The sequence below is a fragment of the Pseudorasbora parva genome, chromosome 2 (genome assembly GCF_024679245.1).
Source record: "Pseudorasbora parva isolate DD20220531a chromosome 2, ASM2467924v1, whole genome shotgun sequence".
In the NCBI taxonomy this organism is placed as follows: domain Eukaryota; kingdom Metazoa; phylum Chordata; class Actinopteri; order Cypriniformes; family Gobionidae; genus Pseudorasbora; species Pseudorasbora parva.
In genome coordinates this window covers 26,236,400-26,475,833 of record NC_090173.1, presented here as the reverse complement: position 1 = coordinate 26,475,833, position 239,434 = coordinate 26,236,400, and the positions used below count along the sequence as shown (strand labels likewise).

Here is a 239,434-nt window from a genome sequence, read left to right as displayed (position 1 = left end):
GTTTTTTTTATTTTCTCGTGATTTAGTGTCCACTGGAAAGAGGATTAGTCTAAGAGCTCTGTTGCTCATATTTCAACATTACCACCACTAGAATATGTCCTAATTTAATCAAAGTATTCATCAACTGAAGATGCAAATATAATAGTTATTTATGGACACACATACACACCTCAAACACACAGGAATTTTCTGGTGATTGTCGTGTTCTCTGTGGGCCGGAACAGATCAAAGATGATCACCCTCCCGATAAAGCAGTATAGGATTCTACAGGCTCATTTTTCAAGAACTTTAAATGAATAAACTCCATTAATATGAAATTATCCAGACGGATCTGGCACGAGACGTAAGCCTAGGAGAATGATGGAAAGTGTTTTGTCTCTAGTATGCAAAAATGTATATTATTTGCTGCTTCTTAAAGCTTAATTGAAGGCTGGAACGAAATGTTTAAATCTGAAATGATTTTAAAACACTAGGCATCATACATGTGTCGCCTTTGTAAAAGGCTACAGAAGAAAAACTGATATATCACCCATTACCAGACATTTAACTCATAATAGCCTAGGCTACCAATTTAGCTACTTTATAATACTTTGAAGCATAAAAAAGTCTTGTCAAACTACACTGCAAAATCATTCTTAATCTTAATAAATGAATTCTTAATCAATATTTAGGCCTTGTTTTCAAGGAAAATCGAAGAAAAATGTTTTTATATGATTATTTATAGTCAATCCATTCCACTTGATAGAGATTGACAGTTAAATCTTGGACATGCAGTATTTTATGGCTAAAAGCCAGTTTCTCTCTCTAGTATGGAACAGCCTGATTTAGACCGGCTTTTATCATGAACAGATTATTACAGTATATGCAAGCTTATTATGCAACAGTGCCCACCCACCTTGGTTTTGGAAGTGGGCTATTTTCCCATAAATTTTTTTCCATAGGGGATTTTTAAAATTCTTTATTTAAGAGTTATTAGCCACTAACCAAACCAACCAACTGTGGTAAATCACAAAATTACAAACTTTTAAATTTGAACAAAAAAGGATTGAAAATCGTCCAAAAAGACTCCCCATATTTCCACAATCCCATGATTTCGTTGAAGCGCTGCAAATGACAAAATCAAATGGTGACAAAACATAAAACTATTAAAATGAAAACTAACAAATTTTACATTTATCGCAAAATACATAATTCACAGCGCTTCACAGGAGTGGACAGGTGCTAAAGTGTTTGGCACAATTGCATTCTCTAATTGTTCGAGATTTCGACTTTGCAGAAGCAAGGTAAAGTTTTTCACCAGGAATTCCATGCACTGTTTAACATGATTATTTAAAATGAATGTTAAAATGAAGTTGAAATATGAGGATGAATGATAAATAACAATGAATTGATTGATAGCCTCACAGCTCACAGCTTTACTTTAAAGGTTTTTGCTAGACCTTAAAGTTATCATTCAAAATATTCCCTAGGAGAAAAAATAACACTTTGTGCAAATAGACCGCCTTGTTGGCAGAGGCTATTTACACTAACTCCACCCACTAACGTCTGGTTGGGACAGAAAAATTACAGAAGACATTAAAAAATTACAGTCTGACAAGCAGCAATAGTGTTGGAGTAAAGCGCGAGGCAGAACGTTTTGAAGCCCGAATCGAGATCAAATCCGGCTTTTGCCGCAATTGTTCTGATCCCTTTTCCTCTCAAATATCAAAATGAAAAGGCATTTAATTTCAATAAAAATAAAGATGTTCTAGAATGTTCTAAAAGTGGAAATAAGATGTTAAACATACTAATCAGTTAGGTTTAGGTGTATGGAGGTGTTCCCAATAAGGCAGCATCCATTTAATAATTTTAATAAATATCATAATTTACACTCTGTTATTGTTGCTTTCCGTTTAATGTCCAACAACACTGAGGTGCATAGTATCTGCGACTACATAAGTATAGCCTACCATCTAACTACTACACGTATTGCATATAAAATACTGCAATTTTCCAATAGAATCTATCACTAAGAAATAGCATCTGCAAACAGACTTGTGGCTGTTTTTTGTAAATATTTTGAAGCGTCTGTCTTATGCGGTCACATTATTTGATCAAATGCAGGTCATTTTATAAAATGACTTCAATGCAAACCCATATTATTAATAAGCTGGATAATAAACAATCAGCTATTACAAAATAAACAGGTGACCATTCTTTTGTAGGCTATAAGTAAAAACATGAGAGGGGACAAACAAAAGTCAAATAAAACTGAGAGGAAATGTTTAGAAAGTGAGTGGGAGTGGCCTTCCAACATGATTGATATTTGAGAGGGTGTGGTCATGTTTCATAATGTACGGCTGTACAAATGCTACTCAAGGTAAATTTGGAGGGGGGAAAAAGGTGGTCTAAGGTAATCAATTGGGATACACCTTTTCCTATCAGCCTTGTGAGTGACCCTGCCTCAGTGATAACATTGTTTCTCACACACATCATTATGACCTGCCATCCCCTTTCTATTGTTCTCATAATAGGAACATGTCCGTTTATTTTAAATGGTGAAAGATTTAGTTGATTACAGCGAGTATTCAGCAAAATGTGAAAAACTGGCAGAACCTCTAAATTCACCCATTCTTTGTGAACACAGACAAACACAAGCACACACACATCAATAAGAATGAATTGCATAACTTTAAGGAAGCTTGAAGTACAGAGGTGAATGGCTTCAGAGTCATTCTCACTGCAGATCCATATTGATGTAGTGATAAAGCAGCTGTTAAAGAGAGACCATACCTTTAGAATTCTTCATTCCGCATGCAGATCGCATATGAAATAGATCAGATATAACACAACATAAACACACACATTCTCTCAGGCATGATCCTGGAATGATGATTGAGATTCTAGATCATTCTTCTAGAAAGAAAAACAAATATTACTTTGAGATAAAGAAAATTGCAAGGAAGCAGGCAGAAAGTCTAGTTCAAGCATGTTTTGATCTTTTCTAAGACATTTTTTTTTTTTAGAATGTAGAATAAATAGCTCAGATTGGCCAAAAATAGCCGTGCATTGTGGGAAAATGTGGTTGTAACCCTGGGGACAATACATGATTAACACAACTTTTACTTGGAAATAGAAAGGAGGTTTTGGGTTTTTAAGGCAAAGAAAGATTGTGAATGTAAACTGAATAAGAAATGTTTGATCAAAGTTAAACAAGTAAAAGAATGTGTGACTGAGCATGTGTGACCTTAACACAGAAGCTCAGATGTTCTTGCTTACATTGAAGAACAAGATGTTCTTTGGATCTCGCTGGAGGACATGATCAACAGTTTTGACACAAACATGGACTTCATGCAGCGCAATAGCTGCTGTCATTCAAGCAAAAAAGGTCATACTAAATATGACATTCTTCATATTTTTATTTTATTATATTATTATTATTTAGGGGAGACCTGCTATGGTTGTAACACTTTTTTCTTCAGCACCTAAAACTACCCTTTTTTTAGCTACACGTGTGGTACTTTTAGGCAAAGTTTTGTCTTCATTTGTCTTCTAGTCTGCTACAAATGGCATCAATTTTAAACTTTTTTAAAAATTTCAACTATATCACAGAATTTGTGAAATGATGACAAATACAAATTGGACCTTTGTTACAACCTACCCCTCTATTGGTTGTAACAGGTGGACAAAATGAAAAAAAAAAACTAAGAGTACTCTAAGTCATATGCCACAACAACAGTTTTATTTTAATACGACAATAAAATAGGTGTGAATATGGGGAGTGTATGTGGATATTGTGTGTGTTTGTGCATGCACACTTGTGCGTTTTTTTGTGCATGCCTGTACCTGCATATTCATGTGTGTGTGTGAGTGTGTGTACATTAAATACATTATCTACAACAGTAGAATATGCTTAGTATTTTGCTTATTCTTTTTTTAACATTCTTACCTCAGCTCTTCTGCTGTAGCTTCAGAAGAAATAGCAACACAGACTGGAAAACCTCCATGTGGGATCATAAAGGAAGACAGAAACTGTCATATGACTCCTATCTTATCTGTTATCCGTGCAAAAATGGTCAATGCAACTACAATTTTGAACTGGTCCCAACCGGCCATCAGAAAAAAATATATTATTGTAGAACTCTGCATGTTATTTTCAAGTTGTTTCTCTACACCCGATGCAATGCTCCATAAGCAGAGCATGAAAAAAGTTGATAGTTTGGATGAAAAGAATATTCACTGTAATGTATGACCGCTTACAGCAAATATCTGCTTTTCAAATGTAGTGACACAGAGGTTATGTCAAACAGGATAAAGTGGCTGAGATAACATACTCATATTCCATCAACATATATGATATATTACCCTGTGAAAAGTAATTTGAAGCATTCATTGCCTCATGCATGACAAAGGAAATTCTCTCTCTCTCACATTCACACACACACACGCACACACACACACACACACACACACACACACACACACACACACACACACACACACACACACACACACACATCACGAACACTTGAACCAGAGATGGCTCCCACCTTTCATCTTTCAGTGCTCATTAATGTGATCATCACCATGATCACTTCTTGCTCTTGTTCCTTTTCCACTGTGAGTCTCACCTTAATGAGCTCTAATCGGGTCAGAGGCGTAAAGGAATGTCCTGGTTATGTAAGAGCTCGCCTTTGCCTCCAGGGAAAGTCACGAAGGTTAAAAATGAGACGGTGAGAAAGGAGGCTTGTCACACTGTCACAAAAAGTCAAGGGAGACAAAGAGAAAGCAGCAGATTTAATAAATTTGCAGCAAATTATCGCTTCATTAATTTTAATAACACAAAAAAGGACAATTCTGTCATTATTAACTCACCCTTGATCCATCCGCTAAGGGCCGCTTACATCAAGAATGCAAACTTTAACTGTATCTAACATTTTAATAATCATTCTAATACTATGAGAATAAAGTCCACACCACAGCTGTAGCACTAACGAAACAGTGGAACTTTTTTCTAGCTGATGAATGCTAAAAATATTGACTGCAGAAAGAACTTGAGCATTTCAAGAGGCAGATGACAATAAACAGTGATTATAATAAACAAAATGACATTGTTCGTTGGTGTGGAAGCTAAAATGTAGGCCAGTTATCTTAATTGTTATTATCAGATTTGAAGCTAAAACATTACAAGTAAAGTGAGTTATGTAATCAGATTACTTTTTAAGTAACTAGTAAAGTAACACGTTACTTTTCAAATTACAACAAAATGCCAGTTACATTTTCAAATAAGTAATGCAAGTTTTCAATATATTGACTGACACATCTGTAGTCCCCATGTTGAAATAAATCAGGAGTAAGTGCAGAGGCGATAAAAGCTCTGTGTGAACATGATGGTTATTGTAATTCTATTTCTACTAAATGTGAGTTTGCATTTACTCATTTCACTTGAACAAAAACAGATGTTAAAAGCTTTGAGGATGTTTTGCAGTTTGCAGATTGATGATATTAAAAGCTTTACTTTGTCAATGTTCTTTTTCAAAGAAAAGCTTCATCACTCCTCGTTCCTTGCAGTGCAATTAGAGAATTGAAATGTCTTTCAAGATGGCTTACTTTGATCAGTTTCCAGGTCACAGGCTGGAGGACGGAGGAGCGTACTTCCCTACTATATAGTAGGCAAAAATAGCATGTGACAAAAGAAGTATGTCCGAATTCACAGTAATCATAAAGAGTAGGCAAAATGCACCTGGATGACCTACTACTTTCTGCGAGATTCTGAAGTGTGCATACAATGGACACTTTACTATCCCATGAGGCCACAGGAGAGGATTTGTGAATGGCACTGAAGCGACTCAACTCACGCTGGTAGGTCACAGGATCATGACAAAATGGCGACAACATACTTTTTCTAGTACCTACAATTTCGAAGAATGTTTCATTTCCTTCTTCTGCGTCCTAGAATAGCTGCACATCTGAAAGTTTTGTCTGAGCTTGCACCCTCTACTGTACAGACGCAAACTTGCATTTCCTTCAGACTGAGGCTAATTTATTTCTCTTTTGGTGTGAGAGGGCCTTTGTTTTTTTTATTAACGTGAACCTCTCATAAAAGTCAATTAGTTACTTTTTTAGGAAATGACGCAATGTTGTTACTTTAAAAGTAACTTTCTGTAATACTTGCTATTGTATGTGTGAACAGGCCTTTACTCTCTTTAATGAAAGAAGCAGCAAAGTTTGATTTGTGAAATAATAATCAAACTTTTGATTCATCTTTAAATGCATTAGCTGATTGAACCTGATCTCAAGATCAACAAAATGACTGGTGCAGCGGTTCTCGGTTTAACCGTTTATGGCAGATTATCTTTTACGTTTAAGTCTGTTTTTCGTCGAAAATTGTGACTTCAGAAAACTTTGTTGTGTGTTGTTTCATGTCACATAAATAATTAAAGAATATGTATTTTTGAGTGAATTATTCCTGACACGTTTGACACATTATTATTAATATTATTATTATATAATCACAAAATAAAAAGCTAAAGAACTGATATAGCTTGTTTCGTTTATAACAAATTATTCAAACATGCAATTGAGAACATTACCTGCCAAAAGACTATTTTGTCTATGTTTCAGAAATCGTAAAAAAAGGTTATGCTTCATAATGCCCTCCTGGCATCCACATGTTATGTAACTCCAAAGGTGAGAGGCTCAGACCACTGATCTGATGGATATTATGAGATTTCTTTTTGTTCCCATATGTTTTGAATTCCTGATCCCTTTCCGGAATTATCCTTGTTACTGCGGCCCTCTGCTGTGGGGAATTGGAGGATGAGATTAGAGATGACATTTCAGAATGAATTTCAGTTGCACAATAATGTCACAGTATGAGGGAGGGCAGGGAAACTGAGGAAAGGTTCAGAGATTAAACAAACACAGAGCAGCCAATCATTGCAGTGCTGCTTGTTTCATCAGTATCAAAGATGTTCAGTTCTTCAGAAGTACATACCTAAAAAACCGAGGAAACAGTCTTAGAAGAAAAGGTTCTGTCAGGCACTTCATATATAACCTTTAAAGGGTTTCCATTAGGCTATGGGATCATTTTATGGATTCCGTTTTTTTTTAATTAATTTTAATAAAATGTTATGAATTAAATGCTTTATCAGCAGAGAAAACATGAAATAACGATTTAAACATGCATTCCTCATATAAGAACCTTATTGTCATAAAGGATTTTTTAAACCTGAGTCAAGATGAACACTTCTGTTTTTAATAATGAAAAAGCAGTGCAGGTCATTTAAACGTATATGCATATCTGTATCTGCATAATGCATACTGTCATTATATTGGGGCAAAAAAGTATTTAGTCAGCAACCAATTGTGCAAGTTCTCCCACTTGAAAAGATGAGAGAGGTCTGTAATTTTAATCATAGGTACACTTCAACTATGAGAGACAGAATGATAAACAAAAAATCCAGAAAATCACATTGTCTGATTTTTAAACAATTTATTTGCAAATAAACCTACAAAAAAAGCAAGATTTCTGACTCTCACAGACCTGTAACTGCTTTTTAAGTGGCTCCTCTGTCCTCCACTCGTTACCTGTATTAATGTCCCCTGTTTGAACTCGTTATCAGTATAAAAGACACCTGCCCACAATCTCAAACAGTCAGACTCCAAACTCCACTATGGCCAGGATCAAAGAGCCGTCAAAGGATGCCAGAAACAAAATTGTAGACCTGCACCAGGCTGGGAAGACTGAATCTGCAATAGGTGAGCAGCTTGGTGTGAAGAAATCAACTGTGAGACTTTTATTAGAAAATGTAAGACATACAAGATCACTGCTAATCTCCCTCAATCTGGGGCTCCACGCAAGATCTCACCCCATGGGGTCAAAATGATCACAAGAACGGTGAGCAAAAATCCCAGAACCAACACGGGAGGACCTAGTGAATGACCTGCAAACACCTGGGACCAAAGTAACAAAGGCTACAATCAGTAACACTACGCCGACAGGGGCTCAAATCCTGCAGTGCCAGATGTGTCTCCCTGCTTAAGCCAGTACATGTCCGGTTCCATCTGAAGTTTGTTAGAGAGCATTTGGATGACCCATTGGAGGACTGGGTAAATGTCATATGGTCAGATTGAACCAAAATACAACTTTTTGGTAAAACTCAACTTGTCATGTTTAAAGGAGAACGAATGCTGAGTTGCACCATACCTACTGTGAAGCATGGAGGTGGAAACATCATGCTTTGGGGCTGTTTTTCTGCAAAGGGACCAGGACGACTGATCTGTGTAAAGCAAAGAATGAATGGGGCCATGTATCTTACGAGTTTTAGGAAAAATCTCCTTCATCAGCAAGGGAATTGAAGATGAAACGTGGCTGGGTCTTTCGGCATGACAATGATCACAAACACACCGCCCGGGCAACGAAAGAGTGGCTTTGTAAGAAGCATTTCAAGGTTTAGGACTATCCTGGAGTACTCTCCAGATCTCAACCCCATAGAAACTCTTTAAAAATCTGTGTGCAGCGACAGCCCCAAAGCATCACTGCTCTAGAGGAGATCTGCATGGAGGAATGGGCCAAACTACCAGCAACAGTGTGTAAAAACCTTGTGGCGACCTGACGTTTGACTTCTGTCATTGCCAACAAAGGGAATTTAACAAAGTAATGAGACAAACTTTTGTTATTGACCAAATAATTATTTTCCACCCACCATAATTTGCAAATACATTCTTTAAAAATCAGACAAAGTAATTTTCTGGATTTTTTTTCCTTCTCATTCTGTCTCTTATAGTTGGAGTGTGCCTATGATGAAAATTACAGGCCCCTCTCATCTTTTCAAGTGGAAGAATTGGTGACTAACTAAATACTTTTTTGCCCCACTGTATGTAAATATCAATATTATATCAGCCACCATTATATTGGGAGTGAGCAGAAGTAGCACAACATCATTAGAAGGTGAAGACAGGAAAGATAATTAGTTTATCTGTAAAACAGCTATGCGTTCCTCTCATTCCCCTGGGAAACGGGAACTCCAGAGACCAGGGTGGGAGTGTGTACGGGTGTGTGCAGACAGAACGCTAACATGCAGAGGAAAAACACATTAAAACAAGAATTATTGTCAATGTTTTTCAACCTCTGTGTGTGTGTGTGTGTGTGTGTGTGTGTGTGTGTGTGTGTGTGTGTGTGTGTGTGTGTGTGTGTGTGTGTGTAGAGGAATGCAGGAACATGCTCTCTTCTTAAGCACAGACTGGCATTTCCTGTTTGCGTGTTTGAATATTCAGAGTAAAAGACACATGTTATTGTGATGAAAAGTTAGTTGTCAAAAACAACTTTCCTGAGAGTCCGGTAGGATGTATCAGAGTAAACTTCACTTTTTTTCCATAACAGCATGCACTTCCAAAGCGGCCAACGTATACATCCTGCAACTGAGAGATGCACAAAAGAGTTTAATTCTTAATATGTCAAGCAGAATGTGTTACGTCAAAGAAAATTTACTAAAAAAGTTATAAATATTATACATTTTCATTCTCTAACAATGGTTTAAAGCATGCCAAATCCTTCTGGGTAAGTTGAATTCATGTCTTAACTAACGGTGATATCAAGTTTGGCATCTAAATGCAGAAACTACTTCATTATTCCGAGGGAACACTGGCAAAGAGAATCCCACCTTTCAAAGAAAATTATGGACTTTTTCAGTTATTTCAGGTGGTTACCTCAGTCTCACAAGGTTAGGAAAACTGCAAGGAGGGTCAATATTTTATATTTTCCTGCAACCTTGCTGGTTGGAATGTGGAAACTTGATGCCTTGCTCCAATAAAGAATAATTTTGTACAATTTCTTTTGTTAATCGATCAAGAATGTATTATGTATTTCTAAAAAAATAAAAAGAAATAGAGAACTTTCCTTACATTACAAACGTATGTTATGCTTTTAAACTATTACTTTTGATATGGCTAGGTTGAGATATATACACACATTACATACTAAATTAATACACACATTTAAAGTACTGAAAGCACAAAGTTTGTTGTTTTAAAAAAATAATACTTTAGATGAAGATCATAGATCAAAAGAGAAGAGACAGTAAAAAAAATGTACAATGTTCTTATTCAAATAAATGCTGTTCACGGTTAAAAAAATAATATATTAAGCAGCAAAACTGTTTTTTACTAATAATCTTTAATTTCTTGAGCAGCAAATCATATTAGAATGATTTTGAAGGATCATGTGACACTGAAGACTGAAAATTCAGTTCTGCGTCACATGAATAGATTACAAATATATGCAGTCTTGGTGAGCATAAGAAACTTCTGTTAAGTTACCAACCACACTTTTGAACAGTGTATATTATATTAGAAGTTAAGTAAAAACGATTCTTCATAAGTTTAATACAAAATTATCATTTATTTTCTTGCCAGGCATGCCAATAATACATATAAGTAGTCCTACTGGACATAAGTGCAAACTTTAAGCACAACTGGTTTAAAAAAAAAAAAAAAAAGTAAGATTACAATTTATTTTCTCATATTATTCATAAAATACCACAACTGTAGAAAAATACTTTTTTTTACATTCTTTTTTTAAAATAAAAAATATACAATTATCAAAGCCTTGTGTTATGTTGTGCCCTGTTCTCAAAATGCAAACATCTCCCACAACTGTCTGAAACGCACAAATCCCAGAAAACCTTCGGAGTGGCCCTCAGTTATTAAGCCCCGCTCCATCACTAATGACTTGGGATTTTTTTCACCTCCCAATACCCATGATGCCCTACCAGACATAACAACAACAACATATAGAATATATTAAAACAAGGCAAAAATGCCCTTCAACAACAAAACAACTGTACAAGATATTTGTGCAATTATAGCAAACTTGTTATGAATAACAGAAAAGGTGGTACAGAAATGGTGGGAGAAACCAAACAAACAGTGGTTGTGGATATGTACAACCATGCTATCATGAACTACTTAAATGTGCTTGAGAAATTTGAATATACTTGGGTTTTTTTCACCAAAAGTGCTAGAACAAAAGTAGTCTCTGTGAATCAGTTCTTTAAAATGCAGATGCCACTTCTAAAGAAACAGAATGATATCAATCTATTGTTCTGAAGAAAGCAGCAGCATCAGTTCTTCATAATATATCATAAAAGGTTGATGCAATGAACAGCAACAATTAATAAAACATCAGTCGATTCATCAGAGCTTTCCATTTCCTTCCTACAATGCAGCAGGCATTTCCTGGGGAGACTCCAACTTGAGTTTTGGACCAAGTACAGACAGCAGAAAAGGTTCAATCCACTCTAAACGTATAAACAGTTCGTTGCTGTGCACTGAGGAGTTAAAAACCTTGACCAAGAGCTTAAGTATGCTTTATTAAGGGCTTATAAAATCTCATTCAGAACTGTTGTAGACACACGCGCACACCTCTGTGGTCATAAGGGATGTTGACTCACATTAACAAGTCCGGACGGCTACGTATCCTACACAAGACAACACAAAGACTTTACACGCACATACAAAAGGTGCAGCAAACACCTGAGTAGACCGCCGCTGTCAAGTCCAAACTAGGCCGTACCAGTTTGGTGTGATAAGTCTTTCGGTCATTAACAGAGAGGCCCTCCGATTAGGCAATCACATATGTCACTTAACAAATGAGCTCTTGTTTAATCTCTGGACGGGAAGGGAATGGTTCTGCGAAAATGAAAGTGTCCCGACCAGTCTTCAGCTCCCCCTGGCCTGGGCAGGTGGGATACGAAGGGATGACGACAAGTTCTGGGGAAGGGACAGGACTCTCAGGCTCTGATTCGGATTGGCTGGCTTCTTGCTCATCAACAGTGTGGTGATGAGTGTTGACCCTTAACCAAGGATGATTTAAACACTGCTCCACAGTTGCTCGTTTTCTAGAGGACAGAGAGACAGAGACAGAAAAAGACTGTTAACACACTCATTAGATTTTTTTTTTTTTTGGTCTAATAAGCAATATGAAGCAACATTTGTGTTTTGTGTCAGACTGTACAACATGCATCTCAGAACTAGTGATAGACAATGTTGATTGGTCAAGTCACAGTCTCATACTGGCAGACAAACTGATATGATACTGAAAAATATACTCCTGATATTGGGGGGGGGAGAAATCACACTTTAGTTTAGGGTCAAATTCAAAAACATTAAAAAAACGTGCAATTTGTGCAATGACTAAAGGCACATTAGAGTTCTCATTTGGTTTCTCTATCAGTTCTGCAAATATGAAAGACTGTCGGGTTCCCAGGATTTTTCCTTTCCCAATTACGAACACACCAAGGAATTTTTCCACATAGCTTTAAGCTCTCATTTTTCCTCTCCCGCTTTCTCAGTGCCGATGATCTACAAGCATTAAGTTTTATGGGGTGCAGATTATAGTCCTGGATAACAGGCTACTATGCTACTATCAGTTTGCACAGAGCCGTGATGGCGGCAGGTCTGGACTGCCATTAGTTACACAAACTGACCTAAAAAAGCCTTTACTGTTCGGCAGTTGCAAAAAAAAAAGAGCCCAGGGATGTGGGAAACCAGAAAGACTGCAAGGATCATTTCACTGTATATTCTAAACCAAGAGGGCATTACGTTTTAATGAGAGATTGAAGCGTGAGATTACATGTCCGGGGCAGAGCCAACTAAAGCCACTACAAATCAATTAGGTTATGCAAGTTTGCCTAAACAAAACTGGAGCGGGGCACTGTCATTTCACATCCACACTCACAAAGAACCGCAAACTTTCCTTACCTGGGGTTTTTGATGAGCAGTGACTGGATGAAATCCACAGCGAGGTCAGAGGTACCCTGAAAGACATCCTGCGAGTAATCCACGTTGACCTGGGAGATGTTCAGGAAGGTCTCCTGCTTTTCTTCTCCCAGAAAAGGGGACTCCCCTGTCAGCATCACGTAAGTCAGTACCCCAATGCTCCTGTAGGGGTAAAGAAGCAAAACAGATCAGTATGGAGGAAAAACACACCAAAGATGACAATTACATCACATGAAATTAAACCTTAAAAATAAATTTAAAAAAGCCACCCCAAGCTGGTTTCAGTTGTTCTACGAGCCTGGTTTTAGGTGAATTTTGGTAATTTAATCGCTGGTCAGCTAGGAAACCAGTTTCAAAAACAGCTAAGACCAGCAAACCAGCTTGGGCTGGATCAAGCACATTTGCTTAAACTCCGCCCCATTCTTACAATGGACAGCGACCTTGCATTCAGATCTGTCTCTATCCAAACAACAACCAAGTCCCACCTTTCTTTTTTCTTTTATTCCCTTTTCAGTATCACATAAATGTGTCAGTAAAGAAGATTGGTCACAATTTTACATTTATATTTTTGCTCACACTTGCGGTTAGAGGTTTGTTCAAAGAACTTAATGACCAAAAGTAATAGTGATCGCCTAAGCGACCTCTAATTATGATAGACAACCATCCATTAAATGAGGGTAAACGTTTCTAGGAATTGTTCTAGATTATCAGTGGATTGTAAACAGATTGCACAAACTGACTTTAACATGCTGATAAACACTGACACTTCTCGTACAACTAGATTATAGAAATGCTTCATGCAACTTATATCTGCTTTTATAGGTCCATTTATCTAAATGTCGTCACAGCATTAAATGGCCTTTATATAACAATCATATGCGTGTCAAATACCGCAAACAGATACTCGCTCTCGCCTGGACTTTGGACACTCAATAAGAACAACCTACCACATGTCAGTAGCTGTGCTGATGGGCTCATAGTCCAGGATCTCAGGAGCTGAAGGAAAGAGAAACAAACAAACGTCTCATAACCCTTCACATCACAGCTACACAAAAAAGTCCAGCATCTCAAGGCTCCCATGCAAGATTCAAAAACATCCTGCCGACACACCGTTTCATGTTTGACCTTTCTACAGATTTTCTAGAACTGAGGTTTCTATCACGTGAAGTTTAACTATTCCCACCCCCTCCTCTTCACTATACTGAGCTGAAGTTTCTTCACCTTTACTCTGCATCGTTTTTTTTTGCAGGAGTTATACCGTGCATGGGAGGGTTTGAGGTTTGCAAATGAGGGATGTCCGACTCACCCACATACTCGGGAGTGCCTAGGATCTCCCGTACCTCGGTCACACTGTCCACCCGCCGAGATAAGCCAAAATCGACGATTCGTATGTCACCCAGAGGCTGAGCACTCGTTAACAGGATGTTTTGAGGCTGGAAAAGACATTACAAGTGTGAGAGAAAGGACACATTTGAATTAAACTTCAGACAGGAAAAAAAAAAAAAAACTGCACTATAAGAAAACTTTTGAAATGAATCTAATTTTTTAAACCATTTTTTAATGCCCCATTACTACCATTTATCAAACAGTTTCAGGTTTAAGAACACAACCAATAAGTTCACTGAAATCGAAAACCTTTTATTCAGTCCAACATCCCAAGGCACAAAACTAGTAGGTGTGATATCAGATTAGAGGCGTTCAAGGCTAATAGACACCAGAATGGGCATTTCAACCAGTGGGTGCCATCATTAAAACAGAGTGCGTTTAAACAGGTCTGGTTAATTATCTTAAATAAGAACACTTAAGTTATTATATAGACATTATACAGAAAATGAATTACTGCAGACATTAAATCATTTGAATTCACCACCTTCAAATGACAATAAAGGGGCAGCAGTCACCACTGTAAGGCAGTCTAAAGCCCTATTCGGACTGGATTAGTTTAACATGGGGACGTGGGGGTAAAGTAATTATTACCAGAGGTTCTCTCAGATTTTAGTCCCGTCCGAATGTGCCATCTCGGTAATCATTACGGACAATAGCCTTATTCGGACGGGATTAGATTAACATGGGGACATGGGGGTAAAGTCATTTTACCTCAGGACGTCTGTAATATTAATGGCCAATTCGCACGGGATAAGACATCTCAGTAAAACTAGCAGAAGTGGGAAGAGTAACTCGCTTTACGCACCTCCTTGACGTCATGTGCGTATGACGTTACCGTTATAACGTGAGCAAACACACAACCTGTCTGAGCGCCAGTCTGAACTCCGTCTCCAATATATATGCGTTTTAATAAACAGTTAGGTCCAGTCTAACGATTCTGATTGAATTATGTTGGTAATAGACACTTTCCTAGAGCTAAAATGTGTTGTGCCACTAATAAGTGCTTTTGATCTTCTTTTTGCTGTAAATGATATGCGGAAAATACTGGACATTTTCTTCTCATTTTCTGGACATCTTTACTGACATTGTCCGTAATGATTACCGAGATGGCACATTCGGACGGGACTAAAATCACAGAGAACCTCTGGTAATAATTACTTTACCCCCACGTCCCCATGTTAAACTAATCCAGTCCGAATAGGGCTAAAGTCAGTAAAGATTACCGAGACTTTTACCTTCTGTAAAAAAGGTCCGGAAAAATTACCTCAGGTCCTAGACCTGCTGTAAAAATGTATGGTAAAATTCCGTCATTTCCTGTTTAAAAGTTAAAAAAAGAGCACGTTTTGCGACCTTGGAGGCGCTTGAAGCATTCGGTTGCGTTGTAGGTGGTGGGACAAATCTGTGGAAAATGTCCAGTATTTTTCGCATATCATTTAAAGCAAAAAGAAGATCAAAAGCACTTATTAGTGGCACAACACATTTTAGCTCTAGGAAAGTGTCTATTACCATCAGAATCCAATCAGAATCGTTAGACTGGACCTAACTGTTTATTAAAACACATATATATTGGAGACGGAGTTCAGACTGGCGCTCAGGTTGTGTTTGCTCACGTTATAACGGTAACGTCATACGCACATGACGTCAAGGAGGTGCGTAAAGCGAGTTACTCCTCCCACTTCTGCTAGTTTTACTGAGATGTCTTATCCCGTGCGAATTGGCCATTAATATTACAGACGTCCTGAGGTAAAATGACTTTACCCCCATGTCCCCATGTTAAACTAATCCAGTCCGAATAGGGCTTAAGCTACAACAAAACCGTTCCAGGTTAGTCAAAAAGATGTCCGTGCAAAAACAATGCCCGACACTCACCTTAAGGTCCAGATGAACTACATTGTTTTGATGGAGACAGGCCACACCCATCAGAATCTGCCTAGCCAATCGAATGACATCTTTCTCTGTGAAGGCCTCGTCGTTATCGGCAACACACTGGTTAAAAATTTCCCCTCCAGCAGCACTGAAAGACAGAAAAATTGCAAGCGTTACAATTTAGATCTGACACTCATATACATCGCATGCCCTGATTGATAATTCCAAGTCAAAGTTGCGTTTTACCGCGCAAAAAAAAATAATCCTAAGGAAAAAAAGAGACCCTCATGCAACCTAAAAAGGGTCTCAAACAATGAGGGTGAAGTGTTTCTTTGTCCCATCTGATATCAGCTTTTGCACCATATCAAGCATCTAATTAACTGAGCTCAAAACAACAACCCATGAAAATGACCCTGAAATCAATAGTACAGAGGTTACAATTCAAACCACTATGTGGGTGGTGTATGCCAGGTGTTTGATGCATGCCATGTATTTCGCATATTTCTACAGATTATAATTGGGCCTCTCCAACAAGATGGCTAATTATTACATTAGAGAAGACTCCTGGGTTACAGCAAAGGGGCAGGGAACTTCATCCTTGCGTAACCATAGAGGATGCATGAGGATTTGCAGGCAGATATGCCTTTGGGCAACAAAAGAATGAAAAAAAAATCAGACCATGTGTAATGAATTTCGGGCCGCACACAAATGCTCTCCCATAGACACTCATGTATATGCTTTTCATCTGCAGTGTTGAGTCTTACATAACAGTTGAATCCAGCTGTATAAATAGGGGATTCTGGGTATCGGTTATCAGATGAGCCACTAGAGGCTTATAAAGTAAGGACACCAAGATGTGGGGAACCTTTCAGCCCCCTTTAATCAAACACATCACACAAACTCAAGCTCTTCACTTTAATGGAATAAACCCTCCACTCTAAATTCCCCAGAAAACACCATCTTCTTAAGTAACATCAGCAAAACAAACCAAAGAGGCATGTTAATGCGCACACATGTGCAGGATCAATTCCTCACAGCCCGTCATGGACAGAAAAACATGTTTTGGTTAAGTTGTGCGTGTGAGAGAAGATTTGAAGCATCTATAAAGTGGTTCTGTGGGCTGACAGACTTATGATTGACCCAAGAAGAGCAGTGGTTGGGTAAATCGCACCCTTGCAGGCTGGTTATGTTGACGTCCTATTTTCATTCACTTCATTCCAGATCAAACTGCTGCTGCTCTTTTAAATGAGATGATGAAAACCAAGACTGAACGCTTGACAGGGGAATTGCAAGTTTACTCAGTGGTTTTAAGCCATGAGAATCTGGAGCAAAGGCAAAGATTTGTTTCTCAAATAAACTAAAAAAAATGCACAGCCCAGGACCACCAAGAGTGCGGTTCCCCTCTCATGAGAAGACGAGAACTAATGCTTTGACTTGAAGAGTCTAGCAAAAGATGTGAAGAATGCTCTCCAACGGCAATTTATCTAAAGTAACTGAGAAACACTTGTAGCAAACAGTGAACACCGTTCACATTTAGGATGACATGCGTACCTACTGTGGACTGTAGCGAACTGCATCCGCACCAAACAAATGGAAACAAACTGGACAAATAAATTCCTAGAGCAAATTAAGTGTGTGCTCAATATCTTAAAAAAACTTTTCCAAGTTGCTCAAAATGTGTCTCAAAAGAGCAAAAGCTGTCAAATCTCCATAAGTGCCATATGTCTTTATTATGGAGGGGGATTAATAATGGGCTTAAGTGGGACAGAGTACATCTCCCAAAAGGACTTGAGCTGCCACTGAATGGTCCATTTGAAGCTTCTGAGGGATTTTGATCAAGTAGATGAGGAAAACAGAGACAGGTGATGAAGATGAACACCTGCAACAAAGACACTTACATAAGCGCTTTCCTAGAAAGATAAATGACAAACTCGGGAGCAAGGGAGGGCCCAATTTCGTTTCATTTAAGGAATGAAAAACATTACCACAGATAGAGTAACTCAACTTAAGTTTCACATTTTCCAAGGGCCATCTTGTGAAACTCTGCTTTGGTGCTGTGGGTGGATGCTAGTGTGTTTTTATGGCCCAAAACAAAACCCATTATGATCTCTAGATCCTTCAATATAAAACGTAGACTGCTTAAAAGTACAAACAATAGTTAAAACAAGTAGACTCTATAAAGACTGCATTATCTCTTCCTTATAGTACAAGTCCTATTCCTTAGACGTATAGTTAGGCTTGTTACTTGATTTGACCCTTGTTTTAAATTCACAAGCCAGTCCCAAAAACATCTAAAATAATCCCATTTTACACCAAACACATACATGTGGTCCTGGAAAAAGCAGTGGCTAGTGCATTCATGTAAAGGTCGTTGTTGGTGTTTCACCGCAAGATGTGTGTGGGGTGTCTGTATGTTTGGTAAATGTAATTATGACCTTTTTTTATTTTCAGTCTTACAATACCTTGGGTTTTAACTTGAAATGGCAGACAATGGCGATAATTCGGTTTGTTTCTCACAACAGAGGATGTGGTGATACATTGCACATGCAAGCGCAAGTACGTAGCAGCTCTGCTTTTAGAAGAAAAGCCACAGGAAATGGAAACTGAAGCATCTGTTTCTGTCTGTGTCTCTTTGGTTTAACTGGTTTCTACTGCTAAACCTTCCCACATCAAGTTTAAGGATTTAACTAACAACACAAAACCAGTGCAAAAACAATTAGATGCATTAATGCTCCCTATCAAACCAGACATGCAATTCCAACACAAAAGCATTGAAACACATACATGCAAACAAAAAGTCGGGCTATATTTTTTTATGCTAATATTTTTAAATAAATATAGAAACATTTACTTATATATAAACATAAATTAGATGTATATTAAATATAAATACTATAATATAGGCCTATACATGTGTAAACAGATCAACTGGACCATGACATCACACATACCTTAACTGAACTTGTAAAACAATAAACAAAACAAGAAGCGTTACCTTCCTTATAAGGCAATCTTACTCCACACCGATGTGCGTGCTTACATCTGACATCGAAATACAGCTGTCTCGACAGAGGAAGTTGCTTAGCGGTGTGGTGCAAGTGGGCTGAGTTTTTTTTTTTGTGGCAAGTTACCTTTGAGACAGAGCAGATGTAATCTACCAATTCTCAAAACCTCCGTCATTCAACCAGTCAGCATCCTGCCTCGCTATACGGATTAACACTCAATGTGCAAAAAACAGGCTGCTGATATTATTGCAAAAACAGACAGTAAGGAAAAAAACAAACATGAAATGCCTACAAACTAATTAAGGGGGGGGGGGGGGGTGAGATTCAAATGATACACACATAGCATTTCATAAGCATCTAAAACTTAACGACCTGTAATTTCCTCCTCATTAGAAAACGTTATCAGCTACTGTTTTACTGGAAAAGTTGAAAGTGTGATTACACTTCCGCTGACAATACAGTAAGCCCTTTTCGTAAATATGCGGTGAATGCCCAAGTGCTAAATTAATGATTCATAATTTCAAACCTATGAAGTTTTACATGACACAAAAGCAGAAAATTTGAAAACTGTGCTGGTTGTTATTTTCCATGTAAAAATTGCAATGAATGGAGACTGGAGATTTGAAGCTTTAAAAACGTTTTGTGTTCCACAATGAGAGCCATATGGGTTTGGAGCAATGTGAGGGTGAGTAAATTATAGCCGTTTTTATTTTTTGGCAAAAGGAATCCTGTAGATGAGTAATGCAGTGAATGTAGGTTACCAATGCTTTAAATGAAAAGCTGTGAAACTCACATAGCTTGACATCTATCGGTCAGGCCTGCTGAACTTCAGCAGAAAATGACAAGGCAAAAGAAACTGCTTTGGTCGGATTTAGGCAGTTGCAGCATGGTCAGAAAAACTGCACTCACTTTGGGGCGCTTTCTGAGAAGAGTCCGGATTTGACATTTCACGAGGGGCAAACACAAGAACACCACATTCTCACTTGGAAAATTATACATTGGTTTCTTTTTTTTGGTCATTGTAAGGGAACACTCGGCTCCCTCAGTTAAAAGAAGAAACCAGTTCAATGTGGTCTGTGGTAACAGAAAGGTACAGACAAATACAAGCTCCAAATATAAACTCTTTCAAACAAATGATTTATGAAAAAAAAATCCTCTTTTGATTTGCCTGCTGTGCCATTTCTTTGTGCCTGTAATTCTAATCTTCAAAAGCCCTGGTGACTCGGAATAACAAAATTACGGTGTGCAACGTCCAAGCCATCATAAAACACTCTACATTACGCTTAGCTTTCACGGTCAGGGCAAGTCACAGCATAACTACGAGTGTGTGTCTTACCACTCTAATACGAGGATGATCTCTGTGGTGGTCTCATAGACCTCGTGCAGTGCCACCACATAGGGATTCGCCTCAGCTGACTCCAGCACAGCGATCTCGTTCAGAATGTCGCTGCGGCAGTCCTGGCCCTTCCGCCTTTTCCTCAGGAACTTTGCAGCATGCTCCTTGCCAGTGGTCTTCTCCACACACTTCTTTACCACTGCAAACTTGCCCCTGCGTGCACACAAACATACACACAAGAGTGAATAAATAAACAGTTTGAGGTATGTTTGGTGAATAAGGAATGGGGAAATCAAAATATAAACACTTTGAATAATGACATTCATGTTGTTCTATTAAACATGAGCTTATTACACAGCTCTCCAGATTAATTCCTTTGGTTTAGAATGCACTGAATGCCTGCAGTATATATATATATATATATATATATATATATATATATATATATATATATATATATATATATATATATGAGATTTCCACACACACACAAAAACAAATATCATTTTCATATTTATAGGCCTGGTTTCACAGCCAGGATTAGGCCTTTGATCAATTAAGGCATGTAAGTAGCTTTTATAAATGTGCCTTAGAAAGAAAAAAAAAACAATGATGTGCAACTTGAGATAAAAAAACAAATGGTGCTGATATATTTTAAGATCTGTCTGTGCAAGTTGCTTTCAGTTAAAACAGCTCAAAGATGCATTTTAGTTCAGGAATAGGTTTAAGCCGTGAAACTGGGGGATATTATATTTAATTGCATCAATCTAATTTATAACATCTATTTTGATTTTTAATTAAAATATTTTCCATTTAAGAAAAAAATCATCAATTAAATATTTAGTTTAACAAATGATAAAATATTAAATATAAATGTATATATAATAAATTGTTGATTTTTGTTTTCTCCATTCATTAAATACCAGAGGGTACTAAACTTGTATAACTGGTTCATTAAGTTAACATGATGATAAGATGTGGTTGCAGTGGTTGTGTGTTGCAGGCTGATAAGCCAATGACCCATTTTTTTTTAATGCTGAATCTTTGACACTCAGAATGAGTAAGTCATCAATCCACTTTTACAAGGAAGTATTCAACAAAAGTGGAAATTTCATGACAAATTACATGACGTTAAAGTGCAAGTCATTTTGACTACGTTTATGGTGTTTTATTATCTTATTGGAGCTTAACAGCTGTGGTCATCATGATCTGTTGAAATGTCAAAAAGCTGGAGAAGATTAAAATAGAAATACTAAAAATAACAGCATACAGTTTTGAAACAACATATAAGGAGCACCAAATGGGGGATTCCTATCATTTTTTTCCTACATGGCTTCATTAGTCTGATGATCTGATGATGATGACACCAACTATGAAGAAATAAGAACATCCTTGTATTTAACTGTTTATAATGATTCCCTCCCACTCGTTTTCATGTTCAACGAGAGCCTGACATCTAAATGATAAAACTGGCAGTTGGAGCCATCTGAGGCTGCTCACATGCTCATTCACACTGATTTCCTGCTGTCTCCCTCATCTGACCTCCCAAAGCCCCATCTATCAGTCAAGACACACAGGGCCCTGCACACACAGAAAGAACAGGCCTGTCAGCGTAGGCATTCTCGTTTGACTGCGAGAAGGACAAATGGCTGTTAATCACGCCTCCTCTTCAGGCCATATCATAAAGACACCAGTTTGTGGGTGGGGTACGGAACCTAACAGACAGACCACCCACTCTTCCAACACTCCTCTACTGAGACTCAATGGTGTCCACTCCTGCCACCGTCTAGTTCAGCTAATGACCAAACATGGCACTTACAAACAAAATACAGCCCCTGGGTGACCTCTCCTATGTCCACGGCTTGTCTCGTCCCATCCATGTCTCCATTAACACCCCATTCAAAAGTTTGACAAGAACACGCAAAAACGCAGGTGGACAATAAAGCATTTAGGATGGAGCTTCCAGTTGTCATGACCTAATAAAATGCCCAGGCAATGCAGTCATTTCCTCTGTTGACATTTTCTGTTGAACAAAGTGTAAATAAAATGCATGTATAAACAAAAATTAAAGAAAAATAAAATAAATGTGCATAAACTAAAATAAACAGCCAGGGGACACATGGCAGAGAACATGACTGATTCATAAATTGCAATAGCCTATATTGGCCAAATTTCCTATAAGGAGGACTATTTTAATATCGAGCAACTAAACAGTAAATATACATTATATTTTCGTGTCCACAGAACATTAACTTTAATTTCACGGGGTGTTCAAAAAGCTTTTGTTGTTTGGTCTTGGTGTTAACAATTCCCAAGATTGCCGAACTCTTAAAATCCTCTAAAACCTTCCAAGGGTACAAGCCAAAATCTATCCATTGCCAGCACTGAAGTGGTTTTCCTGCTAAACGTGAGTGCGGTTGGCAGGGTCGAAGTGAAGTGAGCAGGTTCCAGAGTCTGGGCCCAGAATACGGAGTTCAAATGGAGTACAAGAACCGCATGTGAGGACGCCAACTCTCAGAACAACCCTGTTGTTTATTTAGTTCTGCACGTGAAGAAACTGTGAACAAAATGGTTTTAAACTGTGCAGACATTAAGCGCACAATTTCTGAATTGCATAAAGCGTTGGATTGAGAGGCGACAAGGTCAAAGGGCATCGCATAATTCTGCCACGCTCACATTTCTCTTGCCCTCTTTGTAAAAAGAGCAGGTCTGAAATGTCAGGCAGGGTCCAAAGGGATGAGAGTTAAAGCTATAAAAAAAAAAAAAAAAATTGTAATTTAATTATTTATTTAAATAAAAATGTTTGTGGTGGTTTTACACCTCACAATAAAATTACACTTCGTTCAGCACTCCCAACAGTCACCAAAGATGAATGAGAAATCAGCAAAATCCTGCAATACTTTGAACCATCCGTTTTCTTATGAATACGGTCCGTCTCAATCTAAAACAATGACCCTCAAACAGAGGGTAGGAAATGTATATTCATTTTTGAAGTTGACCCAGATACTGTGGTGGTTAAACTTCCTGTGTAAAAAAAAAAAAAAAAAAAAAAAATTCACACTCTTCTCTTTCACTGTCTGTCTCCTTCTCTCGGTTTCATGCTCATGCCCAGATGGTTGAAACATGTCTACTTTGAGAGTCAAAGTATGAATAAACATTTAAAAGACCAAAAGCATGCACGTGTGCATGAAGACACAAACACAAGACCATTTAGACACTAAGATATACAATTTAAATCCGTTATTAGAGGGAAATCATTCAAACCCATTATTAAGGGAAAGACTGCAACATGCACAGCTGGCCTGTCTGCTACTGGTACAGCAGAAGGCTCAGTCAGCATCCCAGAATTGTGCAGCAGAACATTCCTCACTCAGACCACCTCGGATAGAGGATCACTGAATTCTCAGCTGAACTCATGAACTTTATTGGCTTCCTGAGGATAAAAAGTGCAGATTACCAAAACAGCAGCACAGCAAGAGGGGAAAAAAGTGTCAAGTTTCGTGAAAGAAAAAATAGCTGAAACATGAAGTCAATGGAAAGCTTCTGACAAGGGGGTGCTAGGACTGATGATACTGTTTATGGAGGTAATTGTGGATGAAGTTCCTCAAATAAGGTTGAAGGTTGGGGGTTAAAGTCATTTTTGGATACTCTAGAGGAGCTCTAAAGATGATATGCTTAAAAATACCCTCTAATCTCACCGAATTGGGACAACTCATAAGAACTTTAATAAACTGGGACATCCACTACACTGTATGACCGGTAGATATTCAAGGGGAACGGACAAGTATATTTGGTAGAGTTCAGCTTTCACATTTTGTTCTCTCACACGGTCCATTTCCACGCCAATGATGACTTTTGGTGCTGAACGCATTAATGAGAACAAGTGCTATTGTTATAAATCAGAAGGATTCAAAAATATGTGGAAGAAAATGACTGGAAATAGAAACTGACCTAAACTGATCCTCCATCAAATAAACAAACAAGTTGTCTGGGAACAAACTTTGGATTTTGTCTAGCAGAATAACACGGAAATTGCTGCTGGAGTTTTGTATCATATGAATGGAGTGCTGACAACAGGGCCAGATGGTTTGGCCATTCAGTAAGATGAGCGTGTTAAACACACAGAGAGACAGACACAAACGGTACATTTTACAGTCTACTTTGCACTCCATTGACTCCAGTGGGATGGATGAGTGGAAGTGTATGCACATACTAAAAGAATAATATAGGCCAACAGGTATGTTATGGTATTCGGGAGAGCTAAAGAATTCTAAAAGCTGATCCATCACTAAAAAACATTTTTGTTTAAACTCAGAGGACCTCAAGACAAGTTGACCCGCTGAGCTTAGTATAAATATCGTTGCTGCAAAGCTAATGTCACATCTACCATCCCTTCTTTTTCTTTGTCATATATTAACATGCATAATTTTCAGCATTATATTATGCTGTATGAATGCCTCTTTCTAACTACCTAATCTCAACATCAATATCCACCAACATCTGCATTCCTCCAATGCTCATTCAATTCACCACTATAGTAGAAAATCAGATAGACTGCATTATAAAAATAAATAAAATCACAGCTTGCCTTGTGACTAAACATGTTTTTTTTTTGTTTTTTTTTACTGCACTTTAATTACAGGAAAAACTTGGGATTTACTCATGCTTTAGAATCCTCACATCTCGAAGTGTGGGGCAAAACATAAAACGTTTCAGGGAGAACCAAATGCCAACTAAATCCAGTCCAAATCGAGACATTTTACAACCAAATCCACAAATTACCCATCAAATTGGGATAAATTATGCGGTTTGGCAATGAGAATTAAAATCCAGCAAGTTGGAAAAAGTTCACTTAAAGGCAGCCGAAACAGACCATGCAATTGTCAACAAGCACAGCATGAATGTTTAACTCTAAATGAACACATCTGTCCAAGAGAAAACAAATTTGACTGGTCAAACGATACCATCTTGTCTATAATTAGTCAGTGGAGCGTTAGAGAACAATGTCACGGCACGCAGCGCTGTATCTATCACACATGGCTCTGAATTAACTTGTTTCAAATTCTGTGTTTACTTGAGAAAACACACTGAAAGGATCCAAGTCTCATTCTCGGGCACGAGGGGCACCCCTGGAAAACGCCAATAAGTAGGTTATGTGGTTCAGAGTCCACTTTTGATTGATTCACAATTGTGAATTTAATATTTTGAATCAATTCACTAAATTATTCAGCATGATTCGCTCAGTGTCCCTTTTCTAAGTGTTTTATCTTTCCCAGAAAGCCAATTTGTGTGTAATAACTGATTCATTGAATCTTTTAATCAACCTAATGACCGAATAACACAATTTGCTATCGATTAAAACAAATAGCATAAGGTTTTCCCTCACAAATGACAAAGATACATACATCAGTTTTTCTTCAACAACAAAAAAACTAAATAAAAAAACTAAACAGCTTCACCTTAATATAAATCTTCCTTAAGAATTCGAAACACTTGCTCGGTGATATTGATTTGCATTATTTTTGCTGAGAGGAAAAGCCACTAAAGCGGTCTTCACAAAACTTGGTGACCAAAAAGATATGCAAGAAAGTAGGCCTAAACGACAACGATTCTTTTGGGACAGAAACACTAATTCACCTGATTGCACCACCTGCTGGTCTGTCTACGCTGCAAGGGAATAAAACTGTACCGTTATAATAAACAATGCATATTTTCGTTTATTTTATAAATCCATGTAGTTCGTTTGCAGAATTGGTAATCTACAATGAAGGCTAAAATCCAACCAGTTGATCCTCAGATTACACGTGCGGGAGCCAAACAAACCTTCGGCTTCCAGCTGACGGCGATTCACCCCAGTTATAATTCTCACACCGGTTCCCAAGTTTGTGAAACTGCCCGTGGGCAGATGACTACATGTCTTCTACACATTTTTATATTGTAAACGCGCTAATTCGCGTTTTTTTTACAATGTTAATTTACATTTGATTTATTTTTGGTTAATTATTTTTGATTTGATTTTTTTTTACCTGCCAAGCTCTCTGCCAACCAGGTCATAGTAGTTCTTGAAGGGCTCGGTCCTTATCCGCGTGCGAATCTTTGTGACCATTCCGTTCCTGTTCATCATTGTGCTTTCTGCCGTTGCAGTCCTGCTGCGGGATAATATCTTGCGTTCTCTGGAGCACAAATATAAAGTTTAGTCCATCAGGTCACTACCATAGAGTGCTGTTCAAGTCAACTGCAGTGGGTGGAAATGATGCTTAGAGAAATTAACTGTGGTAGAGTCCAAATTTCAAACGCGAAATATTCCCTTTCCACCACAAGTTTATCACAGCGTTCGACTGGTGCAAATGTTGTAAAACTACCGTTTGGTTTTCAAGAAACTCACAGAACTTGTTAAGAACCGCGAAAGATAGCCCGTGTGCCTTAAGTCCAAACAGCGGTAGCTCAGTGAGAATAAGGACAAACATTCCCAAGCACAAGGCTCATCTCATTGGCCCGCCCTTAAAGATGCGGCCAATGAGAGCGTGGAATTTGTGAAATGGGCGGAGTCATGGCATGGGAATTCATAGACACATGTATCTTGGAAATTCAATCTATATGCTGCCGTTTAGAAAGAGAAGCCAAGTAGCCTACGTAGCCTTGTGAAATGATCAGATAAAATAAAAAAGTCCCTGAAATAACAACAACAACAACTTTGTAATACATCAAGAGCAAATCTGGAAAATACATACATACACATACAAATATAGCAATATATATATGTATATGCTAAATACATTATATACATGTATTTAGCTTATTTTAGTTGTTTATTTTTTATATAAATATATTTAGGCATTCTTTGTATATTGTAAAATGTATTTTACAATATACAAATAATAAAAATAGCTTTATTTATTTTGTAATATATTTTGACATTTAACGGTTGCTTTTAACAACATATATTTTGGAAAATAAAAATGCATAAATAAATTTTAACTATATTTACAGCATTTAGTAATATGGTTTTGGATATATTTTTGCCCCAGATTTATTTATTTATTTATTTATTTATTTATTTATTTATTTATTTATTTATTTATTTATTTATTTATTTATTTATTTATTTATTTATTTATCTATCTATCTATCTATTGCTAAGACAATTAGCACTAATATATTTTTTCCTTCATCTCTCATGGGCATGGCACACTCCAAAAAAAAATCTTTCTTTTTAAATTTCTTCACTCAACTCGAAGTCTGTTGATTCTCTTGTTGTCACATGGCAACCAAACAGACAGTGCCCTACCTTTACTTGCTCATACTTTGCTAAATCATCTATCTATCTATTTCTCTCTCTACACACACACACACACACACACACACACACACACACACACACACACACACACACACACACACACACCGTGAGTCTGGTTCATTTTCTTTGTGGGGCCTCTACATAGACGTAATGGTTTTTATACAAACTTTATATTCTATCCTCTTACAATAACCCTAAGCCTCAGAAAACTTTATGCATTTTTACATTTTCAAAAAACTTGCTTCCTCATGGGACCTCAATTTAAGGGTCCCTGTGAGTCTGTGTGCATTCAGGTTGAAGTCCCCACGGGGATACAAAAACATGAACACACACAGTTTTGGTATCTGCTAAAACCAATTACCTAATAAGTATCAGGATTCCTGTCATACCAGCTGGCTTCAGAACACACCCTCTCTCACTCCCTGCTGCCACTAATCTCTGTTTTTAGATTCATACTCTCTCCCTCTCTGTTTCTAGGTGACTATGTACACTGTAGTCTAACACCAATTTCAATTCATTGAAAAAAAAAGATTTAATTGATATTGCCACATTCGTGTGTGTGTGTGTGTGTGTGTGTGTGTGTGTGTGTGTGTGTGTGTGTGTGTGTGTGTGTGTGTGTGTGTGTGTGTGTGTGTGTGTGTGTGTGTGTGTGTGTGTGTGTGTGTGTGTGTGTGTGTGTGTGTGTGTGTGTGTGTGTGTGTGTGTGTGTGTGTGTGTGTGTGTGTGTCTTTCATAAAAATATTTTATATCTAGGTGATTTTTAAGATAGATGGATGGATGGATGGATGGATGGATGGATGGATGGATGGATAGATAGATAGATAGATAGATAGATAGATAGATAGATAGATAGATAGATAGATAGATAGATAGATAGATAGATAGATAGATAGATAGATAGATAGATAGATAGATAGATAGATAGATAGATAGATAGATAGATAGATAGATAGATAGATAGATCCAAGTGGTTGTGTAATAGCATAAATAGAAGTAAGAGAGTAAGAGAGAAAGGAATGGAATGGGAAGAAGATTGAGTTAAATTAGAAAAGGGCATTCCTGCATTAGTTTGTCTTGTCTGTCTCTCTGGGAATATCTTATGTAAGGCTGTTTTGTTTGACCTAAAGTTTTTACTTCAAGGTTTAGTAAAAGTTCAAGTCTCTCTTTTTTTAATGTTTAAACATCCTTAAAACAAGATAAACATGAAAAATCCTATTTTTACTTGAAAAGTAAAAAATCTGTAAGATAATAAGGAGCATACAAACTGGATTAATTCAAAAATAGTTCTGCTGTAGAAGTGAGTCTAGTAAAGATCTCAGACCTCTGACTGCTGTGCTGGTACATCTGACTGCTTAAATAGTTCTACTCCAGGAAAGGCCTGATGGAATCTCTGCTGCTTTGTTTTTCTCTACAGGACCAATGTACCTTGACTGAGCATTCGCTTTCTTTCTCTGTCTCTCCATGGCTGCTTTGGCAAAACAGGGAGCTTCTGGCTGCAATTTTGGCCTTGCTGTCCATTCATGTGTGTGCGCGCATTAGTTAGAAAGATCACAAAAGGACACAAAATTGTGACGTCTGAGCTGAGCAAACACCTGCACTGAAGAAGACGGGCAGTAGACATTCACAACAGGCCTATCATTTTTCAGTTAATCCACTGACTGGAACACATGAAAACAAGGGAACCGAGAACAAAAGAAATCAGAATGAGAGAGAATTGAGGTTTAGTCGGCATTGCTCGGTCATAAGATTAAGCATGTGAGAAAGCATGCAAGATTCTTGGGGGAAATTTATTTTGATTTAATCATGATTATGTTCTCCAGCATGATTTGAGAATGATCCGTCTTGTGCTTCAATGGAATAAAAACATCTGACCGTCTCTATACAAAGACTTCACATGATCATTGTCACAAATTTACTTATAAATGTATTTATTTGAATAATCTTAAATATTACAAATAATCTTAAATATTAACATCAACATTATTATTAGCATTCATATTTATTATTAAAATAACCATTCATGTCAATATTTAAATGAGTCAATACATTATCAATCCTGCTTCCTTGTTTTTGTCTTAACTTGATTTATGGTAAGCCTATTATAAGGGTTTAAATTTGAGGGGGATTGTTTTTACCGGATGTGTTTGGTGTGGGACTGACAGGTTAGTTGTCTCAGCGAGCGGGAAAGGTTGACATGGAGAGTTTAAAAAAACACCAAAAAAGAGAATGCGATAGAGCTTGAAATAAAACAAGAATCAACATTGGTGTGGCATTTCGGAGATGGCGAGAACTGAGAGATAAAAAGAGATTTAAATGCGCGGACATGGCCTTTTACAGGTGAGGGAATTATTTTATTGAAGTGTTTTCATTTCATTATGGTTGTTGTAGCGTTGTGCTGGAATTTACTGTGTCTATTAATGTTTACAGCTACAGTAACATCTCCATCTAGTCAGCTAAAGATCATTTCTATCTAAACTGATTATCGCTTGAGTCTAGTACTGACTATTTTATGAGCAGTAGCATAACCATATTTATCCACACAATAAATAAAATAAAATAAAATAAATGTCTTCTGCAAAATTTATATATATATAATACATACACTGTAAAAAAAAAAGGCAAATTTTGAACTTTTGCAGTACAATCGACTTGGATGTTTAAGTTATTTCAACTTAAATTATGTTAAACTGACTTAAAAAAATTAGTTACATCTTGTATAACTAATAAAAACAAGTTTAACATTGCTTAACTTATTTTGAGTTAAAACAATGTAAAAACATGTTGTCATAACTTATTGAACTTATTGAATATATACTTTTTTACAGTGTACAGATATAATTATATATATATATACATATAGTGCTGCTTGAAAGTTTGTGAACCCTTTGAAGAATCTGTTTAAATGTAAATAATATTAACAAAATAAGAGGGATCATACAAAATACGTTATTTCAATTAAGTACTGTCCTTAATCAGATATTTTTACATTAAAAGATGCTTACAGTCCATATAGTAAAGGTCGTTTCTTAATAATGCATGTCGTTACCTGTGGCCTGTTGCACAAAACTGGTTTCAGTTGTAACCCAGGTAAGTTCGAGATTAGTTTGAGCAAACTCTGGTTTTTCGGGCTCAAGAAGCTGGATTGGTTTTTAGCGGTGTTTATCACCATAGTAACTACACGGCTAACCTGCTCTGGAGCAGGTTTTATTCTGGGTTTGAGATCACAAACCCAAACTGGACCAATCAGCTACAAGTAAAGATGCAAAAAAGCCACACCCCTTAATGTCCCGATCCAAATAAAAGAAGTTTATAATGAAAAGTGGGGACACTAAAATTATGATCCAAAAATGATGACACTAAAATTAAATTATGATCATTATATGATAATTTCATATAATAATTTTCAAAACAATCTCTCAATCTTCAGAAGAGAAGTGAATCTAATGGACACTGTGATTGGCTGTTTGCTGCACGTGTCACACGTTCAGATGCACCCGCTTGAGAGTTAATCCCTAACTCTGGATCAAACCTGAGTTGACGGAGAAATTTTATACCGAGTTTTGAGAAACGGTTGAATTTAACTGGATTTGTTAACTCTATACCTACTCTGAAACTCTGAGTTTGTTCAGCTAGCTTCATGCAACAGGCCTCTGGATGATTTACGGCTGTTTTTTTTTTTTTTTGATGGATGTTCTTGAGTCCCTTGTTTGTCCTGAGCAGCAAAGTTCTTTAGAAAAATCCTTCAGTCCCTAAAAAAATCTATTGGTTTCCACCATCTTTTGCATATTTGAAAGTCCATCTTTTCACTCTGAGGACAATAAAGGAAGCATCAGTGAATGTTTGAACCTTTTTTTAATAGTTGTGTTTAAGTCAATCTGTCCTCGGTGTAAAAAGATGGATATCAAAATCATACTGCTGGAGAAGCATGCAAAATGCTGAAATACTGAAGTATGTTTGGGACCTGGACAATTTTTCTATATACACTCACCTAAAGGATTCAAGCTTTGTGACATGGTGCATTATCCTGCTGGAAGTAGCCATCAGAGGATGGGTACGTAAAAGTGACATAAAATAAACGTGCCAACACAACATCAATGGCAGTTGTTAAAACGCAATGCTGCTTATGTTCTGGTCTTGATGAAAGACCAAACATGTTTTTATTCAACATTGCAATTTTGTGTACTCTGTATAGTTTAAATAGGACTTCAAGTCTCGTATTGTACATATAAGCAACATTTCCGTGTTAACATGAATGGTTTTAAATGGGACTTTTTGCATTAAGTTTGGAGGTGTAAGGCAAATGACGTCATAGTTCAGAATCATTAAAATCCCAGTTATCTCTCACAATGATAAGAGCTGGTGAAAACAGAGAGCTCAACTTCCTGTTTCATAGGTTCATCTGAGAGCAATAAGCCAGAAGCTCACCGCTGTGTGGGAGGAAACATCAAAAAATACAGAGAAGTCAAACGCAAGCAGTCGTGTTCAGAAAAAAAAGAAGAAACAGTTTGACAGGTAGCAGCATGAGACAGATTTGTCCACATCCTGCTGTTGTGTGCAAAATTTGCCGAGATGAGCGCACGCACATGAAGTAGCTGAGATGGAACTATATTTATTCAAAACACTCTAGACACACGTATAAATGGGTCGCACATGGGTCAAACAAAAAACTCTTGCATGTTTATTGTTGCACAAACAACATTGTATTAGTTAAGGTTAAGAATGGAATTAGAACAGACAAAAGATTTATACAATAGAGGAGGAACAGTGTTATGAAACACGTGCTCCAGTGCGTGTCTTTTAAGATTCCAGTGTGTCATTCATATTAAAATCAATTCTTCCATATAAAGCCAAAGTATGTACAGGCATGTAGAGTAATCATGTTTCGTAATACATTACTATAAATGGCGTTGACCGTGGGTGCCCATTTACACTTCAGAAACAAAAAATAAAATGCAAGTTGTGCCTTTATTTCTCACAAATTTGACAGTTTCACACAGTTGCGGCTATATGTCTTAAAGCTGCATCTTTATTTCTCAAAATTGTGACTTTATTTTTCAATATAGTGACTGCTAGGGGTGAACAGTTTATGACTCAAGAACAGTAGTGAAAAATGAAGACCAAGAGTCAGGAGTGCAATTAATTAAAAAAAATATACTGAAGAATAGTTTGCAGCTTAAAAAGCAGAAGCTTAAAGTCGGCTAAGAGCAAACACTGTTACTGGTATGTTATGGCACATTCCTGGTATGTTAGGGGTGTGTGACATTGATAATAGTAATAAATGTTTCTTGAGCAGCAACTCATCATATCAGAATGATTTCTGAAGGATCACGTGACGCTAAAGACTGCAGTTATGATGCTGAGAATACAGCCTTGCATCACAGGAATACAATCTATTCAAACAGTTATTTTAAATGAAAAATATTTTACAACCTTACTGTTTTAATTGTATTTTCCCTTCCAAATAAATGCAGCCTTGCTGAGCATAAGCTCAAATTCTTACCAACGTGAAACCTTAAAAAGCTTTTCAGCAGTGATTTAGCTTAAAAAAAAAAAAAAAAAAAAAAAAAAGTTCCCACATTTTTAAAAGTGATGTTAGACTTTTACAGCTGAGATGAAAAATAATTAAAAGGACCAAATGATTTCTAGGGTTCTGTGGCTCCACATTTTCCGGACAGGGTTTTTGTGGTTTGGACCCAGCTGTAACTTCCAGAGTTTAGATTTCTGAATGATTTAAGCTGTACAAAATATGATCAAATTACATTTTGTGAGGCATGGGCACTTATGGAAAGTCTGAACAGAAAACAGAACAGAAAAACTGTTCACGTAACAAATTGAAAGATAGGCAGTCGCTGGCTTTCAAAAGGTTTTTCAGAAAGACTTGCTGTGATAAAGAATCTGTGTTGCTGAATAACTTTTCTCTACGTTCAGTACACAATACACACACAATATCAAAATCCTTCAAAATCATATACTGGATCTGTGTCCCACCTCACACAGAAGTATTTGTATTTGAGAGTGTGTAAGTGTGTGTGTGCTGTGTGCATAACATAACTCCCCACACAGCGGACGGATTTCCGCATCTCTGTCAGGAATTTCCTGTGCAGACTCTGACAGGGAGCTAAACAGTGCTCCCATGCTCTGCACCTTCTCCTAAGGGTCTCGTCTCAAACCGAGAGAAGGAAAACCTTCAAGTATAATGTTCCTTCAGCTTAAAACCTCATTTGTAAAGGCATCCAACCAGGCGGCGGGGTTCAAAGGTAACGGCTCCACATAAACTGGTCCACATACGAAAAAAATCATCAGGGGTTTCCCCAATGAGAAATACACTTCAAGAATATAACTGTTGTCTGTGTTTAAATAGAGTTGTAAAACACTCTGAATGTGACTTTGAGCATGTTTTCTTGCCTCACAGACATCTGGCCTTTCTGGTAGCTTTTTAAAGACTCAGATTATATATTTTTCTTTTCTTTTTTATTTCTCTCTATCTCTCACACAGTTTTCATGCTCGCAAACACACAATTAAATTATAAAAGAGCACAATATACATTGTGACAAACAAATGTGACCTGGCCATTAAGGCCTGGTTTCACAGACAGACCTTATAGTTTAAAGGGATAGTTCACCCAGAAATGAAAATTCTGTCATTAATGACTCCCCCTCATATCATTTCAAACCCGTAAGAGATTCGTTCATCTTTGGAGCGTAAAAGGAGATCTTTTTGATGAAATCCAAGAGCTCTCTGATCCTCCTTTGACAGCAACGCTATTAACACTTTCAAGGCCCAGAAAGGTAGTGAAGACATTGTTAAAATAGTCCATGTGACTCCAGTGGTTCAACCTTAATTTTATGAAGCAACGAGAATACTTTTTGTGTGCAAAAAAATTATTAAACAAAATATGACTTTATTCAATTTCTTCTCTTCCATGTGAGTCTCTGGTGCTGTTCATGTGAGCACCACAACATACACTCCTGAACAAAATCTTAAGACAAGGGGATTCATTGCAAGTTTTACACATTTCGCACTAGTGGATCATAACCGGGTTGTAAGCGCTGCTTCAAAATACCAAAAGAAGAAACAGGAGCAAGAGACAAAAAATAGAGAGTAGGCAATTCATTGAAAACTGCATTTAAACTCAAACAGGCCGTTCATCAGCTGATCAAAAGTTTAAGACCATAGCCCAAAATAAATGCACAACAGTACTAAAAGTGTCAAAAAAGGACTCCGTAGTGAGTAGCCCCACTGTTCTTGTTGATCACTTCAAAAACTCCTTTCGGCATGCTTGATGCGACTGTTTCCAGGAGGCTGGTGGGAACGTTGCTCCATGTGGTGAAGATGACTTCATGAAGGGCATCCACGGTCTGGAACTGACGTCCATTTTTGTAAACTTCCCTTGCCATCCATCCCCAAATGTTCTCAATGGGATTTAGATCAGGGGAACACGCAGGATAGTCCAAAAGAGTAACGTTATTCTCCTGGAAGAAGTCCTTCGTCAGGCGGGCTTTGTGAATTGCAGCGTTGTCCTGTTGAAAAACCCAGTCATTTACCACACAGACGGGGGCCCTCGGTCAAGAGGGATGCCCGCTGCAACAGATCCACATAGCCAGTCGCCGTTTGACGCCCCTGCACAACCCGAAGCTCCATTTTCCCATTGAATGAAAAAGCACCCCAGATTATGATGGAGCCTCCTCCACTGTGCCGCGTAGAAAACATCTCAGGTGGGATCTCCTTGTCATGCCAGTAACGTCGGAAGCCATCAGGACCGTCCAGGTTAAATTTTTTCTCGTCAGAGAATAAAACTTTCTTCCACTTTTCAATGTCCCATGTTTGGTGCTCCCTTGCAAATTCTAAACAGGCAAGTTTGTGTTGTGGGAGGAGACGTGGCCTTTGAAGACGTTTTTTGTTCTTGAAGCTCTTCTCTAGTGGATGACGTCTTATGGTTATTGGGCTGCAGTCAGCATTAGTAGGGGCCTTAATTTAGGTTGAGGATCGACCTGTGTCTTTACGGACAACCTGTCGGATCCTGCGGTTCAGTGCAGGTGAAATCTTTTTGGGTCTACCACTTGACTTTTTTGTTCCATAACTCTCAAGATTTTTTAAGAAATGTAAAAGGACTGTCTTACTGCGTCCAACCTCTGCAGCGATGGCGCATTGTGAAAGATCTTGCTTGTGCAGCTCAACAATCCTGCCACGTTCAAAGAGAGAAAGCCTTTTTGCCTTTGCCAACAGGGGATCTTGACATTATGACTGCTTGAAGGACAATGACATGAAAGCCAAATTTTTGTGCAGATTTGGCCTTTTTATGGCTATGGTCTTAAACTTTTGATCAGCTGATGAACGGCCTGTTTGAGTTTAAATGCAGTTTTCAATAAATTGCCTACTCTCTATTTTTTGCTCTTGCAAAAAAGCAAAAAACGGCCTGTTTGAGTTTAAATGCAGTTTTCAATAAATTACTCTCTATTTTTTGCTCTATTTTTTGCTCCTACTCTTGCTCCTGTTTCTTCTTTTGGCATTTTGAAGCAGCACTTACAACCCAGTTATGATCCACAAGTGCGAAGAACTTGCAATGAATCCCCTGGTCTTAAGATTTTGTTCAGGAGTATATTTGTTGGATACTGGCGAAAGAGCTGGTGAATAGTGAGTTGGAGTTCTGATGTAGACCTGGAAGCAATGTACAACATGAATGGCGTCGGAGACTGGCACTGAAGAGAAGAAATTGTTCAATAAATGTATTATTGTTTTGCTGTTTTTGCACACAAAAAGCGTTCTCATCGATTCATAAAATTAGGTTGAACCACTGGAGTCAAATGGACTATTTTAACAATGTCTTTACTACCTTTATGGGCATTAAAAGTGTTAAATACCTGTCTATGGATGGGTCAGAGAAGTCTCGGATTTCATAAAAAATATATTAATTTGTGTTCCACGAAGGTCTTACTAGTTTGGAATGACATGAGGGTGAGTAATTAATGACATCTTTTTAATTTTTGGATGAACAAACCGTTTAAATTAGAACATTTAGTGATGAACCAACACAGTAAAATAATGACTTTAATTTATCTTTAAAAAAAGCTAATATAATGTCCTTTAAAAAAACACTAAAATATAGTGAATTCATATACACAAGCTAGAGTAAAAGCTAAAAAATTAACAAAGCTAAATTATTTTTAAAAATTTCATTAATTATAAACATATCTCAGCCAAACAAAGAGAGGCCCAAAGACCTTAAGTGTGTCTAAGAGACTTTTTATCTCAATACTTTTCAATGCTGATGTTAGTGATGTATGGGTTTCATTAACCAATGGCGTAATGATTTCCAGTCATTCACACTCACAGCATGCTGATATGCTCAGGCTGCAGTATTTTTTAAGTGTGTGTGTGTGTGTGTGTGTGTGTGTGTGTGTGTGTGTGTGTGTGTGTGTGTGTGTGTGTGTGTGTGTGTGTGTGTGTGTGTGTGTGTGGAAAAAACCAAAATGTGAATTTTGCTGAGAGCTAACTGTCAAACCACATAAACGACTCATTCATATTTGCCCCTTTTCTCTCTGAATGACTATGAGAAAGAAAGAAAAGTTGGCCCTTGTCTCAGAGAGCTGATAGATCGAATAAAGTTGTCAAATGAGACCTTTTTCAGAGAGAGAATAAAGGTAAAGGTAAAGAAAAAGGGCCCAATGTATTGGGTTAATTTAAAGGAATTTCCTTATTGATTTTTCACAGATGTACATGTTTCTCATATGCTATTGCCTAAATAGCCAGAACATCTGTCCCCACAGATATCCCTCTGCATGGCTGGGTGATTTGCACGACAGGAAAACCACACAACATGAAATGTCTCACAGCAATGTTACACAATGTGTATAGACATTTGTCTGGGGTCCTCAGAGGACACAACTTGCAGACCACATCACAGTCACAACTCACTTTCACCATATTCCATAAAAGAAACCAATGACCATGGTACTCTTTTAGATTATGTATTTTCAGAAATGTGTCACAATTTGTATAGCCATCTAACAATAAAGGCTTTTTAATCTAAAAGAATACAAAGAGGAACTTTACAAACCTAGACCAGCACCTTGGCTGTACTTTCCCCTAAGATGTGCTCTCTTCTACTGGATTTCATTTAATTTAATATGTTGGATTTAATCTACAAATGATAATTTACTTACATGCTATGATAAACATATGACAAAGTTCATGCATCTGTACTGACAGGGCATTTTCAAACAAACAAAATAATCTTTTTAAACAATCAAGCATCCTTCAATTAAGCAAATTCAGGTCAGTGATTCAGTATGAATTCAGGCCATGGATATTTTGGGTCAGAGACTATTTTGGGGATTCATTTGAAGCATAGAAAATCTACCCTTATCTGACAAACTATCCTTTCTACTGAGGTGTTAAGACACTCACAGGAAAGGTGTGTCTGTCTAACACATGCAACAACGTCTGTATGTAATCTCATTGCTCAGGCCATTGCTTTTCCGTGAAACCTGGGTTGTAATTTCATAAATAATTACTGGAGAATCTGTTTAGAGTAACAACACACCCGTTTTAAGGCAGCATGACATCAGCAATACTTATTTTTTCTTAGTTTCCTCTTAAAGAAAGTGCCTCCTTTAGAAAGTCCAAAGGTGTTGTCCATTCCTTGGGCCTGACATTGAAAAGAATGGCTACCAAAGAGGGAAATCACCTTCCTGGGACATTCCCAATTGAGGAAATTCCTCACTCTGCATCTAGCCTGACTTACATAAGTCACGGCGTGTTCTTTATTGTTGTGGGAACACATCTAAACATGGTACAGAGCAAGTAGATGTTATTATGCAATTATTGTCAATGATGAAGAAGATGTCAAGGATCAGGAAGTGGAGGACCCAGATGCAGAGTGAACAAAAGGACAGTTTATTAAAAAGACAGATCAACAAGACACAAGAGGGTAGTGGATGAGTGACAGTCCAAACACCAGGGCAGGGGACAGACACCACGACAGGCAGGGGAGGATGACCACTGAGACCAGTCCAGGCAGCCAATGAACTTGACGACAGCTCGTGAGGCAACACCAGGCAGGGCGATGGTGGACCAATCCAGGCAGGAACCAGGGGCTTGAGGGTCTCACAGAATCAGCTCCCTTCTTGGCTGAGAGGCAGTGGAGACAGCGGCCAGGGAAAAACTTAGGACAGAAAACACAGGACACACACAAGACACTAGACAAGACAACAAGAAACAACAGACAAACTAAGAACTATGACTAAATTAAACAAAGACTAAAATAATAACTGGAGCTAGAAAACAAGGAAAAATAAAACAAAACCAATCTCTATTAAAAGACTGAACTGAGAAATAAAAGTGGAAAACAGGAAAAATAAAAATGTAAGCTATCGAAACCAAGAAAACTAAACAATAAGGCTAAAGAGAAATGCCAAAATAAAACCTGGAGAAGAATGAGCAAAATAAAGACAGAAACTACACTAGACTCAAAAACTCAGGAACAAAGAAAAAACTGAAAATAAATGCAAAGCTAGAAAAACAGGAGACACAAACTAGAAAAGGCTAGGCTAGGCTAGACAAGGAGCTAGAGACATGTACGCACAAGCAAACGCTCACAAACATACACAACGAACCAGCAAAGACATGAGGGAAGGTAGCACAATATAAAGGGACCAGATTACATGAGGAACAGGTGAGCACAATAGTGAAACGAGGACTAGACCAGACTAAACAAGGGGGCGTGGTAACAGCAAACAAGGAGGTAGGACAAGAGGAACACATGACAGACACAAAGAGAGACAGATCCATGCACTAAGACACAACACAAACATAGAAACATTAAACAAAGACAAAACAGACAGAGCTGCCAGGTTAGAACCCTGACAGTACCCTCCCCCCAATGGACGCCCCCTGGCGTCCAAACTAGGCAAGGGAAACAAAGGCGGTAACACTTGGGAGGGTGGGCGGGGAACAAAACTAGGAGTACCAAGGCAGACAGGAAACATGGGAGGCAGAACTGGGGAGGAAAATAATCTAGGGGAGTGGTTAGGGGCTGACCAGGGGGGTGCCGACCTAGGGAACCCACAAGGACCAGGAAACAGGGAGGGTGGGATGGGAGGGGTATAAGGCACGCGACCAACAAAGGCATGGGGCCTCTTCAATGGTGGGGACCTCTGACTGGACATGACTTCAGGGACAGATACTGGACTTGACTCTGGGGCCTCCTCCTGGGCTGCACTGGCCTGCTCAGGGACTGACTCGGGAGCGCCCTCCTGGGCTTGACTGGCGTGCTCAGGGACTGACTCGGGAGCGCCCTCCTGGGCTTGACTGGCGTGCTCAGGGACTGACTCGGGGACACCTTCCTGGGCTTGACTGGTGGACTCTGGATGGCCTCCTCTGCAGCGGGCTCTGGGACGGCCTCCTCTGAAGCGGGCTCTGGGACGGCCTCCTCTGAAGCGGGCTCTGGGACGGCCTCCTCTGAAGCGGGCTCTGGGACGGCCTCCTCTGAAGCGGGCTCTGGGACGGCCTCCTCTGAAGCGGGCTCTTGGGACGGCCAGCCTTGAAGTGTGCCCTGGGACAGAAGGTGAAGCCCTCACTGGGTTAGGAACAGGAGATGGAGCCGACACTGGACTGCGCTCAGGGGCTGGAGCCGACACTGGACTGCGCTCAGGGGCTGGAGCCGACACTGGACTGCGCTCAGGGGCTGGAGCCGACACTGGACTGCGCTCAGGGGCTGGAGCCGACACTGGACTGCGCTCAGGGGCTGGAGCCGACACTGGACTGCGCTCAGGGGCTGGAGCCGACACTGGACTGCGCTCAGGGGCTGGAGCCGACACTGGACTGCGCTCAGGGGCTGGAGCCGACACTGGACTGCGCTCAGGGGCTGGAGCCGACACTGGACTGCGCTCAGGGGCTGGAGCCGACACTGGACTGCGCTCAGGGGCTGGAGCCGACACTGGACTGCGCTCAGGGGCTGGAGCCGACACTGGACTGCGCTCAGGGGCTGGAGCCGACACTGGACTGCGCTCAGGGGCTGGAGCCGCTTGATTCCGGCCCTCCTGGACCAACAGATGAGTGGCATCTAGAATGGCAGCTGACTTGCAGGCATGGGCTCTCCTCTTCTTCCGCTTTCGAGGGCATGACAATTTGTAGTCGACTGGCTCTGGCCTGACAGGTGCGGGTTCGACTGGCTCTGGCCTGACAGGTGCGGGTTCGACTGGCTCTGGCCTGACAGGTGGGGGCTCGACGGGCTCTGGCCTGACAGGTGCGGGCTCGACGGGCTCTGGCCTGACAGGTGCGGGCTCGACGGGCTCTGGCCTGACAGGTGCGGGCTCGACGGGCTCTGGACTGGCCGCTGCGGGCTCGACGGGCTCTGGACTGGCCGCTGCGGGCTCGACGGGCTCTGGACTGGCCGCTGCGGGCTCGACGGGCTCTGGACTGGCCGCTGCGGGCTCGACGGGCTCTGGACTGGCCGCTGCGGGCTCGACGGGCTCTGGACTGACAGGTGCGGGCTCGACTGGCTCTGGACTGACAGGTGTGGGCTCGACTGGCTCGGGTGGTGTCAGGATCTGCCAATCCCTACGGTGATGCAAGTAATTGGAGAAGTTCCAGAAATCCAGGATCCTAAGTTGTTCCATCTCCCACTGTGGTAGGGGGTCATCCAGACAGATGTTGAAGGCATCCTTGAGGGCTGCATCATCATACTCAAGGCCCTTAGCCATTGTCCAGAAGAACTGGGCGAAGGACCGCACTTCCCGGCCCTGTTGGCGAAGGGATGCCACACCCTGCTGGAGTGCCAACCTCTCTTGAGCAGTCGCAGGAGGAACGATACGGAAGCTCATTCTGCTGGGTCCTGTCCGGGCTGGTTCGTTCTGTCAAGGATCAGGAAGTGGAGGACCCAGATGCAGAGTGAACAAAAGGACAGTTTATTAAAAAGACAGATCAACAAGACACAAGAGGGTAGTGGATGAGTGACAGTCCAAACACCAGGGCAGGGGACAGACACCACGACAGGCAGGGGAGGATGACCACTGAGACCAGTCCAGGCAGCCAATGAACTTGACGACAGCTCGTGAGGCAACACCAGGCAGGGCGATGGTGGACCAATCCAGGCAGGAACCAGGGGCTTGAGGGTCTCACAGAATCAGCTCCCTTCTTGGCTGAGAGGCAGTGGAGACAGCGGCCAGGGAAAAACTTAGGACAGAAAACACAGGACACACACAAGACACTAGACAAGACAACAAGAAACAACAGACAAACTAAGAACTATGACTAAATTAAACAAAGACTAAAATAATAACTGGAGCTAGAAAACAAGGAAAAATAAAACAAAACCAATCTCTATTAAAAGACTGAACTGAGAAATAAAAGTGGAAAACAGGAAAAATAAAAATGTAAGCTATCGAAACCAAGAAAACTAAACAATAAGGCTAAAGAGAAATGCCAAAATAAAACCTGGAGAAGAATGAGCAAAATAAAGACAGAAACTACACTAGACTCAAAAACTCAGGAACAAAGAAAAAACTGAAAATAAATGCAAAGCTAGAAAAACAGGAGACACAAACTAGAAAAGGCTAGACTAGGCTAGACAAGGAGCTAGAGACATGTACGCACAAGCAAACGCTCACAAACATACACAACGAACCAGCAAAGACATGAGGGAAGGTAGCACAATATAAAGGGACCAGATTACATGAGGAACAGGTGAGCACAATAGTGAAACGAGGACTAGACCAGACTAAACAAGGGGGCGTGGTAACAGCAAACAAGGAGGTAGGACAAGAGGAACACATGACAGACACAAAGAGAGACAGATCCATGCACTAAGACACAACACAAACATAGAAACATTAAACAAAGACAAAACAGACAGAGCTGCCAGGTTAGAACCCTGACAGAAGAGGTCATATCCTCTAAACTCTTTTGTCAGGAATTTGTCCAGTGCTCAGGGGCCATGCGACACAGCACGTCCTACTTCAGTATAAAGATGCTATAAACTGCTATCAGCAAACATATGGGATCTGATGCCCAAGAGACAAGTACATCCGTTCTGAAAAAAGTCCAATGTCATATTTTTTTTTGCTTAATTAGTTCCCTATTTGGTGTTCTCTTTGCTTTTCCATTTTTACTTTATTTCACCACTGGGCTCTTGGATGGTATTTTCTAAAGCGATTGAAATAGAAAACTAAAGCATGTCAGAAGATGAGATGTCAAACAGGTAAAACAATACATTCTCAAAGCTGGAACTCGACATGATAAGTAACTTAACAGAACATTATCACTAGCCAGCCCTTCTCCCTATATGTACATTTGAATCATGGTGCGTTAAAACATGGTGATGATTTTAATGCTGTTTTTATTGGTTCTCTTAAATTTTGTGATCTCAGTCCTCCGTATAACGCAAGCACATGCCATCATATCTTCTTATCCGGCTATTTGTGCCACAGACAGGAACGATACATTCATGAGCTTTTTGAGGGTTTGGCCACCATATAACACCATAACAACCTTTAGTTGTACCTAAAGAGTACTTAAAAGGTACATATAGGCACCAAAAACGTACATATTAGTAGCAAAATGGTACATTAGAAACTTTTTAAAGGGTACTGTCCCAGTGACAGCTTTTTTACCCCTTTTTTTTTGACTGATACAGGATTCTTTTGTTTTTCAGACATTAGATGCAATGCCAAAGTTAAATCTTAATATTCCAAAAAAGCAAGGTTGAAAGACTTTGTCTTTGTGTGAAAGTTGTGCTAGCCTCTGTGTTAGTCACCAGGGGGCTAGACATAGCCAACGCCTTCAATGAATGTTGACGCATTAGAAAAAGCCGCAAACTCAGCTTTGGAGGCAACACCAATATTTAGGGAAACCAAATACTCAATCACAAAGCTGCTATTCTTCATACTGCATTAATGCCAGTAGAAACAAAGGCGAAAAAGCAAAGTAAGTAAAACCTGAAACAGGGTAGCGACTGTGTTGAGTCTCGTTCACCGATCTGCTCCTCAGCAGGAATGAATCGCTTAAGGGAAATAGAGGAATGGAAAATCACTCACCCTGCAGAGCACATTTGCATTTACGACATGATGGATTTGGAGAATTATAATAACAGTCATTCTCATAATCTCTCACTTAATCTGAAATTAGACTCAAGTTCTTTCAATCTTCTCTACTCTATTCTACAACAACCACAATTCTTAGCTGATTTCATGAGCATGAATGGCTCAATGTAGACATCTGACTCTGAGTATGTAGCAATGGGATTTCTCATAATTATCTTGTAGCACACAATGGAAAACAGAAAGTCTGAATCTTTGCAACTGGGTCAAGACAGCCCGAGGTTATGTTATTGTCTATTAATAATTTTATCTTTTGTCTGGGGTTTCTCTGACATGCACAACATTGCATTGCCACATTAAAACACAATGATCTAGAAGGTATATATTTCTGTAAGCACATTAAAAAGGAATTTGATTCAGATATGATACAGAAGATTGTTAAATGTAGATGTACCAAAAGGTCAAGGTTTGGCTAAGGGTTAGCACAACCTACTAAACAAAAAAACTGTAGAGTAATGAGAATGAAAATATAAGTGGATAAACATCATTTCACTTCATTGCACTGAAAGTATAAAACTGGGAGTTTTTAGAGCAGTTTCGTTACAGAAGTCTTCGATTCCCATGGATCCAGCACTTCAAATAATCTGTCTATGTCGAGGTAACCAGCCATTCGAGAAACACAAGCACTTTTTAGCCATTGCTAACTTCTCTGATCTCCCGGACTGTGCACTCATTGACTTATTTTGTTAAGGACTTAATGAACAATATCAATCAATGTTGATCAGTGATGATCCTCGTGGATCACTCAGTCAGTTCCTGCACTATGCTCTCCAGCTAACTGGGTCCTCCTTCACTGTTGGGGAGGTTGAGGAGGTCACTTCTTTGAAAAGGTTTTTGTGTGAAGACACCATGCATCAAACTCTGATAACCATGGAGCTTGGCCCACCACGGTTGCCAGCATCTCCTGTTCTGATGGTCGTCATTCCAGAGTCTCGTCCCATCATGGTCGCCATCCAGAGCCAAGTGACATTTCCTGCTTCCGTCCAGAGCCCAGAAAGGGCTCCGGCCGCTGACCAGCGTCCAGAGAGGGCTCCTGGCCGTGTCCCGAGTTCAGACAGTGCTCTGGCTCTGCCTGCTCCACCACTTCAAGACCATCTGCACTGCTGTGGTGGTCATCTGCTCCGCCCTGGCTACCTGTGCCACCCTGGTCATCTGTCCAGCCTGCTCCTTCCTGGCTTTCTGCTCTTTCGCAGTCTCCAGGCCTTCTTCTTCTGCTTCACAGGCCTGGCCCTCCATTACGCCCCCGGGTCCGCCTCCGCTCCATCTCCCTCCTGGACAATTTTAGGTGTGGCTGGAAGCCGCTCCTTTGAGGGGGGGCTATATCACAATTCACCAGTGTCAGTGCCCATTATTACAATGAGAGGGCACTCCACCCCGGACTGTCACTGTCATAGACTACATTACCCATAATTATTTTCCTGGACTAATTAGCACTCACTGTTTACGCCTGTGTCTCCTTACCTCATTACCTCTGCCTATATATACCTGGTTCACTCTGGCATTCATTGCGAAGTCTTGCTTAGTGTAACAACTCAATTTCTGAGTGTTTTCCGTGGTATCTTGTCGCTTGGTTTTTGGATTTCTTGCCTGTTCCGTTTGCCTGTCTCTCCTGTTTTGTTTGTCTGATTGAACTGATTACCTGTTATGACCTCTTGCCTGTTTGTTGAGTGTGGATTACCCTTTAAAATAAAGCTGCGTTTGGATCTCCTGTATCAAAGCAGTTTCGTTACAAAAACCTTTGTGGTACAATACATTGCAGAATGTAGCCAATTGACATTACACGACAATGAATGTATTTTAAAAATAGCTGTCTAAAAACCCGTAGACAACAGGACCACGATATACATCAGGAATGTAGTAGATGGAATGAAGTATTTCATGACTGTTCCTCTGTAAAGCAGGTCTGCTATGGAAACGAAAGGCGTTGAGAAAGCAGTAGCCATACCTGCCATATTTGTTGTTGCATTAAGAAACTTGAGATACATAACATAGACACTAGGTTTCCCAGAACTGGCGTGAGAAAAATGATGTTATCTAAGGAATTTTTATGACAGATTGTTGAAATATTTAAGATGGCTCAAGTAATTCCATTTATTACTTTCAGTTTTGATACCCAGACAAAAATAATTGCCTTCTTACAAAAATAAATATGAGAATGAATTCAGAACAAAAATGAGATGTGAGAGAAAGAAAAGTTTGATGGTTCAGTGAGCTAACAGCTGAAGCATTTCATCAGATGAAGTAGTTGAAAAAGTACACTCATTTGCAAAATCATCTGGTTAGGTGAGTTACACATATAACCTTTGTGTGTACTTCACCTCAAACAGCGATGGGGAAAAAATACCAGGTAATGAAATGGTTATTACATTAGAATATTGTAAAAAAAAGCAGTGGTTTTAGATTTTTTGAATCAATGAGAAAGAAAGAAAGAAAGAAAGAAAGAAAGAAAGAAAGAAAGAAAGAAAGAAAGAAAGAAAGAAAGAAAGAAAGAAAGAAAGAATGAAAGAAAGAAAGAATGAAAGTAAGTTTGCATACTCTTATACCTCCACTGAGAGAAATCAGAGAGATACCAAGAATGATGAAGCCTTTTGCCAATCCTGCTGGGTCACGTGACGGCCCTCATGTATCATCCTCCCGGTGTCTGGGACTGGCTCAGCTTTAGCATAAAGTTGTCTCGTTTCTCTTTCTTTTGCTCTGGCTTTAGCTTCTCCCCTTTAAATCCGTTAAATAAGTTCTAGTTCTCTCTGAGCTCCCAGTTTAGGATTCATAGGGACCCTTAACAAAATAAGGGCCCTAATTTATATTAGGTGGCCTTAAATACTATTAACTTACATCAAAAATAAGTACAATCCACTTATTGTGCTCATATTGTATTGCAAAACACTTTTGCTGAAATTGAGGTGTGATACGGGTAAAGTTAGGGACAGGTGTGGTGGGATGGGTAAGTAGAAGGGTAGGGTTAGGCATAAGGGATGGCTCAACAGTAATTATAAATGTAATAAATTCATTACAGATGTAATTATATGCAGGACATTTTTTAATGTAAAACATGTAGGTACACAATAAGTGCATTGAATCAAATGATTAATTAAAATGTAAGTACGTAGTAGTTACGGGCACCTAATATAAAGTTGGTCCAAAATAAGTACTTCAAGTTCATTTTATTAAGTAAACACCTCTACAGTTATACCCCCGGTCTCACAGATAAGGTTTAAGCTTAGTCCCAGACTAAAATGCATTTTCACTGTAAAAAAAAATAAATAAATTGTTGCTGCCTTGGATGGATAAGTCATTAATTTAAACTTCTATTTCATTAAACTGTCTTTTAAATAGTATTAAATTAGTTGAATCTTTTATAATTGATTAAAAAAGTTGACAATTGCTTCACTTATTTTGATGAGTTAAAGCTATGTAAAAAGATATGTTGAACTATATATATATATATATATATATATATATATATATATATATATATATATATATATATATATATATATATATATATATATATATATATATATATAATATATACAGTCTTGTTCAAAATAATAGCAGTACAATGTGACTAACCAGAATAATCAAGGTTTTTCGTATTTTTTTTATTGCTACGTGGCAAACAAGTTACCAGTAGGTTCAGTAGATTCTCAGAAAACAAATGAGACCCAGCATTCATGATATGCACGCTCTTAAGGCTGTGCAATTGGGCAATTAGTTGAATTAGTTGAAAGGGGTGTGTTCAAAAAAATAGCAGTGTGGCATTCAATCACTGAGGTCATCAATTTTGTGAAGAAACAGGTGTGAATCAGGTGGCCCCTATTTAAGGATGAAGCCAACACTTGTTGAACATGCATTTGAAAGCTGAGGAAAATGGGTCGTTCAAGACATTGTTCAGAAGAACAGCGTACTTTGATTAAAAAGTTGATTAGAGAGGGGGAAACCTATAAAGAGGTGCAAAAAATGATAGGCTGTTCAGCTAAAATGATCTCCAATGCCTTAAAATGGAGAGCAAAACCAGAGAGACGTGGAAGAAAACGGAAGACAACCATCAAAATGGATAGAAGAATAACCAGAATGGCAAAGGCTCAGCCAATGATCACCTCCAGGATGATCAAAGACAGTCTGGAGTTACCTGTAAGTACTGTGACAGTTAGAAGACGTCTGTGTGAAGCTAATCTATTTTCAAGAATCCCCCGCAAAGTCCCTCTGTTAAAAAAAAGGCATGTGCAGAAGAGGTTACAATTTGCCAAAGAACACATCAACTGGCCTAAAGAGAAATGGAGGAACATTTTGTGGACTGATGAGAGTAAAATTGTTCTTTTTGGGTCCAAGGGCCACAGGCAGTTTGTGAGACGACCCCCAAACTCTGAATTCAAGCCACAGTACACAGTGAAGACAGTGAAGCATGGAGGTGCAAGCATCATGATATGGGCATGTTTCTCCTACTATGGTGTTGGGCCTATTTATCGCATACCAGGGATCATGGATCAGTTTGCATATGTTAAAATACTTGAAGAGGTCATGTTGCCCTATGCTGAAGAGGACATGCCCTTGAAACGGTTGTTTCAACAAGACAATGACCCAAAACACACTAGTAAACGGGCAAAGACTTGGTTCCAAACCAACAAAATTAATGTTATGGAGTGGCCAGCCCAATCTCCAGACCTTAATCCAATTGAGAACTTGTGGGGTGATATCAAAAATGCTGTTTCTGAAGCAAAACCAAGAAATGTGAATGAATTGTGGAATGTTGTTAAAGAATCATGGAGTGGAATAAAAGCTGAGAGGTGCCACAAGTTGGTTGACTCCATGCCACACAGATGTCAAGCAGTTTTAAAAAACTGTGGTCATACAACTTAATATTAGTTTAGTGATTCACAGGATTGCTAAATCCCAGAAAAAATTTTTTTTTGTACAAAACAGTTTTGAGTTTGTACAGTCAAAGGTAGACACTGCTATTTTTTTAACACACCCCTTTCAACTAATTGCCGAATTGCACAGCCTTAAGAGCGTGCATATCATGAATGCTGGGTCTTGTTTGTTTCCTGAGAATCTACTGAACCTACTGGTAACTTGTTTGCCACGTAGCAATAAAAAAAATACGAAAAACCTTGATTATTCTGGTTAGTCACATTGTACTGCTATTATTTTGAACAATACTGTATATATATATATATATATATATATATATATATATATATATATATATATATATATATATATATATATATATATATATATATATATACACACACACACACACACACACACACAGTGTTTGAGCTGTTTTAACTGATAGCAACTTGCACTGGCTTGTCTTAAAATACTGAACTAGGGCCTAGTCCTGGCTTAATCTAAGCCCTGTCTGTGAAACTGGGCCATTATATTAATATCAATGTATACTTGTAAGAGTACTACCATTATTTCAATACTGTTTGAGACTAAATTGTCCCACTTTTTAGTGTATAAAAGTATACTTTTAAACACTAAAAAGTACTGAGATCATTTTCTTGTGGTGTCCCCCTCGGCACCTGGTGCCCTATACCCGCAGCTCCTGATGCGTGTGGTGGAAGCGGCGGCACTGGGCATGACTATTTGTTGTGAATAAAAATTGTCATTATAAAACCTAAAAACTGAAATAATAAGGACAAAGCAATCGTTTTATTATTTAAAATGTATAGTACGCTTTATTGCCATGGTAAGAGATTGATAATTAGAGGGTCATCATCATCAACATTTCTGTTTCGCATCTTATCAATAGTTTTTGATTGCAATACTTATCAATAATATAATAATAATATATCAATAATATTCATGTTTTTTAAGACAAGACAAAAAATTAACTGTGTAAATTTTTATCTGGTATACTTGATGCTTCTTCATGAATGGTGACGCACAAACAGTGGAAGTTTATTGTCCTAGAGACAGACTTACAAACATACATCAGTAACTACAGCAGTTTGCGCTAGGAGAGAGGCAGGAAGTGGATTTTCCTTGTGCTGAGGCAAGGAAGGAAAAATAAGGAGTTCTTTTTGGCTGCTTGTACCGCAGGACAGTTCCCACAGCACACTTCTCAAGCTCTTTCCACACACACACACATGCGCACAGTGGATGTGCTGAATTCCGAAACGTCTCAGGGGTACGAGGTCATGACTTTAATGGTAATGGATGACGTGGACACTCCTTCCCACAGACCAAACTCACTGAAAGAACGCAAAAACACTCACAAACATACACAGAGTATGAAGTATGTCAATGTGATGGTGACTGCTGGGTCAAGTGGTTAACCAATGAGAAAACCTTTGACCTTGTACAGTGGGTCATAAATTCCTGGTCAGATTGTGTAAACACAAGTAAGGAACAAATAACAAAACCTCAGTTGATTGTTTAGGGCCAGCCTGACCCAACCACAAAAGAGAGCATTGTCTAGGATTTTTGTGGGACAGTTTTTGTTTTTGTTTTACTCTAATCATTAAGGTGAAATGGAGGAAGAAATATGATGACATCTCATTTTCAAATTATTGGTGTTTTCCATGGTAAAACTGTCAGAAGGGCTTAAAACCTACTTGGCATTGAGCAGATGGATTTTATAACATTTCTAATTGCTTTGCCCAAGGGTACAGAGATAAAACGAGACATAATTCACCGTTCATAGATGTCCTTATCAAGGATTGAACCTGTGACCTTTGTATTATCAGGCTAGATCCTTAAGCGCTACCTCTCTTCTACAAACATTCAGTATATTTTTTATACATTTTTTTCATACACACAGGGGATGGTTTTATGATTTAAAAAAAAAAACTATGAAATAAAAAAAATATTAAGAATAAATACTCATTGGGTTTTTACAAAAGAGCTGCTGTCAGAAGGAGACGAAGCAAACAAACGTATGTTAATTTTTCAATTTAACTACACTTATAGAGGGTTAGTTCATAAGCAAATAAATATGATTTGAGCACTTAAGTCAAAATTCATTCATCAGTGCACATATCAGATATGGTAAACGGAAGCTCAAGCAGGGTTGCTTGACGCTTGACTTGCAAGAACCAATGAGGTTTGTTCTTGCGCATCAAGCATTTACGGTTTAGCTTCTGCTTATATTAGATGTTTATATGTGATTAAAAGCCTATCAATTGTGTTTCAAAGATGAACAAATGTATTATGGGCTTGAAACAACATGTGGGATACAATTTTAATTTTCATATGAACGAAGCCTTTAAACTGTCATTCTGACAATCTAATTTGTAATGGGGGAAAATAGAAAGTTGATACTGTGATTTTGATATAATGGAGAAAAATGTACTTGGTAAATGAAAGATTTATTCTGTTGTACTCAGTTTGTATGCCGACATGTACTTGCACACACAAAAGCATTACCTGGGTCCTGTGGTCTCACCCTGATGACTTTACCAGAGAAACCCACACTTGCCCTGTGCTGACAAATGCTGGAAAAATGCAAGACTGGAGGATTTCCAAGCGCGCACACACACACACACACACACACACACACACACACACACACACACACACACACACACACACACACACACACACACACACACACACACACACACACACACACACACACACACACACACACACACACACACACACACACACACCTCCTCTGCTTTGTCAGCAAGTGTATACTCCTGTTATGGGTTTAGTAAATTGAGGCCCCTGCTTCAGTGTATTGCAAATGAATTTGCTCATCAGATTTAAAGTAGTTGAAAAAGTGAAACTTTTCAGTAGTGGTTTCAGATTTTTGGACTCTATGACACATTCTATGCATTTATTTTTTTACTTTCAGTCCTCCCCATCATCAACACACTGTCAACCGGTATTGTTCTGTGTCTATGTGTGTTAATTTGATGTCTTACAGTTCCGGGTGTAAAAACAATTGTGAGATTTTATCCAACAAGTGGCAAACAACCCAGAGATATCTGCATAACCTGATAACTGTGGCATCCCTCATAGTCTGCAGGTACACATACTTAGATACAAATAAAAATAAATCATTATTCAGGGCCCACACTTGACAACCGCAAACTGAAAGCAAAACCTTTTTTTGTTTAACTATAAGGTTCATGAAGCAAACGTTTTCTGTTGGAATGCATCTGACGAGACATTTTGTTTAATTTAGTTATTGATAATGCAAGAGCATTATCAAAGTAAACCGTTATCTTTTGTGCCACTCTGATCATTGCTTAGAATTTCTGTTTTAATCAGACAAGATGCCAGTACGTGAACCATACCGTCTAACTTTTCTGGACAAGTGGTTGTCACATGAGCACAAACTTGATAACATGAGAATTTTAGTCTGCTTGATAAGATTCTATGAAAAAACAAACTATACATTTGCCCCAGCAGCCCCACACAAATGCATTATAGACACTATCACTGCTTCACATCACAGTGGTGATTTTGGCATTGTTTTGTACTGTAACCTGCAGCTGATTGCTGCCTGAAGACTTCTTATCTGTCACGAGCACAGCGGGACAGCTGCCAATCTGATCTCAGACATACTGAAAGAACATTGCAAAATGGCAGGAAATTCCACTTTGAACAACTCCCAGCAGCAGCACAGAGGATGCTTTTTAAAACCAGGCCATGAGCCTGTTACATAAGGGTAGAGACTTCAACAAAAGTGTATATTTCTCTTGGGGACAAGAAAAAGAGAGCATGTTGCGATTAAAATAGAAAAAGCCAGCAGCAGAATATGGCTGACCAGGAATTAATTACATTTTATTAATATACTTGTGTGCTCCAGGTATACCCTACATCGTGGAGACAAAATGTCCCCACAAAGATGGCAAAATCCCAAATCCTTGTCCTGTTTTTTTGAGAACAAAAAAAATGCAGAAAGTTGTTCTGTGATGGGTAGGTTTAGGGGCATGGGGTAGAATTTTGTTCAGTTTGAATTTTGAATATTGGGTTCAGTTTGTACAGTATATAAAAAAAGAAATGTCCTAACAAAACATGAAAACCCAACTTGTGTTTCTTTGTGTGTACATGTTTTCGTATCCTGGTGCGGACTTGTAGCCTGAATGGGGACTCATTGAGGGCCCCATGAGGAAACAAGTTTATAAATCATACAGAATTATTTATTTGGAAAATGTAAAAATGCATTTTGTGTGATGCAAAGTTTTGTGTGAAGGGATATAATATACAATTTGTACAGTGTAAAAACCATTACGTCTATGGAGAGTCCCCACAAAGATAGTGAACCAGATGTGTGTGTGGGCGACAAAGATGAATAATGGAAAAAAGAAAAAAATGACTTATAATAGCATGTCATACCTTTTTGTGCATCTCGTTTTTGCAACTTTGTGACTCTTTTTGGATTGCCGGGACTGACCTGCATGTTTTGTTCTTATCCTGGAGACATGATCTCAAAAGTAAAGGGATTACTCCACTTAGTGGACATAACAGCAATGACCTGAGAAATTAGTTATATGAGGATGTTTGAAATTTAGTAGTTTTTTTATATATATTTAAAGTGGAGCAAGGTGGGATCATGTGCTTAGTGGGCATACCATCAGTAAAAATGTAAATATTTTACCTTTTACATTTGCACTTCACCTAACCATCAATAATACATTTGGAATATTATAGTATCTAAGCACTTATAGTCTTCACTTAATAAAGACAAGAGTCACCCTTTTTTGTCCTTGAGCATTACGACCCTGAAATATCAAGTATATTATGAGTGAAGTGTATATACATTGTATGTTCCAAAGAGAAATGTAAAAACCTCACCAAACATGAATGTTAAATGTTTTGGTTGAAAAGGCTTTATTTCATAATGCATGCTTTTTAATCATGTATTACCATTTTTAATAATTGCTTTAGTTGCCATACAGTGGCACCAGTTTGATTATTTAAGCTATAGCACTAAAGGTATGCTAAGTACATTTCCCGGCCTTTGTTGCCATCATTGAGATTCTTCTCAACAAAGTTGATACCAGCTTTCTGATACACGGTCCAGGTGTCAGGGTTGATCAGCAGAACCATGGCTTTGATCTGCGATTCGCATCCTTCATTCAGGTACCAAGCGTAGACATCTTTTCCAGTGGTTCCGGTATTGAGATTAACACTGACCTTCTTGAAGCCTTCATTCTGAAGCCTTCCATTCTCCTGGAAGTCACTGGATACATTAAGAGCAGTGAGAGCTTTGTCCTTATCAGTTGTGCGCCGATACCACAGGTAGACGTAGTTTCCACCAGCACCCCGATTGGTGTTTTCATCCACACGAGTGTAGCCAAGATCAAACTTTTGCTTGTCAGAAGTGAAGTCTGCAGTTGCTGCGATCTCACAGATGTAGCTCGGCTTCTCTCTCTTCACCCACAGGTAGATGTAGTTTCCTCCCGCACCGCGGTTCAGATCACAGCCCAGCCTCTCCCAGCCATCTCGCAGAAGAGCAGGTTCCTCTTTGGCGTCTTTGCTTACCTCAAGGTTCACGATAGGAATGTCAAATTCAGTGTTGCCGTAGAAGTACCACATGAAGACGTGATCTCCACCAACTCCTGCATTCAGATCCTTGTTGACCAGCTCATACCCAGCATCAACCAGACCAGTTTTCATTTCACTTAAGAATGAAAACTGGATCCTGGTCACAGGTCTCATGCCACACTCTTTCTTGTACCAAAGAAAGACCCGGTTTTTACCAGCACCTTCATTGAGGTCAACATTGATGAGCTGATAACCGCGAGCTCCAAGAATTTCCTCATCGTCCTTATTGGTTGAGACACCGAGCTTTGTTATTGGACTTACATTTGCCATTTTAGTTTCTTCAGAAGTTTCTAGCACTGAGAAAGTAGGTTAACTTTCTGCAAAAAAAGGAAAATATCTATTTATTGCTTTATACAGCAATAAGAAAAGAAAAATCTGCACTTATAACATGTGAATTAATGTTAATCAATTATGAAACTATTTATAAAGAAGACAATAGTGTAATTTTAAATTGTAAACTAATTAAAATCAGCTATAAAACACAAGGCAATAGCCTAGCGTCATTATTCAGCTCAAGTCAATAATGATTCAATTCAGATCAATACATCACCTGTAAATGCTGGGTCTGTTGTGCGTGTTGTAGAAGACAGCTTTTGACTGATGAAAACAGATCTTAATGGGCTCCATTTATATCCTATAAGCTTCTCCTCCACCCCCTTGCTGTTATATCATCATTAACCAACTTACCGGTATTTCTCAACTCAGCTCGCACATGACTGACCATCAACTCTGAAATGTGGTTTCAATGTCAGTTGTTGTTTCATTGTTTAAATAATCTAATGCAATGTTGTAAAAAGGTTAACAAAATAAGCCACTTTTAAATTTCCACAACAAGGATATGATATAATCATCCCTACAATTTGCAAAATCGAAATAAAATTCAATAGTGATTTAACCTTGATTATAAATTTGCATGTGATTCAGGAGGTTTAATGACTTTTTAAAGGTGCCCTAGAATGAAAAATTTAATTAACCTTGCCATGGCGAAATAATAAGAGTTCAGTACATGGACATCACATACTGTGAGTCTCAAATATCATTGCCTCCTACTTCATATGTAAATCTCGTGAATCCAAAACTCCATGGAAAAATAAGTGCTTCTCAACATAAACCCAACCGTGAACCGTGAATTATTCAATAATTCAAGATCGTTCATTTGTTCGGCCCATTTCAAGCAAGCTTCACTCAGCGTCTTAAACTGAAGAAAGTGGCAACTATATTCCTGCAAGCAGAAAGTAGCGGTTTTATCCACTTATTGACGGTTTAAACAATTTCTGATTAAATTGAAAGTTTCTTAGAGAGACAGTATTGTCTAGATAACACAATATGCTAGTACAGTAACAACAGGAAACACCAAGTACCATACAAATGACAAAGGTTAATATTATTTTGTATTACAAAACACGACCGTAGATACTTTGCTTAGATCGTTCACGCGACCTTTCTAGTCACCTTTTCCACCATATAAGTTAAAAAGATAGTCATTTGACAAGGCTATTCATTTTGTAAAAATATAAGTTATATATTTATATTTTTGAGAACTGAAGTATGGTGTTTCCTATGATGTTTTTGCCTATTTGTATTTCAGATTAGGCTACATCCCAGTCACTGCGTAACCTTAGCCTACATTGTGACTAACGTTATATAAACATGCAATATTGTTGACGAAAAAAGACAAGTCTAAAATGTAGGCTGAATGACACTTTAAGCAGAACATCTCAAATGGAGATTGATAAAATGCAGCTTACTTGTTTATTGGTGTTTTCAGATCGTCCGTGCACGAGAGAGATCTCGCGTGCAGATGGTTGCCAGATTGGACATGTTTAGGTAAAAAACGGAGAGTATACCGGTTTCTTTTCACAGAAAAGCTCTGTTTGGGGGATTTAATTACTGAAATTAAACCGCACGAACGTTTCTTGCGCGCGGATGTTCTGAAAACACCAATAAACAAGTAAGCTGCATTTTATCAATCTCCATTTGAGATGTTCTGCTTAAAGTGTCATTCAGTCGGTCTTTGTTCTGTCAGGACGGTCAGGACTCACGAGCCGCTTTACTGAACTGCTGTGAGCGGCTGAAATAAGCCAATCAGAGCAGAGCTCAACATTAATTTAAAAAACAGAGCATTACATCCTAGGGAAAATTTATAGGGTTGTGTAAATGGACCTGCAAAACTGTATCTGGACAATTTTTGCCCTTAAATAAGCCACATACCCTCTATGTAGATATCAAAGAACAATTTAACATATTGTTTCAAATCATTCTAGGGCACCTTTAAGACAAGGATGTTATAATAACTTTTCCCCAAGAAAAGTGAATCTAAATCTCAACTTTAACAACCACAGTAATGTGGTGTAAAAATGCAAATGTGGCAAATGTGGCAAAAAATGGTATACTATACAAGCCATAGTAATACATTTCCATAGAAGCATTACATTTTCTTGTATATTTGTTTTTTCAGTTGTGGTTTTATTTCACATTTGAGGACTTTTGTTTCATTCACCCTTAAACTCTGCAGTCATTTTTTACCATTTAAGAAAATAATTGGAATGCAGGAACGTTCTTACATCCCTTTATCGTACAGAAAGGGTACGCTGACAGCACTAGTTTTCGTTAATGGCAAGGAAAACATGGCTTCGGAAAACGTGTTGGAAAAATCTCCTCTATGCCTGCAAAAATGTACAGTGCTGTCACTGGAGCAGTATCCCTAATGTACAACAGTGAAAATGTACATCTTTGATATACCTAAATGGTACATATCAGTACTTTAACAGTGCGGATTTGTACCTTATTGGTACACAGATTAGCACCTTAAAGGTATGTATCAGTATCTTAAGAGTTCAGATTACCTTAAAGGTCCATATTGTCACAGGTTCAGGGTGTGACACTGGCTCTTCCTGTTGTTTGTCCTGTCCTGTCATTTTTCTGCAGCTTGTGATTGGAGTATTTCGGTTGATCATGAGCTGATCTCCTGCACCTGTCACTTGTTCCCTCTACCCTTTATATACCCAGCTGTATATCAATCTCTTGTTGTCAGTGGATCACTTCATGTCACGTTGATGTTTGATGTCTGCACCATGTTCTGCCTTGTGTCTTACCTGTTTTTGACTTTGTATTCAGGACCCTTAGACGAGGAGTTGTAGCAAGCGTTGTTTTCCTTGCTGGCTTGGTCTCATCTACTGCCTGGTCATCCTGCCTCCTGTGTTTTCGGTGGTCTTTCCAGCCAGTGTGTCGGCTGTTGTGTGCACAGACACAGCAGGAGCCACCATACAGTTTCCCCAAACTGTTTCCAGTCTTCTTTTTTTTTGTGATTATTTGTTGGTGTCTCAGGTTGGCCTGAATAAACGTGTTTTCTTTCCACTGCAACTTAAATCCTCCTTTCATCAGCATCACAACAGAATCCAGTGACCAATGATGGACTCAGCAGAGGAACTAGAGTTACGACGAGGTATTACTCAACAGTGCATTTTGTTGGGACGGCGGCAAGAGGAGATGTCAGTTTCTCATCATCCCGGAAATGTCACGCCAGCTAGCAGAGATTACCCAGCACCTCGAACAGCCTCACCCTGCCATGGTTAGCACACAGAGTCAACCTGACACTGAGAGAGCAAACGCCCGCCAGTCTGAACCTCGACAGAACCCACCAACTCCATATTCCGGTGAGCCCAACTCATGTCGTTCCTTCCTATCACAGTGCTCATTGACTTTTTCAATTCAGCCCTCCTGCTTTGCGATGGAGAAGTCAAGGCTAGCCTCCGTCATCATGCACCTGACTGGGCTTGCGAGAGAGTGGGGAACAGCTATGTAGGACACTGAGCAACATTGCTGCACTACATACGAGAACTTTCCAGCGGAGCTGTGCAAGGTATTTGGCCGTTTGGCACTGGGCACCGAGGCTGCACGAGCATTGTCGCTATTACAGCAGGGTGCTCGGTCCGTATCAGAATACTCTATCGAGTTCCGTACACTCACGGCATCCTGTGGGCGGCATGCTAAGGCTCAGTGGGACGATTTTCTTTATGGCTTAGCTGATCACAATAAAGATAAGATTTACTCAATAGAGTTACCCCCTTCCCTTGATGGTCTAGTGGACCTTGCTATTCGGGTGGACAACCCGATTTCCATTCGTTCCCAGCATCAAAGGGCAAGTGGTTAACCACACTTGGTTAAGCATAGCCCTCACATTGACTGGGCTCAAAGTTCCATATTGGCGTGGAGCACACTCTGTTCATCTCAGTGTTTTGTGTCTGCTTCTTCCCCATTAATGTCTAGGTAAATGGTTTACCTTTGAGAGCAGTGTTCAGAAAGTCCCGAGCTTCATCTCTTCCTCCGCACCGTCCGTACAACTGTGCAATAAAATTATTACCTGGCACTTCTCCACCCAATGGGCGCCTTTATTCGCTCTCTGGTCCTGAGAGGGAGGCCATGGAAAAATACATCAGCGATTCTCTATTAGCCGGTATAATACATCCTTCTTCCTCTACGGCCGGGACAGGGTTCTTCTTCGTGGGGAAGAAGGATGGTTCTTTGCGTCTCTGCATAGATTATCGAGGACTGAATGACATCACGGTAAAGAATAGCCACCCTTTGCCGTTGATGTCAACAGCGTTCGAAACTCTTGCAGGGAGCAACCATCTTTAAGAAGTTGGCCCTCCGTAATGGCAGGGGGACGAGTGGAAGACCTCTTTTAATACCCCAACAGGTCACGTTGAATATTTGGTCATGCCCTTTGGACTCTCAAACTCCCCAGCGGTTTTCCAGGCCCTCGTCAACGATGTGCTAAGAGACATGGTCGATCGGTTCTTATTTTTTTATCTCGACGACATCCTGATCTTCTCCCAGAACGAGCGTGACCATGTCCAGCACGTCAGGCGAGTGTTACAGCGGCTACTCGAGAATCGCTTATTTGCTAAGGTGGAGAACGATTCATTCGGAACTTTAGCCAGGTCGCCCTACCACTGACGAGTCTCACCTCCACACGAATTCGGGTCTGTTGGTCAATGCAGGCTCAGGAGGCATTTGAAAACCTAAAAAGCCGCTTTGTTTCGTCCCCTATTCTTATCAACCCTGACCCGTCTCGTCAATTCATTGTGGAGGTGGATGCGTCAGAGGTGGTAGTGGGAGCGACATTATCTCAAAGGTCACCTTCGGATGAAAGAATACACCCATGCGCATTTTTGTCTCATCGTCTCACCCCTTTGGAACGGAATTATGACATCGGAAATAAAGAGTTACTGGCTGTTAAGTTGGCATTGGAGGAGTGGCGTCACTGTTTAGAGGGCGCAGGGGCTCCATTCTTGGTTTGGACCGACCACAAGAATTTAGAATATATTCGCTCCGCTAAGAGGCTAAATTCTCGGCAGGCTCTCTGGGCATTATTTTTCGGCCTTTTTGTGTTTGAAATCTTCTATCGCCCTGGTATTAAGAACGGAAATACAGAACAAAAATTAACAGGGGCGCTGAAATGGCTTGCTGAAAACAGAGCTGTTTTTGACCAGGTAAAATTAGTGTTTTCTTACAATACTAATGAGAATTTTTAATTAAAGTATATTACAAAGTTTTCATTTAGACACTAAAGAATCATATTAACTTATGCAAATATGGCATTATATGCCCCATGTCTAGATAATAATTGTTTGATTGTTAAAACTGACTTTTTAATGTTGACTTTACCTGACATTGTCTTGATTAATGTTTTTCTAATAACTAACACATTAACAAATTCAGTAGTAAAAGATTTTGCATTTTAAGAGGTCTAGCGCTAAAACATTACATACACATATTCTATTAAAGAGCTGTCACTTTTCTTACTTTTAGGATAATAAAGATTTGAGGACGTGGGGAACACTATAGGCCAGAAAATAGGATAAACCTTTATAAATATTTTACAGTATCAAAAACATAAAAATTCCAGTATGTTTTTAGATATGTCCTAACTTATCAGAATCAGTGAGTCAGGTTTACATGTACAGCTCTTTAGCTGGCCTCCATTGCAAGGACAAAGTCCATAAAGTAATTTACATTATTTATTTTAATTTTATTTAGTTTCGTTTTTATGTTTGTTGACAGACACAGCATTACAGTTTTGTGGAAAGTCCAGAACAATACAGTAAATTGTCTTATGATCAACCACATACCACTGAAACTGTATGCTAAGCACAGTAGGTTTAAAAAAAAAACATGATCAGGAGATTTTTAGTTTATCGGCTCAAATAATTTCACTTCCTAACATTTAATTTAATACAAACGAATACAGCGCTTATTCAAAATGTTGAAATAAAGTCATGAGCAATAAATTGTTAAAATTGGCATCGACCACATTGTTACAATCCTCGCCAGTCCCGGACTCCATTTCCCAGGATCCTTCCTGCCTCACACCTGAACTCCCACATCATCTCTCCCGCTCTTCCTGCACCTGGTTGTCATCGTTAGCACTCCCTTTATGTTTGGATTCACTTCTCTACACTCTTTGTCCGTTTTTGTTAATGTTATGTTTAATTTTGGTGTTGCTTGTTCTTCCCTGCTTCCTTTCTATGCAAAAATTGAGTTCATTTGTTGTAAGCAACCTACTGTGTATTTCATGCTATTGTAGTCGTACACGTCTTATCAGTGCCTGAATCTTTTATTGAGCATATATAAGTGTAAAATAGACTTTTAATCATTAATGAAATGCTTGAGAGATTTAGTTAAATGTGATTGCATTCAGTCAGTCTGCATTGCCAAAACATCTTTTGCCTCTGTAGAAGTATTTTCTAGATGACAAGGCATTATAGCCACACTGTCACAAATTCATGAGCAATAAATGGTTTAAAAAAAGCATCTGATCTGCCACAAACCACCTATGCTGAGCACAGATGGTTTCAGATGTTACAAAATAATTAGGATTGCTGAAGTGTTTTTTTTTTTTATTCTGTATTTTACCAGGAAATAACACCATTGATATACAGGTCCTTCTCAAAAAATTTGCATATTGTGATAAAGTTCATTATTTTCCATAATGTAATGATAAAAATGTAACGTTCATATATTTTAGATTCATTGCACACCAACTGAAATATTTCAGGTCTTTTATTGTTTTAATACTGATGATTTTGGCATACAGCTCATGAAAATCTAAAAAAATTAGCAGTTTTGAGTAATGAACCAGGCTGGGAATTTTTAAAAGCCCCAGGAATCTTTTGCAGGTGTTTAGAGTTAATCAGTTGATCCAGATTATTAGTTTAATAGATCGTTTAAAGAAACTTTTCATGACATGCTAATTTTTTGAGATGGGAATTTTAGGTTTTCTGAATTTTAGGTTGGCTGTATGCCAAAATCATCAGTATTAAAACAATAAAAGACCTGAAATATTTTAGTTGGAGTGCAATGAATCTAAAATATATGAAAGTTTAATTTTTATCATTACATTATGGAAAATAATGAACTTTTTTCACAATATGCTATTTTTTGAGAAGGACCTGTATAAATCTCTTCTACCAGGGAATCCTGGAAAAAATGGCAGCACAGAGTAATCACAACAAAATTAAATAAAGCCAAAAGACACAAAAAACGAGAAATACAAAATACAAAAGTCCAGTACTCATATAATTACAGTTCATAATCAAATATAACATTAATTAAAACATGAACATCATTTTTTAAAACCTCCTCTAAGAATATTTAAAGATGGAAGCAATTCATTCCATAGCCTAGGAGCATAAGACAAAAGGGCAGTTTTGCCAAATTCAAAATACGATCTAGGCACAATTAAAAGTAATTTAAAAGATGATCTGGTTATAAGTACAAGTACAGAATGATAAAATACAGATGTATGGAGGCAATTTGCCTAATAGAGCCTTAGCAGTAAACAGCAGTGAAGGGGGGATTCTGAAATCCACTGCCGCTTCAATATACCTGTATATATTTATATCCTAATTAACTTCAAAATCAAAACTTTAATCAATATTTATCCTATATTATTATAATGATTCTATCCAGTTATGATTTTGTTTTGTTTCTTGTTTTCTAAAGTGTGTATTTGGTCTCTGAGGAGTGACTGAGGGTCTGGCCTAGAGATGTGTGATGTGTCACTAAACACTGGCAACAAGGTCATGTGTTTGGATTTGAGGTATCACACACCCCTAACATGTCAGGAGTGCAGTAACAGCGTTTGCTCACTTAGCCCGGCTTCCAGATATGAAATATGGATTTGTCTTTCATTTAATTATGTTTTATTTCTTTTATATTTCCTTTTACTGAAACACTAAAAGTCAAGATGAATATTGCCTGTACTATTGTGTGTTCCTCTCACTAAAGGAAAGCACATGTTATCAGTATGTTTTGGTAAGAACTGGTTAGAACTGGAGCTTAATCAGCTCCAACCTTGGAGAGACTGTGTATCTGTGTATGTGCGCAATATTCTGTGTTACAGATCAGAATGGTGTCAATGGGCACCCTAAGAGATGGGTGGACTTGTTGTTCTGGGCAAGCTGGCGCCTGCTCCAGATCTGGAAGGTCACTACGGGCCTGATTCTGGGTGAAAGCATCAACAAGTGACACGTCAGTGGAAACGTGCATCAGATTAACTGACTCGAGTGGAAATTTACCATGACTGTGCATTGTCTCTGAGCCAATCAGAACCATCCACATCGCAGTAATGACGTGGATAAGACCTTGAAAATGGTATAACTGTTGGGACAATTGTATGTACGATAGGGCGAGGCAACGAGACGGTGAGAGAGGGAGCGCGGCCTACGAACTCCTTGTGAGACTTGAAGCTGGCTTCTGCTTTTGAAACTGCAAACTATTCTTAAGTAAATTTTTATTTTATTTAATTGCAATCCTGACTCTGTCTTCATTTCTTCACTACTGGTCCTGGGTCATAAGCTGTTAACCCCTAACAGCAGCATATGCAATTTTCTCCTCTGATACAAAGAGGGCCAACCAACCAGTTCATACAAAGTACAATGATGGGTACGTGTAGGAACACCAGTCACAAATCCTATTGCAGCATGATATATACAGTCTAACTCTTTAGGTGAAGATAGATTTACATGCATATAAATTACATCACCATAATCCAGCACAGCAAGAAAACAACTTTGGATGAGTCTCTTTTTAGCTTCAAAGGGAAACATTTCTTTAAACGAAAAAGAAACCCCAATTTAGGTCTGAGCTTTTTTAGGAGATTTTCAATATGAATATTAAAACATAACCTTTTATCCAACCATTTGCCCAGGTATTTATAGCTGTTAACTTTTTCTATACAGTCCCCTTCTAAAGTTAAAATAGAACCACAGTTTTAGTACGAGAACGAGTAAAGAGCATATATTTAGTTTTCTTAGTATTTATTTTAACAAAGAGAATTGCAACACCTGAAATGAATCTTGTAATCGCTCTTATGCATGGACTGTGTTGTATAAATAATTCTTCAGCATATAAATGTAGTTTATCAGTATTTGTCTCATTACCTAGTTCATTAATATATAATGAAAATAGAACCAGTGCTAAGATTGATCCCTGTGGAACACCTTGTTTAATTTTTTAACTTATAGAAGTGACATTTTTGATATGTGTGTTCTTTCTGATAAATAATTATTAAACCAATTTATACTCATTTTGCTAAAACCTATGCAGCTGAGTCTATCCAACATAATTTGGTGATCTACAGAATCAAACACTTTTGTAAAATTAACAAATAGAGCAGCAAAGTTGATGACTATTATCTAAAGAAGTAATAATATAATTTGCGACCAGCATGGCCACTACAGTACTGTCCTGACCTGAAACCTAATTGAAGCTCATAAAAAATATTATTTTCCGTTAAAAATCGTTTAATTTGACAATTTGCAAAAGACTCAAAAACTTTTGCCACCACTGATAACCTTGAAATAGGACAGTAGTTATCTAATTCATAGGGGTTATCCACTTTTAACAATGTGTGAGTAATTTCATTAGAATTTAAACTTAAATTTAAAATAGAAGTAATAGGTTCCGCTAAGGTTCATCAATATAAATTTCATTTATAAAGTTAATATAAAGTCAAATATAAAGTTTATCAAATTTCACTTCCTAAAAAAACATTTTAATGGTGTCAGTAACTGAGAAATCACATGTCCTTGACCTTTTGGCATATAATAATCCTGTTTCAGAACTCAAAACTTCCTTGTTAGTCCAAAAACAGTATTTATTAAAACCAAAACAATGGATTTTGTCTCGGTGTGACAGTATGTCATAGTTCAAAGAAATACTGCCTCTGCAGAAGATCAACGCCTACGTCATCATTGCCCATTTAGCCTCTCCCATTGATTCACACGTCAGATATGCACATGACATCACAAATGCCGGGAGTCCCTGCAGTTACACCCACTGAGTGGCAAAAAGAGGCCCTGTCCCAAAAGGCACCATAAACCCTCGAGGTCTTGATACGTGTCTGCACTTTCATTATGTAATGTCACTTTGACTGTCGGGAAGAAGTTTGCAGTGGTGCTCGCACCAGTGCAGGCTCGGTAAATGTGCATATCGAGGGTGGATATCAACCACATTATACACTACACACCATACATTATACACACCAGTGGCAGCCAATGTTGGGAGGTTTATTATAAATAATTAAGTTTCAAGTGCAGTAAATGTTTTACAAATTAAATTTTTTATGCGAGTATTTTTATGTCCTCGTTCCAATCAATGCATTATTCGCCTGCAGCCACAGGTACCGCCGGTTCTTCTGAAATGGCCGTGATCCTGTCGGAATCCTATAAAACTTAAGCCCATTGGTGGAATAGCGATTAGTGCAACCGAATACGCAACAGCCAGACATTTTGATGCTGGGAAACCGTTTTGATAAACTTTCGGAGTAGCTCACACGTTAGAACCACTAGGGAACAACACCACTTCAGTTGCCAAAATGCGCGCGCAACTCACGTGGGCTGTAAAAGGGTCTATAGCTCGTTTAGAGAACCTTTTCATGATATGCAAATTTTTTGAGAATTTTGGATTTTCATGAGCTATATGCCAAACTCATCAGTATTAAAACAAAAAATGACCTGAAATATTTCAGTTGGTGTGCAATGAATCTAAAATATATGAAAGTTTAATTTTTATCATTACATTATGGAAAATAATGAACTTTATCACAATATGCTATTTTTTTTAGAAGGACCTGTATATCTATACTATCTCTCAAATACATACTTTACAAGAAATTTTACGTTCCCAGAACATTCTCAGAATGTCCCCGCTGGTTTCAACGACGTCGCCTGTTAACATTCCTAGAACGTTCCGAGACGGTCAGTCAAGATATGGAGTTCTTTAAAGGACTTAGGGACGTTATTTGGCAGACCTTCAGGGAACATTCAGGACGTTTTCAGAACATTTAGGGGGCCATATTTTATTTTGAAATTTGACGTTCCCAGCACGTTCTCAGAACGCGCTGATGTCAAAGGTTTTTAGGGGTTAAAGTTATTTTAAGGGGGACGTTATTTGGCGGACCTTCAGGGAACATTCAGGAATGTTTAGAGGAACATTACTATAGGACTCTACACTACATTCCCATAATGTCTTCAGGGCCTTAAGGGGAACAACCTAGAATGTTATTTTTTGGTTCTATTTAGGTCCTTCCATCATGTTTGCTGAATGTTTTCAGAACATATTTGTGTGAATCTATGTACACTGGGCTACTTTCTGGTCACAAGGTTGTGAGAACGTCTCCTCATACGTTTGTAAGAAGTGTAGAGAAATGTAGAAATGTAAGAAACAGCTATAAATAAAGAAGAGTAATTACCACGCTGTCATAGCTTAGGTTAGCTTTCCTTAGGTTAGCCATTTTTTAGCATTTTAATTTTTTTTTAAACAATCATAGCAGTGGCGGTTTACTTCCAAGTCTTACTGTGGCAAGCCTATCAAAGAGAGTGTCAAAACAGGGTAGAAAATAGACTATTACTCTAAATTATTTTTTCTGTAAAAATCTTGCTAACATTATAAGCGGACCTCAACAAACTTTATAAAACCTTGAAAATGTAAATGTAGTAAAAAGTAGTAAAAGCAGTTCATGACCAGTTTAAAACAAATGAATACATTAATATATATAATATAATATATATATATATTTAAATGGACACCAGACCACTAGTTTTTTAATAATTGACAAGAATTGTGTGAATCACTAAAACAGCTAATCGGTAAAGCAGAGACAAATGAAATTATTCAGTGCTATGTAAAACATCTCCAGAGTACAGTTACTGAGACTAAAAATCATGAGGACCTTGATAAGCATATTTAAACACTAATATTAACAGCAAATGCCATGGATGGGGAGCAGGTGCTGGTCCTTCATGCCTACCAGGCCTGAACAACAGTAATAAATGATGACAGTGCTATATATCTGAAGGGCTTGAACTCCTCTGTCTGTGTAAGAGTTCATTTTGAGTGTAAATATGATTGATATTTGTTCAAATAAAATCGGATTGGAAGAAATTTAACTCTCTTTTTTTCTCTATATTGTAATAATATTAGCTGGGGTCTCCTTGGTTGTTTTATTGTTCTCTTATACAGAAATATCAATAAAAACAACAACTAGTAGGTATGTCATTTTAACACTGTTATTCATAATTGTTCACGTTACAGCCTGGTATTAAGTGTTAGTGACTCCTCAGATCTCCCCTGCCTGTTGGGAAGAGACTTGAGATACTCAAGGTGGCGAATTGTATCTTCTTGGTTGTGCCTTACATAGTAAACTAAATAGGATATAACCATTGTAAACCAGCCAAACATCGTTATTAGCATAGCCACATCAGTGGTCCTCTGGAGTGCTGTGCAGAAGTCAAGATCAGTCGCTACCAGGATGAAGGGCATACCTTGAGCCTCCAGTTCTTTAGGTTCAGAAGTGTTGCACACCACCTCAGTGAGGGAGGAGGGGTCCAAGAGCAGTTGTGGCATAGCCAGCTGCAGACGACAGTCACACAGCCAGGGATTATTAGAGAGGTTAGTCTCGGCTCTGAGGTCGCCGAATGCCTTGGGGTCCAGTGTCTCCAGCTGGTTAGAAGAGAGATCCAGGCTGCTCAACGAGTCTGCGAGGTCTTGAAAGGCTCCAGGCTCCAGGTAGGCCAACCTGTTATGGGAAAGATCTAATTTGAACAGTAGTGGGAGCCCTATAAAGGCATCAGATGGTATGGTAAGCAGCAGGTTGTTGTCTAGGTATAGATGCTGTGTAGTATTCGGAAGGTCACGTGGCACTGCCACCAACTGCATGTCGCTACAACGGACCACCAGCCCGCCGTCGACACTCTCTGAGCAGAAACAGCTCTCGGGGCATTCGTTTTCTGCTTGGTGAGACAGACACACATCCAAGACATGGAGGAGGGTGAAAGTGAGAGAAAGGCAGCTGGCCACATCATGACAGCCGATAGGCATACCGACAGTCCCAAACATCAGGAGGAGGAAGAGCGCACCAGCTCAAAAACAAACAGGAAACAGGAAGAAAACAGCAAGTCATTACAACAGACAGCCTGCTATCATTACGCTTGTTAATTGTGGGGTTATTTTGAGGATAAATGGTCACTTGTCAGGTTAATTACCATCAAGAAACTGCTGGTTTGTTACGACACAAACTTGGCTGTATTTTTTAGATGTAGGAACAAGTAGAAAATAATAGAAAATACACATATAATGTATGCATATTATTTGCATTCAGTGTATAGCCTACGTTTTTTTGACATACAGTTCATTAATGTTCACAAATATCACCAATACTCCTCAAGTCAGTTAATGTACATAACAATCCAGAAATGCAATAAAAATGGTTTGGATAAGATTGGGAACTTAATCGGAAAATTGTAAAATAAGCTATTACCTGAGAGAAAAGTTGAGAACTCGAACGTTGTAGACTTTTGCGCATAACTACGGTCTATTTACATAATTGAGAGTATTTCTTCTAACTTTCCATTGATAATTTGCCTATTTGACTAGTTTTTGACGAATATCCTCCTATCATTGAGTCGTGAACCCTCCTTCATCACCCAAACAACGCCTGCGAGTGCGATGACTCCAGAATCGTCATTATATTCACAAAATAAACGGGTGTGTGAGTTCATTCCTGTCGTGAAGACCAACTTGACCGCAGAGAAGCATCAGTTCCCGTCTCTCCTCAGTTCTGTGTGTGCGGTTTTGGAATGCCGAACCTTTCTCACACACTCAAGGTAAACGACAGATGGCGCTATATGAAAGGGAAACATCTATCGATGATGTTTGACCTTACTTTAGACTTTACCCTAAATCACTACAGTTCAATTTACAAGCTATTTATTTATTTATTTATTTATTTATAATACTATGAAATCTTTTTTTGCCTGATAAGATCCTGAATGTTTAGTTGAGCTATTTGTTTCTACAAAATAAATGTTTTTTTTTATTTTGCAATTTTACTATTTATATTCGCATATATAATGTATTAACTATAGCCGAATTAAAAACACACCAAAAATAGAATGTCTTGATATTGCATTTTATTTTAAAAGTGGTCTCAGGTCTGCCTACTTACAGTGTTGGGAAGGTTAGCCTACTTTGGAAATGTAATTGGTTACAGATTACAAGTTACCCTATTTAAAATGTAAAGTAGCCTGGTGTAACTATTTTTAATTACTTGACTGAAGTAATGTAACTGATTACATTTGATTACTTTTGCAATTCCACCACTGAAACACATTTTTATCATTCAGGTGTCATGGTGACAACTCTTAGATTGATGTAACCTAAAGCTTTGCTTCAAATTCTAACGAGAACCAAAAGCATCGGAATAGCATCGCTTTACTAAACAGACTTTCAGTCAATGACAGGAATCAGTCAAAAAATACATATCTGTAACACATTGTGACATCACCTCCTTTATTTATATTTAAGTATGCCAAATCATCTCTAGAAATGTGGAGCATCTGAGCATAAATATTTGTATTGTTGGACAAAATAAAACTTGCCTTAAAACATTTCAATTGAATCAAATCAGTTCATATCAGCACAGAGTCTGTTGTGAGTAGTTTAAATCATTTTTAGTGAAAATAATTGTAAGTCTCGGTTGTTAGGTCAGACTGTGTATTTCTGATATTTAGGGATATGTCCACACAGTAGATGTGCATTTACTGCGAAACACTCAGGTTTATCCAAATAGGCCCCATTTTATACCTTAATCAACCCTTCTTGTTTGGCATTACTGAACCAAAATCCTGAGTTCACAGCAGTTTCATGATCTTTTCCACTTGTGGATATCATCAGCCTCCTCCTCCAGCACTGCCTTCACGTCACCCAGTGCAATCATCAGCTGTGCCAGGTAGTATGTTGTCATAATAATCTGCTTTTCGTTTTCTATATCAACAACATTGAACTTTGTCAGTGCAATTGTGAGGTCAGAAGCCATGAAGACCAGGCTGCCCAGCAGGATGAGCGGCCGCCGTGTACGAACAGCCAGTGTGGCCATGATGACAATGAGCAGCACATAACCCCCTATGGCTGGGACTAGGATGTCAGCTTCTGGATCAAGCCGTAGGAAGGGCACCAGGTAAACGTAAAGTCCACTGCCGATCAACCACAGGGGGAGGTAGAGGATAAAAGATGAGAAAGACAAAGACGTTGCAGAATACCGTGATGACAGGAAGGTGACAGAGTAAAGCAAGTGGGCCAGAGAAAAACAGCCCATTCCTGAAAAAGAGAACAGAAAGAGATTGGACTGTGAACTAAAACAATATAAATATATTTATGTTAAAATAAAGTAAAATACAAAAAAATATTAACGTTTTAGCTATAGTTGCACAATATGTATACTTAAATGATGTATACTTAAATCATTAAAAATGAAATAAAAAAAAGGAATAAAGTTTTACCGTGGATAAAAAGTTCTGGCCAAATAAGGCAACAGTCCCCGCATGCTGAGAGCAGCAACCCTCCGGCCACACCCATTAGACTCCGCCCCCCATTATAGCTGAACACCAGAAGGATCAATGAGAGGATGGGAGCAGCCTTTATGCCAGCAGCCAGAAGAGAAGGGGCGGAGTCTGGGATCCACAGATAGAAGTATATTGTGCAGGATGCAAAAAAAGGGAGGAGGTAAAGAAACAGTACACAGCACTGGAAAAGAATGAAAACAATACAGGCATCAGTTATTAAAAACACACAGTCTGCACTTATTCTGCCCTAAACAAATAGTATCACAAAGATTTTACTAAACATTAACTGCAAATATCTTTGTTGTGAGGAAATGAACACATGATATGAGGGTGAAGTCATTCAATTGTGACTTAATGTGGATATAAATGTGTAATCTCGATGTGATAAAAGTGCACATATAATCCCAGATGAGCAGAACACAGGTGTCTGTATTTGTACACAGGTGTGTGTGTGTGTGTGTGTGTGTGTGTGTGTGTGTGTGTGTGTGTGTGTGTGTGTGTGTCTGTGTGTGTGTCTGTGTGTGTGTGTGTGTGTGTGTGTGTGTGTGTGTGTGTGTGTGTGTGTGTGTGTACTGTGATTACCGTGTTTCTGCGTTGTCTGCGGTCAAAGGCACTTGTCTCCAGTATGTCCATCTCTCTCTTCTGGCCTAAACAGTCCTACACGCACCGTTCTCAGATGTGGGCCACGTATCCCACAACTGGGAGATCTGTAATGTCTCTTGTGAACTATGAATACCAGTGTGTTTCAATGGCTGGGGTAGGTCTGGACTTTGGACCATTATGAGTGATGCGTTATCTATCAGATTGTTCTGTCATAAACAAAGTACACCCCTCACTCTCTCTCCTTCTTTCTGTGCCTGTCTCTCCCTCTCTCTGCATTATGGCCTATTACCCTGTATCGACATCATCAGTAAGAGCAAAGGTTTGATGATTGAGACAAGTTCAGAAAGATTTTTTATTTTTATTTGATTAATTATAGATCATTATTTGTCTCACTTCTTTTATTCATTTTATCAGCTTTCCTGATGTGTTTGAAGGTATCAGAGCAAGGACACAAGCAACTTATCAAGGGCTTACAATTATCTAAAGTTTTATAATTATTTATTATAATATTGTAATTCTAATGATTTTATTTTATGAAATAATTATTTAAATATTTATCATTATCTTCTTTGGTGGTAGTGGTTCAAAACTGCTAGAGATATTTCAATTTTTCCACTTTCACCCATATGAAGACGCCACGGAGCCTCGCAGTGTTATGATGTAAGAAAGAAAAGCAAAAATTATATGCTACTGGTATATATAATTCATTCCAAATACATATGCTCCCAGTTTCACAGACAAGGCTTAAGCCTAGTCCCAGACTAAAATTCATTATTGAGATGTCTTAATAGAAAACAACTTACACTTATCTGAAAATATGTCGTCATTGTTTTGTCTCATGCACACCAGTAATTTTTGCTCTGTAAAAAATTAAGGGACCACTTAACACTGAGAAAGCTATGTTAAGTGGTCTCTTAATTTTTTTCACAGCTGTGTAAAAGCTTCTTAAATGTCATAATTGAACTATATGGGGCCTAAACCTGACTTAATCTAAGCCCTGTCTGTAAAACTGGGCCTAAATGTTTTATATTTTGGAAGTCTAATATAAAATGTGTGTTTTACACTTAAAGCTGTGACCTGCTGTAGATATACACTGTAAAATATTTAGAAAAAAAGTTACCTGGTTACCTTAAAATTTTGAGTTCACTGAAATTAAAATTTTGAGTTAATACAATGAACATTTTTTGAGATTCGACAACCTTTATTAAAATATTATTTAAAGATTTTGTAAGCATATTGGGTAATTGTGTGTTTTATTTCTGATGACGCAGTGAAACATGCCAAATAGTGCTGTTTTCATGATTTATCAATTTTTTTATGTGGTTCAGATACAATAATATTTTGAGTTTCTATTTATTAAAAACAAATTTCTCAATTTCTCAAAACTCAAATTTTTAATTTTAATAAACTCAAATTTTTAAGGCAACCAGGTTACTTACTTTTTAAAGTTAAACCAACAAAAAACTAAAATGTTTTACAGTGTAGATATATAAGGCATGGCAACTTAATACATTTTCTTCGGTCTGGGTTCAGGATCTACCACAAATAATACTACAGTAGCCTTCACCTTTAAAATATCTGAGCTTCAGTTCATTTACGAAAAGTCTAATCATTAACATGAACTTTAACCCCCTCCGTCCAACAGTCTCTTAAGCTCAAACAGCGAAGCAAGAGATCGACGAACATCGAGAAGAAAGAGATAAATATAAGGTGAGGAACAACAGGTAAGTGAGGGTTGTGAGGAGAGATTGAGCCGGTGTATTTTTAGAGATAAAGGAGAATAGTTGGCGCCTTGGCCGCTGGCAGAGAGGTGGAGAAAATGAAAAGAGGGAGGGGCCAAAGATTTAATCAATAGCATGTGTGGATATGGGCAATAAATGCACATCTACATGTTTCAGTTACAAAATAAACTATCTGTTGTTATATAGTTGTGGATAATAAGTACCTCCCTTAAACTACTGACTATAGCAGATAAGTCATTCTAGAAATGCAGTTATGGTTTACTGAATGTCTTTTCTCACTTTGTAGATATGGCTGAGAGAACCTTAAAGGTTGGAATTGTGGGATATGGACATTTAGGTGAGTTCTCCAGTGAAAACCATGTTTCAAAACCCACAACTTTCTCTACGGTATTACAGCTTGGTTTGTTTTCATTTGCACTACATATTACCTTTGAATATAAAATATAAATAATTTGTCTATAATTGCTATTGTATTTTTAAATGAATCAGCATAAACCCATGCATGGTAAGTATCAGGGACATGTATTGATTCATCAGTGAATCTGTGCATACCACAAGTCACTAAAATGTCAGGAAAATGTATTGTTTGAAAGTAGGGCTGTGCAATATATCTAAATTATCGAAATATCGCAAATGTACATATCGCAATATGCATATCGCAATGGCTCGCAATAAGTAAATGATTTTAATAGGCTACTTTAACATTGTGAAAAGTGTATGTTTTCGGTCACACATTGGGCAGAGAATAAACTGGGCACATTACTGTTACTTATGTAACTTGCTTGACGTTAAAAACAGTTATTAAACGCAATGATTAGCAGAACAATAATTTGCAGTCTCGCATTGTTTGGGTTGGGTTGTTATCATGGCTATCAAAATTCAGTGTTCTGTATTTTGTGTACGTGAGTTTTTGTTGTAGGTGGCTATAAAAAAAAGAAAAAAGAAAAAAAAGTGTACTGTGCTAATTAACTGAGACTTCTTACAGCTCTTACAGGTTGTTGGCCTTGTTTGTTTCGTTGCTTCTATTGCTCTCCCCTTTTTTGTAAGTCGCTTTGGATAAAAGCATCTGCTAAATGATTAAATGTAAATGTAAATGTAAATGTTTGACACATGCACCGAAACGTGTGACAGTTTGTGACACAAATGTTTGCTAAAACGCTGCTGGTCACTTTCAGAAGTTGTGGCGATGCTTTCTTTTCCCAGAAAGAATGTGAAACATTCTTGAACACAAATGGTTTCATTCTCAGTTTTTAAATACTTTTTTATATATAATTGAAATAGATTTTACACACTAAATGCAATATCGTATCGCATATCGAATATTGCATTATTTAACAAGATATCGCATATCACATTTTTCTTCAATATCGCACAGCCCTATTCGAAAAGCTGTAGTCACATTCAGTATCAATTTATATTCTGTGAAGCTTATTCCATCTTTCTCTCCACATTCAGGCCAGTTTCTTGTTGAGAAGATCCAAAGGGAAGGGCCTAAATTGGGGCTGCAATTAGCATTCGTTTGGAACCGAAATACCGACAAATTTAAAGATTCATTGCCCAAAGAGCTCATTCTACATGACCTCTCAGATTTCACACGCAGGTAAACATTGCAAATATTTTTTGTATGAACGTGTCCCAATCAATCAGAATTTATTTAAATGTAAATGGGAGAACAAAACAGAGCTAGATAATGTGGCACTTATAAGTGTATTATGTGTGTTTGGTGTGTTTCAGAGTAACTGATGTAATAGTGGAGGTGTGTCATCCACAGATAGTTAAAGAATTTGGGGTCAGATTTTTGTCACACGCTCATTTCCTGGTAAATTTACTGTTTACCGCTCTTTTATCTCTTGAAATCCTGTTTACCATATTATTTACATTTATTTCATAATGATTAGGAGCAGTGTTGGTTATGCAATTGTTATAAGACCATCCCTGATCAATTTTTTCCCTCCCTCAGGTGGGCAGCCCTTCTGCCCTCTCTGACCCTCAGCTTGAGCAAGAACTCCGCACTGCTGCAAAACAATTTAAGAAAACACTTTATGTGCCCAGTGGTGCATTATGGGGTGGCCAAGATATTCAAAAAATGAATGAAAACGGAACATTGCGGGTGAGAACATTTTGTTGTAATTATTTTGATTCACAATTATTTATTTAAAGAACGGTAAAAAGGTAACTTAATCATAGCTAAAGTTCAATTAAGTTTTACTGTCCCTCCCACATTTAAAGTCATTTTCAAATGTCTCTCTCGTAGGCTCTCTCCATCCGTATGTCTAAACATCCCTCTTGCTTTCGACTGACTGGTGGCCTGCTCTCTGATTGGACAGAGGGAGAGGGGAGGCGGGTCTTGTACAATGGCTCAGTGGCAGAGCTCTGCCCCATAGCCCCCAACAATGTGAACACTATGGCAGCTGCGGCCATAGCCGCATCAAAGTTGGGCTTTCATGGGGTTACCGGAGAAATCGTTTCAGACACTGCGTGAGTTACCAACTGATCCTCAGAATGTTTAAATCCTCAGAAAATGCAACAAATATGCTTCCATACCTAGACTTTACAGCATGTTGCTAGGTGGTAGCTCAATGGCACAAGTAAAAAAAAAAAATTATATATATATATATATATATATATATATATATATATATATATATATATATATATATATATATATATATATATATATATATATAAATATATATTAAATTATATATATATATATATATATATATATATATATATATATATATATATTATATAATTTAAGTTTGGGTTTGTGTTCAGATCCTTAACCTTGAGTACGAGCTTTTCTTCTTGCACTTCTCTCCAGATTAGCAGACTACCATATTGTGGAGGTTGAGGTAAACGGTCCAGATGGGTTCTCAGTAAAAACGGTAAGACAGAACCCTGCCAAACTGGGAGCTGTAACAGGAAATGCCACATACAATTCCTTCTGGAGCAGCTTACTGGGTATGTTTGTGTAAGGAAGACAGTGTGCATATAGCCAAAAAACACAGTATGTGCTGAATACCCTAAGCCAAATCTGGATTTACACAGATAATATTGCAATAAAAAACAATTCCATCATAAACTTTTTGCATTCTTTTGTTACTATCTTCTTTGCTTTCTGTCCTGCTAAAATTGGAAAATTAATGAAAATCTGAAAATGGTAGATGAATATGCTGTTACATGACTCTTATTATCGGTTTTACTGTATATTAAAGTATACCTGAATTATGTTTTGTCTTTTTTTCCCAGTCTGCAAGGGTCATGGAGGGAGGGTATATCTGTGTTGACGACAGTGGATTGCTGCAGAAAGTGTACAAGTTAACTGAAGAATAACAGTTGCACATGATGAATTAATAAAACGTGTCATGTCAATAATGTTGTAGACTTTAATTTCAGTTGTACAGCCATGATAGAAATGACAAACTCAACATTTGCATTTGTATTACAGTGTCAGTGATCCTCCAGTGTATAATTTTGGCTGGTTAGTTTTTGCTACATTGCTTGCTTGTCATTTAACTCCTTTCTTTAATAATAATAATAATAATAATAATAATAATAATACAAATTGATAGATACTCACTGTTTTTGAGAGTAAATAATACTTCAAAGTGAAGCCTGGCTGTGATTAAAGAATTGCGAGAATGCTTTTGCATAAAAGGTACAGTCTGTCCTCGTCATTTACTCAAACGAAGTTTTTCGAAACGTGTATGAAATTCTTGCTTTTATGAAACACAAACAGAGAAGTTTAGCTCTTTGATACTAACACAATGAAGTGAAGTGACCGTGACTGTCAAAGCATGATTTTCCGTCAAAAACAGATCTAATATGGGTCTGTTCTTAAAACAAATATCTTTAGAAGACTTTGTGCACCCTATGGGTTATTTTTATCATATTTTTATGTTTATATGTTAAACCTTGACTTGCTAATTTTCTAAATAATAGAACAGCGTAAACATTCTTCAAAACATTCTTCTTTTGTGGTCCACAGAAGAAAGTCATACAGGTTTGGAACAAATAATGCACTTTTCTTAAAACTTTACTTTAAGGAATTGATACGGCTCTCATTTCTAATAAAGGCCTCTTTAATATAAACACTTGTAACAATTGTTCTTCATCTCAATTAGTTTTTCATGGGAAGAAACCTACATTAGTAGGCAAAACACTTTAATTTGTATCGTCACAGTGGCCGTTTGAATGTCAGCTTTAGATGGACATCCCTGGCACACAGCTAAAGGTTGATTGTTATGAATCCATAGGAACAGTAATTTGAATAACTAGCTGCTATTTAATTTATATTATTTAATTATTTTCTCTCCTTTGTTTTTGTACTAAGCCTTGTGTGAAACACACCAGTGAAATCTTCACAAACTATGGCTCACCACATACTTAAATATCTTATTTATTTCTCTTCAGAAAATTAACATGCAAACACAGTGTTTGCAGGCATTATGTTCACTTTTATGGGAGTGTTGCGTGTTGGTGTATATAAGTGCCTCACAGTATAAGCTGCAGTTATATATATATATTTGTGTGTGTGTGTGTGTGTGTGTGTGTGTGTGTGTGTGTGTGTGTGTGTGTGTGTGTGTGTATGCATGTAGGGGTGTGTTTTAGTTTTTCTCAGGGAGACCGTCTGTATGGTTCTTGTTCCGGTTTGGTAAGGTTAGCGGTTGGCGGATGTTGACTCTGTCTTTCTCTGCTTCCAGATCTTCATCATATGGTTCCTCCTCATCCTCAGCCTCGCTCTGATGAGGAGATGAGTGAAGCGAGTGGGCGGGAGACGGGGGTACCGAGGCAGGCCGTGGGTAACGGAAGCCTGTGGCCTGGATTACGTGAATAAAAGAATAAATGTCAACAAATATTTATATTAGTTCATTAATAGAGCATTCAGTAGTTGCTCTCCATTGTCCACAAAAGTATTCAAAAGTCCCATAACTTTTTTAGTTGTTTGTAACTTAATCATTTTTTTTTAAATATATATTTTTACACCCAATTTCCATCAAAGGTCTCCATGGACATCTGCTGAGGCTTCCTAGTGGGCCCCAGCCCCCTGGTTAAGAACCACTGGTATATATAATTAAATGTAAGACTTATTAACTTAATTTAAATTTTGTTTTACTTACTGAAGTGGGTTCTTGCGGCTCATAGATGTATGTGTCCGGGAAAGCTTTCGCTAAAGCCATATGGCGGGCTGAAATGTAATACTAAGAAATAAAAACATGTTATATTAGTTCAAGAAAACTAACTTGTTAGTTTTATTGTTTTCATCTATAATCATACATATGTACAGTGTGTGTGTGTGTGTGTGTGTGTGTGTGTGTGTGTGTGTGTGTGTGTGTGTGTGGCATCTACCCTGCCCAGATATCTCCAGTCTAGCAGGTCACTGAGGCGCTCGGTTCGGTTTCTTTGAATGATCCTCTGCCTGCGGCTCTGCTGACAGAACTGGAACAGGAAAGACGTCAGCTGATTACAGGACTCATCCACCCCACGATACCGCCGATCCAGAATATAGATACCTGCAAGAAGGGGAATAAGAAACCAAATAAAACTGATTCAAATAAAAACGACAAACTTGTAGCTGCTGTTTATCTTTTCCACCACATATGTACAGCTCTCACCGTAAGCTGATGGGTCGGCAATGTGCTCCTCCATGAAACAGCCAAACCCAGACAGGTTAGTGGAGATCGATGGGATACCCATCACTGTACACTCAGCTGAGAGGGGGGGGGGGGGGGGGGGGGGGTGTTCATTGTGTTGAGTGGCAGTTATTAATATACATTTAATTCGTTTTTGAAAGAAGTCTCTTATACTTCTGAAGGCTGCAAATATTTGATCAAAAATTCAGTACAAACAATAATATTGAAATATTTTATTTAAAACAAATTTTAAATCATTTTAATACACTGACTTGCTGCTCAAGAAACATTTTTTATTAATAATGTTAAAAACAGCTGTACTGCTTAATATTTTATTGTAAACTAATACTTTTTCAGGATTCTTTGATGAATAGAAAAAAAAATTGCTGAATAAAAGTATTAATTTCTTTTGAAATTTTTGATTCCAAACTTTTGAACCATAGTGTACATACTGTATAGTGTAGTAATACCTGGTGTGTATCCCCAGGGCTCATAGTAAGATGGAAATACTCCAAGGTGGCAGCCTCTCACAAACTCCTCATAGTCCATTGGCAGGAGAGGAGAAGTTGAGGAGAGAAACTCTGGATGGAAGATCACCTAGCAGAAGAATAAGAGGCTTTAAGAAATGATTCAATTAGTAAGCCTTTAATTAGATACAGGTTATTATAGCACAGTGTGTCTGTGTACCTTTACTCTGTCCTGAGAGGTGTTGAAGAGGCCAATGCGGCGGATGCAGTTGAGGATGGGGTCACTGCTGTCCTCCAGCATGTTGTGAGTGCAGACGGGGGGTAGACACTGCCGTTGGGTGGCGAAGATGGCACGCTTCATTATGGTGAAGTCCTCTTTATCTAACATCTTAGACACATCAGGCAACTGCCCTCTAAAAAAAAAAAAAAGTCCAATGTCACTAGGAAAAAAGATTCACAATTTGTTGTAATGCAGTCGAACACAAGAGGCAACTCACACTAAAAGTGATTCATAGAGTTTCTTCCCAAAGCGCTCCTTCACAGTCTGTGCAGTGTCCCTGACAATACAATAAAAGATGCAATATCACAACAAATTTCATTCACTGTTCCAAAAGAATGGGAATAATTTTAACAAAATAAAAGAGATCATACAATTTTTTTTTTTTTTAATTAATTTAGAGCTATCCTGAATAAGATATTTTAGATACATTCTTTTTACATATAGTCCACAAGACAAAAAAAAAAAAAAAAGCTGAATTTATTAAAATGACCCGTTTGAAAGTATATGAACCATTGATTCTCAGTACTGTGTCGTTTCCTGGATGCTCCACAGCGTCCCACTCCCTGGCTTGTCCTGAGCAGTTAAACTGCCCAATGTTCTTCAGAAAAATTCTCCATTTCTTGTATGGTTATTATTAACTAAAACCATTTTTTAAATTTGTTAATTGAAATTAAGCTACAATAAAATAAACAAAGGAACATTTAAATAAAACAAAGAAAATTGAAATGTTGCCTTAGCAACTAACTAAAATTAAAAAATATATATAAATAGATCTCCATTTATCTAAATTACAGATAAATAGAAATAACAAAAACAAAAAGCATAAACAATTACTAAAACTAAAATTGGAAATATCTTTATTTTGAATTCACTTTTGTTTTTATTGTATTTTAACACTGCTTTCAAGACATGTTGTGGTGCTTGAGGTGAACTTGGAAGTTTATATGAGGCAAGTTGGTTGAGCTACACAGTGTCATTCACAATAGCAGTCCTCACAGTGCCACTGTCATGGTTACCAGAGCTGTTTCCGCACGGCTTGGCCCTTCAGGGTCTCCACGTTAAAGTTGTTGGTACGAGCAGGCATGATGAAGAATGCTATTACAGTCACATCACTGTGATTCACCTGGAAACACAAGAATAATGATTTAAATCAAGACACATTTAAACCTTTTTTAGTACAACGTATATCTATTCAGGGAAAACATGATATATGCCATGCCTAGAGCACCAGCTAGTGGCCATTTTATAAAACACAAAGGAGAACCCCACATGAGATATTGCTTAAAAACTTAACAGCTTTACCTAAAAATATACACAAGTTTACACAAATTATGTAAACACGCCCTAAAACACAAATACTTGCCCTCAGTAGGTAATTTAGTCTGGCCAATGCTTCAAGAAAGATGTCAGCTCCTTTATTTGAGAATTCATAGCGTCCAGCAATAAAAAGAAACACAGTCTTGTCAAGGTTAAAATCTAAATGCCTGGGGGGAACAAAAACAACAAGAAAACACATGTATGACAGAGTGTTCTCAAATATGGACATGTGAATATGATTGTGTGTATTATGATCTCTGACCCATAGAAATGGCCTCTGACAAACTCCTGGATGCGTGCTTTACTCTGAGCGTGGAGGTTCTGGAACTCATGCATGGCTGAGAACTTCTTCACATTCAGACCGTTTGGAGTCACAATATCTGAAAGAGAAAAAAGAAAGTTGATATCTTTAAGCAAATTTTTAGAATCCCTTCTAATACCAGATCAATCTGCCCGTAATGGCAAATGGTATCATCTGCCTGACTCATGATGCCATTAGAAATGTAGTGGTAGTGTCGCTGAAGAAAACAGTACAAGTTGAAACTTAAGTCACCTGGTTTCCGCTTTAGTAAGTGCTCTGCCTCAATGGCGGTGATCTGAGAGACGGTGGTGAAAACGTGTGCACAGCGGGCTGCAGCACGCTCCAAACAGTACCGGTGATAGATCTGCCTGTCACCTGCTTCTTTATCCACATTAAACTACACATGGAGAAATAATGAGACAATTCAGAACACTTTCTGTCAAGTTAAAGTATGTAATTTTTTTTTATGTTACGATACTTTCTCTTTATCCAGTTATTTTGTTTATTGACTAGTATTAGTATGCTATTCATGAGTTAATTTACCCAAAAAGTGTAAACATTGAGCCTCCTCGGCACCATCAAAACACAGTGGTCCGCTCAATCTCTTTCCAGTTTGGTGTATAGCTACTGTAGAAGGTGAGTCAAATGGTGTTTAGCTGGTTCATGTTCTACTTATGTTTACCTAAAGCATCGAAAATACATTTTGTTCTAAAAATAATAAAACCTACGACTTTATTCAGCATTGTCTTCTCTTCCTTGTTTGTGTTCAATCCTCAAATAAAGATTCGAACAGTTGTGAATCAGCATATTGATTCATGATTCTGATCGCATGTTAAACTGCTGAAATCACGTGACATTGGCAATCTGAATCATGAATCAATAAATAAAGTCGTATAAAGTGCTGAATAAAGTCGTAGTTTTTGTCATTTTTGGACCAAAATGTATTTTCGATGCTTCAAGAGATTCTAATTAACTAACAAACATTGGATAATATTTTTGTAAAAAATTTAAATAGCTTCATATGAAACCATTAAAGTTACACAAGTTGATCAGTCAAGAGCAGTGTGATCGTTTGTCTTTTTGTAGTTTGACTTTGAATAACTGCTGTCCCTTTAAGAACTGCCGCACTCCTGAACTGTTTATGACTGTGTTTACATTAATACTCTTCAAGATGTGCACTGAGAATTTTTTTTAGTGTATTTGACCAATAATAAGCTGGAAAAAGAAGCAAATGTTTGCACTTGTATGTCAGATGCGGCTTTATAACGGTGTGTGTGTGTGTGTGTTTGCTTAAGATTTGAGCACGAAATCTGCGGGGATTAGTAGAATTATGTAGCCTAGAAATCTAGACGCACCCTAGCGGCAGCAAATTTAATCTGCCCGCGAGTGTCGTCTAGCAACTCTCAATAACCATCTGAGCTGTAATCCCCTAACTCTTGCCAGGCCAATCACATCGTGTATAGTCGGTGGGTGGGGCCATAATGACGATGGCCGAGTTGCGTTTGCGTGCTTCTAGTAAACACAGAAACTGGCGAATGGCGGTCTTTCGAATCAGCTTTGACCGTGACTCTGGAAGACTTAGTGTTAAGCTTTTCTCTCCGAAAAGAACGGCACTGAAGTCATTCTTAAGACATTCTTCCGATGTGTTCAGAGTTTTGCCGACCGGATACGGCGAATGTTTAATCTATCAACGAGCTCTGCTTCACCTTCGTTGCTCTGGTTGGTGTAGCGCTATCCTATCGCGTGCAGAGGGAGTTTGAAAGACAACCGTTTATCCCGCCGCTCGGATTGAGCCCTGACAATGGTGAGTTTCCAGACCAAACATCTTGATGTGGGTCTGGCTTGTCAGGCTAAGAATTATGTGCAATCCCGCGTGAAATTCAGACCTATCACACACTAATACTAACTAACACGCTGTCATGAGGAAAAGTCCAGCAGAACGCACGCTCGCTGTGTTCAGAGGGTTAATCGGGCTGAGTGAGATATGCGGTGCCTTTCAACTCGCTGACGGTCGGTCAGTCGGAGAGGGGAGCGCAGCTGGGATCGATACTGTAGAAACTGTGTAGGCTATCGAATCTTTTCATATATTTTAGTATCGATATTTTTGACAACACTAGTTGCACTGTGCCGACCCAGGCTTTTTAAAAGTGAAATAAATCCATACTCCAGAGAGCCCCGTGCCCCATGGCTAAAAGAACAAGCGGGCGTGCACGCACCGGAAATCAGGTGGCCATGGAAACCAAAACTTGTGCGCTTGGAACCGATGATCGGACCCAAAAACAAATTTTCTAAACGATTCCAATGGCATCGTTATTTTTAAAACGGTTCCAAGTTAGAACCGGTTCTCGATGCCCAACCCTAGTCATTAATGACATCAATTTCATTTTTGGGTGAACTAACCTTTGATAAACAAACTGCTCTATAGAGCGCTAGCTACTCATTGCTCTCTTAGATGACATTTTTGTCCTGTATCGATCACTGTAGCTTCTCTGCGTGCTTGGAAAGGGAGGGGTGAGTGGGTGCAATTCACTACCTCACCACAAGATGCTGCTAAAATGTACACAGTGCACCTTTAAATTAGGGATTCCAGAATTTCCCCCTGGGATCCATAAATCTCTCTCTCTCTCTCTCTCTCTCTCTCTCTCTCTCTCTAACATCATCTTAATTTCAAACTATTTTGCTTGAACACAGACTATTTTGCTATTTTGAAAACTGATGATTCTATCTGGAGTTAGAGTAATAAACAATTATAGGGAAGTATCACATATTCACAAAAACCAACTTGCACAAACCTCTGCGAGGTTATTGTAGAAGTCGACGTTCCCAGCACAAAGGTATCGGCCAAGCAGAGTGGCGTGTGTGGTGAAGATGGTTGCTACAGGTAACTGACGCTGCCTGCATAAGACAAGCCCCAAACCTGCCAGCCACTCGTGAAAATGAGCCACAATGTGAGGAGGCTCGTCACACTGAGCTGCATACTGAAACACACATAATCAAATCATAATAAATGAGACTGAACCATCTTTTTTCATATCCAAATATATTCAAGTTTCAAATAAAAAGATAAGATGTTTCTTTTCGAGATTACATTATATAAGACTACTTTGAGACACTTGTTGCACATAATGTAAGTATAAAAGTCAACAAAATATAACATTGTTCTAGTAGTTTTTAGATATTTTGTGCCTTCAATTCACTGGGTTAAAAAAAAAGGTTATTTAAAATATATATATATATTCATATAGATAAAAAAGGGACACATCAAATACCTGTTAACTTAAACAACTAAAAATTGTTTCCATTAATTCCGTTATTGAATTAAAACTGAGATAAAATGCATATATAAATATCAGATTAAATACTGAAATAAAAAAACTTTAATTAAAACCTAGAAATGTCACAACTAAAAAGTTGAAGTACTAAATTACTTTAATTGAAATAAAATAAAAATAAATTAAAACTAAATAGAAACAACCACTAAACCAAATAACAAAATTAATTTAAAAAAAAAACATTTTTTAAATAATAATAAATACTATAAATAGTAAAACAATACTGCACACCTCTCCCAGTAGCCATGCTGTGAGGAAGCCAAAGAGAACAGCATCATTAGCCTCTCTGTCGAACCAGGGCACACCAACACCACATTTCTCCCACAATTCACTCTTCCAGCGGTCCAGAGACCAGGCCGTGAAGCCCACATCTAGCAGAATCACATATGGAGAACCTTCAATCAGCCAACGACCAAAATATACCTTGAGAAACAGGAAGGAAATTAAGTCAGAAACTTTGTAACTTTGCTAGAGTTTTGAAATGATTCATGATTCATGGAAATAGTATTTTGATAACCAAGATTACTACACTTGCTGATATTGTCTTCATACAGTTTTTTATTCAAATTTATCCAAATTTATTCAAAGATCATATTCTTTAGTTAAAAGGTTAGTTCACCCAAAAATTTAAATGTATGTAATTAATGACCTAATGTTGTTCCATACCCGTAAGACCGCCGTTCATCTTCAGAAGACAGTTTAAGATATTTTATATTAAGACAGAGTAATTATTGAAAGAATTTTCATTTTTGTGTGAACTAACCCTTTAATGCTTTCTATGAGAGACCTAGATGAGTGACACCAATGCTGGCACCAATTCATACAGTGTCTCTCATGGAGAAATTTCCTAAACGAACTGAAATAGCCTTTAGTCTAGCTGTAGGATGCAGATATAGCCTTTAACCTTTAAAACACACCAACACACACCAGGGAGAGGTCACACTCTGCAGAATGAAGGTTTAGGGTTTCACTGAGGATAAGAGCAGATTAAAATGGACTGTGTGATGAGTGTGCACATATTAGTGTGGATAAATATGAGGTGAACAAACCCAGAGCTAGAATTCAGCTTTCTTTTTTCATAGTATGCATTAAGTCAACTAGCCAGCAAGTATGTGCATGCACATACCTTGCACCCACTGCTGTTCATTTTATCAATGGTTCTTCTGAGTGCCGCATTACAGGGTTCGATCAACTCCACTTGCGTCCTGACATTGGACTCCATATACGGGCCCACTAGAAAGTAGTTCTCACCCCATTCCTCGCAGGTCAGACGCGCCTTAGTCTGGATCACCGTGTAAATGCCACCAACTGCCACAGAATGAGAGAGGTTTGTTAACCTAAGAGAAAGACCTAAGCTAAGAGAAGATAAGAGAAGGCCACCCAACCCTTTGAACTTGACGTTGTCAAAGAGTAATTGCACTTTCTCCTTGATGCATCCTTGACCTTTACACAATCTAGCTGTCCATAATATATAATATTCACAGAGTGTAGCAAATACCAAAACCAGAGACACATGATTCTTGTGTCCCCCCAAGTATGTGGATGGATACTGTATCTGTGAGCACTTGGCACTGGAGTCATGTGGCATATAGGTTTTTGTGGCATGACAACAACAGTATCTGGTATCAAAACTGTAAATGACTATAGACTAATAACTATCTCAAAGGCACTTAAAACAATTGGTTATTGGTTATTACATTGTATAGTATTGTATCAAAAACCTAATCTCAAATATAATGACACTTACTATAGAAAATTCTATAGGCTGCTGAAAATGCTGCATGGTTTGTTTACCAGTCCCGCTCTGGCTACTGGAGATAAAACTTTTAACATTAAAGAAGATAAACTAAATACACTCAAGTATTATAACCCTAAAACTCTTTATCTCTACTATGGCCATGCATCCCTCGTGGCTCAATCCTAACAGAGAGAGTATAAAACTATGGTATGATAGCAGGTAGATATTTGTTAATGTTAGTGCATTCATGTCATGACATAAAAAACTATTCTAAATGTAATCTTTTTTTTTTTTTTTTAAGAAATTATTCATTTAATTAAGGAGGATGCATAACATTGTTCAAAAATGAAAGTAAATACATGTATAGTGTTACAAAAGATTATATTCAAAGAACCCTGAAAATAATACTTTACCCACATTACTAAATTATCACATTAGAGTGATTTCTAAAGAATCATGCGATTGAAGACTGGAGTAATGCCATCAGTAATGACTTACATTTTAAAATGCATTATAATAGAAAGAAGTTATTTTAAATTGTAATAGATTTTATTTTTTCACATTATTAGCCTACTGTTTTACTATATTTTTTATTAAATATATGCAGATTTTGTTAGCATAGGAGACTTCTTTCGCAAACATTTTAGCCTCACCGACCCCAAATTTAAACGGCAGTGTAGATATTTGAGTATATGGCTGTCAATGATGATACATTAGTTACAAAACATATCCAAGAAAAAAACAAGCACACCTTTATTAGCGACCTCCCATGCAATCTCAAACAGGACTGCATCCTCCCGATCAAACTCTTCATCCCAGTCCTCCAGGCCGGACAGGGAGGTGACCGACAAACTGCGCGCCAGTGGCATACTGGGTAATGGAAAACAATGATAATATCAATCAATTTATTGCATTGTGCTTTCATGTGCTTTCGACTGCACCGACGTCCTGACATTTAAAGTAACGTGTTGCTTATATCCATCGTACAATGATGCGTGTAGCCATCTGACCTTCAGTTGCACCACACACACGCACTTCCTCACTTTCCCCCAAATTACATCAATTTATATCCACAGCATTTCATTAAAATGACATCTTCCAAAATTGCTCAGTCTTTTCCAACTCGTTCTCGCTCTGCTTCGCTCATGCAACAGATTTGAAAAACGCGCAAGTCCATGTTCAGATCAGGTTGGAAGTCTACAAATACATAGTGACATTATGCTTCTCAAGTCTAGGCATGACCTTTCATAGGCTACATCACAACACTGGGACAGTCATTCACACCATCACTTACACACCCAATTACAACATACCTTGAGCAACATGAGGCCTGTTAAAATAAGGACAAAAAAATGATTGAGAGAAGGGGTTTATAGTCCCTAAACCAAGCCAGGCTTCATAACGGTACTTAAAGGTCCTGCATACAACATAAACAAACCTTAACGCACTGGTTACTTTGATAATTAAACCCCATATCTAGTTTATTTAAGTGTTAGTAAAGTGTCATTCGTGACTGAGGCTCATTTTACGTCCCTCTCGGATGCATACGGGTTAAGTGCGTGCGCGCGCTAACATAGTACGTGCGCTCTGACCACACATGAACAGTCAAACGCAGACCGTAATTGTCATCATAACAGAAGAACAAATAAAGTGTTTCGTGTGCATAAATAAGACAGTGCATAGTATAAACATGTGGATACGATCAAAAAGTCGCAAGTTTTCGTCTGCACACTTCAGGAAGGATGAACTGGCCAGTCGAGCGCAGGCTGCGAAAAGTGAAAAGCTGCGGGTAAACGAAGAGCACTGCGCGTGACAGGGAACACAGGCTTTGCAGATAGAAGAAAATGTCCCTCTAAGGGTTTTCAAATATATGGACATTTAATTTCAGACTGACAACACACAAAAGCTGTATGCACTTACCCTGCGGTAGCGTCTTTTCCTCGCTCAGCGGCGCAAGCCTCACATCTGCTGAAATCAATCACAAGGAGGAGGATTTGACAGTGGGTGGAGTCTCTTGCGCAAATTCACCTGGTTTGTTGGACAATTTGGTTGTCCGTCAGCGTGACAGCTCGGACGCGAGCAGTTACGTCATAGAAATGTGGGCGTGTCTTATGTGACGCAGTCTCCGCCTCCTTGATCTCTGGGTAAATGAAGGAGCGTCTGTGGTCGCACCACGCACTTCCACTTCCCCAGAGAACTAGGCGTTTACCTGTATGATCATTTTGATTGGCTAAACAATTTCTTTAGGCAACTTATGCAGAAATAGAATAGAATAGAATAGAATAGAATAGAATAGAATAGAATAGAATAGAATAGAATAGAATAGAATAGAATAGAATAGAATATATGTTACTGTAGTTACTTTTTAATTATGACTGATCATCAACACTGTTAACTGGCGGGAGATTTATTTAGTGCATAATGGAGTAACTTAAAAGAGTGCTGGAATATAAGGTGAAAGATTGTCTTTGTTCCGTGTTTAGAGACTAATATCTTATTTTATTTTTAATTACATTTTCTTTAATGGGTATATTCGATGCTTTGGCAAATTTTTATGTAAAACAATCATTCTAAATTAAATAATTTTTAAAATATAAGAGCTGGAAAATATAACTTGCATAGTTTACAATAAGGTAAATCTTTTTATGCATTATATGGTTTAAATGATAGAATCTATCTATCTATCTATCTATCTATCTATCTATCTATCTATCTATCTATCTATCTATCTATCTATCTATCTATCTATCTATCTATCTATCTATCTATCTATCTATCTATCTATCTATCTATCTATCTATCTATCTATCTATCTATCAAAACTGTTTTTAATCACTCACTTTACATAATCACGACCCTCTCAAGATGGCCGTTTTCGTCGTTCACGCAGGCGAATCACTTCCTACATTTTGACCAATTGCAGTCGTCCGTGGACCCTACGCAGTTTTCCCGGGAAAACGGATGTCCGGCGGAAACTGGCATTCATCAACACTGTGAACTGGCGGGAGATTTATGTAGTGCATATATGGAGTAATAGAGCCCGAGCTGGAATATAAGGTGAAAGATTGTCTTTGTTCCGTGTTTAGAGTTCACCTCAATGTCTTAGACTGCCTGATGCAGCTCATTTTGCGATGTTGCATGTGCTTGGCTGTCTTGTTGTTTGCATATTGCTAACATGTTCTACTATACCTTCCTTGTTTGTCCAGTTTGCCTAGTATATTTAATACACAATGTGGAAATAAACAGCTTGAGCCTGAATCATGTTTATACGATCTTATTGTTGTTGTATGTTTATTTTGGTTGCTGAATTGACAGTTACGATCAATTATGGGTAAAATAGCACGTGGGTGTTAAAGTTAAACCATAACGTCGGACCTATAACGTGTGTACGTTACATTGCTTGGTAAACGAAATATGAATGCTTATGCACAATTACTTTTAATAGTGCTCAACCTGTAGACCATCAGATCATCAACATTTGCTTCTATGTGTAAGTAGAACAAGTTAAATGAATTCGTTTTCCAAATCAGTATTGTTTTATAAATAACGTGTCTCGAAAAACAAACTGTAAGCGCATATTGTTTGATCTGTACGTTTGCTGCATTAGCCCCGCCCCTTTATGTAAATTATGCAGAGCTGTCACGCGCTCCATTTTAATTTGATTGTTCGACGTTATTTTTGTTATTCTTTAGCTTTGGAACGTTAAGCTGAGACGTTTATTAATGTGACGTGTACTATATCTTTATTAATCCTTTATACTCTATAAATATAATTAGTTATAGCCGAGTCCGACATATTCTGATTCTGTATTCCACACATATTCAGTTGATTAAACTGAAGTGATCGTAAGTGTTTTGTTGTTGTTGTTGTTTTGAAGAGTAATCTCAGAAAGTTTGTAAGTTTTTTTATGAGTGTTCATTTTGTTCATAAAGTGTTAAAATTGTTTTTGCAAGGCTGCTTCAGAATGGACTTTAAAAGGCGCAATGGAGGCCCAGGAATGGGCGGGGTTTCACAGGCCAAGAAGGGGAAAATCAGCACAGAATGGGAGGATAGTCCCTCCCAGTTTGAGGAGGAACTTGCTCTATTTGATGAAATGGAAATGGAGGTGGAGTCAGGGGAGGGGCAAGCTGGCCATGATGTCATTCCAGTGGGTATGTTTTGTCATGTTTTCTTAATTAAATTTAATAATATTTGTATACTGTATGTATACTCATAAACTAATTGACATTTATAAATAAAATAATTAAGTAATGGAGCACTAGATTCCACTTTCCACGTCTTGTTAGAAGCTTCTTCCCATAGTATTGCATCTTGGGTCTGAATGTTCCAATATTTTCATATTTCCAGTTTTGGTGAATAATTCTTTTCACAGACTTTGTCGTCTTTTTATTTTATTCTTTATGTGAGGACTGACATTACTGGCTTTGTGACCCTTGACCTCGACATGATCTTTTGTTCAGGTGACTTATTCTCTGCTGATCTTAATCCACGTTGGAAACGACCTCATGCACCGCCACTTCAACCAAACTCGGACACGCTCATTTTCCAGCAGATAGACCTGGATTACTACCTGGGTGAGAGATACATGTTCTCCCACAAATGCACACATAAAAATTTCATCCAGACCTCTCCCTCAATGTGCTGTCGTCTGTTGTTTTAGGATCTGCGGTAGCAGGTATGCCTGGGCAGGTACAGGGCCAAGTGCCCATTGTGCGCATGTTTGGTGTGACGGACAGTGGAAATAGCGTGTGCTGCCATGTTCACGGATTTGCCCCGTATTTCTATGTTCCTGCCCCCAACGGTGAGCTGCCAATTACAGGATGCTGCTCAGTGTCATTGAGACGTAGTAAGTACGACTATCATCATTTCTCACTATGTCTATTTATCTCTTAGGCTTTTCAAATGCACACCTGGCTGAGTTTCAGAGAGAGCTGAATTCTGCTGTATTGAAGGACATGCGCTCAAATAAAGACAACATAGCGGTCACTGTGCTGGCAGTAGACATCACCAAAAAAGAAAGTAAGTAATTTTAATGTGTATAAACTACATTTAAAAAGCTAGGATTTTTAAAAATGTTTTTCAGGGAAGTCTTGTCTGCTCACCAAGGCTGCAATTAGTTAACCAAAAATACAGTACAAACAGTAATATTGTAAATTATGACAATTTAAAATGTCTCAAATTTGAATATATTTGCTATTGATTCCTGTGATGTCAGCTGAATTTTCAACATTAATAGAAATCATTCTGATATTGCTGCTCAGAATACAATCTTATTTTTGGCATATGTTGTAACAGTAATATTTTGTGCAAAACAAGAAAATAATCCCCAAACATGTAAAGGCAGTGTAAATGCAGCTGTTTGTATGACCTGTTTGTAGCTGACTCATTTTTCCATATTTGCGCTAAGGTATGTATCATTACCATGGAAACCGGTCTCACGACTTTCTGCGCATCACCATGGCGATGCCGCGTCTGGTTGCCCCAGCGAAGCGTATCCTGGAGCAGGGATTTAAATTCGCCAATTTCACCACCCAGAGCTACCAGGCTTTTGAAGCCAACATTGACTTTGAGATCAGGTGTGTGTTTGTGTGTACTTGAAAGTTTCTAAAAACTGGTGATTAGAGCTGCACAATTATTAGTCAAAAGATCACAATTTCGATTCAAACTCCCACGTGATCTAATTCCTAAATGTCAACAATTCAGCCCTTGACAAGTACAAACATATTGAACATTCAAATCTGCGTTAGCGCTGACGTTGACCCAGAGAGAGCAGTTGTCATGTAGGCTATAGGTATAAAACAGCTTCACAAAGGTCACGTTCACACAGCAGCAGAATACGGTTGTCAGTCTTATATTCGGGTCCTTAATACGGTTACGATCGAACTCTGTTCAGTTATTTACGGGAGTGATGAGCACATTATAATCACCCCTGTACATTTTCAGGACTCACAACCACATTCTCAGAAACTATGCGCTGTTTAAACGGAACCAGACTGGACAACTAGAGTCTCTCTCATTGAATCATTAATTTAATTAATTTAAAAATGGCTTAAATCAAATGAGTAAAATAACATTTACATAGACTGCAGCAATGAATGTTTTGTCAGAACCTTAAGTAAATTACATGTTTTTCTTATAGTTGCCAATTTAAAATCCTAGGGGAACCGTGATCGTGGAAAAGGTGATTCTAAATGTATCCAGAATTGTGCAGCTCTACTGTTGGTGTGTGGTAGACATTGTTTGCTTGACCTGATAAAGCATGTAAGGTCTGCTGTATGTGCATGTGATTGCAGGTTCATGGTGGACAGTGATGTTGTCGGTTGCTGCTGGATTGAGCTTCCAAAAGGGAAGTACATGCTGAGGGAAGAGAGAAGTGAAGGACAGACAGATACAAAACATCCAGGAAAGGTAAGAAAACAACATCAAAAAAACAACAGTCACTTAAAGGTGCACTATGTAACTTCTTTGTCAGCTCAAGGTCACCTATTCAAAACAAAAGCCGTAGTTTGATGGTGGCAAGTTTAAGCACAGGATCTTGCTACAAGAATGGAAAAGAATCGGGATAGGACTTGGGCAGAAATCTTGTTCATGGATGTGATTATTAACATTATTGTAGTATAAAGCAGAGCAGGACTGAGTGTTGAGGGAGCTGAGCAAAGCCGCTGGAGCAATTTGTTAAAGGGTAAGTTCACCCAAAAATGAAATTGATGTCATTAATGACTCACCCTAATGTCGTTCCACACCCGTAAGACTTCCGTTCATCATCAGAACACAGTTTAAAGCAGCACTAGGTAACTTTTCAACCTTCATAATATATTTTTAAGACTCTTGTGATGATAAATCGACTTACAATAGGTTGAATGACACGTCTGCCATAGCCTGATGGGGTCTGTATCATTTTTAATCGTACTTTTAAACTTTGGGTTTCGGGTAGTAACCCGAGAACAAAAAGAACTACAAAATTCGACTGCTTTACGGCATATACGTCACTTCCACCAACACCCACACTTCCTTAAATTCGGACGTGCGAGCCCAACTTTGTTTGTCGGATAATATGGTCATGTCCGAAGCAGCAGAGACAAATAAGAAAGTAAAGGTTTTGTTGGAAGAAAGCAATAAGAGGAAACGAAAAAATGATGGGATTAAAGGCAGGACGAGGATCAACATTGGACCAGCGTTTGCTCGTCGGCGTGAGCTGAAGGAGGCGTGCCCGACCGATGCTGTCCTGCTTGTTACGGTGAGCTACCACTCAAACATTGAAATGAAGTATCATATAGATTCTGTAAAACGGTAACCAATAGACTACTATAATGACGCTGGCTTGTAAACGTGAGCATCGCGATTATTTGGCGTTTGAAAAAAAGAAAACCCATGAAGTTATATTCATATGACATGCTGAAACATATGCCACTGACTGTACCTGGGATGAAGACATTTCACACGACACGCGACGCCAGAAGAACACCTGCATGTGAACTCCTCCTGCAGTGTTCAGGGGAACTGTTAGTGCTGCACCAACCCGCGGGGACGCTTTTATGAAGTTATTTGGCCCGCCCTGCACAACTGTATATATTTTTACAACCCGCCCCGCACCCGCGACCATTAAATAGACATACAGGGTCCGCGGGTTATGAGACGACCCGCGCATTACTAGTTCAGGGCTATCAGGGTTGTCATGTCAACAAATGCATGCGCGATGGCATCCCCTGTTGTAGGATGACAGAGCTTACGACAGTAGTTGAGGACATTATTTTTTCCCAACTGTAGGGGGACCCCGAGAGCAAAAGTTACCCAGTGCTGCTTTACGATATTTTATATTTTAGTCCCAGAGCATATGCAGTCTATGCACACTTTACTGTCCATGTCCAGAAAGGGAATAAAAACATCATTAAAGTAGTCCATATGTGACATCAGTTAGTTCATTAGAATCACTTGAAGCATCGAAAATACATTTTGGTCCAAAAATAACACAAACTATGAATTTATTTAGCATTGTCTTCTCTTTCGTGTCCCTCAAAAAAGATTCAAACGGCCATGAATCAGTGAATCGATCAATGATTCCGATCACCAATGTCACGTGATCTTAGCAGTTTGGCAGTGTGACACGCAATCCAAACTGCTGAAATCACGTGACATTGGCAGGATTTTATTATGCAACAGTCGCCGGCACCATTTCCACATTTTCGATCGTGAGTATGTGGTAATGCAGCTCTGTTTATCATATTAGATACATTTGACTGTTGAAAATGATGTTATGACGTTAATCTGTGCGTTCGCCCGGCGGCTGCTGTGACGCTTGTTGCACACTGCTAAAGTAAAGCGTTTCTGCAGAATAAAACTGGAAACTGAGGGTAACGCAGATATGATGCAGTTGACCGGTGACTCCCTCAGACATCCTGGCTCCTTGGTTAAAATAGCAATTTTCTCACGATTTACAAATAGTTGGATACATTTGGGATATTGTAAGTACTCAGCTGAACAAAATATATAACACTGGCCTAGTGGTACATAGTGCAGCTTTAAGGTATTGGAGTGATCCATTAAATTGTCTTTAATTGATTTCTCTCTCAGGTTTCCCTGTGTCAGTATGAGGTGGATGTGGCATGGAATGATCTGGTCAGCCATCCAGCTGAAGGAGAATGGCAGAGGATTGCTCCACTGAGAGTCCTAAGCTTTGATATTGAGTGTGCTGGCAGAAAAGGTGTTTGTTTAATAATAATAATAGATTTTATTTATAACACACATTTCATTCCGAAGAATCTCAAAGTGAAAAATACTTTTAAAGTTTAGGCATCATGCCTTCTGTTAGCTTAGATTATTTTAATTTTGCTGCATTGGATTGTTTGACTTCCCATGAAACCATTTGGTAGAAAGTTGTAAAACATTGACACACTGACATCAATATATTTTTTTTTAAAGATTGTAGACGATTGATGGTGGTCCTACATGTTTTTTGCGATTTCCGATATACCAGACAATTTTCCTAACATTTAACAAACAGCTTGTGTGATTAGTGTGCTTGTTCTTGGCCTTGTAATTGCCTGCAAATAAAATTATTATATACAGCTCAATAAGTAACTCAACTGTTTTTTTGTGTTGCAGGTATTTTCCCAGAGCCGGAGATCGACCCTGTGATTCAGATCGCCTCTATGGTGCAGCGTCAGGGAGAGAAAGAGCCATTTATCCGGACAGTCTTCACCTTACAGAGCTGTTCCAGTATAGTGGGCTCCCAGATTCTCTGCTTTAGTCAGGAGAAACAGCTACTGCAGGTACTGAAATGTTTACTTGTGTATTTGCTGTCCATTGTAAATGTACATGGTACCACTTCAGGGCCCCTAATAATCGATTACACGACAGAAAGAGGAAGTTAGTGGCAGAAAAAAAAGTCATCTTAAACATGACAAAACATGTTAGTAGTAGCCTAACGTTAGACACTTTACGTGAACGCTACTGTTCACGTTAACTATTGTTTGTGCGGAGTTTAGTAGTTAAACTAGTACCACGATTACTGCACTACACCTTTAACTTAACTTCCATGTATTTGCAACTGCGAGTCAGGTATAGCCTAATTGTCCATATCGTGGTAGGGTTTCAGTTTACCGCTATATGTTTTATTCATTCATTTTTATATAATGCATATTTATTTAGTTGGTTCAGACCTTTTCATTGAATGTTAAAGCTGCTTGTGCATCGGCCTGATTATGTTAGGGCTCTTTTTGGTTTTCTGCATATTTAATTATTCGCTTTTTGTTGAATTTAGTTTTTGTATGATAAGCCTGTTTATAATATAGGTATTATCTATACACACAAACTCACAAATATAATGTAAAATATATATATGTGTGATTTATCTCAGAGTTGGGCAGAGTTTGTGAGGACAGTGGATCCTGACATCATCACTGGCTACAATATCCAGAACTTTGACTTTCCGTACCTCCTTAACAGAGCTGCCACCTTAAAGGTAAAGTGGTTTTATATGTTTTAACACAAAAAACAGAACAATGTTTTTCTTTTAGGTGAAAGTGAACACAAACCTAGTTGTGGCACATGTCAGAATGGCTTCTTTATTATAATTCAGGTAGAGGTATGATGATCTGAGTCACTCATATTTCTGTCTCCGTAGGTGAGAATGTTCCCATATCTGGGCCGTGTGTGGGGCATCAAAACAATTCTAAAAGACTCCAGCTTCCAAAGCAAGCAGATGGGCCGCAGAGAGAACAAAATTGTTAACATTGAGGGACGTGTGCAGTTTGACCTATTACAGGTATGCACACTTAAACTCAGACTCTCACATTGTGGCATCATATTGATTCATGACTGCTCATGCTATGACTAACCCAGTTTTTTCCCCCTCTGTTTGTAGGTGTTGCTGAGAGATTATAAACTGCGCTCTTACACACTAAACGCCGTCAGTTTCCATTTTCTGCAAGAGCAGAAGGAGGATGTGCAGCATTCTATCATCACAGATCTACAGGTGCATCCAATCAGATCTCTCTTCTCCTTTTACTGCCAATCAGATTCCTCAACTGTGTCTAAAAGGTCCAGTAAACCAACGGAAGGTTCTCTCTTTCCTCTCTTTGTTTTTGATTAGAATGGGAATGAGCAGACCCGCAGGCGTTTGGCTGTATACTGTCTGAAGGATGCGTATCTGCCCCTTCGCTTGCTGCAGAAGTTGATGTGCGTCATAAATTACATGGAAATGGCCAGAGTAACTGGGGTTCCCCTGACTTACCTGCTGTCTCGTGGACAACAGATTAAAGTGGTTTCACAGCTCTTGAGACAGGTCTGCACATGTCTCTCTGTAACATGTTAATGTAACAAACCTAGCTATGATTTAATGTGTATGGCTTAATAATTGTGTTATTGTGTAGGCTATGAAGCAGGATCTGGTGATGCCAGTGGTAAGGGCAGAGGGAGGGGAGGACTACACTGGAGCCACTGTCATAGAACCAGAGAAAGGGTTTGTACCCACTTCTGCATATCTTGACTTCTAGAAGAAAAAAACATAAAAAAGTACATGCTTATGTTCAAGTTTGGGGTCAGCAAGAATTTAAAGAAAGTAACTTTTAATAAGCAAGATTCTATTAAACTGATCAAACATTACAGACATAAAAAGATATTTATACAGTTACAAAATATTGTGGCTTTTTTTATACTTTCATCAAATGATACAGAAAAAAACTCTATCATGGTTTCCACAAAAATATTAAGCAGCTGAACTGTTTTTAAAATAATTAGATGATAATAAGAAATGTTTTTTGAGTAGCTAGTCATCATATTAGAATGATTTCTGAAGGATCATGTGACACTGAAGACTGGAGTAATGATGCCAAAAATTCAGCTTTGACATCACAAGAATAAATTACTTGTAAATATATTAAAATAGTTATTTTAAATTCTACACACTATTACAAAGTATTACTTTTTTACTGTATTTTGTATCAAATAAACACAGCTTTGGTGAACATAAGAGGCTCCTTTCAAAAACATAAATAAATGAAAATACTTTTTTTCTTATTCAGTTTTTTTTTTTTTTTTAAACAAGTATTTTACATGTGTATATGACAAAAAGAATGAACAATAAACATAGGGTGTACATATTACATAAATTCACTGATACAGTTACAGGAAAAGCAAACCCCAGAATTAAAATGCCTAAATTTAAGGGTTAGTTCACCCAAAAATGGCTCACCCTCATGTTGTTCCAAACCATTAAGACCTTCGTTCATCTTCAGAACACAAATTAAGATATTTTTTATGAAATCCAAGAGCTCTGACCCCGCTTTAGACAACTACGCAACTACCACATTCCTGGTCCAGAAAGGTAATAAAAAGACATTGTTAAAATAGTCCAAGTGACTCCAGTGGTTCAACCTTAAATTTATTAAGCAATTAGAATACTTTTTGTGTTCAAAAACAATGACTTTATTCAACAATTTCATTCTAGCCTGTGTCAGACGCTGTTTATATTGTAAATAGTGCAGCGCTTTCGAGCAGCCAATGCTGTTAATGTGAGCACCACGACACATGCATACAATGGAAGATTTACATTAACTTGGATGTTGGTACTATGTAAATTAAAGCAATGTTTAGATTTTTTAGATGATTCCCTTCGTAAATGATTTACAAATGCAGAAGCTGTGTGTGTCCGTGTTTACAGGTATTACAGTGTTCCTATTACAACTCTGGATTTCTCCTCACTGTATCCCTCCATCATGATGGCTCACAACTTATGTTACACTACACTCCTGCCGAAGGGCCAGGTGGACAAACTGGGGTGAGAGGAGAGTGTGTCGTGTGACGTGTTCAAATTCTTTCTTTGATTTAAATTGGTTTTAATTGTGACACACACCCCACTTTGTGACTAAGTAAAGCTGTACTTTTTGTGTGTGTTTTTAGTCTGTCTCCAGAAGATTTCATCAAAACCCCCACAGGTGATCAGTTTGTGAAGAGCTCTGTGAGGAAGGGCCTTCTCCCTGAGATCCTGGAAAACCTGCTGGGCGCCAGGAAAAGGTGATCATTTCAACAACAACAAAATTAAGATTACATAAATGCCTTGTATTCAAAACCAAATAGTTGTGCGTAATTAAACGTTTGATTGTACCCATTATGTTGTGCCCCCTAGGGCGAAGGCAGAGCTGAAAAAAGAGACAGACCCGTTTAAAAAGCAGGTGCTGGACGGAAGGCAGTTGGCTTTGAAAATCAGTGCGAACTCAGTGTACGGGTTCACTGGGGCTCAGGTGGGCAAACTGCCCTGTCTGGAGATCTCACAGGTCCGTTTCAGCTCTCACACATGGATAAATGCTGTCAGCTTTAGACAGAGATGCTTTAAGGTTTTCTTTTTTTATCTGTAGAGCGTCACAGGCTTTGGTAGGCAGATGATTGAACAGACCAAACAGCTTGTGGAATCAAGATACACAATCTCTAATGGTTACCAGGCAGATGCAAAGGTATTTAATCACTTAAATGTTTTTTTTCCCTTTAATTTCAGTGCACTGAAAACATGCAGTGATGCGAATCAAATGTGTTTTCAGGTTGTCTATGGAGACACAGACTCTGTGATGGTGAAGCTAGGTGTGGCCACAGTGCAGGAAGCAATGAACCTGGGAAAGGAGGCAGCTGATTGGGTATCCTCCCACTTCGTTCCACCAATCAAATTAGAGTTTGAGAAGGTACAGGAAGCGGGCCAAGATTTCATAACATACACCATCTAATGTTATCATGGTAACACTTTACAATAAGGTTTCATTAGTTAGTAACTACATCAACTAACATAATGATAAAAATACTTATAAAGCAATTATTAATCCTAGTTAATGTTAATTTTAGCATTTACTAAAAGTTGTATCTGTTAATATTATTGAATGGACCTGAACTAACAACGAACAGTTGTATTTCTATTAACTAATAAATACATTGCTCATTATTAATGTTATCGGGACCTTTTTGTAAAGTTAATTATTAATTATTCGTAATAACCTGTCTCATTTACACTTTTTCAGGTTTATTACCCATATCTGTTGATCAATAAAAAGAGGTATGCTGGACTGTATTTCTCTTCCAATGCTGAACAACATGATAAAATGGATTGCAAAGGAATAGAGACTGTCAGACGAGACAACTGCCCTCTAGTGGCCAACCTTATCAATACATGCCTCCAAAACATCCTCATTGACAGGTACAAACATTGCCAAATTCAGAAAACCACCATGAGCTCGGATACGCAACAGTGACGCACAAACTAGCATGCGTAATAGTGAAGACATGACTCTACAAGCCTTAATAAAGCCTTTTTTGTTTGTTCTGATGGCCACACCATTAATTTACCAACATGCACATTCATTCACAGGAATAATAATGTGTTGTGTTTCAGAGACCCTAATGGAGCAGTAACCCACGCTAAAGAGGTGATCTCTGACCTTCTGTGTAACCGCATTGACATCAGTCAGCTGGTCATAACTAAAGAGCTGACGCGCACCGCACAGGAGTATGCCGGCAAACAGGCCCACGTCGAACTAGCTGAGAGGTGCTTGTGTTTTTATGTTATCTTGAGTGTGAAAATTCATACAAAACATACCCTTCTGACTTGAAATAGGCCATTCTCACGGTACATGCAAATCCAAGGAGTTTTGATTTGGAGTGGGGGAGGGGATCATATATGGTAGCTTTTTTACACTACTGGATAAAACATTTAAAAAGATAATTCCAACTTTTTATCTCTATAGCTCGCAATTGTGGCTATATCTGTTGGTGCTGATTTTGTTTAGATTTCAGATAACCAGAGGCCCTGGGCTATAGCATTACAGAAGGCCCCCTACCTCGAGTAAAAATGTGACTAGGCTGTTAGTAATTTCAAATTGTGCTCATGTATGAATATTCAAATATCATAAGTTTAGAAAAGTCCTCCAATTTCTGGAGAATATGACTCTAAATATACATTAGTAATTGGGATTTTTTAATACCATGTTTTATAAATGTTCACACTGTCAGTGTTTGGAGCTGTTAACCGTATTAGTGATTCTTGAAATATCCTGTTCGCAATTAGCTTACAATAGGGATCTAGCAACCGTAAATGTAGTGATGGTAGCAATATCAAAGATGGAGATGTATATAAAACCTAGAATGTTTGAAATGACAAAAGTTTAGGCGCAAGTTCATCCGTCAAATTAAATGGCAGCAGCTTTATTACACGAGTAAGAGTTGAAGCATAACATTTTTGTGAAGATAAAATTTTTAAGTCAAATCTTTTTATTTTGGTCAAAACTTATTTTAATTGAAGTTGTTTAATTCATAGTTTTGATGCTAATTTTACAGTTTAAACATTTACCATGAATATTATTGTTTGTTAACTGCAAACGTAACGGTGCATTAATGGCACATTTTCTCTTAGAGACGATGGGCAATTAATCTAATTTATTTTCTTAATATTTCACTTGTGTCCTAATTTATTGTGGCCTAATTTATTTTTGAAATGAGTAAGCTAATTTAACTAATATTTATATCCTCACAGTGCGTCGCTGACACAATGTGAAAATTGCTGGGCAATTGATTTGTAATATTAATTAATAATAAAAGAATCCTAATCACAATAATACCTGAATATGCCATTCATGTGGCTTTAGATCTCGCTTAGGACACGTGCTGACTTCCCCCCAATATATGCTTGCGCATATAATCACTTTTCACTGACATGGGTTTTAGGATGCGGAAGCGTGATGCTGGTAGCGCTCCAAACCTCGGAGATCGAGTTCCGTACGTCATCATCAAAGCAGCAAAGGGAGTGGCGGCATATATGAAATCAGAGGTCAGTATTGTGTATTGTCTGTTTAGGTGTGGCTGGTTTTATGTACTGTGGTTTTAACCACTGAGTTCTGTATCTCAGGACCCCATCTATGTGCTGGAGAACAACATCCCCATAGACACACAGTACTACCTGGAGCAGCAGCTTTCCAAACCTTTACTGCGCATCTTCGAGCCCATACTGGGAGAAAGCAAAGCTGAGAGCGTGTTACTGAGTGAGTAAACATCCTCTGTTTGTAAGCCTAATAGGCATGAAATGAAAATGATCTATTTTGTAAATGCTTTTTTATCTCTGTTGTCCACTGATTTTCTTAAACTTTCACAATTGACTGTAAGCTCGCATTCATTTTTGAGAGCAACGCCCACGTCTCAAAATCTAAAAACAAATGCATAGAACCACGTCCCTGCCCTACATTTATTGTTTTTTAATAACCATAAATCTCAGCTCTACATCACAATATGGAAGAAAAGATCTGGCTCTACTTTAAAATGACAATTATAAGCATCAACATAAAAAAAGTTCTCAGCAGACAGTCAGTGTCACAGATATTAAATTGATTTGGAATTATTTGAAATTAATCAGTGTTGCCAATAAAATATTTAGTTTGATGTTTTAAAATGATCATTTTATTGTCGCAATTCTTCTCAATCACAAATCTGTCCTAACCACATTGTCACATGAACAACCAGTCATTAATTTTAAAAAAGGGCTAGTTCCCAAAAATTAAATTCTGTCATTAATGACTTGGGGTGTACTCACACTAGGCACGGTTTCCATGAACTGGGCCCGAGTACGAATGTCCCCCCTCCCCACTCCTCCGCTGGCCTGCACTCACATAGGGTTTAAGCATTCGTGCCGGAGCACGGTTACGTCATTATGGTGCGACGGTTTCGGGTTTCAGCATTCGTGCCGGAGCACGGTTACGTCATTATGGTGCGACGGTTTCGGGGATAAACAGGAAGAGCGGTGCTCTCTGAACACAATGTCCATTGCTTTGTTTTCTTTGTGGATAATTTTGTGTCGTTTGGTCCACGGTGGTCCACAGCCCTCTCACAGCCTGTTGTTAAACAGATGTGTCGCCTTAGTGGCGCGAAAATGTTCACGTAATCGTGCTGCTCGTATTATGAGGTTTGCAAGGTACCAGCTGAAGTGCAGCAAGGACTTTGCAGCTTTGATTATGGACTCCAGCACGGTTAGCGCTCACACTGCATGTGAACCGCGCTCGAGTCCAACTGAACCGCGCTCTGGCCCACCTCTTCCAAGCGGGCCAGGGTCGGCTAATCGAGCCGCGCCCGGGCACGGTTCGGAGCACTCACACTAGTCAAACGAACCGCGCTTTGGTAGTCAAACGCACTCGGGCACGGTTCAAACTGGCTAGTGTGAGTACACCCTTGATCTCGCATAGTCTCGCACCTTCAGACTGATGGCAGAATGTCTGCTGGACTCTATCGCAGCTTTTATTGGTCAAGAGGACTTTTGACGGACATGTTACGCAACCAATCACAGTTGGAGCAATGCAATGCAATGCAAACAATGGAGCTGCAAACTTCACGTACTTTTGAAAATCCAGCGTTTAGTTGATCCTGGTTAGCGCTGATTATCACAGTTGTAAACACAACGGCAGTCTTCTTCCCTGAAGGAGTTTGCAGTCGTGGCATTTGTTTCTAGGTGGACTGTTAAAAAACGCAACACACAAGTCTCGCATCCATCCCGTAGAATTCAACCGTTTAGATGACGACTTTGAAACTCCTGAAATTTTTCCTGATAAGTGTCATATGCATCAGACGTTCAGTCAACGGTTCAAGGGCGTGACGTCTGAGGCTGAGGCTATTAATGACTCACCCGCATGTCGTTCCAAACATGACACTACAATTTGTCATGTTTGGCACAATTTTTTTTTATCCAACTGTTTTTTTTTTCTGACACTGTTCACAAAAAGTATTCTTGTCACATAAAATACCTTTAATGACCTTGAAAGTGTTAATTAAATAGCTGTCTAAGGAGGGTCCGAGAGCTCTCAGATTTCATCAAAAATATCATAATTTGTGTTCCAAAGATTAACGAAGGTCTTATGAGTTTGGAATGACATGAGGGTGAGTATTTGACAAAATGTTAATTTTTGGGCGGACTAACCCTTTAAGTTGACGAAGCAGTTCTTGCTTCCTTACAAGCTCGATATCACCGAAGGTAATATTGTGCAGTTTCATTACAGGTGTGATCACATTAGCAAGATTTTGAGGGCAAAACTTTTTTTTTTTTTTGCAATAGTTTTGCCATATGAAGAAAAAAATCCCACAGAAGTTACTTTCAAACCAAGCAGCTTTATTTTTGGTCAAATCTGCACAGATACCTTTCACCATCACGCAAAATGACTGGTTTTCGCCTGTGAAAATTCACAGACCATAAATGTGTGACTGCATTTTTAGTCAGATATTTGTTTAGCTCTGGCCAGTTCAGCAAACTCATTCTTTGAGAATGATTCACAAACTCTGACAAATCCTTCAGTGTTTAATTAAAAGGAGCTGGCTCATGAGAGTTATTTATTTACGAAACTACACTGTTTTTTCGTGGTTTTTTTAGTGCCGTCAGTAAGAACATTTCTATTGGTTTGTGGTGTATGTAACCCTTTCATCTCATCACTTTCAAACGGCAAACTCTGGTTAAAAAAAATAATTAAAAAAAACTCACTGTGCCTCATAGCTGATGATAAACCGTTTTTTTTGCTGTGTATTGTTTCAGAGGGAGATCACACACGCTGTAAGACGGTCTTGACATCCAGGGTCGGGGGTCTCATGGCTTTCGCTCAGAAACGAAGCACTTGCATTGGCTGCAGAGCTGTGCTCAAAACTGATGGTATGTATCGTGTGTGTGTGTGTGTGTGTGTGTGTGTGTGTGTCTGTCTGTCTTCAAGACTGCCACTAATCACAAAACTACATCTGATGGTTTTCCTCTTTACAGCTGCTGTATGCGACTTCTGCAGAAAGAAAGAGTCGGAGCTTTATCAGAAAGAGGTGTGTTTTTATTTTTATATATACAGTCTTGTTCAAAATAATAGCAGTACAATGTGACTAACCAGAATAATCAAGGTTTTTAGTATATTTTTATTGCTACGTGGCAAACAAGTTACCAGTAGGTTCAGTAGATTCTCAGAAAACAAATGAGACCCAGCATTCATGATATGCACGCTCTTAAGGCTGTGCAATTGGGCAATTAGTTGAATTAGTTGAAAGGGGTGTGTTCAAAAAAATAGCAGTGTGGCATTCAATCACTGAGGTCATCAATTTTGTGAAGAAACAGGTGTGAATCAGGTGGCCCCTATTTAAGGATGAAGCCAACACTTGTTGAACATGCATTTGAAAGCTGAGGAAAATGGGTCGTTCAAGACATTGTTCAGAAGAACAGCGTACTTTGATTAAAAAGTTGATTAGAGAGGGGGAAACCTATAAAGAGGTGCAAAAGATGATAGGCTGTTCAGCTAAAATGATCTCCAATGCCTTAAAATGGAGAGAGACGTGGAAGAAAACGGAAGACAACCATCAAAATGGATAGAAGAATAACCAGAATGGCAAAGGCTCAGCCAATGATCACCTCCAGGATGATCAAAGACAGTCTGGAGTTACCTGTAAGTACTGTGACAGTTAGAAGACGTCTGTGTGAAGCTAATCTATTTTCAAGAATCCCCCGCAAAGTCCCTCTGTTAAAAAAAAGGCATGTGCAGAAGAGGTTACAATTTGCCAAAGAACACATCAACTGGCCTAAAGAGAAATGGAGGAACATTTTGTGGACTGATGAGAGTAAAATTGTTCTTTTTGGGTCCAAGGGCCACAGGCAGTTTGTGAGACGACCCCCAAACTCTGAATTCAAGCCACAGTACACAGTGAAGACAGTGAAGCATGGAGGTGCAAGCATCATGATATGGGCATGTTTCTCCTACTATGGTGTTGGGCCTATTTATCGCATACCAGGGATCATGGATCAGTTTGCATATGTTAAAATACTTGAAGAGGTCATGTTGCCCTATGCTGAAGAGGACATGCCCTTGAAACGGTTGTTTCAACAAGACAATGACCCAAAACACACTAGTAAACGGGCAAAGTCTTGGTTCCAAACCAACAAAATTAATGTTATGGAGTGGCCAGCCCAATCTCCAGACCTTAATCCAATTGAGAACTTGTGGGGTGATATCAAAAATGCTGTTTCTGAAGCAAAACCAAGAAATGTGAATGAATTGTGGAATGTTGTTAAAGAATCATGGAGTGGAATAACAGCTGAGAGGTGCCACAAGTTGGTTGACTCCATGCCACACAGATGTCAAGCAGTTTTAAAAAACTGTGGTCATACAACTAAATATTAGTTTAGTGATTCACAGGATTGCTAAATCCCAGAAAAAAAAAATGTTTGTACAAAATAGTTTTGAGTTTGTACAGTCAAAGGTAGACACTGCTATTTTTTTGAACACACCCCTTTAAACTAATTCAACTAATTGCCCAATTGCACAGCCTTAAGAGCGTGCATATCATGAATGCTGGGTCTTGTTTGTTTTCTGAGAATCTACTGAACCTACTGGTAACTTGTTTGCCACGTAGCAATAAAAAATATACTAAAAACCTTGATTATTCTGGTTAGTCACATTGTACTGCTATTATTTTGAACAAGACTGTATACACACACACAGACACACGCGCGCACAAAATAATCTTTGGTAAGTAGAGCAAAAGGTGTTCTTACTGTTGCTGAATTGTCTGTGTGTCTTTTAGATTGCTCATCTGTCAACTCTAGAAGAGAAATTCTCTCGTCTTTGGACTCAGTGTCAACGCTGTCAAGGTTCTCTCCATGAAGATGTGCTTTGTACCAGGTGTTTGCACACATGCATGTTAAGCCTACACAATATAGTTAACATTCATTATATATTTTGAATCATTTCATTGGTGATAGATGATAACAGTGTTTTTTTTTTTTTTTAAATCTCTCTTTCAGTCGAGACTGCCCCATATTTTACATGAGGAAGAAAGTGCAGAAAGATTTAGATGATCAGGAGAAGCTCGTTTCCCGTTTTGGCTGGTGATGGATGTTTTTTTTTCTTTCAACATTCAATTATCCTCTTACCTCAGTGAAGGAGTCTATCACTCCAAATTGTAAAGAATCTTTTTCTAGTGGTTGAATTAATAAAGTGCTTTTTTGTAAAATGTTTGATTTTCTTGTCTGATTAAACACTATATTTACCAAATTCTAACTAAATCCATATACAGGTTTTAAATATTCGGATTAAAAGCATAATGGCTGTTCCCATAGTTATGAAAAATGAAATAATTAAAATCATATAATTTTAAGTCATGGATGTTAAATATTTTGTCAGATAGAATAGTAATTCTTTCCCATAAAGCTACTTTGGTAAAAAGAAAGAAAGAAAAGATAAACAATTTAAATGGCCCTAGCCAATATTTAATTTTGCGTTCATGCATGTTTAGGTTTTGGTCATAAGTCCAATATACTGTGTAATAAGGGTTACATATAGCATTTTAATTACCATTCAGATAATTCCAGAAAAAAATCTTTCTCAGGCAACCTGGATCATAGGGACAAATTAAATTAGGAATTAAAAAAAATATATAGGGCAATTTCTTGCTCAATGACATTGTGAGAATTGGCTTTTTTTATTTTTATTACACATCTGATTATATCTGTAAATAAAGCTGATGCAACTGCTCTGTATTACCCAAATAGGTGTAACGCAACATACCTGTTATAACTTCATAAAGCAAATAACTGAGAAGTTAGTTTCAATTATAATTTGAGGTTTGAATATTAAGGAAGTCACACAGTCATCTAGCCAAAAGTCTCTTTATTCACAAAACATAACTACAGATGTCAATGTGGCAAAGGGAATGCATCAATCACAAGTTTTGGTCATGTTTAATCTGAACCAAAACTATTACGGTCTCCTGTCAAACTAGAGAATATAAGAAACTACGGGGGAAATCAATTTTCACTTTCCTTAACCAAGCCTCTTCACTGGTGGGGAACATCTGGCATTTTACACATTTCATTATAATACGGTACATGAAATTGTAATCTCCAATACAATGTAGGTGTGCATAATCCAATAAAATAAAAACTTTTACAAAAATACAGAACTTTACCATGAAATACTGCTGGTAAAAAGACAAAAAAATAAAGAAGAGCTTGATTTATTTGAATTTCATCAAGTGAAGGACAGCTACGTTTTAATCCAAGCCATAAAAACAACTGAAACCTGGGGAGAAATGGATTCTGGGAAAGTGATAAATGTATGAAATGTGCGAAGTTTTTGTACAAACTCCCCAAAAAGACAAGGCAAAAACTACAGAAATCCCCTTTGATGATGAAATGACAGCATTTTTAGTAAGTACTGAAAGTAAATTCTTTGCTGTATAAATCCCACAACTCATGAGGTGAGATTTAAACACTTTTTGAGGCGTGCATTACATTCTGTTAGTGGTTTTGAATATGGCGACCACTTGCTCTGATGTGCTTTCCCACAGGCCGCAGAAACTTTGGGGGACTTCTTAGCTTCCTCATTCCCGACCACCGCTAACAGGAGCAAGTGGACGTGTGATTGGCTCACACAATTGGAGATGAGACATAAGGCTTACTTAAAAACAGTTACCCATTACCGACTTAAAGTATATCCCTTCACCACCTAATTAATTTGTTATAAAGGTCAAAGTTCCTTGCTGCTGTGGTTCTAAAGTACAACTGTAAAACTACTGACATACGTCAGGTCGTTTTAGCTCAAAAGGGGAAGCAGCAGCACAAGGTGGACAAGTCCACTTGAGACCAAATTATCCAGCTGAATATGATAACAACGTGAGGTCAAAATATGTATTTTCCAAAACAATTCCACAGTTGCATGGTTCTCCTTGAGGTCTCATGCACACATACAACCAGTAAGCCAGTAAGGTTCTTATTCCTCAAAGGCTGGTGGTGTAAGACACAGGGAGTGGTAAGTAATGGAAATAGGGCGTGTGTGTATGTTTGATGCTACAGTAGTGTGTGTGTGTGTGTGTGTGTGTGTGTGTGAGTGAGTGTGAGTGAGACCTTGAGTGCATTGCTATCACAGGGGGGTGCAGTGTGAGGCTGTACGTGTGTATTGCTATAAAAGAGTGCAACGTCTCTGTGTGTGCTTTTTGCTCTTCTTATTGCTGCGGTTCGTTTCCTTGTATCTTCGAATCTCCCGCACAAGAGAGTAGAATGCCTCCTCAACTCCCTGTAGACAGAAAACAAGATCGATCTAAATTAATGGTGCTGAGGAGAAATTATGAAAGCGGTGGTTTTATGGAAAAAGGTTTGTTGCACATTATGAACAGGGATGAGAGTACTTAGACGTGACAGCGACGAGCAACTATGAAAAATATATTTAAATTCAAGTATCTTTTTTATGGTTTGTTATTGTGGCACTTTGGGCTACCCGAGGTCTGATTGGTTAGCGTTAGGAATAGATAGAGCGCTTTCCCTTATGGGACTTTCTGGTTAGCATGTAACTTATTACAAGTTCACTTGCATTTGCGTCCTTTTGTGGATATCTATAAGATATCTAGTGTGTACCTTATAGGATGCGTCATATAGAACAGTCTTCAGTTTACTGTTGTCCCTTCAATCTTCAGCTTCATCTCATGCAGCCATTCCTCCATACGTTTCTTTTTTTCTTTAAACACTGATGCACTATTGATAATCTAGCAGTTCTTTTTCTAGTCATATTTTCATGTCAGTTTTATTTGTCAAAATTAACTGAATCAAAATAAGAGCTGCACAATTCTTTGGCCGATCCCGATTCAGCCTGTGTGACCTGCCAATATCATTTTTGTTTTTGTTTGTTTTTGTTCTGTTTTCATAGTGGTGCCTCCCGCCGGGAAAGACACGAGACTGACCAGCCGCTAACCAGTCTGAGCCGAGCATGCAGAAAAATGTCTGATTCCAGTCCCAGGCCGGTCGATCTGTGCATCTCAAATTAAAATATTTTCATTAAAGCCATTATGGACACGCCTGTCCCAGAGTACTCGTTTTTTAAGACCTTATCAGTACTCGAAATAAGTTAACAAAAAAATGCCCATCTCAACTTGAATATTTTTGCTGGATTATTAGTGCCATATTTTTCCACAACTCATGTCTAATGCAGCAACATTCATTCTCACTGCTGTAACCGGCTGCTTTTCCAATGTTTTCCTATGTAAAATGTACTACACTGACAAGTTTGTACATTATGCTCACATCTCTTGCAGTATCTCGCACATGACACCGTTTTCTAAAATGTGGTAGTTCAACTTTTTTTTTTTTTTTTAAAGAGGGGGGTAGGGCTCTAGGGTTTTGCACTCTGTGTGAATCACTCATAATATTTCTGTTGTTCTGAATGATATGACGGTTTTCAGATCAACAGCACATTACCTGAGTGTGATAGTGCTTTTATACACCAGTTCAATAAACAAGTTATTTTTGAGTAACTTATGCAAGCACAATATTGCCAGTTATCTAATCCATTTTTGCTCTGACATTAAAAATGATCCCAAACACAGCAAGAGGTCATTCAAACAGCACACATTTTTCATTTAAAAACACAAGCACAAGCCTTTTTTTCACAGGCACAGGCTGTGAAACAAAAAGTGGGGGAAAAGCACATGCTAGAAACAAAAGATGCAAGCACACGATAGTCAAACATGTCTTTCTAGCACATTGCATATAAAAACCGTGGAAAAGCAGCGCAGTGGATGGCGTTGTGTGGAAATGGTCCCTTTAACTTTAAAATTGGCTTCACCTACCTGTCGTGTCTTTGCAGACGTTTCAACGAATGGGACCCCGTAACTTCTGGCGAGCTCTTGAGCTTGACGTGTCTCTACAGTACGTGAAGCCAGGTCACTTTTGTTCCCCACCAGCACCATCGGGACATTGTCGCTGTCTTTGACACGGTTTATTTGTTCCCTGCACAGACACAACAAAAACAGGTTAAATTCTTTTTCTCACAGCCTGACTTTTGAAATTCTGCTAGGTCCTTCTCTAATGCCTCACTGGTTTCCTTACTTATCAATTTTAAGGGACAAAAAAGGAAGCCGGTACATTAATGCAGTGAAGTGACGTCATGCTGCTGAATCGACCCAACTTATTCCTTTTGAGCATGCACTCTAAGTTCACCGATCTCAAATATAATATAGGAGTATTAAGTCTGAAAGACTATTGGATGGTAACCGATTCTGATTATATTTCACGTTTATTAGTTTGTCCGTATGTGTTTGACTATGTACCTGTAAAGGTGTACATCCTCAAAAGACTTGGCGTTGTTGATGGCAAACACACAGAGAAAGCCCTCCCCTGTTCTCATATACTGGTCTCTCATGGCACTGTACTCCTCCTGACCTGCAGTGTCCAGGATGTCCAGCAAACACGTCTCCCCGTCAATCACAACCTGTTTTCTGTATGAATCCTACATGGAAAATATGGAAATAAATAAATAAACTAAAAATTAGGGCCGTATGAAATCCATTTTATGTTCCCAAACTACATTTTTTCCATTTGAATTTTTCTGCACTCTGACTTAATGGTCAAATAAGTATATATATAGTGATTTATTTCACTATATTAGTTATATATTTCACTAATTCATTCAATTTAAAAAGTGAAACTTGTATATTATATGCATTCATTACACACAGACTGATATATTTCAAATGTTTCTTTCTTTTAATTTTGATGATTATAACTGACAACCAAGGAAGATCCCAAATTCAGTATCTCAGAAAATTTGATTATTACTTAAGACCAATACAAAGAAAGGATTTTTAGAAATCTTGGCCAACTGAAAATTATGAACATGGAAAGTATGAGCACGTACAACACTCATTACTTAGTTGAGGCTCCTTTTGTCTGAATTACTGCAGAAATGTGGTATGGGGTATGGCATGGAGTCGATCAGTCTGTGGCACTGCTCAGGTGTTATGAGAGCCCAGGTTGCTCTGATAGTGGCCTTCAGCTCTTCTGCATTGTTGGGTCTGGCATATCGCATCGCATAGTTTTTTTTATGGGGTTAATGTCAGGCGAGTTTGCTGGCCAATTAAGAACAGGGATACCATTGTCCTTAAACCAGGTACTGGTTGCTTTGGCACTGTGTGCAGGTGTCAAGTCAAGTGTTGGAAAATGAAATCTGCATCTCCATAAAGTTGGTCAGCAGCAGGAAGCATGAAGTGCTCTAAAACTGTCTGGTATACGGCTGCTTTGACCTTGGACCTCAGAAAACACAGTGGACCAACACCAGCAGTTGACATGGCACCCCAAACCATCCCTTACTGTGGAAACTACACTAGACCTCAAGCAATCCTCTGGATTGTGTGCCTCTCCTCTTTTCCTCCAGACTCTGTGACCCTAATTTCTAAAGGAAATGCAAAATTTACTTTCATCAGAGAACATAACTTTATACCACTCAGCAGCAGTCCAGTCCTTTTTGTCTTTAGCTCAGGTGACACGCTTCTGACGCTATCTGTTGTTCAAGAGTGGCTTGACACAAGGAATGCAACAGCTAAAACCCATGTCTTGCATACATCTGTGTGTAGTTGTTCTTAAAGCACTGACTCCAGCTGCAGTCCACTCTTTGTGAAATCTCCCCCACATATTTGAATGGGTTTTGTTTCACAATCCGTTCCAGGGTACGGTTATCCGTATTGCTTGTACCCTTTTTTTCTAAAACTTCTTTTCCTTTCCTTCCCCTCTCTATTAATGTGCTTGGACACAGAGCTCTGTAAACAGCCAGCCTCTTTTGCAATGAACTTTTGTGTCTTTCCCTCCTTGTGCAAGGTTTCAATGGTCATCTTTTGGAAAACTGTCAAGTCAGCAGTCTTCTTCATGAATGTGTAGCCTACAGAACTCGACTGAGAGACCATTTAAAGGCCTATGCCTGTGTTTTGAGTTAATTAGCTGATTAGAGTGTGTCTTCAATATTAAACCTTTTTTACAATATTCTAATTTTCTGAGATACTGAATCAGTCTGTGTGTAATAAATGAATATACACACAGACTGATTCAGTTTCACTTTTTGAATGGAATTAGTGAAATAAATCAACTTTTTTGGTTATATTCTATTTATATGACCAGTACCTTTATTATATTTTTTTGTTTTGTTTCTTTCTTTTTTCTTCATTTTTTTTTACTTATAGCCCTATGAAATGTTTTATTTTTTCCCAAATTCAGTGTTTAATAAATGTTAATAATCAAAAAAAAAAGATGTCTAATCAATGTAATTCATAAAACTTTATTATTACTTATTTATTTATATTTTACAAAGATGGGACCATATGAAATGCTTTATTATTTTTCCAGAAATTCTGTTTTAATTGTTTTGGATTTAATACAAATGTGTTATCCAAAAACACTGGTAATCAAATGCAAATGTAAATATTAACAATTTATTTAATCTTTCAAAATGTAATCAAATGAAAATTGAGTAATTCCTTTTATTTTTGGCAAAGAAAAATGCTGCACAACAGCGGTTTGCAGTTAAAATTAAAACTGAACAAATATTGTGTGATTATACCTTAAAGTTTTAATAATATTATTATTCATTTATTATCACTTTGAGAGGTACATTTTACTGTACAATAGTAATATATGCGTGTCAATTTCTTATAGCCATCAACAAAATAAAGATAATTCTAAAGAAGGTGAACTCTTACCTCAATAGTTGGGTCATACTCATCTACAAAGTGGTTTTGAATGAGCTGGATGGTCAGTGCACTTTTCCCAACACCACCAGCACCGACAACTACCAGCTTGTATTCGGTCATTCTGGATGAAAGAGAGAAGGTGAATGGGCAAGAGGTTAGAGACAGGTGACAAATATTCTGACTGGATTTATTCAGGAGCAACTTGGGAAAAACATAACCTTTAGTGAACCTTTAGTAGTTTAGCTAACTACCCTGACTGTTACACTTGCATATAAATCATGGCAGTGCTTAAAGGGCTGAACACAAAAGATTTGTCACTGTTCACTTTCATTGTATGGAAAACAACTGCAGTAAAAGTAAATGGGGACCTAGGCTGTCTGTCATTCCCTCTCTTTTGTGTTCCATGGAAGACAGAAAGAGCAGTGATTTGGATTAACATGAGGGTAGGTAAATGGTGACACAATTTTCATTTTTGGGGGTGAACTGTCCCTTTAATAACCGGAAAAGAACATACACATTACATAAGATGGTTAACTGAGATTTTAAAGTCGTTGTATTAAGACAACAAATCATATTCAAATACATTTAAGACTGAGGTTGAAGACAACATTTAAGTTCCTCAGTTCTTATCTAATTTACTTAGCCGGCAAGTAGCCGACAAAAACAACAGCAATGTTTACCTTTAGCCCAAGTAGCGTTACTATCAACAGGTAGGAAGATATTTACCGGCTTATTTGTGTATTTTACCTCGCGTGTGGTTGTTAAATGAGTTCGGCTCGCCCAAACGAAGCGCTTCGAGATGAATTAGTATTGAATGAAGTCCAAGGATTAGCCCCTGAGCCACATTACGATCGACCCGACAAACTAAACTCTCCCGAGAGTCGAAGATGGGATGGAATTATTCTGGCTGATGGAACTTCAACCGTGAGGGGGGGAAACGAAAAAGTTTCGTATCTGAAATATGTTTCTACACTCTGTTCAAATGTTACGATAACCCAAATAAATCCGCCCGTAGAGTCATTAGCTCCTCTCGGCTAAGACTCTCCCAGATTCATTGAGGGCGAGGAGGGAGGTGGGATTAGCGGAGGAGATAACCAATGAAATTCAGCCGGTCCGTCGGATTTTTAAATTCTATTGGGTGAGGAATAAACGGAAGTAAGAATTGACCAATGGTAGTGCAATGCCTCTTTCCAATTTCTCTATCACAGCCTTTCTCAAAGTGGGTGCCGCGGCACACTGGGGTGCCCCGTGACTGTGTCAGGGGTGCCGCCAAAAAATTACGTTGGCTAAAAATAAATAATAATAATAATCTGAAATTTCATATATAGAATATATTTGAATTTACATAAATACATTCTTCTTTTTAACCCTTTCGCACGTATGATCACATTCACGCATGTGATTAGAATGGTCAGTGCATCACGTTCATTCAAATGTGCTTTCGCGTTGGCTTGCACTGAGCCAGAGACAGGCGCACTCAGAGCTGCACTGAGCCAGAGACAGGCGCGCTCAGAGCTGTCATATATCACAACTTTTCAGTGTTTTAAGCCACATAATGTTTATTTTAGGTTTCAAACGTATATGTACTAAAAAAACAATACATTTAGAGTTTGTAAAATACACAATGATGAAAAATGAAGAGGCATTAATAATCATTTTCATTATAATTAGTTTTATTCATATCAGATACACATTGTGTAAGTAACTTTAAAGTTTACTCTATTCTTCTGCCAGTTCACCTGCCACTTACTTTTATGTAGTTTGGGAGAAGTGGATGAATTCACGTCTTGTAACTTAAATCTAACAGATCCGATTTTCTGAACTGCGCCTGCGGCGGCGATGGCGGCGCCCATCGTGCATACAGCTCAACTAACGCGATCATTATAAAGTTGTTTAAACAACAAAACACTGCCACTTGTATATATTTGACAATCGGAATATCAGATATTTCAGGCCATATCTAAAAAATTTGTGAATATTTTGAATAAAAAAGGAAAAATGACATAAAAGCAGATCATCATTCATTCAGCTCTGTTGGTGCTGGTGTGTCACGTGACAAGCAATGACGCGTCACCATGGAAACCATAAAGTGACAGCTTTGAAAAACAGAATGTTTTAAATTTACATGTGAAAGGGTTAAACATATTAGCGGATTATACTCTGTTCATTACTGTCCTATCTAAATAAACAGGACATTTGCATTTAAATTTGGGTTATGCAGTGTTTTTAAATTATATTTTAAACTGAGGTGCCTTGAAATTGTATGCACTTTTGAAAGGTGCCCTGACTGAAAAAAGTTTGAGAAAGGCTGCTCTATCATGTCCCGCCCCATAGAAATTAGCCATTCAGGGTCGTTTAACATATTAAAAGGCCAGAGATGCACGTCAAACCATCAAAGGTCTCAGTAATCTGTGGATCCGTTCGTACAGGTCAAGGTACAATGTTATCGCTGAACCTTAATTAGCTCTAAAAACATAAAATATATCTATTGTTATTTTTGACTGTCTTTGCTCTTTCAAATAATGTATTTCACCAATAATTATAAATGTATTATCATTATAATTTAGTTTTTACTTAATGCCTTTCTCAGAGGTTTAATGGATTAGAATGATTAAAGAGTTAGTTCATTCAAAAATGAAATTTATGTCATTATAATGACTCACCCTAATGTCGTTCCACACCCGTAAGACCGCGTTAATCTTCAGAACACAGTTTAAGATATTTTATATTTAGTCCGACACCGTATGCAAGTGTAAGCACACTATACTGTCCATGTCCAGAAAGGGAATAAAAACATCATCAAAGTAGTCCATATGTGACATAAGTTAGTTTAATTAGAATTTCTTGAAGCATCGAAAATACATTTTGGTCCAAAAACTACGACTTTATTCAGCAGTGTCTTCACTTCCGGGTTTGTATTCAATCCTCAAATAAAGATTCAAACAGTTATGAATCAGTATTAATTAATGATTTGGATCGTGTGCTGCTGAAATCACGTGACATTGGCGATCCGAATCATGCGCTGAAATCAGGGCCGTTCAAATCTTTATTTGAGGATTGAAAACAAACCCGAAAGAAAAGACAATGCTGAATAAAGTCGTAGTTTTTGTTATTTTTGGACCAAAATGTATTTTCGATGCTTCAAGAGGTTCTAATTAACTAACTGCTGTCCCATATGGACTACTTTGATTATGTTTTTATGCCCTTTCTGGACATGGACAGTATAGTGTGCATAGACTGCATATGCTCTGGGACTAAATATAAAATATCTTAAACTGTGTTCTGAAGATGAACGGAGGTCTTACGGGTGTGGAACGACATTAGGGTGAGTCATTAATGACATCAATTTAATTTTGGGGTGAACTAACCCTTTCAGGTATTGGCCAATGGTTAACGTAGTCAATTGGTAAAATCTAATAAATAATAAACATAGTGTAAATAAGAAAAAATATTAGAATTGAGTACAGTAATACAATAAATCATTATATACTGTTTTTGGATTTTCTCTATTGTTATCATCTAACTTTTTTCTGTGTGTAAAGATGTATGTCTATGCATTGGCAATGTAGGCAAAGTCTTTTTCCAACAAAAGCTACTCTTGCAAAATCTGATCAATTTCGAGTTCATTCATTTTAACCACTAGATGTCATTATCAACACGACACAAATCCCTCTTGTGCTTCCTCGGATATCTGACAGATGGATAGAGGGATTATCTTGGTGATTTTAGGCAAAGATTAGGACAGCAGATGCCCTCTGTGGATAGAGAGGGGAATAAGGGAGTGGAGAAAGGAGAGATGAATAAAGGTATAAGCAGAAAACCTGATGAGCGTGCACGTGGGCAAGTAATCAGAGCAATGCTGATGGGGGAAAAATTCCCCTTATTTTACAAAGCAGAATCATATAAAACACAATGCCTAGCCTGCTGTCTAGAGTTGTGTTTTGTGGCATTTTTTGATCAGTTATTATTGCAATGAATAATTAATACACAGTTCATACATTTAATTTGTTTTATTGTACACCGGGAGCTTTCACATATACAATTTATACACATTTTTTACAATTATATATTTTTTCTATAGTTTTTTTTTTTTAAATCTTGTTGTTTGATGACAAGTCAAGTAACATTTAGGCAAACAAAATAAGAAAGAAACAAATTATATATTTAGTAAAGAAGAGCGGAAAAAAATACAAACACATGAAGTAGAATAACATCCGATTATGTGTCAGAATCAGAGAGTCACTAATTTACCATTATCCTCTCTCCATTCCTTAATGCTGATCTCTGATTGGTTCCCTAAACTCGCCCTGCTCTCTGACTGAATAGCCTCTAAATGAAGGTACATGATGTGGAAAAATCTGCACATGCTGGATTACAACTCCATTTACTTCTCACGCTGATCTAGAATCTCAGAAACTGGCACTTTCACTTTGAAATTTACCTGACATTTTGTATATTTCTGTGTTTGTGCATGTCTATGTATTTAGCATTCCTGTACCTGAAACAGCAGAATAATGACATCAGGAATGCCAAAATCATGGGTCCCCATGTGTACATCTGGGATAAAAGCATCTGCCAAATGCATAAATGTAAATGTAATGTATAAATTACTCTGAATTAGCCTTGGCAGTAATACAAGTAAACCTTCAACGTGCATAAAACAGACTCACCATGGATTTATAGGAATTGTGTGTGCAGTTTGTGAAATTGTGTGTATGCAAATATAATATAGTATGCCAGAGGCCAAAAACACGCTTGTGATCACTTGTGCTCTGACCCAAAAATGAGGATCTGGGTCGTTTAAACTCACACACACACATTCAGTTGTTTTTACAGGAACAGCTCACCCCAAAATGTTATATATAAATATTTTTGGGTGACTGTCCCTTTAAGAATATTGTGTATTTGTGCATAAACCTATAATCAAATAAATGTCTACACATCCATAGATTTGCTTGAACCCTTTTACCACACTTAAAGCACTGGATAAAACAAAAGGAAGTGAGCACAGTAAGGAAACACACATACACACTCACCATGAGCACACACACACACAAGCTCATTTACTGTATACTCTTACATGACAACCATGAACATGTCTAATATCACTGTCATTTTAAGTGCATTGCAGTGATTTTGGCAGGAAGCCTAAAATACTGAACATATAATTAACAGAGCACCACTGTGTTCTCAATCCGACTCACAAAAAAAATTACATTTACACACACACACACACACACACACACACACACACACACACACACACACACACACACACACACACACACCTTAGAGTGTATGTTTATAGAACAATCATCAAATAATCTGATTATCAGTTTGGAATCGCATTTGTTCTTTTACTCACTCACTCACTTACTCACTGACTCACTCACTCAGTGTATTTATTTATTAATTCTGTATTGATTATTTTATTGACTGACACTTTTATGTGTTTATTCCCATTATGTAAGCTCTCTCTCTCCCTCTCCACCATATAAATAACTATTTGTCCCAACCGGTTGAACATATTCTTCTGTTTTATCCCAATCCGATACCCATCCTGCCCCAGCACCAGCTCCGCCCCCATTTGGACCACCAGTATGCGGATTGTTTATAGCTCCGTACTGGCCGCCAGTCCTGTACAGCTCTTCCGTTTCATTGGCCAGTTCGTCCTCTCCCAGAATGCCACACTTCTCCTCACTGGTATCCTCAGCGTCCGCCCATGGCTGCTTCTCACCTGATGCAAAGAGCCCTGGGAACATGTTGGAATGAGGTGAGCATCATTTTATGAAAGATATGACAAAAGTAATTTAGAATATTCATTATTTGTGAACTGAAAGAGATAGATATGTTTGCATTATGTTACTTTAATTGAACACAACATACCATAAAATATCACACCCCCATAATGCACCAGTGATGCAATGAGGAAGACATATTGCCACTCTTCACGTGTCTACAGGCAAATAAATAAATCAGTGAATAAAAATGTAAAACAGTACACATTTTTTATTTATTTTTTGCATATAAAGGTTGTGTGATATTATTTGTTTGCACCTTATGTTTGGTCATTGCTCCAACTATGAGAGGACACACCATTCCTGACAGAGTTCCCACTCCATTGGAGATTCCCATCAGGATACTGGCATAACGTGGAGCAATGTCAAGATGATTTACATTAAACCCTGAGAGGGAAAGAATGTGAGAGGAAGTCTGCCATTCATGTATCTCAACAAGTATTTAAAATTGGGTATTTATTTATAGCTTACAAATGCAACTTGATTTCTCATAATTTATAATTTATATAATTTATTCAATCATTTATATCGTTCAATATAACATTCTTTCTTGTAATGAAACTTAAAATTTTGTAATTGTGACTTTATAGCTAATAATGTGGCTTTTATTTTAGGTAACTTATTACAATAACGTTTTAATTTATTTTTTTAAGTTAGGCAGAAAAGGCTTCCACAGATGATCCCTGAGAACCAAGGTCAGTATTGGGTCTCAATGGATCTGGCGCAGTGATACACACAATCTGTTCAACTGTTTGGGGTCAGTATGGTAATTTTTAATAATTTTATTCAACAAGGATGTGTTAAATTGATCAAAAGTGAAAGTAAAGACATGTATAAGGTTGCATAATTCTTTTTAAAATAAAGTTCTTTTGAACTTTCTATTGATCAAAGAATCCAGAATTCTGAAAATAATAAGCAGCACAGTTGTTTCAATTAAAAATAATATTGATAATAATAATAATAAATGTTTCTTGATCAGCAAACCATCATATTAGAATGATTGCTGAAGGATCATGTGACACTGAAGACTGGAGTAATAATTCTGAAAATGTAATCACAGAAATAAAATTACATTTAAAAATGTGTTACAATAGAAAACTCTTATTTTAAATTGTAATATTATTTCACAATATTACTGTTTTACTGTATAGTATTTAATCAAATAAATCCAGACTTTTTGAGCAGAAGTAGCCTAGAAATCTAGACGCACCCTAGCGGCAGCAAATCTTATCTGCCTGCGAGTTTCATCTAGCAACTCTCAATACCCTTCTGAGCTGTAAACGCCAAACTCTGGTCGGGCCAATCACGAGTCGGTGGGTGGAGCTTAACATAATGATGGCAGAGTTGCGCTTGCGTGCTTCTAGTAAACACAGTCGAACGACGGTCTTTCGAATCAGCTTTGACCGTGACTCTGGAAGACTGAGTTAAGCTTTTCCTCTGAGGAAAGAACAAAGAACGGCACTGAAGTCATTCTTAAGAAGGGAAGATGTGTTCGGAGTTTTGCCGACCGGATGCGGCAAAAGTTTGAACTTTCAACTAACTCTGGTTGGTTGCAGCGCTATCCTATTGCGTGCACGCCGTTTAGAGGGAGTATGAAAGACAACTGTTTATCCTGCTGCTCGGATTGAGCCCTGTCAATGGTGAGTTTCCAGACCAAACATCTTGATGTGGGTCTGGCTTGTCAGGCTAGAGCAGAAGTTCACTTCTTTCAAATAACCTTTTTTTTTTTAAATCACACTGAGCCCAAACTTCTGAACAGTATATTTGGTTAATTATTTGGTCTCTGTTCTTTGCTGCTATACTTACCAGAAATTGCAAATCCACTGAAGCCAACAGCCAGTACAAGGAAAGAAATGGCCATTACTTTGGTATGTGAGAAACCAACAACCAAGAGTAGAGTGGCTTCCATGCCAAACCCTAAAACACACAGACACACACAACCGAATTGTCTATTGAAAAGTAAGAGAACAGGAACATGGTGTACCTGTGTACACCTGAGCTCCGTGCCATCCATTTCTTAGATGCTGTGGTGCATCTGTCTCTGTGTGGGTTAGTTTGTTTGTATGTTGCATGTGCAGATGATTGTGAGAGAGTGAGTGAGTGTGTAATGTACTGATGCCTCAGTGATTATTGGCCCAGCTGCCATTGCAGGACCAGACAAGATAGCAAAACTCACACACATGCCTTTTCTGACTCTGCAGACCCTGTTGTTAAAAACCTACATTTTGTGCTAGATTCTAACCCCTGGTTTCACAGACAAAGCTTAAACCTAGTCCCAGACTAAAATGCATGTTTGAGCTGTTTTAACTGAAAAGCAACGTGCTCTGACACATCTTAAAATCAGGCTCATGTAATAATACAAAAAAAAAAAAAAAAAACAACAACAACAACAAAAAACACAGGTTTGGGACAACATGAAGTTGAGAAAATAATTTAAATGAAATGAAAAAAAAAGAAAGAAATGTAATGCATTTTTACATTTGACTGACAAAATGACTGTCATCATTTGTCTGTATCTTACCTCCACAGTTCATAAGTTTACGGACATTTGTTGTGGTCATTAAGTTATGTGTTCTTAGGTAGTCGGCCAGTTGTCCTCCGATAGGCACAATGATGGTCATCACTAAATGAGGAAGTGCAGACACCAGCCCCACCTGAGCCACAATAGGAACAAAAAGAGTAGCTATTGAACAGAACATTTTAATCCAGATGCATTCAATCTGTGTGTAGAATAACATTTTCACCTGTTCTTGATCAGTTTTGTTTGTTTTTTACATACAGTGCATCCGGAAAGTATTCACAGCGCTTCACTTTTTCCACATTTTGCTATGATACAGCCTTATTCCCAAATTTATTAATTTCATCGTTTTTTCTTCAGCCATGAAGTCCAAGGAATTGTCTGTAGACCTCTCCTAGACAGCATTGTATTGGGGCACAGATCTGAGGAAGGGTACAGAAAAATGTCTGCAGCATTTAAGGTCCCAATGAGCACAGTGATCATCCGTAAATGTTAAATGTCCATCAGGACTCTTCCTAGAGCTGGCCTCCCAGCTAAACTGAGTGATCAGGGAAGAAGACTCTTATTCAGGGAGGTGAACACGAACCCGATGGTTCCTCTGACGGAGCTCCATGTCTCTCTGTGGAGAGAGGAGAACCTTGCAGAAGAACAACCATCTCTGCAGCATTCCACCAACCAGGCCTGTATAGTAGAGTGGCCGGACGGAAATCACTCCTCAGTTAAAGGCTGCCTGGAGTTTGACCATAATAAATAAAAATTCTCTGGTCTGATGAAACAAAGATTTAACTATTTGGCCTGAAGGGCAAGCGTCATGTCTGGAGGAAACCAGGCACCGCTCAACACCTGGCCAATACCATCCCTACAGTGAAGCATTGTGGTGGCAGCATCATGCTGTGAGGATATTTTTCAGCGGCAGGAACTGAGAGACTAGTCAGGATTGAGGGAAAGATAAATGCAGCAATGTATAAGAGCACTCTGGACCTCAGACTGGGGTGAAGGTTCATCTTCCAACAGGACAACGACCCTAAAGCACACAGCCTAGATAACAAAGGAGTAGCTACGGGACAACTCTGTGAATGTCCTTGAGTTGCCCAGACTTGAACCCGATTGAACATCTCTGGAGAGATCTGAAAAATGGCTGTCACCGACGCTCCCCATCCAACCTGATGGAGCTTGAGAGTTCCTGCAAAGAAGAATGTGAGAAACTGCCCAAAAACGGTGTGTCAAGACTTGAGGCTGTTATTGGTGCCAAAGGTGCTTCAACAAAGTATTGAGCAAAGGCTGTGAATACTTACTATTATATGTGATTTTTTTTGCGTTTTTTATTTTTAATAAATTTGCAAAGATTTAAAAAAAAACCTTCTTTCACATTGTCATTGTCAAAATGGATTTCGACAATTCTACAAACAATACCCCATTTGTTTGTAGAACTGGGGGAAAAAATAGGAATTTAATCCATTTTGGAATAAAGCTGTAAAAGTGAAGTGCTGTGAATACTTTCCGGATGCACTGTATATATTTTGACTCACAAAAACAGTTTACAGTCTATCAAAAGTCAATAAAATTGTTCTTAAAACCAAAGGGTTACACTTTGTTTTGATAGCCAACTTTAGATATTCTACTAACTACGAGTAAATTTGCAACTAAATGCCGACTAACTTGCATTAGAGTATTAGTAGACTGTACCCAGCAAGCAATTTTGCATTTAAAAAAACATCTAATAGCCATCCAAACACGGCCCTGACATCTAGGCTAAAACCAGGCAAAATCTGGGCTCTGTAAGATGTAAGAGCCATCCAATCATAGCCCAAGAATAGACTATTCATATAGAACATGAACATGTAAAAGAATTGAAACCAACCACCTTGTATTGCTGTTGACTTTGCTTACATGATGGAATATCATACATCTCGCAAGTTATTTATTATCCAGACTATATCAGGTCTATAGTTATCTGAGACGGTGAAATTACGGCTATTGCTTGCTGGGTAGTAGACTGATAGGTTAGTGTTAGATGTTAGAGTTTGGGTTAGTAGAATAACTTGATGTAGTTTCAAATTTACTTATAGTCAGTAGAATGTGTGTTGAGGGACCATCACAATAAAGTGTTTATAATACTTTAATGACTGCTAATTGACTTACTGTAGTTAAAGCTACACTGTGTAACTTTTTTAGTTTATTCTTAGCTAAAAACACTTAGTTCTTTCAAAAAATATGTGCTCATTAATGTATATTTACTTCTTTCAAGAAATAAAGTATTCTCGTAAGTTTATAATATGCCATTGAAAACACATACGGGTGAGGGTTCGAATGCCGGTCGCCATGTTGCCCCTCCATCTTGAAAGTACATTAGCCAAAGAGGGACATACCTATAAATTCCAAGGGGGTAATCTAGCACTCAGAAAGCGTTCCACCCATAGGGGTGGCAATTGCTAACCAAGCCATCACCTGCTGTTAGCATCCCATTGACTCCCATTCATTTTTGAGTCACTTTGACAGTGAATAACTTTACATCTGAGGCGTTTGAAGACTCAATTTGTTCATTGTTTATTTATAAAGAAATACAACCATGCATAAAAGGCTCCATTACCTTGTATCTTACACTATCGCCCCGCAGAAGCTGTTTTTGTAAAAATAGGCTAATGATTGCGTCATAAACAACGCGACTCTACCTGAGGAGACGCTCGCAGGCAATCTTTTACTGTCTATGAGACAGTTGGGGGGACATGGAGACATAAAGTCTGATAAAGTCAAAGGAGAAGAATGGGGAGAAGCCCATAGTGAGCCAAAAGCAACAGGAGAAAATATTTAAACAACGCGATTCAGATTTCACTTTCCACAACTACTAGAAGACCTACAGCTGTCAGACAGGAGGCTCACGTCACATCTACGTCGTCAAGCTCAGTCTGAGCCGGCGCAGTTCACTCAGCCATCAGGAAGTGAGTGCTCCTTACTGACCTCACTTTCCGCCATTGAAGTCAATGGGATAGCTCTGTCCATTTCTTTTACTGTCTATGATAAATTCAAGCTTCGCCTTTCGCGTTTTAACACTCGATGGCACCGTGTCGAATGTGAAGAGGGGGATTGCCATGTTATTCTTGGACTAAATCGGCCACCGTAGGAGTTGAAACGAAATCAGAATTGAGAGGAACAGAAACTATTATTCACTGGATGGTCATATACCTTTTCACCGCTGGATGGGGGAAAATATCACACAGTGTAGCTTTAAGTACTTTACTGTAGTAGTAAATTTAAACAGTTACTAGAATGTCTAAAAGGGACCACCAAAATAAACCCATCCAACATTGAAATACATAAATTAATATTACCTGCATGTGGCTAACAATAGGCTAAATTAGCAACATGACAGCGACCATTCAACATTGACACAGACAGATGGTTGGCAAAAACCATGTTTATTCTGATTCTGTTTTCCGCAAGCCTTCAGAACAGATCTGATTTATTTTTTGGTTGCAACGAACGTCATGAAAATGTCCCTAATTTGAGCGTGTGCGTTTCACCTTGCTGATTTCAAAGCCGAACACCTCCTCGAAGTAAGCAGGCTGGCTAATGAGGAGAAGGTAGAAGGTCCAGCTTCTGCAGAAGTTGGCCACGATGATGGCATACACCGGCATGGAGGTAAAGAATTGCCGCCAGGGAGTCTTAAATTTCTGCAGGATAGTGAAAAACCAGAGGTCAAACCTATCCAGAACAGTGCAGCACGCAGCAGTTAGAGATGATAAATGAGAGAGGATTCAGAGTGTATGTGTGTGAGGAGGGAATGTGTGGACGAGTGATTAAGAGATTAAAATAATGCCTGTGTTTGTACCTGAAGGGGATTGACCAGGCCGGAGGTTTCCCCGATGGCATCCTCAATGTACTTCCTCTCCTCTGGTGTGATGGTTGGGTGAGCAGCTGGACTCTCATAGGACACTAAAATCCAGAAGAGATACCAGAATATCCCAACACTTCCTGTGGGACGAAGAGAAACGCGCGATAAGAATCATTCAATAACACAATGAAAATGATATATTATATATACACACTAATCTATAAAAGTTTGGGGTCAGTAAGCTGTTTTAAATTTTTCTGAATGTTTCTGAAAGTCTCATATTCAACAATTTTTTGATTTATTTGAAATACAGTAAAAACTAATATTGTGAAATAATTGCTGCAATATTTCTATTTTGCTATATTTTAAAATATAATTATTCTTGTGATGATAAAGCTGAATTTTCAGTATAATTTCTCCAGTCTTCAGTCTCACATGATCCTTCAGAAATCATTCTAATATAGTGATTTGATCAGTTATTAATTAATTAACTGTTAAAAACAGTTATGCTCCTTAATGTTTTTGTGGATTCTTTTATAACATTATGGACTGCATTTATATAGCGCTTTTATCCAAAGCGCTTTACATTTTTGCCTCACATTCACCCATTCATACCCCGACGGCGATGTCAGCCATGTAAGGCGCCATCCAGCTCATCGGGAGCAGCTGGGGTTAGGTGTCTTGCTCATGGACACTTCGACACTTGGTCAGGTGGAACCGGGGATTGAACCACCAACCTTCTGGTTTGTAGACAACCTACATGAACCACTGAGCCACTGCTGCCCGCCACATTATAAATGTCTTCACTATCACTTTTGTGTGTCCTTGCTGAAAAAAAATGTATTAATAAAAAAATAATCTTACCCTAATATTTTAAGTGTAGTGTATATTATTTATTGTATATTAAAGTGTCTGGGTTTTCTTGATTTATTATATAAACAAAAACTGTATAAAGCTGCAGTCTGTAAATCCACAATCCGCCGTCTCTGTTTGAACCCTGAAATTGCATTTATTTGCAGAATCATGATCTTTACGTGGGTTGTGCATCAGCACAGCTACTCAGCGCAGATTAATCTAATGTTTTGAGTTATGGGTTGTCTATCAACGCACCAGTTGTCTACGATGATTGTCATTTTTTTAACTTTCTGGATTACAAAACGCCATCAAAATGACAAGTTTAATTATTCCAGCTGGTGTAAGAAAAGGCCACAAACAATCCACATGATACAACCTACTAGCCAGGACTCCTTCTTTATGTATATGGATGTGACATAAAGATGAATGGTTAAGTTTGAATTTCCAGTGGAATGCTACCAGTACCACTCAAATGATTTACCGTTGTGAATCAAGCTAAGGTAAGGAGATCGTTTTGAACACTGGGTGGTTAAGTACTTGCTCAAAAATAGATTTTGGATCATTTTTAATAATGTGTATGCTTACCGTACACATAAAACACTGAGGACCACCCGGTGTATTGGACCAAGATACCAGCCAAAGGCATGGCAACAACAGCGCCAGCATATGAACCTAGAACCAACAGACATCAACATACAGCTCTTAGTACTTATAGTATTCACTAACATTACTATTCATTAATTCATTAACTAGTAATTATTACTATTCATTAACATAATCATCAGTTTCACAGATTTTCACAGAATCAAAACTCAAGGTTAAAATAATCACTAACTAAATTCTACTGAACAGAGTCTACAGGGACTCTATTGATTGACATCTTACCACAGAACGCTGTTGTTGCCAATCGACTTCTTTCAAGGGGTGGAGCCCATTTGGCCCAAATCCCGTGACATGCAGGATATGACACCCCCTTTCAGTAGAGAAATAAAGATTAAATCATTTGTGTAGAACCATAATAGTAACAAAACCATTCTTAGCATGATGCTATGCTTTTAGATAAAAAATACACTAATGTTACAGACTAAGTCCACGCATGCACACAGATGGCATACCTCCACAAGGCCCTGGCAGATCCTGACCATGATAACACACCCATAGTGAACTCTAGCTGCTGCTGGGATCAGCATATTCAGTGTCGACGTGGCCACAATGGCAAAGCCAAACACCCTGAGACCAGACACACATTCAACACTATTAAATATCATGCCAATATCTGATCACATAGATGTCATTTTTCATTTCACTAAATGTGACTCTGGACCACAAAACCAGACATAAGTCGCATGGGTATATTAGTGGCAATAGCCAACCACACATTATATGGGTCCAAATGATTGATTTTTCTTTTTATGCCAAAATCATTAGGCACCTCAGACAACAGTATAAAAAAATCTAAAAAGCCTGTTCATGACACCTTTAAGGAAAGATAAAGATCCATGAAGATATTTAGTAAATGTCCTAACCTAAGTATATCAAATATATTATTATTAGTAGTAATATGCATTGCTATGGACTTCATTTAAACAACTTTAACAACGATTTTCTCAATATTTGGATTCTCTGCAACCTCAGATTCCAGATTTTCAAATAATTTTCACCAGGGTCAAAAAAAATCTTTGTGTAACTGGACATTTGACTCAAACCTTGACTCAAAGTTACAGAAATAAGCCCTTGAAATAAACCATCTGACTCCCACCTAAATAGCACAATTTTCATTCATAAACTACAGAGCGCTTGAGAAAACATGTCAATTCGCTGATCACATTACCGATTAGCAGCAAACTTTTGACAGATGAACCCCCCGGGGATTTGCGTGACAATGTAACCCCAGAAGAACGAGCCGTGTATCATCCCCACTGTCTCGGGATCCCATGTGAACTGAGCAGCCTGTCAGGAAAAAGAGAAAGTCAAACTCTTCTCAGCCAACGTACATTCGACAGCATTCTGTGCAAAAAGCTGAGAATATTGCAGTCAAAGTGCACTGCTTGTATATTACAAAATGATTACGCATCATTCTCCGAGGCATCACATAACCTGAACCATCTCTCTTATTCTGTGCAAAAACAATAGTATGGGGGGAATGTAAGTAAAGAGTGAAATAAGTAATAAAGAAGAAACAAATGTAAAATATAAAGTAGCCAATAAAACAATTTTAGGTAACATTTTAGTTAAGGGTCTCATTATTAACTAGTTGCTTATTAGCATGCATATTACAAGGAGATTGGCTGTTCTTATAAAGCACATATTAATGCCTTATTCTACACTACCCTTTATCCTACCCAATACAAACTTTTATTGAGGAAAAAGTCATAAGTAGTTAATAGTATGAATTGGACCCTAATTCTAAAGTGTAACCATATTTTATTAGCCTGACGTGGTCATACACAATTCTAGTCAGAATATGAGTCTGAAACTGCTCCATTGGGCTGTGATTATGGGGCGTGTTTCAACCGAACCAGGAAAGACATCAATTGGATAGACCTACAACCAATCAGAGCAGTGAAGTGACGCATTGTCAAATGTCAACCGAGCTCAACTGCACTGTGTTGCCAAGTCCGCATTTTTTTCCCCGCGGGTTGTTTTCTATGTCCGCGGGTTGAAGTGACTATTATGTGATGTATAGACCCATGTGTGCGAATTTTAGCAGGCATCCTTGCCAAAAATAACACACATTTTACCCCCCAAATGCCATTTTTCCCCCGGAGAACCCCCTGAGAAGCTATTGTTTAGGGCTAGTAGTTGGCGGGTTTTGTTGTAAAAACTTGGCAACCCTGTCTGCACGCGCTCTGAAATCAGGCTGGAATACACGATCTTTGCCGGTGTTGTAAAAAAATAAAAATAATTTAATGATACACAGAGTACTTACCCAACACATGATCATCATTTCTGAGAGAAATTGTGAAGGTAAATGCATATAGAAACAAGCTCTCCGTTTAGGATTCGAACAAATATAATCCAAGCCCCTTTGATGACGTGGATGATTACGGTACTGTTTATCATCTGTCCATCATCATCTAAAGCCTGCCCTGATGATTTTATTGGTCCGAACAGTTTCTGTTCGGGGATAATTACTCCTCTATGGAGCGAGGCCAGACCGAACTGCCCGACCTAAACAATTTGTGGGCAAGGCTAAGTTCGGCTACCATCCAGGCTAATATTTTATAATAGTAATAATAATTGATCATTAAAAAAAAAAGTAATAATAGTAAAAGTCCCTGTGTGGGGGTAAATTGCTTTGCTGGGTGAAGCCCTGCACTTTCTGATGAACTACTACAGGGAACTAATCAAAGAAGATCCCCTCTCACTGTGCAAACTGTGTTGAGATGCAAAACTAACTAACGATTAATTTGCATATATTTATGTATGCATGTATTTGGGCAATTGCCATTATCATTATCTTTATATGAAACTGGCTCTAGGCTATTTGTTGTTTTACCTGAATTTCTAACAAATTTGTGTTGTATTTATCTATGCTGAATGCATCTCATTTGAATGATAAAACAATAATAAAGCTGCCTAAAATATGCCCAATAATAAACTGCCAAATGCCCAATATAGCTTCATTCAGATTTCAAATGACATTTAATTCCTAACAACTCTTTATATCTATTTTCTTCAACTCGAGTGGATGCTCTTTGTTTGTTAAGATGAATTCCAGCACTTATACTGACCACTATGACAGGTTTCTTTCCAGAGTAAACCGTGTGGTCGTTGACCATGCTGACGATAGCCACGCCCAGGTTACAACGGATGCCGAACGAGATGCAGAAGCCCAGGCCTGACAGGATGGCGATGATGTAACGCCGCGGCATCCCGAAACACGTGCAGTCCACCACGGGAAGCTCCTTCTCCTCCACCAGCTCCGGACGCCCTTCTGCTGACAACTCGATTGTCTCGCCATTCTGCTGACGTTTCTCGAGGAGTCTGAATGTGGATACAAAAAGTAAAAGGCCAACATAAGTTGAGTAAAAGTAACTGTGCAAAGATTTTCTCAATTCATATAAAACATTTAAAAACAGTCAAAATAGCTGGCTCCGATTAGTGATAATACTTTTAGAGGTTAAAAAGATCAAAACTGCTTTATCCAAAGTAACTTTCAGGACACATATTATGAGGAGTCTTGGATTAATCTGATGTTAAGTGTCTTACTCCAGGACACATCAAGGTTGCAGGAGAAATTGTAAGCAAAAGATTTCCAGATATCGGAAAACCACTTCAAGCTAACAGACCACCATCATATATTAAACTTGCCTGATCATTAATAGAAAAATATTGATTATTAGCCCATTACAATACGAACTAAGTGAAATAAGAAGTATATGAATGATCAAATCTTAAGGATGAGCAAAATGCCTGCAGAATGCCAAATCTGTCCCCTGTAGACCAGCCTTCTGTGTGGGATGTGTCAACTTTCAACCTTGCACAATTCTCCTTTGATCAATTTTGATTAGGGGTGTGCAATATATAGACAAAAATGATCTCAATATTTTCTAGGATTTTATCAATAGTGATAATTAAACAATATTTTGCTGAGTGTGTTATTTGGCTGGTACCTTAGTAGGTTTAGGACTGCTGTGGACAGCTGACTCCTAAAGGTTTTCTGTGTGGTGGTCAGTTCACAGCAGTAGCAGAGATGATTTTTCCCCAATATGTTTCAATTGATTTTTTTTTTTTAGCTTTTTATGGGCATTTTTACCTTTATCATTTTTTTAAACCTAATTGTTTGCATGCATCATCCTTTGTGTCAATTTCATAATTGAATCAAATTTGGTTGTTTGGTCAATATGGCTGTTACTAATCAAATTAAATAACAAAATTCCTCTTTGCAATGGAGAGGAACACAGAAACTGCGCCTGAAGTGGCATTTAGATGTATTTACACTGTTTAATGTAGCTCAGAGGTGACAAATGAATGGCCTGCAGTTACAAATGCATGAATAATGTTTTGATCTTAATCTATGGGTGCGTTCCATTCGACATGGTACCTGTGCAGTGTTCATTGCTCCCTACTCCCTGAGCACGGTATAATTTGTTACATTTATATATCGTTTTTCTGGGTCCTCAAATCGCTTTACATGGAAACGTACAGCATCCACCTGGATGATGCAACGGCAGCCATATTGCGCCAGAAAGCCCACCACACAACAGCTGATTGGTGGAGAGGAGACCAGTATATATAAGTGGACTTAACTGACAATAATCACTCATCACAACATCATCCTGCAACTTCTTTAAAGAAAGAAGTTGCTTTCTTTCCCAAGTGCAGCTGCAGTAATACATTCTCGAGGTAAATAAATTAAAATGTAACTAAATGACAGCCCTCAGCTGCTTCTCAATACTTTTAATTTATTTACTTATTTATAAAATATAATAAGCAAACATAACAGTTATTGTCATAACCATTTAGAAATACTCTAGCTTGTATAATTGTATAATGTAATAACTACAGTGCCTTGCGAAAGTATTTGGCCCCCTTGAACTTTGCGACCTTTTGCCACATTTCAGGCTTCAAACATAATGATATGAAACTGTAATTTTTTGTGAAGAATCAACAGAGATCTACAGCTGAGGTGGGAGACTCTGTCCATAGGACAACAATCAGTTGTATACTGCAAAAATCTGGCCTTTCTGGAAGAGTGGCAAGAAGAAAGCCATTTCTTAATGATATCCATAAAAAGTGTAGTTTAAAGTTTGCCACAAGCCACCTGGGAGACACACCAACAGGTGGGACACAATCAAGTGGAACGAAATTTATTGGATATTTTAAACTTTTTTTAACAAATCAAAAACTGAAAAATTGGGCGTGCAAAATTATTCGGCCCCTTTACCTTCAGTGCAGCAAACTCTCTCCAGAAGTTCAGTGAGCATCTGAATGATCCAATGTTGACCTAAATGACTAATGATGATAAATAGACTCCACCTGTGTGTAATCAAGTCTCCGTATAAATGCACCTGCACAGTGATAGTCTCAGAGGTCTGTTTAAAGCGCAGAGAACATCATGAAGAACAAGGAACACACCAGGCAGGTCCAAGATACTGTTGTGGAGAAGTTTAAAGCTGGATTTGGATACAAAAAGATTTCCCACGCTTTAAACATCCCAAGGAGCACTGTTCAAGGAGTATCAGACCACTGCAAATCTACCAAGACCTGGCCGTCCCTCTAAACTTTCAGCTCATACAAGGAGAAGACTGATCAGAGATGCAGCCAAGAGGCCCATGATCACTCCGGATGAACTGCAGAGATCTACAGCTAAGGTGGGAGACTCCATAGGAGAACAATCAGTCGTATACTGCACAAATCTGGCCTTTCTGGAAGAGTGGCAAGAAGAAAGCCATTTCTTAAAATATACATAAAAAGTGTCATTTAAAGTTTGCCACAAGCCACCTGGGAGACACACCAAACATGTGGAAGAAGGTGCTCTTGTCAGATGAAACCAAAATTGAAATTTTTGGCAACAATGCAAAACATTATGTTGGCGTAAAAGCAACACAGCTCATCACCCTGAACACACCATCCCCACTGTCAAACATGGTGGTGGCAGCATCATGGTTTGGGCCTGCTTTTCTTCAGCAGGGACAGGGAAGATGGTTAAAATTGATGGGAAGATGGATGGAGCCAAATACAGGACCATTCTGGAAGAAAACCTGATGGAGTCAGCAAAAGACCTGAGACTGGGACGGAGATTTGTCTTCCAACAAGACAATGATCCAAAACATAAAGCAAAATCTACAATGGAATGGTTCAAAAATAAACATATCCAGGTGTTAGAATGGCCAAGTCAAAGTCCAGACCTGAATCCAATCGAGAATCTGTGGAAAGAACTGAAAACTGCTGTTCACAAACGCTCTCCATCCAACCTCACTGGGCTCGAGCTGTTCTTCAAGGAGGAATGGGCAAAACTTTTAATCTCTCAATGTGCAAAACTGACAAAGAGACAAACCCCAAGCGACTTACAGCTGTAATCGCAGCAAAAGGTGGAGCTACAAAGTATTAACTTAAGGGGGCCGAATAATTTTGCACGCCCAATTTTTCAGTTTTTGATTTGTTAAAAAAGTTTGAAATATCCAATAAATTTTATTCCACTTCATGATTGTGTCCCACTTGTTGTTGATTCTTCACAAAAAATTACAGTTTCATATCTTTATGTTTGAAGCCTGAAATGTGGTAAAAGGTCGCAAAGTTCAAGGGGGCCGAATAATTTCGCAAGGCACTGTTGAGTGTTAAAAGTAATGTTAAAATGTTCTAATGCTACTCTGCGTGTTATGAGACATTATACACTGCAGTAATCTAAATCGATATACTCACTGTAAATCAAGAGAGTTTAGCACCAACCCCAATTAAATACACCTGAACCAGCTAATGTCTAATGCCGCCTTCACGTGCTATCGGAAATTTGATAATTCCCACTTCTGAAGTCGTGATCTCGAGCTCCCCTCATTAAAATTTTGAAATGGGAGGGCGTTCATGATCAATTTTTACCTAGGAAACTCGTATGTACAATAATTCCTAGAGCATGTGAATGCAGTATTAACCCTTGTAAGACACTGATTAGCTGGTTCAGGTGTGTTTATTTGGGGTATGTTTATTTTATATGCCCGATTCACATACGATCCATACTAAATAGTACTCGAAAATAGAATTAGTATGTCCCAAATCGCAGTATGTTGAAAAGAGTATTCCAAAGCTACCCGGATGGTTTACCATTTCCTGTCAGAATTCGAAGTACGGTTCAACACACACTCTAACGGCTGATATTGCCCACAACCCATTGCGAGTTGGACAGGGATTCAATTAGAACTACAAACGTGGATAAAAAGCGTAAAAAAAACTACAAACATGACGAGTGTGCTAGTTAGACGGTTAAGTAGAGAGGTTTAGATAAAGGGGTTTGAGTGACCAACTATTTAACATTATTTAACCTGACAAAAATATATTTATTCAGTGTTGTCCACATTATATTTCACCTGCAGCAGCATTGTCAACCTTTGAATATTAACTTTTTAACTTTGGCTATTAACTTTTAAATTTATAACATTATATTTTAACTGCAAACACGAGGAGAGTCTCTGCATTAAAAGACCCACAAATGGCAGGTTAACGTGCAGCTACATTTCTCTCTGATATGGTAGGACATTAAACTGAATGTGGAGGATTTGATGATTGACACAGGAGCAGTTTAAATGGTGACTAGATATGCGTAACTAAGTGAAAGATTCCGTTAAAGATGACGAAGTAGTATGTCCCAAACCTTGAATACTTTTCTGCTACACACTCAAAAGTATGTTCTTTTCTTCACAATAAGAGTACATACTTTTAGGAGGTAGTATAGGCGAATTGGGAAACAGCCTGAGTCAGGACTGAGTTTGGAGACCCCTGATTTAAACAATAAGACTACTATTTTGAGCTGTATAACAATGGTTAGTTTTCTGTTGATGAATGCATCCAAAAAGTTGCTCACCTGTCTAATTAAACACGTAATATACTATAGCGTCTTTGGTATTTCCATGGTTTACAAAATTAAACCTGAAATCTGGTTTGATGTTGTTTATGTGCGGTGCACAGACCCGGTCCTAGTTAAAATAGCTTATTTCCCTGGATTTAAACATTCTTGGAAACATTTGGGATAATGTAAGTACACAAGTCAACTAAAAAAAATATAACACTGTTCTGAAGGTTTTTGAATATTTTAATTGAAAAATACACATATTTTGCCTTAAAAAATAATAATTATGTACACACAATTATTTAATAAATCCTGCCATATTCCATAAAACAAGAATAGTCCATTTTGATTTCATGGGGAATTTAAGTGTAATAACAAACAGAAATAGTCGTTTTAACGATGTGTGATCTGACATTATCGAGTTATCCCTCACACACACCCAGAGAGTGCATTCACTACCTGATGAAGACTTGTAGATTAGACTATAGCAGGTGCGCATTTACACCTGTGCACACTTTCACCGTGTGATTTACTCTATATTTATAACATTTAATATAGTTCATATAATATAATACATTTCACACAAAGAGTGCAGTTTTTCTCTAGGTATCAGTACAACAAAATGTGATATTGATTTAATACAAGTTTACTAAACAAGAAGTTAATAATGACTTGGGTTGTGTCACTTCAATCTAGTTTATTCTTGGTTTTGTGACAGAGCCTTGACACTCCTGTATTTGTCTAGTCTTTATGTGAGCACATGGCTTGTAAATGGTATTTTCTGGCCATGTACTTGTGTTTGTCAGGTTTGGTGTGAGCACATGGCTTGTCACATGTTTCCTTGTGCCATGTGCTCTCCTGTCCATTGTCTATGCCCGCTCATCTTGTTATCTGATTATTAGTTCTTTTACCCCACATGTCTTCCCTTGTTAACCTCTTTTGTTAGCTTCGCTATTTATTCTTCTTGTGTTTGCAGTCCTGTGCTGGATCGTTGTCATGTTTTACTTGTCATTTGTGCTTTGTGTTTCCCTGCGCCTCAAGTCAATTCTTATTTCCCCCCCGGGATTTTTTCTTTTTCTGTTTTTTTCTTTTTTTAATTTATTTTATTTATTATTATCAATGAAGCCTTTTTCTCCTGCACTTACGACCTCATTCCTTTCATCCATTCCCAGCTGTGACAGTTTTGCTCCATTTTGCCAATGATAATAGTTGAATACTGAATGAATCGGCTTTATGAACAAATCAGTTGAATCAATGAATGGACTGCATTCATTTATATAGCACTTTCAACAGATCCTATGGGCGGCCATCCAAAGCGCTTTACATTTTGCCTCACATTCACCTATTCATACACCGATGGCAATGTCATCCAGCTCATCGGGAGCAGCTGGGGTTAGGTGTCTTGCTCATGGACATCTCAACACTTGGCCAGGTGGAACCACCTAACCAACCTTTTGGTTTGTAGACAACAAAAACACAAATTCCAATCCAATTAGGATTTTTTAAACAGCTTTGCAATGAAAGAGTATGCATACTCATATATCTAATATAATAAAACAGCACTCTGGCATAATCAAGGCGCCTTAACATATGAAGGATTGAATTGAAATCAAAACACTTAATATTTGAATAAGCGAACTCTAGCTACGAAAAATGACATATTGTGGCTTTAATTCATGTTCCCTCATAATCTTTAATCAATATAACTTCCCCTCCCCCCTGTAGTCTCTTCTCTGATTACGTGTTTACTGGCGTGAGGGCGGGACAACCTGTCACAAGATCACAGCAATAGCAAAACACAGCCATCCAATCAATTCCCAAATTAAAAAAATCTAGTTTCACCCTGCATTTTTTCTTTTTCAAGAAGCCGTTTCACTCAGATATATGTTACAATAGTGAATAAAAGACTATCGCAACTTCCTTTTCATGCCAACTTTAACAGGCATGGAGCTAGGATGTGAGTCACATACACTAGGGAACCCTCAGAGGCCATAAAACTACATCACATACACACCTAAAACCAGGTGGGATGCAGAGGGAAGACACAGAGGGAGAGAGAACATGGAACAAGAATGAAGTGTCTCACTGGATAGCAGTACATGGGAGTCCAGCAGCGACCATCTGCGTATGCAACCTGTCTGCAACGTCTACAGCCAATAAAAACACGCATACATACAAGCACACAAACAAACACTTTCAGAGACATGCTCTGAAGCTTAAAAATAAATATAGTAATTTAATGTGCAGATAAAATTAATGCAGGGATTATCCTTTACATTCAGTGTGCTTCAGTGTACATTTCAAATGTCCTCATATTTCAAATAGCTTTAAAAACATACTAAATTATGTTTTTTTTTGAGAAAGTAAAAATGCAGAATGTTTTCTGTGATTGTAGGTTTATGGACAGAGGCGGCAGTGTAAGGGGATAGAAAATACGGTTTGTACAGTATAAAAACCATTACGCCTATGGAGAGTCCATATTAATGACACATATTTTTCCTCTACATTTTGTCCTTCCAGCCGCACTGAGACAACGTTTTTAGCAACGGAAAAAAGGCTTTTTGGAAACGTTCTCCAAAGTTGATCGCACACACATCACTCTTCATATCACAGACGTGAAGTCTTTCATATTATTCACCTTCTTCATGCTCATTTGCTTACGCTAAGCAAGTGTAACAATATCACAGTAGTTTCCAACATTGATAATAAGAAATGTTTCTTAGTAATGAAGCTGAAAATTCATCACAGGAAATATCTAAACATTATCAGTACATTGCACTATTTTACTGTATTTTTCAGCCTTAGTGAGAATATTATATATCTAAAAGACTAAAGAATTTTTGCCAACCACACACTTGTGAATGGTAGTATATTATAGAATGGTAGTATAGTATATATGTACACTTTATTAGGTACACCTTGCTAGTACTGAATTGGACCTTTCTAAAGCATTCCATAAAGTATTAAGGCAGTTCTGTTGCTTTCAGAACTGCATAAATTCTTTGTGGCATACACTCTCAGAAAAAAGGTACACTGCTGTCACTGGGGCAGTACCCTATTGTACAAAACCGAAATGGTACTGATATGTACCTTTTAAGGTACTAATATGTACCATTTAGGACTGAGTAAGGTACAAAGATGTACCTTTTCACTTTTGTACCTTAGGGTACCGCCCCAGTGACAGCACAACCTTTTTTTCTGAGAGTGTAGAATCAACACATTTCTCTGATATTTCAGCATGTCCACATTGACATGATAGCATCACGCAGCTGCTAAAGATTTGTCAGCTGCACATCCATGATGTGACTCTCCTGTTCCACCATATCCTAAAGATTCTCTACTGGATTGGGATCTGGTGGCTGTGGCGAATCATGTTCAGAAAATCAGTTTGAGATGATTTAAGCTTTGTGACATGGCGTGTTATCTAGCTGGAAATAGCCATCAGAAGATGGGCACACTGTGGTCAAAGGGATCACAGGACATGATCAGCAAAAATACTCAGGTAGGTGTTTAAATGATACTCAATTAGTACTAAGGGGCCCAAAGTGTGCCAGAAAAATATCCCCCAAACCATTACACCACCAGCCTGAACCGTTGATACAAGGCAGGCTGTCATGTTGTTTACGCCAAATTCTGACACTATCCTCTGAATGTCACAGCAGAACTCTCGAAACTCAACATTTTTCCAATCTTTTATTGTCCAAATTTGGGTGAGCCCATGTGAATATATTGTGTCAAGTTTCCTGTTCTTAGCCGACAGGAGTGGCATCCACTGCTTTAAGGTTCTAGGTGTTGTGTTCAGAGATGCTCTTCTGCAGACCTTGGTTGTAGTGAGTGGTTATTTGAGAAACTTTTGCCTTTATATTGGTTCAAACCTGTCTAGCCTCCTCTGACCTCTGGCATCAACAAGGCAATTTCACCCCCAGAATTGATTTTTTTTATTTTATTTTTGGGACCATCCTCTGTAAACTCTGATGGTTGCGTGTGAAAGTCCCAGCAGATCAGCAATTTCTGCAATACTCAGACCAGCCCATCTGGCACTTAAAAACATGCCACATTCAAAGTTTGACTTCAGCAGATCATTTAAATGCATTGGGTTGCAATTAAACAAGCAATTGAAGCAATTGAACAAATATAACTAATAAAGTAAGGGTGCTGGTCATATAATTAGAATATCATCAAAAAGTTAATTTATTTCACTAATTCCTCTCAAAAAGTGAAACTTGTACATCATATTCAATCATTACACACAGTGCCACACTCTTATCAGCTAATTAACTCAAAACACCTGCATAGGTTCTTTAAATGGTGTCTCAGTCTCGTTCTGTAGGCTACACAATCATGGGGCAGCCTGCTGACTTGACAGTTTTCCAAAAGACAACCACTGACACTAGGGCAACAGGGATAACCACACCCTGGAGAGGATTGTGAAACAAAACCCATTCAAAAATGTGGGGTAGATTCACAAAGAGTGGACTGCAGCTGGAGTCAGTGCTTCGAGAACAACTACGCACAGACGTATGCAAGACATGGGTTTTAGCTGTTGCATTCCCTGTGTCAAGCCACTCTTGAACAACAGACAGCGTCAGAAGCATCTCATCTGAGCTAAAGACAAAAAGGACTGGACTGCTGCTGAGTGGTCCAAAGTTATTTTCTTTGATGAAAGTAAATGTTCCGTTTCCTTTAGAAATCAGGGTGCCAGAGTCTGAAGGAAGAGAGGAGAGGCACACAATCCACATTGCTCGAGGCCCAGTGTAAAGTTTCCACAGTCATTGATGGTTTGGGGTGTCATGTCATCTGCTGGTGTTGGTCCACTGTGTTTTCTGAGGTCCAAGGTTAATTATCTATACCAGATAATTTGAAAGCACTTCATGCTTCCTGCTCCTTCCTGCTTTCATTTTCCAACAGGACTTGACACCTGCACACAGTGCCAAAACAACCAGTACCTGGTTTAAGGACCATGGTATCCCTGTTCTTAATTGGCCAGCAAACTCGCCTGACATTAACCCCATAGAAAATCTATAGGGAAAAATATATTCTAAATCTATTCTGAAGAGGAAGATGCGATATGCCAGACCCAGCAATGCAGAAGAGCTGAAGGCCACTATCAGAGCAACCTGGGGTCTCATAACACCTGAGCAGTGCCACAGACTGATCGACTCCATGCCACGCCGCATTGCTGCATTAATTCAGGCAAAAGGAGCCTTGACTAAGTATTGAGAGCTGCACATGCTCATACTTTTCATGTTCACACTTTTCAGTTGGCCAAGATTTCTAAAAATCCTTTCTTTGTATTCGTCTTAAGTAATAATCAAATTTTCTGAGATACTGAATTTGGGATTTTCCTTAGTTGTCAGTTATAATCATCAAAATTAATAAACATCTGAAATGTATCAGTCTTTATAATGAATGAATATAATGTACAAGTTTCACTTTTTGAATGGAATAAATCAACTTTTTGATGATATTCAAATTATATGACCAACACATGTCTAAATATATATATATATATATATATATATATATACACTCCCCTAAAGGATTATTAGGAACACCATACTAATGCTGTGTGTTTGACCCCCTTTCGCCTTCAGAACTGCCTTAATTCTACATGGCATTGATTCAACAAGGTGCTGAAAGCATTCTTTAGAAATGTTGGCCCATATTGATAGAAAAGCATCTTGCAGTTGATGGAGATTTGTGGGATGCACATCCAGGGCACGAAGCTCCCGTTCCACCACATCCCAAAGATGCTCTATTGGGTTGAGATCTGGTGACTGTGGGGGCCATTTTAGTACAGTGAACTCATTGGCATGTTTAAGAAACCATTTTGAAATGATTTGAGCTTTGTGACATGATGCATTATCCTGCTGGAAGTAGCCATCAGAGGATGGGTACATGGTGGTCATAAAGGGATGGACATGGTCAGAAACAATGCTCAGGTAGGCCGTGGCATTTTAACGATGCCCCATTTGCACTAAAGGGCCTAAAGTGTGCCAAGAAAACATCCCCCACACCATTACACCACCACCAGCCTGCACAGTGGTTACAAGGCATGATGGATCCATGTTCTCATTCTGTTTATGCCAAATTCTGACTCTATCGTCTGAATGTCTCAACAGAAATCGAGACTCATCAGACCAGGCAACATTTTTCCAGTCTTCAACTGTCCAATTTTGGTGAGCTTGTGCAAATCTTAGCCTCTTTTTCCTATTTGTAGTGGAGCTGAGTGGTATCCAGTGGGGTCTTCTGCTGTTGTAGCCCATCCGCCTCAAGGTTGTGCGTGTTGTGGCTTCACAAATGCTTTGCTGCATACCTCGGTTGTAACGAGTAGTTATTTCAGTCAAAGTTGCTCTTCTATCAGCTTGAATAAGTCGGCCCATTCTCCTCTGACCTCTAACATCAACAAGGCATTTTCACCCACAGGACTGCCGCATACTGGATGTTTTCTCTTTTCACACCATTCTTTGTAAACCCTAGAAATGCTTGTGTGTGAAAATCCCAGTAACTGAGCAGATTGTGAAATACTCAGACCGGCCCGTCTGGCACCAACAACCATGCCACGCTCAAAATTGCTTAAATCACCTTTCTTTTCCATTCTGACATTCAGTTTGGAGTTCAGGAGATTGACTTGACCAGGACCTCACCCCTAAATGCATTGAAGATACTGTCATGTGATTGGTTGATTAAATAATTGCATTAATGAGAAATTGAACAGGTGTTTCTAATAATCCTTTAGGTGAGTGTATATATACATTTTCACAACAGTATAAATAGAATAGCCTACAGAGAACTACTTCTGAGCTCCACAAATCTCATATACACGTCACATCACAATATTAATCTCCCTCTCTCTCTCTCTCTCTCTCTCTCTCTCTCTCTCTCTGTACATCTTTCTCTCTATTTCTATCATTCTGTCACTGTTCCTACAAAAGCAGATCCCTTATAATCCCTTCAACCTCAAACAACATACAATCAGAAAGTGAAGTGAAATACGTGAGAGATGACTGCATATGTGTGTTTGCGTGTTAGGGAGAAGATTAATTTTGCAGCCATATAATGTTTTAATGTAAAACAAAAAAGGGTGTCTCATAGAAACTAGCAATGTGTTTCATTTCTAAATAAAACCTCTCACAACCGTGATTCATGCATGTCTCTCCCCTTCAATCTCCCCCTTCCATCTCTTATCCACAGATAATCTGTAGCCCCACCCTCAGATTAGGATTACAGAAATTATAGACTTCCGGAGATAAATATGAGCAAGAAAAAAAGAGTGACAGAGAGGAACGAGATCGAGAGATTGAGAAAGAGAGGGGAGGAGTGTGTTTGTCCACAATTTAATGCACACACACACATTCACTCAGGAAGATGTGTAATTAAGGTCAAAACTAGTTAAAACAGATTGCTGCCAACAGCAGCACATATGCTACCTACTAATGAGAATGACTGTTGGCTGTAATTAATATTTATTTTACAGTGTATTTTAGCTCTTTCTCTTTATCTGCAGCATCTTAAACCATGTGACCAAAAAAATGGGATTACAGATCATGCACTTCTACATCTCGCTCCACAGTTCATGACGCACCAGCTGACCTGTATATGTGTTTGTGTTTGTGTGTGTGTGTGTGTGTGTGTGTGTGTGTGTGTGTGTGTGTGTGTGTGTGTGTGTGTGTGTGTGTGTGTGTGTGTGTGTGTGTGTGTGTGTGTGTGTGTGTGTGTGTGTGTGTGTGTGTGTGTGTGTTTTAGGCCATCTACTAAGAGACAGTTGTACTGTAGTCCGCAGAAGGGGTGGTATGAGAAATCCTGTCCAATATTGTACTTGTGTCAGCATAAATATATATTACATAGATGCCGACTAACAAGTTTTATCATAACCTCCAAATGCACATCTGCTTACCTGTTATAACAGCACTATCTCAGCAAATGTTTAATAGTTTTATTGATCTCATATGCATACATTGACCTCTCCACATGAATTACAATATCAGGGTCAATTTATTCTTTGGTATAGCCTACACACATTCACTTTCCCATCAGCCACATACCGAATTTGATTTGAATTAACTTTTTGACCGTTAATAAAGTATTCTCTATAGACCTACAGAGTTTTTATCATTAACTAAAACCTAAAATTTGTTACTTGAAATACATTAACCAAAAAAAAAATATATATATATATATATACCTAAAGGATTATTAGGAACCCCTGTTCAATTTCTCATTAATGTAATTATCCAATCAACCAATCACATGGCAGTTGCTTGAACACTGTAAAAACTTTTTGTTGGTTTTTGTTGGTTTAACTTAAAAAAGTAAGTAACTTGGTTGCCTTAAAATTTTGAGTTTATTGAAATTTAAAATTTAAACTGATACAATGAAGGAAATGTGTTTAATAAATATAAACTCAAAATATTATTGTATCTGAACCACATAAAAAAATTGATAAATCATGTTTAAAACACATCAGAAATAACACAATTACCAAATATGCTTACAAAATCTTTTAATAATATTTTAATAAAGGTTGTCGAATCTCAAAAAATGTTCATTGTTTTAATTCAAAATTTTAATTTCTATGAACTCAAAATTTTAAGGCAACCAGGTAACTTTTTTTCTAGTGGTTGTTGGTGCCAGACGGGTCGGTCTGAGTATTTCACAATCTGAGATGCTATCCTATCAATATGGGCCAACATTTCTAAAGAATGCTTTCAGCTCCTTGTTGAATCAGTGCCACGTAGAATTAAGGCAGTTCTGAAGGCAAAAGGGGGACAAACACAGTATTGTGTCCCTAATAATCCTTTAGGTGAGTGTATGTATATATATATATACATATATATATATATATATATATATATATATATATATATATATATATATATATATATATATATATATATATATAAACTAAATGTCAGCTAGTGGCAGCATTTCTCAAAAATTAAACAGACAATGTATCTAAGAATAAGAATAATATTAAATAATATAAAAAATAATATGAAAACTATAGACCAAAATACATATTTAAAAAAAAAAATACAAAAACCACTGCAAAAGTTAAGTGAAAATTTTAAATATAAAAATAATATCTAATTCAAACTATTAACAAAAACTGAACACATAAAGTGTCCTTCAGAATCTTAGCAAAATAGTAAATCATTTTTGCCAACTGATATCTGAATATTGGCTGCATCTGAATATGCATAATTCCCTACTAGTAGACGAAAACAGAATATGAAAAGAGTATGTATTCATCAAACAAGATAAGCAAAAACAGACTACTTCCTACTAGATTCAGAAAAAAATGTAAATAATTACATTTTTATTATAAAAGACATTAATATTAGATTTTTTTGCAGCATATTCACCTGTCAACATATATTTTCAACATCATTTTCAACAAGACAGCAATATGTTTATTCATGATGAATGTGTCAATGAATCGCAGGCAAAAAAATGAACTCAGAATTACAGACCATGCACCAAGCACTTCATGCATCTCATACCTTGATGCAAGTTCACATTCCATGTTTCATTACAGTGTATTTAAGTTCAGAGGTGAGATGTGTAGAAATCTGCTGACACTATACTCACACAAACGCATCAAACATACATTGACACACATGCACTTTTCCCCATTTAATCTTGCTGTAAGAGGATGAAGGCACGACAGAAAAAAATGACATAATCCTATGTCTCCCCCCCCCCCCCCCCCCCCAACCTCTCTCTCTCTATGACCATCACTGTTGCAACTATGTTTTGTTCATCCTATAACATTTCAGCTCACTATAGTTGTTTCAGGTATGGAGAGGTGTTCTGGATCTTGTCACCTATCTGACCTTTGGTTCATTTTATGAAAAATTCTGATGACATTGTACAAAGGTAACAGATTAAAACTCATCCACAAATCTCCCCCACCTCTCCTCTAAACATTTGTTTCTGTTTTATCATCAGTGTTGTTCTACGATTTTTATGCCAAACTCCTCTGACCCTCCCCTGTGTCTATTGAACAGATTGGGTCTCAGTGGGACCGTGTCACCTGGGGAGATACTTCCCCCCTCCTGTCACACACACACACACACATACACACACACAAATATATACATCCCAGCAGCCTGACCTTCACATGCTTTCAGATACGCATCCTAACATGCAAAATACAAATGACAAACAAGAATACAAATCTGAGAGTGAAAAACGGTACAGAAGAAATTACCATATCACCATTAGCTGAACACGTCATGTTGTGTTAAGTTTTGCCTTAATGTTTTTCTTTGAATTAGAAAAAGCCAGAAATCTGAATGAAAATGTAATTTATAGAACAAAGAAATTGATGAGCACAAGATATACAAGAGTTTACAGCTGCAAGCAATTTTTCTTAAAACGGATACATTTTATCTTAAAACGTATTTTTTAAATATAAAAATTCATAATAAAATGTTATTTTAATTTCAAAACTATAATCATCTAAACTTTTTTTGGCATCACAAATAACATTTTATTGAAAGTTAGTGAACTTGGTACACTGAAAAAAAAGGAAAACAAGCATTGTCCAATTTCCTTAATCTTATTATTTGCGATCTATGCAACAAAGTTTCTCTTCTAAACATGATTTCTTTGCTTTCGATTAATGCACTGAAAAAAAGCTGTGTTGGATTTACATGATTTAATCATGTACATCAGTCCACGTGAATCAATTAATTTAAACAAACATCATTTGTTTACATAACATCATGGAATGAAGTAATTTTTAAGTAACCCAATTGAGTAGTCTCAAAAGGATTTTAATATGGCTTCCTTACAACAGTGGTATGCTCACGGGGGGCTTGAGACCCTGCCTCTTTAATCAAATCACGCCCTTATTTTTGTTGTATGGTTTTGTGGTCACTTGACTGATTTATAAGACTGAACTATTTCATTATGTTAATCAGCAATAGCACATAACACATGTCAAGTGCTAGGAAATGCTCTTTAACAACACGTGCTGTCTCAGTCCACAGCCTAAGCAACCGCTCCGCTCTTCTCCACCCAGTATAATGGAAATGGTTCTAATTATTCCAACATAATTAAACATTAAACGCTATTAAACAATATAAAGTCTCCCTCTTATCTATAAAATATATAAAATAACACTTAAGTCCAACAATTTTACTTTTCTCGTCACGTCATGTTGGAGTACTTAATTGGAAATCACATTCACCCCATATAATGTAATCTAGTAGATTGTACATTTTAGAGAATTACAAAACTAAAGTGGTAGTAAAGAGCCTGTTTGAGCTTGAGGGAAAAAAAATGTTAAAATATAAATTTCATTTTGTGTAGGATATAAACTGCTCTTTATGAAACTATAGCCTACTGTTAGCATTGTTATTCCCATCACAGAATGCTATCAAACACAATATCTATGGAAAAACACGATTTTTTTAAAGAAAAATTATAGCATTTTCCTGGGATGAATATAGCTGTTGGATATTGTTAATATACAAATAAACTGTGAGAGTGAAATGTGTGTTTTAAGAGAATTTACTTTGCTGAAGTAGCATCTATTCTTCAGTGAGGAATGGCAGAACGAGAAGGAGGAGAGATGGAGGATATGACACAGGGAAAACTGCAGGTGTGTGGTGTATTGCTTGCTGGCATGCCAGGCTGAAACAGTAGGAGAAGGAGATGCATTGCTGAGCTTTAAATGATTAATCAGCTGCTGATGCTCTCTCTAAAATATTATCAGGGACACAGTCTCACAGCTAAAGCTAAAGAGTCGGAAATCCCTATCAGCAGTTTAGTTTTAACTCAAACTTTTACACACACGTCATAGCCTACCTTTAGTTTCCCACTACACTTAAAGATGTGGATTATTTTAAGAAGAAAAATAATCTTGTATTCGAAAAGTAATAGAACTACATCGCACGTGCAGCATCGCGAAAATGCCCTTCATTTAATCCCGCGAGCTCGCGCACTGAGGAGGACGGAGCTGACTGGTGTGCGCGAGAGGCGAGGAAGTGATGGGAGGGAGCGTTCGGGGATTTGTAGCCGACAGCTGTGTGTGGGTGTTTAGGCTATATGTGTGAGTGAGTTAGTGTGTTTCTGATGAGCTATTTCGGAGCTGGGTTTTAATGTTTAATTGTTACCTAAACGAGTAGCCCTGTGCGTCGTCTTAACACTAAACGAAAAATTAAACTTTAACATTAAAACTAATTGCAACAGCGTATACTGACATGACTGTAAAAGGCTGCAAAACGTAGGCTATTTATTTGACAGAATATAAAACTTTTAGAAAAATATCGAATCCAGTATTTTGAGTAGGCCTAGGCTGTAAACACTGTGGTTACCAAACATTTTTTTTCCAAGCAGTTAAACTTGTTTAAAAGGGATGTACTTTAACCTTTGGGACAGTCCATCCTGTTTGAATGTGGGCCTAAGACTATCGAATTAACAGGATTTTACAAGGTATTTAAAATGTTCCCCCGCCAGCTAAAAGTGTCCAACACCAAATCTGCCATGACAAATAGGCCTACTTCCTGGTCTTAGGTTTAAAACGATACATTTCAGTTTAAATAAATTACGTTATTTAATTCTATAGAACTAGAGCCTACACTTTTTTTTTCCTAGCATGCATATATTTATAGCCAACATTTTTTAAATTAATTAGGCCTATATTGTTATAAAAGTAGCCTACTTTTTATGGAGATTGTATCGAATACGTCTAAGTAGCCTACTCATGTTGAATGAAGACCAAATTTGGTCAACGACTTCCTGTTCTCTAAACGCGGTCCGCTTTATCAACTAGGGCGTGGAATCAGAACTTGTGTCCCGGGACGCGCGAGCTGTGCAGTGATGCGCGGGACTACCTGACGCTCAGGTGGAATAATGAAGTTCATCTGATAGATGAACTTGCTCACGCGTACAGATAGCCCACTAAAGTGAGAGAGAAAGCACCCAACGCCACGCGTCGGATGTCTGTGGCACCGGGTTAGCCGCGAACTAATCTGATCCATCTGGACAATCTTCTCAATCGGACAGAGTGGGTGCATTACGTGCAAACACATTACATAATAACACTTTTGACTGAGATTCAGTCACGACAAGGGTTTGCATCTGAAATCTTGAAGAAAAAGGATACGCACAGAGTAAAGGAACAGAATTACTTTTTGGCAAATTGGCTAATGAACTTTCCACTAGCATTTTTTCCAGACACGAATATAAACTCAACGCGTTTTAATTCCAATGTTTTTCAACACATCAGCTTCTACAAAAACCACCCCTGGGCAAAATTTATTTAGGCCTAAGTAAAAGAAACCAAGAGAATTTTAAAACAAGTAAATGAAAAGTGCTCACAAACGGGCTTGGAGGATGGTAAGATGGTGGTACCTCACCTGTGTATTTTTCCCAAAGTTTTTCCTGCCTGAGCCTTAAAGCGGTCCGGGCGGATCTCCATCCTCGCGACTTCCTCGACCGGTGTGCTTCTGTCTCGTGTGCCTGCCTCTCTCTCTCTCTCTCTCTCTCTCTCTCTCTCTCTCTCTCTCTCTCTCTCTCTCTCTCTCTCTCTCTCTCCAGTTATCCCTCTCCCCTCCCGCTCTCTCTCTCTCTCTCTCTCTCTCTCTCACTCTCTCTCTCTCTCTCTCTCTCTCTCTCTCTCTCTCTCTCTCTGTGGTCCTGATGAAATAATATAGTCCTTTGTAATAAACGGAATTTGTAATTACTTCTTCAAATGTTATTTTTGAAACAACACATTAGCTACAACCACAACCACACATTACATAAAATTAGTAAAATAAATCAAACAAACCAAAAACTCGATAAAAGACATATTTATTTAAAGTCTGGTCTACTGGCAAATTTTCATAAAATCAATAGCTTATATTAGGTTATATCTTACTTTTTATCTTGATCATGTAACTAGTTTATAGTTAAATATCACAATTTGTCACCTGTAGCCTAAATGAAGGTCGTGTTAGGGCGCAGTTTCTCAGCATGAACGTTTATGAGCAGTCTATCGCCACCTTGCGTTTACTAGATGTTTGCAGTTCATTAATGGTATGGATAATAATAGCCGAATCCACCAGCGTCAAGTCAAATTCTTGTTTTCATTATGACAACATTACTAACAGAGTAAATCAGCCTTGGTTTGTAGTTTACACCAATAAACATACATTTTAGGATGCAAAATGTATAGTAACAGCTACATGGTTACCCTTTGTACATGTGAGTTTATAATATATTTCACAAGTGGTTGCTATGGTTTTTAGAACTTAAAAAAAAAACTTAAAAAAAAAAAACATTACCCTGAGACCAGGGGCCTGTACCATGATGGTAGTTTAACAAACTCAGGGTTACAGGATTAGTTTTTCGAGTTGACAAAACCAAAACAATATATTCAGGCTTTTTTTGGTCCCATGATGCTGATCATCAGCTTTCTCTGTCAGCTTTGATCCTGAGTTTAGGAGTTTAGCTGTAACATCAGTAGTGAACAGCCAATCATATGCTGAGACTCGCTTCTCAGAAGATAATTTAAACAGAGGACAACCTATCCAGAATAGCACATAACCTGCTCTGCTATGAGGTTTAAGTTGATGAACACTGCTAAAAGCCAAACTACTTTAATGGTACCTAAAAGCCAGGATTGGCACAAAACTTAAATATATCTAACTGGTCAGCTAAACCAGCTTCATGATATAGGCCCCAGTTCTCTTGGGACCAAAAATTACTGTGAAAACTGATTTGAATTGTATTTGAATTGAACTTAAATAGAACGTTCTCTTCAATTTTATACACTCTTAGTATACTCGCTGTCCAACTAAATCAATATTAATGGGAAACAAATTTTAATGTGCACTATGGGATCTATGACCAAGGCAAGGTAAGGCAAGGCAAGGCAAGTTTATTTATAAAGCACATTTCCTACACAATGGCAATTCAAAGTGCTTTACATAGAAAGGAATTAAAATAGGGATAAAAAATGCATAAGAAAAAGAATACAATGTAAAGAGAATTAAAAATAATAGAATGATGATAACCAAAGAAAAGATCAAAGGTAAACTAAAACAGTTATAAAAATAATTTAAAAAATGATGCATAGATAAGGTGCAATCATTCGGACGTACAGTGGCTCAGAGCTCATTCAGTAAATGGACAGCTGAACTGATGTGTTTTGAGTCTGGATTTGAATGTGGCTACTGTTGGAGCACATCTGATCTGTTCAGGAAGCTGGTTTAGCTGCGACTGGTATAATAGCTAAAAGCAGACTCTCCTTGCTTTGAGTGAACTCTTGGTATTTCTAACTGACTTGATCCTGCTGATCTGAGTGATCTGTTGGGTTTGTATTTAATCAGCATATCTGCAATGTATTTAGGTCCTAGCTCATTGAGAGATTTATAAACAAGTAGTAGAACTTTAAAATCGATCCTAGATGTAACTGGAAGCCAGTGTAAAGACCTGAGGACTGGTGTGATATGGTCATATTTTCTGGTTCTGCTCAGAATCCTGGCAGCAGCGTTCTGTAGGAGCTGCAGCTGTCTAATGGTCTTTTTGGGAAGGCCGGTGAGAAGGCCATTACAATAGTCCACCCTACTGGTGATGAAAGCATGAACCAGTTTCTCTAAGTCTTGCCTGAAAACAAAGCATCTAATTCTTGCAATATTTTTCAGATGATAGTATGCTGATTTAGTTGTGGCTTTGACATGACTACTGAAACTCAGGTCTGGCTCCAAAATCACTCCAAGATTCCTGACTTGATTTTTTGTTATCAGACCTTTAGCCTCAAGATATGCGTTCACCTTGAGAATTTCATCTTTGTTTCCAAATGTAGTGATTTCACTTTTGTCTATGTTTAACTGAAGAGTTTTGGCAAATCCAGCAAATGCATTCATCAATGCATTTGCACAGGGAGTCAATGGGGAGGGAGTCAATGTAGTCATTAGGGTGATAGTGCTAAGTAGAGCTGGGTGTCGTCAGCATAGCTGTGGTAAGCAATATTACCACAGAACATTACCACAGACCAATTAACTTTTTATTTGGCATAGATTAGATATACAGTGATTCCTCAGCATGGCACAAAATTGCAATGGTAATTACAAAATCTTTATTTTAACACACATAATACACACACACACACACTCAGAAAGTATCCCAAACTATACTGTCATATTACAACAGAAGTACATGAACTAAGAGAATTCGCACAAAGGAAGTGAACATGCAAACACCCCCTGCTGTATGCACACAAATCCAAGCATCATCTACAGCATACAAGGTTTTTTAAAAAGCTTTAATGTTTAGTCCAATGACTAAAACCTCACATGTGGACCAGTCTAAAATATAGACTAAAATCTTTATGGTTAGCCTGAAACAGACCAAAAGCATTCTGAGGCCCCCACCAAAAAAACAACAACAACAAAAAAAAACATGAAACGGAGCTGCCTTCTGTATTTGTGTTCACAATACTGATTTAACCTGAGGTCATTTATTTGATCGGTTCTACATTGTTCTTCTATCAGAGTACAATTCAATGTCATGTCATATGAATGTTAACCCTTTTCTCCCTGTGCAGTCGTAGTTTGGCATTGTAGAGTCATGGTTTAAATTGTATGGTATTGAGTGATTAAACGTTTTAAATTGCAGCATGTGTGGCAGTAAGTTTGCAAACGTCTCATTCCTTAGTGTTCATGCATGCCTCCTCAAGCAGCACATTGGCTAAAGACACATTGACACGATCTGTAGTAATTCTGTGGTGCTGGACTAGTTTACCTGCTGGCTGTTAAAAACCTGAAAATGAAAATATATGTAGATACACCTATCCGAAGGGTAGGTGATGCTTGAATATAAATTGTGCTTCCTCCTTGACAAATTTGCTTTAACCTAATATTTGTTCAGCCTGTGACATTTTGTCAGGCCGTTTATGTTACGGCCTGTGGCTTAACACAAAAACAACAATATTGGTATTTTACTGTTACTGAATACTAAAAAAAAATCTCTTAATTCATGTCAGAAGTAACTGTTGACATAACTATTAAAGGGATACTTCAGCGCTTTTCATATTAAACTATGTTATTCCCTTAACTTAAACGAGTTTATACATACCTCTCTCATCTCAGTGCATGCACTTAATCTCTCTGTCATGCGGTGATGATCTGATAGCATTTAGCTTAGCCCACTAAACCCAGTTCATTCACTATGGAACCAAAGAGAGATCAAGTTAGAAGTACCAAACACCTCCACATTTTCCCTATTTAAATACAGTTACACGAATAGTTGAACGATCAAGTATGGTGACACAAAATAAAACATGATGCTTTTATTAAGTGGATTAAAAAGGAGAACTATAATGTATGGCGGAATAGCACTTCTGAGAGTACTTCGACTCGGCGCAGTCAGAGAGATTAAGAGCACGCACTGAGACGAAAGAGGGATGTGTCAACTCGTCTTAGTTAAGGAAATAACAGTTTAATATGAAAAAGCGCTGAAGTATCCCTTTAATAATATACAATAAAATTTTATTTTGATATTACAATACATTTAGGCTAAAACTGTGTTATTAATAAAGTTAATGGCTAATTGTTCCATACTTAAAGAAATATTTGTAACCTCTAAATATCATTTCTTTGGGGAAAATGATTTAAAAATATTAGTATTCTAGTAATATGGATAATTCTGATATTTTTTTAAATTGTATTAGTCTTCCACCATTTACCTTATATTAAGTAAAACTTTACAAATAGGTTTTATTTGTTAACATTAGTTAACTACATTAGTTAACATAAACTAAAATTGAATCTACAGCATTTAGATTTAAAAAAATACATTGGTTAACATTAGTTAAAGCACTGTGAAATGATGTAGTATATAAACAGTCCACGTTCGAAGTGGAACTTCAGCACACTGCATCTGAATTGACGCAATGGGGATTTTACCTGTATAGAAACAGTGTAAGAGGGCACCATTAATACACGTCATCAGCTTTTATTGTCTTCAGGAGCCATTTGTAAGTAGCGTATGGTAAAGATTAATCAATAATGGAGAATATGGGCAAGCGTTTCAGGAAGTGTGTGCCTCCGTGTCCCAGGTTTCTGGCACCTGAGGACACGCTTGACCAGTGCATTTTGTGCTCTTATTATGGGCAACCTCTTATATTCACAGGCGCTCTGCTAATGCCATCAGGGACTGTCGTCGGCCAATGAAATTAGGAGTGTGTTCACATGTGCTTCAGACACCAGTTATGCTGACGCTGTCCCCATAGGGTCAATATGCAGTCTCGTTCCTCTTCGTTTTAATCTGAGATGTTATATTAACCAATATTAAGAGAATAATAAATGCTGTAAAAATATATTGCTCATTGTTCATGTTGCCAAAGGCATTAAAGGGATAGTTCACCCAAAAATGAAAATTCTGTCATCATTTAGTCCCCCTCAAGTTGTTCCAAACCTGTATGAATCTCTTTCTTCTGCTGAACACAAAGGAAGATATTTGGAAGAATGTTTGTAATAGATCTGCAAACTATCCCTTTATCTAATGGTAATAAATAGGAACTTATTGTAAAGTTTTAACCTACTTTACTCAAGTAACTATAGTAAAAAATAAAAAAACAATTATATATATATATATATATATATATATATATATATATATATATATATATATATTCTAAATGCCATGAGTATAACTACTGTCATTTGGAGAAGCTGTAATCTGATATATAAATAAGTGTGGACACTCATTAAGAGGCACTTTTGGTACAGTCCACATTACTTAGGCCAAGTTAATGTGGGGATTCAAGAAGTAATTCAATAATTGGTGCACTCGCAACAAGTGTCCCTCTTAAAAAAGGGCCTCAGTTGACACATTTTTCATGAATATTCATTAGCATAATGAGAATAAATGGAGTCTATCTACCTCCCCTCCATTAAACAACTAAAATAATGATGATTATCTGCTCAAACACCTGTTTTCTCTCACACTCCAGTGTCTTCCTCCTCCTCCCCATCTTCCTGTTGTGGAAGTAGTCTGTAGTGTTCAGCACCTAGTGGAAGGAAGGTGGAAAGGGGCCGAATCCTGTCTTCATCCACTGGGTAGTGATGGTTATTTGGCTCTGGCTCTTCAGAATTGCATTTGGAGTATCGCTCTCTTGGAGGCTCAACTTCGCCCTCCTCCCCTGGTAGGCTCGGCCCCCCTCTGAGGAAGGAGAGCAGATAGCCAATGGGCACCGGGAGAGATGCTACGATGATTAGCATGGACAGCATGATCAGAGCCCATCCAGGATACTCGAGGCTAGCTTCAGAACCCTGTCAGAGAGAAATACTGTTCATCACACCGGGTGGATAATCAATGGTGTCCAAAACAACAATGGAGCCCACTGACTTTCATTGTGCACTACATTTGACTTCATTTTTTTGACTTTTAAAGAAATCTAATACACAAATTCAGCAAATAATCATTCAATTAATCAAAAGTGGCAGTAAAGACATTTATAAAGCTACCAAAAAAAAATAATATTTAAAATAAATGTTGTTCTTTTGAACTTTCTATTCCTCAAGGAATCCTGAAAAAAAAGTTATCAAAATATTAATTAGCACAACTGTTGTCAACACTAATAAATAATATTTCTTAAACAGCAAATTAGTATGATTTCTAAAGGATCATTTGATACTGAAAATTTAAAAATTGCAGCATTGATGAGCATGAGAGACTCAAACAAGGTTTTTAACGTCAGGAAGGTGAGTATAAATGATAACAGAACTTGTATTTTTAAAGTTATCTAAAGTCATCATTCTTTTTTTACAACTTATTTCAGTTTGTATAATACCGTGGTGTGGTTCCAGGCTGTGTAAGTGGGCCGTTTGAAGACCATACGGAGAAGACTAGCAGCCAGCAGTCCCACCATGCTGAGCAGGCACACATATTTCCACAAATAGCGATAAATTACCGGAGGGCGCCAGTGTAGCATCACCTCCACATCATCCAAGAAACTGCAAAACAGTGAGCAAATACAACAAGGATAAAAAATACATTTAAAAAACTGCACAACAAAAAAGTATTAACTTCAGCATATAAATAAATGATTTAACATTTCATCTCACCGATCAGCACCGTAAACCCATGCCACGCTGACAGTTTCAAAGATGACAACGATAATCAGCGGCAATGTTGCAGAATAATCGTCAAACATGGTCACAAAATAGTTGCCACTTCTTTGAGTGAAGAGCAGGCCAATGAAGAAGCCCAGGATACAGCAACACACTGCATGTTATACAATAACACAGCCAAGTTACGTGACAGTCAGGGCACAGTATCCTTTAGTATTAGCACATCTATTTGAGTGTACCCGTCAACATGGTCTTGTGGCGGCCCAGCACTTTGAAGTTGTCCATGAGCGGGGTAAGAATCCCCTGCATGGTGCCGAACATGGTGGAGAGGCCCAGATTCAGCAGCATGAGAAAGAACAAAGCAGACCAAAATGGACTTGCAGGAAACAACGCCATCGCCTCCGTAAACGCTATAAACGCCAAACCTGTGCCCTCCACTCCCTGAGCAAAAGAGGATCATCATAGATGGATGGATGAACTCTCACAACCAGAAATAATATCACTATGGCACTGTATGTGAGATTCATTTAACTGAGTAGTAATAGAATATGCACTGAAGCGCATGCATACGTTAACCCTACCTTGCTCATTTCTCTTTCCAGGTCACAGTCAGTGATATTCGACCCTAGCATAGTTCCATGGTGGCTGTACCATTCTCTGTAGTCATGAAGAGACACTGATTTGGGGTCAGAAATGTTGAACAATGGCCACCAATGCTGCGATGAACCTGTTGTTGTCATTTCCGCCATCCGGGCTACATTACTGCAAAGTGACATCAATTGAAATACAAATATGAAGAAATTATACACATGCTAATTTAATGAAGAATAATTTCAAGATATTTAGCTGGATTTGCTATGCAGTTTGGTTTGAGGGGACAAAAACTGAATAGAAGTGAAGATGAATAGAAGTATGTATTGTTGAAAAGCCTTCACAATATATAATGATTGATATGTAAATTACAGTATTGCAAATTACAGTATCTATGTTGGGAAGGTCTGTTGGTTGTGCTCACTGGCAATTGTAAAGCGGCTCCCAAACCTAGAGAATAGTGTACATCTACAATAACATTATTGACTAGTTTAAATGTATTATTATTATTATTATCACGAATACTATTACTATTATTATAAATGACAAATGCTACCATTACTCCTATATTATTATCATCATCATGAATATTATTGTTGCTACTACTACTACTACACGCGATAGGATAGCGCTACAATCAACCAGAACAACGAAGGTGAAGCGGAGCAAGTTAACAGATTAAACTTTTGCCGTATTCGGACGGCAAACTCTGAACACATCTTCCCTTCTTAAGAATGATTTCAGTGCCGTTCTTTGTTCTTTTCTCATAGAAAAGCTAAACTCCAAGTCTTCCAGAGGCACGGCCAAAAGCCAATTCGAAAGACAGCCGTTCGCCAGCTTCTTTGTTAACAAGACGCACGCAGAACCTACCCAAACCGTCATTATGTTAAGCCCGCCCACCGACTCCATACACGATGTGATTGGCCTGACCAGCGTTTGGTTTTTCCAGTTCACTCGTCTGTTGAGAGTTGCTAGACGACACTCGCTGCAAATTAGATTTGCTGCCGCTAGGGTGCGTCTACATTTCTATACTAATTACCACCACCACTACTACTATTATTATGTATTTTTGCAGCTTTGCAGCTTTGGTGAGCATAAGAGAAAATAATTCACATCAACCACAAACTTTTGAATGGTAATGCATCCTATAAACCTTTTCAAGAAACTTTCATAAATGTAATTAAAGTGCGCATTTAAATACAATCATATTTCAAGCAAAAACGAAAGAACACAGATTCTTTCTTACGTTGCAACACAATCCAGAGCAATGTTCTTGGCTCTGAAACCAAGGACCACAAAGACAACTAGAGAGGCCAATACTGAGGTCATGAAGTTGATGCTAGAGACCATAATGGCATCCCGGTGGCAGTTGTTATGCACAGGGTTGTAGGATGAATAAGCGATCACAGAGCCGTAACCCAGACCCAGTGCAAAAAACACCTGTGTGGCCGCCTGACGCCACACCTGCACTTCCCCCCAAGTCTCCAGCTAATACAAACAGAGAGAAATACTGCATGATTACAAAATCACATTTGAATACAACTTGATTTGACATGCCTTTATGGGAGTGGTGTGAGCTCATCACCTTAGGATAAAACATATATTTGATGCCCTCTATAGCCCCGTCCAACATGAGCCCTCTGATGAGAAAACAGATCAGCACAGCGTAAGGGAACACAGAGGAGAAATACATCACCTGGAGAACAGGAAGAGACAGATCAACCATTTAAATTTATTTCAATAAGAACATCTGTTGATTCATTTCAGTTAAACATTTTGGCCCTTCAGGAAAACCTCACAAGGATAGTGAAACACCCTACATTGTGAGGTAGATGGCTTGATAAACAGTTAAAAACTTTTATTTGTCATTGCAGAAACGCAAAAAAAGGTTTGTGTGAGGGTTAGGGGATAGAAAATATCATTAGCAACAGTAGATGTACCAGAAAAGTCCCAACCATGATTAAAAAACAAACATGTGTGTATTTTGTACCTTGGCAGAAGACTTGATGCCCTTGATCATTGCGAGACACACTATAGCCCAGGCGGCAAGGAGGCAACCGGTCATGATAGGGTTAAACTCTCCTGACTCATCTATGGAGTCTGAGATATCCAGAGCTTTCCTGAACCAGAAATATGAGGTAGGAGAGCTTGATGTACATTCCTTCACTAAGATGGGAAGATGAGATCAACACGTACATTAACCTTTTGTAACAAAGAGATGCTATATAAAAAAAAGTGTGTAGGGATGTGCGTGAGTAACTGTGTGTAGGGTAACTGCGTGAGTAAAAGTGGAGTGCTTACTCTGCATTAATGATTTGACACTTGTAAAAACACTATTTGAAATGAAGAGTCAATTTCCTTTGTGCAGCTGTCTGGCTTAAAGGGTTAGTTCACCCAAAAATTAAATTGATGTCATTAAAGGGGGGGTGAAACACTCAGTTTCAGTCAGTGTCATGTCAATCTTGAGTACCTATAGAGTAGCATTGCATCCTGCATATCTCCGAAAAGTCTTTATTTTTTTTATAATTATATAAGAAAGATGCGCTGTTCCGAGTCTTTCCGAAAAAAGCCGAGCGGGTGGGGGCGTGTCATGTGAGCGGAGCTAAATAATGACGTGTGCAGCAGCGCGCTGCAGTGAGGAAAGTGAGTCGCTCTGTGAGGAAAGTGATTCGCCCGCCGCGTGAGGAAAGTGATTCGCTCTGTGAGGAAAGTGATTCGCTCAGTGAGGAAAGTGATTCGCCCGCCGCGTGAGGAAAGTGAGTCGCTCTGTGAGGAAAGTGATTCGCCCGTCGCGTGAGGAAAGTGATTCGCTCTGTGAGGAAAGTGATTCGCTCAGTGAGGAAAGTGATTCGCTCAGTGAGGAAAGTGATTCGCTCTGTGAGGAAAGTGATTCGCTCAGTGAGGAAAGTGATTCGCCCGCCGCGTGAGGAAAGTGATTCGCTCTGTGAGGAAAGTGATTCGCTCAGTGAGGAAAGTGATTCGCCCGCCGCGTGAGGAAAGTGATTCGCTCTGTGAGGAAAGTGATTCGCTCTGTGAGGAAAGTGATTCGCCTGCCGCGTGAGGAAAGTGAGTCGCTCAGTGAGGAAAGTGATTCGCCCGCCGCGTGAGGAAAGTGATTCGCCCGCCGCGTGAGGAAAGTGATTCGCTCAGTGAGGAAAGTGATTCGCCCGCCGCGTGAGGAAAGTGAGTCGCTCTGTGAGGAAAGTGATTCGCTCAGTGAGGAAAGTGATTCGCCTGCCGCGTGAGGAAAGTGAGTCGCTCAGTGAGGAAAGTGATTCGCCCGTCGCGTGAGGAAAGTGCTAATACAGATCGACCGCCGGCCTATCAGTGGGTAAGTCAGTAGCTACTGGTTATATCACCTGTTTAGCATCCTACAAGCCAGCGCTTTGATGGGCGTAGGCTGTTGCTCTCTCTCTCCCTCTCTCTCTCTCACGCGCTTCCGGTAGAATTGTCCGTAAGGCCCATACAAGGAAATTCCGCCCCCACTAACGTCAATGGGGACGCATGATCTCAAAAAACTTGCCGAAACTTATGACTAACCGGAAGTAGTATTTTTGACAAAGAAATACTCCCATCAAACGTCCACCTTAACTTTTGAAACTTTGTCTATGTTTAGTATGGGATTCCAAGTCTTTAACAGTGTAAAAAGATCAGTATGCATGAAACAGCATTTCACCCCCCCTTTAATGACTCATCCTAATGTTGTCCCACACCCGTAAGACCTCTGTTCATCATCGGAACACAGTTTAAGATATTTTATATTTTAGTCCCAGAGCATATGCAGTCTATGCACACTTTACTGTCCATGTCCAGAAAGGGAATAAAAACATCATCAAAGTAGTCCATATGCGACATCAGTTAGTTCATTAGAATCTCATTTTGGTCCAAAAATAACAAAATCTACGACTTTATTCAGCATTGTCTTCTCTTCCGTGTTCCTCAAATAAAGATTCAAACGGTTATGAATCAGTGAATCGATCAATGGTTCAGATCGCCAATGTCACGGGATTTCAGCAGTTTGGATCGGGTGTCAAACTGCCATACTGCTAAAAATCACGTGACATTGGCGATCCGAATCATTGATCAATTTTTGGGTGAACTAACCCTTTAAGCAAGAAACGTTCTCTTCCATTGATTCCCTCACCTCAAGTTTAACTGTTGGGTTTAACTGTTGTCTTTAAAGCTTAGTGTTTTCATTAATACTTTTATTTTATTTTAATTTCTTTTAAATGTACGTTGTAAATGTATTGATTGGTAAGTTTTTGCTTTTAAAGAACACACATTTCCACAAAGGCTACAGTAATATTGTGTGAAATATTATTACAATTTAAAATAATTGTTTTCTATTTGAATACATTTTATTTAATAATTCCTGTGATGTCATTTTCAGCATCATTACCCCAGTCTTCAGTGTCACATACTCCTTCAGAAATCATTCTGATATGATGATATGATGCTCAAGAAATATTTATTATTATTATTATCAATGTTGATAAATTAATTAAAATATTTTTTTTTTCAGGATTCTTTGAGGAAAAGAAAGCTCAAAAGAATACAATATAAAAAAGTCCTTCCTTTCACTTTTTATAAATTCAATTTTTTAATATATTTTTTTAACAATTATTCCAAGTGATTCTGTGTATGTGAAGTACATGCCTGTTTGGTTTGAGATCATATCTACAGGACACTGTTCCCATGGCAATGGATACTGGAATGAATTCCCCATATAGAACAGAGACCAGGCAATGATCACATTATAGTACAAGGCCACGAAGAAACAAACCTGAGATAAAGAAAGAGCACAATGACATCTTATGGCTGTATAGATGCATGATTAAAAAAAAAAGAGTTAAAGTTTAAACATACACAGTGTCAATATCTTCACTTGTTACATTACTGTAAAGCAAAAATAAATCCTCTCATATTTGTGCAAGATACCAACATTATACAACGTCTGCCATCTGATCTGATAATGTTATAATGACGAGCTGATAATGGTCTCATATAGGCACACATAAAACTGCACTCACTCCTCCTCACATACAAACACAGAATATATACGTCAACATGTATGTATGGACTGCAGCCATTTTAGAAAGACTTCTCACAACAGAGAACTAAAGCTGGCTGCGTTCTTTAAGCCAGTCTCAGAATAAAACTGATGCTTCTGTTTTGACAGTTCTAGTCAGCATGACAAATATTTTCTCAAAAATGTCTAATTTTATTATGTGTAAACTACACAATATATTTGTGGCTTTTTTGCCTGTGTTGCAAGACACATTTCCTGTTGAAACTCTGTGGCATTACAGAAGCTGAGGCTCATAAATCAAGTTAAAAGTGTCCCACGCCATGTAACCACCAGACGCAACATGATACCTTTCAGCTCATTTTAAATATAAACTCACCAATAATATCTCTGGAAAATATAAACACACTATTTTTATCCATCTTTGTTATAATGTCTACTATGCACTAGAAAGAAAGAAACAAAACGGGCAATAATAATAACGATGCTGTTAAATTATGTTAAATGTATTATGCTGAAGCAATTATATATTTTATTATATATATATATATATATATAAAAGATATCTTAAAACATATCTGATGTTCTAATACAGTATAATGCTATAGTACAGTATAGTGATTTACCATGCAGCTTGAGTAGCCTACACCTGCGAGGCGAGGCGATATGTGTTTCCAGACCCCAATGCTGCCCTGACGGATGCTCTGCCCAGCTGCCAGCTCCATGAAGAACAGAGGAACCCCAATAATGAGCAACAGCACAACATACAGTAACATAAAGGCACCTGAAGAAAGAAAGTGTGTGATTACATTACCAATCATTAAAATTCACAAACACACACACATTCAAATAATTAAAAAGTACCTCCTCCATTTTGGTGACAGAGGTAAGGAAACCTCCAGACATTGCCCAGGCCAACGCTAAAGCCCACTTGGGCAAGCACATACTGCAGCTTACTGTCCCACGCTGGCCTGTCGTCCTCCTGCCCATCAGCACCTGCAGACCCCACTACATCATCTGACGTCACCAAAGCCATGTCTGATCGGCTCTCAGCCAGCACACACCCATCCTCATTGGTCAGTGGTGGCTTCTCCATCTAGAAAGGCCACAGAATTTGTCACTGAATATCGGAGAACTACTAGTCAGTGTTATTTTAGTTCATGTAGGCCTACTTTTGTTGTATTTATTAATATTTTCAATTATCCTTTATTTCTTATATTTCCAGTTTTCATTTTAGCTCAGGTTTTTGTAATTTTGCAATGTGCTTTTGTCATTTTTATTAGTTTTGTATTCCAGTTTTAGTCATTTTAGTACTTCAACTTATTTCATTTCCGTTAGTTGTCAAGGCAACCTCATATTTAATTAAAAAAACAAATTTAAATTTTCATCCAATGTTTACATTTTATTTCAGAATTCTATAAACGATTTTTATAAGCTTTAGTTATCAATAGCAGCACTGCTTCCAATACAGCTCCTTGTTTTAACCATCATGGGTAAATTGTGAATAGATTTATTTTATTTTAGCTTTCCTTTCAGGTTCTCAGCAATTATCATGTCAACATAAAATATAAAACTGTGACATACAATATAAAATGTACCTGTGTTCAACATGTTTCTGAGTTAACAATGTGCAACATGTGGGAAGACACTTTCTTGGACAAGTACACCCGTTTCGCAGAAAACCACGGGGAACCGCTAACCCTTTATCTTGCTCTTTGCTTCCCTGTATTTACTTCTCTCGTTTCCCTCAAACTCTCTCCCTCTTCCCTGGAGAGATGTGAATAGTTTCATTGTGTTCTTTATGTAAGTTGGAGCTAGTAAAGCCAAAAAGTCCAGTCCACCTTGCCCTCTCCCTCCTTCCCTCCAGCTATCACTTTTCTTCTCACTTCAAGGTAAACAGAAGATGATAGTGTAGAATGTACAACACAGAGAGCAAAAAAAAAAAAAACTGAGTGAAGAGAATGTAGAAAGGATAAATAAATAAGTTGTATTACATTATTACCATGTATAGATCCATGTTGTTTTATTCAACATCACGGTATTACAGGTAAAAATTTAATAAAAGATAACATTAATTCTGTTTTTACTTTCCTCTGTATTTAAAAAAAACTATACGTTAAATAATGTATTATAAACAAATTTTGTGTGCAAACTTTCATTCCTTTCACTGAATTGTATAGCATATCTAAATCTTAGAAATAATCCAGACATTCAGCAGTGGAGATAAAAAGCTCAGTTGAACACAGACAAAAATGGAAGTGTGTACTTCACAACCGGTCTGGTTAATTTAGCCATTAATAAATGTTTGCAACTTTACATACAGTTCCAGGCAAATATTTAACAGCAAAAAGATGGCAACCACAACTACAGCATCTGAGTCCCATTGGCTCAAAACAAATTGACCTTAAACTGTCAGCATAAAACACATAACATTTATCAATATACAGAGGACCTCCTTGTGAACACACAACCAGACCTGAATCTGGACACTGTAAACAATTATTTAGAAAAAAAGTTACCTGGTTGCCTTAAAATTTTGAGTTAATTGAAATTAAAATTTTGAGTTAGTACAATGACATTTTTTTGAGATTCGACAACCTTTATTAAAATATTATTAAAAGATTTTGTAAGCATATTGGGTAATTGTGTGTGTTTTATTTCTGATGATGCAGTGATCAAAGATCTAATCAAAGATCTTGATCAAAAATTTTATGTGGTTCAGATACAAAAATATTTTGAGTTTCTATTTATAAAACAAAATTCCTTCATTGTATCAACTCAAATTTTTAATTTCAATAAACTCAAAATTTTAAGGCAAACAGGTTACTTACTTTTTTAAGTTAAACCAACAAAAACCAACCAATTTTTTTTACAGTGTAGGCCAGTGAATTGCTCGGAAATCAAAAAGCTCTGAGTCGAAGCAAGTTTTCTAGTTTGGGCTCCAGACAAAAAGAAACTATCTATCAAAAGTGGAAGAAACAGTGATGAACCGGCGACAGGGTCATGGGCGGCCAAGGCTCTTTGATGCATGTGTGTGAAGGCTGGCCCATGTGTTTTCTGATCAAACAGATGAGCTACTGTAGCTCAAATTGTTCAAAAAGTTAATGCTGGTTCTGATAGAAAGGTGTTTGTTGCGTTAGGGTGCTCATGCTGACCCCTGTCCACCGCAGTGTGATGCTCTGGGCAGTCTTCTGCTGGGAAACCTTGGGTCCTGCCACACCCTTCCACAAAGCAAAAATGGTTCAGGAATGGTTTGAGGTGTTGACTTGACCTCCAAATTCCCCAGATCTCAATTTAATCACCCATCTGTGGGATGTGCTAAACAAACAAGTCTGATCCATGGAGGCCACCCCTCACAACTTACAGGACTTAAAAGATCTGCTACTAACATCTTGGTGCCAGATGCCACAGCACAATTTTGTGGGTTTTTAATATTTATATTTAATTTCTATATCTCTTCTTTCTTTCAATGGTTTTATATAACAATCAAATAAAAAAATTTAAAAACTATACAAATAAATTAAAATTATTTTATTCGAATTTGAGTAAATATATGAATAGGCCTACGTTTTTTTTTAAAAAACTTATTTTTTCAACCACCTTTTTTTTTTTTAAAGATACACATTTCAATTAGTTGGCAAATTCCATAAAATTTTAAATGAATGATTCTTAAATATCATTCATATTATAGTTTTTAAAAAATGTATTAGTTTAAAAAAATAGAGCTTTTTTTTATCAATACGAATCACAAACTAAGATTTATTAAAAAAAAATTGTTTCACTCATTTTAAATGTTTAATTCATAATATGAATCATATGTATTCAATTAAATTTCACACAGTTTTACTCTTCACTGAAATGCGCAAATCAAAAAGGCTTAAAAAATTGAATCCACTTTGGATGACAAAATACAGATTCTCTTTAGAATTTAATTCTTTTCTCGCAAAATATAAATGTGTCTGTATACATGATAATATCTGGCTGCCTCTATTTCACAAAAGTGGTACTGAAGGTATTAAAAGGAATTAAAAGGTTAAAAATCCCTGAACTGTGGCATGACAAAGTCATAAGTCTGCATACAATTTCACAGCTAAAGAGGCCATGTGGGTAAATGCAGACTTGAAACAGCCGGGTTCAGCAGTATTTGCGCAGTCTGAGGAAGGGCCCAGCTCGGGGATCTATGTGCTCTCCACTGTTAGAGTGGAAAAGTACAGATGTCCAGAACTCTCTCTAGCAAAGAGAGAGCAAGAGAGCGTGAGAGAAGGAGAAAGAGGTGTGTTACTGCGTCAGAGCTGGAGCGTCTAGTCATTCTTTTGTTGACTGACGGGCTGACATTGTGAGGTGGAAAGTTTTCAAGGTGTCCGGTGCCTCTATGAGGACCTTGCGATCTTCTCTGTGCCCTAAAATGTTGTTTTAAACGGCTATATACTGTCAAATTACACGATAAAGAAAGAAAAAAAGCCAACTGAAAGTAGTGGGAAAGTGAACAGATTTTATTTGCCTCTTTGTTATTTCTACAAATGCTTTTTCTACGAGTGGCAGTGACCTTCCCACTCATCCCGTTATTTGATTGGTTGTGCTATTTCTCTGTGCCAGCCTCATTTGATTTCCCTTAAGCCACACTATGCATGATAACACATGACTTGTAGTCTACATGCAGACAGAATCTACACCATGTCAAAGCCACTGATTGTTTAATGGAAATAATCACTCTTGCTCTCCTTGTGGGTACCCATGCCGTTTAAATCCATGTCATCTTGAAAGAAGCAGAAATGTATTTGTGTTTCTTATCTCTAATTTACCCTGAAGCACAACTTTTCATATTTCCAAACTACACTAGCAAATGTTATGATGAAACAAAAATGTTTTCTCTTTGCAACAAATGCTCAACTTTATGTTTTTGAAATATAATCCATTATGTCATTAAGAATATCAAATTCAATGTTACTCATTATTTTTAGAAGATTTGTTTTTCCAAATTCTACTGCATTTTGATCAATCAATGCCGGTTGCTTGTATTGTGCTATAGGGCTATAAATACGTTGTTTGATTGATTGTTTGACAATGTAAGAAGCTTTAATTGTAAACTAATACCCAAGGTGGTATATTTTTGGCTGAAATTTATGCAACATCACCAGCGTGGTGCAAATTTGGCAGCTGACAGCATTTAAAGGCATGCCATTCCAATCAACCGGGAATATATTTCGCAACCCACCAATGTATTAACGCTCATTGATCCAACTGTAACTAAACAGTAAAACCTGTTTAAACTTGGCACAATTGAGATCAACAATTTATAAACATAAGCATATGGCCTATTGAATGTATTAAAGACAACAACAAAAAAATTGACCTAGTTAAAACTTTTAAGCCAAAGCAAGTCTCAACTGCAACTGGACAAAATTTGCTAGTTTATCTATTGTTGGGTTTTTTTCGGATAGAAACGGGTAAACAAGCACCTTAAGCTATAGGCAGATGCATGTAAAAGTAACTCTTAAAACTCGGTTGAAAAGTTTTCGGTTGCAACTCATGAGACGAAAACTTGCAGCAACAAATTCTGTCTTACCTTTTGCTGCCCGTTTCAGGGGGGAGTTGCCCTGTTGTAGTTTTTTTGTTTAAACCGCTAATCTTAAACTGGCAGGCTCTGCGTTATCGTTCAAACCCACTGCAATATTTGTACCCCACTCTTCGGGTGGCTGGGAAATCGCCACGTTGGAGGGCTCCGAATGTACAACTTTGGTAAATGGCATATGTTGACGCCAGACCCTGAAGTTAATCGCGCTGTCATTGGAGACCCGCTCGTGAACTGTTTTACCAACGCTGGAACGAGGCCCCGCCCCTTCTTGACAGCTCTTTGTGTCACATTACAGAGCACGCGGAGCTCCATTTTGGGGTCTGCGCTCGTCCCTTTAATATCTGATTGATAAAATAACTACTGAGGTGTATAACGCCCCCTAAACTGTTATTGTTTATCAGGTAGGGAGCTTATGTGGCAGCAAAACGAGAGTTATGCATGGTAATGCATGACTGGTAAGCTCCACCTCGCGCCCCGCCTCTTGTTTATATTTTGCAAAAGCGCACTGCTCTTCACGTGCGTCGGGAGCTCACTGGCCTATAGAAAGGCTGTGGATAAGTAAAGATATTAGGCTACATTTGCTTCAACAGTAGAAGAGCAGTGACAAATGGTTCTAGACGTGACACTTACATAACTCATACATTTCTGCCAAGAAGACCAATTTCACTTTCCTAACACGCGAGGGCGCCATCGCCTTAGCCGACCACCTCTCTTAGATTTTCTCTTGCACCCCTCCCCCTGGAAGGATGCATCTTTTTAAATGTATTATCTATTTTTTTTATTGCAGTTTTAACAAACAAAAGATAAATAACACACAAACAAACAATCTTTCAGGCAAAATGGCTCCTAGTCAACAAGAAAAATTACATAAAGAAGCCTAATTTGAAAAGAAAAGAAGAGAAAAAGAAAGAAAAAAGACAAAGAAAGGGGTGAAGCCAGGCATAAAATAAATAAAGCATATGCCTATATTACTAAAGCATATTAAACATAGCACATAAGTAAATATGAAGTGATGAATTAAAGAAGTACTTCAGCGCTGGGAAGATGAATCTGTATTTAAACTGGGTCATTAATGTAGTAGAAATGTGAAATTATTTTTTAATTTTGTGCTTTCTAGACTGAGACAGAACATTTATTTTTGTCTCATGGGGATGAAAGACTACAATTCCCAGAATGCTTCGCTGCCCTGTGAGGCCACTCCCAAAGCCAGCTACTGAATCACTTTTACTTTCCCATATCATTTTCATAAAATCAGTTCAGTTAGAGCAGTGGTTCTCAAACCTGTCCTGGGGACCCCCAACCAGTACACATTTTGCATGTCTCCCTCATCAAACACACCTGATTCACATCATCAGCTCATTAGTAGAGACTCTAAGATTTGAATTGGGTGTCTGATGAGGGAGACATGCAAAATGTGCAGTGGTGAGGGGTCCCCAGGACAGGTTTGAGAACCACTGAGTTAGAGAACAGACACTGTTCAAGCATCTGTTCAATATTGTGATTTAGCTGCTGAGGAAGTGGAACGCAGCAGGAGTCAGATTACACTCATCGTGATGAGCTGAATGAGCTCTCCTGATGAGAGCTGAAGTGTCCACGCTCGCGGCAGTCGTTCACAGCGCGTGTTCAATCTGGGGCGTTTTCAGTTCATGCCTTCGGAAAATTAACTTTCATAGCAATTAACTTAAAGATAAAATACTCACTTTGCTCCACCGGCCGCACCATTTACATGAATGCCTGAGCCGAGCTGAGTTGAGTGTGATCCCCCATGTGCGAGTTGAAAACATGCGGAAATAGCTCCCTCTGCTGGCTGTAGTCTTTAGCGCCTGGCCAAACATTTTACCTATGACAAAAATCGATGATATTTTCCACCGGAGTAATTTTTTCAGAAATAAAATTTACAAATCTCTCGTCTCAGGGGGATATGAGAGGGGGGAGCATGATCATTTGAATATACTCCAGGGTTTCTGCTGATAGAAAGCCATATGTTAATCGTTGAAGTAACCCTTTAAGAAATCAACTTTCCCTTTAGAATATCCTGTAAGTTTCGCAGTTGAAAATTTCCTTGTTAGTCAAATAAAAAAGCTTTTATTGACAAATATAATAAATATATTGATCAATGTATTGCTCCTCGCCCATGGATATTGCGTTGTGCCTGGTTGTGGAATGAGTGGACGTTTGTTTGTTTTATGTTTGCGCGAACCGCAAAGCATTTCTCACCAGACTGCTTTATAAATGAGGGTCAGTATAAAGCAGGTTTGGCTATAAGAAGCTGCTACTGAATAAAGGACCAACTATTCTTGTTCCTGCTGCACCTCTAGAAGTGTGTGTAGTTTGAAACACTTGCATGCTTCACGATGAATGCGGCTAAAGTTTACAGAGTAAGTTACATTACGGCATGCTTATGTTTGACGTTCTCAATATAATTCATAAATGTATAACCCCACGTTTATAAAGAACAACGCGTTATGGTTATTGTGTTATTACAAGCTGTATACGCTGGTGATAAAGTTAAAGTGGTCTGGTCACACTAAACTAAGCTTACTTTTGTAGATGGTAACGTGTCTGTTTCTGTCAACAACAACAAAAATTGTGTTGTAACAGTTATTACACATTTACACTGCATAGATAATAATCACATTAACTTATACAAAAAATGGCATTATATGACCCCTTTAAAGGTTTGCAGTGTTGTGAAAAATGGTGGATGGAAGGCTAATTTCCAAAATTTGAATGTATTTATTTGCTATCTATGTATTAGTTATTAAAACAAAAGGCATAGAGCTTAACATTACATCCTGTTAGTAGCAGCGTCTGAATAAATTCCAAGTGATGCTCATTGCTCCCTGCAGAGACTGGCTTTCAACTCCCCCTCTTTGGACGTAATGGTGGAGTTATGTTTCGTTATAGGTAGAGTTAGGGCACCCATGGCTCTGTAGTGAGCAGCCCCACAAATTTTTTTATTTATTTTTTGCAGCCTCACAAAAAAAAAAAAAAAAACTGTGCAACAAGTACTTTGTAGTAAGAGATGTTATCACTCTAATTGTATTGGGTGATGACAACACACACTGTGTAAACTGACAAAGACAGACCAAAGTATATGGCAAATGACTTAAACACTGAGCAAACTGCATTTCTTAACACCTGCAAGTGACAGAGGCACAGTGGAGTAGGAGAGAAATAAAGAGAAAGGGAGGGTGAGAAGAGAATGATAGATCTAGAAAAACAAGCCTAGCCTGAACACTTTGAACTAAAGCAGCAACTACGCAGTTCTTCGCCAAATACAGTTTGTGGCACTGTAAGTATTAATTTAAAAAAAATCACTTGTCTTTATGTCTGAATACATGTTACTTTTAACAATTTCCCTTTTTTATAAACTAGTTTAGGCCCATCAAAGTTTCTTCTAAAACTATATCTGAAGATTTATTGCGTGTATTGCCTCTCAGAGGTATGTCAGAGGAATGCAGTCACCGGAATGTATTAACACACTTCCACCAGGTTTCTATGCTCTTCATATCCTGAAACTCAGGCACGAGAGAGAGAGAGAGAGAGAGAGAGAGAGAGAGAGAGAGAGAGAGAGAGAGAGAGAGAGAGAGAGAGAGAGAGAGAGAGTAAGTCCAGGTTTTATTCAAGTTAAACACATCAACTAGTTTTTCTTGTTCTTGCATTTCTCTATTAGGTGTAAACAGAAGATGTGACAGAAGGTGTACACGTCTAAAACACGGTAAGACCGTCTTAAACCAAACATTTCAATCTTTATAGTACCATGGAATTTAAGACTTTACATTAATGTTAGCAATTGGGCAACTGGTATTGCTTTTATAGTCACATGCAGATGCTATTTTTAATGCACATTGTGATTCATGATGGATCAATGCTTTCCCCTAAAGGATTGAAAATGATTCGCTGAACTATAGCAGCGTTCAATGCGCGTTTATCTCCTATCTAAAAGCTATATTTTGTGTCCTATTCTTTGATGATACAATGGCATGACAGTGTGAATGCAAACAAATCAGTGAATAGATCTCTGCTAATAATAGCAGCTGTGTTAGAAATCCTGGGCATATATGCTGCCACTCCTCCTAAACAACAGAAGAGTGTTTAGTCAATGCAGTGATTTTGACACAGTGATTGTGTTGGGCTTTTAATGGAGTTTTCTTGTAGTTTTCTAGGAATACAGTGGGGGTTTAAAAATCAGGGCTTTAAAACAAATCTAATGCTTGAAATAAAAATAAAAAGAGATTTATGAGAATTAATTATGACATTAAAATGGAAAACAGATTCTTTTTGGAGTTTTATATTCTTCACAATTTTTAGGTCACTAATCAAATAAGTACATTTGTTTCATTTATCATGCAAATACAGACTGTAAGGTAAAATGCTCAATAGATTATTTCTAATCATGCTGATGCTCATAATTTATTTTTGCACAAACTTTCAAAGACTCAAATTGTTATGTGGTCTAGTAGCTATATAATTTAATTTTCCAATCATCCATACATTGTTCAAACCGCTTTTCTTATGTAGGGATGCAGGGATGCTGAAGGAAACAAAACAAAAATACCCAAGACAAAAACTTTTTTACGAGTGGTCTCAGACATTTGATTTTAGCTGTGAAAGTTATTATAAATAACTTTTTGAAAATCATTCCTTGTAAATTCTGATATATACAGCTCTGGAAAAAAATAAGAGACCCCTTAACATTGATGTTTCAATGTTAAGGGGTCTCTTAATTTTTTCCGGAGCTGTATATTTATATTTTTAATAATACTTTTTATAGTCGGGAAAATGTGATGTTTTTCCTTACTACATTACTTGCAGAACTAAACATGACATTTAACCCTGAGGAGAAATGTCCAGCGACCTTTTAACAGCTCATTGATCACAAATATCTGACAATCTTTTATGGCTTTGTGCTAGTCAGAGGCCATAGATGTGACTGAATGAGAAGTTAATGTGGAGTAATGTATTGGTTATGTATGGAATGTCAACCCTCTTTATAGAGTCTTTCTTGAACAACGAATGATTGAAACTCTCAAGCAATCCTGCCAAGACCAGATATACAAAAAAAAAAAGATGACCTTTATTGTGTTTGTTTAGGAAAAAAAATAAAACATCTTAACAGGCGTGTCTTAATTACAGAGAGTTGTGGTAGTCCAAGTATAAGGATTATTTTATTAAACCATATAAAGATATTTTCTCAAGCTTCATGGCACTTCTTCTGTGCCAGCTCAATTGAATGAAATTCTGTCTACAGCATCTAATGTTTTCTTCCCAATTGTCTATTACCTAATAATCCTCTTTGACAATTGCCTGTAGTACAAGGAACTAGAGATATCGTTTAAGTAGATTTTTTTTAAAGTTCAGTATAAAAAGGAACATATCTGTCCACCTTCTCCATGGGTTTGTTGTAATTGTGAGTCATTAGTTTACAGCTGAACCAAGTCACCCCTGACTTTTCGCGTGAACAGGTGGCAAAATTGGATGTCAGATCCTTTAAATATTTTATATATCCTCTGTCGTCTTTTCCTTTTATGTTTTCCATTCTTTCACTCTCTAAGATGGCTGCTCCCCCAGTTATTCCCAGGAGAATGTCAAAGTCGGTCAAAGTACCTCCAAACGATACAGCTGCTAACCCCGTTCCCACAGGTATATATGCACTTGTGTATGTGTTTATGCTTTTATATCTGTATTTCTGTCTGATTAAAAGTGTACCGCAATATATATTTGTGACAATATATGTACATTTTACATATATTTTTCTTTGCTCATCTTAGTAAATGGAGGAGGGAAAACAGATACACATCTGATCCAAGCACAGAGAGAAGTTGTAAGTTTGACTGATATAAAACCAAAATGTTTGAATGCAGATTACAGAAATCTATTAGTATTTTAGTTTTGTATAGCTGAGATCATGCTAGTTGTCATGCCTTTTATTTTTAAGGGTCATTCATTCATTCATTCATTCATTCATTCATTCATTCATTCATTCATTCATTCATTCATTCATTTAAACAAGAGTTTCTGTATAAACTCAAGTATTATGCAGTCATTTTCACTATTATTGCCCAGAAATAAAGTACAGTTCATTGAATCCCAATGTAAACTCTGTTATTTTTGTTAGATGTTGTAAGCTATGTCATGTGGACGCTGCTATTAAACATCCTGTTATAGGTATTTTTAGCAAAACTAAAAATATTTTAAAAAGACAAATCATAAAATATGTACAAGATATTATACAAAAACTATTGTTTTGAACAGCAAAATAGTTCTGTTTAATAAACTGTATAAAATTATAAACTGTAAAACACGACAGCTAACCTTTACAAAAAAGTGACAAGTTGCCCCAACCTGAAGAATATGATGTTACTGGGATTTTAGTTTTAGAGGAAAGAGTAATGAAAGTGCTTAAAAGCAACATGGAAAGCCACTGCATTTGTGTACGTGGATTTATCGCTTAAAACCTTTTTTATATCTCCCTCTGTTAGGAGCTGGTAAATCACTGTTTTGCTGATGTGGAGCGTTTCATGGCCCGTCTGCAGGTGACAGCAGAGGCTAAGAAGGCTCTTGAGCAACACTCAAGGAAGGTGAAAAAGAGTACCAAGAAGAAGAACAAGAAGAATAAAAAGCAGGATGGTGAGAGAGATGACCTCCATACTTCACAAGACTATCCAAGACCATCAGAAATATCATAAATATTAAACATCTATGTTTGTAGATGGCCTTCTCACACAAACAGCGACCCCGCCATCAGAACAGGAGTTTGTGGATATTTTTCAGAAGATTAAATATTCTTTCTGTCTATTGGTAAGATGACACCCCCCACCCCCCACGGCTATGGTGCAGAAATCACAGCGTTAGAAACTTCCTAAAAGTGCTATGCTTGCCTAATGCATATGTATGTGTGTTTGTTGTAGGATCGCCTAAAGACGAAAATCTCAGAGCCAACCTCAGAAGAACTCCTGCACCACGTTTTCATCCCTTTGGACTTGGTACGAGAATGACACACACACAACAGACAGAAGGACACAATATTCACATGCTTATTTAAAAAAAAAACATTTGTAGTTTTTCCACAAAGGAAAGGATTTGTAATCGCCATATTATAGGGTGTATGTTATATAATATAGCATATGCTTTGTTGTTGTATGTTCACCAGATGGTGAAGACCACAGGTGGTCCTAACTTGGCAGCATCGGTCTCCAGTCCGGCTCTGACCAGTGGAGCGATCTCTCTTCTACAGCAGAATCTAAATGAGCGAGAGAAACAACTGTGGATGTCACTCGGGTCAAACTGGACCATGCCATTGTCAGTAACAAAACTGTGGCATTTAAATTGAAATGGAAATAATACTACTAAAATATCTGCTTTGAGGTTGAACCCCACTTAAAGGGAAAGTTCACCGAAAAATACACGCTGTCATTATTTACTCACCCTTATATTGTTCCAAACCGGAATTACTTTTCTTTCTTTTGTGGAACATAAAAGATGACAAAATAAATGCTGTTTTCTATGATATTAAATACAATAAAAGGGCATAGGTTAAGTTTGGTTGAACAAATCCCATGTGTGTTTGTCAGCTCTAAACTCGGTCAGACTGTGCTTCCATACAAGCCTGTCTTTCTGGATGGTTGGCAGCCTATGGTCATAGACTCGTATGGACAACCAATCGAGGACCCCATAGAGTCCCAGCACAAACATGAAGCTCTTATACAGACTCAGCAGGTATGAGACCTCACACTCCTTGATATAAGCACAACCAGACTACAAACCACGTTCATCACCTTCCTTTCTCTTTCCACAGGTACTTAATCAGGGACGTCTAACTGTACACCAGGAACATGAGGGGTTAGTTTGGACCAGTCATCTGTTTGTCTGCGGTGTCTTTGTGATGGCACTTTGTCTTATTGTGTGTGTGATTATGGTGTAGGTTAGAGGAAGACTCTCTGCCTCCTAATGAAGAGAGGATGTATCGCTGCAGTTATGACTTTGTGGCACGAAACAGTAGTGAGCTCTCAGTCTTACAGGGAGATACACTGGAGGTACCTTGCATAGACATACACACCAACAATGCTTGCTCAAACTTCCATTTCTGTTTATATTTTTTGACAATGTATATTCATATACAGTTTAGGCTGCACAACCATTCAAAAGATTGAGGTCAGTAAGTTAAAAAAAAAAGAAAGTAATTATTTTATCAACCAAGGGTGCATTAAACTTTCTATTCATCAAAGAATCCTGAAAAAACATACTGTTTCCACAAAAATAGCAGCAATATTTTCAACATTATCATCATATCAGAATGATTTCTGAAGGATCACGTGACACTGAAGACTGGAGTAATGATGCTGATTCAGCTTTACCATCACAGGAATAAATTATATTTTTAAACATTCAGAAATAGAAAAAGAAAAAAAAATATTAAAAGTTATTTTAAATTAAAATATTTCACAATATTGTTTATTATCAGTAAATGCAGCCTTCATGTGCAAAATAACAAGCTTACCGACCTCAAACTTTTGGGTAAATGTTTTATTAGTTATATAAATATGTGTGTGTGTGTGTGTGTGTGTGTGTGTGTGTGTGTGTGTGTGTGTGTGTGTGTGTGTGTGTGTGTGTGTGTGTGTGTGTGTGTGTGTGTGTGTGTGTGTGTGTGTGTGTGTGTGTGTGTGTGTGGTTTATGAGGACACAAATTTGTATAACTACATGGGTATTACACTGGTATTACACTATAAATGTGGTTTATGAGGACATATCAAATGTCCTCATAATTCAAATGGCCTTAAAAACATACTAAATGATGTTTTTTTGAGAAAGTAAAAATGCAGAATGTTTCCTGTGATGGGTAGGTTCAGGGGTAGGGGCAGTGTAAGGGGATAGAAAATACGGTTTGTACAGTATAAAAACCATTACGCCTATGGAGAGTCCCTGTAAACCACATAGACCAACATGTGTGTGTGTGTGTGTGTGTGTGTGTGTGTGTGTGTGTGTGTGTGTGTGTGTGTGTGTGTGTGTGTGTGTGTGTGTGTGTGTGTGTGTGTGTGTGTGTGTGTGTGTGTGTGTGTGTGTGTGTGTGTGTGTGTGTGTTAAAGTAATTAATTTATTAAGTTAAATTAAACTTTCAAACAATTTTTTCTTGGTCAATTAATTTTGTAATTGCTGATCAAAATGAATATTATTATTTTAAAAGAGTTATCAGCAAACATTTTACTGTAGTCATAGATGATCTGTAAAGTGATCTGTTCTTCCTCTTGAAAATCACCACTGACATGTTCCCATTTCATTACCCCTCATTTTCAATCACTTTTTCCCTCTGCTTAAGGTGTTAGAGTCATCAAAGCGATGGTGGAAATGTAAGAATGATTACGGTCAGATTGGATTTGTTCCACACAACATCCTCGAGCCAATCAATCATGCAGAAGTTGACTCTTCCAACGTAGTAATGCGCAACCAGTCCATGGTAAAGGAATCATGTGCACACACATGCAATACGCAACACGTAACACACTCTCATGCTCATTTACAAACTAATTGAAGCGACAAAGGACCATCTTGTCACTTAGGTGTTGTAGAGTTATCTAACGCGTAGGATCCTAAACATGCCGCTTGCAGTCCATTACTACAATTATCACCTTTATTTGTCACAGTTACAAACACATAGTACTCCTCATACCCACTCCTAACACTGTCAAAAAAATGTGCTTCCCTCTTTACACCTTACACCAAGGGTGTCCAACCCTGGTCCTGAAGAGCTACTGTCCTGAATATTTTAGCTCCAACCTGACACAAACACACCTGAACCAACTTATCAGTGTTCAGGATGCTAGCCAATTACAGACAGGTGTGTTGGAGCAGTGTTGGAACTGAAATCTGCAGGATGGTAGCTCTCCAGGAGCAAGGTTGGACACCCCTGCCTTACACCTAGCCTCACTTCCTCTCTGGCTACCTATATCCATTAAACCCACACTCCACCCGGTGTCTAACAGTGGAACTACAACAGACATATTAAATAAAGCATAATGGCTCTTACGCTAATTCTTATCATATTTTTATAGAAAGCTCCTATCTCTCCACCGAGAGCAATCTCTTTTTATGCTGCACCCAATTCCTCAGGCGAAAAAGCAGTCCGCCCTGATCCACGCCCCAACAGTATGTCGCCAATTGGAGACGATGGAGAGAGAGGTAATGCTTCTTGGTACTTCTAAATAAGTCACTTCTGACCAGTCACTACAGTCTTAAGAACGCCTTTTTCTCAAAGTATGAGTAAGTTAAATATTTGATGTTATAGAGGATGGTCAAGTCATTGTTTCTCAGTCAAAAAAATCAAACCTCTGACTGGTTTTTCTCCAGGATTAGTACACAACTCTGAGGAATACTTGATTGTGATAGATCAGTCGTGACATTCTGCTATCAAATGTGTGTATAATGACCATTTTCTTTGGCAACGGTCTTCAGATACCGTCCTAATTTCATATAGCACTTGGGGGTTTCATTTTTTCCTCACATAATTAAATGATAAATTAAATTCAAGTCAATGTTGATTATATCAATTGTTATATTTTAATGATATAATAATTTATTTGGTTAGTTATTTAATAAGCTTGATAGTGGCATCTGGTTAGTATCACAAAATTAACCTCTTTCAGAATGATAGTGTTATTTTAGTATTATTTATATACTATTATCAATCAATCAATTATAATATTTGTTTAATTTAATTTTATATTTAATTATAAAAGTTATGTGTTATTTAATTATTAACGTTTATTAGTTATGTTCTTTTTCTATTTTCATTAGTTTTTTTTAATCAATTAATTTTATTATATATATATATATATATATATATATATATATATATATATATATATATATATATATATATATATATATTATTATTATTTTTTTATTATTATTATTAATTTAATAATATTTTTTTCCCCTTCCGTTTTAGTTTGAGTCCTTTAAGTACTTCAACATAAAGTTATTTATTTAATTTAGTTGCCAAGGTAACATTTTTAATTGAAGTTTAAGTTTCATCTAGTTTATGGTTTATTTTATTTCAGTTTTTAGCACACTGAAAGATTTTTCCTGATGACCCTTTCTGTTTTTTTTTTTTTATTATGACCGACTGACTTTACATAGTCCCATAGTCCCCTTATATTCATGAGAAAATATCACAAGTGCTCAAATATCACAAATGTATATTTTATTGTATTCCTTACTATAATATGTTTGTGTGTTAACAGCACTGTTGATGAATGATGAGCTCTTGCAGCGACTGGCCAATGGTAGAGCAGCATCAGTACGCCCAGTGGTAATTAATAAAGCAAATGACACAACGGCACCACTGGACTATCACTCTCCCCCAGCTCAGGTTGAGGAGTGGCTCAAGGCCAAAGGCTTCAAAAATGTGTGAGTAAAATACACACATCTGGACATGATGATTTAGAGCTGAAATTGGCTCATGTTGTGTTCTGTATCACTGTTTCAGCACTGTAAAGAGTCTGGGTGTCCTGACAGGAGCTCAGCTCTTCTCTCTAAATAAGGAAGAGCTGCGTGCTGTTTGTCCAGAAGAGGGCATCAGAGTCTACAGCCAGATCATGGTGCAGAAAGCACTGCTGGAGGTATATTGCTCGCTCCAAGAAGTATTCTCTAATATAATACCTCTCATGCCTTCTAATGTTTCCCTTTGGCAGCTTCAGAAAAAAATAACACCCCCTCCATCTTGCAACAACTTATTTTTTTCTTCTTTGAGTAGTGTAGTTCACTGGCACGAGAGCAAGACAACCTGTCACTTACATGAGATCAGGCCGGGCAATAGCATACCACAACAATCCAATTATTTCCAGATGGACAAAATCAAGTCCCACCCTACATTCCTGGGGAAAATGAGACGGGCCAAGCCCAAAATGGCTAAACTCTAAGCTTTTAATGGTCTTAACCACAAATGAATGGTCAGGAAATTAGCAAAACTTAAGCAAATACACTATATAAAAAGCCATTGCTGTCTCAGAAAAATATCAAAGACAAATGAAGTTTTTGGAAGAATATGGGAAGTTGTGTGTAGTGATGAGTGTGACTGTGTAGTTGCACTGTGATGCTTCAGAGTGATGTCTTCTAAAACCTAGCACAGTAAAGCATGGAGGAAGAGACTGTCATTGTCATTGTGTAGGGGCCTTTTTTAGCAGTCATTAAATGCTTTAGAAGAATAGAAGAATAGTATAAAAGAATATTGTAGAATGGCTTTGCTTCCCACAAATGAAACGTTGCCATCTCAAGAGGAATGATCAAATTGCAAAGACGACCAATAAGTGGTTGTCCATTAGGCTCATGTCTTGACCTGGTCAGAGTCTAGATTTAAACCCTATAGTGAATATTCGGTCTCACATTAAACTCAAATTATAATTGGGACATGTTTTTTAACTGCTCATGAACTGCTTGAATCCATCAACATTGAATGAAACAACGCTGACTCTTCTTCTGGTAAAAAGCTGTAAAAAGTTTACCCACACAGCTTACATATGTAAAGGAAACAAAGGGGAAGGCCATTCCATGCTAAGTTACTTTATCTACAGTAATTTCCTGACCAATGATTAGTGATTAAAATGTAAATGTTAATTAAAATGAAGGCCATTAAAAGACCACTAAATATGTTGCCATGTTGGGCTTGGTCAAATTTTTTGCCAGATAGTATACATCTTTTCTTGTTCAAGAAGCTGTTTCACTGGGATATACATCTGAAATCCCCCTAAAAGGGCCTAGCAACGTCCATGTATATGTCACAGTAGAGTAGAAAAGACCATTACAACTTCCATTTCATGCTGACTTTAAACAAAGAAACATTTTATTTCAATAAAACATTCTTACAAGCAAAATTAAGTTAACTAGCATTTTCACAGTATAAATAATAGTGTAAAACAGTTTACAGAAGTAGGCTACTCTCTGTAAATGTTTAAGATGACTGGAAATAACCCGAACAGACGAAGAGAAGGAAATTATATAAATTGAAAGATTAATTATCTTCATATCTGTACCACTCTTTTTCAGGATGTGAAAAAGGCCACTGAGTTGGAGGCTATAATGAAGAAACAGAAGATGAAAGTTGATCTGAAAGCAGAGGATGGAGAATTTTAATGGATATCACTTTCACTCACACATTCAGACAAGCATTTATCCTAATGCTTTAACAGACGGCGTGGCATGAATCAAGATCTTTTTAACCATAATGATCCTGTTGTTTTTATGTCATGATATTATATATTTCATCATTACAGCTTAACTCAACATATAGATTTAACCATGTATATTCCTTTAAATATTGTATTTTAATGATAAATAAAATTAATGAAAAACAATGCAATGTTCTCTACTTGACCTTTCCATAGCTAGATCAATTAATTGAAAGTTGTATAAGTTTGGAATTCAGTAGCTGCTGGGTAATTTATTTACAAAAAACAAAAAGACTAAAAATATGTTTATGTTGCACAGAAGCATCATTAAACCTGACACTTTGCACATGGTCATTTTCCACGCCCATATTATAAAATTATTCAAATTAGCTAAAAAGAAATAATATACAATCTTATAGTCTTAAGACAGGGATGCACACGTTTAGTCATTAAAAAATACAAAATTAAAGTAAAACCGGTTGCAGAATGTCACTGAAAGATGAGCAATGTCTATGAAAGAGAGCACATTAAAACGCGGATAAATCAACTTACAGCGTGGCTTTTACTATCAATTGCGCTCGCTCCTGTTTCGTGTCTTCAAGCTGGCAACTCGCATGAGCATTTCTCGAACTTCTGAAGTAACTAATATTTGGTTTTCTGTGGCCAAAATTCGAATTTGAAGTCTAATCTAGTTTAGCCTAGATGAATAAATAAACTGTTTAATTTAATCTAATCTAATCTAAAACAAATTTCTCCCAAGGGAGACAATTAATTACACATTGAACTTCACCTTCACCTTGAATGGGCGGAAAAGCTCTCCATGAACTTGACGTGAGATGCAGTGCTGATGACGTCACACGCACAGTCTCACACACAGAAGCATTGTAGGTTACTGCATTATAGCCTATTTGTAACAAACTGAATAATACAGCATCACAATGCACGGTCTCATTTTTAGCTGTCTTTTAACTATAGTAGCCTATTTCGAAGGACATCAAACCAGCTGTCCCTTTGCGCGGTGTCGCGGTCGACCTGTGCAGTCGCACACTTGGTAGCTGCTTATAAAGTATAACCAACAAATATTTTATGCTTTACATAAAAATACGTGTTCCTTAAACTTTTCAACATCAAAAAAAAATTGAATTACAGTTTTTAAGTTCTGCAGAAATGGTCAGTGTGAATGAATGAATGTATAGACCCTTTTACTGTTTGTATACAATGATGACGTAGCAACGTATGCGCGCGCATTTTGGCAACAAACTGTGGCAAGAATCAGCAGCATGTCAAGCTACGTGAGCGGATTAAGCAACACAAGATATAACTTTGATCTTTTTCAATGGAAGACTATGGGATCAGTTGCTAGGGAGGTCTAAACGGTTGCTAGGGCGTGGCTTAATAACATCATCATGATCCTGAGATAGTGATTGGTTGTCTGAGTAGATTGGGCCCACCCCCTTGTCTCTGTGAGTCTGTGAAGCAGAGCTATGCTCAATACAAAATCCCTATGGGATTTACCATTGAATGAGAAACGCATGCGTTGCTATTAAAGTACTAACGTTATAGCATTACAAAATTAAACTTTAAACAGAAGTGTCGACACGAATCAATAACATAAAATGTAAGGAAAATGATAAATGTATGTCTGTGTGAAGAATAAGAATAAATGTAGAAAATTGTATTGGACATTCTGTAACTTACATGCCCACAGACAACGTATTCATAAGCATCCAGTGACTTACATGCTTGTATCGGGTGTGCACGCTTGGTTTCTCAACTAAATACGTATATATCCGACCACTAAGTTATATCTGGCCATCTGCTAACGTCTTCTATCCACTCCACTATAGTACACGGATCTGGTAGCCGAATACCATTAGATAAAGTCAACTTTTTAAAATAACTTTCTCGGTTTGTGTTGCTTAATCCGCTCACGTAGCTTGACATGCTGCTGATTCTCGCCACAGTTTGTTGCCAAAATGCGCGCGCATACGTTGCTGCGTCATCATTGTATAGATACAAACAGTAAAAGGGTCTATAACGTTAAATGAATCTCTTTGGTGAACGAAGTCATATAGAATCGATTCATTGGAATGAACCGAATTCCTCGCCGCTGAATAAATTGGTCGCTAGTACAGCTGGAAGCGACATAATCAACAACCACGCTATTGTGTTTTGTTTGTGCTACTAATGTAAGTTCTGTGGATCAAAACGTTCTAGAAGTGCAGAACTCTCCACCAAATATTGCGTTTAGGCGTATTACTCATCCTCTAGGCCTACTAGAATCCACAGCTGAAAGGTCTTTCCTTTCACAGCTGAAAGGAAGATAATATATTTTTTACAGAAAATAAAGACCACTGTCGTCACTTTAAATTCGTTTATTTTATTTTTATTTTAAATTAAATATAACAAGGTAGCCTACATTTTGTCGACACCTGCAAATAAACTATGTTTCCTTCACGTGAGAATCGGTGTCATCGCTTTCAGGCCAACATCTTTAATAAAAGTAAATGTCAAAACTGCTTTAAAACTGTGGATTCGCACAAACTCAGCGAAACAGAACTGTATCAGGTGAGGATATACTTTCTTAACTTTTTAAAATTCTGGATAAATGGAGTCATTATCTCTCTTTGTCCCAGAAGAAGCCTATTCAGGTGGGGTGGCTCCTCTTGGCCCCAGAGGACACTGACTTCAGCTGTTCTGGCCACAGAAAACGGGTGATGATGGCACTGGCAGTTCTTGAGATTTTTCCACCACCAGATACAGACCCTTTATATGTCTAGTTTTAAGTGTATTATTGATCTTTCTTTGCTATCTCTGTTATAGAAATGGCAGAGGAGATATTTTGTGCTTTATGAGCATGGGCTTCTACGCTACTCTCTGGATGAGATGGTGAGGTTTAACTTGTTTTTCATGTGACTTTTTCTAAACTCTTTATCTTGTTTACCCTAATATCTCAAGCGTAAGAAACCCCATCACTGAGACTAGACCAGAAATGTTAATTTTGAGGTTTTACGTATACCGAATTGATTTTTGTAGGCCAACCTGGGAGTTAGCATCACCATGATTAATTTATAATAAATACAGCAATGCTCCATAAAAAGCAAGAATTGTACATTTTGATTTCATAGTGACTTTAAAATCTTTCTTGCTCTGTGGAATGTTTTATCTAGCCAGGTACATTGCCTCAAGGAAGTGTGAATATGATCCAGTGTTGTGAGATTCTTGATGCTTCATCTCAAACTGGCTTCCAGAACTGTCTGAGGTTGTGCTTCACTATCAGAGACTACTACATCCGATCAGAGAATACAGACAGCTTCAGCATCAGTAGGTAATGCACTCACTTATCTGTGGTGTGAACCTAGCCACACGTAACAGCTACTTAATCATTAGTTTATCATTTGTATTGCACTTGATATACAGCCATATACATTTATGCAATGCAATCATACTGCATGTTGAGATGTGTATATAATGGAACAAAAGAGGCTAAGTCAAGCTGTTAAATGTCTCAGCGGTTCACTAGTTCAATTGAAATCATCTCTCTCTTTTTCTCATCCCTCTGTTTCTGCTTAAGTGTTATAAGTCAGTAAATCTCAGCCAGGCTGATCTAATCCCTTAAGAGTGTAATAGAAGGTGTCAAGGAGTCTTGGATTAAAGTGTGTGTGTGTGTCTTTCTGTGTTGAGAACACCAGCTTTAGAACTGTTTCTGATTATCCGGGCTTGTTCTTTTATTGCTCGTAATTCTCTGCTTCTTTGTAACCAGAGTTTTTTAGTCTAGAAGAGTGATGTCTAAAAAGCAGAAGTAAGAGAAATCTGAATGATTGTTTGAGCTTGCATATGTTTGATTTCCATCCAGGGTCCTTTTTTTGAGGTCTGTCCTCTATATGAATTTGACTATTTGTTTTATCTAGGTGGCAGGAAAATCTGATTGTTTACCCTAAAGCTGCTAAATCAAATCAGAGGAAGAAGGGGAAGGATTCTGCCCACCCACTGCATGTGAGTCTTGTTTATATTTAATGAATGCATGTTTTGTGATAAGCAATGCCTGCACCCTGTCTAATATCTTTTTAATATACTATCTGGTTATTTTCTTTGGTAAAATGTGAATATGAACAGAAAAATGTAATGTAGTATTGTAGTATTTCTGTGTGTATTTTTTAAAATAATTGTTCATTGTTTTTTAATAATTGTAAACTTTTTTTTTTTTTTTTTAAATGTAATAGATTTGTCACAAAAAAACATTGATATACTTTGTCAGCAGTTAATTTGAGATTTGCAAGGTATAGCTGTACTAAACATGTAGCAGGATTTAGTACTATTTTTCAGTGTTTTTATAAATATTTCATTAAGGAATTACAATCCAAGCTCTTCTGGTGGATTAGATATCCAGATATGGTGATCATAATATCTAAAATAACACTTTAAAAAGTCATTTTAAGTAATTAACATTGTTCTATAAAAATGGACTTTTAAAAATATTTGTAAACGGATCAAGAGATGATATAACGTATAATATGCCATGAAGCTCATTCCATGCATATGGAGCATGATTGGAAAAGGCAGATCTGCCAAGCTCAGTGCAGTAAATATGTTCTTAAGTAAAAGTTTTCTTGTTGATCTGGGTCTCTCTCTCTCTCTCTCTCTCTCTCTCTATCTCTATCTCTATCTCTATCTCTATCTCTATCTCTATCTCTATCTCTATCTCTCTCTCTCTCTCTCTCTCTCTCTCTCTCTCTCTCTCTCTATCTCTATATATATATATAATATAAAATATTACCTCAGTATATATATATTTTTTTCTTCTTAAGAACAGCGGAGTCCATTTTATAATTTCATATATATATATGTTACAAATGTGTACGGACACTTAGTACACTTCAAAAAAGTGCAATTGAAGGTTTGTTTTTAGATTGGTAACAGACAGTAATGTTGATAGAATAATGCTGTTTTGGAGTACCGCTCCTTTAAATGCCCTCCTCCACCTCTGTTCTTTGCTTTAATTACATTTCTAAATGCTGTGCTGTCTTTCTGTCCAGTTGATTTACTAATCCTTCTCTATCTTCCTTCTGCAAATTCTTTCTGCTGACAGTAGACCAAATTGATCTAGTGTGTGAAAGTACCATTCCACTGTGGTGCAACAATTAACAGCATGTAGATAAGATGCTGTGCTCCTGTATTTTGTGTATGCATTTTTTTTTTTTTTTTTTTGTAATTTGAAGCATTAGTCAGATGGAAGTTTAACAGAATTAACTTAAGTGATCTAGACAGGATTATTGAGCATCCCCCGGGGAGGGTAAAGAGTTTGCAAAGTGAGGGCAAAAGACATGTGCTTGTTTGTCAAGCAGGTTGTATATAGAAAGAGAGAGGCTTTTCCTTCACCACACATGCCAATTGGATTTTGCTGGCAGTGCGCTCGTGTGCAACCTGTCAGTCTCTGATTTACTCGCCTATATCCTTTGTCTCTCTCTTTCACTCTCTCTCAGCAGACAGCAGGAAACCAAACCTCTAGCAGCAGTGGTGGTGGTAAAAAGCCCAGCACTCCTGGAAGTAGTGTCACCAGCAGCATTAATAGACGAGGCAGCATCACTTCTAGTAATACCAGTTGTGGTAAAGTGTCCATCAGCAACAATGCTGAAACTAGTACCAGCGGTGCCACTAAAGGCAGCAGCAGTACCAAAGGGGCCACCAAAAAAGACAATACATGTAGTGTGATGAGCACGGTGGAGGTCCCATTGCTTTCCTCAGAGAAAGAACTGGAGGAGGAGTCACTCAATTGTGCAGTCAGGGTTCCTTCCAGCAGTGGTAATGCTTCATCACTCAATACCACTCTTGGCTCCTGTCCCTCTTCGTCACTCGATCAGCTCCCGAGCGGCTCCAGCTCAGACGGTACGACCTCGGAGTGGCTTTTGTGTGCGGGCTTATGACAGTACTTGTTTGTTTTAGTGGTTACTGATTTGTTGGCTTAAAAAATAAAGGTAGGTAGTAGCTAATACTATTGTTCATTTCTCTATTAGAGAATTCGAATAGTTTGCATGGAAATTTAAATTCTGCCATTTACTTATTCTAAACCTATATAAATGGATCAGATCTTTTGAATGAATCAGTTGATTAGTGTACCACTTTGGTGTGGAGCACTTTTATGATAATGTTTTTTTTTTTTTTTTTAACTTGAAAGCTCCAGTATTTATTATTCATTTAAACTATTTTGCGTTCCATGGAAGAAAGAAAATCATTATGCCCGATTTTCATTTTTCGGTGAACAATGAAAACATTTTCTTTTTTACATTGCATGTGCATGACACAAATATGTTACTGCTCAAGTTTTAATTCCTTGTAAACTCATCTCCATTGGATAAGTAAGAATAGGAAATACAGATTAGTTCTGGACTGAGTTTGCTTTGCTTTCATTGCTCTCTCAGGTACTAAGAGTCGATTGGGCACTGAAAGTGGCTATTCCTCTCTGGAGAAGACAAGTCCTCGTGTTGCAGATAAACAAGCACACACTGACTCCAGGTGTGACTGTGATTCTGTTCGTTCACTTGCCTCACACCCATGTATGTTTCCTACCTTAAAGTCCGTTAGCTCCTGCCCCTTTCCTCCACCATCTAATCACAGCTCACAGGGGACATGTGGGGGTGAGTCTGAAGGTGTAGTAGGTTGCTCTTGGGAGAAAAATTTGGAGTTCAATGGGGAGAGACAATCACACACATCCATGACACACACACTCAGACATGAAGCACATCAAGCACCCAGCTCAAGAAGAAAAGTACACCGGCTGTTTGGAAATCGGAGGAGGTAAGAGGTATTGGTTTTTATGTATAATGTGTGTGGCTCCCTCTAGTGTTTATAATTGTATTGCTATTCCTTCAAAAGTGTTTTTCTGTCTGTTCATCTTTCAGAAGACCTCATCCCATCTCCATCAGTCAAATCAAACCAGATCTGCTTGCTTTTCCATTTGCTGTTTTACTACAAAAATATTCTACAAGCCACAATTCTCAATGTGTTTAAATGTTTTTTTTTTTTTTCTCAACAAATGTCAGCAATTTGTTCATATTGTTTTCATTTCAGTTGTAGGTGTTCTATGTATATCTTGACTTTAATGGCACCATTATATGTCTATACTGCATATTACAATCCATCTCTGTTTTGTCTTCTCAATGTCTTTCTATATTAGGCTAAGAACCTTTTTTTTTTTTGAGAATTTATAAAGCTCAAAGTTGAATATGAAATTGATATCCACTGTTTTAGAATATCTTTTATATGTTTATATGTTTGTTTCTAGGACATCTCAGGATGCTGATCAACAGGAGGCTTCGTTTCTGGATAACAAGCTTCCCAGCTCAACCTTCACTTCCTCGTCTACTGCACAAAATGACATTAAGACAACTGTCAGTACATCTCAGGTGAACTCATTCTGAATGAATTAAACCAAGTACACTAAAAAACAAAAGTTGGAGGTTTGTAGGATTTTGTAAATATTTTCTAAACAAGTCTCTCATCCATTGCACTTAGAAGCAGGTTTTCAATATGCTTATTCTTATTGTTATCAATGTTGAAATTTGTTAAAGTTGTGCTGCTTAACGTTTTTTGGAAATCGTGAAAATAATGAATTAGAAATACTTAAATAGAAAAAAATATATAAATATTTTGTAACATCATAAATGTCTTACTGTGACACTTCTATTTAATCCATCCTTGTTAAATAAAAGTATACAAAAGAAAACAACAGAAAACAACAGTGCATTTGGGGCATTATTGAAATAAGGTCAAATGAGATATAATAGTTTTATGTAATGCCCTTAAATGCGAATTATTTTCTCATTCTGTTACTCTGCACTTTTGGCTCTAAGTAGGAGTCCAGCCCTAATGATGACATTACTGACCACTCACGACCCGTCACATCATGTTCCATCCGCTCCAAATCCCTTGAACGCAGAACGCTTGATCACACACCCACAGTAAGTACATCCAATACAGATCAGAATGACCCTAATGTGTGTTTATTTTGCCAGTAAATACATTTGAATCAAATGATTTGAGTGATGTAGTGACTAATTTAATGTATCTAGTTAATCATAATTAACCATGCATATAACATACAGTCTTGTTCAAAATAGTAGCAGTACAATGTGACTAACCAGAATAATCAAGGTTTTTCGTATATTTTTTTATTGCTACATGGCAAACAAGTTACCAGTAGGTTCAGTTGATTCTCAGAAAACAAATGAGACCCAGCATTCATGATATGCACGCTCTTAAGGCTGTGCAATTGGGCAATTAGTTGAATTAGTTTAAAGGGGTGTGTTAAAAAAAATAGCAGTGTGGCATTCAATCACTGAGGTCATCAATTTTGTGAAGAAACAGGTGTGAATCAGGTGGCCCCTATTTAAGGATGAAGCCAACACTTGTTGAACATGCATTTGAAAGCTGAGGAAAATGGGTCGTTCAAGACATTGTTCAGAAGAACAGCGTACTTTGATTAAAAAGTTGATTAGAGAGGGGGAAACCTATAAAGAGGTGCAAAAAATGATAGGCTGTTCAGCTAAAATGATCTCCAATGCCTTTAAAATGGAGAGCAAAACCAGAGAGACGTGGAAGAAAACGGAAGACAACCATCAAAATGGATAGAAGAATAACCAGAATGGCAAAGGCTCAGCCAATGATCACCTCCAGGATGATCAAAGACAGTGGAGTTACCTGTAAGTACTGTGACAGTTAGAAGACGTCTGTGTGAAGCTAATCTATTTTCAAGAATCCCCCGCAAAGTCCCTCTGTTAAAAAAAAGGCATGTGCAGAAGAGGTTACAATTTGCCAAAGAACACATCAACATGCCTAAAGAGAAATGGAGGAACATTTTGTGGACTGATGAGAGTAAAATTGTTCTTTTTGGGTCCAAGGGCCACAGGCAGTTTGTGAGACGACCCCCAAACTCTGAATTCAAGCCACAGTACACAGTGAAGACAGTGAAGCATGGAGGTGCAAGCATCATGATATGGGCATGTTTCTCCTACTATGGTGTTGGGCCTATTTATCGCATACCAGGGATCATGGATCAGTTTGCATATGTTAAAATACTTGAAGAGGTCATGTTGCCCTATGCTGAAGAGGACATGCCCTTGAAACGGTTGTTTCAACAAGACAATGACCCAAAACACACTAGTAAACGGGCAAAGTCTTGGTTCCAAACCAACAAAATTAATGTTATGGAGTGGCCAGCCCAATCTCCAGACCTTAATCCAATTGAGAACTTGTGGGGTGATATCAAAAATGCTGTTTCTGAAGCAAAACCAAGAAATGTGAATGAATTGTGGAATGTTGTTAAAGAATCATGGAGTGGAATAACAACTGAGAGGTGCCACAAGTTGGTTGACTCCATGCCACACAGATGTCAAGCAGTTTTAAAAAACTGTGGTCATACAACTAAATATTAGTTTAGTGATTCACAGGATTGCTAAATCCCAGAAAAAAAAAAATGTTTGTACAAAATAGTTTTGAGTTTGTACAGTCAAAGGTAGACACTGCTATTTTTTTGAACACACCCCTTTCAACTAATTGCCCAATTGCACAGCCTTAAGAGCGTGCATATCATGAATGCTGGGTCTCATTTGTTTTCTGAGAATCTACTGAACCTACTGGTAACTTGTTTGCCACGTAGCAATAAAAAATATACTAAAAACCTTGATTATTCTGGTTAGTCACATTGTACTGCTATTATTTTGAACAAGACTGTATGTTGTTGCTAATGCTCTTTTCCTCTCAGCCTGACCTACTTAATTTCAAAAAGGGATGGATGTCTAGATTGGGAGAAGATGGAAAGGTGATTTTTGAAGTTTTGAGCGTCTCAGGTCGCATATATTTGAATGTTAGTTTTGTTTTTAATTTGTAAAATGTCCTTATTTTTTCTTTTCTGTCTTTTTTCTAGTGGCAGAAACATTGGTTTGTTCTTACTGACCAGACTCTGAGATTCTACCGTGACTCTGTAGCAGAAGAGGTAAATTGATTCATAAAGAATCATCATAACTGATTTTCCATAAGCAGTTAAGAGAACTGAACTGGTCTTTCTCTGTTTTGTCACTTAGGCAGCTGATGTGGATGGTGAGATCAATTTGTCTACTTGTTACGATGTTACAGATTACCCTGTACAAAGAAACTATGGCTTTCAGATTCATGTGAGTGTATATTAGCTCAACTTTAAGCTTATGTGTTTGTGTCTATTTCATTTATATTATTATTATTTTTTCATTCCTCTTTTCATACAGACAAAGGATGGGGTCTTCACTCTCTGTGCAATGACTTATGGGATACGACGGAACTGGGTCCAGGCAGTAATGAAAAATATTCATCCCAGCACTGCCCCTGATGTTACATGGTAACAACTTTAAAGCTAGCTGCCATTAATCCAGTTGTTACAAATATGTATATGGATATCTAACCCCAAAAGCATTTATTGCTCTGCTTTGCTCACAAAACAATCCCATGTTGGGGGACTGACTTTTTCAATCTGCCATTTTCTTTTTCTCCAATGCTATACAAGGAAAAATCCCACTATAAAATCCAGGTTTGAATGTTTTTTCTTTAACCATAAGTGTTTTTTCTTTTCTTTTCCTTTTTCATTTAAATTAATTGTATATATGGTAGCATACACAAACACACAATTTATTTTAATTTAAATAACTAAATCATAGTTTGCTACACCTTTTCTTTCCTCAGTTCTATTCCTCAAAAAGTGCCATTGATTGGTGCGCATGCTCGTACAGGCTCCTCTCAATACAATACAATTCCCCAGGAGGGAGAGCAAAGGAGTCGCATCCGTGAGCGCCGTAGAGATGGACGTTACAAAACCTTTGATTGGGCTGAATTAAGTTGTAAACAGCACAAGGAGGAGTTGTCAAATAATCTGTCAGGAAGGCAATGGAACCATGACAGTGAGCGCTCTGTGCCTCCTGCACCGAGATCATCCCCTGAAGAGCCGATTATAAGTTCTGTATCTGAGGCATCAGAGTACAAATATCCACAGAAGAAGAGACCCTCTCAGAGGCAAAGCTTGAACATCATGTCCGCCGATATCCCATCGCACTTATCACTTATGGCTGTGTCAGGTTGCACCTCTCCAGAATCAATCAGCCCAGACAGCTTAGAGGTTGATGCAGGGACAGTGCGTGTCCAATGTGACCGTGTTGGTGAACTACTGGAAGCTAAACCCAAAGAAGAAAAGCAGGTAATGTAACAAGCAAATAGGGTTTGAAATTAACAGCCACCAACCTGGCAAATGCGGGGAAATATCCACTGTGGTGGGTAACGCATATCAACACACCAGCCAATTTGGCGGGTTATGATTTAATAAATTATCACTTCGCATGGCATTGCTGTTAGAGCCCCTCCCCTAAAAGTAGCCTCAAACATGGGCAAAACAATGCATAAAGAGTTACTACGACTACGACTACCCAACTACGACTCCGGCTGTTCAAAATCATGCCACACCATGGCGTCACTAACATAGTTTTCAATTAAAATACAACAGTTTTGAACACATGTATGTACATACACTTAAAGAATAAGTTCACCCAAAAATTTGTTAGTTACTTACCCTCATGTCATTCAACACCCGTAAGACCACCATTCATCTTCAGAACACATATGAAGATATTTTTGTTGAAATCCGATGGCTCAGAAAGGCCTTCATTGACACCAATGTCATCTTCCTCTCTCAAGACCCATAAAACGCACTAAAGACCTCGTTACAAAGCCCATTTTACTACAGTGGCTATACAATCATTTTATGAAGCGACGAGTAAAAATAAAACTAAATAACTACTTGCATACTGATGGGCTGATTTCAAAACAAAGCTTCAAACCATTATGAATTAATGTATCAATTCATGATTCGGATCGCCAAAGTCACGTGATTTCAGCAGTTTGTCGGTTTGACGTGCAATCCGAAACATGAATCTACATACTGATTCAAAGCGGTTTGAAGCTTTGTTTTGAAATCTGCCCATCACTATATAATCGTTATTTCGTTTTTTTTGCGCACAAAAACTGTATAAGTGTATTTAAATCTAAGATGTGACTTTGATAATATGGTTTCATTTCTTATATGTTTGTTTTGGCTATTAACAGTTGATTTCGTTTTTTGCTAGTTGAAGTTAATTTCAAGTCCTGGTTGTATCATTACATATCATTTGTCATAGCTGAAACAAAGTCTTGCATTACAGGTTGATCGCTCCACTTCTCCATTGCCAGTCACCTTTTGTCCATCCTCAACACAGACAGAATGGCAGTGGGATGTCGAGCTTCAGAGCCTGCGCAGAGAGTTGAAGGCTGAGCATGAGAGGAATCAGACTAAAGAAAGGGAGTTACGCCATAGTGAGGCCCAACTACAAGCTGAACTTAACGATAGCCAGGGATGTCTTCAGAGGGCAGAATTAAGGATTCAGAAGGCAGAAACTTTTCTGAAGGAGCGCGAGGAGATGCTGGAGAGTCTGCATGAACGGTTGGAGGAGGTAACAGGCCGTCTTAAAGCAACCGAAGAAGCTCAAGCCTTAAAGGAGGTCCGGCTGCAGAGGCACCTGCGCCTCCTGCAAGAGAGCCAGGAACGAGAAAGGAGGAGCTTCAGTGACAGCCTTGACCAATCAGAACAGCGATCGAAGGAATTAGAGGAGCGATTGAGGGAGAAAGAGGCTGAGCTGCAGAAGTTGTCAACAGGGGAAGTTACTGATGACATTCTAAGAAGATGCCAGGAGCTACAAAACCAGCTGGAGGAGTCCGACAGTGAGGTCGGTCGTCTGCAGGCACGACTCCAAACTGAAGAGACTCTTTATTATGACATGGAGCATGATTATGAAAGAGCTTGTGAGGAGATACAGAGTTTGCGAGGTGCTCTGCTGGACTGTGAGAGAGTAAGTGAAGAGCGCTTCCAAACCCAGCTGGTGCAGCAACAGCAAGAGCTGCACAGGAAAGAACGTGAACTCCAGGAAGTGCTTGTTAAGATGGCAGTCTTGGGCAGTAGTCTAGAGGAGACAGAACTAAGGCTCAAGGAAGCCCAAACCCATCCTTCTGAAACGAATGTTCTCTGTGAGATGCTGATTGAGCCACAACAACACAGACAGAAAAGGAAAAAAGATTTGGACATGCAACCTACTCCTCAAGGAGATGAGTCACACAAAGTGATCTCTGTGATCCAGGCGCTAGAGCGCAAGTTGTGTGACACTGAAGAGCGACTCCGGGAGCTTACCATGCATCTTCAACAACAACAACAGCAACAACTCAACACTGGATCACACACGCCTAACGATTACTGGGGCTTCCACAGATCCCTCCAGAATCCAGAAGGCAGACTCTCTGTGGATGCTCTGCCGAGTTTTACTGGAGCTTTGCATAGTCTGCAGGGAACCACTTTACGCAGAACTTCGGACAAAGCTAATGTCTCCCTTTATGAGGATGGAAGTCCAAGGAGAAATCCAGCTCTGGACATTGCCAGCAGAGTGTTGTCGCTGGAGGCACTGATTGTCCAAAGGATTGCCTCTGCACTTGAGCATCCCAGTACAAAGTTGATTAATAGATTGTCAGAAGTGCATGTCCAAGTGCTTAGGATGGCTAAAGGAGGCAGTCTTAATGGGCCTGTGGAACCTATTTACTCTCCGATCTTCTTGGACCCTCTTGAGCAAGATCTGCTAGACAATAACCTGAGTGAAAGTGTGATCCATAGACTGTGTGTAGGAGCAGAGATGGCATACCTCCAACACAGTCTGTGCACTCATCCCTCAAAGGAGCAACAGGGATTGAAGCCCTTTTATGTGTTGCCTTGGCCAGTATCTGACAGTTCCTCTGGAACCAAAATGGAAAACTGTTCCAAACAGGGGTCCAAACTGGCTGACATTAGCCCTCCAGAACTTGCACCTTACAGTGAACAGATGGAGGATGAACTGGTGACCAATCTACTCCTTGAGGACTCTGAGGCACAGCTTGCTTGCAGAAAGAGTCTGGTGGTAGAGCTCCGAGCTCAGGCGAAGTCACTGCACAACCTCTCAACACAGCTACAGTGTGATGAAAGAGAGGCTGACCTTCCTGGTGAACCACCTGCAGTCATTCTGAGGGCTGCAATGTGTCAGGCCACTTTGGCATACATGGCTTGTCGTCTGCGTTCGGCTCTGCAACAAGAGATGGGTGCCCTGCGCAAGCAGAAAGAGCAGGCTGAGTGTGAGTGTCGTGCTGTGTGTCGAAGTATGGAGACTCTTTTCCAAGAACAGACAGAGCGCTATGAAGAGAAGCTGCATGAGGAGCGCATTGTTGTTGAAAAGGCAAAGCAGGAACGTGTTTCGGCTGAGACCAATGCTCAATTGAGGACTAAAGAAGCAGAAAGATTGCAGGTAGAGTTTGAGGAGAAGCTGCAGGAGCTCCAGAAAATCCATGAGGAGGAGATGAGCCGTCTCCATGAGTTCTACATTCAGAAAATGTCAAAGCCAAAAGCTGCAACCCCTTCAGAAGTAGACAAGAGTGACAAGACGGTGCAGATTTCTGTAACTACTCTGCAAGACCGAATCAGAGAGCTTGAGACTGAGGTCACTTGTTTGAGGGCAGACCTCAGCAACCAGGATGTCAAAACCTTCCAGCTTGACCTGGAAACCATCAAGGTGCCCACGGCATTCTTGTTAAAGCTTGAGATTAACATGTAATTATACCTAAAATTATTTTTGTGTCTTAGGCCACATATGAACATGGTTTCAGCATTATGGAGGACAGCCACCAGCGAGTTATTGAGGAGATGCAGAGGCAGCATCAGAGAGAGGTGGAAAGACTGACTGAGGAAAAAGAAAGATTGCTGCAGGAAGAGACGAATGCTACCATTGCAGGTGCTCCTCTTAGCATTAGTTCTATTCTTTCAGCTTTCATAGCAGAACACAGGGGTGTCTAGTCCTGCTTCTGTCCTGCAGAGTTTAACTCCACCCCCATTTAAACACACCTCAACCAGCTAATTAAGGTCTTAAATGCATACTAGAAGGCAGGTTTGTTAAGGCAAGTTGGAGCCAAACTCTGCAGGACAGTGGCCCTTCAGTAGCAGGTTTGGACTCCCCTGGTGTAACACCAGACAAGTAATTTTGACGTGCAGCAAAGACTACAATAGAGTACCTAGCACTATGAACTAAACTGAACAGAATTAAAGGCATAGTTTACCCAAAAATGTAATGTCTGTTTTTAGCATTCCTCATTTTATTGTAAAACTTTATAACACTCACTCTGTTATTTTGCAGTACTGGGAAATTGTATGGGAATCTAGGATAGCTGTGGTCACCATTGACTTTCATTGTGAGAAAAAGAGCAACTTGGACATTCTTCTAAAAAAAAATGTATTTTTTATTTTTTAGTCAAACCGATTTTAAACATTGCGAGTTAAATTACAATTTATATTTTTGGGTGATCTGTCCCTTTTGACAATCATGCACAATAATAAAAAGGAGCAGAAATGGGCATAAGAAAACTACAGAGCTAAATATATAGGGTTTGTTCTAAATTTGTACTATCTTGTATTTAACTATGGGTAAAAGCATATGCTAAATTAATTAAATTTAAATTGGTGCTCTACATGCTTAGAAACATAAAGCATAATCTAGAATCTCTGCTTCTGTATTTACAATTTTTTTTAATAATATTTATTGTTGTTCAGCCATTGAGGCCATGAGGAAAGCTCATAAAGAAGAAATGGACAAGACTCAGAAAGCCCTGCAAAATGGAGCCAATGTGGACATCCGTCAGCTACGTGCACAATATAAGTGCGTGTGAGATGTCTATTATTAATCTGAGAACTGTCAGCCACACCATGAAACATCAATTTTAGGCTGCAGAACTATAAAATAACTATATGCTTCATCCACTCATTATTGGTATAACTACATTTTTTTTCTGTCCACTGAGAAGTGTATGTGTCTTGGTGCATTTTGTGCAGTGAGGAGGTAGAAACATTGCACAGGGAGCTGGAGGTTTTGTCAGAGCAGTATTCTCAGAAATGTCTGGAAAATACTAATTTGACCCGGACTATAGAAACAGAAAGGGAGGCCATGAGTTCAACCCAGAGAGAGAACCAGGAGCTTCGCACTCACAACCAAGTAAATGTGCATGCACACAAAAAATATGCATATTTATACAGTCATTGCTTCCCTGACATATGTTTGTTTCTAAGGAAATGAACGAGTGTTTGGCTGCTGAATTATCCCTGATGCATTCACGCATGAATGGGGAGGTGAAGCACTCCCAGTATTCTCAGGAGAAAGACATGTATCAGTTGGAGGTACAACTTGACACCCTTCTCGTGGCAAAGTGCCCAAATTTCACAGATGTGCAGTGACATGTAATGCTAAAATTAGCAGGGCTTGGTTTTCTGAACACAGATTAAAATGATCTGCACTCTTGAGTTCACTACATTTAATCGGCTTTCATAAAATAAACCTTCGTGGGTTATATTACTACTCAGATGAGATTATGTTAGAGAATATTCCATCAAAGGTGCTATAAAGTCTGTGTGTAAAAACTGATGTGCTCTGATGTGCTCTCGTTCTTTGATGCTGTAGGTAAATCTCCGAGTGAAGGAATCGGAGATTAAGTGTCTGAAACAGGAGATCAACTCACTTAAATTCGAACTCCAGGCAGGAAATATGGTAACACCTTTTAAATTAAAACAAATGAATAGTTTCGGGTTATTATACTACACTAATATTACTACGACTAGGGATGAGAATATAGCTTTTTTTCTTATAGTTAAGCAACACAAAAAAAATGACCATGACACTTTGTGAAAGCCATATCTTACATAGAGTAGACTGCCACTACAAATTTTAAATAGTGTTTTCTCTGCTTTTGTGTTTCTGTTTTACGTTTTTTTTTAAAGCATTTTAAAGAGCTAGACTCTGAGTTGAGCCATTTAGAAGTCAAAACTCAGAATGACTTCACTGAATTGAGGATGGTGCCAGCTCGACAGCAGTGTTTACAATATGGTGAGCAAATCTACAATAAAAGTCTTGAACATGTTACTGTGAAGGAAAACAGATAAGTACATTAACATGCACTTATTCACAATTTGTAAATGTGTATTGCAGATCTGATTAAATCCAGGAGCACACAAGACTTCCTGAAGGACCGTTCAGCACTCACACAGCCTGTCAGATCCCAGGTGGGATTATCTGTTACTTGGTAGGCTACAAAATACTGATGTTCCATAAAACTGAAACATTCTCACTTATTTCCTTAAGGATGGACTCACTGTTCTGGAGAGGATGAAGCTCTTTGAATTAACTAGCACACAAAAGATCTGAGTGTGTGTATCTGTGTGTGTATGTGAGAGAGAGGCATTTTAATTTATGTGGGTTAAATTTATTAAATTGTATATCATTAATACACAATGAATTATAACTATACCTTTAGTCACAGGTGTGTGTGTGTGTGTGTGTGTATACGTCAGTCATTTTAATTTTTATTTAATTACTACTTTAGACAGTAGAATACACTTTTGATATGAGGTTGTCTCTCTAAATCTTAAACTGTTTGTTTATATTTACATGTTTATGCCTGATTGAGCATCAGTTTGATTTGCTTTATCTCGATTTATGAATAAAGTCAAGTTTTCCTGTTTTGAGTTTATTTATGTTTTTGAGTGACTTTTCAGGTGTATGTGCAGATGTAGTGTGTAGAATTTACTGCAAGCAAGCTACAGCTATTTTATCAATATTTTATTCAGATTGTCCTCTTATACTGTAAATGTCACAGTGTCTTCATTTACCGATATTATATGGGTTTAGTGAACGTTACCTAAAGCATATGTAAACGCTTTTTTTCAGTCTTGACTTAAAAGTGCTACCATTGCGTTTTGCTTTTTCAATCAAAGTCCCTTGACCGCCACAATGTAGTGTTTTTTGTACCACTAGATGTCGTGCTCTGTCTGGAATCTGGAAAACCACAGCACAACTTATTTACTTCTTTCTGCTTAAATGAACTAGTTAGTTGTCAGATCCCACTATTTCTATTTTCGGATGTATTGTCGCAGGTATCAAAAGTCATATGCAAACCAGGTATTTGATACGTTTCATAATGGGGTACTGAATATGAGCGCGAGAGCATTTAGCCAAAAATACAATTGATAGCATCTAAACCTGGGGCGTATTTAACCTGGGGCTCGATATCTTTTCACATCATGTGTGGGTATTACGATGTTTTGCTTACTTATAAGTCTCAGCAAATCTGTTATTTCATGTGTGGGGTCCGTGTGAAGCTATAGAGAGCGAAAGGAGCGCGGCAGGTGTGCGCGCGCTCTAATTAAATTCCTGACTGCTTCTTTGTCAGTAATTACTTATGAATAATGCATGTTGCTTTGAAACGATGATCTCTTCATTGTGTTACATTTTCACAACACTGATTAATTTTAAAATCTCTCTCTCTCTCTCTCTCTCTCTCTCTCTCTCTCTCTCTCTCTCTCTCTCTCTCTCTCTCTCTCTCTCTCTCTCTCTCTCTCTCTCTCTGTCTCTGTCTCTGTCTCTGTCTCTCGCTCACACACACACACCAAACGTATGTACAAATGTCCATCCTATTCAACTCGCTTCTGAGCATTTGGGTTACCTTGGGAACGTATTTGCATGTCACTCACTGACTCACTGCCTCCAAGTTCTGTCAGGCTCGATTAGCACCTCAGGCTCCACCTGAAACTTTTTTTTTAATCTATCGTTTTACAGGAACGGTTGGCGAAGTCATGTTTTTTAACAGGTAAATTGTCTTTAATTCATAGACACTTGTCCAGTAACTGACAAAATCGTCCACTAAGCTCGCATTATGAGCGGATGGAAAGCTTAACTTTGAGGCTGTGCATTTTGTTTGTGTAAATTCTGCTTCATACTTTATTTTAGTCTAGGCCAAATCTCGGGTTAAAGAAAGAAAACTGGCGAGAGAGGCCAGCGCTTAAAAAGTTGTAGACAATGAAGGCTGCATGCAGTATAATATTACATTGCATTTGGTCGTGTAATGTCACTGTGGTATCAATATGTCCACACCAGCCTACTGTAGTATGTTTATTAAGTGGGTTTCCTCATAGGTATAGACCGTACTAAAACTGGTGTTTCTCATCCAGGGGGCTGTGGCATAGGCCTCAGCAAGCTCTTAATGGGGTGCAGGATGACCTAAAATGTTTTTTAAATAAATAAATAAATAAATCAAGGTGTACTTTTTTATTTAAAATAATTGCAAAATATATGATAAAATATTGTTTTATGAAAGTATATGTATTTCTTGAACATTCTGTCAGAAAAAAATGTTTGTTTTAAGTAATATTAGCAGCTTTATCATAAACATCGGATTAAATATTATATCTTAAGTTTGAGAACCACTGTACCTAAATCATGTCTTCAATCTAAATGTAAAAATGCAAATAGCTCTGTATAACATCGAAGAGGTCAATATAAAGTCTCTGATAATGTTATAAAAAGCAAGTAAACATGCTGTGTGTTAAGATGAGGGAGAATTGTACAGTGGAGGGTTTGGCTCCTCTACCAGTAGCACGTCAGTAAACGTCATATGACACATACACAGACAGACAGAGAGTACTGGAATCACATCATTTAATACTTAATAATTTAAGACTTCATGCAGTTGAAGATGAGATTTGATACAGATTTAATGGACCCGTTTTCCTAGAACTCAGTGGTGTATATCATTGTCTTTCATACTCTTTTACATCCAGCTACACAAAGTGACATCACTACTCAGGTTTAGTACTTTTTCCTGTTCAATTGTAGAATATAAACTCCCTGATTGTGCAGTTCTGGTTCATTTAAGGTACACTTCTGGATTCCTATTGCTGAGGGTAAATCTTGTCAATGTCAATATGCATTGATTGCTTGTTTTGTCTTTTCAAAAGTGCCTTAAGTACTCTGATCTTTATTTTAAATCATTGCCATTTTAATGGATTATGTCTTTTCGTGTAGACGTGTAAATGCTGAATCCGCGGTTCCATGTTCTCTCCTGGTTTTGTGTTATATTTGGCGTTAATTACCGGCCTTCTCAGAAGGCAAATGTATATGATCTCTTTGACCTTTGTATGTGACAAGTATTCTCAAAGCTTTTAGGCTTGAACCTATAGGGCACGCATGCTTCTAGTTCCCATATAGTTGATAATGTACTAAAAGAAGTATGGCAATTAGAGTGAAACACAAAGCATAGAAGCATGATTTACTCTCCTTCCCAATGGCCATAGGAACAGAGTATACATAGCCTATGTTTGCATTTTTTTTAAATTACAGTCTATAATTCTTAATTTGTTAAGATTAGAATTTGAATAATTACAGATTTGAAAATCTTTGATTGTGAAGTGGCAAGTTTTTGAATCTGTAATCTGAACGTTGCTTTATTATTAACTTGAATTAAAGAAACATTGTAAAGTAACAATGCTGGGATTTGTAAGGTGCATGGTAGTGGAGCAAGAAAGAAGCAAATCTATAGATAGGCTTATGCGGCCAGTAATTATAGATAGACTGTTACCATGGTTGCGTTTGTCACCATGGCATGCATGTTATGATTCTCTTCCGATGACAGACAGCGGGATTCCCATAAAAGATTTGTTATATAACAGCATTTAAATAATTTACAGTAGTTGTAAAGTAATAAATACATTTTACCTTTTCACTTATCACTCAAGTTAAGTTTCATTCTTATTTCTTACTTACTTTATTTTGTGCTTAAGTTACATTAGAGTGCTGAGTTTCCGTGAAAGTAGATATTAATCTGTGAACTCACAATTCACTCGCTCACTTTGCAAATTACATTTGACTCACCTATGTTATATGTCATGACATGGTTGAATCGTTTGATTCTCCCTCTTCACTTCATGCTGCAAAGTTACACATCATCACTCGGGTTTATTACTTATTTCTGTTTAATATTAGAATGTAAATACTGTTATTGCATTGTATGCTGTAGTTTAGATCCATTAATGTACACTTCTGGATCCTATTGCTGAGAATATTTTTATTTTATTTTAAATTGCGCTTCAGAAAACGGTTGATGTCATTTTGTATTTCTGTGTTATCTTTAGTTGTATCCCATTCCCCACTTATTTTATGTGGTTGTTGGTCCAAGGTTGATGATCATAAATGGTCTTTAACTCACCCAAGCTGGTTGGTTGATCAGATGGAAAACCTGCTGGTAGACTTGGTTTTGATCTGTCCAAATTGGTCAAGCCGGTTAGAGCTGGTATACCTCTTTGGACCAGCAAAAAACAGCTAGCATATTTAAAACATGTTTAAAAAAAAAAAAAAAAAAAAAATCAGCTTGAGCACCTTAAACTGGTATGACCTGATTTTTCCTGCAAGGCTAAGCTCATTTGCAAAAAAGTACATCACTGTTTTATATCTTGCCTTCATTTCTGAAGAGCTGAAATCAGCATGAGCTGACTCACTTTCACCCTCGGAAAGCCAACTGAAGAGGTTATGAGGATGTGACCTGAAATCAGCCATGCTGCTGCATGAAATAGTGTGAATAATGACTCCATTTTATTTTCATAGCATTTAAAAAACAAAAAAAAACTGTGTGGCTTTGGGTTATATGATGGTTTCATGACGTAGTGAAGAGTAATACTGTATTTTTGGAGAGTGGATAATGTTAAGGGGATCATCTTTTTCCTTTGGGAGAATGGGGAACTTTGGCTATAATCTGCCTTGAGGAAATGTTTAATTTATTTAAATCATCTTATTTTATGCCTTCTTTATTTAATCAGGCACTCTTATTGCCCCCACAGAGAAAAGGGATGGATGAGGTGAGTGGGTGAACTCTTTTGTTCCTTTTTTTTTGTTCCTTTTTTTTCTCAGGCTCATCTTCTCACCTCTCCCATTATCTATTGCTCTGATTTTGAAAAGGAGGGATTGTCACGATCTCAAATTATCATGTAAGATACCCAATGTGGGTGGTTGGTGTTGGTCTGTTGTTAGTTGCTTGTTGAATTCATTTCAAGCTCTTAGATTAGTTTTTGAGTAGAAATCTACTTATAATACTTTGGTATTATATACTTTTGTAGTAGTATATTTAGTATATTTATTAAGTATATAAATTGACTTTTTATGCTGACTGCTGACAATTTAGTTGCACCCTGAAATATTGCATGGCACACCGCAAAAATCATTTTATTAATCAGTATTTTTGTTTCTTTATTATTTTATTTTATAATTTGTTTTGTTTGTATTAACAGCAACTGGAGAAGCAAAATTGTACAAGATACAAGTTCTTTTATTAAAAAAATCTCACCAAATTCATATTTAAAACAACAGAAAACAATTCACCAATTGGGTAAGCAAAATAAACTTTGATATTGTATTAAGGATAAATAGCAAATTGAAAATACTTTTAAAGTTTTTCTCTTTTTTGCAGTGTGCCCTTAATCCGATACTGACTTTTTATTCTTTAGCATCAACCATAGAAGTAGTAGATTTTTAGTATTGATCATTTCCTTTCACATTCGCAAGTGGGCAGCTGTTTTGATACTAAGGACAAAAACTCGATAAAGAAATGTCATACTGAAGGTCATACCTCAAAACACACACACACTATAGCACAATGTAGCCGCTGCTATAGCAAACCATGTAATGCTGTAAATATCTTGTTTTAGAGCTTCAAAATATGTGAAAAGCTACAACAAAAAAACAGGACTTGTGGGTTTTATACATCACTAAATCAGCATTTAACATGTTGTTCCTCTGGATGTCATTGTGAGTAAGCGATTTTATACAAAGGTGTTTGTCCTGAGCATGAATGTCAATGGTGGTATTTTGTGCAACAACAAAAAAAAAGGAACAAAAAGTTTGCCTGTATCCCATTATGCCTTATCTATCACTCATCCGCTCACATACTCATGTATTTGTCTACTCACGTTCTAATGCTGAAAAAAATAGTTGTGTGTCTTTTTTATTATTTGCTAGCCTGGGAGCCATTGTGATCATTGTCAGTTAGCAGTGTATATTTAGGTGTTAATTATCTTCCACACACCTCAATAGTAGTGTCTCATTGCATGGTAAAAATAAAGCTAGCAGACATTGCTGTCTTTGACAAAAAAAGATTCAGTAGAATATGGAGAGCATGGATAAAGACTTCAAGTCACTTTATTGCTGTAAATCACACCAAACAAGAGTGTTTCATGTTCTACTTGATATCCAAGCAAACACACTAGTGGTTAACAACCTATTTTGTGCAATTTTTTTGTACAAGATTTAGTCAAAATGGCACCCAGGCTAGTTTAGTATTGCATAATGATACTACTTAAAGCTATCACTTCAAACTACAGTATGAAACAGATAATCAGATTTCAAGTTTTCCTACAGGAAGGCCTCACATTTCCAACAACTACAAAAAGCACTTTCTTTTCCTGACCTGCCCTCGACTACAGCATGGCTCTAGGACAGTGGGTCAAGGTTTCATATGGCACTTGCATTGCTCTGTATCTATTCATTACAACCGACACTAAAAGAATAGGCTGAGTCTACAATAAAGCAAAATCTCAGAAGGTGTGAAAACCAGTGGTCATATTTCAGATTCTTTGTGATACGACCTCTGATCGAAGGTCAGATTGGCTGAAAGGGTCTCTAGCTCAGTCCCCCTCTCACCCCTGTCCTCTTCCTGCTCCTCTTCATCCCTACTAATAAAGGCTAACTCATTCTCATAGCAGAAGTTGGCGCCCGATTCCAAGGATTTGTTCTCCTCTATGTCTTTGGCACTGCAACGTGGCGTTGAGGGAACCTCATAGGTCTTATGAAAGTGCGAGTAGTCCACCTTATACTGGTTGCGTTCCTCAAACACCACAGGCTCAAACCGATGGCCCCATAAGATCTCGCTGGACAGGTATGAGCTGCGCACTTGAGCCGTCATTGCAGTAGCCTCGACCATCCCTTCCAGTATGACCACTATCTCAAAATCTGATGTTTCCAGGTCCTGCTTGCTGATTCCAAACAACGGACTCTCCTCGTTTATCTCATGTAGGATGGTGAGGGGAGAAACCAGGAAGATGCGGTCGAGACCTTGGTCGTAACCCACATTGATGTCGATCTGATCAAGAGGTATGTACTCCCCCTCCTCTGTGATTCGGGGCTTCATTAGCTGCGCCCGTACGTGAGCCTCTACAATGTGACTTTTCCTCAAGTTCCCGACCCGCCACATGAGGCACAGCTTTCCGTCACGCATAGCGATGACAGCGTTTTGTGAGAACAGTATTGTTTCTGCCCGTTTCTTGGGTCGCGCCATTTTGGCCATGATGGCGCCAATCATGAAAGAGTCAATGATGCAGCCCACAATAGACTGGAAGACGACCATGAACACCGCTAAAGGACACTCCTCAGTCACGCAGCGGAATCCGTAGCCAATCGTCGTTTGCGTCTCAACCGAGAACAAGAATGCTGCGACAAAGCTGTTGACCTGCATGACACATGGTGTGAAGTCATCTTGAGAGGGCCGGTCTAAGTCACCATGGACAAGAGCAATAAGCCAGAAGGCGAACCCGAATATAAGCCAGGACAAGACAAATGCAAGGGAGAAAAGGACGAACATCCAGCGCCAGCGAATGTCCACGCAGGTGGTAAAGATGTCGGCAAGGTAGCGCTGGGATTGCTCGTCCATATGAGCGAAACTGACGTTGCACTGGCCTGTCTTGTTTACAAACCGGCTTCGCACCTTCCGGCGTGTCTGGATCTTGCCATTACCAAAGCCATTGCCGAGGGCGGGCATGTTGCCGTGGCGATACACGTCCTCCTCTGACGATGACACAATGTTGTAGCGGTGGGGCTTGCCCACACTCATGCCACTCTGCCTGACCAGAACCAATTTGTAAGCGGGAGAGTGTACCAAAGCAGCTCTGGATCAGTTTGTGTTGCCTGAGGATGAAGCAAAAAAAAAATATCAGTCAGGTAGTCTTTGTTAATTGAACATTGTTTTTCATACATATGTATTTACACATTTACAAACTTATTGCAAAAATTTCCCTGAAAAGGCTGCATAACACATATTTAAGTATATCCCACAAGATAAAATAAATGTATACTAATTAAAAGACAAACTTATTTTCACAAATTATCCTGTTGAAAAGTTTCCACACCATTTGTTCTAAATATTGTGCGTGATTGTAACCTTTTATGTTTTTTATAGTGACAAACCTGTATCTCAACAAAATAGCCACTGAGAGAAAGTATTCAAATGTCACAGGCATGCTGGGAATTTGAAGAACTTACCTGCCCTGGATGAAATGATTCTCAGTGAAGCAACACACAATATTAAACCAAAGGTATGTAAACTTTTAAACAGTACAACTTGTGGAAATTGAGTTAAATACCAAAATGTTTCTATGAACATTGACCTAAAGGGATTTATTTATATTCTATTTTAAATAAATGCTGTTTTTTTAACTTTCAGTTAATCATTAGTATCACTGTTATCACAAAAATATAAAGCAACGAACATTAGCTTTTTACATAAAACCTTTATTTATGCATTATAAAAGTATTACAAATCAGTTATAAAACAGATTGCAATGATGTGGAATTTTTAAATTTCAATATTTTATTCAAAATACAACATAGATGACATATCAAATGTTTAAACTGAGAAAATGTATAATTTTATGGGGAAAATAAGTTGATTTAAAATTTCATGGTATCAACAAATCTTATAAAAGTTGCGACATGGCCATATTTACTACTGTGTGGCATCACCTCTTCTTTTTATAACAGTCTGCAAACGTCTGGGGACTGAGGAGACAATTTGCTCAAGTTTAGCTATAGGAATGTTGTCCCATTCGTGTCTAATACAGGCTTCTAGTTGCTCAACTGTCTTAGGTCTTCTTTGTCGCATCTTCCTCTTTATGATGCGCCAAATGTTTTCTATGGGTGAAAGATCTGGGGCCCGTTCTTCGTATTTGGCTTGATCTCAGATTGTTTGGTTCTTCGTAGCTCATCCTCGACTTGCTTTCATAGCAACAGGTCCGTAAAATTAATCCTGCTTGGGAGCAGGCTTATTTCATGTAAACAGGATTAGATTGCATCTTAAGGTGATACTTAAAGGGTAAATTAAATTTATGTCATTAATGGCTCACCCTAATGTTTCATGATTTGGATTGTGTTTTAAACTGCCAAACTGCTGAAATCACATGACATTTGCAATCCAAATATTGAATCAATACGCTGATTCATGAGCGTTTGAATCTTTATTTGAAGTTTGAAAACAAACACAGAAGATAAGACAATGCTGAGTAAAGTCGTAGTTTTTGTTATTTTTGGACCAAAATTTTATTTTCGATGCTTCAAAAGATTCTAATTAACTAACTGATGTCACATATGGACTACTTCGATGATGTTTTTATTCCCTTTCTGGACATAGACAGTAAAGTGTGCATACACTTGGATACGCTCTCAAACTAAATACCCCCTAAGAAACCCCCTAAGAACGGAGGTCTTACGGGTGTGGAACAACATTCATTTCAAGAGTCATTAATGACATAAATTTCATTTTTGGGTGAACGAACCCTTTAAAATCTGGCCCAGCCACTGCTACTTTATAACAATACTTCATTACTGAACTTCATTAGTTTATTTGAAAATAATATGCCACATGGAGATCATGCAACCCCATACCATCAGAGAAGCAGGCTTCTGAACTGAGCGCTAATAACACAACTTGGGTTGTCCTTGTCCTCTTTAGTCCAGATGACACGGTATCCCAATTTTCCAAAAAGAACTACAAATTTTGATTCGTCTAACCACAGAAGTCCAAACTATTAATTTTATAATTTTTTGTTTGCATTAGAATATTGGGAAAAGTCAATAAAAGGTAAACCTGAGGGATGCAAGCCAAAGTAGTCCCAAAATAAATTTTATGAATCCTCTCAATGCAGCTAAAAAATCAAGTGTGTTACTCCTTTTGAGGGTGTGTGTAGAAGTGCTGTTCTGTGAGTGTGAAAAGGGGAAGAGGAGATGAGCAAATCTTTCGTCTGGTTGTTTCAAAGCAGATGTAGCTAATTAAAGTAATTTCACACTTTTCCTGCGAAACTCTGCACCTTTGTAAAGTGAAGTGCTGAAGTGTGCACACCTCATAGCCTGAGAGGAGCTGGAGCGGGGACACGATCCTTATTATTAACCATATCATCATTATCATTATTCAGATTTTCACTGTACTGGTTTTTTTTTACGGTGCTCTGAGCCGGGAGCTGCCGGTGGGGTCCAGATTTAGGCGTCTAGCCAGTGCCTGAGTCAAGTGATCTGTCTTTCTAATAATAGATGCCTGTCTCAGTGAGGCTACTGCACACACACACGCACTTGCAAGAATCTGCGCTCCAAGACATACTGTACTGACAGAGAGACATCAAAACACACAGACTCCACATGTGTGCGCGCACACACACACACTGGGGGCTGGGTAGTGTCAGGTGCTATATTGGTGAGTGCGAATAGCTAAGAAGCCTCAGATTCGACGAGAGTGATAATGTGAAAAACATATAATTTCCTTAATGCGTACCCATGAAAGCACATAAATGCAGCATAGTTCTTAAAATACTCAAAAAGGAATCACATGAAAATCTAGAGGGATATAGAGGTTTCCATGGAAACCTGTCTGGTAGAAATGTGTGTGTGTGTTTGTGTGTGTGTAGGTGTGTGTGTGTTTGTTTGAGGGGTGACTATCAGCTTCATGCGGTGTTATTTCAGTCATCATCCAGGTGGCCAATCACTCAAAACTGATAGAAGAGATGCAAAACGAGAGAGACAGTTGAGCACTTAATACGTTTTTCAGTGATAGCCGTGAGAATACAAAGTAGATTTTCAGTGGAGGGGAGACTGTGTGGTCAGTATCTTCAATCTTCACTACGTCCTGATGTGATGTCAGCTAATCCCATACTAAATGTCAGCAGATCCTCTGACCATGCAGTGGTTCGATAGTGGCACTATGATCAGTAAAGATAAACTTATCCATGTTCTGTGATAGCTAAAGAGACTATTTTGTCAGCATTTCTACTACATTTCTCTCCATTTTTTTCAGACTTTGCTTTTCTCTGTGCTCGTTTCGTAATTACGCTTAATGTTTTTGAACAGCTTTTCAGTAGTGCCAAAATATTAAATGATATATAACCATATAAACAGTATGGTATAATGTGTGGGGGTAGTTATATTCTGATATGCAGAAGATAATCTGAGTATATGAATCTGATGTAAATACCTGCACGCTATGGGGGTGGTTGATGGAAACTTAATCTGTAGAGAACATTATGTTTTCTTTATGGTTTTCATGCACAATTAGAATCAAACGGGACAGCTGTCATTTTAATTCTCAAACATAATTACCATTCTAACCGTCCAACAGCTCCTCCAGTCCCGAAATGGCACATATGATGAGAAATTAAAGTGATGGCAGTTTGTGAGAACTTTGACAGGCAGTTGACAGACTTGAGATATTACTTGTCATTGCTCCTCCCTCCAAACTTTTTCCAAACAGCCCCAGGCGAGCTGCATCGGTCTCTTTTAATAAACTTTATGAACTTAGACTCGTATCACCCTTTGCCGTATGCGCAATGCTGAAAAGCTTCCGCAGAGTTGCAACTGGTGACTTTTTTTGCCAATGAAATTCAGCCTGGTTTTTAAAAAACCATAACATTTTTATGATTTTATATTTTTCTCATGCTATATCCATCCAAAAGGGTGCCTGAGTGTCTAAGAACGTTTACAGTCAGGATTTAGATTACGTCTGACCAAATCCAAATTTAGATTTAGCTGAAATGCATACACGTTTTTATTTTTTTAAATGATTCTAAAAGAGTTTTAAAATCAGAGAAGAGTTCAGCATGTGCAGACATTCCAGCATTCAGGGGACATCTGTCATTGTGGGAATTCTGTATTGGGTGTGACAGCCCCCTCATTGATTTCATAACACACAGTGAAGGTACAGGACATGCAATGTTGATGACCATCACTTACTCGATATGACTCTGTTCATGTGTGGCACATTAAAGGCACTAAAACACTCATCATCAAAACATCAAACCGCCTACAGGTTGCAGAAAATACCTGTGGACTGTCCATGTGATTGAGACAGAGCCGATAGAAGCTGAAGGAATATGTACAGTCAACAGGCACTTAAGATAACAAAACATTCTGCTTACCTTTTTTCTTCCCTTTGTGTGCATGGAAATATGTAAGAGAGAGATCTGAAGTTGAGCTAAAGCATGGTTCCGTTAAATTTCTCACAGTTCTCTTACAGAAAGAAACACCATTTCAAAGAAAAAAAGGGATCCTGACTGTCCAACGAGGTCCTCATCTTTAGCGTCACATACACAGAAGAAAACTCGCACGCATGTACGCGTGTATTCGAAGGAGGCTCTTATCTAAAGCCTGCTGATTATAGGCTAGCAGCCTTAGAATGTTCCATCAACGTTCCCTAGTGTTGCTCTGACGTTTCAGTAATCTTCAGCACTGCCGTGCTCATCCTTGAGGGTCTCGTGTGTCCAGAGATCCCCTAATGTTCCGGTGCGACACTTCTTCTCTTTCAATGTTTAAAACACAGCTCTCTCTTTCTCTCTCTTACCCTTGTCTGCTATCTGATCTTTGCTGCAGTTCTTCACACCCTCTCTCTCTCTCGTTTGCTCCCTCTCTCTCTGAAGTTGGCATTTGCAGGGACCACGGTCTCACCGATGCTATACCCCAATCGCAGAGCTCTTGAAAAGCAGCCTGGTGTTAATGCACAAAACCAAAATAAGTACATTTTACTGCCCTCTATGTTGGCTGAATAGATTACAGACGGGCAAATGTTCTAGTGAGTTTGAAATTAGCAGTTCATGGAGATATTCTTTTAATGTGTTGCTTTCTCTTAGTTGGGAATTTGTGCACACTGTTTTTCATAGTGTTTGCATAAGGTGTGTGTGTGTGTGTGTGTGTGTGTGTGAGAGAGAGAGAGAGAGAGAGAGAGAGAGAGAGAGAGAGAGAGAGAGAGAGAGAGAGAGAGAGAGAGAGAGAGAGAGAGAGAGAGAGAGAGAAAACATGTTCCCAGATGAATAATCGGTGCAAAGAGGCTGGCTCTTTGGTTTGGGGTGCACACACAAGGATTGTGACAGAACCAGGACATTTGCCTCTACAAATAAACACAAACGAACACATACCTGTATATGCTCATCTGTCATGCATGGTCACGCTCGCTAATTAATCCGAATCTACGCTTGTGTGTGGTTTTACAAGTGTCTTTGTGATGTTCTCTTCTACTGTGATCTAGATAGATAGATAGATAGATACATACATACATACATACATACATACATACATATTAAGTAATTCTGAGTAAACATACTAAGGCTTTCTCTGTGATGTCAGCTTGGGTTGCAGTGGCTTGTCCTGATACTGTTTCATGTTGTGCATTGCTTGCTATGTTTGGAACTGTTCTACAAGGACTGCTATTGATCTGTTATTCAACGAATGGCAGATAAGTTAACTGTAAACAACAAATATGGTCCGTGTTGAGTTGGAATTGATATTCAATGCTTTAATACTACTGTTTAAAAGTTTGGGATTGGTAAGATTTTTTCTTACTCTTGTGCTCGTCAATAATTTGTTTTATAAGAAATACAGTTAAAAACAAAAGGAATATTTTATATTGTGGAATAATATTACAAATTAAAACAACTATTTGAATATACACTGCCCCCCCCCCCCCCCCCCCCAAAAAAATTATGATTTAAATGGGTAAATGCTTAAGAGTCTATGATTGTATCTCTTTCATGTTATATGTTTGGCAACAATTCTTTTAATCCTAATAGTTGGAGTGTGTATCTTTTCATTTCTCGAGCACTCTGTAAAGTCTACTCCAGCACATCCCAAACACTTATAATGAATTAAAGGTCTATAGACTTAGAGGTGCAAATTCATGTGTGAAAATAATTATCCATGCTCCCTCCCGACCACTCTTTCACAATTTGAACCTGGTGAATCTTGTCATCCTGGAATAGGGCCATGATATGTCTTTCTACATGGTTAAGAAATAAAAAGCTACTGACCCCATCAATTAGGATTAGAAGAACTTTTGCCAAACAACATTCTAGAAACATAATCACTGCAATAATGATCCAATCATAGACTCTTTAAACATTAAGCATTTGTCATTTAAATCCAAAGAGTAACTTTGTTAACAAGAGTTTTGCAAACACAAAAACGTTGTCTCAAATATGTATGGTAACCCTAATTTCCTGATAGAGGGAATGGGTTGCCTTTGGGAGCCCCAAGCACCTCTGAGAGTATCAGAAAAGGCCAATGATATTGGCGTGTGAAACGTGCATGTCAGTAGTCTCAGAGTTGTGGCAGGAGGGACACCACCTCTGTTCCCTCCATCAGGGAACACAATGTAACCAAGATGTTCCCTTTCTGTTGGTCGTTATCAGAGAAGTGAAAGGTGCTAGTGTAAGCATTACAACCAACTACTTACCTGATATCACTGAAAACTTGAGACGAAACTGGTTCCATTCAGAGATTATTCAACCTCACAAAGGTGTTGGGTGTAGCCCAGCCCGCAGCTCTACATATGTCTACTAGTGAAGAACTGTTTACTAAAGCTGAAGTGGCAGCAATACCAAGAGTGGAGCGAGCTAATGGGTACAGAATATTTTGGGCCTTATACGCCTGGAGAATGGCATCCACAATCCAGCTGTTTGGAGACAGCCTTCCCCTTCTGCTTACCTTCAAAGTAGACAAAGAGCTGTTCAGATTGACTAAAACCCTGTGTACGGTCCAGGTACAACAGGGACAAGGCTGGGTTTACCCCATCAGGAGGGAATGCTTGCAATTTCACCTTTTGGTTCCTGAAAGAGTTAGAGGGAACCTTGGGCACACATTCAGGCGGCTGCTATAGCAGCCACATGCACCTTTAAAGTGGAGGCAGACAGGTGCCCCTCGAGACCCTGCTGTAGGAAGGAGAGAAGACTTTTTTGCCGGACAGTGTGTTTCATAATGCAGGGCTTGACATTAAGCATGTTCATGTGCTTGTCCTTCGGACAAGTAAATCGTTCATTCACTTGTCCGAGTAAAAAAATTGCTTTTCCAGAAAAAAAGTGTGATATTTTTTTAATTGTGTGTGTGTGTGTGTGTGTGTGTGTGTGTGTGTGTGTGTGTGTGTGTGTGTGTGTGTGTGTGTGTGTGTGTGTGTTGTAACTATAATTTATTCTGAAGCAATATTCTCACCAGTGTTCATTCAGCTTTGACATATTTAAATCTGCATATTTGTGATTGTTAATTTTTTTATTGAATCATTTCAAATTTGTGATATTTTCACCTTTTATAAAGCACATTTCCCCTTAATCTTATTAAATATAGGATATGCTTCAGGTTTAATTTTATATTGTTAAATTTGATCAATACATTAAATTAAATTAAGACACTATAAGGGCTGTTAACAATAAAATTAAATAATTTACACTGAAAAATGACAACTGCATTAAATAATGTTTTGAGATTTGTAGTTTTGAATAGACAAAAAAAGAAATGTTGGAAAGTATGTTTAAACATGAAACCTCTAGTAGGTGGCAGCAGGTGACCGTCTTAATGAGTCAGCCATTGAGTTGTTCATTCAAACGATTCATTCGAACACTGAATCATTCAGTAACACACTTGTTGCTGTGAGATGCGTTACGGTTCTGCTGTGTGTGAACTATTTTTACTGCTGAAATCGAAACAAAAGCACTCAGTATTGCATCTAAAATGTAAGTGACTTTAAGTGAATGTAAATGTAAGTGAATGTTAATTAATTGTTTATGAAACTGTCATATGAAATCAGTGTCATTTTCAGTCGTGATGGTATTCAGGAAACAGCTTAAACGCTCTAGAGTTGTAATTTCTCCTCGAGAGGCCGCGACCTTGTAATCGTCAGTTCACCATATATTATTATCCACAATCGATCGCCACTTACACTAAAATCATGCACAATCATTCTTGCATTTTGGTTATTCGCTAGTTATTTTTTGGTTTCAGGCTATTGTCCATCGGGCAAGTAAAATTCTTTTTCACTTGTCCATTCAAGAAATCCACTTGTCCCGGATAAGCGTTAATGTCGAGCCCTGTAATGTAATATATTCTTGTGATGGCAATGCTGAATTCTGAGCATCATTCGTCTCCAGCCTTCCATGTCATGTGATCCTTCCGAAATCAATCTAATATGATGATTTGGTGCTGAAGAAACATTTCTTTGTATTATCAATATTGAAATAGTTGCTGCTTAATATTTTTGTTGAAATATTTAAATATAATATTTAAATATTTTTAAATATATTTTAAATAGAACTTTTTGGAACATTATAAATGTCTTTACTTTCACTTTTGATCCATTTAATGCATGAGTGCTGAATATATAAGCTGCTGTTATTGCATGGAGGCAAGATGTCTCTCAAGGCCCTGCTGTAGGAAGGAGAGCATAGACCCAATGGCACATCTCTGTGGGTCTTCACCTCGGGAAGAACACCCCATAGTGAAAAATGTGCCACTTCAGGGCATACAGCCGCCTAGTACAGGGGCCTGAGGGGTTCTGGCATGAGTTATGGTATACATCACTTCTGGGTTATGGTCACTTCTTTCCGGGTTATGGTATATCACTTCTGGTGATAGCCCTCTGAATTCTTCCTTGTCCTGTCCATGGACCCGACATGGAGGTTTCAGAGGTCTGCTGTGGGTGGTAGATTGAGCATTGCCTCTGAATTTATACTTTTTTTCCCACTCCACTGATTTATATGCGCGACTATTGCTGTGTTTTTTATCCGGACCAAAACATGCTTGGCCTGAATCAATAGTCGAAGCCAATAGCATAGCAAACATCTTTAGGCAGTTGATGTGCCAGTGCAGGCAAGGCCCTGTCCAGGACCCGAGACTGGACGCCCGCTGTACAGCCTGTCTTGGAGGTGCGAGACAAAAATAAGACTGGACACTTGTTCTAAGGAAACACCTGCCCAGAGTCCGCAAGGTCCGATCAAGGGCTGAATAGGCAGCGACATATTGGCGTGATGGCCATGTCATGCCCTTCGTGGGACTCAAGTGTAAAACCAATGCTGTAGCAGTCTAATATGCATCAACCTAGTGGCATGACCGCAGCTGAGTATGCCATATGACCCTGTAAAAATATATAAGTGGAACCTCTGTCTTGCACTTTAACAATTTTAAGCAGTTCAGCATTGACTGAGCACGGTCTATAGGAAAGACAGAGAAAAGAGATGCTCTGCACATGGGAGTGCTTGCTTTTCTCCCAAGTGCTGAAGGACCAGGTCCATTTGTTTGCTGAGCTAAAATCAGCTGGGTCGCCGAGGTTGTTGAGTATGTGAATGCCCACTTCTCCTAACGGGGCAAAGGGCAGCCTCCGCGATCTTCGTGCCCTGGGTTGTCCTGAGCAGCCAACATGACCAGTTGCACTAGAGGGACAATATCCAGCATGGTGGGTACCTTGTAAAATTCGCAAGGACCGGTGTACAACAGCAATTACCATGGTCCGGAGATCCATAGTGGCGGGGATGAACAACAGGGAGAGAAGCCGAGTTTGTCTGCCGCACATCGCCCTCTCCTGTGTGCAGACCTGATCTAACAGATCACGGGAAGGCAGTGTCCACGTCCACCAAGGTTCTGGTGTGGTTGTCCTGTGTCTGGCCGTGAGTGAGTGTGTGTATGTGACCCAGGGTAAAAAAGGGAAACTGGTCTGCTTGCGAGTTTGCAAAGTTCACTTCTGAAGGCATAGGTCAGCCCTCCGATGCCGTGTTTGATAACACATTTTTTTAACTTAACTGTTTGTCATCACTGCAAGCCCCGAATGAGAAATTAAGTCCAGCTAATTAATCCAGAAACTCTCCCAGATGAACTGAGCATGGTGAGGAATGGGAAGTTTGTGGGGATTTACCCAGCAAAAGCACTGCCCTTGAACTCCCCAGATCGCCCTCAGTGCCCTTGGGTCTCTTGAAGAGTAATGAGAGCCATGACAGCAACGCTCTGATGGACATGTTTTCACAGTGAGAGCATGAACCACCCAGATATCATGCCCGTCAGAGGGAGAGAGAAACCGCCCACATCCAGTGGGACACAGACGGAATGCCATCTTTAAAAAGACAAGAACAGCTGTGTAACTGCTCTTTTAGGGGTAATTTGCTATTTATTTAGGAAATGTCTCTCTAAGTGATGCTAAAGCCCCCAGAAGAGCTATTTGACAGAAATGGAACAAGGTTTCTGACAATAATAGAAATACAGAACTTTAATTTTCTGTGATCTAACCAGCCAATCAGATGTAAGGTTCTCTGACATCATATTATTTGCATGCTGCCCAATTGAGTCTCCAAGCACCATTTGTTTAAAATAGCTGCCTAATTTCTTTTGTATGTTTAATTAAATCCTTGTCTAATGTGTAACTAATGGTGGATGATAAAATCCTCATGTGTATTGTTTGCATTAGAACATTTCTCCATTTTCCCCGGGGTCGTTTTCTCTCTAAAATCTTTGATCAGATGTTAGTTTGGCTCAGAGCATATGTGATTAATGATAAATAATGTCATTGTCAAAGTCATTTACCCATGCTCATGTAGTTTAGGGTCACACTTGTCCTCTTCCCATTCAAACGTGACCGAAGCCTTAAAATGTAAAATTAAATTTCTTAAAATTGAAATTCTTTAATTCTTAAAATTCTTTAGTGTTTTTAGACATAAACGTATTTATTTGGATTTATACTTAGACATTGTCAAAGACTATAGTTTGTCAAGGTTTAATTTTTTTTAAACATTTTTTTATGTTGATTTGAATATCAGTTTTTGCATTCATTTTACTACATTCAAACCTGAGCACAGAGGAGAATATTTTGAACATACCGGTATAACATATATAAAAATGTAACAAAAATGAACAGGTATTTTTTATCACTGCATAATAGATCTAGTTTTAACCTCTTATTTGAGACTTTTGGCTCAATTTTACCACATTAATAACAGCCAAACCAGTTAATCTGTATGTGTGATTTCTGTATATTATTGTGGTGTGTGTGTGTGTGTGTGTGTGTGTGTGTGTGTGTGTCTGAGTGTTTATGTCTGTTTTGAACTCTTGATGTTTTAGTGTAACCTCTTCCTTGTTTTTTTGTTTTTTTTACTACATTGTTGCTGAATTATTGATTTTGTTGCACACATTTTGAAAAATGTGCTCTGTGTTATAGTCTCACTAGATGTGTGTGTGTGTGTGTGTGTGTGTGTGTGTGTGTGTGTGTGTGTGTGTGTGTGTGTGTGTGTGTGTGGTGGGGTGGGGGTGGGGGATGGGGGGCAGTGTCACCCCTACATTGCTATGCACTTTTTTTCTGGTTCATGGCTGATTTGTGGTTTGTATCACCAAAAGATTCCCTGTGTTTTTGCATATTTCCCATTCATTTCATATCTGTCACGAAGGAGACAAGTGTGACTATTTTTTTACAACCCTTTAACATAACCGAAACATCTCCATGATTTTTTTGTGTGTTCACATTGCTATTGCAACAAAAGTCACCAAGTGTCATCCCATACCGCTGAACCAAAAAAAATTAAAATGTCAAAACGTAAAATGTTTGTCATTTTTGACCGAAGAATTTCCAGGCTGCTCTTTTTCAATACAATGAAAGTGAGTAAGGACTGAAGATATCACACTCCAAAATAGCATAATAAAGGTATCATAAAAGTTGTTCACAACATGTGCACTGTATTCTAAGCCTCCTGAAGTCATATGATAGCTTTATGTGGGGAACAGATCAAAATTTAAGTCATTAAAATACACTGCTGTCAAAGAAAGACTCTTTTTTTTACATGCAGAATGGTGTACTTGTCTATTAATTAGCAGGTATTCTGAAGTAGCATATTGTTATATTGCTTCCTATAGATGTATATACTCTAATAACATATATTATTCTAATATAATATAGTAGTAGTCTTTATTTTGAAAAATAAAGTAATATTTAGCAGTAATGTATCAATATAGATATTACAGTACAATACCATATAATTCCAGCATAAGCAAGCCAAAATGGCAAAAATACAGTAAAATACTGTTTTGTAAATTAACAGTAGTATTTCTGTGTACTGTAAATTGAATTACAGTTACTGTAAATCAAAATACAGTAACTTGCTGGCAACCATGCTGCCAGTAATGTACTGTAAAAATACAAGAACATTGTTAACAGTGAAAGCACAACTCTGGTGAAAACTGAACCCAGGGATAATTAACACATGGTTACCGAGTAGATCGTTCTCTGGGATGCGTTTTCATGAAAATCGAATGTTTATCTCTAAAAACAGATTAGCTTATAATACTAGTGTATGGGGCATAGAATAAGTCAAATTAAATTGCTAATACCACTAACAAGTCTCACACTAACACGGTAGCATAATGAGGGTCCCTACATGCAAACCGACGCTTTGAGAACTTTGTAAGTGTACAAACAGTTTAATAAGAAGATACTTATAAAGACAGTCCATTACGCGTTTACAGACCAGTCGAGCCACGAACGCTGTGTTAAGTTAGCTGATCAAAAGGAATTAAGTTTGTGAAATTTAATTACATGGAATGCATGGGATGCATGAATGCATGATGCAATACATGGGATGCATGAATTATATCTGTTTATTAAAATATATGGTTGACTACTTGGGAAGAAAGTGTAAAAGTGTCCCATATGAGATTCCAAGTCACAGTTCATCAATTAGCACAGAGTTCGCTCAACTTGTCAAGACTGTTTTCAGAGATGCCGTTCATTTTCACCGGAGTTGTCCTTTAAAGCATCTAAGCTCTCATAGAGAATGAATTATAAATGCTCATTCATTGCAGCACACCTAATAATTCGGCCATTACATAATTGCTCATTTATTCTGCACAAATGTATGAAGGCTTTTATCATTTCGTGGTGTCGAGTGGTTGTTTGCATGTGATTTTGTTGTAATATTTATCAGGAAATATGTCTGCGTGTTGGCCCTGAGGCGGAGAAACAGATGTCTGTTGTGGAAATTTAAGGATCCATATGGACTACAGTTTAATTATTACTGTAGAGACTTCACAAACACACACACACACACACAACACACTTAGGCTCAATCATGTCAATGTGCCCTTTTTATCAATGAAGTAACAGTCTGGATGTTTTCTCTTGGCATGTTTTCTCAGTCTTGGCTTGCTGCAGATATAAAGGAAGTTTCACTTGTATATGTTGTCCTCCTTAAGCTCTGTGCAACTAATCACTGACAGATTATTAATCGAAGTGACTGTGTGTGCGTGTCCCTTTTTCTAACTTCATGCCATATGGAGCATGAAAATAACATGAGTGGAAAAATAGGTTGTTTGAAACAGTAGAGTGATAAGCAAAAGTGAGCGTGTGCATTTGTGGGTTCAGTAAAAATGATACAACTGACCTTTCACTAAGCCCTGCCTCTTTTATAATTTGTGTTTGGATAGTTTGAACAGTTTTATAAGAAATTATCCATTATGCAAAAACATTAGGATTAGGATCTCATTACTCCTTCCCTGTTTTAACATGTAACATAAGAACACCTATCTCTAGGGTAAATTAATGTTAATTCATTTATTAATTCTGGTCACTTACACTAATGTTATTATTTTAAATAACCACTTACCGCCAGCTCCGATTTTAATCAAATCAAATCATAATAATGGCATGCTTTACAATGCCACACTTCATTACAGCCCACATAACAATAATATCTAGGCCATTTTTGCTTTGTTAACAAAACTTTAGAGTTATTGGCCCTCATTTATCAATCTTGCTTAGAAACTGATGTATTATGTTGGCATAAGATTATGCTTACACTCCTCTCATCGCCTGATTTATGAAGCTGTGCGCACCTCTGCAATCCAGGTGTACGCAATACCTGCCCTTGATAAATGCTGCGGCTGAAAACAATCGTCATTAGAATAACACGCCCCTATATATTCAAGTCTCCACCTCCTCCACGCCTTCATTTTACGCCATGGACAAACGGAAGACGGCAAAGAAGCGAAACTTCTCCGACGTGGAGATCGGGCGCGCTCAATCATCTTACTAGTCCACTAGTCAGGGCACTGACTAGGACATAAGTCAATGGGCTGACTCCCTGATCAGTGTCCTGACTACTGAACTAGTGAGATGATTGAGATCGATGCCCATCAAGACCATCACCAGGGAATTGGAAAAAAAAAACCGAAATTGTTTTATTTGGGAGTTTAAAGAGTGGGATTAAAGGCACCTACAAAAACAAAATATGGACCCAAATTACGAGTAGCCTACTCTTAATAGAGTGGAGGTTGAGAAGCGCACTCCAGCAGTTTAAATAGCTGTTTGGATGATAAATTACCATCACAATGCATTATTTTACAGCACATGTTTTGAAACAATAAGCATTTAATTTCGTATCACGGCACATATATTGGGGTGTACAATAGTGATGATGATGTGATGTGGAGTACCATTCATTCACATTAATAATTACATAACATTTTGTAAGATTCTTCTTATTATTATTATGATTTTTATTCTTAATGACGCTTGTTATTTAGAAGAAGAATGTCGTTTTTATTGATTTTATTATTATTTAAAAGAAGATCATTTTTATTATTTTGTCAGTCTGAATTATTTTAGTCCCAGTCCGTGCGCAGCTGCCGGGCCTAACGCTGAAACGTCAGAAGAAGCGCGCAGGCTCGCGACTGGAGGAATACATGCCTACAAATCAAACGCTTTGGTAAAGTCACATAAATTAAACATTGACGTTCATGTTGCACAAAAATAAACACTGAATGTTGTTGTTGTGGTTTTTAACAGTGGGTCATATGCGTTTTGTGGTGTTAGGAATTGTTTTTCTGCGCATTTTCGCTCTAACTCAAACGTGCGTTCACCACCTCCTGAGCTGGCGTAGGATTTGAGCGTGCCGTACGCCAACATCCATATTGATAATTCTCAAAGTCACCGTGGTTTTGGGTGTACGCAAGGTGTACGCTGGAAATTTGGTGTACGCACTTTTGATAAATGAGGGCCATTGTGTTCTGTAAAGCTTGTCTGAACTAGCAACAGTAGACAAGGGACAGTTTAAATAAAGGGTCAAGTTATTCAATTGTTTGTCTGTTTATGGGTGCATGGGAACTGTAATTTTACCATGTATTCATTAAAGTGATACATTTAAAATAAATGTTCTTTATTGGCATCTGTGCGAGTGGTATTTGCATGGAGTCCACTCCCCTGTACATACAGGTAAGATGGCGACAGGAATCCACTCATTCTCATTCAGGGGACACAACACCTTGGTTACATCTTTTCCTCATCTGTCAGTGAACTGTGTTATGAGTGTTGAGGATGCAGATGCTGGCAAGCTTTAGTGTGCCCTTTTGGCAACTGCTTCTGTAAAGTCGTAACCTACCACTGGGTGGTAAGCCCAAAGTGATAGACCTCCATGCCAACAGGGTGGAGGGGAGACAAGGTTTACCATAGTGTTGGTTGTGGCAGGGAGTGCAGCGTCCTACAAACTTCAAGGGCAGCGCCACCACTGGTTGTAACACTAGTGCATCACTGGCAGAGCTAAACTGTTTCTTTGCTCATTTTGAAGCAAAGTCTCCACTCAAACATACATCTCCTGATACAGGCACCCGCTGAGTGTACAGGAACACGAGGTGAGACAGATGTTTTGAGGAAGGCTGCAGGCCCTGATGTAGTTCTTGTCTATGAACTTTCTGCTGTTTTTACAAAACTTTTAATCTGTCCCATTCTGCCTTAAATCGACCATTTTCATCCCGGTCCCGAATAAGCCTGTTGTAGACAGTGTAGTCAGTTTGATCCCCATCAATACCACTCTGCCATAGAGAGTGTCTAAACATACCTCACACTGTGGTATGGGGGCTGCTTAGGAGCAGACAAAGCTGGATAATAAACACAGCACAGAACATCATTGACTACCCTCTCCCCCTACTTCAGGACATTGCAAACACCTACTACCTATCTAGAGCAAAGAGCAAAGTCAAGGACTCTTCTCACCCTGGTCGCCATCTGTTTTTCCTTCTGCCCTCAGGAAAGTGATACAGGGCAATTAAAACACTGCCAGATTCTTGAACAGTTTTTATCCAAGAGCCATCCAGTTCTTAAACTAAACTATTGCACTACTTATTTATAAACACTTACTGTGGACTGTGCAATATCAGTTTGAAACCTTTAACTGCACTCTCTTGTCTTACCTGCTGCACTTAGGTGAGGGGAATCACAACATATGGACCATCTAGCCTAGTACAGGGCTGACAGGCCGGCATGTACGCGAGTACTGGGTCTGGTTTCGGAAGCCTCTGTCACATCTGACTGCTGAAGGATAATTGGAAAATACTCAATCCAGGGTTTGCCAAGTGAGGAACTCACCTGAAGAGCAAAGGCAGCGCTCATCCCCTATAGGGGAATGCCACTGCAAGACACACACTGAGCCAGGCTTTCTGCACATTACCTTTTTGTACACACAAGGAAAAAAACTGCAGCTCTGCAGATGTCTGCCAAAGAGGCACCATGCACCTCCTCCAGGGACAATGCTTGCAAGTTCACCACCTGGTCCTGAAAAGGAGTAGTGTGAACTTGGGCACATACTCAAGGCACGATTCACTGCCAGAGATGCCTGCAGGTCCCCCCACCCTCTTGATGGAAGAGAGTGTGGTCAAGAGTGCTGTCTTTAGAGCCAGGATCTTAAGCTCAACTGACTACAGTGGCTCAAAGGGAGCATTTTGCAGATCAGAAAGGACCACAGAGAGAACCCAGGAGGGGATGGTGCTGCCTGGGAGGATTTAACCTCCTGGAGCCTCTCAGGAATGACCAGGTCATGCTGTCCTAGTGACTTACCACCAACTGCAAGTCAAGTCACCTTTATTTATATAGCATTTTTTACAATACAGATTGTTTCAATGTAGCTTTTCAGTACTGCAACGTGATGTGCTGCAATGGCGACAAAATACACCTTCAAGGCAGATGTGGACAATAACACTAACTTGAGTACTGTACTTAAGTACACTTTTTGAGTATCTGTACTTTACTGGAGTTTTTTTTTTCTGGAAACTTTTGACTTTTACTTCACTACATTTGAAAGACAAATATCATACTTTTTACTCCACTACATTTCTATCTAGGTCGCAAGTCGTTTCTGTAGCAACTCTGAAAGTCGGAGGATGATTTTTTCCTTCTTTAAAAGGTTTTTTGTTGTTGTTGTTTCAGACAGTCTGTCGGGAATCACTCTTATAGGGTCACATACATTTTACCAACTTTTTTTGAACACTGATCAGTTCATAGCAAAATGGAAGAAGACGGTTCTTAAGCACAAGTGTGTGCACCCATAGCCATTCTTTGAAAGTATGTTTCAGTTTTTAAAAAAATCAAGATTAGTTTAGCTGGCATACACTTGGTGCATGTCTTATAAAATATTAAAAATATAAACATCTGGGAGAAAGAGAACAGTAAAGTTGGGAGAATATCAGAAGTGTATCAGTGTATTGGATCCGTGCATTCGGCCTTAAAGTGACAGCAGCTTTATAAAGAGCTTTGTAACTTATATACAAGTATTTAAATTAGTTTAAGTTAGTCGTATGCTAGTCAGATGGAGCATCACTGAATGACTTAAACCATGATGACAGTGTGCATTTATACAACAATAATAAAATAAAGCATTGGCATAAAAAAAGGAAATTTACTGTGATACTTAAGTACTTTTGAAAACAAATACTTCTGTGCTTTTACTTGAGTAAAAATCTGTTTTTACAACTTTCACTTGTAACGGAGTAATATTTGATCCGTAGTACTTTTACTTTTACTCAAGTAATAGAGTTGTGTACTTTGTCCACCTCTGCTTCAAGGTGACGGGTAACAGCCTCTGCTCCAACCCTACTCGCAGGAAGGAAAGCACAGAATTGATTGGGCATCGCCAGGAGTCTTCTTTATTTAACGCTTGTGGTAGGTCACTCAAAGGCTTTTGTTCTGTAAGGTGGTGGCACTTTGTGGGCACAAGTGCACTCCAATTGCATGCTCCACATACATTGCACACTCAATGCAACGCATGCTCCATGAATCTTTACATACCCCTTGGCGGCGGCCCTACCATTGAGGGAGGTTTTATAGGTTTGTGCAGTAAAGGTGCCTGAACCTCCTCATGCACATCCGGGAAGAAAGGCACTTCCCAGAAACCAATCATCCATTCCACTTAAGTCCGATTCCCTCATCGCCAAGGCAAGCATGGCTGTCAACTCTGAATCCAACTCGGCATGATTGACCATGCCCAAAGGGAGACGCTAAGCCTCATCTTTCTCCCCAGAGGACAATAGCCTGCTCCCCAATGCAGCTATCAACATTTGATCCTCCACTGGAGTGCCAAATGATACACTGGGTCCCCCATGAGAAGGACCCACATCGTCGGGCAGCTAGACGGCACACAACACTGCAGAGGAGCGGGTGGTCTAGGACTGGCCTGGTGGAACCACTGTAACCCTCAGGTCTTCCAGAGTGTTTACCATACTCGTGGGTCTGCTTTGTGCAAATGCAGCAAGCTGGGTAACATCAAAGGGCCTGGGGCGAATGCATGCTGATGAGACAGCATTCTGAGATGGCTTTCATGGACTGTTCATGTGCCTCACTCTGAGAAAATGACCATGTTGATACTGTGTTCGCTCAGGCTTGTGAGACAGCAATAGCGGCTGTCAGATGAAGACAGGAAACGACCACATCCAGAAACACACGTTTGGAAAAACAGTCTTAAAAAAGATGCTCGCCATCTATTTTGTTCTCCCAGGGAAACACTCTTTTATACCAAAGCGCCCAGAGGGAATCTCTGCACTGACTGACAGATAGGGAATGTTCTTTATAGTGGAAAAAGGTTCTTTAGGTTATTTAAAAGTTTTCATACTAAAAAAAATGTCACATCCATAAATACACTCACATAGGACAACATTTTTTATGTTTGGAATTTAGGCCACAGACTCTCTTATGTCTTGCCACTTAGGCTAATTTTTGTTTGCTGTGTGTTTAATCAATGCAGCCCTGTTTGAAGAAGTTCTCACACATTTTTAAAGATAAATGGTGTACAGTAGGTATGCATCACACATGGAAAGATACCAAATTTAAAGAGCACACAGACCCATTTATACAATGTGAATTTGATAAATATCACACACACTCAGTGGCGCACTGAGCGTGATCTACTTAGAGTAAAGTAGTGTGAGTGTGTGACCCCAAATATGCTGTGCTGTTTCTCCACCTTCTTATAAACTAGTTTCTCACCTTGTTTGCCATTCATCTTTCTCTCCATCTTTCTGACAGACTTGCATTCATCCTGCTTAATCAGAAGTAAACACCTGCATGAACACCAAAAATGTGCAACAAACGCAAAACACTAAGTGCAACATAGTATCTTTATTAGTTTTTGTCTCTTTGCTAAAAGTGAAGGTCATTGTTTTATTGCTATACTCTTTTTAATACATGCTGCATGTACACTGGTGTTCAAAGGTTTGGGCTTGGTACATTTTTGTAATGTTTTAGAAATAACTCTCATCAAGGCTACATTTATTTGATAAACTATACAATAAAAACTATATAATTCTGAAATATTATTACAATGTTTAGTCATTTTTTAAATATATTTTAAAATGTAATTTATTACTGCGAGGACAAATCAGAATTTTTAGCATCAACACTCCAGTCTTCAGTGTCACATGATCCATCGAACCCATTCTAAAATGCTGAATTCTAATTCTAAGTGAAATTGTGAATTTTCATATGTACTATACAGTAGGCCATTTTTGGTCATTTTTGCATTAGTTACAGAAAAAAAGCTAAGTACACAAAATAGCTTTACGTAACACCAGTTTCACAAAAGAATTTAATATGAGCACTAATTGAGCCTCTTGTTGTGTATTCATTATGTAAATGGGGTTGACAAGCTCTTCTGTTAAGGTTCTCTCTCTCTCTGTCGACAATCAAGTCTCATCAACTACATCAAGGACCAACTGCTGATTAACAGGTGTATGTGTCCAGTAATGGAGTAGAGTCAAGATACAGACATGTAAGCAGTCTTGATACAGATGTAATGAGACCGAAGTAGGCCTATAGTCTAAATATGCTTAATGTTAGAGATGAGGTTGTATCAACAACACAGACAAAAGCAACAGAAAATGACCATGCAGCTGTAATTGAACAGACATTACTTGATAGAGAACAGTAGAGGGGGATTGTGCATGGGGGAAAGTGTGTCGTTTATTTTCACCGCTGCCCAGGTGTGCTGATCAAAATGAGTAATGAGAGAGTTAGTAGAGCAGCACCTCAGAGAATACACTCACACACAATGCACATGCTAACACAAAACTCACAAAAAAGAGAATGATGGAACAAAATACAAAGATTATACTCACAAAAAGAGAGTGATGGAACAAAATACAAGCATTCTTGTATTGTTGATCTATGGTAACCTTCTTTGTCCACAACAGTATTTTTTACTATGCAATAAATATATTCTTTATGCCAATGTATTTACACTCATGATACAAGTGCCTTTCACACTGTCCTGTTTGCGTTTGTGACATTTGGCATCAGGTCCCTGGAAAATAGCTCTCTTACACCCAAGAGATCTTGAGGTCTCTTCGCCATTTCCTCAGATAGATTTTAGATGGTACACATAAGCCCCGCAGAAAACAAGGAGGGTGCTCTTTTTCTTACACATGGTCAGTACCGCCCCATTTAAGAACCTCTGTACAAACAGATCGGGATGGTGGAAAACATCATCTGTTATTCCACCTGTGCCTTTAGAATGATTTATTTCATCTAGGGATCTGTTTGTGATGACGAGGTTCACATGCAATCACGTAGACAATATTATATTGCATATATGATATCATCACATAACAATGTGATTTATTAAAATACTCTGTTGATGCACAGTTGTTTTTAATACATTCTAAGAATAGCAATGACTAGTGTAAAAAACGCATGCATATTTAACATGTTTTGTCGATGCTGATTAAGTCTGTTAGATGCATTAGCCTACATGTTGCTCATTAATAAAGACACTCGTACAGAAGATCAGTTTGTTTATTTATTTATTCCTCCATATGGATGAGATGGTGTTCAGTCTGATCTCATATAAAGCAAGAACATGGAGAGTAAGGTGCTTTTTGTCTCACTGAGATGACACCAACTGCTATCATTAGATGGTGATAGTGCATTCATGAAACACGAGCAGAACAAATTTCTGTGTAGGCTAGTCTCTCTCAAACCTCTCTCTCTCTCTCTCTCTCTCTCTCTCTCTCTCTCTCTCTCTCTCTCTCTCTCTCTCTCTCTCTCTCTCTCTCTCTCTCTCTCTCTCTCTCTCTCTCTCTCTCTCTCTCTCCCCTGTTAATGTGTTGAAACTGGCAGTTATGCCTGAAATTCACTGGGGTGGCATTTTGGTGCCTGTATTTTACAGTACATAACTGTGTATTTCATTAACTTATATGCTTTTAATATATCAACCCATTTCAACTACAAAAATCTGGTTTGTATAATAAAATCTGAATTCCACAATAATATTACAGGTGGTTAACAACTCTGTGGACCCTGTACAGGGTCCGGAATGACATCGTCATGTATATACTTTCCATTTTAAATGTCTGTAGAGGAGCTATAATGTCATATGTGGTGCCATTTGAAAGCTTAGAGTCTCTACTTATATGCACTAGATATGCATCACTTTGGCATTTGTTTTACACAAAGTAATGTATTTACACTAAATTACTCTGGTGAGGGAAAAGGGGGGGGGGGGTCATCCCTTCAGACCCATTTGAATAAATCTTGCATACAACATGACACAGACATACTTCTTTTTTCCACTATTTTCTGTAATTTAGTGGAAATAGCCCAAACTGTCTGCAGGGTCCTAGAGCACACAGGGCCTGAGTTACACACTTTCAAAAATGAATTTATGGGGGGAAAAAATCAAAAAGTGCCTACTTTTTTGGGGGGGGGTGGGGGGGGGGGTTATTACAGCTTAGACAGCATATACTTGCATCTTAATCACTTTTAGCAGTGTTTTATGTAACTTTAAAGGGTTTCCTCTAAAAATGAAACCAAAATTTTGAACCTAGACCACTTTTCAATTTGGGTAGGCCAAATCCAGGCAGAAATCCCAAAAAATGGCCCTGAGTGTAAGAGAGGTTAAAAGCAGTATAAAGTGTAATATATAACATTCTAACATGCTACGGTAACATCAATAGATAAAACATTGTCTAATCAAATTTGATGCATCACACAGGGCAGGGCATTCAATATCCATTATATATTGGAACCATTTGAACAAGATTTTAGAATATGTAGAATGTGCTATGCACTAAGGTTTGGGACAGTTTGAGTCTCTTATCCTCACCAAGGCTGCATTTATTTGATTCAAAATATTAGTATTAGTAATATTTTTCCCCCTCTGATTTATTAATATCCTCCTCTTATTCCTCGTTATTTTATAAATTAATTAAATTTAACTCTGTTGTAAAGTTCTTCTCAGCAGTTGTTTGACTTCCCTTTGGTTTTTCTTCCTTCCACCATTTTTTTTATCTTGTACACATGAAAAATCACATACCATTTTATTTTAAGGAAAGAATATATATTTAGAGATGTTGATATTATGTTTTGACTGATGAATAAAATGTCTTTCTCTTTAAAGGGGCTTTTGAGTCAACCATTTCAAAAGCATTAGGCAATTGTATTATTTAAGCTGTAAGTAAATGTGTCTGCATCATATTGTCAGACCTTTGAATACAAAGTGTTAGCAGTGTGATTAAAACACTATTGTATATTTCAGTTGTATTAAAATGGACATTAATGTTTTATTATTATATTAGAAAAAACGGGTCTTTTTTTTAGGCCCTGTGTTTGATTGTTTTACATTTGGAAAGTCACAGACCTCTGCAGTCAAGTGGCATATGAGATCCCTGTATTAAGAAACTGAACCTGAGTGACACATGAACATCGTAAATTATGTGGGACTGAAAATATTAGACACCCCATGAGTGAAACCCACAGAGGACCCAATAAATTCCGTTCATAAATACATTATACATGTGATATGGTGCCCTCTTCTGTCGGTATTATTATTTGACCTGTTGGTCTTTATGGAGAATGGGGATAGCCTGTCTTATTAATTGGGAATATAATTATGAGGTTTTTGTTGTTTCTGTTTTGTTTTTAAAATACATATATTGAGTTGTCTTTACTGTAAAATTTTACATGTCCCTAATATTATACTAGCATTTAACTTTATTTTTTATCATAATTTTGATTAAATTCAACTTGATTATTTGCACATATAGGCCTACTAATAGAAATCCTTCTATTATTGCACTTGCAATATTTGCAATTTAAATCAAATCACAATTATTTGTTAAAATTAATAGAAATGTGTTAATCATATTGCTTTTATATATATATATATATATATATATATATATATATATATATATATATATATATATATATATATATATATAAATTTATTTATTTATTTATTTATTTATTTATTTATTTATTTATTTATTTATTTATTTATTTTGCACAGCATTAAATCTGGCATTGGATGTTTAATTATTTCTGTAACCTATGATTTCAACATGTACAAATATTGAACGTAATAAAATAAATGTATCAATATAAAGTAGAATACTGACCTTTTGTATTTATTGAACAAAGATCTCAGGGGATACATATATCCAGAATTGTGCAACATTTTTTGAAACTTGTTTTTCAATCGGGCGATGTGTATGGCGACTGATGATGACGTCACCAACGTACGACATACGTTGGACTGTGTGAGGACCTCGCGGTGCATGGTTTGGAAACAGTACGAGGAATATCTTTGAAACAACAATAAAATCACACCAGGCATAAAGGCTCGTATACAGGTATAACACTATTATAAGTAGTAACGTTAACTTACATTTGCATGCGATAGACAGAAAAGAATGGTTAATTAAATGAGCATTTAGTTCATTCATAATACTCTTGTACGTGTGTTGCGCATTAAGGTGCGTTAACAGCTTATTTTGAGGCTGTATTAAACTTTTTGATATATTGTGACTTATATTAGTAAGTTGTAGACAGTAACTTCTCTGTCTTACACATGCTTAATGCATGTTTAATATACACACACATTACCATATTTCTGAAATGAAAACCGGGGACATTTCCTAGTTCAGTGGTTAAAAACCATTAAAGTCTCAATTGTTTTTAGGCCTATATGTCAGTTTAAAAACAGGGTTAATTATGATTCCTTTATTAAAACCCTCTCTAGTTTTATTACAATTCACACACAAAATCTCACTATGAAAAATAGTAACCAATTATAAACCAATAAAATCAGTATTATATTATAAGAAATGTACACATTAAACGATTAAATATGCATTTATGCAATATGCATTTAACAAATATTTTCATAATTGTAACATTTTCTAATTGTTTATTTATATTCACAAAGTGAACATGGTTTCCAATAATTACAAAATGTTGGAACTTTTCAAATGTTATTTTGACAAAGAACTTTACTATATGTATGTATGTATGTATATATATATATATATATATATATATATATATATATATATATATATATATATATATATATATATAATAAGAACAAATATATATATATATATATATATATATATATATATATATATATATATATATATATATATATATATAACATAATAAAAACTAAATAAACAATTACATTTGCAACAAAATACATTTGCAGAATTCACATACTACTACTGCTATATATATATATATATATATATATATATATATATATATAGTTGTATGTGAATTCTGCAAATGTATTTTGTTGCAAATGTAATTGTTTATTTTGTTCTTATGTTCTCATTCTATTATTCATAAATATCTGGGTATACTTTCGCCCACTTGGTATAGCTACGGTCATCAACTACATGAGTTGGTGTGAGACTAATTTGAGTGTAGTTGCAGCACCCTTTTTTTCTGACTTTTTTCAGTATTTGCATTAACGCTCTAGTTAAGGGCAATACACCTAAAGCCATGAATGTTACAGTAACTTCATCAAGCTTATGAAACAATATAAATAGTTTTGCTTTCGTTCCTATAATTCTATCAAATTAGCCAGTTTTTCTAGATTACAATTGTGCACTTGAGCTGCATTGAATGACTTCCCATGCATGCTGTTCTCTGCACAAATGTAGTAGGAAAATATAATTCCAGTCTTTTTGTCCCATCAGCATGGAGACGGATCTTTATGATGAGTTCGGAAACTATATAGGACCGGAGCTGGACTCTGATGAAGATGAGGAACTAGATGCAGAGGACCGTGATGCTGATGAGGTGTGTCTGAACTACTTAAAACCCACAAAAATAAACTTGAGTTTTTGAAACTTTTGAATTTTGAAATGGTTTCATGTGCTAGCTGCCTGCAAGTATTTGGTAGGATATGAGTACTGTTTTTCTTATTACAGGCAGATGAGGAGGAGGATGATGAAGACCAGGCTGAGGCTGATGAGGAAGGTGGTGGTATGGAGGTGGTTTTGCATGAGGATAAAAAGTATTATCCTACAGCTGAGGAAGTTTATGGTCCTGAGGTGGAGACCATCGTCCAAGAAGAGGATACACAGCCATTAACAGGTAACAGACATGCTGATGGAATACTAGTTTATGCACTACATGCACATCCAGTGTAAATTGAAATTTTGATTTTATTTTCTCCTCAGAGCCCATCATAAAACCTGTAAAGTTAAAGCAGTTTACTCTGATGGAGCAGGAGCTTCCAGCCACAGTCTATGACATGGAGTGAGTTCAGTATTGTGTTGATTCTGTGTCTCTCCCATATGATTTGAATAGCATATTCTTACATGGATTTCTGTCCGCAGGTTCCTTGCTGATTTGATGGACAGCTCAGAACTGATCAGAAATGTCACTTTGTGTGGACACTTACACCATGGCAAGGTAAAGACATGATCATGCTTATTCGATTCTTCACTTTTGTCTAATAAATGGTGCATTGCGTAGTAGCATTCAGTCTTATATGTAGCTGTTTCCATACAAAGTTGCACATTTATCTTGACCCGTTTAATCCCAATTTTTTTTCTGCAATTTGATTACATGCAATTTACTCCCTAACACACAAACTTTATGATTTCTTTGATTTTATGTTGGTTAAGTTAGTGAAATATTAGGTTTTATACTATAGCTACGGGTGGGAAACAGCATATTCACAATTCATACAAATTTTTCAATTGTTCAAATAACAATAACACACCCAACATATAAGAATGAGATGATTATATAGATATATAGAAGTATAGATAGATTGGCAGACAGACAAGTATAGACTGACAGACAGAAGTATAGATAGATAGACAGACAGACAGACAGAAGTATAGACTGATAGACAGACAGACAGAAGTATAGACAGACAGAAGTATAGATATATAGACAGACAGACAGAAGGATAGATAGATAGACAGAAGTATAGATAGATAGACAGACAGACAGAAGTATAGATAGATAGACAGACAGAAGTATAGATAGATAGACAGACAGACAGACAGAAGTATAGACTGATAGACAGACAGAAGTATAGACAGACAGACAGAAGTATAGATATATAGACAGACAGACAGAAGGATAGATAGACAGAAGTATAGATAGATAGACAGACGGACAGACAGAAGTATAGATAGATAGACAGACAGAAGTATAGATAGACAGACAGACAGAAGTATAGATAGATAGATAGACAGACAGACCGAAGTATAGATAGATAGACAGACAGAAAGAAGTATAGATAGACAAAGGTATAGACAGACCGGACGGATGGATGGATAGTAGGGTTGTGCCGATGGACGATATCATCGTCCATCGTGATGGCTGACCAACTTCACGATGGAGAAACACCATCGGGATGCCACACCCCCGCTTCGAGTCTTGCGAATTTTGTTTGAAAAGATAAACATACGCTTTCATCAGTTATTTTATCTACAGATCAATACAGATTTCTGCTCATTCAAAATCAGTTTATTTGAGACGTGCTCCAGTTCATGAGAACTGTTCATCGCTTCCGCGACCTCATCTACTTATTTGCTTTTTATTTATTAAATACATGCAATTGGCTGAAGAATTTTTAAAATTAAGAGACAATTTGTACAAAACGAAAGAGAGGCTTTTTACAAAACAACTTAATATTAAACTAAATATAACCACCAAAATCATTTCTGACCCACTCGCATCTTTGCACTTATAGCCTATCATAATCAGATGAAATTTAAAAATAATATTATAATATTTAAACATAAATGTTCAAATCCAGCTCATGTCTGAGCTAGATTTGAGTGAACATCATTTTACCGCTGGGTTCATGAGCGCGTGCCTGCGGATTATTGAGCTGAGTCACACCGGCTTTGCTCCGCTCATTAGTCATTACAGGCTCGTTCTCGTCAGAACGCCCACGTATTCAAAAATGGTCGGGTATTAAATCGGGCTCAGGCTGATAATTACAGTTAATGTGTGGGGCAGGGCCGCTCTCTCGGGTGCGCGGGCTCTCGGGTGCACGGGCTAGGTTCAGGCTTGATTTTTTTGAGCCGATCTAAGCGCTAGTTTTGGGTAAAATGTAGTTATTATGTACCGGCCCGTTGGCATGAATTGTACTCGTGATGGATTCGCTCCATTCAAAATTTTCGCCTCTCTACCCCTTAGAAATAAGTGTGTGTGGTCACATGACCAAACTACACAACAATGTAAGACCTGCCCAGAATTCATTTAGACATCTTAAATGTGTATTATAATTGGTCATGTGACCACACACTTATTATAAATTAAGATTTGCTTCATAATAGAAGTTGCTTTTTAATACCACAATTGAAATATGCAAGGAAAATATACAGTCACAATTGTGGACGGTGGGATTAAATGGGTTAAGTGCAAAATTTAAATATCGTTCAAAACATTAGTGAACAAAGCAGTGTTTCCATCCCATGTGACGAGAGTGAGGCAAGCTAGTTCAAAAGACGGATGGCGTAAGATTTGTTTTAATAGTGAAATGTAAAAGATCTAGGCATCCCTACATCCCTAAAATAGCAGTTATCTTTGTTTGTTTTTTGTTTTTTTTGCTCATTGAGGGTTTTTTAACTATGGTAAATGTGTTTCCAACGTAGTTAATGTGCATGTCTTATGTAAAAATGTATCCGCCTCAATTAAGTGCATACATTTTTATGTGCATTTTTTAGAATTTATGCACAAATTTCGATTCAGCATTTTTAATACAATATCCTGAAATGTGCTTAAATATGAATGAAACATAGCTTGTTATGAGTTTGATTAAATACATTTTATTTTTACATTATTTATGCACCCTCCCCCCAGACATGCTTTGTGGACTGCCTAATTGAACAGACTCATCCTGAAATCCGCAAGAGAGATGACAGTGATGTAAGTATATAAATCATGAATATAAATGCACATGCAGACTGATGTGTCCTGTTTTTAAGATGGCATGCCGTGTTTGTTCAGCACTACAGTCATGCAAATTATATGTTGATCTTTTATTTTTCACAGTTACGATACACAGATATCCTCTTCACAGAGCAAGAGGTAAGAAATGACCTAAAATGAGATTACAAGCAAGCATTTATCTTGTGTTCTCATGGTATTCATGGGATCATTTTTGTGTTTTTTCATAGAGGGGAGTTGGCATCAAGAGTACTCCTGTAACCATGGTGCTACCTGACTCACGGGGCAAATCCTACCTCTTCAACATCATGGACACACCAGGTACTTCCTGCTCTCTACAGTAGCTGACACATCCGCAGAGGTGTAAAGAGTACCTGAAAACCATACATGAGTAAAAGTAAAGATAACTTATAGTGAAATTGAGTCATTAGAAGTCACCAATTCCAATACCACTTGAGTAAAATGGTCATGTGTTTGAGGAGATTCGCACCTTCTAAAATTTAAAGCACCATGAATACCCAGGTGCTATATAAATATTAGGAATTATTATTATTATTAAAAGTCTTAGATTATCTGATTTTAATTAGGGCTGAATGATTAATCAAAATCTAGAAACGCTAAAGCGTAGCAAAATGGAGGTGAATTTAGCGGCAACCTTCCGCAGTCTTTCTTGAAACCCACATGGAAGTGACTTAAACTGCAATTCATCAACTAGCTACTAAAGACTGACAAAAAAAATTACAGCCTGGTATATAAAGTGGTTTTGGTCTATACAGCTAATTTTTCCCATGACAACTATGAGGGGGTGAATTTTTTTATAACTCATATTTTTAAATTATATTAAGCCTTAAAGTTCTGCATAATAAAGGGACAGGTGGTTTGCCACTATGGTCGAGTGTTGCAAGTTTCTTCTACATTAAATTGGAGAGTAACTGGGAAATCATTACATATTAAATATTAAAAACAATGTTGTGGTTAATCACGATTAAAGGAACACTCCACTTTTTTGAAAATAGGCTCATTTTCCATGTCCCTTAGAGTAAACAGTTGAGTTACCGTTTTTGAATCCATTCAGCCGATCTCTGTATCTGGCGGTAGCACTTTTAGCATAGCTTAGCATACATCATTGAATCGGGTTAGACCATTAGCATCGTTCTCAAAAATGACCACAGACTTTCACTATTTTCCTATTTAAAATGTGACTCTTCTGTAGTTACATCGTGTACTAAGACCAACGGAAAATGAAAAGTTGGGATTTTTTTTGACCGATATAGCTAGGAACTATTTTCTGCGTAATATCACTGCGCCGCTTCACCCATGGTACGGCAGCAAAGTTCTCTGATTATTACGCAGGAATGAGAGAATAGTTCCTATCTATAATCGGTTTATAAATCAAAACTTTTCTTTTTCCGTTAGTCTTAGTATACGATGTAACTACAGAATAGTAAACTTTTAAAATGGAAAAATATTATCTTTGAAAAAATAAAGTCTTTGGTCATTTTTGAGCATGATGTTAATGGTATAATCTGATTCAATGATGTATGCTAAAAGTGCTACAGCCAGATACAGAGATCGGCTGAATGGAAAACGGTAACTCAACTGTTTAACTCTAAGAGAAACTCTTGGAAAATGAGCCTATTTTCAAAAAATAGGTGTTCCTTTAATTTGATTTTTTTTTAAATGAATTAGTTATTCGACTGTCAGCTGACTCAGCTCTAATTTATATTAATATATTTTTACATTGAATTATGAATCATGATATTAATCTTCTTGTTATTTAGGCTAGTAGTAGAACGGTTAATTACTCTTTAAATAAAGCTGCCATCACAACTTTCCTGATGCTCACTTTGTCTTGCCTCTCGTTCTATTTATGTACTATACATATAAGAATAAACCATCTAAAATGCTTTGAATAATCATACTAATAAAACGAAATGTGTTCAGGTGATTTCAATGACGTTTGCGCTGTTATTTTGAGGAGTGCCATTCCAGTGTGTGCACTTCAGATGATCAATGGAATCCTTCACAGTTCTAATCGCAAGAAAAGCATGTCAAAATCATTACTCTCCAACTGTAAATGTTTAGCTCATCCAAAAAAAATTATTCTGCATTTACTCACTCATGTTGTTTTTGCGTGTCATGCAAACATTTGAACAGCCGTGTTTTTCATATCGTGAAATATCGATTTAAGATATAGTTACACCCCTACTTCACGCAAAAAAATAGAATGGTTTGAGGTGTATGACAGACAGACTTTGGATAAATTATAAAAAAAAAAGTTGCAGACTACAGATCATATTGTTACATTAACCAGAAACAAAAGTAAACTAATTTTTTTTGGGTGCCACCCCAAGATTTGCTGTGGCATCCTCTGGCCACCCATATGAAAAGTTTCTGTGGTCACTACTGAATATGAGTGCTCAGTATATTTGCACAGTGGTGTTGAAAAAGCAAGTGATTTATCTCTCTCACTCTTCTTCAGGTCACGTGAATTTCTCTGATGAAGTGACATCTGCAGTTAGATTGTCCGACGGCATTGTGCTTTTTATCGATGCAGCAGAGGGGGTGAGTTCACTTGCATACACAGTTTACTGCTGATGTCAAACTTTTTGTTTCAAGACTGCCATTAGTATGCCTTTGTTATTGAAATAAATAAATCATTCTCTAGACTTACTGTTTTTTTTAAGATTGTATTGTGTTCTTAATTTTGAACTAGCTGTTATGCAAGTATACACTTTTTATTGGGTTTTGAAACAGTCTGTTTGCATGTGTTCAGGTGATGCTGAACACTGAGCGACTGATCAAGCATGCAGTGCAGGAGAGGTTGGCCATCACTATCTGTATTAATAAAGTAGATCGTCTGATTGTGGAGCTCAAGCTGCCCCCTACTGATGCCTACTACAAACTTCGCCACATTGTGGATGAGGTCAACGGCTTGTTGAGGTACCCCACAATACTTGAAAGAATACATTGGTAGATCAAACATGCTGGTAGAGACAAACCCTAGAGCTACTATTTGAATTAAATATGCTTATATTTTAGCTTAGTTTTGTCTGAAATTCCAGAGATTAAATCTCTGTTTCTCTCTCTGGCAGCACATACTCCACAGATGAGTCTCTGATTGTATCTCCCCTGTTGGGAAACGTGTGTTTCGCTTCCTCGCAATACAGCATCTGCTTCACTCTCGGCTCCTTTGCCAAAATCTATTCAGACACCTATGGTGAGACATGCACAAACCTATAGTTTAAATGCATACTTAAAGCTTTTGTCTGAAAACATAATTCTGTTTTGTTTGTTCTTTAGGTGATATCCATTACATGGAGTTTGCTAAAAGACTGTGGGGAGACATTTACTTCAACCCCAAAACGTGAGAATCCCAAGCTGATTTTATTTTGTAATGGCAGAATTTTTGTTGGTTCTTTTCTTTTTTCTTTTCTTTTTGTAACTGGCTGTGTTCTTGCTTATCAGGAGGAAATTCACAAAGAAAGCCCCCAACAGCAACTCTCAGCGCAGCTTTGTTGAGTTTGTGCTGGAGCCATTGTACAAGATTCTTTCTCAGGTAAGACGGACACTCAAATTCATTCATGCATCTTTACCTTGAGCAATACTTCTTCACATTCAGACAGATGTAGGAAGTCAAACACACACATATCCAGGCTGTGCAATTCTGGTGTGTTTGTAGGTGGTAGGGGATGTGGATACGTCTCTCCCGCGTGTTTTAGATGAGCTTGGCATTCATCTGACCAAAGAGGAGTTAAAGCTCAACATTAGACCTCTGCTGCGCCTTGTCTGTAACCGTTTCTTTGGAGAGTTTACAGGTGAGCATAAAAAGTTTTTTTGTGTGTGTGCTGTTGCATTAAATGAGAACTTTCAAGTGGGGTGTGTTCGGTCTAATAATGTGTGACAATTCAACAGGCTTTGTGGACATGTGTGTGCAACACATACCTTCTCCTCAGGGGGGTGCCAAAGCCAAGATAGAGCACAGCTACACAGGTGGACTGGATTCAGACCTCGGAGAGACAATGTCCGAGTGTGACCCTGATGTAAGTGTGGGATCTACAGAGGTTGACCATTAATGCGGTGTCACTGAACTTGTAGTTCATCCCTTGTGTTCTAGACAACAAAAACATAATTTTATTGTTCAAAAGTTTTCTAATGTTTTTTTTAAAAAGTATTTTATGCCCACCAAGGCTACATTTATTTAATCAGAAATAAAGAACAGTAATATTGTGAAATATTATAACAACTTTAGGATTTGTTTTATTTTAATATATTTTAAAATGTATTCCTATGATTGGCAAAGCAGCTTTGTCCGGATCATTATGCATCTTCAGTGTCACATGATCCTTTAAGAGAAATTATTCTGATATGCTGAATTACATATTCTGTTCAAGAAACATCTCTTAAAATTATCAATGTTGAAACCAGTTGTGCTGGTTAATATTTTTTTCAGGATTCTTTGAGTAGAATATTCAAAAGAAAGATTATTTGAAAAAGAAAATCTTGTAACTTTAAATGTCTTTACTGTCAGTTAAAAAAATATATATATTATACCATTTTCAATTGAATGCATCCTTGCTGAATAAAAGTACATATTTGACCCCAATAATTTGAATGGTAGAGTATGTGAATAAAAAATGGCACAAAATATAAATGGAAATTGAAGTCGTTGCTATTGTGGAAGCAATTATAGCTCTTCTATTAGATAAATAATAAACAACTTGTGGTTTAGCACGCACAGGCAAAACGCAGTGGCAGATGCTTTATTTTTGGGGAGCAACAGCATGTCAGGCCAATTCTGGAGTAACCAATCATTTTGATGGTAGGCTTTGGCTCCAGCATTTCAAGCTGACCAGTCTAAAATGTCATCTTGTCCTCTCTGAGTCAATTATTCTGTCACATTACTTTTTTTTGATGGCCATTTTTATCATTTATCACATAAAATAAAAATGCATTAATCTCAAGCAAGCCTATAATAAAAAAAAATCACAAATGCCCAAAGTACTAAGTTCAACTCTTTTTCGTTTCTAAGGGTCCACTGATGTGCCACACCACTAAGATGTACAGCACAGATGATGGCGTTCAGTTCCACGCATTTGGTCGAGTCCTGAGTGGAACCCTGCAGGCAGGCCAGCCGGTGAAGGTGCTGGGAGAGAACTACAGCCTGGAAGATGAGGAGGACTCACAGATATGCACTATCGGACGCCTGTGGATTTCTGTCGCTAGGTGACTGTCATATGCAGATGTTCTGATTTTTTGCTTGCATTTTTATACAACAGTGCTCAATGCTTTTTTTTGACTCCATGTTTTTGAAAGTGTTTGATCTTTTCAGTTGTTTATGATTTACTGGATAAGTATTAAAGAAAATATATTTTTTTAATATTTCAGTACCCATGCAGTTTCATGATTTGATTAATTTACTTGACATTTCCAGATCTAGAAATCACACTTCTTCAAAACAGGTATTTTGTTGATGGAGGTAAATTAAAATAAGAAATATCTCGTAATTTTAGTTTTGGCTTATTTTAATGGTCCCATTCTTCGCGTGTTTTCGAAGCTTTGATTATGTTTACAGTGTGCAATATAACATGAGTTCATGTTTCGCGTGTAAAAAAACACAGTATTTTTCACACAATTTACTTATGTGTATACCGCTGTTTCCTCTGTCCTAAAAACGGCCTGATGATTTCCTTGTTCTATGAAGTCCCTCCTTCAGAAACACGTAACGAGTTCTGATTAGGCCTCCGTTTCCCGTGCTGTGATTGGACAGCAGCTTAGTGCACGTTGCCCGGAAAGGTCCCGCCTCTTATCATAACGGGAATATACGCGCGCTCAAAACACGCGATTGTGTATTTTTCACACAATTTACTTATCTGTACAGCGCTGTTTTCTCTGTCCTATAAACTGCCTGATGATTTCCTTGTTCTATGAAGTCCCTCCTTCAGAAATACGTATTGATTGTGCCAGCGCTTCCCGTGTTGTGATTGGACAGCAGCTTAGCGCACTTTGCCCGGAAAGGTCCCGCCTCTTACCATAACGGGGAGATGCAAGCTGAATGCGCGCTCTTCTCTCCAGGTGGGAGAGCAACAAGACCACGCCCCCTATTTTGTGTGTTCTTGTGGGCGGACAACAAACGGTTCTAGTGACGTCATTACATCACTGCACTTCCTGCTGTAGTCCAAACCGGCCGTTCGCTGTAGGCTTTGAAAGGGAACTTCTGTTAAATAAAATATCTCGCTTGGCATTGAACTTTGAGCTTTATAATTTTACAGGTATTATTTATGCTCTTACAGCAACATTACACACTAACTAAAGTTTGAAAGATGGAATCGCGAAGAACGGGACCTTTAAATTTAATTTTAGTTTGCTAAGCCCCCCGGTTAAGAAACACTGTTATATACACTGTAAAGATAGATTTTTCTGATGTTCTGACTAAAAGATTACTGTAACTACATTTTACAAGAAAATACTATTAGTCTTTCACATTTAATGAATTGTTTTATGTTTAATGTGTTTATGCAAGGTATCAGATTGAAGTGAATCGTGTTCCTGCTGGTAACTGGGTGCTGATCGAGGGCTGCGACCAGCCTATTGTTAAAACAGCCACAATCACAGAGCCCCGTGGAAATGAAGAGGTGGGAAAAAGAGCAATATCTATTTTGAAACTATGCCATGTTATTGTATAAAAGCTAGGATGTTGAATGTACTTTGCATTGTGAGTAGGCTCAGATCTTCAGGCCATTGAAGTTTAACACAGCGTCAGTGATTAAAATAGCTGTGGAGCCGGTCAATCCCTCAGAACTGCCCAAGATGTTGGATGGACTCAGAAAAGTCAACAAGAGTTATCCTTCACTTACAACAAAGGTAACACTTTAGATCAACTCACACTACTAATAATGTTTTTAAAACCCTATTTCTGTCATGTAAAACCAAACCAGGGGCCACGAAAATCTTCTTTCATGTCACTTCTTTGGTGACACTTTAGAGTACTTGTCCTCTTTCCTAGTACTAGTAGTAAAATATTATATTTAGCTTGCTACTGTTATGTAGTAATGCTTAATATTTAAAACAACCCAATACACTTTACATTTGGCTATTTAAGATAGGTTGGAGGTTATCCTAACTTTAAGAAGTTATTTACTATGTTATGAACATAATATGAATACTACTTAAATGTTAAAAAAGATAAGAACATTCTTAAGAAATGTTTTTGGGAATACAAAATAATCTTTTCTTTTTCATGTTAGAAAATACAGTGCCTTGCAAAAGTATTCGGCCCCCTTGAACTTTGCAAACTTTTGCCACATTTCAGGCTTCAAACATAATGATATAAAACTGTAATTTTTTGTGAAGAATCAGCAACAAGTGGGACACAATCATGAAGTGGAACAAAATTTCAAACTTTTTTAACAATCAAAAACTGAAAAATTGGGCGTGCAAAATTAT

General features: G+C 38.0%; 14 protein-coding genes across 22 annotated transcripts in view; 5 read left to right on the top strand and 9 right to left on the bottom strand.

Annotated features, from left to right (window-relative positions):
• Positions 1–10,370: 10,370 nt before the first annotated feature.
• Positions 10,371–26,843, bottom strand: stk17al (serine/threonine kinase 17a like). The gene is made up of 8 exons (XM_067413923.1): positions 26,738–26,843; positions 26,379–26,525; positions 20,353–20,565; positions 16,015–16,159; positions 14,066–14,192; positions 13,707–13,755; positions 12,742–12,921; positions 10,371–11,879 (listed from the first exon to the last, which is right to left on the bottom strand). The coding sequence occupies exons 2-8, from the start codon at positions 26,474–26,476 to the stop codon at positions 11,624–11,626; spliced, it is 1,068 nt and encodes a 355-aa protein (XP_067270024.1). The 5' UTR covers positions 26,477–26,525; positions 26,738–26,843; the 3' UTR covers positions 10,371–11,623.
• Positions 26,844–53,562: 26,719 nt separating this feature from the next.
• On the bottom strand, positions 53,563–54,901 carry si:dkey-30j10.5 (uncharacterized). The gene is made up of 2 exons (XM_067428903.1): positions 54,810–54,901; positions 53,563–54,576 (listed from the first exon to the last, which is right to left on the bottom strand). The coding sequence occupies exon 2, from the start codon at positions 54,527–54,529 to the stop codon at positions 53,642–53,644; it is 888 nt and encodes a 295-aa protein (XP_067285004.1). The 5' UTR covers positions 54,530–54,576; positions 54,810–54,901; the 3' UTR covers positions 53,563–53,641.
• An 11,824-nt stretch (positions 54,902–66,725) lies between these two features.
• Positions 66,726–68,223, bottom strand: lrrc3cb (leucine rich repeat containing 3Cb). Its single transcript, XM_067428902.1, has 2 exons — positions 68,085–68,223; positions 66,726–67,686 (listed from the first exon to the last, which is right to left on the bottom strand). Exon 2 carries the CDS (start codon positions 67,661–67,663, stop codon positions 66,854–66,856), a length of 810 nt encoding a protein of 269 aa, XP_067285003.1. The 5' UTR covers positions 67,664–67,686; positions 68,085–68,223; the 3' UTR covers positions 66,726–66,853.
• Positions 68,224–69,089: 866 nt separating this feature from the next.
• tmem86b (transmembrane protein 86B) lies at positions 69,090–70,933 on the bottom strand. The gene is made up of 3 exons (XM_067413913.1): positions 70,750–70,933; positions 70,105–70,348; positions 69,090–69,922 (listed from the first exon to the last, which is right to left on the bottom strand). The coding sequence occupies exons 1-3, from the start codon at positions 70,798–70,800 to the stop codon at positions 69,468–69,470; spliced, it is 750 nt and encodes a 249-aa protein (XP_067270014.1). The 5' UTR covers positions 70,801–70,933; the 3' UTR covers positions 69,090–69,467.
• Positions 70,934–72,409: 1,476 nt separating this feature from the next.
• aspdh (aspartate dehydrogenase domain containing) lies at positions 72,410–76,176 on the top strand. 2 transcript variants are annotated; one of them, XM_067413905.1, is made up of 8 exons: positions 72,410–72,480; positions 72,799–72,849; positions 73,968–74,112; positions 74,247–74,331; positions 74,473–74,622; positions 74,767–74,990; positions 75,337–75,476; positions 75,765–76,176. In XM_067413905.1, exons 2-8 carry the CDS (start codon positions 72,801–72,803, stop codon positions 75,800–75,802), a joined length of 831 nt encoding a protein of 276 aa, XP_067270006.1. In that variant the 5' UTR covers positions 72,410–72,480; positions 72,799–72,800; the 3' UTR covers positions 75,803–76,176. The 2 variants fall into 2 exon arrangements, with proteins under 2 accessions (XP_067270006.1, XP_067269998.1); XM_067413897.1 differs by having other exon boundaries at positions 72,410–72,494.
• Positions 75,884–87,648, bottom strand: gys1 (glycogen synthase 1 (muscle)). Its single transcript, XM_067413886.1, has 16 exons — positions 87,504–87,648; positions 86,335–86,453; positions 84,972–85,153; positions 84,077–84,268; positions 83,306–83,491; positions 80,766–80,910; positions 80,475–80,592; positions 80,259–80,379; positions 79,912–80,018; positions 79,113–79,172; positions 78,836–79,028; positions 78,619–78,745; positions 78,131–78,226; positions 77,865–78,028; positions 77,636–77,716; positions 75,884–77,335 (listed from the first exon to the last, which is right to left on the bottom strand). The coding sequence occupies exons 2-16, from the start codon at positions 86,450–86,452 to the stop codon at positions 77,123–77,125; spliced, it is 2,103 nt and encodes a 700-aa protein (XP_067269987.1). The 5' UTR covers position 86,453; positions 87,504–87,648; the 3' UTR covers positions 75,884–77,122.
• An 845-nt stretch (positions 87,649–88,493) lies between these two features.
• pold1 (polymerase (DNA directed), delta 1, catalytic subunit) lies at positions 88,494–106,075 on the top strand. Its single transcript, XM_067413872.1, has 27 exons — positions 88,494–88,640; positions 89,537–89,734; positions 90,044–90,157; positions 90,244–90,384; positions 90,477–90,602; positions 90,991–91,159; positions 91,877–91,991; positions 94,155–94,284; positions 94,686–94,852; positions 95,440–95,544; positions 95,707–95,847; positions 95,947–96,057; positions 96,175–96,366; positions 96,455–96,543; positions 97,744–97,860; positions 97,983–98,096; positions 98,209–98,356; positions 98,438–98,533; positions 98,618–98,755; positions 99,086–99,261; positions 99,457–99,609; positions 100,785–100,887; positions 100,966–101,098; positions 103,624–103,737; positions 103,843–103,895; positions 105,642–105,739; positions 105,862–106,075. The coding sequence occupies exons 2-27, from the start codon at positions 89,548–89,550 to the stop codon at positions 105,947–105,949; spliced, it is 3,318 nt and encodes a 1,105-aa protein (XP_067269973.1). The 5' UTR covers positions 88,494–88,640; positions 89,537–89,547; the 3' UTR covers positions 105,950–106,075.
• Positions 106,076–106,709: 634 nt separating this feature from the next.
• On the bottom strand, positions 106,710–113,627 carry zgc:55558 (GTPase KRas). Of its 2 annotated transcripts, none has more exons than XM_067413861.1 (5): positions 113,292–113,627; positions 112,575–112,686; positions 110,157–110,335; positions 109,677–109,836; positions 106,710–108,130 (listed from the first exon to the last, which is right to left on the bottom strand). In XM_067413861.1, exons 2-5 carry the CDS (start codon positions 112,683–112,685, stop codon positions 108,017–108,019), a joined length of 564 nt encoding a protein of 187 aa, XP_067269962.1. In that variant the 5' UTR covers position 112,686; positions 113,292–113,627; the 3' UTR covers positions 106,710–108,016. The 2 variants fall into 2 exon arrangements, with proteins under 2 accessions (XP_067269962.1, XP_067269953.1); XM_067413852.1 differs by having other exon boundaries at positions 113,313–113,627.
• A 2,933-nt stretch (positions 113,628–116,560) lies between these two features.
• Positions 116,561–147,570, bottom strand: slc17a7a (solute carrier family 17 member 7a). Of its 2 annotated transcripts, XM_067413841.1 has the most exons (14): positions 147,445–147,551; positions 145,599–145,717; positions 129,303–129,555; positions 127,400–127,518; positions 126,684–126,798; positions 126,454–126,541; positions 126,154–126,240; positions 124,711–124,853; positions 124,403–124,552; positions 120,885–121,017; positions 120,170–120,280; positions 118,623–118,750; positions 118,452–118,521; positions 116,561–118,317 (listed from the first exon to the last, which is right to left on the bottom strand). In XM_067413841.1, exons 3-14 carry the CDS (start codon positions 129,441–129,443, stop codon positions 118,028–118,030), a joined length of 1,575 nt encoding a protein of 524 aa, XP_067269942.1. In that variant the 5' UTR covers positions 129,444–129,555; positions 145,599–145,717; positions 147,445–147,551; the 3' UTR covers positions 116,561–118,027. The 2 variants fall into 2 exon arrangements, with proteins under 2 accessions (XP_067269942.1, XP_067269932.1); XM_067413831.1 differs by lacking the exon at positions 145,599–145,717 and having other exon boundaries at positions 147,445–147,570.
• A 5,149-nt stretch (positions 147,571–152,719) lies between these two features.
• On the bottom strand, positions 152,720–165,685 carry slc6a16a (solute carrier family 6 member 16a). The gene is made up of 12 exons (XM_067413819.1): positions 165,330–165,685; positions 160,628–160,859; positions 160,390–160,547; positions 159,394–159,520; positions 156,728–156,903; positions 156,323–156,433; positions 155,984–156,225; positions 154,728–154,908; positions 154,386–154,587; positions 154,141–154,300; positions 153,867–154,029; positions 152,720–153,345 (listed from the first exon to the last, which is right to left on the bottom strand). Exons 2-12 carry the CDS (start codon positions 160,857–160,859, stop codon positions 153,016–153,018), a joined length of 2,082 nt encoding a protein of 693 aa, XP_067269920.1. The 5' UTR covers positions 165,330–165,685; the 3' UTR covers positions 152,720–153,015.
• Positions 165,686–168,355: 2,670 nt separating this feature from the next.
• eps8l1a (EPS8 signaling adaptor L1a) lies at positions 168,356–178,639 on the top strand. 3 transcript variants are annotated; one of them, XM_067428901.1, is made up of 17 exons: positions 168,356–168,633; positions 168,717–168,833; positions 169,015–169,059; positions 170,897–170,984; positions 171,113–171,165; positions 171,824–171,971; positions 172,054–172,142; positions 172,253–172,327; positions 172,495–172,643; positions 172,916–173,060; positions 173,140–173,183; positions 173,266–173,377; positions 174,658–174,795; positions 175,391–175,517; positions 176,582–176,747; positions 176,827–176,959; positions 178,383–178,639. In XM_067428901.1, the coding sequence occupies exons 4-17, from the start codon at positions 170,897–170,899 to the stop codon at positions 178,467–178,469; spliced, it is 1,554 nt and encodes a 517-aa protein (XP_067285002.1). In that variant the 5' UTR covers positions 168,356–168,633; positions 168,717–168,833; positions 169,015–169,059; the 3' UTR covers positions 178,470–178,639. The 3 variants fall into 3 exon arrangements, with proteins under 3 accessions (XP_067285002.1, XP_067285000.1, XP_067284999.1); XM_067428899.1 differs by lacking the exon at positions 168,717–168,833; XM_067428898.1 differs by having other exon boundaries at positions 168,356–168,833.
• A 2,226-nt stretch (positions 178,640–180,865) lies between these two features.
• Positions 180,866–195,941, top strand: LOC137052556 (protein outspread). 4 transcript variants are annotated; one of them, XM_067428895.1, is made up of 24 exons: positions 180,867–181,072; positions 181,144–181,218; positions 181,328–181,393; positions 181,675–181,832; positions 182,416–182,500; positions 183,988–184,390; positions 184,924–185,017; positions 185,787–185,907; positions 186,358–186,462; positions 188,265–188,321; positions 188,427–188,495; positions 188,584–188,673; positions 188,764–188,873; positions 189,039–189,062; positions 189,215–189,722; positions 190,720–193,137; positions 193,209–193,356; positions 194,169–194,274; positions 194,448–194,607; positions 194,682–194,789; positions 195,070–195,156; positions 195,387–195,492; positions 195,595–195,668; positions 195,748–195,941. In XM_067428895.1, the coding sequence occupies exons 1-24, from the start codon at positions 180,950–180,952 to the stop codon at positions 195,808–195,810; spliced, it is 5,358 nt and encodes a 1,785-aa protein (XP_067284996.1). In that variant the 5' UTR covers positions 180,867–180,949; the 3' UTR covers positions 195,811–195,941. The 4 variants fall into 4 exon arrangements, with proteins under 4 accessions (XP_067284998.1, XP_067284996.1, XP_067284997.1 ...); XM_067428896.1 differs by having other exon boundaries at positions 181,141–181,218; positions 183,991–184,390; XM_067428894.1 differs by having other exon boundaries at positions 181,141–181,218.
• Positions 195,942–198,036: 2,095 nt separating this feature from the next.
• On the bottom strand, positions 198,037–208,248 carry kcnj12b (potassium inwardly rectifying channel subfamily J member 12b). Its single transcript, XM_067413806.1, has 2 exons — positions 207,657–208,248; positions 198,037–203,388 (listed from the first exon to the last, which is right to left on the bottom strand). The coding sequence occupies exon 2, from the start codon at positions 203,312–203,314 to the stop codon at positions 202,046–202,048; it is 1,269 nt and encodes a 422-aa protein (XP_067269907.1). The 5' UTR covers positions 203,315–203,388; positions 207,657–208,248; the 3' UTR covers positions 198,037–202,045.
• Positions 208,249–227,283: 19,035 nt separating this feature from the next.
• Positions 227,284–239,434, top strand: part of eftud2 (elongation factor Tu GTP binding domain containing 2) — a 19,690-nt gene continuing 7,539 nt past the window's right edge. Inside the window, exons 1-18 of the mRNA XM_067413793.1 lie at positions 227,284–227,415; positions 228,766–228,868; positions 229,000–229,165; positions 229,252–229,330; positions 229,411–229,486; positions 231,902–231,967; positions 232,094–232,129; positions 232,219–232,309; positions 234,471–234,553; positions 234,765–234,931; positions 235,084–235,208; positions 235,292–235,355; positions 235,457–235,547; positions 235,671–235,806; positions 235,904–236,031; positions 237,021–237,214; positions 238,512–238,623; positions 238,712–238,852. Coding sequence (XP_067269894.1) covers positions 228,767–228,868; positions 229,000–229,165; positions 229,252–229,330; positions 229,411–229,486; positions 231,902–231,967; positions 232,094–232,129; positions 232,219–232,309; positions 234,471–234,553; positions 234,765–234,931; positions 235,084–235,208; positions 235,292–235,355; positions 235,457–235,547; positions 235,671–235,806; positions 235,904–236,031; positions 237,021–237,214; positions 238,512–238,623; positions 238,712–238,852 — 1,857 coding nt within the window. The 5' untranslated portion in view covers positions 227,284–227,415; position 228,766. The remainder of the gene's footprint in view (positions 227,416–228,765; positions 228,869–228,999; positions 229,166–229,251; positions 229,331–229,410; positions 229,487–231,901; positions 231,968–232,093; positions 232,130–232,218; positions 232,310–234,470; positions 234,554–234,764; positions 234,932–235,083; positions 235,209–235,291; positions 235,356–235,456; positions 235,548–235,670; positions 235,807–235,903; positions 236,032–237,020; positions 237,215–238,511; positions 238,624–238,711; positions 238,853–239,434) is intronic.

Excerpts from the sequence above, each read along its gene's own strand:
- zgc:55558 (XM_067413861.1), bottom strand. The coding sequence starts at position 112,685 with ATGACCGAATACAAGCTGGTAGTTGTCGGTGCTGGTGGTGTTGGGAAA. Across the intron at positions 109,837-110,156 it reads GAGGATGTACACCTTTACAG|GGAACAAATAAACCGTGTCA; the intron begins GTACATAGTCAA and ends GTGTCTGTGCAG. Across the intron at positions 108,131-109,676 it reads CGTCTGCAAAGACACGACAG|GGAGTTGAGGAGGCATTCTA; the intron begins GTAGGTGAAGCC and ends TTCTGTCTACAG.
- eps8l1a (XM_067428899.1), top strand. The coding sequence starts at position 170,897 with ATGGCTGCTCCCCCAGTTATTCCCAGGAGAATGTCAAAGTCGGTCAAA. Across the intron at positions 171,166-171,823 it reads TCCAAGCACAGAGAGAAGTT|GAGCTGGTAAATCACTGTTT; the intron begins GTAAGTTTGACT and ends TCCCTCTGTTAG. Across the intron at positions 176,960-178,382 it reads TGCAGAAAGCACTGCTGGAG|GATGTGAAAAAGGCCACTGA; the intron begins GTATATTGCTCG and ends ACTCTTTTTCAG.
- pold1 (XM_067413872.1), top strand. The coding sequence starts at position 89,548 with ATGGACTTTAAAAGGCGCAATGGAGGCCCAGGAATGGGCGGGGTTTCA. Across the intron at positions 90,158-90,243 it reads AGACCTGGATTACTACCTGG|GATCTGCGGTAGCAGGTATG; the intron begins GTGAGAGATACA and ends CTGTTGTTTTAG. Across the intron at positions 94,285-94,685 it reads TGAGTGTGCTGGCAGAAAAG|GTATTTTCCCAGAGCCGGAG; the intron begins GTGTTTGTTTAA and ends TTTGTGTTGCAG.
- tmem86b (XM_067413913.1), bottom strand. The coding sequence starts at position 70,800 with ATGGACATACTGGAGACAAGTGCCTTTGACCGCAGACAACGCAGAAAC. Across the intron at positions 70,349-70,749 it reads GCAGACAACGCAGAAACACG|TGCTGTGTACTGTTTCTTTA; the intron begins GTAATCACAGTA and ends ATTCTTTTCCAG. Across the intron at positions 69,923-70,104 it reads GCCAGAACTTTTTATCCACG|GAATGGGCTGTTTTTCTCTG; the intron begins GTAAAACTTTAT and ends TCTCTTTTTCAG.
- gys1 (XM_067413886.1), bottom strand. The coding sequence starts at position 86,452 with ATGCCACTGGCGCGCAGTTTGTCGGTCACCTCCCTGTCCGGCCTGGAG. Across the intron at positions 83,492-84,076 it reads CAGCATGGCTACTGGGAGAG|TATGCAGCTCAGTGTGACGA; the intron begins GTGTGCAGTATT and ends TGTGTGTTTCAG. Across the intron at positions 80,380-80,474 it reads GTCAGAGGCCATTTCTATGG|GCATTTAGATTTTAACCTTG; the intron begins GTCAGAGATCAT and ends TGTTCCCCCCAG.
- slc6a16a (XM_067413819.1), bottom strand. The coding sequence starts at position 160,859 with ATGGAGAAGCCACCACTGACCAATGAGGATGGGTGTGTGCTGGCTGAG. Across the intron at positions 156,434-156,727 it reads GCATCAAGTCTTCTGCCAAG|GTGATGTATTTCTCCTCTGT; the intron begins GTACAAAATACA and ends CCTGTTCTCCAG. Across the intron at positions 156,226-156,322 it reads AATATATGTTTTATCCTAAG|CTGGAGACTTGGGGGGAAGT; the intron begins GTGATGAGCTCA and ends TGTTTGTATTAG.
- aspdh (XM_067413905.1), top strand. The coding sequence starts at position 72,801 with ATGGCTGAGAGAACCTTAAAGGTTGGAATTGTGGGATATGGACATTTA. Across the intron at positions 72,850-73,967 it reads TGTGGGATATGGACATTTAG|GCCAGTTTCTTGTTGAGAAG; the intron begins GTGAGTTCTCCA and ends CTCCACATTCAG. Across the intron at positions 74,332-74,472 it reads TGTCACACGCTCATTTCCTG|GTGGGCAGCCCTTCTGCCCT; the intron begins GTAAATTTACTG and ends TCCCTCCCTCAG.
- lrrc3cb (XM_067428902.1), bottom strand. The coding sequence starts at position 67,663 with ATGTTTGGGACTGTCGGTATGCCTATCGGCTGTCATGATGTGGCCAGC.
- LOC137052556 (XM_067428894.1), top strand. The coding sequence starts at position 180,950 with ATGTTTCCTTCACGTGAGAATCGGTGTCATCGCTTTCAGGCCAACATC. Across the intron at positions 181,073-181,140 it reads GCGAAACAGAACTGTATCAG|AAGAAGCCTATTCAGGTGGG; the intron begins GTGAGGATATAC and ends TCTTTGTCCCAG. Across the intron at positions 189,723-190,719 it reads AACCCAAAGAAGAAAAGCAG|GTTGATCGCTCCACTTCTCC; the intron begins GTAATGTAACAA and ends CTTGCATTACAG.
- slc17a7a (XM_067413831.1), bottom strand. The coding sequence starts at position 147,506 with ATGGAGATCCGCCCGGACCGCTTTAAGGCTCAGGCAGGAAAAACTTTG. Across the intron at positions 124,854-126,153 it reads CTCAGTGTTTTATGTGTACG|GAAGTGTTGGGATATTCTGG; the intron begins GTAAGCATACAC and ends TTCGTCCCACAG. Across the intron at positions 118,522-118,622 it reads GAGCAATGACCAAACATAAG|ACACGTGAAGAGTGGCAATA; the intron begins GTGCAAACAAAT and ends ATTTGCCTGTAG.
- stk17al (XM_067413923.1), bottom strand. The coding sequence starts at position 26,476 with ATGATGAACAGGAACGGAATGGTCACAAAGATTCGCACGCGGATAAGG. Across the intron at positions 14,193-16,014 it reads TAGTTCATCTGGACCTTAAG|CCTCAAAACATCCTGTTAAC; the intron begins GTGAGTGTCGGG and ends TGTCTTTTCCAG. Across the intron at positions 11,880-12,741 it reads CTGCTCATCAAAAACCCCAG|AAAACGAGCAACTGTGGAGC; the intron begins GTAAGGAAAGTT and ends TCTGTCCTCTAG.
- kcnj12b (XM_067413806.1), bottom strand. The coding sequence starts at position 203,314 with ATGAGTGTGGGCAAGCCCCACCGCTACAACATTGTGTCATCGTCAGAG.
- si:dkey-30j10.5 (XM_067428903.1), bottom strand. The coding sequence starts at position 54,529 with ATGGCAAATGTAAGTCCAATAACAAAGCTCGGTGTCTCAACCAATAAG.